The following is a 288,358-nucleotide window of genomic DNA, read 5'->3' as shown; positions in this document are numbered from 1 at the left end:
AAGTCCCGTTGATTGTGAAATACGTATAAAAATTACATCGACGAAGATATTTCACATCGCTGTTGAAAGGGAAATTTTGAACAAAAAAATGAATGATCTTATGAAGCATTGGTGTTGATTGAAAATGTGAGTTTGTTTAGTAGTAGCATTCTATTGACTGAAATTCAAACGCCAGCACCAATCTTCGAATTAAAAATGTTCTGCTTCGTGAAAAGTAACTTGGGCTTGCAACCCGCTTGCAACCCGCAATTCGCTTCAACTAAAAATGATAGATGAAATGATGATGCCCCATAGAACCGAAACCACGTTGAATGCACGTACAATTTTAGCTGCCTAAAAAACCTATGCTAATGACTCCAGCTGGACCATTGCGTTCATAAAAATTGATCAATCGTATTGAAAATGAAAACGAAGCCGTGTATCGTTCACTGGAATTTTAAAACATTATTTTGATTTATCTAATGTGCCGCGACTTTAAGATGGCAGACATTACATTTATTTTACACAATATTTGCCTCGCGGGCTATACAAAGTATCTTAAATCTATAGTTAAACTTACAACAAGACAGAACACGAAAGGAGGAGAGGGATAGATTACAAGAGAGAGTTGTTAAGACGCGAACGAAAGGCAGGGATGGAGACGTTGTAGTCAAACAGGTGGCTAACACTATTGAAAGAAGACATGGCGCGGATAAATGGATCATTCTGGGAGAAACGCGTACGGCGCGTGGGAATAAGGAGAGGAGGCCTTTCTCGAAGGTTATGAGAAGGGACATATAGAGGGATATGAGAGAGGAGATCCGGAGCGTCAATGGAGTGTAGGAGAAGTTGGGCGATGAAAATAGCCTGAGCGTTCCGGTGGCGAGTCTGAATCGTGGATAGCCCCAACAATTGACACCGCGACTCGTAAGGCGGGAGGGAGGAGGCATTGTAGCCGAGAAGACGCCTCACCGCCAGGCGCGTGAAGCGTCTCTGAACCCCCTCCAACTTTCCCAGGGCGGTGACACCTGTTGGGGTCCATACCACGGAAGCATACTCGAGGATCGGTCTGACCCAGCAACAGTACAGCGCTGTTAGGCTGCGCGGGTCCCGCACCTCCGATGCCATGCGAGAAATAAGCCCCAACATACTGTTGGCCTTGGATACCACCTTGTCAATCTGCACACTGAAGGACAAGGCGGCGTCAAGCCACACCCCTAGGTCCTCGACAACCGACACCCGCGACAAAGCAACACTACTAATACTGTAGTCGTAGTGGGTCATCCCAGCGGAGCGACTGAAGGATATGACACAACACTTGGATGTACAGAGAGTCAATCCATTCGCGGAGCACCAGTCGGAGAAGCCTTGGAGGGATTCTTGAAGGAGTAAGAAGTCGGAAGGAGAGGATATGGGCGGAATAATTTGACATCGTCAGCATACAGTAAGTGCCCGTTAGGGGGCAATACACTGACACAGTCATTAAGGAATAGAGAGAACAGGAGAGGGCTGAGGATGCTACCCTGCGGCACACCCGATACACCGAAGTACGGATCAGAGAGAACCCCCCTCACCCGCACAGAGTAAGATCGTCCGCTAAGGAACGATCTGATCCAGGAGTAAAGAGGCCCCCTCAACCCCATCCGTTCGAGTTTAGCCAGCAGCAAGCCATGCGGTAAGCTATCAAATGCGGCCTTCAGATCGGTGTAAATGACGTCAACCTGACGCCCAGAGTCCAGATTGGGGTAAACCACGGACAGTAAGGTCATCAAATTGGTCACAGTCGAGCGGTGAGGCATGAAACCGTGTTGATTGGTGGTTGAGCAGGGGAGGATGGAAGAGTGTAGGATGGATTCGAGGACTTTGGAAGAGGCACAGAGGAGGGAGACGCCTCGATAGTTGGCGGGGGATGAGCAGCATCCTTTCTTGTGGATCGGTACAACCCAGGCCGATTTCCACAGCCCAGGAACCTCTCCTTCGTGGAGGCTGCGCGAAAAAAGACGCGCCAGGATAGGAGCTAGGGAAGCCCCGCAACCGCGTAAAACAGACGCAGGAATGCCGTCAGGGCCAGGAGAGAAGGAAGGCTTCAACCTAGCTAGCGCACCACAAACATCACCCTCGCTGATCTCCACCAGGTCGCAAGTGAAGACGTCAAGGGGGGTATGAGCAAGGCCCGCGGTGCCAGGGGCAGCCGACTGAGCCGGGTCAACGAAAACGCTCGAGAAGTGCTTTGCGAAAAGTTTGCAGACGCCATGAGGAGTGGAAGCGGTCTCTCCATTGAGAAACATGGAATGGGGAATGCGTGAGGAACCGCGCCGGGCGTTCATCAATCGCCAAAAAGATCTTGGATTAGTAGACAGTCGAGACTGAATACGTAGAACGTGTGCCTGGTAACGAGCTCGATTGTAGCCTCTGTAGGCAGAGGCTGCGAGCTTATAGATATGCCTCCTGAAAGGAGAGCGATACCGACCATACATACGAATTGCGCGTTTCATGTCTGCCTTCAACACACGGAGATGCCTGTCTGACCAAACGGGGTTAGGAGGAGGGCGAGCAGGAGGACAACATGAGGGGAACATTGAACATAATACATTAGTGAACTTAAGACTAGCCGCGTTACATGAATCCTCCATATCTAGCACCGACCAGTCGTACTCGGCAATTAATCTATCTAGCTTCACATAGTCCATTTTTTTTAAGTTTAACCTCTGCTGCCGCGACATGTCTCTAACACCCTCCGGGGGCTGAACCCTCGAAACCGTAATCGTCAGGGTGAGCTCGAGTGGAGGATGGTAAGGATCAGCAGGCACAAGCGGTAACGGCGCACTGGATACCTGTGAGCACGAATCCAGTGCGGCAGAATTAATGAAGACTAGATCCAGCTGCCGATTTAGCGAGTTGACGACCCCTGATATCTGACGCTTATCATTAAGCGCCATACCATCGGCGAAGGAGATGGCAGCCAGAGGAACTCCCGTAGTCTGAGCTGGGACGAAGTAATAAGGCGACGCTGGGGGTTCTGGGCGCCACGACAATCCGGGAAGATTGAAGTCCCCGAAGAGCATTAGATCGTCGCCGGGTCCCATCCGCTCAGATATACAAGAGACGCTCTCAATCACCTCTTCCAGCAATGGCAACGATGAGCTACGATCCGGGGGCACGTAGCACACACCGATGTAGATCGAGGACCGTACACATTGCACACGAATCCACAGGAGCTCCAACGACAGGAATGTGTGCGGCATACGGGACGACACCAGCTGGCTGGCGCAGGCGACGAGGACGCCACCACCACGGCAGTGGGTGCTGTTGAGTGCACTTCGATCGCAGCGATAGACCACGAAGTTGTCCTCGAAAAACAACGCAGAAGGCAACGAGTCGTCCAGCCAAGTCTCCGTAGCGATGATGACGTCATACAGCGAGCCGGAGACTGCCAGACGAAAGTCGCAGGATTTGATGCGTAGCCCTCTCATGTTTTGATAAAATACCTGCAACGATGCGCGCGCCGGCGGATCGGCCGGAGCAGAGGAGGTGAGCAAGACAGCGGCATCGGGCAAGCGCAAGGCATCAAGCGAACGTGATCCAACGATTGACCGGGCGACGAATGGTGAGCGGGTGGATGCAGGAGAGCGGGAAGCTGCAGGTGAGCAGGCGACGGATGGCGATCGGGTGCTAGCAGTAGACCACGAAGCGGCGAGGGGGCGGGTGTAAACCGGAGAATCAAATGACGAGCTGATAACAGCGGATGATAGGATACCATCCGGCGAGAGGGCGGCAACGGTTGGAGTGCGGAAATTAAGCTACGCGCTTTCGGCCGAAGGTGATACCAGACTGTTTGCCAATCGGCAGTCGTTTCGTGTCCGCTTTCTCGGTGAGGCCGGTGTGGCAGGAAGAACAGCCATCAAATCCGCAGGCGGCGTGGTGAGCGTTATGTCTTCCACTGGAGTGGAAACCGGGGTAAATTCACGCTGTTCGAGACGCGTCCTATCGTCGATGAATTCACGAAAGATAAGTGTAGGCGGCCAAGTGCTTGGTGATAGGGCGGTACGCTGCATTGATGCAGGCAGCCCAACTTTGAAGGATACAAAGTTGAGAGTGCTGCAGTTGGTGTCACGCTTAATCAGTTTGCGTTCAGTGGAACGCTTTTAGGATCATGTGCATCCGGGGCTCCAGTGCCGGTGGAGGCGGTGATGACAGCTGAACGCCGGAAGGTTTGGTGATGTCTACGTGCACGGGGCGTTCGGAAGTTTTATGTACATGTGCCAGTGAGCTGCGATTTGAGGCATCATTGCTCGCGTCAGTATTTGTGGAAGCGCGAGACCTGAGTTGTGAGGGCGCATCAGTGAGGACGCGACCCAAAGTGAGAGAGCTTACGTCCTTACGCATATCGGCAACCGAGAGCGCCAGTTTGTTTATGGCGTCCTCAACCATTTCGAGCCGGCTGGATGTGGGACACTTATCCTGGGCCAACCGTTCCTTCAATGATGGCAAACAAGACTGGCAAAGCCAAAACAATCCATCGTTTTTCGCTAACTCCTTTATCACAGCGTTCGAAAGCCCCGTACATTTACGGTGAAAGCTCCCCTCACAGCCCCCGGCACACACCACTGGGCTGTCATCAATCTCCAAAGCGCACCAACGGCAAGACATTCTAGACGGCACGTACAAAACAGCAGCCAAAAACACAGGACAGCAAACGGGTTATGTGTCGACATCTTCATGAACCGAATCTATAGCGTATCGTTAATATGGGACGAGGCGAAGTTCGTTGGGTCAGCTTGTGGTTGATATAAATAAAGATGCACAGTTTTGAACAAAACATCTCAACTATAGTTTTTCACCCTAAATGTTTATTTGCTTACAAAATGTAAAATAAATCCTAGTACGCTGGTCATCGTTTATGAGTCAATTATTATTATTGTCGTATTTAGACACACGACGATCGAAAGACGATTATAGATCGGTGGTTTATAATACCGGAGGGTACCAAACTCGAGATGGGAATGGGCACACCAACGAGTCAATTATACAGTGCGCGAAATTCCTCGCATCCCCACTTTTTTTAATTCTTAACTTACTGTTAGTCAAAGAAGTTCTGTATTATTTTCCATAGATAACTTGCCATTCGAACACATTTATTAGAGACTTTCTGGACCAATGACCTTTTTATAACGAAAAACTTATCGTTACTGAAGGAAATTCCTATTCCTATAACCAAACATGCTAAGCTTATGTTATTTGTTTTTAAAGAGCTTGAAATGTTTAATTGAAAAAAAATATGTTGAGTTCATAGGAATTTCCCTCTAATTTAATGATAATCTGTTCATTGAAAAAATTATCACCGCGTCAAAAAAGAAGGAAGTCCCAAATTGATGTGATGAAGTCATGACAGTATCAAGTAGCGCTCATTGGCCGATTTTCTAACTGGCGCTTCCGTGAAAGAAAGTGTAGTACATATTTAGTAAAAAAGAAAGAAATTTTCTAAAGGAACAATCTAATTTTGATAATAGGATAAAGTGCTTCAAGATCTAAAAGTCTTAAGGGTAAATAAGAGGAATTATATCGAAATAGATCTATTCTGCACCAGCAGGTAAAGTAATACTAAGTATGAAGCGAAAACATTGTGCAGTTGATTACTTGTTCATTTCTGATGATATTTACGATTTAACTTTTCTGGCCGTCAGTTGAAGATATTGAACATTCAATGTAAGGTAATGCTAAAATTTAAAAAGGATTTCTTTTTAAGGAACCTTGGAAAATAAATGCAACATGTGATAAGCAAATCAGCACCGGTTTACTTACGTTCTGCAACGCGGGAGGTAACATTAAGTTGAAAAACTGTCCCAATGTGTGAAATGTTGGACGACACTCAGGGTTGACGCACCAACATGACAGCATAGTGGCATAAATATCCTCATTGGCGTACATCGGTTTATCCAATCGATATCCGTCCCGTAGTTTTTGGAAGAACTCGTCGTTCACTGCCAGAGTGGGATACGGTGGCATTCCGAGAGTGAACAACTCCCACAACAACACGCCGTAAGACCAAACATCCGTTTTGATACTGAACTTATGCTCAAAGATGCTCTCCAGAGCCATCCACTTGAAGGGCACACGGTCGTTGCGAGCTTTCTTATAGTGCGTAACGCAGTTGAACTCTCGGGCCAGACCAAAGTCGGCGATCTTCACCACACCTTTCTCGCAGAGCAGGACATTGCGAGCGGCTAGATCTCCATGGAATATGTTCTTGGACGACAAGTACTCCATCCCAAACGCGATCTGTGTGGCCCAGCAGACGAGATCCGTGGTTCGCAAGCTCATCTGGGATTCGTCGTCTGGGTCGCTCTCGCCTGGTTCAGGATTCATAATAGAACTAATCCAAGTGATAGGTAGATCATCGATACAATTCACGAATGTCGATCTTTTAGACTGCATGAAGCTAAGCACGTTGCCATATCGGCAATACTCCAAGATGATCATCAGTTCATCTGCAAGGAAGAGAAATGGGTTTGAACGCTTATTTTGCCATAAGATGCAACTGATTTTGGTTTTTACTTACTACTTTCAATGTTTTCAGTAACCGTTCCTAAGAAATTGACGATGTTCAAATGCTGGCCGACCAGAATCATCATCTTGATCTCCGAGATCATTCCTTGGATGATCGAAGCACGTCCACAGTCTTTCGTTTGCTTGACGGCAACGGTTGTGAATGGTTCGTGGACCATAATATCCTTCGCCTGGGCCATTCTAACAATGCCATATTCCCCCTCGCCAATCTTCCGACCGAATAACAGCTTATCCTTCGGAAATGAGTATTCTGGTGGAATGGTCGACACTAAATTGCAAGGCTGGGACGATTCTGCCTCATCACCATTTTCTACTGCATTGTCTTGTGCATCTTTTTTATTGCCCTCTACTGCATTGGCATGACGTTTGTTTCCACTGCACCCAAACCAAACCAACCCAACAATAACAACAATGCATCCTCCTAAAAAAACGAATGCTAACTGTACGGATCTTGCTTCCACAATGTTCACAGGATTAAATTCTTCGCCCAGATCTAAAGTCACGTTTTGAAACCCTCCTTTTTTGTGGTAGGCCCTGCATGTCACATACCGCCCAGCTAGAATTTCAGTTGTGAAGTTCACTTCCCAAGCGTACTTGTTCATGTGTCCAATTCCCTCAAGCATGTTTCGCCCTTGGGTGAGCACGAATCGGTTGGTGAAATTGTAAGCATTCGCTCGGCATCTAAAATCGGTTGTGTTCGCTTTATGAACTACTCCTTTAGGTGATAGGATCTCAAGCTCAAGTTGTTGATAGGAATGGACCGGATACAGTTTTGCAGGCACCATCGAAGAACCTTGTGAATTGTTTGCATTGCAGAACGCGACACCGAATTTTGGAGGAGCTATTTTACCATAAGCCTTATACTCGATTGCATTCGTGCGTTCAACCTTCAAGAATCAAATCAATTAAAGTAAACAGACAAATGATTTTTTTCATTGAAAAAATGTAAGAGAAAGTTTTTATTTCAAATTCTTACCTTGACATCCACTGAAGTGATATTCTTTTTACAATCCGATAAATACAAAATTTGTTCATCACATGGCCAGAACTGTATCGTGATCGTTGGCTTTAGCTCGCTGCGTACCTGACAGACGAACTGCGCGGATCCATCAGTCCAAAGCGCAATGACGTCATGCATTTCCAGTTTTAGCGTAGCTGAGAAATTGAGTTTGGAGATATTAGAGATGGATAAAGCATACCACAATTAACATGAACTCTCCAAATATATTATATGGAGCTTGAATGTTGCGTTGATATCTTCCTCCATGAATTTTCTGTTGAATCAACCTATTTGTTATATGAAAACATTTCTGGCTCTAAATTAAGTCATATACTAGACAAGTACTTGTTCAATGGAGGATGACTGGGTTTGATTTTGTTCGAAATGTGAACAAAATGAATCATTTGGTTCACTGTAGATATCAACAGCGTGTGTGAAATAGTAAGTGTGTGAATCGTATGTACAGTTGCTCCCAAAAGCTTAGGTGCAGTGTTGATTTGCTCGTTTAACTCCAATTGTCTTGGTAAAATTCTACAAGCGTATAACAGAGGCACTTTTACGCGTTTTCTTTTACCAAGGCATATGTATCTTATATGTCAATCCATGACTTATCAATATTATTACCGATGTGAAGAGTTTCTTTTGCGCTATCTTCCCATTTATACAATTATTTCTTAATACTCTTCGGATAGTTTCAGCAGAAATTGACCTTGAAATAGTATCGATATCTCTTTAGCTAATTTTGGAGCAGTACCGGTTGGGCTTTCTCTCCCAGTCCGTGGACTATTCTTCACTCTTTCTTCGTATCGCCATCTGTAAATGACATGCTTGACTGTAGAATGTGTCTGCCCAACTATGTCACCAACTTTTCGCATTGAATATCCTTTGCAATACAGGGAAATAAATAGTTTCGTCAATTCAACGCCAGTTTCCTTTCTTCACTACTCCATTTCGCAACGCAGCGTGATTGAAGCGTTTGCATATTGTCCTGAACCCTGTATGTTATAATTACCTAAGCCTACTTGACCATTTTCAAGAAATTCCCAGAGGATCCAAAGGGTGTACCATGACTTTTATGAGTTCTCAATATGGTGTTTTATCTGACATATCAAAATCTCATTAGAGGTATATTTGAAGCGTTACAAATTCTTATATTATGGACTTGTATAATATAACGGCTTCGATAAGAATTGACCTAGATAGACCAATTGCATATACTCCCATACTGAAATTGGAGCCCTCTGTCACAGTAATTTGGCTTGTATTATCCGACAGGATTGAAGTTTCCTGCGCCCCAATAAATCTTAAAACGTTGCAAAATAGTCCTATCCCATAACTCAGCAACGATTCCTCTGTCTTTCCGTTTGTTCAGGCAAAAGTTGTTAATTCCAACGATAGTTTATGATATCTTAGGTATATGCATGGTAGTGTTACCGTGGTTTTCAATTGGAAGGAACAATTTCCGGTTAATATTTGGTAATTCATATATTCGCCTTGAAAATATCCACAATTGCACGGTTTTTTCATAATACCAAAAACGCGATTGTTTTTATTCTTGAACAATGCTTTTTACGTTCAAAGCACTGTATTCCGGATCTAATGGTTTATTATCTATTCTCCAAGGTTCGTTAGTTATGTTTAATGATAACGATAAACCTGGGTTAGTGATGCACAACATTTAAAAACAGTTCATTGAACTCGAACAATTTATTTTTGACTCACCCACAACTGGCCATAGGATATATATCAGAAATAGAAACACTTTCCACATTTTCGAGCGCCAGAACACTTTCCACAAGCGCCACAACGTAGAAATAGAAACACTTTCCACAACTTTTAGTAATTTGGTGAGTAAAACTTTTTCCCAAAAACAAAAGCTTTTGCTTAGTACCGTTGATGCTTGGTTCCGTGATTCCTCTTGAATTGAAGAGCAGAATTCAAGCTACCTTCTCGAGAAAAGGTATGATTCAATACTGACTTATTTATTTGCTTAGTAGACCCTTTGGACCGGTCATAATTTTTCCCATGCAATCGATGTTGTCGGTTGCTTAAATATATTTTCTCCTTTTCAAAACATTGGTCAACACAAGAAAACCTTATTCGTGATAATGGAGCAACATTACTGGCAACAAAAATGATTCACTGGCGGTGCGGAATGAGTGATTGATTTGTTGTGATATTCAACTTCTTGAAATGTATAAACATGATTCAATTGTGAAAATTACACTACCAAATTGATGCTACTGCATTTAGAATAACGCATTCTAACAACTTAGTACTAATGTACAACTTTAGGATGCTTTTTGTTTGGTGAAACACCAGTGGTTGTAAGTTTAACCGCTTCATTCAGCTACACTTCGAAGTAAAACGTAGTCTAGACTTGAAAATGGTAATTTAAATTATGTGTGCTATTGACAGTCCTGTTGAGTAGACGCTTAAGTTTGCAACTTACTCACATCCGCATTTGTTCGAGAGTATTTTGGTAGTTCTTGTTGTTTCATTACTAAGAAACGCCAGATTGTGGTTTTTTTCTAGGCGCATAAGAGAACAATCTTTTTCTTGTGCCTTATCAAACTCAATTCGCGCATTACTCAATACGGAATTCCCTACGAAATAACCTGCTTGGAGGACATTTCGTACACTGTTGTTGATGGAACACAAAACTATCCAGATTCGACAAGATTGAATGATCTCCAGTGAATGTTTCTGGTAATGTAAGGTTATAGCAGGATTTTTGTGTCATACATTTCAAATTGTAGTTTAATAACTAATGGAAAAAAATAAATCTCCTCTCAAGTCTTTTTATCACCAGTATTTGGAAATACTGTTTCGAACACTCAATTATAAACATTTACCAGTACTTTTGTCAGTTTATCTCGCCTACGATTGTAACGATACCGTAGTGTTAATCGTATGCAGGAGTACGTTATACAGCGCCGTTATTCTGCAAATTATCCATCGAAAAGCAAAGTAACTACCGATTACCAAAAACTCGATCAACATTCATAAAATCGCTCAACCGATCAGAGTGCAAGAAAAATTGCCCCTTCCATCCTCCATCTTTGGGATGGCAAAGCCGATGCGTTGGAATTGTGCATCTCGCTTACGTGCTCGCTTCGCTCGTTCTTCTGTTCTATAGCTATCTAAGCTGATGGCCCCTGCTAAACGCTTTTTGATAGTCGACTTGAACACTATTTGGAGATGAAAAACAACAGGCAAGTGCTTGGAACCTTACTAAACCATTGATACAAGATTGGTTGGTTTGACAATTTTGCATGGAACAAAAACTCTTACCTGAACAAACTAATAACTGTTGTCAACAAACCAAGGCCATTCCATACCACGAATGGTCCGATATTACATTTGCTGAATAATTTATTGCCCCACTGGATACTAATCTGCGATCGCAGTTTTATCATCGACCGTTTTTCCTTAGATTTATTCACCACCTGATCGGATGTCCATTTCTTTCATTTCCCTTATGATGCGTCATGCTAGAAGGGGTGTGTGTGTGTGTTTTTTTTTTTTTTTTGTTAGAACAATATAACTTTTGAAAGGGTAGCAGTAGAACGCTGAAAAATGAAACTAAGGTACATTATATCTTACAACTGGTGTGGTTAAGGCGGTAGACAAAACGGCTCACAGAGGATGAGCCATTTCCTTTTCGAAGTGGGTTAACATTTCATTTTCACACCCATTGAACACAAAGATCTATACTTTGTCATACAGAATGTACATTTGCTAGAAAAATATTCTATTACATATTTTCGATTTTTTATGTACGGAGTTTTGTGTACACTAAAAATTAGACAACATTAAGTTTAAGCACTGCAGAGGTTGTTGAAGGTTTATTTGATCACTATTTTTTTTTAGAATTGTGTAAGTTTTACAATTTAAACTCAGTTTTACTAACACAAACAAAACAAGCATGTAAACAAATATCAAGCTGTATCCACCATAGCTATAACAAGATTTATGCATCACGGGGAAATTAATAAAATATCAATCATTATAAATATGCCGTTACAGTAACTATTATATTAAATCGAACTTTCAAGTTAAGAGTGAACCCATACTTTTTTTTCGTCAACCTCTTCTTCACCGAGCAGCGCCGGGAGGATTTAAAGCAAGTGTAAAATAAATTCAAGCATGCCGGTCGTCGTTTGATGAATAAATACAGTGCGCGTAATTAATATAAGCTCATATCCACTTTGGGTTCTTAAGTTTAGTTTTAGTCAAGAATAAGTGATGGCAAATCTGGAAGACTGATATTTCTCTCGGAAAACTATTGCACCGTTGGCTTGCTTGCATGAGTTCTGGAAAATATCAAACATGCTTGGCACTTGTTGTAGAGTTTTTGAGGAGATTATAATGTTGCGTTGAACTTAAATTATGGTGCGTTTTTATGAAATAACCTTCATTCATAATGATAATGCTTTCATTATAAAATGCCAAATGCAGCAATACTAGTGTAAATCTGAAATTTATGTGGTGAAGTGATAAGTAATCTACGAAAAATAGAACAGAGCTCCTAAAGATTCTATACACTCGAATATGAGATCCTTAAACTTCTTTATCGACTTGTCAGATTGGAGGCCGCGATTGTTGTGAGTTGCATAGTCAACTATTAGAAAAAGATGTTACTGTTCAACATACACGCTTTCCGGTGGAATGGTCGATACTAAATTGCAAGCCTGGAAGGATTGTGCGTCTTCATCATCATCTTCTGCATCGTCTTGTGCATCTATTTTGACTTCCTCTACTACATTGGCATGTTGTTTGGTACTACTGCACCAAAACCAAACCAACCCAACAATAACAACAAGGCATCCTCCAAAGAAAACATACAATAATGACTGCACGGACCTAGCGTCCGCTTTGTTCACAGGATTGAATTCTTCGCCCAGATCTAAAGTCACGTTTTGAAACCCTCCTTTTTTGTGGTAGGCCCTGCATGTCATATACCGCCCAGCTAGAATTTCAGTTGTGAAGTTCACTTCCCAAGCGTACTTGTTCATGTGTCCAATTCCCTCAAGCATGTTTCGCCCTTGGGTGAGTACGAATCGGTTGGTGAAATTGTAAGCATTCGCTCGGCATCTAAAAACGGCTGTGTCCGCTTTATGAACTACTCCTGTAGGTGATAGGATCTCAAGCTCAAGTTGCTGATAGGAATGGACCGGATACAGTTTTGCAGGCATCATCGAAGAACCTTGTGAATTGTTTCCATAGCAGAACGCGACACCGAATTTTGGAGGTGCTATTTTACCATAAGCCTTATACTCGATTGCGTCATTCGTGTGTTCAAACTGCAAAAATCAAATCAATTAAAGTAAACAAACAAATAATTTTTTTCATTGAAAAAATGTAAGAGAAAGTTTTTATTTCAAATTCTTACCTTGACATCCACTGAAGTGATATTCTTTTTACAATCCGATAAATACAAAATTTGTTCATCACATGGCCAGAACTGTATCGAGATCGTTGGCTTTAGCTCGCTGCGTACCCGACAGACGAACTGCGCGGATTCATCAGTCCAAAGCGCAATGACGTCATGCATTTCCAGTTTTAGCGTAGCTGAGAAATTGGGTTTGGAGATATTAGAGACGGATAAAGAATACCACAATTAAAATGTTATCTCCACATATCATTGTGTATGGAGCTTGTATGTTGCGTTGTAATGAAAACATTTCTGGGTCTAAATTTAGTCATATAACAAAATCATATCAGGCAAGTACTTGTTCATTGGAGGATGACTGAATGAATATCCTTTGCAATACAGTGAAATAAATCGTTTCATCAATTCAACGCTAGTTTCCTTTCTTCACTACTCCATTTCGCAACGAAAGTGAAAACTTCAAGGAAGTTACGCATAATACAAGCGTTTGCATATCGTCCTGTACCCTGTATGTTATAATTACCTAAGCCTACTTGACCATTTTCAAGAATTTCCCAGAGGATCTAAAAGGTTTTCCATGACTTTTCTGAGTTCTCAATATGGTTTTTTATCTGGTGATGGCTTAAAGATCAGGCTTAAAACTAAGCCAATTTGGCATATACAAATCTAGTTAGAGGCATAATTGTAGCGTTACAATTTTTATATTATATGCTTGTAGAATTTTACGGAAACGATAAGATTTGACCAAGATAGTGCAACTGTGTATACTGCGATACTGGCTTTGAAATTTTCTGCAACAGTAATGTGGCGGTAATAATAGTGACACATTTAAATCGTACGCCAAACCTAATTGGAATAATAAAAATTATATTCACTTTGAACATATCCATGATTTTACAGTTTTTTTCTATTCTCCGTGGCTTGTTAGTTATCTTTAATGATTGCGATAAACCTGGGTTAGTGGTGCACAATGTTTAGAAACAGTTTAATGAACTCGAACAATTTATGTTTGACTCACCCACAATTGGCCATACCATATGCACCATAAATAGAAACATTTTCCACATTTTCTAGCACGAACTTTTAGTAATTTAGTGAGCAAAACTTTTTCCTTAACACAAAAGCTTTTGCTTAGTTTCGTTAACACTTGGTTCCGCGTTTCCTAATTTAAGTTCCTAAGCCGAATTGAAGCAACCTTCCCGTGAAAAGGTACGAATTAATACTGACTTATTTATTTGCTTAGTAGACTCTTTCAACCGGTCATAATTATTCCCAAGCAATCGAGGTTGACGCAATCGAATATTTTTTCTCATTTGAAAACATTGGTCAACACATAAAAACCTTATTCATGATGATGGAACGAAATCATCGACAATGCGAATGTTGAATGATTCACTGGCGGTAAGCAATGACTGATTGATTTTTTTTTGCATTCAACTGCTTGAAATTTATAAACACGATTCAATTGCGAAAATTACACATACAATAACCGCTTCAATCAGCTACACTACGACGTAAAACGTAGTCTAGACTTGTAAATGGTAATTTAAAATATGTGACTATTGACAGTCCTCTTGACTTCCAAGCAGACACTTAAGATTACCAACTCACTCAAATCTGCATTTCCATTTGTTTGCTACATTTTTTAATCTTTAGGCTGGCAAGTGCTGCTTCGGGAATGTAAGCTTCCATAGGGAAATCATTCAAATATTAACCTTCACCGATTGCATGATCATTCTTTTCTATGCGGCCGACCCATTATGGATGTAACTTTTTTCGCTTTTATAATACCAGCGTTTGATTTGAAAATATACTACTGTGTCCAAAAATTAAAGTGACTTTGGTACGCAAACTGTGCGCATTCAAGGTATTGGTGAATTGTTATTTTTTTATTGTTGAAATATGTGTTTTTGACTTCTTCAGCAAATTTCATGTAAAATTATTCATCAGCAGAGGAGATATGATTTTTTTGGTGGCCTACTACACGTATGACCCTCGTTTTTCGTCCCTGGCCACATTTGGGGAGCAAAGAATTTGCTTAAAATTTTGTATGCGTAACTAATTTTTAGCTGCGGATTCGTTGAAATAGCTTTTGGCGATGCAGTAATGTCCAAAAAAAAAGTTTGCTACGGGTTTAGTGAATTCCAAAATGGCCGCCAGGGCCACAATGGCCAAAAGGGCGTCATGGGACACATTATCCTCAACGATTCCTCATTTGACGAAGCTGACGTTCAAAATATTAGGGAATCAATGTTAAATAATCGTCGATTGATGATTAGAGACTTCACCGATAATATCAAATTATCGAAAGTATCAGTAAATATCATTTTAGAGGAGGTTTTGGGCCTGAAACTCGACTGGTACCAAAATCGTTGAATTTTTTTTTAAAAAGGCGTTGCGTTGAAGTGGTGAAACAGCGCCATCCGATTAAATTGACAAGACGAAGTGCATTATTACTGTAGACGAGACTTGTAACTATGCTTCAGACTGTAAAACAATCAATCAATCGAATAAATACCGTGCCAGGAATAAGCCAGAACCAAAAAACTAGCCAAACGAGGGTCATACATGTAGCAGCGCACAAAATAAATCGTATCTCCTATCCGGATGAATATTTTTACATGAAACTTGCTGTAAAAATAAAAAACACATATAGCAACAATAAAAAATAACAATCTACCAATACCTTTGACGCACCCAGTTTGGGCACCAAAGTCACCTTACTTTTTGGACACAGTAGTATATGCATCATGTAGAATGTTGCACAGTTTGAAACCACACTCTTTGGATCTTTGAATAATTCCATGTTAATGCCCTACAGTGTAGTTTACCGTTCATACCAGACCACACAGTATTTGTATGTGCAATGCTATGTTTTGCGTGGTTTCTTCGAGAGTATTTTGGTATTGCTTGTTTTTCCATTACTTTCCGCCAGCAGAACGACACTCATTAACGATGTTCCATCGTGACCTGTAGTCCATGTTGGCATAATGCGAACTGTGATATCCACCATTATACTGTATTGTTGTAACAACGCATACTCCGCGAGTCAACAGGCAACAGTCGCCACACACGACCTTCTTTATTCGGAGTCCGATCCATACTGACTGCTCTCTATCCCTGTCACCCGAAACCTAGGATGCCACATCCTCCCTTTGGCAAAAATAAAGCGTTACTTATTCCCACAATTCTCTACTCTCTACACACATGTTCAAGTACCGCTTCGGTGGTCTTATATTTTTACAGCTACGCCCTTCAGACCTCGGATTCTCTTTGAATGACTTCCACGTCTTGTGAGTCCGCCTTCGATGAATTCTGCAATCCTGTCCGCCCAAGCGGCTCCATCTCCTTGTGGTGTACTGACTCTGATGCCTTACCCTCGGCCTGCACTTGGTCCTCGTCAAATCGACGGACGTACCTCTTCAGCATCTTGATGTTACGGTCGTACTCCTTATTACTTGTCATGTCAACAATAGTAACTCTGCCTCCGTGAAACTCCTTCACCTCATACAGTACATTCTTATACATCGTGCTAGCTTTATCTTTTCTCTGCTGCATCATCAGCACCATATCTCCCACCTTGATGTCACTAGTTCTGGCCTTTCTTCTCGTTTCCTATCTTCTCTCGCATTACGGTCAAATTTGGCAACTAGGTCCCGATCCCTCAACTCCTCGTCTTGAGGACGTGCTGAATCAACATTAATATTGGGGAGCAGATTCCTCACTGCTCTACCAAACATCAATTGTGCCGGAAGAAATTTCGACCGTTTTCGGTTGGATTAAGTGGTGTAGTGTGTATCAGCTTAACTCCCGTAACCCAAAACCAACTGCAACCAAGACTGCAATACCGAACTGTTAAACGGAGGGCCGTTATCCGCCTTCAAGGTCTCAGGTGCGTGATAGATGTTGAAAATCCGGCGCATAGCCCGCTACACCGCTTCCGTGTCTGTTTTCTCCATAGCAGCTAGCAGCTGTTCGTTGATGTTATTTACGTTCTCTTCAACCAAACACAGTTCATGAAGCTCTTTCTCAATTACAAATTGGCCATCATCTCGTTTCTCTCCCATCCTTGACGATGCATCAGCTATATTGTCCTTGCCTGCTACATGTTCAAAGTCGTAGTTAAAATGCTCCATCCGCAAGAATCATCCCTGCGCACGAGAAATAATTCGTTTGCCTACATCTTTACGCTGACCAGTTTTCATCATAAACATAAGTGCCTCGCTATCGGACCGCAAAGTAAACTTACGCCCCAAGAGATAATATGCGAATCTCTCCATAGCCCAGATGATCGCTAGTGCTTCCCGGTGCAGTTGCGGGTATCGGCATTCCACCGCGGTCATGCTTTTTGACGCACAAGCTATTATGCGTCGTTTCCCAGAAATCGAATCTTCTTGAGTCAAGACAACACCGAGCCCGCATGGCGATGCATCTGTATACAGTATCGTTTGGCCTTCTTCTTCGAAATATCTTCGCTTCACCAGGTCCTGCTCTGCCGAAATTTTTAGGTTCTCGAACGCATTCTGCTGCGGTTCCTTCCATTCGAACTTTGCATCCCGGCTAGAAAAACTCCGGACTTCAGAAACGTCCTTAGGTCTCTCAGATTTCATAACCTCTGAAATTTTACCTTGTGTAGGTAGTATTCCATTTCCATCCAGGCTGAATCCAACGAAATCCACTTTGGTCTGGTTATACAAAGATTTCTCCTCATTCACTGTTAGATTGTGCCTCCTTAACAGGTTTTTTTTTTTTTTTACTTCGCTAACGTTCTTCTGAAACTCTTCCTTACATGGCGCAACCAACAACACATCATCCAGATATACAATAATGCCCTTGCAATGTATCAGTATTCTTTCCATAATCCACTGGAATAATTCATGAGCACACGACAGCTAAAATGGCAGTCTTCTGAAGCGCATCAATCCCTTCGCAGTCATAAAAGTGGTAATATGGCGTACATCTCAATGCAGTTCCACATGAAAATACGCATCTTTCAAGTCCAATTTGGTAAAAATCAGTGACCCGTTGCTATGCGAAATATCAGTCCAAATCTTTTCAAGGATGGCATGGGATACGGTTCACGGATTATTGCCTTGTTGACTTGGATGACCATTACGAATCAAATTCAACTTATGCGACGTTTGGTAAACGAGCAGCGATAACTTCGTTCCCTCTACCACGAAGAATTTCGCCAATACCATGTTCTTTTCAATACCCTCAACTGCTATGTATGCGTTGAACGAGCACACCACATCCAATGGCCTCTGATTCGCATACCCTTTTAATACCTCTTCCGGATGCACCGTCAAATCCTGGCCCATAATGTGGCACTTTTGTCTCATTATTTGCCACTCCTGGGTCGTGATGGTATTTACCGTGGCCCCGGAGTCTATCAGGAATGTGAACCTCTCGGAACAAAGCACGCAATGTACCAACCGAGGATCCCCATCGCTATTGGAATCGAACTGCGGAGACATAGGACACCCGGTGATCATCTGGTTGATTTCACCGGCAATCAGCTAAAAATAAAAAGAAAACAAAGTATACCAAGCAAAAAAAAAAAAACAAACAAAACAAAAAAAAGAAAAAGAACATTAGTTATGAATGCAAAACAATGAATTTCGGCGCACGAGGTCGCCACAAAGGGGAAACCAATCCAATCCTTTATTTCTACTACTTTTACGAATTAAAAAAAAAATTAAAAGGAACTTTTTTTCCCTTTTCCTTATTATTTCGAGCCATCAATTTCGCCCTGATTCACCCTGTTGGCCGCTCGTTTTATTTCTTCCAATCCTGGCTTCTTTTCTGGAGTCTGACAGAAGCTTGCGAAATTGCCGGTTCTTCCGCACGAAAAACATTTCGCTTGAAATGCCTTGCATTGCCCCCAAGTGTGAGCCCGCCCGCATTTCGGGCAATTCGGGCGTCCCGCTTCTCTTTGTATTCCCCCACTTCGTCCATTATTCTGCCTTTCCGTATCCGGCCTGTATCGAAAACCCGGTTGCTTCACTGACCGAATAGCGTTAACCGGTCTCAACCCTGAATGCTGTTCTTATGTAGTGTGGCGCGAGGCCACCTCTATTTCACCCGACTTCACCTCTTCCGCCTCTTTCCGTATGAAGTCCAGGTGCTTCCCATGGCTTATTACTTTATCCAACTTATTTTCAAACAAATTGGCCATTTCGTATAGTTTGTCCGCAATTGCCGGGATTGATCGGTAAGATCACGTAAAAACTGTCTTCGTCTATGCTTGCCAATGAACGATCACGAAAATGGCTACATCTCCGCATGTGCTTCCTCACTACCCACGATACTCACCACCAGCTTGATTTTCACCTTACTCACCAATACCAAACCGTTGTCCCGTGCCACCGGCCTCATATTCATGTTTCATCGTGTTTCTTTATTCGTGCATATGGGCCACCGTTTGCCCTACCAGTCGTCTAAAACAAAAACAAACAAAACAAAACAAAACTCAACGCTTTTCTGCGCTGGTCATGGGCCGAACCCGACTCAGTGACGTTCGCAATCACTGCACCGCTCTGTTGGTCATGGGCCGAACCCGACTCAACTGTCGTACTCTCTCTCTCTCACTGGCCATGGGCCGAACCCGACTCAGTGGTGTCTCGGATATTCCCTCTCTGTTGGTCATGGGCCGAACCCGACTCAACTTTCGTACTCTCTCCCACTGGCCATGGGCCGAACCCGACTCAGTGGTGTCTCCGATATTACCTCTCTGTTGGTCATGGGCCGAACCCGACTCAACTTTCGTACTCTCTCTCACTGGCCATGGGCCGAACCCGACTCAGTGGTGTCTCCGATATTGCCTCTCTGTTGGTCATGGGCCGAACCCGACTCAACTATCGCACTCTCTCTCACTGGCCATGGGCCGAACCCGACTCAGTGGTGTCTCCGATTTTGCCTTTCTGTTGGTCATGGGCTGAACTCGACTCAACTATCGCACTCTCTTTCACTGGCCATGGGCCGAACCCGACTCAGTGGTGTCTGCAAAAATGTTATCAACTGCCCCTTTGTTGGTCATGCGCCGAACGCGACTCAAATTTCTTCCCAAAGACGCGTCCTCCTTTCTTCACCACTACCGGTTATCAATTTTCCACTTCGTTATCATGGCAGGATCGCCAATGTGATATCCACCATTATACTGTATTGTTGTAACAACGCATACTCCGCGAGTCAACAGGCAACAGTCGCCACACACGACCTTCTTTATTCGGAGTCCGATCCATACTGACTGCTCTCTATCCCTGTCACCCGAAACCTAGGATGCCACACGAACCTCAAACATTTTATTCCAAAAAAAAAAAACAAATTGAAAACAAAATTGATTCTATTATCTTTTGGTACATAACGTTCGCGACACTTTTGTGCTACACACACGATAGTCTGGGGTTTGTCCCACCGTTTGCTAAAATGGCTGTTTGAACACGCGGTTGGAAACACTATAGGAAATCCTTTAGTTTTACATACAACATTTCAACTTTATTACAAACTATAGGAAAAAATCAAATATGCTGGTCATCGTTTAATGTTTCAATACAGTACTCGAAACTCCTATAAGCTCATACACACTTTTTTATTTTTTAACTTGCTGGAACCGGCACAGCGCCAAGTGCAAGGTTCGCGAATGACCTGTCATCGACCGTACTCAATCGAATGTCAATAATTTTGTCAACAAAAAAGTCAACAAAATTATTGACAGTGGAATTTTGCTCAAGAATAAGTGATGGCAAATCGTACGACTGTTAAGTCGTACGGAAAACTATTGCTCCGTTAATTTGCTTGGTTTAGTTCTGGAAGATACCAACCATGCTTAGCACATGTATAAAGGGTGTCCCAGAAAGTATAAGCACGATTTCAAAATTAGGTAAAAAATAAAACCTGTGCCAGAAAGTGAATTTTTGTTTCATAAATTGTGTTTGGGTTCTGTTCTGGACTATTTGCGAAAAATAAAAATTTTAAAAATTTAATCGTGTGCTAATGACCGCACTTTTGATCTGCCGCCTCCGATATGGCTCAGCACAGACTTGTCATGTACGGTTTTCGACACTTTTGAACGGTTTTACAGTTTCTTGAAAACTGTCGATGTTTTTCGCAGCTTTAACATGTTTTCTCAAGTGTGCCTTCGTTAGCGCCCAACATATCTCAATTGGTCTTGTCTTGGTCGACTCTTCGTCGAACTGATGCATGAGGGTTGACCACACAGCAGCTTGTCGTACAGCTTCCGGGCCCGATGTTTAATGCATGCAGCCTAATTTGCACTCCGTTTCGATTTCTTTTGGATTTTGTACGATTTTAAATTCAATCTTACCTTGTCTCATTGGACGTTACTTTTTGAGGTACCCATTTGTTGAGCGACATCGCGAATGGAACTTTCCTATTTTTGCTTGAATGCTTTTGCTCTTTCCCGGTTCAACTGTTGGTCAATAGGACCAGGTTTTTGACCACTTTTCGGCGTATCCTCGAAGCTGGACTCCTCCCGAAACTTTTGGATGGCGGTTCGTACGGCTCCGATACTCACACCTACCGATTTCGCCAATTTCCTTAGCGAAATGTAAGGAGTCGAACACCATTTGTGCAGAAGGTTTTTGCGCTTTTTGACGGAAATGCCTCGTATTTTAACAGAAACGGTTGAAAAAATAGTTTTGATGCACTATCTAGTAGGTTTGAATGTAAACAATCAAACTCCCGAAGAATCAACTGTTTGGCGTCATCCGTTTTCCAGAAACGTAATTTAGAAATCGTGCTTATACTTTCTGGGACACCCTTTATATATTAAAGGAAATTACATTGCATTGCGTTGAATTTAAATTAGGTTGCGTGTGTATGAATTTCCAACCATAACAATAATAACCATGTTATTGTTATATTCATCTGTTAATTTTAAAAAATTATCGCAGCATCAATACTGGTGAAAATCTTAAATTGATGTGGTATCAGTCAACAGTAATCTTCGACAAATAGCACAGAGTTTCTTTCATTAAACGTTAGTTTAGAGCTTAAGGTAATGGAGATGAGTATATCAGAAATTCGCTCTCAGATCGTTACAGTAGAAAAACAATGTGTATTTATTATGAGATAATATTTGTAGTATACTAAATAAAAACTAAAATATAAAGAAAAATTCTGTAAGGGCAAAAAAGTTTTCATAATACAACGAAGTGTTTCAAGATCGGAAAGCCGAAAAAGGAAATAAGAGGACTAATGTTAAAATAGATCTATTCCGCACCAGTAGGTGATCTGCATACAGGCTTATTACTAAGTATGAAGCGAAAACATTGTTCATTTGATAACTCGTTCGTTTCCGATGTTCTTTACGATTTAACTTTTCTGACCGTCATCTGAAGATATTGATCATTTAATCCAAGGTAATGCTATAATTTAAAAAGGAAGCTTATTACATTTATGTATCATGTAAGAAGAAAATCAGCACCGGTTAACTTACATTCTGCAACGCGGGTGGTAACATTAAGTTGAAAAACTGTCCCAATGTGTGAAATGTTGGACGACACTCAGGGTTGACGCACCAACATGACAGCATAGTATAATAAATATCCTCATTGGCGTACTTTGGTCTTTCCAATCGATATCCGTCCTTTAGTTTCTGGAAGAACACGTCGTTCACGGCCAGAGTGGGATACGGAGGCATTCCGAGAGTGAACAACTCCCACAACAACACGCCGTAAGACCAAACATCCGTTTTGATACTGAACTTATGCTCAAAGATACTCTCCAGAGCCATCCACTTGTAGGGCACTTGATCGTTGCGAGTTTTCTTATAGTACGTAACGCGGTTGAACTCTCGGGCCAGACCAAAGTCGGCGATCTTCACCACACCTTTCTCGCAGAGCAGGACATTGCGAGCGGCCAGATCTCCATGGAATATGTTCTTGGACGACAAGTACTCCATCCCAAACGCGATCTGTGTGGCCCAGCAGACGAGATCCGTGGTTCGCAAGATCATCCGGGATTCGTCGTCTGGGTCGCGCTCGCCTGATTCAGGATTCATAATAGAAGTGATCCAAGTCATAGGCAGATCATCGATACAATTCACGAATGTCGATCTTTTAGACTGCATGAAGCTAAGCACGTTGCCATATCGGCAATACTCCAAGATGATCATCAGTTCTTCTGCAAGGAAGAGAAACGGGTTTGAACGGTTATTTTGTACCAAGATGCAACTGATATTGGCTTTGACTTACTATTTTCAATATTCTCAGTAACTGTTCCTAAAAAATTGACGATGTTCAAATGCTGGCCGACCAGAATCATCATCTTGATCTCCGAGATCATTCCGTGCAGGAGTGAGGCTCGTTTACTGTTTTTCGTTTGCTTCACGGCAACAGTTGTGAATGGTTCGTGGACCATAATATCCTTCGCCTGGGCCATTCTAACAATGCCATATTCACCCTCGCCAATCTTCCGACCGAATAACAGCTTATCCTTCGGAAATGAATATTCCGGTGGAATGGTCGACACTAACTCGTGAGGCTGGGACGATTCTGCCTCTGCATCATCATCTGCTGCATCGTCTTGTGCACCTTTTTCGACGTCCTCTACGGCTTTGACGTGTTGTTTACTTCTACTCCACCAAAACCAAACTAATCCAACAATAGCAACAATGGCAACAAGGCATCCTCCAAAGAAAACATATGCTAACTGTACGGACCTTGTGTCCGCTCTGCCCAGAGGATTGAATTCTTTGCCCAGATCTAAAGTCACATTTTGCAACCCTCCTTTCATGTGGTATGCCCCGCATGTCACATGCCCAGATAGAATTTCAGCTGTGAAGTTCATTTCCCAAGCGTAGTTGTTTAGGTGTCCAGATCCATCAAGCATGTATCCGTCTTGAGTGAGCAGGAATTGGTTGGTGAAATTGTAAGCATTCGCTCGGCATCTAAAAACTGCTGTATCCCCTTTATGAACTACTCCTTTGGGCGATACGATCTCAAGCTCAAGTTGTTCGTTAGAATGGACAGGAAACAGTTTTGCAGGCATCATCCAAGAACCTTGTGAATTGTTTGCATAGCAGACCACGACACCGTATTTTGGTGGTGCTATTTTACCATAAGCCTTATACTCGATTGCGTCATTCGTGCGTTCAACCTTCAAGAATCAAATCAATTAAAGCAAATAGATAAATACATTTTTTGATTAAAAAAAATCATAGATAACATTTTCATTTCAACTGCGTACCTTGACATCCACTGAAGTGATATTCTTTTCACATTTATTAAAATCCAAAATTCGTTCATCACATAGCCAGAACTCCATGGCGATAGTTGGCTTTAGCTCGCTGCGTACCTGACAGACGAACTGCGCGGATTCATCAGTCCAAAGCGCAATGACGTCATGCATTTCCAGTTTTAGCGTAGCTGAGAAATTGAGTTTAGAGATATTAGAGACGGATAAAGCATACAGTAATAAACATGAACTATCCCAATATCATGAAATGGAGTTTGCATATTCTCTTGGTATCATCGTTCACAAATTTTATATTCAACTTGTTTGATGGAGGATAACTGGGATTGGTTTAGTTCGAAATGTGAGCAAATTGAATCATTTGTTTCGCTGTAAATATCAACAGCAGTAGTGTATGAATCTTTAGTATATATTGCGATATAAAAGTTTGAATTTTCAGGAAAAGTCATGTAAAGTTGGGCATGCTTAAAGTTGCCTGCGCCCAAAAAAATCTTATAAAGCTATAAATAGGCTATTCATATAGCGATCTTCAGGCAGAGGCGGAACTGCCTATGAGCGGACTGATCGGCTTAAAACCTGAGAAACTACCGATATTATTTGTCATTACATTTTTCCCATTTTGATGAGGACAGCAAGCGATGTAAACATTTGTTTTATAGTTAAATTTTTGGTATGCTTCGATACATCGGTAGCATTAATAATATTGCTTTATCATTGTTAATTTTGACCTTTTAAGCCTTGGTAGAATAAGTTTGAAGCGTCCAAAAATCGCAGTCCAAGTTGATCAAAGGTTTTCATAATTGGCGAGTGATGTCAAATGTATTGTGTAACCATGAACAATCTACAGATCAGTATTAGTTATTTGCACTTTGTATAAAATTTCCTCCACTAACCATAGAATATAATTGAATTTGTCAAATGAAGTAGTCAGTGGATTTGAAGGCTATGATGAACGGTAAGATTCAGATAGCAGGGAATTGTTGAATACTTTTACTGCAATCTTCGAACATGTGTACTTGATTACTAGCTCTTAAAAAACCAATAAATCGAACTTTGGTCTTTGGTATAGAAACATTTACGGTAATGGAAATGTCTTGAGAGTCCCGATTACCCCTACACCTAGGGCCCCGGGATAGATTGATCCGCTTATGTCTGCAAAGATTCCTCTGTTTTTCAGTTTCGGCAACAATAGTAAATTCCAACGTTGGCTAATGACACTTTAGTTTTATGCAACGAAATGTCACCATTGTTTTCAATGAGATCGCTCAATTTCTGTTCAATAGTGAAATATTCAAATCGATCATCCATAATTGAAATGCACTTAAGACGCATACCACTGCATTCTAAAACGAATTGTGGACCATCTACTTTCCGTGGCTTGTTAGGTATGTTTAATGATTGGGATGAACCTTGATTGGTGTTGCACAACGTGTTGAAAAAGTTGATTGAACTCAAACAATTTATTTTTGACTCACCAACGACTGGCCATACGATGAGTATCAGAAATAAAAACACTTTCCTCATTTTCTATCACAGCCTGTTTCCGAAACGCAAAAGCATTGGCTTAGTATCACTTAACACTTGTTACCACGTTTCCTATTGAATTGAAGCCGAATTTAAGTAACCTTTCCATGAGAAGTTATGAATTAAAACTGACTTATTTATTTGCTCAGACCGGCCGTTTGGACCGGTCATAATTATTCTCATGAACTTGTAACGTCGTTTGCCCGCTCTGATAAGTGTAAAAACTAATGATATGCCAAGTAAATGTTTCACATTAACGATGATTCATCTTAACGTTATTTTATCTTTCTTCTCTTTCAAAATTTCTTGTCAATTAGGTTCTCTGAAAATCTGAGATCTATGAATTTATGATTCCCTAAAAATGAATGTCTGTTTGTTCGTGATGCTAAAACTCAAAATTTGTTCCTTTTTACCCAAGGAAGGTCTAGGAAAAAAGAGAATTTAAAAATTCCCAAGGAAAAGCCGTAAAATGGAAAAATTCGGTAAAAACGTCGTCTGATGATTTGTTTCTTTAGGCCCAATAAAAACAATATAAAATAGAAAATTTCCTAAGAAAAGCCAGAAAACCACAAAACTTGGTAAAGGCTTTTTCCCAATAAAAAATTGAAACTTATAAAAATGAGTGTTTGTTTGTTTTTCACACTAAAACTCACAATCGGCTGAGCTAATCTTGACGATGTAGTCGGATTATTTGTTCGTTTTTATTCATGGAAGGTTTAAAGAAAAGAAAACTTTAAAGTTCTTTATGGAAAATTGAAAGGTTTGTTTAAATGGCATTTTCCATACAATCACATTAAATATACGATTTATAACTAAAACTAAGAAACCGCTTGACCAACCTAAACGTGTGGGATAATGTTTTTTCCTGACCCATATTGTGACAAATCATTTCCAAATTCACATTTTTTGTTGAGTGGTAGAAAAGAGCTTTGTTGCTAAACACATATGAATGTTGAGTATTTAAATTCTTTATCCGTCGCGGGAAGAGATATGGCGGTTTTTTGCATTGAAGGAGATGAGATAAGTATCAAATGAGCCGATACGTTGTAGTGAATTCCACAGTGTATTTTTTTATATCAATGTTCAATTTTGTTTGATGAATGGTTAAAGAATTGACCAAGAACTCTTGAGTCAGGAGTACAGCAAGCAAAAAAAACATAAGAAACAAGATTTCAACTTGCAGCAGCGTTTCTATTCCGATTTTATTGCTTAATTCGCAGTTACTTCGAATATAAATTACATGCATCGGAGAAATGATTATGCAAAAGCAAGGGTGCCCGGTACATGGACATAGAGGTGTTGTTTTCATTTTGCTTTAAAACAAATTTACATTATCCATCGAAAACGACTACAGTCTGCAGCAAGTAAAATCGGACGCTCGAAAAATGAGACGGTCTGCCGTCTTTCCGGAAGCCTACCGCATTCCTGGAACCGAATATTGACCTTCAACGTATACATTTCTTTTCATTAACTCTTCCACGATGTAAGTAAATTGGAAACGAAATCAAAATCTATTGTTTTACTGAGATACGGCTCCAAATTTTCCGTTTGGTGAACTTTAACTCTAGAATCCAAATAAGGGTCATTTTGACCCATACGCAATTTTCGATTTTTATATCTCGAAACTGGCTGAATATTTTCTTTAAAAAAGGATTTTCTTAAAATCCAATGTAACATCTAAACAAAAATTTTAGAATTTTATGTTTGACCAGTTCCAAGAACCAATTTGACTATCCCTAGAATGCTTTTTAGGGGTAATTTTGACCCACTTTTTTAACACGCCACAACTTTGTCAGTTTTTAAGGTTTTTCAAATCCATAAACGGCTTATTTTTAGTATATGTGTTAACTATATTTTGGCGTTTTTGGTTTTTTGATACACCCTACCATTTCTCCGATAGCTCGGTAAAAAGCAGCGATAGCAGTAAAAAAGAACGGGATTCCACGAATGTCAAAAAGCAAAAAAAATTGAATTTTAGAAAAAAAAAATTACACTTGAAAAAACAGTGTGCTCAAAAGTAATAACCCAATTACGTGTCAATTTTACGACTCAAACTGCCGCGTCTAGTCAGACTCAAAGTTTTCGGGGAAAGTGACAACGCTCAGCTTACGGCCCTCCTATGATTTGTGTATACCACAATATACCATTTCCATAACAGATATTCAATAGAACCGTTTAATCGTTTAAAATAATTGATTCACAGCGTGGATACAATTTGTTAACAGTAACGTATTTTCGAATGGTTGACTATATATGTATGTGCACTCAATTTGCATCTATGAAACCCAAAACAAACCGGCCTCCAATCTGACAGGGCGATAATGAAGTTTAAGGATGGCATATTCGAGTGTATAGAATCATTAACGAAGGTCACTGACGCTATGAAGGATTGCAAGATGTCATATTCCGGTTTCAAGATGCGATGCGGGAGTTCAGAGTGGCGATAAACGCGTTTAAGTTTGATCTATCCATAGAAAAAGGCTGTATTCTGCGATCGCGTTTTATCATCCACCACTTTTTTTCGATGTGTCCTTACCACCTTTGCGGTATCGGTTAATTATAAATGTGTTCGGATATGCGTTTCATACATTTTCTTTGTCCTGCGACGTGCTTGGAGGGGTGTGTGTGTGTGTGTGTTTTTTTATTAGAACACCGTAACTTTAGAAAGGGTAATACTAGAACTCTGAGAAATCAAACTAAGGTACTAAGGAAATTAACATGAGTGGGCCAACAATTCCAGAGAGGAATTTCTATTAACGTTCACAGAAGAAAAAACGTGTTGTAAGCATGCAATGCACTATTCCATTTTTATGTTTCTTAATGTTAAAATGTATCTTAGGTTCATCTTTCAAAGTTTTATAGCTGATAGAAACAAAGATACAAATTATTGGGCACAAAAATCTATAGTTTTACATACAATGTATATATTTGCTTACAAAATGTAAAATAAATCCTGCTGGTCGTCGTTGAATGAGTCAATTATTATATTTTTGTTTTTATGTATGCAGCATAACATCCCTAACTGGCACAAAGCCTCTCTCCGAAGAGAGTTACTATGAACGAAAGACGGTATATTTGAGACTTTCTGATGCAGTCACCATTTTATAATGAAAAGCTTTCCGTATTTACTGAAGGAACTTTCAATAACAATATACCTAACATGCTTAGCTTATGTTATTGATTTTTAAGGAGAGTAAAATGTTTAATTGAAATGAAATAATGTTGCGTTCATGAGATTTTCCTTCCATTATAATGGTAATCTGTTCATTGACAAAATTATCACTGCATCAAAACTGGTGAAAGTCTCAAATGGATATGATCAAGGCATGACAGTATCAGATTGTTACAGTAAAAAGCCAATTTGAATTTATTTTGAGATAATAATTAAAAGTTTAGTATATAATTAGTAGAATAGAAAAAACTTGTCTGTAAGGACAATCAAATTTTGATAAAACGACTAAGTGCGTTAAAATCCGAAAGTTTAAAAATGCGAAGTAAAAGTAAAAGTATGAAGCGAAATCATTGTTCATTTGCTAACTCGTTCGTTTGTCCGATGATCATTAAGATTTGAATTATCTGGTCATCATCTGAAGATATTGATCATTCAATGCAAGATAATGCTAAAATGTAAAAAGAAAGCTTGGTACATAAATACAACATGTGAGAAGCAAATCAGCAAAGGTTAACTTACGTTCTGCAACGCGGGTGGTAACATTAAGTTGAAAAACTGTCCCAAAGCGTGAAATGTTGGCCGACACTCTGGGTTGACGCACCAACATGACAGCATAGTGTAATAAATATCCTCATTGGCGTACTTCGGTCTTTCCAATCGATATCCGTCCTTTAGTTTCTGGAAGAACACGTCGTTCACTGCCAGAGTGGCATAAGGTGGCATTCCGAGAGTGAACAACTCCCACAACAACACGCCGTAAGACCAAACATCCGTTTTGATGCTGAACTTATGCTCAAAGATGCTCTCCAGAGCCATCCACTTGAAGGGCACACGATCGTTGCGAGTTTTCTTATAGTACGTGACGCGGTTGAATTCCCGGGCCAGACCAAAGTCGGCGATCTTCACCACACCTTTCTCGCAGAGCAGGACATTGCGAGCGGCCAGATCTCCATGGAATATATTTTTGGACGACAAGTACTCCATCCCAAACGCGATCTGTGTGGCCCAGCAGACGAGATCCGTGGTTCGCAAGATCATCTGGGGTTCGTCATCTGGGTCGTGCTCGCTTGATTCGGGTTTCATAATAGAAGTGATCCAAGCCATGGGTAGATCATCGATACAATTCACGAATGTCGATCTTTTAGAATGCATGAAGCTAAGCACGCTTCCATAACGGCAATACTCCAAGATGATCATCAGTTCATCTGCAATGAAGAGAAACGGGTTTGAACGCAATTTTTGCAACAAAATTTTCTTATTTTGATTTTTTACTTACTACTATGAATATTCTCAGTAACCGCTCCTAAGAAATTGACGATGTTCAAATGCTGGCCGACCAGAATCATCATCTTGATCTCGGAAATCATTCCTTGGATGATCGAAGCACGTCCACAGTCTTTCGTTTGCTTCACGGCAACGGTTGTGAATGGTTCGTGGACCATTATGTCCTTTGCTTGGGCCATTCTAACAATGCCATATTCACCCTCGCCAATCTTCCGACCGAATAACAGCTTATCCTTCGGAAACGAGTATATCGGTGGAATGGTCGACACTAAATCGGAAGGCCGGGACGATTCTTCTTCTTCATCATCGTCTTCTGCATCGTCTTGTGCATCCATTTCGACTTCCTCTACTGCATGGACATGTTGTTTGCTTCTACTCCACCAAAACCACAGCAACCCAACAATAGCAACAACGGCGAGGCATCCTCCAAAGACAGCATATGATGATGAATGTGCGGATCTTGCGTCCGGTCTGTTCACAAGATTGAATTTTTCGCCCAGATCTAAAGTCACGTTTTGAAATCCTCTTTTTTTGTGGTATGCCATGCATGTCACATATCTCCCAGATAGATTTTTAATTATGTAGTTCATTACCCAGGCGTACTCCTTCCATTCTCCAGTTTCATTCTTCTTGAATTGGTCATTGATGAACATGAATCGGTTGGTAAAATAGTAAGCATTTGCTCGACATCTAAATAAGGCTGTATCCTCTTTACGAACTATTCCTTTTGGCGAAATGATTTCAAGCTCAAGTTGTTCGTAAGAATGGATCGGATACAGTTGTCCAGCTATAAACGTCCTACCTTCTGAATTGCTTGCATCGCATTGGGCAACACCGGTTTGCGGTGGTGCTATTTTACCGTAAGCTTTATAGTTGAAAGCGTCATTTGTGTGATTAACCTGCGAGAAATCATTTAAAACAAAGCTTTAAGTATATTTTCATTGCAAACATATAGAAAACATTTTCATATCAAATGCCTACCTCGACATTCACTGAAGAGATATCCGCATTACAATTCTTAAAATCCAAATTCCAATTTCGTTTCACACATTCAATTGGCGTAAACCCCATGACGATGTCTGACTCTAGCTCACTGCGCACTCGACAGACGAACTGAACGGATTCATTACTCCAAAGCGCATTGACGTGATCCATTTCCATTGTTGGAATAACTAACAAATTGAGTTTGGACATATTAGAGACGAATAAAGCATATCACATTAACATGAGTTATCTCCAAATATCACTTATCTCCAAATATCATTGTATTAAGCTTGATTGTTGCGTTGATATCTTCCACCATGAAATTTATATTGATCCAAACATTTTTTGTGTATGTAAACGTTGCTTAAACTAACTTTTAGTCATATAGAAATCATGGTGTTGTTCAAAATGTGAACAAAATAAATCATTTGCTTCGCTGTAGATATCAACAGCAGTAGTGTATGAATCGTAAGTATATGCTACTATATTGAAATAAGAACTTTGAGAAAAATTAATGTAGCTTGTAGTATTGGGTATGATGTTTCCTGCACTCCAACAAATCTTAAAAAGCTGAAAAAATCCTGCCGCATAGCAAACTGCTGGCAGGGTCGGATCTACCTATGAGCTGACTCAGTGGCCGCAAGAAAAAGAAGGAAAGTCTAAGAAACTACCGATATTATTTGTCGGTATGATTCGATTCACGGGAAAAAGTGTATATTGTTACAAGTAGTTTATTTTCCTCATCCGCTGTCCAAATGATCAATGTTAAGGTTTGTATAACTATCGAGCGATTTCAAATGTATTGTGTGATCATGAAAAATTAAAAGGTCAGTGTTAATTATTTGTTCTTTACATAACACATTTTGCATGAACAATAAAAAAATCGAATTTCTCGAAAGAAGAAGACAAAAAATTAAATGGGAATGAGAAAAATATTAAAAAGAGTATTCTACAGAAAATTATCATGTCCTCTCAGTTAGGGATTTGGACGCCATGATGAACAGCAAAATTCAGATAGCAGGAAATTGTTTTAAACTTGTTTCTGTTGTTTTGGTGAAAATGATGAATAAGCAAAGTTACATAAACAACAATATGCAAATAGTGAAAAAGATATTGTGAACTACCCATCAGGTCATAGCCGGGCGATACAACCGCAGGCTCAAGTTGTTCGTAAGAATGGACCAGAAACAGTTTTGCAAACGTAACTGACCTTCCTTGTGGATTGAAGGCAAAGCATCTCGCAATACCAAATCTCGGAGATGCTATTTTACCATAAACCTTATACTCGAATGAGCCATTCATTTGTTTAACCTTCAAGAAACCAATTAAAATAAACGAATAATTTTTTTCAGTGAAAAATTGATAGATAAAATTTTCATTTCAAATGCGTACCTTAACACTGGCAGACATTACGGACTCGTAATCATATTCCGAAAAATTCATAGATTTTTCATCACGTGGCATGAACCCCATAACAATTGTGGACCCCAGCTCGCTTCGTACCCGACAGACGAACTGAGTGGATTCATCAGTCCAAAGCGCAGTGACGTCAGCCATTTCCACTGTTGGTTTGTCTGCGAAATTGAGTATGGAGATATTAAAGGCTTATAAAGCATACCAAAAATAATACAAAACTCACCATATTCCCCTGAATGGACCTTGTATGTTGCATTGATAACCTCCTTCGCCAAATGTACATGGAAATAACCTGTTTGTTGTATGGAAACGTTTCTTGCACTAAATTCAGTCATATAGAAAACAGGTGCTTGTTCTACGCAGGACGACCGCGTTTGATTTTTGCGAAATGTGACCAAATAAAAAGTGAAAGATGCAAATATATCGTCATCCCTGATTGAAATGAGAAACATGATATTCACCATGAAAATATCCACAATTGAAGACGTTTTTCATAATACCAAAAACGCGGTTGATTTGATTCTTGAACAACGCATTTTAAGCTCAAAGCCCTGTATTCTAAAACGAAATATGAAACATCTATTCTTCGTAGCTTGTTAGTTATGTTTAATGATTGCGATAAACATGGGATAGTGATGCACTACGTTTAGAAACAGTTCATTGAAATCGAACAATTTATATTTCACTAACCAATGACTGGGGATATGATAAGTATCAGAAATAGATATACTTTCCACATTTTCTAGCACAAAGTTAGATTGATTTGACACTTGTGTTCACTTTTCCTACTAAAAAGCAGAATTTAAGCAACCTTCTTGTGAAAAGGTATGATTTAATACTGACTTATTTATTTGCTCATTCGACCGTTTGGACCGCTCATAATTATTCTCATGCAATAGTACTTGTAAGGCCAACTGTTCGCTTTGATAAGTAAACTATTTTCTCTCATTTTCATTGGTCAACGCCAAAAAACCTTATTCGTACTAATGAAACGAAAATGCAACGACAATGTCGAATGAATCACTGGCGGTGTGGAATAAGTGATTAATTTGTTTTGGTATTCAACGCTTTAAAATGTATAAACACGATTCAAGTGAGGACATTAGACTCACAAATTGATGTCAATGCATTTAGAACAGGATTTCAACAACTTGACTGAACATGTAGAACTTTGGGATGCTTTTCATTGTTGTTTCTAATGCAAAAGCTGATCATAGGGTAAGGAGCTAACTAAGGACCCGCTTGGGGCCAAGAGCTTTCGAGGCCCCATAATTTTTTGAATACAAATTTTGTTGTTTGTTTTTCTCAATTACGTGATAAGTTTTTTAATAAACTTATGAATAACAAAGAAGAAGAACATGAAAATTGTGTCAACCGGTTCATACAATAATGAGAATTATTTTGTTCGCCTTGAGGAGTTTTTGTGCGACACCGTGAAATGTTCAGAGCGAATTGAGAGCAGAGAGTTGAGAACCCCGACAAACTTTAAGCGTGTTACTTGAACACAATCTGGCAACAGGAAGTGCTTGGAACCTTACACCGTTATTGTATTACACCATTGATACAAGAACGGTTGGTTTAACAAACGTGTCAGAATATTTCGGATGGTCTTCGTGCGAGTAAAGAAACTTTACACCTTGAGCTCCAGTTTTCTACTGTTTATTCCTTCTGTCAAAAAAGTTCATTCAGCTTACTCATCCGGCTTTGTTCTTCTTCCTTTTTCATTTTCAACGCCAGAATGTAGGCAGCTGCCTAAAATATATTTCCAACAAACGAGTTAATCAGCGAACGGAAGGTGAGTTGAATTTTAAAGTTGTGCATAGAACAAACACTCTTGCCTCCACGGACAAATTACAGATGCCAACAAACCAACCATTCTATGCTACAAATGGTGACTCGTAGGTTTCAACAACTGCAGTTGTCTATATATAGATTAGATCTATATATAGATTAGAGAGAACTGTTTTTGGAAATGTTATCAAATTTTCGATGATAATTCATGCGGTTTGCAACACCGATTCTCCGGATAACAAAAAAATTCAACAATACATCAAAAAGGGAGCGTAGTTTTTTAAATGAACGTATTTCTCTATAATATGTTTGATTCTGCGATCGCGTTTTCGCGTACCACCTTTACGGTATCGGTTAATTATAAATTTGTTCTGATATGCGTTTCATACATTTTACTTGTTAGATACGTCGTGCTTGGAGGGGTGTGTTAGTTTTTTATTATTAGAACATCATAACTTTTGAAAGGGTAGTAGTAGAACTCTTAGAGATTAAACTAAGGTACTAAGGAAATTAACATGAGTTTGTCAACATTCCACTTTCACACCGATATACGTGAGGAATTTCTATTGACGTTCACAAAAGGGAAAACGTGTTGTAAGCATTCAATGCACTATTCATTATGATCAACCATTTTTATGTTTCGTAACGTTAAAATGTATCTTAGGTTCATCTTTGAAAGTTTTATGGCTGATAGAAACAAAGATACAAATTATTGGGCACAAAAATCCATAGTTTTACATACAATGCATATATTTGCTTACAAAATGTAAAATAAATCCGAGTATGCTGGTCGTCGTTGAATAAGTCAATTATTATACTTTTTTTATGTGTGCAGCATAACATCCCTAAGTGGCACAAGGCCGCTCCCCGAAGAGAGTTACTATGACCGAAAGACGGTATATTATGATGATCGATGGTTTGTAATGCCCGAGGGTGCCAGACTCGAGATGGGCATGGGCACCTCCAATGGGTCAATTACACAGTGAGCGAAATTCCTATAAACGCATCGGCACTTTTTTAATTCTTAAGTTACTGTTAGTCAAAGAAGTATTATTTTTCAAAGATTACTTGCCCTTCGGACACATATATTTGAGACTTTCTGACGCAGTGACCATTTTATAATGGAAAGCTTTTCGTTTTTACTGAAGGAAATTCCTATTCCTATAACCAAACATGCTTAGCTTATGTTATTTATTTTTAAGGAGAGTAAAATGTTTAATTAAAATGAAATAATGTTGCTTTCATAGCAATCTCCTTGTATTATAATGATAATCTGTTCATTGAAAAAATTATCCCTTCATCAAAAAAGGCTAAAGTCTCAAATAGATGTGATCAAGGCATGACAGTATCAGATTGTTACAGTAGAAAGTCAATTTGAATTTATTTTGAGATAATAATTAAAAGTTTAGTATATAATTAGTAACCTGGAAAAAAAAATTCTATAAGGACATTCAAATTTTGAAAATACGACTAAGTGCGTCAAAATCCGAAAGTATAAAAATCCGAAGCATAAATAAAAGTATTAACTGAACACTTTGTTCATTTGATAACTCATTCGTTTGTCCGATGATCATTGAGATTTGACTTTTCTGGTCATCATCTGAAGATATTGATCATTTAAGCCAAGGTAATGCTAAAATTTAAAAGAAAGCTTGGTACATAAATGCATCATGTTATAAGTAAATCAGCACAGGTTTACTTACGTTCTGCAAAGCGGGTGGTAACATTAAGTTGAAAAACTGTCCCAATGTGTAAAATGTTGGACGACAGTCTGGGTTGACGCACCAACATGACAGCATAGTGTAATAAATATCCTCATTGGCGTACTTCGGTCTTTCCAACCTATATCCGTCCCTTAGTTTTTGGAATAACTCGTCGTTCACGGCCAGAGTGGGATACGGTGGCATTCCGAGAGTGAACAACTCCCACAACAACACGCCGTAAGACCAAACATCCGTTTTGATGCTGAACTTATGCTCAAAGATGCTCTCCAAAGCCATCCACTTGAAGGGCACACGATCGTTGCGAGTTTTCTTATAGTACGTAACACGGTTGAACTCTCGGGCCAGACCAAAGTCGGCGATCTTCACCACACTTTTCTCGCAGAGCAGGACATTGCGAGCAGCCAGATCTCCATGGAATATATTTTTGGACGACAAGTACTCCATCCCAAACGCGATCTGCATGGCCCAGCAGACGAGATCGGTGGTTCGCAAGATCATCTGGGGTTCGTCATCTGAGTCGTGCTCGCTTGATTCGGGATTCATAATAGAAGTGATCCAAGCCATGGGTAGATCATCAATACAATTCACGAATGTCGATCTTTTAGACTGCATGAAGCTAAGCACACTACCATATCGGCAATACTCCAAGATGATCATCAGTTCATCTGCAATGAAGAGAAACGGGTTTGAACGCTAATATTGTGCCAAGATGAAACTAATTTTGGTTTCTACTTACTATTACGGATATTCTCTGTAACCACTCCTAAGAAATTGACGATGTTCAAATGCTGACCGACCAGAATCATCATCTTGATCTCGGAGATCATTCCTTGGATGATCGAAGCACGTCCACAGTTTTTCGTTTGCTTCACGGCAACGGTTGTGAATGGTTCGTGGACCATAATGTCCTTTGCTTGGGCCATTCTAACCATGCCATATTCACCTTCGCCAATCTTCCGACCGAATAACAGCTTATCCTTCGAAAATGAGTATATCGGTGGAATGGTGGACACCAAATCGCAATATTGGAAAGAGTCTGCGTCTTCATCTTCTGCATCGTCTTGTGCATCCATTTCGACTTCCTCTACTGCATGGGCATGTTGTTTACTTCTACTCCACCAAAACCAAACTAACCCATTGATAGCAACAACGGCAAGGCAACCTCCAAAGAGAGCATATGATGATGACTGTACGAACCCAGCGTCCGCTCTGCTCAGAGGATTGAATTCTTCGCCAATATCTAAAGTCACGTTTTGAAACCCTCCTTTTTTGAGGTAGGCTCCGCATATAACATGCCTCGCAGCTAGAATTTTAATTTTGAAAATCGCTTCCCAAGCGACCTTTTTCATGTGTCCAGTTCCATTCAGTATGTATCGGTCATGGATGAGCATGAATCGGTTGGTGAAATTGTAAGCATTCGCTCGGCATCTAAAAACTACTGTATCCACTTTTCGAGCTATTCCTTTGGGTGATACGATCTCAAGTTCAAGTTGTTCGTAGGAATGGGCCGGATACAGTTTTGCAAATATATGTGAAGCACCTTCTGAATTGCTTGCATTGCAGATCGCAACAACGGGTAGTGGTGGTGCTATTTTACCATAAGCTATATACTCGAAAGTGTCATTCGTGTGTTCTATCTGCAAGAAATCGATTAAAACAAAAAGAAAAATATATTTTTCATTTCATAAAATAGAAATCTTTTTTTTATTTTAGATACGTACCTGGAGATCCACAAAGGGAATAAGCCTACCGGTACAATTCTCAAAATTCAAAGTTTGTTCAACATAATCGCATGGTATGAACCCCATGACGATCGTTGGCTCTAGCTCGCTGCGCACCCGACAGGCGAACTGGACGGATTCATCAGTCCAACGGCCAGTGACGTCATCCATTTCCACTGTTGGTAATGCTGAGAAATTTAATTGGTAGGTATCAGAGACTGATAAAGCATACAATAATAAACATGAACTCTCCAAATATCATTATAAAGAGCTTGTAAATTGCCATTGATAACTTCCTTCGCGAATTCTATATTGATCCATCCTGTTCTTTGTGTGGAAAATTTTCTTGTACTAACTTTAGTCATAGTCAACGAAAACATGTTCTTCATATAGTCTTATCGAATGCATGTTGGAAATATGAACAAAATGAATCATTTGTTTCGCTGTAGATATGAGCAGCAGTAGTATATGAATCATAAGTATATACTGCGATATTGAAATTGGAACTTTCAGAAGAAGTAATGTAACATTGGGCATAATTAATGTTTCCAGCGCCCCAACAAGTCTTATAAAGTTACATATAGTCTAATCTAATAGCAATCTTCAGGCAGAGGCAGACCTGTGGGCGCACTAAGGGGCTTAAAACATGAGAAAATACCGATATTACTTGTCATTAGATTTTTCACTTTTGATGAGGACAGCATGCGATGTAAACATTTGTTTTATAGTTGATTTTTTGGTTTGCTTCGATATTGCTTTATTGGTAATTTTCACCTTTCAAGCCTTGGTAGAATACGTTTGAAGTGCCTGCGATTCACGGGAAAAAGTGGGATCTTGTTACATTTTCCTCATCTCATCCCAAATTGATCAAAGGTTTTAATAATTGGCTAGCGATTTCGAATGTATTGTTTAACCATTAAAAATCAAAAGATCAGTATTAGTTATTTGCACATTACATAAAACATCCTCTATTAACAATAAAATAAATTTAAATTAATAAGTAGACAAAAATGAAATGAGAAAAGCATTAAAAATAGTAGTTTCCAATAAAAAACCATCATGCCGTCTAAGTTGCGGATTTGAAAGCCATGATGAACAACAAGATTCAGAGAGCAGGGAATTGTTTTCAACTTGTTTATGTTGCTTTAGTGAATATGATGATTTTTTTAAGTTGCACATACAACAATATCAAATTGTGAAAAAATGTATTGTAATTACCCATCGGGACATACGACACGGGCGATACGAGGTCATGCTCAAGTTGTTCGTAAGAATGGACCAGAAACAGTTTTGCATACGTAAATGATTTTCCATGTGCATTCATTGCACCGCATACCACAACACCAAATTCCGGAGATGCTATTTTTCCATAAACTTTATATTCGAATGCGTCATCCATGTGTTTAACCTACAAGAAATCAATAAAAACAAGCAGAAAAATAAAAGTTTTAATTGAAAAATTGAAACATTTTCATTTCAAATGCGTACCTCAAAACCGGCAGCCTGCGCGACCATTTCGTTAAACTTATCGGACTTTACATCGAATTTAAAAAAATTCAAAGTTCGTTCATCACATGGCATGAACGCCATGCCGATTTGTGACTTTAGCTCGCTGCGTACCCGACAGACGAACTGAACGTTTTCATCAGTCCAATGCGCAGTGACGTCATCCATTTCCACTGTTGGTTTATCTGAGAAATTGAGTATGAAGATGTTAGAGGCGGATAAAGCCAACCAGAAGTAATATGTACTCACTATTTTTCATTGTATGGACCTCGTATGTTGCATTGATAACTTCCTTCGCCAACTGTAGATGGAGCCAACCTGTTTGTTATATGGAAACGTTTCTTGCAATAAATTTATTGATCTGTAAGTCACGTTCTTGTTCTATACACGATTCAACAATCAACAGCAGTAGTGTATGAATCGAAAGTATATACTGCGATACTGAAATTGGAACTTCCAGATAAAGTAATGCAGCATGTAGCGTTGGGCATGATTCATGTTTTTTGCACCCCAACAAATCTTATAGTACTGAAATTAGCCCAATCGCATAACAATCTTCAGGTAGAGGTGGATCTGTCTATAAGCGGACTGAGCGGGGATCCCCATGGAAAAGATGGAGAATCTAAGAAACTTCCAATATTATTTATCACTTATATTTTTCACTTTTGATGTAGACAGCGAGCGATACAAACATTTCTTAGATTTTCGGCAGGCTTCAATATTGCCTTATCATTGTTGATTTTCCCCATTCAAGCCTTGGTTGAATAAGTTTGAAGTGCCTGCGATTCACGGGAAAAAGTGTGTATTGTTACATGTATATTGATTAGTTTCCCCATCGCAGTCCAAATTGATCAAAGAATTTCTTAATTTGCTAGCGATTTCAAATCTATTGTATGACAATGGAATATTAAAAGATCAGTATTAGTTATGTGCACTTTACATAAAACATCCTCTATTACCTATAGAATACAATTGAATTTGGCAAAAGAAGTAGACAGAAATTAAATAAGAATGAGAAAAAAAGAGTGGTTTCCAATAGAAAACTATCATGCCGTCAGTTGCGGATTTGAAGGTCAGGAGGAATAGCAAGATTCAGATAGCAAGGAATTGTTGAATACTTTTACTGCAAACTTCGAACATGTGTAATTGTTTTTTTTTTATGTGGCACGACATCCCCTAGTGGGACAAGGCCTCTCTCCGAAGAGAGTTTGTGTGACCGAAAGACGGTATATTATAGATCGGTGGTCAGCCGTTCGTAATACCGGAGGGTGCCAGAGCCGAGATTCGATCCCACACCTGTGGTGTGGTGTTTCCTCGCGCTACCGCTGCGCCATGGGCACCCCCGTAATTGTTTACTAGCTCTTAAAAAACAAAATAATGGAAATGTCTGCAGGGCCCCGATTACCCCTCCACCTAGGACCCCGGAATTGTTTTGGGAGTGATTATTGTTTTTGGAGATTGTTCCGCCTCTGTCTGCAGAGATTCCTCTGTTTTTTTTTGTTTCTTCTGGCAACAATTGTAAATTCCAACTTTGGCTTACGACACTTTAGTTTTATGCAGCAAAATGTCACCATTGCTTTCAATGAAAACGTACAATTTCTGTTCAATAGTGAAACATTCAAATCGATCGTCATCGCTGATTGAAATAATTAAATTTTGCTGGAAAATGTACACAAACCGTTCTTTTGGTTCTGTCACAATACTTTTAAGGTGCAAACCACTGTATTCTAAAACGAAATGTGGACCATCTACTTTCCGTGGCATGTTACGTACATGTTTAATGATTGGCATAAACCACGGTTAGTGATGCACAACATTTTGAAAAAAATGATTGAACTCAAACAATTTATTTTTGACTCACCAAAGGCTGGCGATACGATGTGTATCAGAAATAGAAACACTCTCCACATTTTCTAGCACAAACTATGAGTGATTTATTGAGCAAAACTATTTCCAGAATGTAAAAGTATTTGCTTAGTTTCGTTGGCACTTGTGTTAACTTTTCCTACTGAAAAGCATAATTTAAGCAACCTTTCCGTGAAAAGGTATGATTTAATACTGACTTATTTATTTGCTCAATATAGCGTTTGGACCGCTTAAAAATTTTCTTAACTTGTAAGGCCAACTGTTCACTCTGATAAGTGAACTGCAATCGAGGTTCCGGTTTGCTTAAATATTTTATCTTATTTTCAAAACATTGGTCAACACATAAAAACTTTATTCGTGATAATGGAACGAATATGCAACGCGAATGTTGAATGATTCACTGGCGGAGTGATTGATTTGTTTTGGTATTCAACTCCTTGAAGTGTCACTGCATTTGGAATAGGCCAACGTATTCTAACAACTTCAAGAGATTAGTATCAATGTACAACGTTGGGATGCTTTTCTTTAGTTTTTCACATGCAGAATCGGATCACAGCAGGGTAAGCAACCTAACTCGGGGTCCATACTACAGCGCGACGTCGCTTGACAGGCGCTGAACTCCATGCAAAAAAACCTAGTGCAATGTCGCGCAAATCGCGAACTAAGATAGTTTGTCTCATGTTATCAACGGCAAATTAAAAACCGTTTTATTATTCGAGTTACGAAATTAAGCAAACATATGCCACTAGAGAACGCTGTAGAGTTGTTGAACATAACGTATTTTCAACTAGCGGCAATTATTCGAAGCAAGAATTGTACGTGCCGCGACCGCTGTGGTATAATTTTTGAAGCACTTAATTCGTCGTCTACACCTTAGTTTTATGTGGCACAGCTTTACACTAACATTCGTGTTTTTAATTTAATTTTTCTACACCTCGGTCGGTCACCATATCTTTCTTTAACACCCTTGTTATTATTAGTAAAAAATTGAATTTTAAATCACTGTGATAATTGAACTCCGTAGAAAGTAAAATTTGATCAACGTTTACATTTGATTCAAATCGAGTATGTGTCAACTATTTTGACAATTGTCTGAGCAGCCGAAGAACTGCACTGTTTTGCGGCACGTTTGATGATTCGGTTTGTGACTCGCAAAAGTGACAGAGTGAGCTTGGTACGATTTGCGTTGCGTTACCAATACATAGAACGGAGAGCTGTGAGTTAGTGATGGGGAAACTGAATCCCTACAGGGATTCGAATCTTTCGATTCAAATTCATCCTGAGATCCGGATCTTCGATTCCGAATCCCAATCCGTCATATCATACATGCTCATCTAATGCCGATTTTTCATATGGTGTGTTTAATTCAATGAATGATTTACATGAGAATATATACAGTATAGTTGACATTATTCTTCTAATTGTATTTGAATAACACGACAATCTCTTTTGGGAATTTCCAGTCCTTTTTGGGAATCTGCAGACTAAGGCAGCGCTCTGTGAGCTATCGAACAAGACAAACACGACAAACACGACAAAAAAAAAAACGATCAAACCCATGCAATCATATGGAGGTGCTCTGTCAACCTGCATCGAACATGTCAGACAAACACGACACTGAACAAAACAGTTTGATTTTGTCGTGCAGGGCTGTATCCCACTGTGAAACTGTTATACCTTGTGTATTCTGCTACCTTGCTGCTTGGATGAGTGACAGTTCTTCACGACAATTCGCAGAGCACCTTTCCGACAGCGTCGTGTTTGTCTGGTTTGTTGGACTGTTCACAGAGCGCTGCCTAACTGATTTACCCAAATTTATTCCAAGAAGAGTAGCATTTATTATGTTTCAAAAACAATGATGACAGCGTTATCATTCAAATTCAATCCATCATGGGTCACTGAAACAGTGAAGCAAGTCGTTTTGATGTTTTTCCGCACTTCCGCGGCGGGTACTTTATCGCGGAACGAACACGTTTGAGGTTCTGATAACATTCTTCACAAATAGCGCCTCAGACATGGCTGATATAATGTATTTAAAGCTAGATTGCAGCGACAGGTAAGTAAACTGGTGCTTTTCGTCCATTACAATATATCTAACGTATTTAAGATATTCAATTCCTACATCCCCTGGGTCCTTGGTGGCCCAAATGAGCTGTTATATTCACAGGTTCAAGCTTGTAAGAACCACCACTAGCTCACTTTTTTCGCCACTCGGTTTTGGCGGGAAACGGCGAATTCTCTCCCGAAATCCGGGCGAAATATGCTCACGACCTTACCGATAGCGACTCGCTTTTGTTCTAGCAAATAACCTTCAAACGCTGAACCGGTAAACCGGTTCGGGCGACACGTTGTGTCTGTACACGCACCGCGCATGTATTGATGCAACAAATGCAAATGTGTGCGTGACTAAATTTTGTCTCGCGTAGAATAAATTGTCCTCTCTTCTCTCGACGAGAGCTGGTAGAAAAACTAGAAAAGATGGATAAAATGTAATATGTTCCTTGAGACAAAATTACGCGTCTTGAAAAGACCTTTCGTTTGAGGGGTCATTTGTGGAAATCGGTCTAGGAACAAAAAAGTTATGTGAAAATTAGCTTTTTAACCATAATTACAAATCAACCTGCTTCACCTTTTCGCCCCCTTCGCCCGCTCCATGAAACAGTTGTGTTTCGGTCTGCGTCGATGTAAGACGCTCGACATCTCGCAGTTCTGTTTCGGTCGCCGACGCATTCGGTTGTACGTGTGTTCGCCGTTCAGACGCCGTTTGCAAATGTGCGCGTTCGTTCGCGGAATCCACGGGAGTGAAAAGTTTTCTAGCACATACGATTTGTTCGCGGAAAAATTGACATCTCGCACGGTGCGCTAACAACAGTTTCCGTGTTTTCCTTCCGCGCAAAGAAGGCCGCGACGTTTCGGAAGCTGGAATGTGTCCGCCGCTCATCTCTCGTTATCGCGCGTTGTTGCTACGTTCTGCCGGTCGTTCATTCGGTGATTATTGATTTGAAGGTTTCTGTTTTGGGCGAGATTCCGCTTCGACTTCGGTTTCAAACACAAAGTTTTTGTTGTTCTCGCTCGCAAAGGGAGCGCACGGAGGAAGAAGCGAGGAAACGACGTTTCCAACAACCTGTTTCACCGAACCTGCGCCGGGTTGGTAAGCAAACCGGTATCTCCGCCTCGGCAAGTGCGCCCGGCAACTTCCATCCACCCGATCAATGCGAGGCGGAAAACGCTTTCCACCGACGTGAATCGAGGGATTTTCCCGTTTCCCGCAGCAGCAGAGAGTGCGCGCGTGTGTGTTTTCGCTCGAATGTGTATTTCAGATGCCCCAAAGTGCAATTTTTGGGAAGAAAATAGCCTGCTATGTTTGTGTTCTTACGACCGTGTTAGTGTCTTGTGTTTGTTCGCGTCTCGCTGGTAGATTCGGCGTGGTGAAAGTAAAGTGTGCGACGAAAGTGTGCATCTTCTGATCAAGGGGCGGAAAAGAAGCCCAGTTTAACAACGAAGCAAGGCACAAAGAATATAAGGAAATAAGTGAGCAAAAAAAAAGGTCGGATGTTCTGCTGCTGCTGCACTGTCTGGCCATTCCCCTGTTCGCCCTTTTTCCGTTCTCGTTGGTTGCCATTTTTGCTGCGGCGCATCTCGTGTTGTTAGTGTTAGAAGCGCAAAGGTGGAAGGAAAAGCAGGCACGCTTGCCGGTTCGGTTGCCATGGTGATGTGAGTAGTGGGAGAGCGGAAAGCGAAAAAGAAGGAGGGAAGGGGCCGCATGACGCGCAACGGTTGGTTGTGTGCGTGCACCTTGTGTTTCGAAGCGTCGCACATACCACCAGCACCTGTCGGCATTGTGCGGGCAATGTGCGAAAAAGGATAGGTGGAAGCAAGGAGGAAGAGTAAAACGGGGCAAAGAAGGTGGCGGGATACAACATAAAACGAAAGAGAATGTGTTAATGTGCGTTGTTTGAAGTGATCCAAGTGCACCGAGTGTTTGAGAAGAAGTAGAAAAGTTCGTAAAGGTGCCAAAGCATAGAGTGCTGTGCGTTTTGAGGTTAAATACATCGGTGATACTTCCGGCTTCGAAATGGCATCCCACGGGATCCTTACGCTCTGGTCCGGGTTGATGCTAGTGGTGGTGTTGGTGTCCCGGCCCATCGGGGCCATCCAGCAGCAGCAGGAAACGGTAGTGGCGCACGAGGCGGAAACGAGCATCGCGGGCGAAGAGTTCCAGCACCACAACCGCTGCGAGCCGATCACGATCCCGTTCTGCACCGGCATCCAGTACAATCGGACGATCATGCCGAACCTGGTCGGACACACCAAGCAGGAGGAGGCTGCCCTCGAGGTGCACCAGTTCGTGCCGCTGGTCAAGATCGACTGCAGCCCGGACCTGAAGTTCTTCCTCTGCCTGCTGTACGCGCCCGTCTGCACCATCCTCACCTACCCGATACCGCCCTGCCGGAGTCTGTGCGAGAGTGCGCGGGCCTGCGAGAGCATCATGCGGACGTTCGACTTCCAGTGGCCGGAGAACTTCGAGTGCAGCAAGTTCCCGGTCGACGGCGGCAAGGAGCTGTGCGTGTCGAAGAACAACTCCACCGAGACCACGCCGATCCCGACGAGCGCCACGATGCACACGACCAAGACGGTGGCGCCGGCGTACGCACCGCCCCACCGGAAGTCCTCGCCGTCGGCCGGCAGCGGCGTGTCCGGCTCGGTTGGATCGGTACTCGGTGGCGGACTCCTCGGGACGCACCGGGATCTCGGTTTCATCTGCCCGGTGCAGCTGAAGGCACCCACGCTGATGGGCTACCAGCTGACCATCGGTGGCAAGGTAAGCTTTCCAAAATATTTTCGGGGGAAGCCTATCAGATTTGTGTGCCTACGACTTCAAAAGATATTCAAATCCTAAAATTCGGATCTTGATACTACAAGGAGTGAATGTTTGCCTAAAGGCATGATTGATTGGTACTAACTAATTCCTAAATCTTTGTTTAACGCATATGAAATAAGATTGGACCCAGGAATGGGTTTTTTGGCATCGAACGAGGATCAATTATAATTCAAATTGTTCTGGGAACACTTCTGTATCCAGTTAAGGTAAAGGCAAAGTTGGTCCTGCTGAATAAGTCCTCCTTTTTTCTAAAGTTCATCATCAAAATATGACGAAATCAGTACTTCTCATTTTGTACTTGTTGAGGAACTTGGTCGTCTAGGTCAGTCGACCTGGGAAAATGATACTATCAAAAAGTGGGTAAGTGATACTATCTAAAAGATTTTGGCTGGAAGTCATTAAAAACTTTTAGCCCATTCTAAACAGGATGCCAATGACTGTCACTCAAGCTCTCCTAATTATCACGGTCGATGTAAAACTGCATTGACATCTACTGAAAAGGGTAACTAACTAGGAGTTAGGTATTGGAAATGGATCAAAATGAGAAAGTTCTAGTATTTGTCAGAATCTGTTATAACGTACAAAATTGACGTGAAAAGGCACAACAATGTCCCATCAATCGCCGCTTGGATTGATTGATAAGAGTCAAGAAATTTAATTGATTTATGGTCCGGTAATCCTAAGGCTAACTGAAGGCACAAACCTTGGTCCGTTTCTTTGTTCGGAACTATTTCTAATACGTATAGCAGCGTCCCATGGTTGATGATAGGGGAAATATGCAACTTAAGTTTAAGCTTCAGTTGTTTTGTGACATAGAATGAAATTCTGGGAAAGAGGGGAATCATTTCCTGATTGAAATTGTAGGAACGAAATGGTATACAAAAGATTATTTCCAGCATGATATCGACAGTTGCCAGGGTTTGGCAAGCCTTTCATCATATCAGTTTAGAAGAGTATGTGCCGACCTAATTTTATACCATGGGTTTTTGGAAATTTATGTAAGCCTTTTGTATTTCAACAAATGTTTCTTTTTATGGGAAGATTACCATTAATATTGAGCTACTGATGTTGAACAAAGGCATAATCCTACTTAGACACAAATTTCTTGCCAGTATTTTTCCGGGATCAGATAAATCCGGACAAAGGCGTCCAGAACCCTGCCCTCACATTCTTGATTGTAATGACTTTTGCGGCACGATGTGTTAAAATTCGTACCTTATCATCATACAATGGTGATGATGAAAATACTGTACAGCAACAACCTTCCCATCCTGGATGGGTTCAACGCTTATCTTCCATCCAGTCCATGTGCCTGCTGCAAAGTCGAGAGCAGAGGACATGTGCTTTTGCGTCAGATAACTGTCACACTGCCTGTCGGTAAAAGCCTTCCCGTAGAACAGGAACGACGTAATCCGATTTCAAAGCCGAAGCTGGCATTGTACCGGAAAATGTCTGACAAGTATCGTTGTTTGCTAGTGCATGCCAAATCTAAAACGAAAGTCCATTCGAAGTGAGTATTTTTGTATGTTATACTACTGCGCTTTACAACACACCGGAGAGTCGTGGGAACGTATGTACAGTGGATTCAAACGTTTGCAGATTCTCCGAAGCAATAAGCTCCTTATTGGTCTCTAGGCTACAACATGCCCAAATGTTGGCATGTGAATAGAGCAAAGGGTCTGCGGGGGTGCTTTTACTCCAACCGTAAGAACTGAAGACTTCAGAACTTCAGAAGAGCGTATTGGTGCATAATATTGATCGGAGGCGTTCGTGAGTGCATGGAATCAGCCCGGAGGATGCAAGTGATTTTCTGACAAAAGCTTCCCGAAACTATCGGATGATTCGATTGAACTTTGAATTAGATTAGATCCCAAAAGCTGGTTGGTACGCTTCCCCGGGCGATACGTGCTCCTGTTGCATGCGAATGCAATTCATCGAATCTCAAATATGTGCACGTGAGGATATGAATTTGGCTTTGCATGATTAGATTCGACACAATTTTGGGTTGGAAGGGTGGTTCGGATGCAAACCACGTAATTTCGCAGTGTTTGATGTCTAGTTCCCCAAAATTTTAGAAGTCAGTTTCATCAGGTGATTTGATTGAAGAATCATACTGGAGATTATTCTATGATTATTACAAACCCATTTCATTCCTATTTCTTATCCTTTCCCAAGAAATCACATGTTTATTTACATTTGAATTAAGTTCTGAGGTTTTTGGGATGAACAATCGTTTCGAACAAACAATTCTTTTACCCCTTTTTCTGTTTGCAGATTTATACTATTTTTTGTTTGCTTTTTCACCCATTTTTTGATCCACACAAATACATACATTGAAAGATTTGAAACTCTTCTGAACCCATGCAAACACGAGGGAGTGGTTTAAAAAAACATCAAGTATATCAAGTACAGTCACAAAAGCAAGTAGAGTACATTTTATTCTTCTGTAACTATAATCCTACGAATATTCCTACGGTGCAAAAATAGATCCTTATCATTTCATGTGACTGTTTTATAGATAACAGTTTGCGTGAAGATAAAACGTTACCAATTTTGGAAACTAGTCATCTTTTACATCGTAAGATGGGTTTTATGGCAAATTAGTCTACATTTGCCTTCGATCCATTTCCTCCAGTTTCATCTACCATTGTGTAACGATGTTTATCTTAATGATCACTTTGAAACTTTGTACATAACAGCGTGTGTCTGATATGGAGCAAGACGGGCAGAATAGGTAGCATCCTTTCTCCCGAACAATGGACCACAAAACGGCACAAATGCAACCAGATATGGTGGAGAAGAGTCCCGGAGTCTCTCGTCTCAAGTGCAACACGTCAAGATGCGCTTGTTGCCACAAATCCCTTTCTGTCGGAGAGATCGTGCGCGCTGCAACTTTGCTACATTCCATTTAATTGCTTCGTTGCCGACAGGATTAGTGAAATGATTGCATCCGAGCCAAAGACTAGACATTGAGTGAGTGGTCGTTTTATCTTTTTGAAATGAGGAACCCCGCTTCTCCACGACATACAGCGTAGGGATTTCCGTTTTTGGGCTCATTTGTTCGAGATGCGGAAAGATCGTGGGTTTCCCTGTTTGGCGTGTGTGTGTGTGTGTCGGTGGCCACAACCACAACGTTGACGGTTTGCCGGTTGGTGTGATTTTGGGGCTGTTGCTCTCTTCGTTGAGCTCCTTTTGTGGCGTTGCTTCCTCGGTGAGGTACTAGGAAATGCAATAAATTTCCCTAAATCCTTCCCCGGGCCAAGTGACCGGCGAAGCTCCGATTCGCTGTCGTGTTTAAATTGAATTTTCTCCAATAAGGAAATTTTCCCACCCGTGCCAGATTTCATTACGCGCTGACATCCGTTATGCTTGTCTAACAGAGACTAACACTGGCAGATCTGGCGTTGACATTTTATCAACCTTTTTTTTTTTGCTTCCTCCTAACGAAGCCGGGGAAACTCGGCTGTCGATTCGCTTCAGCAGCGCAGTTTGTGAATGCAAACAAATCGGAGGAAAAAATCCCTTCCCTCCTTCCAAGCCCCGTCCGCTACCTCGCTGTACTTCCATCTAAACATCGACAGGAACGGCGGAAATGCATCGAGTGCAAACTATTCAAACTAGTTCCACTCCGCGCTCGGAGTTTTTCCTCCTCGTCGCCACGATGAGCACGAAAAATAAGAAAACCCGAAAGCACTCAACCATCCGTATAATGGTGACACTGATTTCGGGTTAATTAAGTTTCAGGCTAGAATTCTTTTCCCATCTTGATTAGGCTACCCTCCCAACCCCGGCGAGTGTAAACGACAACGGTAAACGAGATATCGCGCCACCAGAGTGACATTCCTTTGCGGATGCTGTCCTGCTTGGTGGGATGATTTTTTGTTCCCCTCGTTCCTAAGCTGCAGCAAGCAAACAGCGTCAAATCTAACTAGAAAGGATCTTCAATCTCTTTCGGGATCTTGTGTTGGTTCCGGCTGTCTGATATCCGATTGTACGGAAAGGAGCTCTGGGAAGCGTGTGGAACTGTTTTGACTTCCCCGTGATTGGACAGTTTTTTCTCCCAGGCGCATACTCGAAAACCTTCACCTCGGTTCGTTTGATTTGAAGAAACGTTTGTGCATTGTGGAAGATGCTAAATATTTTTTCTCTAAACGTTTTCGTACATCCGTTTTAGCAGGGTTTTTGTCCAAGTTTCAGAAAAAGTTGGACTAGAAAATCAATGTCCATACAATCACCGGAAGGTAAAACTAGGAAGGTATGTTGCTTCTTTCAAAAAAAATACCCGTAAAAAAAAGGTAATGTGAGGCAATATGAGTCTCCAAAGCGAAAAATACGAGTTTTTACCAGTCCATTCGTGAGAAATATTTTCACAGATCGATTCTTTACCATCTATTTCTTTAACTAAAACATCCAAATAAACTTCGACAATTGTTACTAAAACTAAAAAAATTATAAAATCATTTTTGCCGGTTCAAATAACCGTAATAGCGAGGTAGAGTTATCATTTAAAAATAGCTACTTACAGCGATTCTATACTTTTAGTGTATCAACGATTCCACAACAATGTTTGTCATTTAAATTTTTTTTTTGAAATTTGTGTCACTAAATATTAACTTTGTTTTGAAGCAATGAATTTTCAATCATTAAACATGTTCATTATATTTACGATTTATTACATGATATCAAACATTCAGAATTTACGAGTTAGTTCAGTTTAAACAGTAGCAAAATTATTCAGTTCATATAGTTTGACTGTTTTCCTTTACATTTTGTGCTTTCTGCTCCGATAATAAGCCAGTGTACATTACCCACGGATGAGGATGTTTTAGTTTTTCCAAATGCCAGTATTTTTGTTCTATTTCTTTTCCGTACTCGTTCAATAACATGTTGAAGTACTTATTGAATGTGTGTTTAGTTGGAATATCTCATTTCAATTGTGCTTAGGTAGGAAATTTGCTTTATTATGTTTTATATTTTGATTGATTATTTAGCGCCACTGAATTCATATAAGATGTATCAACTTGGACATTTTATTTTTGTTCATGTATTTTAAAATGCATAATCCAGATAAAAAACGGTTCATTTTGCCCTACTTTCCACTACGCAACCAGGTGAACGTTAGGGAACGTATCATTAGATGCAACTGATTAGGAAAAAGAAGAACTTATCAAAGCTGTGTGGGGAAGAAAACGCAAACCATGATGATGACCAAGTTCTTGTTGTGTCTCGTTTAAATTCATCTCTTTTGCTTCTTTTCTCCCTCGGGGGGTGTATTGGAACTAACTAGAATAGAGCTTGCGAATGAGCTCGGGCTGCATTGAACCGAAAGTTGGACGGCAATCGTTTGCTCAAGAGCTTCGGTTTTCCACTCATCACTTTTCTTCTTCCTGCACCCCCCAACCCGGGCCCGGGGAGGAGAGCGATCCATTTCATTCACCTTTGTGTGGTGCTAAAAACATGGCAAAATCTGTTACTGCCATCGTCATCGTCGTCATCGGCGTCGGTCCTGGTTTTTCCGCCACACGGGCACGGCTAGGAAAAACCTATCTCCTGTGGGCTCAGGGTCCAATGGCCGATTTTTCCCACCCCCACCCCTATTCCAGGGTTCGTTTTGTGCCAGGCTGATCGGACTTTTTTTTGTGTGGAAAAAGTGGGAAGAGCGCGCCACGGCGGCTTGGGAAAGTTTTTCAATTACATCTATACCGGTTCACCGAGATCTACCACCCACCAGCCTCCCCACCGTGAATGTGGGTCGTGGTGCTTTCGCCGTTTGAAAAGCTCCCGAGCGTTTTCTTTCGCCTCCCTTCTTTTCGGATTCCGCGCGAGTTTTCTAGGAAAATGTCCTGCCCACAGGCTGTGTTTTTTTTTTGTTGGGACACACGGGCAAACGTAGTTGAATCGAAACCACCCTCCCCCCCCCGGTGCCAGATGCCCGACGTGTAGTGGCTTGTTAATTTTGTGCCACTTTTTTTCTCTTCCTTTTTCGGTTCGTTTTCTGCTGCACCTGCTTCGATTCGATTCCCCAAAGAGGACGCTCCCAAGGACTCGCTTTTTCTCGCTCCAAGGAAAAACCACCCTGCGGTGGTTGAGTGTCTGTGGGTGTGGGTGGTTCTGAGAAAAATTTCCTTCATTGCTAGTGTTCGATTGCTTTTATAAAGTCGTAATAAAACTGACTGTTATGTCGTCGTCGTCCTCGTGCTCGCACGTTGTACATCGTTCCATTCTAAGGGACAAGGACAGAAAAGCGGGGTGGATAAGCTGCCGGGATAGTTATCTACTTTTTACCCGGTGTAATGGTTAATCCCTGCCGTTTCCACCGGGCACACACATCCCAACGCTTTTGTTCGTTCTTGTATCGGTCTTGCTCTTTTTTGCGTTTGAGTTGGGCTTTTTATACCGAAACCCATTCGGTCCGGCGTTTGGGTTGAATGGTTGCTTTCCGATTCCACATCCAGCCACACACCCACCCCCCGTGGAGGGGAGGTGACGATGGTACCCCAACCCCCTGGTAGAGCTTAGCGTACGACGGCTTTCACAGCTGGGAAACACTCGTTTGCGCTCGAGCGTGATTGCGCGCATCCCAAAGGGAGAACGAACGAATCCTTTTTTTCTGTCACTCTCGGGAAGGGGGAAGGAAAAGGGAAAAGTCGTGGTAACTTTCTTTTTACCCCGCCTGCGCCCGGTTGCATCGGAAAATGTCCCGCTGCGAAAGTACTTCGGCTTTCTGCGGGTGCTAGCGAGCTGTTTGATTAATTTTTTAGTGCTTCACTTAGTACACCCGGAAGGGGTTCTACATCGACCGAAGGTGCGACGAAGGAAGACTAAACTTAGGACAACCGTGTGGGACCGTGTGGGACCGTGTGTGTGTTCGGGTTCGTTATAAAAGACGTCATCGTCTTGTGAATGTTGAATAAAAGGATATTAGCCGCTTTTTTTTACACTCCACACTTGGTTGTACATGCAGTTTGCAAGTCTTTCATTGGTTTCATAGACGATGTGTTTTGCCTACTAAACTTTTTTGACTCTATTGTATCGTTTTTATTGGTGCAAAGATGATGAAAATAGTATTTTAATGTTCTTTTTATACATGAATCATACAACGCTATGCCATGTAGGTTTATTTATGACTTTTATTTTACTTTGATGTTATTATTGATTGAAACATATTTTCAAGGAGAGATTACAATCATTTCAAATGTCCTCAACACTAGAATACATTGTTTTGGAATATTGCCCAAATGCGTTTAAGGGGTCTTTTTGGCCGCTGTTTTTAACACTTCGTCATTTTTAGGGTTTTCCGTAATTGACTACTTTTTAGTATATCTATGTTTGTTTGTTTATTGGATTATAGAGACTTTTACTTTTAGTATATCTGTTTATTTAGTATATCTACCTTTTGGTGTTTTTGATTTTTTGAAACATCTTTTCAGTATTCCGTTAGCTCGATGTAAAGCAAAAAAGCTCGAATTTGATCTATTCTAAACTTTTTTGTTTTTGAAAATGTAACATGTATACTCAGAAAACAAAAAGGAACAGGAACGACAGTAAGCCACCTTTTAAAAGTAATTTAAAACTTTAAATATTATAATTGACGCCATTCAATTAAGACTCGTCACAAATGTAAATGAAAAACTCGGAAAATAGTAACCTAAGCATAAGTACTTGCAGTGGCAAATAGAAGGAAAACCTTGAAATCTAGGACAAGATATCGTTTTTGAAACATATTTATAAATTTATCGTTTTTTGTAAATATAACCTTTCGTTGTTTTATGCAGTACAGTATAATTTAAAGTTTTGTTTCGCTTATAATCACTACTATTTACTTGGTAGTTCAATTTACTGCTCTTTGAAAATGTCATCTGTCAAATATCACTAACATTTTACAACTCGTTGAGTTAATTTGAAATTCAACCTCTATTCGAGTATAAATTGTTTTCGTTTGAAAATTATTGTTATTCGGTAATGTTTGATTTATTGGTTAATGTTCCGGAACAATTTTTCCCACGGTTGGTGATTTGAATGTACAAAAACCAATTATCCTCCCAGGATCAGCTCCCGGTTTGACATTCGCAAGGCAAAAAGCAAAGGTCAACTTCAATCAACACACGCCTCTTGACATTTCGTTTACAATTTTTCCGGGAGATTTTCTGGTATGCCAAACGGTGATGGAAAGCTGGCAAAAATCGTCCGCAGGCCGGAAACGACCTTTTCCTCGAGCAACCAAAAGAAGAAGATGACCGTAAATCATGATGATGTTGGTGCCGTTAAATACCGCTTCACCCACGCACGTAGAATTTTCCGTTAATGGAAGAAAAACCAACACACCGGACTTGAACCGGATGAACGGGACGATTGCGCAAACGTTGTGTTCGTTTGCTTTGATAATTTCCATTGAATAATTGACACACAGTTTCCTTTACACTTTTCCCTTACCGCTCGGGCTTTTCCGAGTTTGTTCCGGCACGTAGGAAATCTTTGGGAAACTTTTCCCTGCAAACCGGGCGCAAGTTGCGAGCCTTGTTTTGAAGGATGTTTTTTCCGTTCTATTTTGTCGCGCGCGCGTTGCTGCTTGTACGTGGTGTCAACTTGAGTCCGTTGTTTATGTACCAAAAGTACCCAATTCCCCCGGGTTCCTCCCACCCCCCATGCAGAAGAGTTCAGGCGCGAGAAAGTAAGTCATGGCGCTAAGTGTTGGCGACGTTCTGCCTTTTTTTTCCTCTTCTTGTATCCCTACACGCTGGTTTAACGTGGAAATCTGTTTTTCCCTCACAGTTCACGCTCGGAAGGACTCGTTATTTAGTTCTTCCAAGTTCCGCACGAGGAAGTGTTGTGTGTGCTGGAGGGGAGGAGGGGGTTCTCGATTGGTGCCAGTTTCTTTTCCTTGCTCTTTTTCCAACCTCCCTCTCCCCGATGCTGCTCGTTTTTGTTTTATATCCTTCGCGTGGCCACTTCCGGCACTTCCCTCCACCCCCCCCACCCAGCCATCCTTATCGCCACTTTCTTCCTGGCATGTTTATTGTTTCCGTTTATGGGGGCTCTCTCCTCTTCTTCGCCGGCCTGATGAGCTTTTGCGTCGTCCAACCGCTTCTGGTCCGGTGTGTCGACACTCACCCCCACCCCAAACACACTCCGAGAGCACTCGATTGAGGCTGATGGAAACGGCGCAAGATGATGATGGACAGGATGGAAAACAATGTTATTCCCTTCGTTTGGCTAAATGTGTGCTGGACGGTCTGCTTTTTTTTCTCCACGTCCTTGACGTTCCTGGCGTGCTCGGACATCGGACATTGCAAACGACAAGTGACCGACGAAGAGTGGCCAAGCACGTCGGCCACAAAAGGAGCGCATTCGGATGGTTTTGTGGTTTCGCGTGGAAGCAGAATCCCCCCCCCCCCACAATTGGAACGAGCGATGGACGAGTGTTTGTCTATTCGCTCATCGGTGGTGTTTTCTGCTTTCCCTATTCACTAGTTTCATCGTCCTTCGATTAATACGCGGCTCGGTTTTTATGTGTGCATGAAGGGACTTTGTGGAGATTCTTCCTTAGGGATGAAAAACTGTAACTTTATGCACGGGGGAGCGATCCTTGGAGGGGTTTCTGCGTGGTGTCTTCATCATTCTCGCTGTCTTCGATGCCCTGACCACGTTGTTGTGGGTGTTTTTCTACTTACGGACGGATGATTGCAAACCGCTGAGGACTGTGGGTGTCGATGAGAGCAAGGTTTGCGATAAACGGACGAAACAAATAACCGATGTTGTTTCCTTGTCTTGTTCTGGTCCCCGCAGGCGGTCAATGTTTACGCCGGAATTAATTGCTCCCGTTTGTCTTTAAACTGTTCTGCAGTATTCAACGTTTGTTTAGTCTAACAGCAAACATCTTTTCTTGTTTGTAGGTGAATGCTGTTAGTAAATGTGTTGTAAATATTTAAGTTGGTGCATGATAGAAGATAAGAAAAGTACAAATGTTCAGAAAAGGCTGCAATAATTTACACTTAAGATAATTACAAATATTCCCGTTGCTGCGAACAAGAAGATCATAGAACAACATCAACAGTAAAATGTCCAAATTTGTTTCGACTTTATGATTCCTTTCTATTTTGTTGTCATGGGACATGCCAATTTTTAAAGTTACAAATTTATCCTAAATTTCTATTGACGTTTTATAGTAACTTGACAAGTAAAACATCAGAAAATAAAAATATATAAAAACGAGTTTGAATCCTTGGGAAATAAATAAGGCGACCATGCATTTCCATTCCCTACATTTGTTGAAATTGTCAGTTCAATACACCTGTGGGAAACTAAAGTTGAGTAGTTTGTCTACATTCTGATGCGATTGTCAATAGAATAAAAAAAAAAGATCAAGGAAAAAAGGAATAACGAAAAATTAGGAACTAAGCCAAATTAATTATAAGATAACTAATGAACTGATGATGATGACAGATTATTAAAACTGATGCAAACCTAGAGCTGTACACGAAAACAATCCGAAAATTCTTACAACTCTCTCTATAAATAAAATAAACATTTGTGTTGTACCTTATGAATCTTTGGGTGAGATTCATTCATACTAATCATTCTCCTAAGATTCATTCAGATTGAATTATAAATCCTTTGGGATTCGAATCTTTAAACATTCATGAATCTTCAGCTTTTACGAAACTTCATGGTTGTTTTATTTGCTTGGATCAAACGACGAAAAGCTCTTTCTAGTAATTTTGGCTTTATTTTTCTGTATTGTTTTTCGATCATAAATGAATCTTTGGGATTCATGAATCTCAGAAAACGAAGCAAAAAGTCATCCAGCTTCATGCATCTGAATCGGAATTACACAACTCTAGTAAGTATCAATGAAATGTGCTCGGAAAATGAAACAACGTTGCTTTTAACATGTTCAAACTCCAGACTCCAGAGATCGACAGAAATCTAATGCTGGCTTTTGCATTCCAATCATATGATGCTACATTTAAATCACGGCCAAATCGGGGATGATTTCCACATGCAAAAACAAACCCACCAATAATGGATATTTATGTGCATGTATTCAACGTGCCGGAGATGGCGGGAATGCACACCAAATATTCCTAATCGATGTGGCAGAACAAAGCCATGGAACAAAGGGCCTACCGACGCGTGGGTGTTTGCTGTTCTGCTGTCATTGGAATGCATGCATGTCAATAAAGCAGCAGGCGGGGCCTCGTTTGAATAGCAAATTCGATCACGAACGTCCCATAACCAGCGCAGTTTGACGTACGACAAGTACGATAAGTTTCCCATTGGGAACGTGTGCTCAGCTGGTCAAATACATGGAAAAGCGTCGTGCTACGTAACATGCATGTGTTGTGTGTGTGTGTGGCTTTCAAATGTGGCAACAAACAGAAGCCAAATGTTTGCCACTCGAGCGCTTTGTAGAGGATGAGATTTATGCGTACGATTTGTGCTGGTTCACGCATTTTTGCTAAACATTACTTTTATACACACATATTTCTGTTGGTTTTATGCTTTGAAAACTATCTTTGTTCTTAGCTTTAGGTTTTTCATGTTAGACAAGGTTCAAAATATCTACCCTGCTCGTGTTTAATGTTTCATCATTCAGTTCGTCACCTATATGCGTTGTTTTATGTTACTTTCTTCGTGTTTTGTTCTGCGAAATAAGTTAACGCATTTCGTCCTAAGCTAATTAGGAAAATTGAAGCATGCTTGTGTTTTCTAATGTCTCACGAACGCTTCGTTTTACTTCGACGTGAGGCAATCCAATTTGCTTGCCATGTTGTCATTGTCTTCTTAACTTTCCTTTCGTCTGTGTTGTTTCCAGTATAAAATATGAAACACGTTATGGTTGCGGATGGGTTTTGTTGTTGCTGAGGGAAGGAAAACACTGTCGTGTCAGAAAAGGCATTTCACTGGGTGATGATTTTTCCCTTTCGTGTTTTTTTCATGCTTTTCCTAGCGGTTTCGCATATCTCTACAGTGGGGCAACCTCGTGCCCGATGCGACCGAGGGTCCAAAACCCCAGCTGGAACGTCCGATGATAACATTTATGTAATACGGTCACGTTCGGTTGTCCTTTTATAAAATACACCGGATTGTCCCGCCTGTCGAGGGTTGATCATTCTTGCGTGTGTCCTGTGACTTTTTTTTTTCTTGCGTTGGGCAAAAGACACTAACAGTCGAGAATTGCACGGAAGACAACGGGGAGAGACGAAAGAGAGAAGCGTTGTAGTAACGGAAGCTTCCACCGATGGTAGCATGAGTTTTGCCTTTTTGAAGGAGACAATCTTCGATCAGCAGTTGCAGTTCTTTTTCCCTACGCCAATGTCATCTTTCTGTCCCTAACCAAAACCCACATTCCTGCACTTCTCGACACAGCATGGTCCTTCTCGAATCCATTGTCCATTGTCCGAGTCGGTCGTGATACAGTCATTGCCACCTTTGTTTGCCTTTTAGTCACTGACTTTTGTCTCCAAAGCAGCTGGTTTTGACACAGTTTATCCACTTCTGTCTCTATCGCATATGTGTTTGCCTTTCTAATCAGTTTTTGTATCGTGTCCGTCTCATGATTTCAATTTTGTCCCTTTACATTTTGATTATTTAACATTAATGTAAACTACTAGAATTTTGTTTACAATGAGAATTAAATTAAAATAATAACAAGAATAAAAATAATGAGAATCAAATAAAATTGTGTGGTTTAAAAGACGAAAGTCACGCAAAATTATCAACAAATTAAAGGCTTAATTCTGATAAAACTGTGAAAGATGTATGGCAACAATTGTAAACAAACGAAGCAAATGACATTTAGCATCTGTGAAAATACGTTGATACCACCGGGTTCATTGCTTTGGTGTGGCTTTGCGCTAACCAACGTCTGCTCGCAAAATCGATAAAAAAACGTGTAAATTAGTAAAAGTTAGTTTGTAATCATACTTTTTATAATTTTTATTATTTTTAAAGGCTATATTATCCACATTAACAACATTTAACAGTTTTAAAGCATACATTTTGTAATGTTTATTATTGTTAGTGCTATATTATCCAGTATAAAAACATTTCCCTTTTTCATTTTCTTATTTGCGGCTAAAGACAAAAGTACATGACAATGAGGCAAACACAAATGCCTAAGAGACAAAAATTTATTACATATTTCCAAAATTGGTGCCTTAAAGACATCTATTTTCGAGACAAAGTTTAGTGGCAACGACTGTAACGCCAACGGTTGATCTTGGTTCGTCAAAAAGAATTCTTCTAGCTGACGTATTTTAGGACCAACTTCTCCGAATTTCCTTTCCGCTTTTTCCCCGAAGTATGCTGCTGTCCACTTACGCCAACCGGAGCTAGTTATGTTTGCCGACTTGCAAATGGAGGCGCCAGAACGGATCCGCATCCGCCTCGGAATTAGTAACGGTCCCGGGTTTTTTTTTCTTCTTCTGCCCGGCATCGTTCTGGCATGTGCCGCTTCCGTTTGGGTTCCGGGATGTGTGGCACGGTCGGGTATCAGGTTGATCTCCACGTCCATGTCCGTTACCGTGGTGAGATGTGTCATCTTCGATCGTGTGTCCGTTATCGCTGGGTGACCGGAACACGACCATCTCCCCGACGGAGGCCGTGCTGTAAGTGGACGCAAAACCGGGACCAAAAAAACGTAAAAGGATCCAAACGGAAAGCTTGTTAAAAATTCCAGCCCCATGTCCCTGAAGTCGGGGGGTTGGGGGGGTTTGGGGGTTGGCGAGATTAAAATAGCACCGGGCAGAAGCGCCAAACGGTCCTTGGTGGGCGCATTTTCCCCGGCCAGAGGCGGCCCGAAAGCGAATCGTTATTTTTAATATGCTTCGCTTCGCTTTCGGATTTTCGGAAAACCGAAGCCGGACCAGTTGAGGGCATCATCTAAGCATTCCGGCTGCGCCCAAGCGTTCGTTCGTGTCCTGCCCGTGAGTCGAGGTGGTTTCAGGCGGCCAATTTTCCTCTAAGAGAGAAAGGAAAAAGGATCGGAAAACAAAAATAGCCCCCGAAAGATGGAACCCGTTGCACGAGTTGCCAGACAGCAATCAATTAGATGACGGGAGACCTGAAACCAATTATCGGCAACCTGGGGGGGAGAAAGCCCCCAGAGCGGCCGAGGAAGGGGAGCTTTTTTCGGTAGACCCTTTGGCGAGGAAAAAGGTTTTCAGTTTCTTTCCCATACTTTTTTGGGGGGGTTTGTTTTTGGACGTGCCATCGTTTGCTTTGCCTTGCTCTTTGCTGTCAAACATGGCAGATGACGACGGCCTAGTGTGATAGCGCCGGAAAAAGGATGAAATGTTCCGTCGGTTTCCTGACTGTGTGTCGTTCCGTGTCCTAAGCTTTCACTGTTGACCGAGGAGAAGGGCGAGGGTCGAGCAAAACAGATCGTCCCGAGCCAAACGAATGGAAAAATGGACGATGATGATTCCGAAATTGTTGATGTCCTTCCAGAAAACACCGTCCCGGGTTTTGATCTGTGTGCGTGTGTGTGTGTGTTTGGGAAGAGCTTGAAATAACAAAAAGGAAAACGAAACGGAAATATCCTGAGCCTTCCTGACATTTTCCGAACAGGGTGGGATTAACATTGTGTACCCGGTCGGAATTGGGTTTTTATTTCGCCCTTTTTCCCGAACAACCGAAAAGCATAATTATTATCATCGCTCCTGTTTCGTTATCGGCACCTTTCCGGGGAGGGCTTTCCGCCCGGAAAAGTTTCCCATTAAACTATTTAAAAAACCGAACTGCTTTACCGTTTTTGACACCTGATAGGAAGTTTGCGACCGTCGTTTGGTTTTTCACTTTCGATGGCTTTTCGGTTGAGGCTTACGCGCGGGAGTATTAAGGGAAAATTGAAATACTTAAGTTCCACTCCCGACCATCATTGTGTGCATGGGGAAAACACGAAAAATTCTATTTTCATCCCATCCTCTTCAGGGAAGGCGTTCGACTTAATGGGACCTCCCGCTACGGAGGGAAACTTGTTCGGGGTTTTTCCTTGTGTGCTATTTTTCTACAAAAAAGCCCTGGAAAAAGGAAAGGCAGTACTTTGAAGTGTCGCGAATTTTCCGACTTATGTGTGTACTCTCTCCCTCCCGCAAAAAAACGTGTCCAGAAACAGGCTTCAGAAAACGGTTCCCGAAATATCCTCTCCTCGGCGCGATGTCAAGAAAGTAAAAGTCCAAAAATAAAAATACAAAAACTTGGTGAGGGAAAATTTAATTACGAAATTCTTCTCTAACGTTCCGCTTCCTTTACCGGACCTCTGTACATGTTTTCTTTTTTTCTTTTTTTTTGTGCCCTGGCACGTCTGGCCGGAAGTCTATTTAATACTCGTCGTGCCGTGTTTTTTTTCTTTGCCGACCGGATCATGTCATCTTTCCGCCCTTGAGGTGGAGCTAATGTAGTGAAATGTTTTGTAATGAAAATTTCGGGAAGTTTTCACATAGCGCGGGACGAGCATTGTTTGTGATGGAATTTTTCAATGTGTTTGTGTGTGTGTAGAGGGACTTGGAACCTGGAGTTTGTCATCGTTGTCAAAATGTTCATGCTTGGAGAGCGAAAGGAAAAAAAAAGTACGACAAGTAAGATCTGGGGACGAATCGTGATGAGATGCTTACTATAAATATTTATGAAGCACAATTAACCGAATTCTTCGGTACTTTTTTTTCTTTGCCCTAGCAATGGCTTGTAAGCCACAAAATTGGCTTCATTCCTTTACGAGCAAATAAAATCCTCTTTCGCATAATGTTCCTTCTCCTAAACGATTTATGCGTCCCGTTCGCCGCCGAATTCCGTAACGAAATTCATCCATCAAAACACAATTCTGGCCGTCTTTGTTACGGTTTCCTTTGGGAAAAATGGAAACAAACACACACACACACAAAAGGTGATCGTTAACGATCGAAGATGGGCCCGCGTCACCAAGGGTTTTTTTTGCCAATTTCCGGTCCTTTCGAAGTGAGGCGAAACCTGTCAATCGCTTTTCGGGAGGTGTCATTCAATTATGTTTTCGTCGTCGTCCTCCTCTTTCGCGACGACGACCTTCTTTGTCCTCGAGGACATCATCCTCCTTTCCTCCCTTGGGTTGCTTTTTCCCTTGACGATCCGTTGTTGCCAGCTGTGAATCGATTGGAAATGAAAGCCAAGGTGTCAGACGAAAGCCGTAAGGTGCGCGTAATATCGTCGAATAAAAATAAAATCCCATCCTGTTCGGTCAAGGTCCCTGCTATCGCCTCTACCCTTAACGCGTCGTCTAATTAAATCGTCAAAAGCATTCAGCCTTCCCACCGGGGGGTTTCGATCGACCCAGCTCCCTGACCCAGATCAATCAAGATATTGGTTTGGTCCAGCGCCCGAAACATTCCTTTGCTTCCCTTATCCTTTTCCATTTTCGTCTAAGCTTGAGCCTTCGTTTTCCGAAAACGCTAAAGCTTTACCTGGGTCGATACACTCGTTTTTTCCTCCTCAGTACCATGCTTTGGAGGGTAACCTGAGGGATTTTCCGTGCGGACAGCATCGCACACAGACTCACTCGCCTACGATAATGGCCGTCCGATCTGGCGCGGCTTCCAGGAACAAAAAAAGAAATCCCCGAACGATGTAAAATTTACGACCATTTAAGGCAACGTGCTCATACGCTCGTGTGTGCGTCAACCGCCATTTCGTTCTGACGCGGCGGACACACGGTCTGGTCCTTGGCACAGCAGGGGGGAACGGGTCATAAAATTACCAGAAGAGGTAATAAGTAAGGACTCGTCGAAGGATCGTCGCCGAGGGAAACGAGAGACCTTCAGCTCAGCTCAGCACAGCGCGACGTCTCTACCCTCGGCTAAGTTTAGAAGATACGTTGCGGGAAGAAATATGAAAGGTGAAGCGTTCATTTAACGCTCGATTTCCATTCGATCGTAAACGCGTCCACCTCCCGAACCTCCGGGTGGATGAAGGCAGATGTGTTTTTCCTGTCGTTTCGATCCTTTTTTGTCCGCTTGTGGCTCCCCGGAGAGAACCATACCCGGTTACCTTTCTCACTACCGACGTTCTAGTAGGGGATGCCGGGGTCATTTACACCTTTGGAGTGGAAGTAAGCAATTAATGTCAGTTTGAATAAACGATGGCCTTTGCGGCGCGAGTTTTCTTCGAGTCACATTTAGAAAGTAATCAGAATAGTGAGAAAAGTGATAAAATTTGCTTCATTTAAAGAGATAAAATTTAAAGAGATAAAAATATATATTTAAAATAATAATTTTTCAAGACAGCTTGTCACGCAGTGTGCTCTATTGATCTTGGTATTTAACACTACTTATTCTAAATAAATGTGATAAAATGCCGTGAAATGGATAAAAATTTATTAATCTCTTTAAAGCCTAATTTACAAATATCTTTAATTTGTCAGTAAAAACGCGAGAACGCTTTATGCGATTATCGATGACATTTAGATTAACATAAAAGTAATGCGAAAATGGTATTTGAAATTTAATGATTGTAAAAAGTACGGGACACTTCGTGTTATCGCTAGTGTAATCGTGTCAAAAAATGTCATCTGTCAAAAATAATTATGGCTTTCATACTCTATAATCGTGTATGAAATCTTACCCAAACGTAAACAAACGAACCAATAATTTATTAGATAGCGATTTAATCGGATATTTATCGAAATTCTTTAGTTATTTAGCGTAGTTTTTGTATTTTCAACCATGAACAACAACATATGTAATAGCCGTAGCTTCAAAGAATGCTGCAACTTTTACCGAATTGTAAAACATAAAATAAACTGATGACGTTTGGCCCGTATATCGACGATTTTTGAGAGACCAGCGATTACACTTCGTTTACCGTGCCCTTTTGGGTTTGTGGTTTCGTTGTCATCAACTTGACAACACTGCACAATAAACGAAATACTTATCTATTGGCAAAGTCGAATATTGAATTGGAAAATGCTGTTGATCGTTATCATTAGTTTGTTACGAATGGTTTTTTTTTAAATCAATAAATATGTATCTTTATCCTCCCTTGTAAAACAATGTGTGAACACTTATAAACTCATGTGAATTTTCCTAATAATAATAATAAGTTATGTTGAAAAATGCGATATGTTAAAGAACCGGTTGTCTACAACAATCTTTTATTTTTCTGCAAATTATTTGTTTTCCTAATTTTCTCAATTATTTCAAAATTATGCGCAATTCTCTCTTGCATCTCCGGTGCATAATGCCCCACGTTATCCTGCAAGTATCCTTGTTTTCTTCACTTTTTGCTTCCAAATTTAGAGCACTTCAGATTGGATTCCTGTCCGTCGAGTGGAAAATGTTAAGAGCCATCCGGCGCACACCGCCTGCGTCCTCCCTCCGCCGCGGAAAATTCGACGATTGCGACTTTCTTTCCGTCGCTATCGTGTTACCGATGGCTTAGGAAAAGAGTTAACACCGCCGATGTACCGGATGAGTGCCGATGGTCCGACGTGTACGGATGACGGAAGGTAGATGTTAAGTTCTCAGCGTTGTCTGAGTGTGTGAATGTGTGGGTGTTTTTGTTATTTGATTTTTTTGCGAAAATCCTTACATAAGCAAACCGAGAAGCAATAAAATGTGCTATAATTTCCGCTTCCCTTTTTTTTTGAACCGGGAAAGCGGAGTTGATGGTGGCGATAAAAATTCGCGGCCTGAGAAAAATGGTACCATAAATCTCAGCTTTGCACGGCTCGCCCTCCGACAGCGCGGAGTGATCTTCAATCCCTTGGGTGATGTTGATTGGGATTTCGCTAGAACTTTTCCTTTCCATCGGTTGCGTGCGATAAAAATAACGACCGAAGAAAATGCAACAAAAAAAAAAAAACATTCGACCCGGATTTAACACTATCGCTCCTTGGGCTGGAGGTGATGGTATTTGAGATCCTTCGAACTGAACGCGAAAAGCGTGGTGCCCAAGTCAACGACCATCCGCCAAGGCGATATACGCCGGCTTTCTTCTTCGCCGGAAGCGCGATTGGTTATTGGTATCATAAGGTGCGATAATATTCCCCCGAGGCCTGAGGGAGGGAGAGCCCCGGAGCAGGCCCGGTATCAGGTACAGCAGGCGTCGAGACACCGGATGTTTGCTGGTAAATTTCCCATTTCCTCCCGGGACGATGAAGGAAGCAGTTGGGCGCTAAATTTTCCAGCATTATAATATCAGCGCTGCCGTTTGCTGCCCCCGGGTTTCGCTTATCTGGAGGGCCAACGGAAGACTTTCGACGTGCCTGGTAGCAGAACTTCATCCGCAACAAGCTCGCGGGGCACGGTTGTGGAAGATGATTGAGAAAGTTTCTAGCGTCCAAAGTCGCGCCATCCGTCGGACTTTTGCCGTGAACACTTCCGTGTGTAATAGAGGTTTAATTATTTACAGCACGAAACATCGATAGGATGTGGTGTTCCCCGGCGGGGGACGAGCGATGGAATTGGTTGTTTCGACCTGGGTTAACCGGCCCCCGAGGATCGATTGCCAAATCTCATAGGTCACCTTTATTTGCGCCTCTTTCGATCGTTTGCGGAAGAAACGTCTCCCCAAACGATTCCTACGCCCTAAAATCCTCGGAATTATAATGAAATAAATTCCTCCGCGGGTTTGGATCTGTTTTTCCGCAAAATATGCGCATTTCAAGCCACTGCGTACAGCTGACCTTTCCCAACGGGTCTGAGCTAGTGATGGAAACACTAATTTTTTTGATGAGATTGGAGCGAAATTGTACAATCATCACGCTGATTCGAATCATTTACTTACTTTTGTGATTTAAAACGAGCAAACATGCAAATTAGAATCTGAACACAAGGAATCGTATGTCAGATAAGTGAATGAGTCAGTAAAATAGTTACTACAGGGCTACATAGCTACAATGTTTTGAATCCTTTCAAAGCTTTTTTCTAATTCTTACAATATCATTTCAATTTTTAAAATTTATAATTCTGTATTATCCATATTTCTATTCATATCCATATTATAGATTACCTTTATGTAATTTGCAAATAGTTCGAGTATTTTTATCCTATCAGCTTTCTTCACTTTGTTTTGTTCTGGTTTAATTATACAGTTGAATCTGTGCAGCCTTATTTGAAACACTGCTATTAGTTTTACTAAATTACGCCACTGCTTCTCTACAGCTTTTCATTTCGCTACTTTATGTGAAAGGTCTTCTATTTGACCACAAGTCTTACAGTTAGGGTTAGCTACGGCATGTCATATTTGAACTTTAATTCCTGTGTGTAGAACTTTTCATTAATTATAAGATCTTTGGAGTTTTGCCCATAATTTAGCAAGTTCTTTTTGATGTTTCTGCATATTCTGTTCCACTTAAGAGCTCTGTGCTTTTTTGCTATATATCCAAAAATTGTTGTAGTGGCTTTCAATGCTTTTAAAACGTTTTCCTTTGCCCATCTTCTGTCGGAATTCAAATTCTAGATAATGGTTCGAATTCCTTATTGGGACTCATTCATTCTTATTCAGCAAGCACATCACTAGTTTGGGTTGATGGTTGTTTCTTTGTGCTGCACTTTCGCTAGTCTCATTCCATTTGAAATTCAGAACCAAGACCGGCTCTCCGCAAGCACGATTTTATTTCGGACCCTTCGACGCTTTTCTTCGACTCGTGTTCGACACGAAGGGTTCAGCTGTCTTTCGGCTCGCGGGATGGAAAAAACAGCTGAAACCCCTTCCCAAGGGCAAAGGGCCAGGTTCGTAAGGAAAACCAAACGCCTACGGACCCAAGAAAGGCCGGTGAAGTATTTAGATAAGGAAAATGAATATTTGTAAGCTCTCTGCGGTGATGTTTTATGCATCGGTTTTATAGAACTTCCGACCAGGGGCAGAGTTGGTGCCGGCCTCTCTCTCGGGGGGCAAAGGAATTAAAAACACACAAAAAAGAAATTAAGTACCGGCGTAAGAAAAAGGGTTGCGCTTGCAGTACCACCGACCACAACAATCACACGCACACACGTACTTCTAAATACGAAAACGAAAACGACGAGGAAAGAAAAAACAACACGTTAATTAACATTGCGTCTTTGGGTATGCGCGAGAGCTATCTTTTTCTAAATTATGGTCTATTACTTCGGATGCGGACCTTTTGAGAAAAGGCTTCCTTTCGGTACCGCATGATGTTACCATTTTCCTTCGCCATGTTATGTTCCCTTTTTTACGTTTATTGCCGGTGAATGATGAGGACAGTTTTTCGGCCGTGCGGTGGAAGTTATGAGAAGGCCTGTCGAGGGGTCTCTGAAGAGATAAGAGTCGATTCTCACCCTAAAAAAAAGGTCCCCCGGCTGACGGAAGAGATAGGGCATTCCGCGTAGGACGTTGGTGCAGGTTTATTGAATCTAGCTTAAACCACCCTTCCCGACGTCATCGTCGTCGTCGTAATTGCGGGAAAAAGTCATGTGCAGGTTGGCTGCCAATGGCCAAAAGTTTCTTCCCGAGCAGCGTTACACCGAACAGTTGTTACACCAGAAAACTATTTCTGATCGGCTTCAGGGATGGGAAATCCAACGCCTCTGCAGCTCACGCTCGTTGGAAGTAGTTTTCTTTGGATGGGCTTCTTTTTATTTGAGGAGGAGGAGGAGGAGGAGCAGAGCAAGTTGCCCTGTAAATGAGCGGCAATTCAGTGGTAGGGATTATTAAAAGTTTATCCTACCAGCGCCATCGGCAACCGGGTGCATTAATGTTCGCCCTCACATTGGGTTTACGGCGTCACTTAGGTGGTTCATTAAATTATGCTCAGCAGAAGATAATGGCTGCGCTTAAAAGGATATTAATTATCGTTTCTCAAATTCCTCATTTTATTCGCATGCGACAAGTGCGAGTATATTTTATTAAATCATTTGGGGTAATTTACCTATTTTCTCGATTAATGTATGCTAATGGTAACAAAGAATTACCGTATTTTTCCGTGTGTAATGACCTCTTTTAAAAAATTATTCATGTTTATGAAAAATAAAAAAAAACAAATTTCTTATTTTTCACAAGTTTTAGCTATTTTATTCAATTTGATTCAATTATTATCTGCATGTATCTGATACAAAGTGCTTCTCTGTCGCATAACTTATTTATTATTTTATTTTATTTTGCTCATTCAATTACTTTTTATCTTGAAGCTGGATTTATACGAAATTCTCTTTGTTGGCTGACATGTTGCTTAAATAGCGTGATTTGGAACCAAATACTAAAAATCATTTAAAAATTAATCACTTGTCCACAAATCTTTCATACACAATTTTAATTTAATTTTCGTTTATTAATTTATCTGGCCTTATGGCCTACATAAATCTTATGACTAAACTTAACAACTAAACGCGACCATAGCGTAAATGATGTTTGACCGAATCCGCAGTCATATTAAAGTCCAAAGAATTCGCAGACAAATTATACGCGGATGCCATCCGGAGCAAAGGGTCACGAGCACAAAACTTTTTGTCACTTTTTGTTAAAAATGTCTCGAAACGTCCAAACGTTACATCGATCGGTAATCAATAACCCTATAATATCAAAGTTAGTACCAGTGTATAACGACCCCCTTAATCCGACTTAAGTAATTTTTTAACTAGAAGTCACGGAAAAATACGGTAATATAAAAGTATATACTTGTTGTAAGAACCAAAAATAAATATTGCTTCCTTTCGATTTCAAGAAGAAAACAAACCACCATCATAAATAACGAGTTGATATCGCTAGTAATAAATGATCCATAAATCTCTTGGCAATTTTGGCCAGCGGAGGACTCTTTTCCGACCTAAATCCATTTTTCCGGATTCCAATTTGGCGACTGCAACGTGCGGTTTAACTATGCGCGAGGCGTCGAGTATCATCACACAGGAAGAACAACGGCTGGCGAAAATGAAAAGGAAAACTTTTCCCGCCCAACTGTCGCGTATGTGTGTGTGTGTGGGGTGCAGCGATCATCCTGCAACGATGGCTTCGGGATGAGCCAACCACGATCAATGACACCACGTGCATGTGCGTGTGTGTGTTTGTGTGGCTTACATGGTCGAGCAGCAGCCGTCGATAGTGGTGAAAACGAGAAAATGTCTAATGGCACCCACCGGGGCGCTGTCATCGCCTTTTCGAAATTGCCAAACTTTGTTCGACGTGTCCCGAAATATCGGTAAGAGTAGTAGGAAAACATAAAAAAGGAAGAAACACCCTGCTCATCAGTTTTTGGTGGCTGGGGAAATGAGTTGTGCCAAGTGTAGTTATACTTATCCTCCCGTTGTTCTGGTTAAGGAGCGCCTGTTTTTTCCATTCTATCAGAACGAGCGGAAAAGTGGAGTGGAAAAGCGGAGCGGTGGAAAATTACGATCGAACGCGCTGCAACCCAAACGCCGGCCCAGCAACAGACAGCAGGAGTCGTCGTTGTTGGCGTCTCGCTTGGCTAGGGGCGAACTGCTTAAGGGGCGATGATGCAACCGAAATAACTTGCCCAATTAAGATCCTATCCCAAAGTTTGCCTTTATCGGTGCTGATTGTTGTAAAAATGGGAAAATATACGATGGTTGCACGGAAACAAAAAGGAAAACGGGGAACATCCTGGGACGACTAAACTCTGCTTTTGTTGTCGATTTCTTTTTCTCAAGCGACACACGATGGGAAGTGAGGAGGTGCAAAGGGATAACTAAATAATATTGTTTTTATCAAATTTATAATTTTCTGTGCTCGATAAAATAACAGTTTTTTCTCGTCTCAATCTCATTTAACTGGTAAATTTCAGACTCATAAATTGTTTTATGTTTCTTCAGTGCTAATCATTGAAACAATCCGTCCATTTGTTCTGTTTGTAAATGGTAACACCTTTTTAATTTGACCTTTCCAATTATTTGGCTGAGTTCGGTACTTTTTGTCATCATTTATTGGGCTAGATTTTCTCGTAAACCGTTCGTTCGTTCGTACTGGTATGATTCTGAACCTTTTTTTATTTGACTTTTTAATTTTCAACAATCCAGCATGCTTTCTTATACTTACATTCTCTTCCCTTGTTCTTGTTATCTCGATTTATCCACTTGTCTTTTGTCTTTTAAACTCCTTGCTCACTTTCGGGTCTCTCGTCTTATGTCCTGATCAGCTTTTCCTGACCTTTTTCTTTTATTATCTTTTTATTTACTACCTCGCACTAGAAGGATTTCAGGTCGGTCTTGCTAGACATTTTACTTGATGGGGAGTTGAACAGTAACTGCCAACATTATCAGCTTGTGGCAAATTGGTGTAGAAGAAAGTAATCTACAAAATTTTGTGGAAGAAACATATTTTGTCCTCTTTTTACACTTGATAATAACTAATAAAAGACTTTGATAATTGTGATTGAATCAATCAATTCTGCCACTAATTCTTTTAAATCCTTCTGCCTCTTTTCCCACTGTGCGCCACCGCTTTACAACGGCTCGGCGAAGATTTTAGTTCGATTTTTTCTTCCAGCTCTCAAGCAAAACGGAAATGGTTTTATATTATTTTCTTTGTTACCCCGGGTGAACATCCTATCTTGGCCAACGCCTTGGAGGAGTCCGCCAGGAGGGTAAATATGCGCCACTCAAGAGCAGAAAATCTGGCTCCAAAATCCAGAACTGTGATTGGAAAAAATGGTGCTGGGGATGAGTGGTGTTGAGTAAAAAAAAAGGAAAAAAACCGAGAAAAAGGATAAAGGACACAACCTCACCGTTTGACATCAGAAGAGGAGCGGTGACGCAACATTTCGGAGAAGTGCGTGGTCCGTCCGTTCGGTTCGGGAGCACAGCTAGGGGTCACTTTGGCGTCGCAGTACTGGTGAGGTCGTTCCGGTCGTGGGTAGCGCGGTGGGTTCTGGCAGCATAGGATTTCATTGCGGTGAGATCCAATTCTGTTTCGGTTTGGGTTTTTGTTTGGTCCTTTTCACTTTTTTTGGGTCGGTTGGAGTGGTGGGACCGTTCCGGAGGGTTTTGTTGTTTTTCTCTTTTAGCCAGTGGCCATCAGCAGAATATTCCAACGTGGTTTCAGGAAGATAACTGGGATTACAAAGGGTGGAGATAAAATAAAAAATAGACGAGGCAAAACGGGGGACACCGTAACGCAACACGGGAAGGCGAAAGGAGGCGAAGGAACTTTTATAACCTTCGTGCCAAAGCCTCGAATGTCCGGCTGCGTGACATACCAACCTTCTCCAACGGGAGAGGGAGGATGGTAGGTTGGGAGTTATGCTGTTAGAGAGCCCCCTCTCCCCCCTTCTTGATGTCCCCTTTTTCCGGCCTGTCTTCAAGTGTCCTCTTCCAGACAAATACCGGGAAAAACGCTACCGCAATAAAGTGCCAATCGCAGTCACGGTGACAAGGGGGGTGGGGAAAGTGGAAACCCGAGCATCCTGGCGAACCAAAGCCAGGGTAACCAAAAGCCAAGGGAACGACAACAACGAGTGCTGTAGGCGAAAAAGCTAAGTGACAGTAAAGCATACATGCGTGCGACAGAAAGTAATAACCCAATTTTACGAGCCCTTCGACTCCGGCGGAGAAGGCGTCTTTCGCCGGTGGATCGTGCCGGGGCGCGAGTTAATCTGCTTTTCTGGCCCACCACCACTACCGTAAACGCCTCAGACCACCAAGACTCGGGGACCAAAAGTGCACGCAAGAAACGGGCCGCACGAGCGATGGGACGAACTTTTGCGCTCGTAAGTTTTCCCTCCAGGGAACTCGCAAACTCGCCGACCAACGTATATAAACAGACTTTGGTGTGACTTTTGAAAGTGGTAGGAAAATGTAGAAATTCCGCCTGCGAGCGCCTCGAAACAACAGACAAACCAGGAAACCTTCCTTTTCGGGCGGAGGATTCACTCGGTTTAGTTTAAGGGACACGGGGTAACTAAAGGGATTTCAAGAGAGGGTAGGCTTCCTCCATCATTAGCATATTCATAACTTACCGGGACAGCTTTTTCGGGCCGAAGGATGAAGCGCGCTCGAAACGTTTTCCTTCGACTTGTCGAGCCAGACTCGCTTTGTTTTACCAGTGTTAGTTGTTCCCCTAACCGAGTGTGATTAGGGGATCAAACTAATGCAAAGCCTCGGGCCTTGGGAAAAGCAATGGTATGGTCTTTTTTTGTACATTTTTGTATTGTTTTTCCTGCTCATTTCCACTTAGTGCATGTAAAATGTATTTTTTACGTTTTGTTCGAGCGTTAAGAAATACAGACAGAATAAAAGGGGTTTGAGCTTGAGGCCGATGTGGTTAAATTTTCATACTGCTTACTTATTTTTTTGACTGAGTTGCCAATTTTTTGCATTACGCAACCATTTTTAACTTTAGTTTGCTCTTATGTGCAAGTAAGGGATTAGACGTGGTAGTTGCTTTATTAGAAAATAAAGGTTTTTTAATGCAAATTTTTGTCATTTTATGATTTTTAACAAAATTGTCATGTTTTTAACCTTTATTCGCCTATTTATATGTTTATTGGCATGCGTATATCTGCTCAGAAGTCTGTCTAATAGTGGTTAACTGTGGTGATAATTTAAATGTTTTTACACAGCTACCAAAAAGTGATCCGCAAGTGATTGTAACGCATTTTGTTTTGCCAATTTTTTCATAGTATGCATAGTTTTTATCGTTGCTTTGCGTAGTTTTCATCTTTAGTTTTGTTCATAGTTTTTATTTTTTCTACTTAACTCTATTCAAATTTTAATGCAGCACTTAAATATTTAATATTGTTTTTCTACTTCGTTTTTTCTTTCATTCTTTTTTACTCTCATAATTTCAATCAAAAAATTTGTAAAGCTAATGCAACAAGTATATTTTGATGGTTTATTTTTATTTTCTAATTTTACAAACGTTTCGCTATCCTTTTATTTGTCCCATGCGTTCCGTTTCTAACAAAACTTGTTCACTGTCTCCTTCTGACGTTCGTCGAGAGAAATGTTCCACCCCAAAGCGTGTTGACTGCTGAAAGCTCATCATCTGGTAATAGATTTGGCTCGACAGATAAGCATATCCTTTCGCCAAATGGCTCGAAAAGTAGGAGATGGCCCCGGCGAAGAAATGGAAAAGCGTAACGTCTGCTTCTCATCGCAAACGTGCTGGTGATTTATCAAATATTGCTCCGGTCGTTATAATTGCTTGCCTTTTTGGGGATGTCAGCAGGAGCTTGCCGGAGGGTTTTGTGGTGGAACTTTTCGGCCTCGGAACAGATTTAAAACAAACTTCAACTCTCATCTGAAAGAGATCGTCCGTACGATGGAAGCAAAATTGGGTGTTTTCTTTTGTTTTTTTTTTTTGTTACAAATCTGCTGCAACTAATGTTTTCACTGTCATTATTTCAACCCTGCCCCTGATGGCCCTGACGGTGGGTTGAAGTGCCATTTGCGAGCACAATCTGCACCGAACGACTGTTGGAACGGTCGTTCGTCTGGGTGGGGGTTTTCTTGGGAATGTCTCGAGGCACCGCAAGTCGTAGCGATGAAATCGGACAGCAAACCAGATGCCCGAGCCCTTGGCTCTCGAGCACCCGAACGTGTTGAAAGTCTTTACGGAGATAGAAACTTCCCGATAAGCGCGCACCACCTGTCCATCAGCAATCGGTTGAGCTCGAGCCGTGAAAGGCCACCGAGAGTCGGTTCCAAGCAAGACGAGAGCTTCGACGGTTTGACTCGTTTAGGAAAAAAAAGGAAACGGAAAAGAATGGGTGTTGAACGATGTGGATCAAGGGGTTTGGTCAGCCGGAGTCGACAGCCCAGTTCTCGTCAGCGATATATCTGACGCGGTTAATGTTGCTGACGTTGGTGGACGCACCTACCGACCCATTCCATCAATCGCAAACAGACTCCACTCTCGCGACACTTTTCCTCGTTTCCGCCTTTTTTACTCGTTTTGTCGTCGTCCCTCTTCAGCATTCTGAGGAGCTGAGATTCCATGATTTACGACACGACGCACGTAGTCAAAGGTCGAATCTCTTTTCCATTTTGGATATTTGTTTCAGTTCGGAATCGATTGCTTATCGAGTGGGGGAGGGTTGCCTTGCTCTGCCACCCGCTGTGGGCGGTTGTCATAAATCATCGCGCGCCCGGAAAAACGCCGCGTCCGCGCATCGATGCGGCCCAGCTGGGGCCACTTTTTCGGGTGGAGGTAGTGGGAGGCGACGACACACAATGTTTGGTCCGTGGTTTGGCTTCATTTCGTACGCTGCACGTGCTGCTGTCAGCTTAGAATAATTCACCACACACGGCGGGTACCCCCTGGAGGCGTGAAAATGGGGTGGGAAAAGTAACCCACCCCAACGGCAGGGAGAGAATGTTGATATGCTAAGAATGGCAACAGGGGGGCCGTTGAGGGGATGGGGGACGTGTTGGGGATGGGACTTTCGGGGTGTGTCCCTTCTGGAGCTTTTGGTAGGATTTCGCGCATGAGTTATTGAAGCCACGCGCCTGGTGGAGAGGGGACGAGGGGGAGGACACAAATACATTAATCAATTTCTGGGATCGCGTTGAGGCGTACTGGGACTGCGACATTCTCCCCTCCCCCACCTTCCTCGCCGTTGCCCCATTTTCCGGCATGACTTCATGACTCCCCGGGCCTTCGACGATGATGTTGTATCGAATTAGTAATTGTCTCCCGCGCGTGCGATCATCAGCGAGCGAGTAAATACAAACACAGCAAATGATTTCTCTCCCGGCACGTTTTTGCGTGTTTGGAAAATCATTTACGTGCGATTAAATACGACAATGGGTGATTTAAACGAAATGGTGTTGTTTATTTTTTCACGTAAACACGGTCACACTTGACGCTTGACGCGAGGAACACTAATTGCATTGTAATTCGCTCTGTGAAATTGTGTTGTGCAGTATTTCTATTTTGAAGAATGAATTGAAAAACGTCAAATAAACACGTTTCAATTCAATTTAAATTATTGCATCTCCAAGTTCTCTGTGGAAAATAACATATTTATACAATCTTGATTCTAATTTGTTTGCTTGTTTTGTTTAATTTTGTGATAAATGGATCATTTCCATTGTTTAAATCAATATTTTTGTTTCTTCTTTTTTTTAATTTTTTAAAAATATGTTGTCTTGTACAATTTGTTTATTATTCAAGCTATATTTATCATGTGTCAATTGGTTATCATGCCTAAAACTATGAATGTTCAATCTTTCTGCTTAAAAATACCTTTTATTTTCTCATCATATTCTTTAATTTGTGCACCTATTTTGTTTCTTGTTTTTTCGTTTGTTTGTTTGAAAGAAAAAAGTTTATAAACCATATTTTAGAATATTAATTTTCACTTGCCTTTGTACAAAAGCCAATTAGCACAGTTTTCCGGTAGTATTTTTCTAATCTGTGTTACTATTATGACTAGTGTGGTGCCTTGTAAATCTTTAGGCGAGATTCATTTATATGAATGTTTCACCTTAGATTCATTCAGATTGATTCATAAACCTTTTCGGATTCGTATCAACGTTGATGAATTCTACGAAATCTCAATGAATCTTCATGATTCTTTCATGGATCTTTCACGAATCTTTATGACTCTTTCATTGGCGTAGATCATGCGACAAAAAAAAAAACTTCAGGGGGTCTCCACTCATTTTTGTACTGCATTGTTTATTCCTTTGGGACTTTGGACTTTTTACTCTTTTCTGGCTTTGATCTGGATATTTGAATTTGCGATTCATGAATCTCTCAAGAGGCAAAGAATCATTCAAATTCATGACACAACTCTAATTATTACACATATCCTTCTTGAACAGCCTTACAGCAGTTCGTGCTTCGGTAGTTTCGTTTCGGATCACCATTTTTGAAGTGTCTGCGATGGATATCTTTAATATTTTGCGAGCAAATGGGGCTTGCTTTTTATTGCGATATTTACACGAGGGCAATTCTGTTTGGTGATATATTGCGCTAATATGTTATCAATAGCGTTGTTAATGGAGCAATGAATTGCGTGCGAGTAGCTTTCACGGGAAATAGAATGTAAGCTTAACGGCAGCGCCCGAACGTTCGGTTGTTGGTTTTGACAACGCAATCATCTTCCGAAGGGTGACTGGTCCTGCTTCGATCCTGCGGTCCGCGTCGTTCCGTACTAAAATCGCTCTCGTGTCATATTCCGGCCTTCGCAGCTCTTGCGGTGCGCCGTTTGTCAAAACCTTTTGCGGCGTTGCGGTTATTTATCTAACTTCCTATTTGCTCGCGGAATTGGTTGTGACATCGACAAACACATACACACACACGCACGCACACCCTGGGTCATAACAAGCAGGATAAAGCTACTTCCGAATAGAATCCCCACGGTGTGCGGTATGTTTGCGTGGGACGTTGCGTTGGGTTACAGGAGGCGACAACCAGTCCATGAGGTGTAGGTGACGTGTGAAAGGCTCAGGGTGTTGGCCAGACGCAGCAAGATCTGAGGCCTCATTACTACTTGTGCCTGGCTGGTGTGGCTTATCCGCCCGATGTTTGGTTAGCGGCGTCAGGGTGGCGTACTGTGCTGCAGCGTCGTCGTACAGCGGCGTCCCATTTACGAACGTGCGGCTTGTCTTATCTGACCCGGGCACATGTTAATACCGGCAATAAATGACTTGGTTTATAAATAAATAAAAATCGATTACCGATCGCGTTTGATGTGCGCCGAACAGACGAAGGGATCGAGGCGAAGGTGGAGTCGTACGGTGGGGTTCGGGGGAAAAATATCAACGAAAGCCAATAAAGGCATGTGTCAAGCCAACGTAACGCACTTTTTTTCTTTCTCGAAACGTTACATTTCTTGCGCCCGGTTGCTGCTGATAGTGGCGACGCGGTGTAATTCACCGTAAGGTTATGTTGTTCGCTTCGAGGCTGAAGGTAGACCTGGGTCATAATGGTTTCACTACTGTTGGGCATGTGGCATGTGAGTTGGTACTACTTCGCTTCTGAGACAGTATGTGCCTGGGAAGGTTTTACATTAATTATCTCTTGGTTTACTTTGTTTACCTTCACTATTAGAACGTGTTCTCCGCCTTCGAAAATGCGTTACTTAAAAACGACTCAATATCCTTTAAACGTCCACGTTCAATCGATTGCCTTGAGGATCCTTCTTGGACAATACTAATGGGCACAGAAAAACGCGCTTAACCACTGAACAATGATTGCTAATGCGCTCGGCAAACAGTCGTTCCGTGTGGGTCGAGCTGAACAGATCCATTAGCACCTCCGTCGTTCGGCTTCGGTTCAGAAAAACTTGTTTGTTGACCAAAAAGCGGTTCGAGGAGATGGAGTTTGTTTTAATATTTAGGATACCTTTTTGGGCAGAGGCGTTGTGTTGAAACCGGAACAACAGTTTGTTTGAAATTCAATGTTTTTCTTTTTAATCTCTCTTCCCTTGAATCTCTCTTCCCTCCCGAAGGCTTCCGTTTAGAGTTGTGTAATTCTGTGGGTTTTAGAGATTCATGAGTCATTTCTTGAGAGATTCATGAATCCTAAAGATTCTTCAAATGATGAATGGATAGAGGAATCCTTTTTTTGTCCCATGATCCATGCCAATGAAAGAATCATGGAGATTCCTGAAAGATTCATGAAAGACTCATGAAGATTAATTAAGGTTTCGAAAGATTCATAAGCGTTTTAGAGATTCTAATGCCAAAAGATTTATGCATTAATCTGAAAGCATCTTAGTTGAATGATTGATATGAATAAATCTCGCCAAAAGATTCATAAGACACAACACTAGTTCTGATGAAATACGGGGTTTACTGGTTTTTTAAAGTACAACTGGAGTTGCTGTACTTTTTTTTAGCTTTAGACTATCATTGTCAAAATCATGTTTGGAGGAGGTCCTTCGAATTTACTCGACAACCCCAATGGACAAGCACATCAACCTTATGCATTATATTGTTCTGTGTGATACCTGTATTACAACCCTCAATACCCTTATGTGTAGCTACACCTTTTTCGCGTGTGGTTCCCGCTCGGCAATATCGGCATGTTTTGTTTGGCGGAGCAAAACTGCTGACTGGGGCTTTTCTGGTAATCCCATTCTATTTCCCTGACTATGCGCCTTTAGTCCGGCGACCATATTGGCCACCTCGAGGGCCCCCAGATGCGCGACAATCATGCGCTTGGGGCGTGCTGATACAAGCACAAAACGCTCCTACCATCATCGGCATCATCATCATCAGGAACGTGCACACACCGGTGCGTACTTCGTACACCCGGGCACCGGTTCCGTATTCGTGATCCTTTTATTGTTGTCGGTACGAGATCTGATACAAAATTGAATCGTCTGCCTTGTCGACGACTTCCGTCTCTCCCAAACCCAACACGGTACCTTCACCCACTTCACGGTTCGCTTGGCAGCGAAACGGTAGACACTTTCTTACCTCGACCGTGCCAGTCTTGATTCGGCTAGTGTGTGGGGCATGTAACCTGTTCCTGCACAAATAGGAAAAAGCTGTCGGTATTCGATAACATCGGTAGGTGATTGACGTCTTATCAATACACTGGCGGTATTTATGTGGTTACTCCCGCGTGCGCAGGTGAACTATGTTGCCTCACCCGGGACTGCCACTTTCATGTTTTGTGAGTTTCAGATTGGATGGTTTCATGAAGAAATGCGTGATTTGTCTTATTGTAACCTCAGTTTGTTTAAACTTTCTCTTATATTTTCATTAGTGGAAATTTGATTTGTGATTTTTATTTAAAAAGTTGTCCAGTTACAGATACACAGGTATAGGTTCTTATCAGGTTAAATAACACGCATTTTAGATATTCCAAGCTATACTTTTATGTTCTATTTTTGAAGAAGTGTTATTAAATCTATTTAATTAAAAATTAAAATTCTTAAAAATCGAATGGACTTTTATTTTATCGTTGGCAACATTTAATTCATATACTGAGAGTATTTCCCATACGAGTCTTCACGATCATAAAATTGTACTACTGTGTGAGCGTATTTAGAATGGTGGAAATCTGGTTGATGAACGATGTTCGTGAACTACTTCTTGTGGTTTCCTATTCCAATGGATCTTGTTGCGTGTATCTGGAACTAAATGGCAGTTAAAGTTTACGATTCAGACAATTGTTGTCTTTTTTCACTTCTCATGTTGGTGTATTACTGAATTGGCATGATTAGGTAGGTTTTGTGGAACCGATTATCACATGTGCTAATGTTGGAGGTGTAAATCATTGTGCGTGGCTAGAAAAAACAGGTTTTTATCAATTCGTAATAGTAGATACTTTAGAGCATCTTCATAACGTTGATGCAGACTCACGAGGCTGAAGGAAAAGTAAACCAAGCTAATCAGTTACTCAGAGGTGCTGTGGGGTTTACTACCGGCGATGCGTGCTTACGGTGAGCAAAGTACCATCCAGCATCAAAAGGAAGTAAATAAAGCAATAACTAAATGCGCTCGAGTCGGCAGAGGTTGTAATGGTAATGAAAGAGAATTGTGGTGGTTTTGTTTATTAATTATGCGATGAAATGAAACGTTCCACTCCTCTACGTCAGGTTTGAGGAGGGAATCTAGCTCACGCCAAGACAATGAACGTCGTAAACATGGTTGTAAACGTAACTTCTTCGTGGTTAGCCGTTTAATAATGTTGTGGGACCTTTATAAGTGAATCCTCCGGTTCACCTACTAATATTTGACGGATGATGATGTGATTGCTTTAAATTAATAGTTTAAAAGTGATTGATCTATGATGAAGTTACCGCAGATCGGAAAGCATATACTTGGATTTCATCACCGTTGAGTGTTTGATTATATTTGCTTGCATTTGAATGATTTGATTTTATGTCTATTACTTTGAAACTTGAGGCATATTGGTTTGGAATTGCCCCAAACAAACACAGAAAACCTAAACAAATACATTGCATTGCTCGGAAGACAAAAAGAGCAATCAAGTGTCAAAAGCGGTAGCATTTGTTTAGAAATATTGTGGTACAAGAGTGTGAACTGTCATTATTTGCTAAAAAATTTTATTAAAAAAAGGAAACCTTTTGGCGAACCCTTTCCAGACCTTTGTACAAGTTGTTTATTTGACACACAACCTTTATAGTACCACCTCCCCGAGACATATCGACTACCCGCGTTGGTGCGTGCGTCCCTAAAGATAGGCTGCTATGTCCACCTCGAAAGGCCTCAGTCGCATGAACATATTGGGTAGTTTGTGAAATTTTCAATTACCCAACCATTACCACCCCAGGGGGAGGGAGACCGGGAAACAACGTGCGACAGCACATACAATTAGCTGAAAGTCAACAACACAGATTAGTGTGCGTGCTATTACCCGAGTAATACCAACGGGGGGGTTGGCGAGGTTCCTAATGGACGAGCGTAGTTCAACGAGTTTTATGCAAATTTTACAACCCTAATTATCACTCCGGAAGGCGCGCTTGCAAGAAAACTATCCACCCCATAGGTCCTTCTGGTCTTTGGCCCCTTGTCCCGAAAGCGTTTCTGCTCTTCAGGCGCGTATACTCGTTTATGGTGTAATGGTTGATGTTGGTTTTTTGCGCCAGCCATCACAAATTGTTGATGCAAATTTCGGGCGAAGGTGAAAGTGCAAGCTGTGGAAGACAGCATAATTAGTATACTAATAGTGTACTTAATATGCTGCGTATGTTGGTCATCATTTCCGAACGCGTTCGCCGACAGTTGAAGTACTTTCTGGTCCAGGTGTCCACTAGGATTAACATCAATAAAATTGAACCAAAAATATCTGTTATTGTGGTATTATTCTCATGCATTTCACTGGGAATTGTCTTGTTTTAAGCCATTTGTGTGAATTTGAACTTTATTCTTACAAAACTTTGTTTATCTTATTCTAATTTACATTTCCTTTTTTCTTTCGTTTTAGGTAAAAATCAAAGAAGATAAGCTGCACATCACGTAACCTTAGATGGAGCATGGTTTGATTTACTATGTTTATTTATCACTGTACTACTCAATGCTATCGTTTTTTGAACCTCAATAGGTTAAATTAATACTTATCATTAGTAGATCTAACCTGTTTAAGCGATGACTGTTTACTTTATCATTATTTATTCATTGATAGTCCCGCAATCAACACGTGATTGCCGGCAGGTGATGAAAGTCTCTAGCCCGGGCGCAGAAATCGGACACTTTATGTGCCTCTAAAGACATGTCGAACAAAATCCAGCCTTCCTACGCACGTCGTCGGTATCGGCAGGTTAAAAATTAAGTCAACCCTGTTGCGCCAGAGCGCGGGGTGGGCTTTGATTGGCTGTCATCGAACAGCGGTAATTAACGGAATTATCCACCATTTTGAAAACAGGTTCCACCGTTGTAAGGCTTGTCCACCACTCGGTCTGTTAGGCTCTCGGTGCAGGTCTTAAAAATAATGGCTGTATTTAAAGTGTCCGCCGCTTTTCGATAACTCTCGCTGTACGGCCGGTACCTGTTCGAGTATGTGGTCGTAAAATAAGAGCCGTGCAAATGAGTTGCATCGACAGCGTTTGCGAGGCTTTCTGTGGGGTGCAGTTGATCGAATAATGCACTATCGTATCGGCGGCCTCGGTGGGCGTGCGTTGATCAATTAATGTGCTGTCTAGATGATAGAGCGTATTTCGACACGTCCGATACGACGTCGGCGTCCTGGAGTGTGTTCGCCCGCTGGGTGAAGTCTGTGGCGGCGAACTAGCCTATTCCGTTCCCGTCAACTCGCCGCCAGACTGAGCGAAGGTCAATCGGCACCTCATTTGTCACCGAAATGGGCGCTTATTTTGTGTCAGTGCGACATATGAAGTGTTTAAGGTAGCACTTGGAGCAACAACTCCCGACACTCCAGTTCAGATTTTAAAGTGCCGATCGATTAATTGGTCCCAACTGTGCCACTACTTCTCGCGTTCCCGGCAATAGAGTTCGAACCGTCTAATGAGGAGTGAAATGAGGAGTTCGGAAGCGGCACAGCCTCTGACAGCAGCGCGCTGGACTGCCCGCGGAGAAAGTTGGTTCCCGCCGAGTGGCGCGGGTCTCGGAGCGTTTGAAAGTCGAGCCGATGGCACGCAGGGCGAGAAAATTGGACCACTTTTCTCGATACCCTCTCGCGGCACTGGTTGGTCTAATTTACTGAAATGCCTGTAATAGGTGGTGCCCCATCGATGTCGACGGGTCGATGTCTTGGATGTTGTCGGCACGCAACGAATATCGATGATTGACTGGTTTTTACTGAGGAAAGACTTGTATACCCTATCGTCCAATAGAAGATCCGCAAACAAGAAGAGGAATGGGTGCACCAATTTTCTGTGAGAGTGCTGGCAAAAGTACTTCGTTTGTTGACACACACATCATATTTGTGTCGGAATTGTCATGTGAAAAATGGCATTTGCCTGAGAAAACCGACTTGAGCAAAAAAGCAACGATCATTCAAATTTAGTTTTTACATCACTTGGTATATGACTCTTTAGATCTGACACATGAATTGAAGATGACACATGAATTGCATATTATATGCTGGTAAATAGAGTCTATTGAATGTTAACAGATTTTTCTTTTCATCTTACGTCAACTCTGAGATGCATTCGACATTTTTACTAGAGAAGTGACTGATGAATCTCTTACGAATCTGTAGAACTCTTTCGGATTATCCATGCCATATTTTCATTATCTGTGTGCATTATGCATAAATCTGCTTAACGAATCATTCGGACACAATAATTTTTCAAAAAGGAATTTAAAAAAGGATAGATTAAAATCCTGTGAAAATAACCATCAACTAAAATGTAGTTGCCGTTTTTACAAAATTTTCAGAATTTTGTCGAAATACTTAAAAGTGAAGGAAGGTCATAACCAAAAAGTTATGGGATAAATTCAGATCTAACTGTGCCCTCCAACAAATGGAATTGTTTTTGTAGATTACAATGTTTAACATGTTTAACAAGAGGTACTTTTTGACCCACAATTATATTTTAAAATTTACTACTAATAATTGCCTGATTGTTTTTCTGCCTAAGACGTCAAAGGACTATAGACAAATTATTGAGACTTTACTTGTCAAACACGTTCATTCCTACAAAATCTTGACATCTTTCCGAAAAGAGTTTATCAAAGTGGCATTTTTATCGCAATTTAAACTGTGGGCTTACTGATGTTATGCTTAACCGTGTTCTCATAGGTCCAATGAAGTCATTAAACAGATATTTGCGAATTATCGTCGCTGGAATAGCTCACCCTTTGCCGTGATGGTGTTGCGCTAAATGTGTTCCACAACGTAATCGAGCAAGTCCGCGAGCCTGAAGTCCCTTGAGCCTAAAGGTTTTTATGTTTGCCGCCGGTTCGTGGATGACTGCAACATCGTAATGTTTTAGTCCGAATGGTCTCTGCACTCTGTCCCTTAGGGATGGAGCAAGAAAATTCATCCCAAATATTCGTTTGATGCCGCGCCGAAGCCGGCTACAACACGGTTGACGAGCATGTGTTCCGTGTTGACACAGTTTGATGATTACCCTTTTTTATTTTTGTTTTGTTTCGAAGTTGACGGATGTTGCGGTTTGATTGAGGTACTGCTAACTTTTGTTGAACTGTTGAACTGTTGATTGAACTTTTTTCTTCCAAGATCTTCTAAATCTCCGATTCTCCGGGATCTTTTTTATAAATGTCTTCTCTACCATTCCCAACGGGTTTCGACATGAGTGTGAAGGCGAGGCGCTCAAAGGGAATGGTGACGTAATTGTGCACTAATTGTCGAAGCACTGTAACCTGCTTCTTTCCCTCATCCCCGGCGTCACAGATTCCGACGCTCCGGGGAAATGGGTTGCAAGTTTGTTCCACATTTCGCTGCCCGTCTCTCCAGTCTGACCGGAACGCATTGCTTCACTTCCTGGTCCAAGGAGGGAAGTCGTGGGTTGGCTCGGTAATTCGTTCGCTCGCACTGTAAGTGTATGTTGTTCAAATGTAACCCTGTGCGGGTTTTGTGTTATGCCTCTTCGTCTGCACTCGACGCTAATGTTACGTTTCCGCTCTACGCCATCATGTACAGGATTGTGATTTCTTTGTTTTTCATTTTAATGCGCCCTAAGAAGAATTCTGTAAAACGATAATTGCGCATGGCGTCAAATAACAACGTGTTCCCGATGTACTTCCGAGCTCAAGTCCAGGTCCAGTGCCGAGTACCAGTTTACCGAGGAAGCAGAAATCAAATAAATGATCAAATTTCTGTTTCCATCGCCACCGGCAACCCTTTGAGAAGTTTAGAAAAAAAAGATGGCGTACAAAAATGGGGCATAACTAAGGCGAAACCTTCGCCTTTTTCTAACTTCCAGGTTTTGGGGCGAAATGGAGAATAGGAAAAAAGAACAGCGCACGGGGAACTCCGAGTCTCGTGTGGCGTTCGTTTGTTGCCCGTTGATGATGATGAGATGTTAACGACACCCAGCACTAATCGGTTAATGCGATAAGTACGGAGGAAGGCTCCCGCGGTTCTTCCGGGAACGGCTAAGAAATAGTTTCCCTGGGCCGGGCCAGAAAATTTGGGTCGATACTTTTTCTATTTTCTCCGGTCAGAAAGCGGGGTCCGATGCTCTGGAAGGGGAAGGAAAACAGATAGGTCATTTACAAGGGCCATTAGGTGAGGCGTGCTCATTGAAAAAGTTGCTTACGGAGGTTTCACTTGAAAATGCCAAACCAAAAGCCAACGACTGAAAATCGTTTAGAAGAGCCAACTGTCCATTGTGGTCGCCATGAATCATCCCGTTAAGATAATTCCAAACGACCGATAATGACCGGGTTTGCGTCTACCGCTGCCGGCCGGATGAAACTGTTTGTCGGCGCGATTATGATTGTGAGGACGGGGGGGAATAGAAGAGTGACGGTCGGAGACAAATACTCTCCCCCCCCCCCCCCCGCCGACCCGAAGACATTTGAGGATCGATTAGGGGTCGGTTTGGGATGAAAAATGTACGTAATCGACCCTGCGGAAAGGTCAGCCTGTGGCGCTGCGCGCTGATGTCGACAACCTCGAAGCCCATCATTTGGGGCAGTTTGTGGAGGAGATAAATATTTTCAATCAAACCGTCTTCGTGTCCGCATTCTGCGTCTAACAAGCTTTCGGGGCGCAGTTTGATGTTATCCTGGTTTTATTGGACGCAGTTTTAACGCTGATTTTACACAGTTCACTGTTATCGATCATATGGCAGGCGTCAAAAAAGGCGAACGCTGTTGATCGGAAAGGGAAACACCAGGGTATTGCGTCGTGTCGAACTAGTTTTCTACTTTTGGAAAAAAGGCTTCAGTTTATCAAAGGGCATCTCAAACGAACCGTTGGTTCAAATTTGGACACGAACATTGATCCTCGATACAAATTTTAGTTGCAGCTCTAGTTCCTAATTGCCTTTAAAAGTAGCTGTTGTTGGTATGTTACATTTCGTACAAAAATGGGCAATGAACTACCGGACGGCGAAGGTTTTGATAGTTGAGTCCTCCTACACAGTTTTTGCAGCTTGAATTGGACGAACTGTAAATTTTAGCTTCTGTTGCCTTAAAATCATTTCTGCGCTTTCCCACTTGCCTCTAACATTATGGAAATTAGTCTTATTTAAAAATTTGCTAATTTAATTAGTATGAAGATTACTGTTTGTATTAAAATTTATGTGATATCATTATCCAAAATTATTATCAAACTAATAGTTTTACCAATATTTTAAAAATATAGGTCATTATAAGTTATAAATGACGATTTTTGTCGGTTATCTAAGTGTGACTGCAAAAATCTACTTAGAACCTCGAAGAGAAACGTATGGTAGGCAGAAGCTAGTTTAAAAGCATACATTTATAAATCTTATTTATTGTTAGAGCTTTGTTATCTTGCCTAACTACATTTATCTTTTTTATTTTCTTGATTTCGACTAGATACAAAAGTAGATGACTATGAGACAACCACAGATGTCTTAGAGATAAAACTACTCCAAAAACTTGGAGTTTTATAGACAAAATCACTTGCTTTCAAGATAAAATTTACTGGCAACGCCTGTGTCTGCCGGAATCGAATCAAATCTTTCAATTCCTTGGTTTCCATAAAAAGTTATAAATAAGTCAATAACAACATTTCCTGTCGGTGGGCTCTCGACAAAAGTATCCATTGCAGTCAACGTCCGACTCCATGGCTTTTCGAGCTGAAAACTGCTGCGTCGAATATGGATATCGGACGGGCGATCAGGGCACGCAGCTATAGCGCTCCGTTCGGTTCGTCGAGTCTCATAAGAAGTCCTTTTGCAGCCGGGTAGCTCTCGAGAAGGTGTGTGCGGTTGTCCAATTCCACCGTAAATGCTTACGCTTTCGTGAGCATATGCGGGTGGGCAAGTTGCCCGGTTGGCCGGACCTCGGGAGTTGAGGTGCCAACATCGCTACCGAGTCCATGTACGTAACCCATTTGTGGGTAACGTTACCATAAGGTGCTTTTCTTGAAAGCCCTTCGTGCGTTCCGTAGCGTCCAGCTTACAGTCGACCAATGTCTCACTCCGAGTTGGGTACTCGAACACCCCCTGTTGAAACGAGATACTGAAGAAAAAGTCCATAAGCTACAGCTTTTTTGAGAAAACAATTTCACGGTGGACATCTTCCCTGCCGCAACCCGGCGAGGGTCGCGACGGCTTTCTCGGTCGGCAGCGTTGTTCCATATGCATCAACCTCTCTCGGATTAGTCTCATGTTTGCGTAAATTCCATTAACATAAAGATATTGGCGGGCAGTGTGAATGCCACCACTTGGTAACCGGTCCCCTCGACCCTTATTTCTCTCCACCCCGAACTCCCCTTTCCCATGGCAAGTGACGGGGGTGTCTTGCAGCGATCGATCAACATTGTGTGCTCGAGAGGACTGACCAGGGCTCCCGTCTGTGACTGCTCTCGAAGATTGAATTGAATGAGATTGAAGTTTGCAAAGGCGAAAAAATAATAGAAGCGAAAGAAAAACTTAACAAAATTAAGCGAACGATTGACCGAAGTCTCAAGACGCCCGAGTCAACCGGGGCCGGCGAGGGCGAGGCGAAATTCCCGCCCGAGACCCGTCCGTGCGCAAACAACGAGCGAGCGTACTCATGTGTCTATCTATATGCAAATGCGCCCGGGAGGGTCCTAAGTGTGTGCCGTGCTTCTTGCGCCGTGTGGCGCTCCAGCCTCCGTGGCCTGGATCTTTCCGATCTTTTTCTTCTAGTTGTTTTTTGCTTTTTCCCTTGTATTTTACTTCACGCCCGTAGAGCCGCATCTCATTATCTGTGGGGCCTATTTAAACGAGATTGAGTATCGATTTTTCGACCCGGTTTTTTTTTTGCTCCTTTTTCCCCTTCTTGGGTGGAAGATGTTTGGTGCGCCTTCCGGTAAAACCCCCGTAAGCTTATTTACAGTACCGGCTTCTGTGCTTCGGTTGGCAAACCGTTTTGGAGGCCTGGTTGGACCGTTGAAGGCACGCAGGATTGTTCAGTCAAACGAACGAAAGATAAAGTCTTTCTCACCTGAAGAAGCTAACGGAAAATTGGTGAAAGTGAATTGTACACTGATTTGGTGCACCATTCTCATCCGAAAGCGCCACCGGGAGGATAGAGCTTGAGGCTTTTCTTTCAAAAGCATACGGTCTTTGTGCAAGGCTTATTCATTAGCTGTTAGCTGACGATGGAGTTTTGTGTTTGTTATCCGACGTAGGATTACTCACTTTTGGAGGATGTCTTTGAAGCAGTGCAGGAGCTCAATGAAATATTTCTTTTATATACTACTGCCCTGGTAAACATTTTATAGCTTATACTATTTATGGTACCTTTTCTTGATAACCTTGTAATAAAAGATACTAGGAGATAACTCCAGCACCTTCTACACCTCAACAATCTAAACGTCACGGTTGTATGATCCTTAATTCTCGAGAGTTGGAACTAATACCTCAAGTCTTAAGTATTGATGTCAGGAGTTTGGGACAGTCGACCGAATACTCCGGTTGGAAAACAATTTCTGTGTGTGAGATATAGCTCAAACCCTATTCTCATACACCGATTATCTATACAAAGTTTAAATTAAATGATTCTACCATTAGGGGGACTTTGAATATAAATCAAAGAATCAAAGATGATAAGGTGTAACATTGTAGTTCACAACAAAATAATGAATTCTGTTGAATATCCAAAAGCGGTTGACGGTCTGAGAAGACTAAATGTGGCCTATTTTCTTTTGTCTATAGCCATTTCGTTCGACCCTGCTCTTCTATTGTATATGTAAGAGCACTCCGATATTCTCCCGATCGAAACACATTGTTCATCACCAATGTGCAGTTACTTTCCGATCATAAACCTCCCAACAAGCTGGTTATGGCGTGTGGAAAACCGGTAAATCATCCGCCCCTGAAAGCACGACGCATATGCAGTTGGAAAACGGCATTTCCAAATATTTACCTTGACCAAATTGTTCTCTCTCGCGCCACGGAGAGTTCGTTTCATCCACTCAGCCAACGTTGGGAATTGGGGGTCTCTACCAGAACCACCTAAGAGATGTTGAGGCCCCGTTGATGATGGCGATATTGAGTGAATATTAATTGGCTTCTTTGAGGCAGTTTTCGGGCGCCAATGGCTCCAACCACGTTCCAAGGAACGTTCTTTGAAAGCTTCGGCAGCGAGAGTCGTGGTCCGACGCACAACGAAACGCTTGTTCGCGTAGAATTTTGCCCACTTTCTTCGTGTTTACGTGAGGCTAATTTTCTTTAATTACCAGAACGTGTTCCGGCGGCCACGGACGCGATGGACCGTTGAGACGACTTGTTGAGCGCCGTGAGAGAGCGTGGTCCCCCGCCGGTGTATGCCGTTCGTACCGTTACATGCTGCTGGTACGTTAAAATCTGATCAAACGTACCCATTTTGCTGCGGGTTTCATTGATGGAAACTGATGATGAAGCAATCGTGCCTGTTGTGCCCGGGGTTCCATTTTTCGTCGTTTAGTTTTTGGGACCTATCTAATCTTGCAATCCCATAAACGGTGATATTATTTTTACAAGTTGTATGTTCTACACAGCGTATCGTTTCGGGTTTTCACCAGCCTCAGCTAGCGTGCCGCCTAATTAACCGCGAATAGTTATGGAACATTCGTCGAACAAAGGCTTTTCCGTGCTCGTTCTTACGATTTGTTCATCGTTGCGAAGGAAAACCGGAATCAACTCTGGCAAAGAGGCAAATTCTTCGCCTTTATACATTCTGGCGGGGGAACCTTCCGGATTGGGAAAATCATCGGTTTCGGTGCTAACCGCGGGCGATGGATGGGGGTCGCGCGCGAGGTGTGGGGAAATTTATTGCTCCGCCGTTTGGCGCTGTTCCTGGCATTCGGGGGTTTCTTTATTCATCCTCCCATCGCCTGGTCGTGGCAAGCTTTTGCGGCGAAGGAATGAAATAAGACGAATCGTGGATTCTTGTTTTTGGCAGGGTGGCGTTCTCTCCATCCACCCCTTTTTTTTTTGTAGGTCCCCGTGCCACTCGCGGGGGCTGGGGGATGGAACTTTTAATTTGAAAATATTTATATTCACCGGCACAACCAACCTTGGCATTGTTCGGCACGGGGTAGTGGGAGTAGCACCCACGTTTTCGGGGGAGAGGAAGCGCGTTGACGACAGTTAGGGAAACTTTCGCACAAAGGCTCCTCGAGAGAGAAGCCCCCACAGTTCATTTGGTGAGAACGGTGAAGTTTTTGTGATGAGTTCGGGCGCAAAATATTACGTCCCTTATCTTTGACCGGGCACCCACCCAAGGCCTTCCGGGACCGAAGGGGAACATTCTTCCGATTTTGGCCGGAAGAACGCGTTCGAACGGTGGACTCGGTGGACCGCGAAGCACGAGAAATGTTCGAGCTGCGGACGCTTTGATCGTTGGCGCTTTGTGTGTGTGTGTGTGCGGAAGTTGAGTTTTTATCAAAAGTCGTTGAGGCAAGACTAGCCCTTACACTCTCCATCCCTTGAGCTCTCCGAGATGGGCGTGGAAGCGGCGGGGTGTTTTGAAGAGTAATTAAATTTCAACGGTAAATATTGAATCAGGTGAATGGCAGCGCACGTAAACAATAGGCAGGTTATACTCTTCCAATGTTTAGCCTTTTCCGAAGGCCTTTGGATTGTAAATTCTTGAAAAGTTTCGTTTTTCTGGGCCTTAGAAAATGTGGCGTTAATTTCTTTTATTTTATTTCTTACTGCGTAGCAGTTGTTGCGAGAGGAAGTTCAGTGGAGGATTCTTGCAAAAAGTTTTCGGGTCGTTTGAAGATCAATAGGCAAAAGTATGCTTCTCCCTCGGACTGGTTACTTTGTGGTGGGGAATTAGTTTCGGTAATTCTTTTTGCTACGTGTCTAGAAAGTTTTTATGTCTGCACATTAGTTCAAAACTTCTGTAATTCGATTTAGGACTGAAGGTATTTTATCACTAAGTTGACTTCTCATTTTTATTTTCGAACTGAGGATGTATTCTGGGTTTTCTGGTATTTATATAAATTTAATATCTTAGGTGTGGGCCAAGAGTTAGATTAGTTTATGCAATATAGTTTACGAATTTTCCACCTACAAATATCTCTCTAGTAGTAGTCAGGACATTGGATAGTTCTTCTTCATCTGACACATCTGACGCTCTGGTAAATTATGTGAGTCTTCAAATAACTGGGAATACAAAGTTTTGTCTTGTCAATTGAACAGTATGTTTCCTTTGATTGATTTGAATCATTCAATCTAAATGAAGCAATATTTTTATTCCAGTTGTTTTCTAGCAATGTTTCTTATTGTGGTTGTACCGGTTATACTACATTACAGTAGCTTAAATATCCGTAGGAAAGACCAAGTTCAGCTGCATCGTTTTAGTTAATTCTAACTCCATCCGGTGCAATCAATAATAGTAAATTCGCGTTTGCAAATGGTCCATCAATCGCATCCTCTCCCCGGAGTGTGCAGCTTACTTGCGCCACATCGGTTACCCGGTGAACCGTTTCCATTCCATTAGCGTTTCCAGTGCAGCAGATCTTTTTTGCCAAACGTCTGCGTTCCACTTTTTATCCCACGGCGGGCTAAATGGCAATCGCTTTTGGAGCTTGCATAATCGGTAAACGATTCACGGCGAAGCCATTAGAGGATTGGAAAACAATTACAAATTATCCGCCCTCGTTGAGCGGTGGATGGAAATACAGTACCATCGTCGGCGTAGTCGGCGTTTAGAAGATCAGCAGCGGCGGCCGAATGGATATCAATCTACTCAATGAGCGTTTTCATTGCCGTAGCTTGTTCAATAGCTGGTAAATACAACTTAGGTACCACTATAGAAGGTTCCAATACAAATGACAGACGGTTTCGACATGTTTTGTGTGAAAAGAGAAAACATTGGTAGTAGAAAGTTCAAATAGTTTGGATGCACTTCAAGCATCCGCTAAGTGAGAAGGTAATTTTTTGGAAGTGCACTCCGCACAAGGTAATTAATTCAGCCGTTTCTCAAACTCCATGCAACATCCTTGGGGTCTATACAAATTTTAACAGGGTAGTTCATTGCGAATCGTATGCTTTCACTTCTCGCAATGCCACTCTTGCCACAAATTAATCAGCTTTTCCTACCTTCCATCTTGTTTAATCCACGAAGAGTCGACGATCTTCGACACTTTGACGTTAATCGATAGCGCTTGGGTCGTGAAATAGACCGCAGTCACGCCCGCAGTTCGACGAGAGTAGTTTGCTTGAAGAACAGGGGCATAGAGGAGGAGACTTCGATGAAATTGAAATACGCCCCGAAAAGAAAAATGGATCGATCGGGTTGAAGATCTAGGCCAAGCCTGTGTTGGAGGGTATACGAAGGCTTCGGTAGTGCGCAATTTGGTGATCATTTGCAAAGTGATGACAACCATCGGCACGACTGGTGGCCGACTCAACCTTTGACATTTTTCAAACTTAAGCTCGTCCATCTTCATGCCGTTCATCGAGAGGTTCGACGGAACACATTGATCTCGCCGATGATAAATGTACCGGACTATGGAAATCGCGTGATGCTGTAAAGTGCGTTGTGGCCCGAACGACGAAGATCACCGAGGCAGTAATGCTGGTTGGAGATCGTCCCGAGCAACTGCCATTGGCATACCGTGACCTCGATAAGACTCGCCGCTGGAGACTCGTCGAACAGCCGACCCGATGGATCACGAGCGAAGTAATAATGTTGATCTCACGGCGGATGATCCTCGGCAACGAGAAAACGGTCCAAACGGGACCGACTTTTATCCGTTGCACGTTGCCTTTGGGAGGAGGTAACCGTGTCTAGTTCTACCGGGGGCAGCACTTTCTCGGCCCATTGATTTGTTTGCCCGCAAAACGGTTCCAGAGCGCAATAAATACATCCTTCGCAAGCGTTATTTTCTCCGGCCGTCCGATTGGCCCGCTTTGGCCCACTGCTGAGTGATCGGTAGGACCAGTTTTTGCGTCTGACCCCATTTCTCACTGTGTTTACAGTGCTACACAGGGTTTCACACAGGTGACGCACACGCACAGCGCCCTGGACAGGTTTGTCCTGTTCTGTTTGAGGGGTCGCCGGAGAGGGAAACGTATTTTTCGCTCAATTTCGAACGGCATGCAAATGGTAATAAATCAAAATCCTGTTGTAAACGCACACACAAACGATCCACATTCGATGGGACGACAGTTTCGGAGCAACCTGCACCGAGCGGACAACGTTGCCCTCGTTTATTGATCAGGGGTTTGCAACTTGATGGCTCTTTACCTCCAGCCTTCGAGTAATGTTATTGCCCCTTTCATAAAATAAATCTTTATGTAACAAAGTATTATCTTTTTCTTTCACTTAGTAACTTCAAAACAAACTTAAAAATGTCACACTAAATTAATTTAATCAACATTGCGAAGAGCCCATAACTGGTCTAAAGCGGTATTTAAAATTAACGCTGTTTTTTCATACACACCACGCAAAATGTCTGACTTTAGGTAGCAGCTTACTTTAATAAATTTGCTCCAACTCATCTCAAACTCACTAGAATGTAATAAAATTTTATCAAACATGGCAAAACATTTATCAAACATTCCGGCACAATAGAAAAAGTGTGAAGTTAGCAGCTCGCTCCCCCATCCGATAGCAAAGCTCCCCGGTGGATTTGCACAATTCCCCTAGTTGTCTAAAACATGATTGTTGTTGTCTAGTTGTCTTCCCTTATATGATTGCAAAGTTCTCTCAACCGGTTGAAAAAATCTCCTATGCTCTTGAAATGTACTCTCTACTCATTGAAATATTCCGTTATATGGATTGAATCCATACAACGTTGCATGGATTGGTTTGTAGAGTTGTCAAATTTGCTAAGTAACGCAATAATTAATTAAATTAATGTTAAGTGTTAGGAGAGGTGCGCCAATGAGATATTTTGATTTACGATGGAAAAGGCGTTTACAATATAAGTTATTATTACTTTTTTCATCGATTTTAAGACTCATGAATCTTAGAATGAGAATATTTGAATAATAGATTCTATGCATCCTTTCCAAGAGGAATACAGCTTAGAGGAGAACTTCTTTTTTTATAGTCAAAGAATTAAGGGAATTAGATGTCTTTAATACTTATTAACTTTATTTGTTGTGCTTTGGTTCTGATAGTAATATTATCAGGATTCACTAGGGTTCGATGGTACTCCTACCTAAATACATTTGGTTCCTCGAATCCTTACTTAATCTGGTTCATTTCGTACTTAGGACTTGACATACCAAATAAACGAAAAGTAGAACAGACTGTTGCTAATAATGTTACTACAATTAAGTCCTATGCTCTTGACATTTCTCTAAAATGTAGCTTACGCTATGTAAACTACATGTGTGGCAACCCCTGACTTGTGATGTACGATGCCGGTCGCCATTCGAAGTTGTTGGCGGGCGGCAAGTTTCTCGGTTGTCGTTGCGATTTTATCGGAGTAGTCTAATTTAGTTGGGTTGTTTGTCGAGAGCCCTTTTCGCTTGGCACGACCCGATCGATGGGCGGATATGGGATATGTCCTGCTCGGTCGATCGGAATCTGTTCACCCGCGAGCCCCCGAGGAGGAGCAGCGCGTGAGGATTCAATTGTGCTGCGGCGCGGGTCCGGAAAAGATTTGTCCATCATTTACTCGACATCTCGCTGATGAAGGGGGAGGGTCGCGCGCACTACGGCCAGGAGGCCACCACGTTCGGCCCGTCCATGATTTATCTCGAGAGATTCGAAGAAGATTTATTGGAGCCTCGTTAGCGTCTAGGGGCCGCTAGCGGAATAACGGCTTTCAAATGGCGAGGAACTCCAAGCCGACAGCGACCGAATGTGCTGAATCGAAAAGGTTAACCCGTCGAGGAGCGGCCACTTTGGGCCTCGCAATCGCACTTCAGCTCGTTTCGATTGCTGCGAGTCATAAATCCTGTCCGAATTGATTGCGAAAAGGTACGTTCGCGCGCGCACGCACGGTCCGAAAAGCACGCACGCACGGTCCGCACCGAAAGGTTGAATGTTTAGTTTTCAGCTCAAATCACGTCAGCTTTGGGAGCAGCTTATTGATTTGGAGTTGCTCTTGTCAGGTGATAACGTACGCGGCCATACGGGGACGATGACGGGATCATAACTTAATTACTATGTGGAGGCATACACACGCTCTACGCAATCGTAGGTACTAGCGTATGATACGCAGTAGGTCATAGTAAAATATTTGAACTGTAATGGACCATCGTCGCGGATAATCCGACCGGCCTCTGTGCACCTGCTGAAATGTATCCAATGCTATCCCGATTTTAATTGTACGCAGTTTAGACTTCTGCCTAGACGAGATATTTATGTCTGAAACAGCATGTAAACTAACCCCCTTTTTCGATATGTTATCTGATTTCAGGTTACTAAGGACTGCGGCGCACCCTGCAACTCGATGTTCTTCTCGGAAAACGAGCGCACCGTCCTGAAGTACTGGGTCGGTTCCTGGGCCGCCGTGTGCGTTGCCAGCTGTTTGTTCACGGTAAGTGCTATGCGGCGGCGAATGTGCTGCGTCTCTCACTAACAACGAAATTTGACCATGTTTGCAGATAACACCATTAGTCAGGGATATATGAATTTTCGACATCCCGGGACATATCGGGTGTCCCTGCGATTTTCTGACAGATTTCCATTGAAGCATCCAGGAGTTGTGGCACGGGGTTCGACAAGGAGTCGCAAACTCGTTGCACAGCGTCAACGCGCGCCACCGGCAGATGGCGTAATTGCGCCGGAATAATGATGAACCCTCACTGACGGAATGTGCCATCACGAATTAATAATTACTGAAGTTTTTCGGGCATCTCCGCCGAGCTGGCAGATAATGAAAATGAGCTTTTGCTGGCTGGCGAACAACTTTTCGACTCCATTCCTGTGTTACTTTTGCCATTCCACTGACGTGCTGGTTCTGTCCCCCCCCCCCCCCCCCCCCCCCTCTCTCTCGCTCTTTCCCGATAGCTCTTTCTGTTACCTTGGAAGCGACAAATGACTTGCATCGCTTCATTAGAGACACATTAGAGAAGTGGAATTTGAAATTGAAATCAGCAAACTTTTCTGTTTGTGAATTTGTGACATTTGATATACTCGCGAATGTTGGGGAATTTCAGCTTATGAAATTCCCGACTCTAGTTCATCAAACTTTCATCCAACTCAAAAGTCTAGACAGTGGCAGCGAGTTAGTTTTTGAATTTCAGAATAGGTACTGCTGATATTAGTTTGAGTAGTATGTGTGAGTTTGGTTATGGGACAAAAACATTTAATTTCCAAATGCCCAACTGCTGCCAGAATAATTGAAAAATAACTCCAACAAACTCTCAGATGTTCGGATTCCAACTGGACGGCTTCAGGTTACGCTCGGCGAAGCACACACCTTTGTCAGACGATTCCAGAATCACATTCTAGCCGCAGAGTAGCCGTTGCCACGACCGCGATGACCTGCACTCTAATTAGCGAAAATTAATTCACATCCGCTACTTCCGCTAGCTCGCGCGAAGCACAGCGCGTACCATTCCCTGACTTGGTTGGACTGTTTGTGGAAATGGGCGGTTGGGTTGCGTGGGCTACCACATCGAAGGTGAAGCGTAGGCTGTCCACGTGACCCGTTCTGCTGGCGTATTTGGTGTCCATGAGAACGTCTTCCCGAATTTCAGCCGTCCTCCAGAACGGGATCGGAGAATTTTTCGGACATAGAGTGGGGGATGATGGGCGTGGGATGGCGAAAGCGCGGTGATGAATTTTAATTGAAACCGACACGAGCGGCTCAGGGTTCTGCGAATTCTCTTTGGGTGTTTTGGGTTTGTGCCCCGGAAATGATAGCCACTGGTTGGGTCTTTGGACTTTTCAAACGCTGATATATGTCATGATAATTCGTGGAAATGTTCGGTAGAACATGCTTGTTTATATTAAAATGTTTGGGACTTCATGCAGTTGTATTACCGGAAAGATGAAGTTATTAAAAACTCTTTGAACTATGTAAGTCCAAGCTAGGAAGTACATTTATGTAGATTTATTAAAAACTGTACTGACCTGGTCTGGTTTATTATTATCAGCTTCAACCAAATAGAATTCCGATATCCTAAGCGTCAGTTTCTCGTGACTACAATTTTTCATTGGTTTGTTCCCTCTTTGATATTTCTGTTGCACTTCATTCTCATCACTGGAATTTCAATTTGAATATTATAACCATGGGAAAGTCTATTTTCGATGTTCAACTTTTCTGTTGGATTCTCTTTTTTTTCGCAAAAATCAAAAGGATTCTCGATCGATATCTCTTTCTAGTTCATCCCACCGTGCAATTGTTTCATTATCTTCACGACCCACATTCATGTTCTCGTTCTGGCGAACACTTTTTTATATAAACCTCTTCTACCAAACCCGACGGGGATCGCATCTCGGTCAATCAAAATGGTTGTGCTCATATTTTCCATTTCCATTGCCAATCAAAAAGCGGGATTTTCAGGTCAGTTCGTTTGAAAGTGCACATTATTCTGTGGACGTTTGTGATTGTGTATTCTTGTACATTCCTCTCTTTTCTTTTTTGCTTTGTTTGATGCCCGTCATGACACTGTGCCGATTGCGATGGGATCGTTCCAGTGTGTCGAATCAACGCGCTGCGTCCCCATGCTGAGCTGCCCCTGTAGTGCACTTAGTGCAGCAGTGTCAACTCAATCACCGCCCGTACCCGATTCCATACCACTCCCCTCCCTCAGCGTCCCGTTTGGCATTGGTCCAGCTGTATCGCACGGCAAAGTGCACATAATTACGAAATCCATCATCGGAAAATCGGCCCCCGCACGAGATGGTGTTCGCGATCCATCCCAAAATTCATTTTCGGGACGTTGTTCGTTCCGGCGACCTCTCATGGGACGGGGGAGGACTCGGGAATTCAATCAAGCGACGGGATTGAGCGTATAATCCGTGTTTGCAAAAGCGATTGATTGATAATTGACAGGCTCTTGAAGGCTGCTTAAAATAATGGAAATTTGTATGGAAAATTTGGGGGGGGGGGGCAATGTCGCCTCGTTCATCCGAATTACCTCCATTTTCGGGGAAAACATTTTTGGCAGAGCCGTTTCTATTAGCATTGCGCGCTGAAGCATTCCGTCTACGATGAACAATCTGCTTAAAATTGGCAAAACTTTCGTCGCATCGTTAGTTGGGGGTGACGGGTTTTTCTCACCAAAAAAAAAAGGGAGGTCCAGGTGCAAATCCACGTTTTTCCCGTGGCATTGTAACGAAACGAAGAAGCGAGCGTACGCTCCTTTGCTGCCGCCGCTGACAGAACAAGGAATGCACAGTAGATTTATTACCCTTGTGGGGTTGTTTTATTCTTTACTTTGAGCTGAAAACCCTGCCCCACTTCTTGTTCAGCAGATGCAAAAAAAAGGATTTCTTTTCAAAAGTACCGCCTTCGGGTGCTTTTGGAAAAAGAAGGGAACGCGTGTAATGACTGGCGTGTTGTCTTCCTGGGAAGGTTTTGTCTGTTTTTTTTCTTCCTTCTGTTCCTTCCTCTTGCCCATCCGCATCCGGTTGTCTGTGCAGTTGGTACATCGCTCCAGTGAAGCCTGGTGTTGTTCCGTTCGTGGGGACGGCCATGCACATTTGCATGGATTCATCGCGATTTTCCACCTCGGTTCGGTGCTCGGTTTTCTCGTGTTTCGAGTTTTGTGTCAGCTCGTTGCGCAATTTGTGCTACCGCCGATTTTCTACCGATTGCAAGATGTCATTCGCGGTAGGATCCAACGGGATGGGGAAGGAGCCTGGCTTCTGTCCGCTTTCGCTTCCATGACTCCCAATGTTCCCGCTTTGCTGTACGCGATCGTCTTTTTTTCCGCTCGCCTGATTTCTGTTGTCCTTTCGGTTCCCGTGGCGGTTAACGACGATACGACTGTGCGACGTTCACTTCTTGAACTGTGATTTTTTGTTCTTGTTTGCTTCCACTGACAATCATCAAATGCATCGAGGGAGGTGTGCAGGATTTTGTATGCACATTTCATCCCGCTACCAGGCTTGGGGATGCAACTCACGCCACACGTTTCCACATTTAAACATACTCTCTGCCACGCCAGTGGGAGCTCACTTGGCACACTTTGGTGCAACCTTTCCGGTGCTATTCAAACCGACACCACTGTCATCACACTGGTTTCGGTGAACGGTAGATGTGTAGATGCAGGGAAAAACCGAAGCCCAACCGAAATGCGTTGGAGGATTTGTTGGCCCGTCGAACGATATGAATCACAACCGCCCTAGCGTTGTGTCGTTTCGTTGAAAAGTACGATCGAGTAAACCAAGGAGATCAGTTATGCTCTTCGAATTCTATTCAGTGCAGTATGTTGCAGAGGTCGTTAAGTAAATTTGGTGACACTGAAAATTTGAACAGAACAATTAGACTAACTGCCAAATATCGTTAGAGTAGTTCGAACTGTTATTTTCTCAAAACTTGTTAACACTAGAAAACATTTCTTTGAAATATGTTGTCTTAGTGATTTTTATCAGTCATTTTGCCCATTATTTTTCTTACTCTTTAATTTCATAAGCTTTGGATATTTTTAACAGCAACTTTTAAGTATATATGTTGACTATCGTTTGGCATTTTTGGTTTTTTGAACTATCTTTTCATCATGCCGCTAGCACTGTGTAAGGCAGAATAGTCCGAGTATGAGATCTTCTAAATTTTGGTTTTTGCTAAATGTAAAATGTAAACTATGAAATGGTACAAGAAAAGGCAAATACATTGAGCGACATTTTAATAAATAATTAAATATTATCATATGCAAACCCACAAGCCTTCAGTTATATTGAAACTTTCTCCAACATTACTGACACAAAGCTTTTGCTAATAGAAATTAGATTTTTTGTGTTATCTCACAAAACATCAATGTGATAATTGGGAAGAAATCATAGCAAAAGGCGAAAGTGAACTACAAACCTATTAAAAAGAGAAGGTTATTTAGGGAGAACATATTTAACACGTTGAGTACCACGTCACCCAGAAGTGCGCGAGTGTGTCCCATAAATAAATGAAAAAGCAACATAAAAACTACAGTAATATTAAAAATAAGTTTTTTGGGAGGCAAAGTCTTTGCTTGGCCTTCGAAATCCATCAGTTTAATAAGTGTAACAAACAAAATTTATTTAAAAATATTGTACTAAAAAAGTGTGCTAAAACGCTTGGTACTCAACGTGTTAAACATTTTTTTGAACTTTAAAATGACAATGTTGATATTGATTGATTTTGTCAAATAAAAATAGTCGAACTGAAAGCTACAATTTGGATGTAAAAACTGGGCTGAGAAACCCTGAACTAGAACGTGCTTTCACAGTGATGGAGTGATCACGGTAGTAATGTGAGAGAATTGTGCAAAAGATACATTTGTTCACAGATTTTTGAAAGAGAAAAAAAAGCGACGACAAAACCTACAAAACCAATGGAACGGAGCAAGCACGTCCGCACGGCGATGAAGCGCGCCATTTGCGAGCGCGACCGTATTTCCACGTCGCACGTCGGTCCATAGTACGTCGTCGTGCGTCTCCGAGTCCCGGCTCGAATCGTGATTGATGGAAAGGCGGTTTAATTTGCTTAGTCCTTCATCGCGGTTTTTCTACAGCTTTGTCCGCCATGTTCGCACGCCGCCAAGCACTCCAGTGTTGTGTGCGTTGTGGTCGATTTGCTGTTCATTTGCCTACGGGATGTTGGCGGCGGGATCGTGGTTCGTGCAAGCCCCAATGCCGTTTTGTGGTGCAGGAAGGACTACGCGGTTTTATTTTTCCTTTTGCTCAATACACACTCACATTACCATTGACCAGGGATGGACGTGGATCCCCGCCGGGATGCTGCCAAAAGAGCGATTTTACGCTCCTCAGCGCTGGCGGTTAGACGATTTTTTAATTTGTTGCTCGTCTGCTTTGGCATTCATATTTTTCAATCGGCCTCGTTCAGCTTCGAGGACGACGCGTTTGTGTTTTGCTGTTGGTCTGGTTTTCTTCGCACGTTCACTAACCGCTTTACACACTCTCTCTCTTCCGCAGGTCCTGACGTTCCTGATCGACTCGTCCCGGTTTCGGTACCCGGAGCGCCCGATAGTGTTCCTGGCGATATGTTACCTGATCGTGGGCTGCGCGTACGTGGCTGGGCTGGGCGCCGGAGACTCGGTCGCCTGCCGCGAGCCCTTCCAATCGCACATCAAAATCGGCCGGATGCAGATGCTATCTACCATTACCCAGGTAAGCAGCGGAGGGATTTGGCTCACCGGGTCCGCGGGCACTGGCAAACAATGATTTGTAGATTGTTCTCGATCCGTTTGTTGAGATAGTGGACCACTGAATGCGATGTGGTTAAGGACTGTTTTATGATTCTTTTTACTCGTAACAATAAATAAGAGTGTAACGATACAGCGACGTCCGTCATAAAGAACTACATGGATAAATAAGAGTACAGATGACTAATAGTACGACTAATAATTTAAAGAAACAGATGAAGTAATCTCAGAAGTTACATAGGACTATAGTTGACTATGATGCAATCACTATCAGGCCTCCGAATTATTTTGATTCTGTGCAAAAGTTGGGTAATTCAGATGCATGGTCATGAGGTATGTAACGATTTTCAAAAATTCGGAATTCCATGCGTTTCTGGAGTTTAATAAATCGCTGGGGAGTCCTGATGATTTTTAAATATTTCGGCATACATTAATCTTTAGAGATAGGAGTCTCTAAGGCCTCTCTAATTCGAGTCAATCAACTCTAATCAATTTATAATAATGAAATCAAGTGAACTTGCCTTGTCTAAAGATTCTAAAGTCGTTTACTCTAGAGTTTATCCAGCCTGAAATGCTCGTTTGTTTTCATGAATTACACCTAAACTAAAGGAAATTTTGTCATATGTACTTGCTTTGATATGTTCTAGTATTCTCCAAGTATGTACCAAATTTTCTGCAGATGTTTGCTACCGTTGCACGGCACGCATTCACCGTCCCAAACGGTTGTATCTGCCACCGTGTCTTCGCCAATCGTCTGGCCGGGACCAAAATGTAATATTCTCCAGCGTGTAGACGCTGGCTTGCATTCGAATGGCAGGTTATTGAATGTGGCGTGACAGCAGTCAGCAATCTTTCGGCGCCATTCGATAAAGGCAGCAGTATGATTATTGGTTCGTGGGTTCGTGGAGCTCGGGGTGCAGGAGCAACCCGTGGAGTGTGCGGTTGTTGGTTCCTAGACGCGCTGCTGCCTGATTCGAAGTCAATTTTCAACCATAAACGCCGGCGGAGTGTATGGAAGAGTTGATGCAGCGGGTGCTGTACACTAGACGCTCGGAAGTCAATGTGTTCAGGGGAATTCCGCAAAACCTAGAGTCTGTCCGTCTGCCTTTGACAACATTTTGGCAGCTGGGTGACACGTTCGGGTGGTGCCTTTAACGCTGTTCGAAAGTTATGCAACGAATATCGGTGAGAAATAAGACGTCATTGTGTGTGTGTGTCTGTGTGTGCAGAAAGGAGACATATCGAGCAGGTGAACGTAACCGAGCTGCTCATGTCGTTCTATATTAATATCCAGTTGCGAATTGTCCCCTTGGTTTCGAGCGTATCTCGATATCTCAGCGTGTAGTTTTGGATAGCATGTTTGCATTAAGCTTTTGCACCGTATTGTTATTGGAACTTCGGAGGTTCGGAGGTTGTGACCACATCGTACAGATATCCAGGATAAGGAATTCCGGTCATTTCCGCCTGCAAAGACACAGCCAGTTTGGGTTCGTGCCGAGGATGCCAAAAACCGCCAGCCGCATTGGGCGGTGACCGTGTCTATAAACCAGAATATATTCCCCCTTCCCTCAGGTCTGCTTTTCCCCCCGGTCCCGGAGAAAGGGTTTCGCAGAGTCCGTTGAATCCCCCAGCGTTGCGTCTGACGTTGAGCTCGAAAACGCAATGCTAACCTCAACACGGTGCCGCCGCGCTTTCGACGTACGTCAAAAGCGATGGCGGCCGCAAGCAGCAGCATGTGTGTGCGCAGCATTTGAGGCATAAACCGCGTCCGTGGCCGACGTCCTCCGGCTGCGCGTGTCTGTACAAATCCGGCGGCTTCATCTTCATTCTGCGGTTCCCCCCGAGTTCGCCTTTCAAGCTCGCCACGGGTTCTGATGGAAAAGTTCAACCACCCGCAAACCCGTGTCCGGCCTCCGGACAGCCGAAGTGGTCCACTAACACAGCGGTGGGCACTCAATCACCATCCCGCAACCGCGCCGCCCTCTCGCCATCGTCCGTGTTCCCATGTTGGATCCAATATCTATCGATTCAAACAATCGCCTTTAACCACGAGTGCGTACTGTAGCTTTACTCATCCAGAGGGCTATAGCCACCGCCTTTCTCCACTACGTACCTGATTCCACCTCTGGGCCTATCTGGGTATGCACGTATGGGTGTGTGTGTGGTTAAACCAGTTCTTTGTTATTATTTCCATCTTGGATGAAACATGTTTCCTCGCGGGTTTGCGCCCGCTTTTGCCCCACGCCGTGGTCACGCACAGCCTCGCGGTTCCTCCGCCCTGATCCCAGGCTTCCAACCTTCCCTCGCACGCGCTCCCTCCTCAACAGCTTCCCTTCCATTGCAGTCTTTCCTTCTTTTGGCTTCCTCTTCCATTACCTATCTCCTGGATGCGGGCAGCGTTCTGAGGCCTATTTCTGTGGTCTTTGCCTCAGCTGGGGACAGCTGCTGCCTTCATCCATCCGGCAGCCGGTTGCTCTCCACCGCGAGCGCGATCAGAGTAGGTTGGCGGTTAACCGTATCGTTTTGACCGCTCTCCGTTGATCCGGCCGATCGAGCAGCAGGAATGGCAATCGTTGCGTTTATTGTTGTGTGGCTTGGCGAATTTTGACAGCTAAACCACGAGTGGAATTGCTGTTTTAAGCCACAAGGATTGTTAAAATAGTACCAAACATCAATAGGTATCGAATTTGTTTGTTTTAGTTTTTGCAAAGAGATTTGTTGTTATGCATTTTAAAAATTTGAAAGCTGAGGAGCTTATCGTGCAGCTGAAAGTTGTCTATGTTTATTATTGCCTATTAGTTCTGTTAGTTTTCATCAGTATTTTTACATATTTTAAAAATAAGTTAATGAAAAATTAAGTCATACCGTAAACGTAATTCGAAAAAGAACTGTAATACTATTCATAATGAGTAGTTTGAACGTTTAGTAGATCCTCTTTAAACTTGTTGTTGAATACAGGACTACGAATCGTTGCAAAGAATAAATCAATGAAATTGAATTGGTGACAATGAAATCATATATTTTCCTTAGTTGGATCAAGTTTTGGTTGGATGTTTTAAAAGTGAATTAACAAATTAATGGTTTTGTAATCGAATCAATTCAACCTTCTCTATTTTCATCACAAACAATAGGTCCAAGATCTAATTGATAGCTTTCAAAACAATTTATTTTGCAACAAAATATGTTCAATCTAAATGTTGTTTGATCCTTTGATTAGAAATATTTTGCTTCTGCGACATTTTACTTATTTCTTTTTCGCTTCATACGCAGCTTGAACTTCTTACTTGGTTGAACTTTGTTGTTCTATTTTCCGTTGCTTAGATGTTTTCAGTACTTGTTCGAAATTGCGAAAGCATGCCAGCAGAAGAACGGAATACATCAACATTACAAAAAACCAAAGGAAACCTTCGGCCTTTTTCTTGTGCGGCAATCAAAAGGAAAGATGTCGATGGAAACAAGAATCGACATCATCTCTCGCGGTAACGAAAACAGCAGAACAGGAAAATCAAGCCAAAACTCCCTCCGAAGCGCTTTCTGATCCATCCACACACATACGTTTATTGTATAAATATTTATGCAATAATGGAATCAAAGGCCGTGGGCGTGCGGTGAAATAAGAGGCAGGCCCCGAAAAACGAATCACTCGCTCAGAAAGATTGATAGCGTGAAAGGAAAGCGTCTACCCACGGGGAAGCCGTGAGGGGGGATGTTAGAAGACATTAAAAAAAAGCAGCAAGAAGTTTGAAATAAGTACAGAAAAAACAACAACAAGCAACTGCACGACATTAATTCAACATCAAAGCCGTTGGTACGGAAACCGGACGGTTAAAGTGAGTACCGAGAAGAAAGAACGAAGGCGTCCCTCGGGCGGGTAGGGGGAGTGTTGGGGTTGGGACCCGGCAAAGTCCCGTCAAACGCACGACACACAAACAAAATTCACCCGCGGCGAAACAATCGCTGCGTTAAAAGGGGTTTTATATCATCCTCCACTTTCCGTGGGGTCGGGTAATCCCCCTACGGTGGATTTTGTTGAAGCCTTGGCAGAGAGGGTTTATTGTTTTCTCTCCCAGGTCCACCGTCCGTCGGCGCGGGTTGTTTGACCCGCACGAGAAAGAGGGGGGTTAAGCCGGCAGTTCGACATCTTGCGCTGAAAGTACGCGCAAATCGTTCTCGCGTCGTACGCTGTCTTTTACCTCCATTTTCTTTTCTTTCCGTAGGGGTTAAGAACGGGATGCAGGAGACTGGTGGGGTTTGGTGTTGTTCTGGGGAGTTGGCGGATGCCAGCGGCGGGATTCGCGACTGCACAAGACTTTCATCATGCCTAGAGACGTTCTTCGAAAGATACTTCTTGTTTTCTTCTGGCCCAACGCGGTAGCCAAAGAACGTGACATTAACCCATCCTGAGTCTCCCAGCGCGTTGTTTATCTGCCCGGATAATGTCTCGTTTTTGTCATCGCCACTGGCGTGTGTTTCTTTTCTGTCTGTGTGTGACTAAAGACGAAGAAGTTCATGAACTGCACCGGCATCATCATTTGTCGTCAACACACCATGCGGGAGAGGTGGTTGAATGCACTTGTTTACCTCATTCTCAGATCCATCCTCAGCCGCGGCTGCACGACGCACCCCGACGCTTTGCAAGCGACACATTCCTCAGCCCTGCTGTGGACCTCTGGAGGAGAGCGCTAAGGCTAAGAACAAGACGCGCCACCCTTTTTCAGGGAAGACGAAGTCCAACCCTTTGACGTTGTCGGCGGCCTACTTGAAGCGACAGAAATGAGAACAAACGAGCGCGCCCGCGCACACACACGCATACGCTGGTTCAACCGTTTCGAGAGACGTCCATTGGTTTCCCCGAGGAATTGGATGAAGCGGCACGACGAAACATGGCCACGGGTAGCTGCACTAAAGAGTTGTAGTTAATTGTAATCATTCCGTTGCCGCCACATTTGCTCCCCGAGGCAAGGGGAGTTGGCCAAGAAGAAGTCATCATCACACATCCACACACACATACTCGTCGAGCACAGTGGAAAAACTCCAAACGCGCCCACTGCGGCACATAAAACCGAGCTGAGCTCCCCAGCGTCATGTTGTTGATGCTGTTGACGCACTTACAGTCGTATGAATGAAATCAGTTCCACGAAATGTATACTTATGCTTTTCATCACCCAGTTTGCCTCGCTGAGGATGGGGGCGTGCGGGGAACAGTGAGGACCCGGGACGGTTGCAGCGATGCAATATTTAATCTTCGGGCTGCGCTCAATGTAAACACGCTGTTTGCTACATTAAATCAACGTCCGATTGTGTTTATGACTACGAGGAGGCAAACCTTTGAACTTATTTCTGAATCGGTTGAGCTAGACTGATAGTAGCAAACAAGCAAACAAGAATCTCGTTCGCTTTCGGATCTTTTTGGTGAGTAAGAGTCCCGAGTGGTGCTATAAGATTAGTCTGATTTCTTTCGAGGAATCATCTGAAAATGAGGTGGCGTGTTTTTGTTACAAAGTTCTTTGTCTATATTACTACTGTGATTAAGTGGTGAATAGAAAAAAGAAGCCAAATTAATATTCCAAGCATTATCATGAGTGCTCTTTAGACCTTGAAACACAATTACTTCGAATTCTTAATCGCTCCTACTTAGTTTTTTTGTACTGCTCTCTGTTTGCTTTTGATTTGAAAACAAATGTTAACGTCTTCTTTTTGTAGCAAACTCAAAGCATATAACTATACATACACTACACTTTGCGGCTATTACCACCTCTAAGCCTATCCCTCCTTATCACAAATTTCTGTCTCACGACTGTAGATAGGTTCTTATACTGAACATTTGTACAAATACCATGCTTTTAAATCTGTCATTTATTATTCTGTAACAAAAACTATATATTAAAGCTTATTTTGAAATCCAAGGGACTTGGGTTGTTATTCAAAGTATAACTATTGATCTGTAACTAGGTATAACTGATGATCATATCATCAAGTATTGAAATATTTTTTGCTACACTTTTCCTTCGGGTGACATGCAAATAAAAATGCAAAGTTTAAAATCAAGTAAATCCAAATTTCGTCGACTCATGACATGAATCGTTGACAATTCCCACTGACATCTCCGTGCAAAATTCTACTCTCCGAAACCGTTCTCAGGGTACCTAAAGGCGCGTCACTGCTGTTAAGCATTCAAAGCACACGAAGTCACGTCTTTAGACACCCAGCGTTCGCACCCCAGCTACTCCCAAGGGGACGTGTATGCATTTCTCATTCGTGCAACCGACCGACTCAAATCCGTTTGCGCCTCATCGATCATACCGATCATCAGCCCCCAGACAACCAGCCGGCGTCAGAAAGCAAAGGCAGGGGTATTGGTGGAACTTTACTGGCGCTTTTTGAAAGTTTTGTTTTTCGCTCGTGCTGCTCGAAACCTGGAGCGGAAGCGTACGAAAATGCTGCCATGAATTCTAATTAATCGCTGCGCTCCGCTATCGACAGACGTGTGCCGCATGTCAAGACAGCGATGCGGCTTGACTCACCATTTTATAGCGTATTTCATAAACGAAACAGATCTACGCACCGACGGAAGAATTTTTCGGTTGCCACGCGCGGTATGCATAATTCAGCACGCCTCAGGAGAATGTGTGCAGACCATTAATGGTTTATAGCTTTCAATTTTAAAGTATTGGAGTTCTTCTCCGGTTTAGCCCTTTGGTAGAATATTGGGTCTTATAATTTTGAGGATAAATTTACATCAAACTTTAGTATAAAAGATTAAGGTACATGCAGAATATAGAATAAGACAATCACAACATAGGTAAAGCATCTAATTTACTATATTTTAGGAATAATTTGTGAGATCTTATTGAGGGAGTCCTACTTAAATCGTACATTTATGTAGGTTCATGTCCAAATCAAGTTCCTCATAGCCCTATACTCAGATCCACACCGGCGACTAGGTGTATATTGTGATAATAATCAGCAATTCATTGAACCAGGTTTGCTTGCCTGGTAGCTGTCGAGCCTGAACTTGTTCCACGTCTAACGGTTTGCGAGCTAGAGCCTTTGTGATTCAAATTCAACGATTCGCAAACTTCACCACCCGGTCCAAGTTCGATCGATTGCGTCCAGCAGTCCAGCACCTGATCTTATCCTGTTACGCAAAACCCCCCTTCCCTTTACGGAACCCAAAATCGGACGGCAACTAACATGTTTCTCTTCCACCGTTTCTCACTTCTTCGCAGGGCCATCGTCAATCAACGTCCTGCACGGTGCTGTTCATGGCGCTGTACTTCTGCTGCATGGCGGCGTTCGCCTGGTGGGCCTGTCTGGCGCTGGCCTGGTTCCTGGCGGCCGGCCTCAAGTGGGGCCACGAAGCCATCGAGAACCGTTCGCACCTGTTCCATCTGGTGGCGTGGGCTATCCCGGCGGTGCAGACCATATTCGTGCTGGCGTTGGGAAAAGTTGAAGGTAAGTACCGGGCCCAACCGCTGTGTTCGAGGGTATAATTTTCAGCGGCTCCGTTCGAGTGAGGCTACAGATTTTTGCACGCCCCGAACTCTCACTCACTCTCTGTCTCTCCACTGATGAGGGACGCCGTCGCCGGTCAGTAGCGGAGATTTTCAAACTACAAATTCCGGTAGCTTCTCTGCTACCGTTCGTGCGTGATTTGCGTGGTCCGACAAGGAGAGGCCCTCGAAGGAGCAGAGCAGGTCATATTCTATCACACACTTCCAGCGGTCCGGTGCGGATGATCCACCGGCCCGAAAAGGTGTTCGAGTGTACTGGGTGTAATTTTTCCGTGTGGTTTTTTGCTTACCCTTAGTGTCACTAATGACGGGCTTTTCTCATCGTTCGCCGGAACCGTCGTTCTCCGCTTGGGGGAAAGCCGTTTCCTATCGCAGCTCACGTTCGTGCGCCGTCACCCGGTGAACTTTATTGAAACTCGTCACGATATGCTTGCTTTTTAATTGAACCATACCCACAGACCGCAGCCGGTTTTACTGTTGCGGGGTGGTTTGCATGCGATAAAGCTGCAATTTTTATGATTCGTCCCGCGGCCGGACGGCGAATATATGTACGTCGTTCCGTTTCTTCCTTTTAGGTCGGTTTTCACTCCTTCCTTCGCGCTCAGATTAAACACCGTACTTGCACCGAGCTTTTATCGCTCATATTTGCATCGCTTAGCCCGGGCTGGCTGGCTTGGTGGTGTCATGATCGAAAACTGTCCGCCATTCGCTCGGGCGTTTGCTGCACCGACGTCTGGTGTCTGGCCGACCAAGCTGTCTGAATCAATAAAACCGCTATTAACTTTGTAACGTGTTAGTTATCCACGGCGTCGTGCCGCTTGCGGAGACCACCAGACCACTGCTAGTGCAGAGAACATGGCGATGCATGCATCTGATGTGCATAAAGCATGAGTTTTAGTGTTTTGGTTGTGACATTTGGATTCAACTTTATACTGTTATGAGTTTTTTTCTCATATGCAAAGACGAAGCCAGATCAAGAAACCAACGAACCATTGAAATATAAAACGAGCAACATTTGCTTAATGCTGATATTTTATTGAGATCTCATTGCTTCAACATGAAGTCTAAGCAAATTATGGAAACATGTCGATTTTAATTATCCTCTTTAGATAAATACTCTTACGATACTTTTTTTATAATACTATTAGAAGTTGAATGATTGTACATTTAACCTATTTTAAATAACTATTGTCGAGTTTTTATACTTCGTAAGAAAACATATTGTGACGTGTTCAATCTTATTGATCCTAATTTCTTATTTGGAAAACCTCTTGACATCACATTCAAAATACATATCTTGTGAATTTGATTTGATTACGACCTGGTCGTATTAATTTTTCTTCTTATAGGTTTGAGGCCTTCTTTTCTTCGTTCAATACGTTTCTTTGGATCTAATTATTTCATCTTAAATTCTTGGAGAATCCAAAACTCAGAGTTAAATTTGAGGTTTTCAATTTATTTTATATAATCCATTCAGGAATTATTTGAAGTTATCTCGATGGTAAACTTATTGGATTGAAATGAGTACATCCGGACTCGAGATAATTAAATTGAACAATGGTGCGTTGAATCTCGTTTTTTCTTCTGTTTGTTCTATAATTGCTCTATTTCAATCATCGATGTATTGCGCTCAGGTGCTGTTCCGCATGAAATTGAAAATGGATTTGGAGTTATTTTTTATCACTTTCCTTTTGCCATCTAACTTTTCACCAACATGTTTCGCTCTGTTTCGCCACATCCTTTTTTTTTTGGTTGCTGTTCGCGAACGGTTTGGAATGTTTCCAAATTGAATCAAACATCCTTTCGCGTACGGTGTCGTGTTTTTTATACGTGTCGTCCTGCGGGTCGTTTCGCCTTCGCATCGAATCCGCCGACCGTATGTGCCGATCGTGTAATCCGCGTGGCCCATTAATATGTATGTGTGACGTTTAAATTTCAAACCACTAACGATCGATCAGGGCCAGCCAGAAAGTGGCTCAATTTTGTCGGATAATCTTATCGAGAATCCATTAGCCGACGATGGCGGAGCGCTTTTACTCGGGGTATTACAAGATTATTGTCGGTGCGGTTTTCCCTTTTTTCGTCGGCGTTTTCGGAGGGTTGTGCGGGATTTTCCGGGTGTAAGTTTTCCGATTGGATCGTGTAGAACGGAATGCTACTGGAAAATAAAAATCGATTTCGAATGATACGAAAGTGTTACGAAACCAAAATGGGGAAATCTGTTAACCTTACTTTGTACACGCCACGCTGCTTCCTTCGCTTTGCTTCGTTCCTTTCGTTGTTAAACCGCCGTTGCAACAGCACACTGTCGCCTGTGTTCGGCGTGCGGTATGTAATCTTGCCATTACTTGCCGCCAAAGATATCAATTCCATTTTGCCCGCGTACACCAAGTGGAGCAAGTGCAATTCGAGTCGACGTCGTGAGTATACGCGACGTTTGTCTTGCCTTCCAGGTGCCGATGTCGATTCGATGTTGTTTCCAACATTGCAACATATGCTCGAAATCCTTCCACCGCCTTCCACACAGTGTAGTAAATAGTAGCAGCAGATAACTACATTCGCTTTCCTGATCGTGTCGGCAGGAGCTCCGGATCCATTTGATCGGGAACGCAACTCAATCTTACCTACTCAATCTTAATTTCCTACCCGTTGCTGCTCGCTCCAACCCTTTCGGTCATTTGATAAATGGTGGTAAATTATGCACAACAGTCTTAACGGTGGCAGAAAATTATAATTCCAGCAGCCAAACACGACAGCGGATCAGTTTGGGCAGATAAATCGAACGATATATCGGTTGCACGAATTGTGTGCGATCGGTTTGAAGCGTGCCATAAGGTGGAAACTTCCTACTCGCTCCTTTTTAAATGTTTGCTTGTAGGGTAAAATTTATGCTTACGTTTGTTCTCTAATTACAATATTGTTCATGGAATATCGCTTTACATTTAAATTATTTGTTAACTTTTTACTTTTAGTTTTGTGTTTTTCATTATTCGTTCTTTTTTAGAGTGTTATATCGAGCAAAAACTAAAGTAAATTTAATATGATTGGAAACATTTCGAAAGCGTTATATAATTAAATCCTTATTTTATGTACTTTTGAAAGGCATGGTGTTATTCATGTTCTTTTATTACAATTGAATTTCAAATAGCTTTATTTCTCTATAGAAAAAGCCTGATTATGAAATAAAGAGAGCAATATTTTACATTTCGGAGCTTGATTATTTTAAATGTTTCACTGTTCAACGAGTTTTGATAACTTTAATTAGCTTACACAGCTAAAATAATCACATCGATACCCCAGAGGACGATTTCACGAATTGAAACTGTGTTTTCTCTTCTATTTTTAAATTACATTTTTATTTCTTTGATGGTTCGTTATAAATTACTTTAAAGATAACTGTGCTGAAGGTGATGGATAGTAAATTCTATCGGAAAATTAATCTTATCCTCTCGACAGTAACAGACAAACAATCTATTAAAACATACTGTTCCCGTTCTCTTCCGTTGCCTTTTCGGAGCTACCTTTAGCTTGGCTCGGCTGCAGTTGGGCGGGTACCACATTGGCCAAGTCCATTGGAAAACCATCAATCACCGGTGGCTACGGTGTTGTCATTTTTCCACTTAATTAAATCTTTTCCCACCCCTTTCCCTTTCCCGCAACCCGTTAGGACACAATTTTATCCCTTTGTCCGGTGAGCGTTGCCGCCGTGAGCGAATCCGGAAAGGTAGACGAATGATAAAACCATCTCCCGGACCTGTCGGTAACCGTCGTCCGTTCGATTGCTTAGCCACCGGACCCGGTTGCGGTATGTGATACACGCAAAATCCTCTTTCACAGACCGTTACGCGAGGATGGTACCGCTCCCGGTTGGCTCGACAAGAACCCCACAGCTTACTTCGGGAGCGGTTTGTGCCTTGCGATAAATTATCGATCCCCGGCTCTATCGTCTGTTGTTGGGTTTAGCGTGTCTACAAATCGCTGTTTTCGCACCTGTTGACCGTGGAACGCTCCGGCACGGGGTTCAGTACGGGACGATTTGTTACTATGTTGACTTGGCGCTGGTGGCATCTTTCCACTTAGAGGTCTCTTCCCTGTGGCAAGTTGTTACAGCTCCTGTCTCATTAAAGAGGTCGTTTCTCTGAACCATGGTTCGTGAGACATCAAAGCCAACGTTATCGACCGGCTGTATCGTAACCCTACCGTCACTTTTGGCCTGTCTATGGCTGGCTTTCTGACCTGATAGAAGACCAAAGTGCAAGCGAGTAAACCGCTCGCCTTGAGGATACAATCCTTAATCACACTTATCTTTCGTTACCAAAGCAACTTCCTGCTATCCGATGAAATTGGAAGTCCTTCGCACACAGGGTAAACCGCCGGCTCAAGGTGAGTTCCGCCGAAAGATGCCCTCCGATAATTGGTTTAGGACATCAATAACACATGCTCGGTACAACAGCAACATGCTGTCCACCGAAACGCCGTCGGTTCGTCGTGCATCTCGGGAAAAGCCAACGTACTACGGGAAAGCGGGCTACGGAATCCGGTCGAGTCTTCGACACGCAAACCGAGAACATACAGTTGTCGCCGTCTCTAATGCGAAAACGCTTAGATTATCGCCACTTGTCCACGTTGTTTTACCTACTCCTAGGACTCGTACTCATGCTTCCCTTATTTCACTCTAGTCTGCTGGTTAATTCGTTCGAGCCGCACTGTTACCTATTTGTTGCTAACTGTTCATTTATTAGTCCGCAGCTGCAAAACCATCTGTGGCAGTTGTGGCGTGCGCTTCGCGCGTTGCGTTCGCCAGGATGTCATCGTTAGCTGCTGCTGACCGTTAGGTGAATTTATTTCAAACGTTTGCCACCTGATCTCAATGCGATTGCCGTCACGCGATGCCACTTTTCCTAACCGCTTATTAGGTTCAATGCCTCTGTGTGTGTGTGCCTACACTAATGGGAGACTACACTTTTGAGAAAGTGGAATGGTTCAAATTAAAGGCAATCGCAGAACATTTTTTACAGCTTTTTAAATGCGGTTGTTTTAAGTCTTGTTTCCGCTCGTTCCATCTCAGTCTCGTTCCTTGCCTTTTTTTCTGTCTTACTAATGCCCACGATCCTGCTTGCGTGCCTGGGAGAAAGTGTGCAGAAGCAGGCGAGAAAATAAATAATCACCCGCAGAAAATATTGTAATGGCGTTTGATAAGGTAGCGCTGATTTGCATGAAATCTAGTTTCGGTTCGTCTGTTTTTGCCTCGGTGAAATTGGCCCGCGAAGTTGGTTTGCCTTTTTTTGTTTTGCTCCAATTATCTCTTGTACTTTTTGCACACGAGAAAAATGCTTTACTATTTTGGTTTTTGCTTTTGGTCCGCGCCTATCTCGCAAGAGTTTTTTTTTTTCGAATGTAAGGTGCATCTAAAGTGGCACGCGAAAAGAATCAAGCAAAGATGGCGTGCGCAACAAGTGGGTGGGGTCCCCTGGGTGGCTGCATCGAAATTCACATTTCACTTTTGCACACACACACATGCACATTCTGAGGAGGACTAAACGAAAGTGTGTCTCCCTGGCACGCGGATTATGTGGAACAAACAACGCGTTAGATAGGAAAAGCCTAGCACGAAAAACGCCAACACTCTTGCGTATTTTTTATCACTCTTTCTTGTTTGCATACCTTCTAATGGTGCGCTTTGAGTTATGTGACACAAACATGGCATAGAGGAAGTCGTGTGTAGAAAATGTGTCTTAAGTAAGTGCACCGCGCCTTTAACGGAAATAACTGGCATTAAATAAAACCTGTAACAAGAAATATACATAACGGTAAAATACCACGTGAAACTATTTTAATTTTTTTGTAAATGTGATTAGGAAAGTTAAACAATGTAAAAATTGTTAGAAGTAAAAAGGAAATGTAAAAATTAGTAGAAAAAGATGTTTCGATGAGTAGATGAGAATCAGTGGTGTGCGAACCGAGTAAGAATGAGTTAGTAGAATCTTACTATTGAATTGATTGATTTAAATTTTGAGTTGTGTAATTCGGATTCAGATGCATGAATCTGAATGATGATTCTTTGTGTTTTAAATATTCATGAATCTTTCGATGAGAGTTTTATGAATCTTAAAGATTCATCAAAGTGATGATGCAAAGTGATGAGCCAAAAATGGGTGGAGGGAACCCCCACTTTTTTGGTCGCATGATCCACTTCCATGAAAGAATTGTGGAGATTCGTGACAAATCCATAAAAGATTCATAAAAATCCATTAAGGTTTAAGATTCTTTTGTAAAGGGTTCATATGAATCAATCTCGCACAAAAGATTCATTAAGCATAACACTGTTTGAATCCTCTCAGATAGTTTTTGTAACCCTTTTTTTTATTTGATTTGAATCCCAAGGAAGCGATTAGTAACTCAATTTTGGGATTCGAATCTCGTCTTCTCTCCTTGCTCGAATCATCGTGACGATTGTTCAGTCTGATTATAATCTCTAAAAAGAGTTGTTAATCTCATTATTAAAAACCCGCGCAACGAAAATAATGCGCAGCCTATTTCATAGAAATACAAATTCCACTTCCAATATTTTTCATGCCACCAAAACTATCCGGAAAATCAAAATATCTATCATACGATGATAATCCGCGTGTACCATTCTTTTCATGGTGGTTTTTAATCGTTGGTGTGCCCCATTAGAGCGCGACCATAAACCCGTAACGGTCACACACAACCCGTAGACCCGTCATATCTGGGTTTTTCGTGTGTTAATGCATAATCAGCTTTCGGTCCGATTAATCACAGCCGCTCCGGGGGCATAATTGATTGATTTTTACGGCACCCCTGCACCCGCGAACCTGGGATGACAATTTATCGCGCAGGCATTAATTTGGCCCGCACGTGGCATTTAAATTTAACAAAAGTTATCAGAGCAGTTTTAACCGTGTGTGGTCGGCGCTGTACTTTGTGTGAGATTTATGCGAAATGGTTTTTGCAGAATAAAACCGAATGATTAAACGAATTCTTCACGCTGGGGTGCAAATGGATGGTGGTGGTCGAGGGTGGGGAGGGGGATAGGGTTGGATGAAAATCAAAACAAAAAACATTCTTCACACCAATCGGGGAATCATCAATCGAGAGGCCGTGTGACGAACGCTTGCGGTGTAGTGTTGGGTTTTTTTCCCCCTCTCAGCCCAATACTGCCTTTTTATGCTGTTTTCCGCCCATAAACATATTCATAGGTTGGCAGCGGAAGTGGAGGCCGGAAGCACGTAGCGGTACAATACAATATGCGGCTCGTTACAGTAGTGGACGGTAATAGTCGTTATCGTAAACATTTGTGAAATCCAATACCGTTCGATGTTTATGGCGTTGATGATGCTCTGTGTGTGTCGGTATGCTTGTTTAAGGATCGTTGAGTAAATTGCACCACCCCCCTCTCCCCGCGGTGCTTCCGGCGCTTCATTCCGCATTGTTTTGGGCTACCGGAATAATCCTTTTTTATTTTTATCCTTCGGTGGTCGAATCGAATTCCGTTTTCCCTAAAACTCGGTTGGATAAATCGGTTTCCAAAAAGGAAAGGAAAACACGACGTTTGAACTGAAGGCGCATGGAAGACGGGACCATCATCTCATCCTCCCTGGAATACTAAAGCTGGTGGCGCACCATTTCCGGACCAAACCCCGGCACGACTGTAAATAATCCAAGCCGGCAAACCGGGTGGAATTGCTTTGTAATATTCATAAACCAAAGTAGAATCGAACGCCGCCTACTGCTGGGATATCGTCGGAAAACCCTCGGGCCGGCGTGGTTTTCCTCACACCGGATGTGGCTGTGTACCGTTTTCGACCGCTTGGAAGTGACCGCCTGCAACCATATGGAGGAAGGTGGGCCTTCTATTTTTAAACACTGTTTGGCTTACGTTTCATACCTCGGAATGCACTGCACGAGCGAATGCATGGATTATTGAGGCCGGGGAAACTCGTCACCGAGTGTGCTTGGATCCCGGATGAAAAGTCAACCGAAGTTTAATTGTAGAGAGACCCCTTGGAAGTTCCTCGAAACCATACGCCTGCCTAGTGACCACCGTCCACTTCGTTTGAAGGCAGAAGTCCCGGGGAAAATAAACGACCGCACGCCTGAATGGTGCTCGTTTAGCAATAAGTTACGAAGTCAGATAATTTCCCTCGAGTGCGGAAAACTTTGTCTTGGTGTGTTTGATTTTGGTGCATCTCCTAAGGACTCCCTTTGCGTCCGAGAAGGAGGTGCCTGGTCAAGTTCTTTCAGTCGATTGTGTCCGATTGTGTTTTTCCTTTCCACCGGCACACGTACACACACACACACATCCAAAACATGTCCAAGGGTAAGAGACAATCTCTACGGCTAAAGAGCGGATAAACTTTTGCTCTAATGGAGTGAATTTGCATACCAAACAAGCAACGTTTCTTGCAAAAAGGTCATATTTGATGGGGTTTCCACCACCATCAGCATGCATGCAACAGCAGCTTTTTCGGAGGAATCTGGAATTTTCCAGCCAACCGTTTCCACTCTGCTCGATGGAATGCAAATTAAAGGGTCAAGTGGGAAAGCCGGGTGATCGTTTTTCCGACGCCTTTTGCCAAGGGCCATTTTCGGAATGTGATCCATTACATTACCCCGTAATGGATTCGTTTTCGGTTTTAATGACCTCATTTGAAGTACTCATTTTTCGTTCTCCATCCTTCGGAGGAGTTTGTTGAAGTTTTTGGAAAATTCCCATCTGCAGTCCAATGCTTTTCCAATGGCTGTTCGGGTTGCTATTGACGTCTGTCGATGTATAAATAATACTTATAATGTAATATCGTTGAGCAAAATGCATATTTACTAACCGATAAGTTTAAATTAATTTGAAATTTATTTTTTTTATGTTGTGTTTGGCTTCGTGAATTATGTTTCATTGATAATGCCACTGCTGTGTTGCTCAATCTGTTCAGTATTTTATAGAATAAAAGAGTATGTAAATCTAATTTAATTTCGATGCTATGTTTTTCGATTTAAATCCATTTTATTCGTAAGTTCGTCTATAAGTCTATTACATATGGCTTTAGAGTATAAAGAGACTGATTGAAAAGCCTCTGATTGGGATAACAATAATACTCCAGTCTTCTTGCTTACTGTAATTCCCTAATCATCTGCTCCTTTATGGTTCAGGCTTATGGCTACCTCTGACGAAGTTGCTAAAGAAGACAATCCCCAGTCAACGAGGTACTAAAATCGTTGTTCGGCGACAAGAGCCAAGAGAAAACGGCACACGGCACGCGACGACGTTTATTAATTAAACCATGTGCGCAATAAAATGTAAATATTTCAATTAATTTAAATGAGCCATAAACTTGGTCCCACAACATGGCGTGGTTTAGAACGGGCGGAAGAGGGTTTGCCCCTATTTGAGCTTAGGTTAAGCTCTCTTATTACCTGTCGTTTTTATTCCATACCCTACGAAAGCCAGTCTTCAGTTGGTTCCTACGGGAACCGGTTCACTTTCTAGGACAGCTTTGGCGCGATGGTCGACACGCCGGGCTTTGAAGTACTAGCTGGTGGGTGCGTTGGGTGCCTAATCGCGTTGCAGGTTGCGCAATGTAGCACACGTCCCTCTGGCGCGACTGGAGTGAGCTTTGCCACGCTCGTGTGCCGGCTGTATCGGCCGTATCTTGGCGTAACTTAAGTTATTGAAATTTTCGCTCGTAAATGTGTAAACGCCTCGCCGTCGAGAGGACGTCGGTCGAAAATGCAATAGAAGAACTAGCCCGTCAGCAGGCGTCGGGTAGGATTTCTGGGAAACGAACATCCGATACCCAAGCAGCGTGTATTCCCTCTTTGCACTCAAGGCTCTTCGATCATCACCCAAGTGATTAATTGCTTATATATGCATTCGGTTTTCTTCCTCGCCCGAACCGGTGCAAACCATTCCCAGTACCAGCTGCTGCTTAGTCTCGAGTCGCCAACGTAACCTTCATCCCTGAAGAGCATAAAATGCAGGACGACCCTCGACGTCGGCGGCACTCCGTTGTAACTGGTTTGCACTAACGGAAGTGAAGCAATCGAACGGAGGATGATGCTAGTGTTTATTTAAGTGTAAATTATGCCAATTAATTTCTATGTGATTATGCTACAAGTCCCGCTAGTTGCCTCGTTGGCGCGCTGAGGTCTGAAGCATCCTTACGAGTGGCAGACGAACAATCGTAATATGAGTTGCTCGAGTCATGTTGTTTCTCGTAAGACAATTATTATTACATCCTCGTCTACGCAAGTGCGCTGGAGCTCAATGTTATTGGAGACGCTCATCTAATTAAAATTGATTGCGTCAGCTCCTGAGGAGACACTAAATGTGACCTTTCCAGCAAAAAAGATAATTAATCCTTATCTTAGCAATGGGTTCGCATGTAAAAAAAACGCTTTGGATGTAATTTTAAACCTGGATCGGTTGTCCCAAGAGTTCGATTTTTTTCCAATCTGCAATAAATTCCAATTTCATTCACAATATCCGAAAACAATAAAACATTCTGGGATAAATTGAATACAGTAGGACGGACCTTCTGCTCGGACTGTTCTGTTTTAACATCTTGGCTTTGTTGTGTAGAAAGTAAAAAATAAAAAAAAAGGAGTTCAAAGGTCCCGGCGAAACGAGAAGTGGTTTCCGGAGAAAGCTCTATTCCTTGGATCTATTTTTGACCTGAAGAGAAGGAAATTCATTTACCATCGGAGAAGGATGTAGTCCTCGGCTATCGATCGAAAGTAACCCGGCTCGTTTAAAATTAGTTTTCGACCGCCGTGTTCGAGTAAACAGCCCATCGGTGTTGGGCCTTTCGTAATCGTTGCCGCTGCCGCCAGTTCGAAAATGCGCCAAAAATGTTTGCTTATGTTGTGCACCCATCATCCGGGAGTTCGGTACGACGCCGGTGTTTTCGAGGGCACTTAAAAACAACAACCGTTAAGCTCGCGTTTCCCTTAAAAGCATCGACGCGCGGAGAGGGTGGGCCCTCGTTTAATCCAGATCATAAAAAGTTCGGAAAATTCAGAGCCATTTTCGGCCCCGGCTAAACCCACCCCGGTTAGGTTGAACCTACCAGTGCGAGATCTGGGTCTTCAGATCGCTTAGTTTTTTGTTTTTTTGGTGGTTCGTGAACTCGATTGTAGCCTTCCGCTGCGGGTCGCAGGTGTTAGCTCTTCGTCTAGATTTTGGAATAGCAATCATTTGGAAGCGATCCAGCATTGCGAACCGTGATGTTTGAACCGGCCGTCAAAAAGGGTTCTAGATATTTTTAACTTCCGGACTAAAAGCTGCAAATGTTACGCCACTCACAAAGAGTTGATCGATTCCGGCGCCTTTGTTTAGATATTGGTTTCAATAGGACACTGCAACGTAACCTTGGTTATATTGCAGTATAAGTCGTTTGGAATTTAAAAACGTACTACATACCAACCGAAAGCGTGTTTGGCCCACATTTTTCCTTGACCGTTTCCTTTCTGGCGGTTCGATTGTTTCTCCTTTGGTATCTAGTCAAAGGCATTCCTACTTCCCTTTCACGAGAGGTTGCCTAGATTGTGGTATATTGAAGCCCGTTTTATCATGGATTGGTTGCGGCTTCTGGGAGTTGTAAGCTTCATAGAATTCCTATTCCCCGGAAGCAGAGTTAAGCTTGCATCCGCATCTCTGAGAGGCGCAAACATGCAAGCCGCCCAAGTTGGGCCAGTTATGCAAAGTCTCGTGCATGGAAGAAGCCACCCTAATGTACGGAGTACGCGAACCGTGCGTCAGGACCGAAGGTGTGTGCATGCAAATAGTTTGATCCGCCATAATCGGGTAACATAGATTTTCCATTTTGTTTCCTGCAGCCGCAAGAATGCGCATTCAGGTGTTACCGTCCAGTTGCCGGGTGGAGAATTGGTTTTTCCATTCCCGCACGGGATATTTGGTTTGCATAACTTCCATTTAGCTACCGACCGGCCGGCCGGCGGTCTCTGTTCAAACCGGGTTCTCAAGCACGGTGTTTAGGTGTTCGGTTTTCTGCCGACGGGAATCATAACGGAAGAAAATAAATGCAGCCTTTCTTGCACACATTGCCTTTCCGCCGTCGCCGCCATCGGAGTTTGGGTGCTCGTAATGTAAGCAGCAATGATGGGTCCGGCAACAAGCTTTGCATGAAAATAGGTCCAATCGGAAAGCGAAGAAAGCGATCGGCCCGACGGGGGATGCCTGTGCCGCTTTTCCGATTCTTATGGCGTGTATTGCGAAAATCCGGTTGATCCGGATTAGCCACTCTTCGCCCGCTGTAAATTCGCATTCGATAGTGGCTTCTCAAGCCGGCCGGGGGGTTCTTAATTGCAGCCGATTGAGACGCGCCGAAACGCGATGAAAGGCACCGTTTTTCCGGTACTTGCGAATCGATCGTGATGAGCCGATCGCCGTAGTGTCTAATCTTCCAACGAGAGGAACTAAGGCAACGGCAAAAGCAAACGGTTCTACTTTTCCGAACGGTGCTGAAAAGTACACGTTTGCCGGAAGAGATGGGTGCAACTTCGCTAACCACAGCAATGAGGTGCTGGTCGGATTTTGGTCTAGATTTCTCCTCAGTTAATGGGGCACCGTGCTATTCTCGAGGGGGAGGATGTTAAAAATGAGTATTTCATTTACAAAACAGTTTTGTTGAACTCAGGACGCTTTTCAAGAAATATATGAAATTTTCGTTTAGTCCTAGAACTCGTAAGACATACTTAGAAATCAGAATCACGCTGAACAAGATGAGGGAATTATAAATTACTGATCATACATTTTTTTTTTAAGAATTTAAGTTTTGTTTACATTAGAGAGGATTGAGAAAAGAATTATGGTTTAACTCTTTACTTGAAAGTCACGTTTTAATTTTATAGTTACAATAACGGCATATTTAAAATTGTTGGCATTTCATAGATTTCCCCTGTGTTGTATAAACCTTGTTGTATAACTTTATTGGATATATCTTGACATTTATGTACATGCTTGTTTTGGTTGTGTTAAACTTAATGGTAAAATTTAGACGATTTAATAAAAAAAAGAGATCAAACAAATCTCCAACAACTTAAACTTAATGTGTGGAATGTGTCACAATTGACGGTTTAGTATTAGTCGAGATTTTAGTGTAAACAAAACTTCATTCATAAAAATCCTAAAATATATAACAGATAATAAACTTGTGAAATAATTATACATTCATTTAGTCCAGAGTAAATACATTAATCTCAAGCAGAGACTGAACAGTATCGTTGTCTATTTCGCCACGATTGCCAATGGACCATTGTGACCTGACTTCCACGTACACCTTTCGGGCATGGAAGGGCCTCGACCTAGACTTGCCGGTTCGTGAGACTGGTATTACCAACGTTCAACCGTGAACCGTTCGCGGTGTGCGGATTAAGTGATGTGCTTACTAATGTAACGGTACGGGGCTGAAGCCAAATGACCGAATGTTCATAATTATCTCCCGACCGACGGCTTACATCGGTTGGCGGACGCTGTAATCTGTGCTGCACGTTTTGTCGGACAAGTGTTTCGGCGGAAGATGGTGCCGCGCCCTCTGCTATCGACAGCTGTAGGTGAATAATAATGTTATTATAAGGTGTGTATTCTCACGCATACTACTTGCAATCACGCCTGATGTCCGCAAGGAGAGGATCACGTGTCGCTTTGGTAAGAGGTACTTGTTGAGGAATGCATCTCACGATAGCCTCGAGCGAATGTCTGATGGTGTGCATTTGCATCAGGTACTCATGTTATAAAAAGGAGAAAATTATCCAAAGAATTACATAAAGTTGTTGTTGATTTATTAGCAAAACTCTTAGTGTAAATATCCAATAGAAACAGATTCTTGGCTTTCGGTAGGACAAAGTTTTGAAGGTACAGCAAATAAATCTCTCGACAGACAGTGCTCTCACAGTAGATAAACGGGCGGCAATAGGTGGACACAGGAAACGGGACATAATATAAATAATCCACTCGCACGACATAATCCACCAATGAATCAGGATGGAAGTCACCTTCTTCGAGAACTTTTCTGTAAAGTGCAACCTTGCACACTAGCCCACACTCCATCGCACTGCGGGCTGGAGTATCGGATTGCACCGGTTAGGTGTGAAAAGGTGTTCTTATCGCCCGGCTTCTCGGTCGGTTGTGCCGGCAAAGATTTACGTCCTCCCCATCGTCCCGATTCCGGACTAAACGATGTAATTAAACGATCGTAATAACCGATTGCTCGATCCCAGTCGATGCTCTAGCCTTCTTTGCGTGGCAGACCTCGAACTGCTGGCATCGGTTGCATTGCCATTTGAAACGTTTGCATGCCTTCTTCGGCAGGGATTGTACTTCTGTGGAGGGCGAGTCGCTCGGAAGAGAGTGTTACCGACCACGAATTGATGAATGTGTCCTGGTGCCGGTGGCTCTTGTTTGCGTCATTGGAAGCTAGGGTAACCTGAACTATTGACCTATGGAAACCATTCGCAAGGCTTCATCAAGTTTCAGTTAAAGGACTTCAGGACATGGACCTTGGTTACCGTCCCACTGCTCTTTCACGTGGTTCGTTGTGGATGTTGCCTTTTTCCGCCTCATTGAGGAAATGGTTGCCATTTTTTATACGTTTTGCTGTGAGGTTTTGGTTTATGCTTATGGTTTTATGATCGAACGTCCCATTAAGTGGTCGAAGTTTTTCACCCTCCTATCCTCATGTTGTCCGTTGATGAAAACAATCGATGCGGGTCTTGAGTAGCGTTAAGTTATTTTTTGTTACTTTTGCCGAAACAGTTGGAGAAAGTCATAAATTAAAGTTGCTTCTAGTGTAGTGCACTAAATCTGAGGACGGTTTCTTCCACCACCGGAAGTGGTTTTATGGTGTATACATTAGTATGCTATCAATCAAACTATCGACGCGTGGATTGAGACTCCAGTGGAGGAAAAAGTAGATTGATTCCTAGTTGCCATGGTAGGATTAACATAATTCCAGAGAAATCAATACCGTGCAACCTTGCAACGGTAGTCAAAATGTGGACATTTTTCCCCGGGTATGTACGTGTGTCTACTTTACTGCGGCTATCAAGCGTGTGTGCTCGTGCATTACCGTATTCGCCGTCCATTTTCCGCCCTGGAATGATGGAGCACTATTCTGGACGTTTCTATGACCCCTACCGAAGTCCACTTCCATCCCGACAATGGATGGGACCCATGTCCCAAATGATCCTAGTTCGTACACTCACGCCTTCCCTCCGGATCGGACTTTTCTGGCCCCCGTTTTCCAATTCATTTCCTCCACTTCGCACCGATCGTAACTTACATTTCTAATCAACGGTCAAAGGGGCTATAAAATTGAACGAGTAACATAAATTTTCATAATTTATACCCGCGGCTTGGCGGCGAGGGGTCGATATGCGTGCGGCTTAGTATTTACTTTGCTCGTTTTTCGGACGCCATTGCCATCGATCCCGGTGCTCGCGAGTGGAATTGATAGTTGTGCGCTTTTTCCGGTTGATGCCGCCGCCGCCGCTTTCGCATTAAATGGAAGAGATATTGCCGCTAGAAGTCGAGTAGTGTGCTGATTGTGGTTGAAAGCGGGTCGGATTGCGTTTCCCAAAAAAGGGTGTGGTTATTGAAATGGCCTATCGTTTTTCATCAGAATTTTGATAAAGCGGATCTAATATCAACTGTGCTGTAGAAATAATTATCATTTATCGTAATGGACTGCAACTGGCACCTTAAAAAACGATTTGCATCCGTAACTCATCCTTGCACTCGCGAGAGGTGGAGAAGTACTGCTAGATATCCGCTGACCGGATGTGGATTATCTTCGCCCGTAAACGTCGCCGGTCATCGCGGTAGGTTGATGGTATCCCGATGGTGAAGGCTATTGAAACCGGTCGCATTGCGAGAGGCGATCATGTCCGTCCCAGTGCGATCGTAAATAAAGTAAATTGCAAAATTTTTCAAAACATGTCCACTGGTTCGGCTCGTTGGTGTTGGTCCATCGGGGTCCACGGGGAAGCAAGTTTTTATTATCTGCGGGTCACGACTGCAAACAGCTCCCTGAGCTACTCGCGGCTCACTGTAATCAAAGGGATGGGACAGTATGAATAATGAGGAGCAGATCTTTATCGGAGGTGCGTTTTCCAGTGGCTTTGGTTGAAGTGGAAATTGATTGTGTATCAAAAAAATGTGTTACTAAAGATGGAGAACTAAATGACTAAGCCGACAACTTCTGGGTAACTCAGAAAATAAATTATATTTAGGATACAATGTGTCCATGAAAATTCTTCTTCTTCTTCTTATTGGCGTAACGACCTCTTGGTCATGCCTGCCCGTTAAGGGCTTACGAGACTTGTTTCCCTGTTGTACGTGGATAGTCAGTCCTCTCGTACAGGGGAGGGTCCGGTCTCGGTTGGGATTCGAACCCACGCCGTCGAGGTGGTGAGCCCCGGCGCTCATGGGCCGATTTTCTAACCGGCGCTACCGAAATGAACACACACGGCGCTACTGAAAATTAAAGAACTTAAATCGCAGTGCGTATTCGTGACACATTCTGTGAAATTCTGATTGTTGAGACGTCTATTTGCAAACATTTGTAGAAGAGAGCAAAAGGATCTTAAAAAGCTGATACTATTAATCAGTAATAATTTCAGATTAATTAACATTGGCTACTAATCAATTATGAGAAGAAGAAGTCGTTAACATTTAAGTAGTTTTTTGTCAAATCAATTGAAGTACTGAGAAGTTATCCATCGTTTTTGTACAATTGAACGAATGGCTTAATCTTTCAGTAGTAATTGTCACAAATATCTTCTTCTTCTTCTTCTTCTTCTTCTTCTTGGCGTAACGACCTCTTGGTCATGCCTGCCCGTTAAGGGCTTACGAGACTTGTTTCTCTGTTGTACGTGGATAGTCAGTCCTCTCGTACAGGGGAGGGTCCGGTCTCGGTTGGGATTCGAACCCACGCCGTCGAGGTGGTGAGCCCCGGCGCTCATGGGCCGATGTTCTAACCTGCGCTACCGCTCGGCTGTCGCGGACCCCCCCCGCGGACAAATATCATGATAATAATAATTTGATACGATCCAAACATAGTTAAAAATATTAGATCCTTAAATATCTTCCTTCCTGAGTCTTCAGACTAATGTTTTGACCTAAACAAGATTTAAATCAATCGAAGATTCAGAATTTGATTATTAGGAATCTACCTTTTTTACGAGTATTCTGAATATTTCATTTTAAAACTCATGCTTAAATTAAATTAGATACCAGTACTACGACATTCTACCAGTATTAAAAAAAGGATACGGCTTTGGTAAACAAACTAAGCACATTTTAAATGTTTTACATGATATCCCTGTTCGAACCGGCATCATCTGGCCGTGACGCCCCGTCAACAATTACTAGCATGTGGCAAATTCTTTCGGGTTTTAATATCCCGCCTGTCATCGTGCCGTGTCGCTGCTTTGGAACGACGTGACTGATGTCACTTCATTACATAACTCATTCTTCAGCGTGGCCGGGGAAAGGCGGATTCACCAGACCAGGGAAAGATCCAACCATGGGGCGACATCCCGACCCGAGAACCCATCCATCCATCCATCCATCCATCAGACCGGACCCAGGACACCGTGGTGGCGCACAATATTCTGCTGCATCTCTCGCTCTCGTGGTGGCTGCTCGGTGAAGCCGCACGTCAAGACCATCCACCCATAAAATTATGCTGGTGCATTCCACCCAACAAAGTTGCCTGCCGACGGGTATCACTATCATCGGTGGATCAGGCGGGCACCGAATAGTGGATCCTGCCGTCTCGCTTACACCCAGCATCGGTCCATGGAGCATCGAGAAGGGATCTGCGGATTACTTTCATGAGCGATACATCTGTGTCGTCCCAGTGGCAGCTCGTTTGCCACCGGAATTAGCATCTCTCTAGCCCTGTTGGTGGGTTGGTGTGGTCCGGTCCCTGGCGCGTGACCTCCGCGTTCCGTCCACTAGCGGTTTGGAGGCTGTTTGGAAAGTGCATATTAAGCGTCTGATTTATTGCTTATCGTTTCGTATACTTTTTGTAATCGTTTTGTACTTCGCCCCCTTTTTTTGTCGCTCCGCCTGGAGTCCGCAGGAGTTCTCCGCAGCGGTCGCCTGTCGTCAGGCGTCCAGAAGAAGATGCGCCCGAACACATCCCACCCACTCAGTCCGGCGCCGGGACTTTGCATGTGGAGTGTGTGCATGTCCCACATGTGTGCAATTAAAAAACATTTCATTCCCCTCCCCGGTCCATTCTCCCCCCTCGTGTTATTCTGCAAATTTGCTGTCCCGGAGTTTCCCGGAGGCTGTCCTCGTGGAAGTATCGTACCACACCGGATTCCGGCGCTCAGAAAAAATAGACATACCAGCCTGTTGCATGTTCGCCTTCGGGTGGCGCCTGTTGGTGCCGCGAAGCCGATCTCATTGCGGATCGATGGCAATGCACAGTCGATGCCTTACGTTTCGTTTTATCGATAAAACAGGAAGGGGGAAGAGCATTCGGAAAAACATGCTCGAAATGCCGACCGTTGCACATATCCGCAACATGATGCTACGCAACCGAGAAAGCGAAGGATTCCTGAAGGCCGGTTTTTCTTCGAAGAATTCTCTTGCCAATATCGGTCCACAGTACCAATTCGGTTCGGTGCCGTGCGTTTGGCATTGCTCCTACTCGGAAACGGTTCTGCGGTGGATGTTTTTTTTGTGTTTCAAAACCGCCTTGCATCGGATATGCATTGGCACAACAATAATCCGGCTTAGGTTTTTTGGTTTGGGAATTGCGATTCTCATTCCACCACAATTCCCCGGCGCGTTGGAACTCTGCGTTCAGTGTTCGGATATCTTTTCTTTGTCGCCGACGGTGAGAGTAATAGTAATAAATATTAATAAAAGCCTCACCAAGCCCCCCGAACAAGGGTGAGAAGAGGTAGAGAAGACGGCGTAGTATGCACCAGAGCTTCCGTAGGAGGCGGTCGCGGCCTCAATCCTTCCATATCCGTGCGTGGATGCGTATGCATGCTTTAAAAGCGTGTATGTTTTACTACCGACTCTGTAGATGTGGGACTCCCAAAGGGCATCCCTCGGTATCCCCGAAGGAGTCGAATGGATAAAACGTAGGCTCCGGGTATGCTTTTTGTGCGACTTAAGAGACAAACCCGAACCTGTGTCGTAGAAGCTCAGAGGGTTCTGGTTAGAGTTGTGTAATTCAGATTCAGATTCATGAATCTGAAAGATTCTTTGGGTTTTAGAGACTCATGAATCTTTTATTAAGAGATTCATGTATCCCAAAGATAACTCAAGGGATGAAAAGTGATGAGTATAAAATGAGTAGATAGACCCTTTTTTTGTCACATGATCCTCGCCAATGAAAGAATTGTGGAGATTCGTTAAAGATCCATGAAAGATTTATAAAGATTAATAAACGTTTGAAGATTCTAATCTCAAAAGATGCATGAATCTATCTACATGAATCTTATGTGAAAGATTCATATGAATGAATCTCGCTAAAAGATTCATAAGGCACAACACTAGTCCTTGTTGAGCAATTTCCTGCGACACTCTCGGGTGCGTTATGGAACCACTGTGGGGCCATTTATTTTAATTTATGGAGAACACTCTACCACACAGTACGCCGCAAGAGCGTATGAGTAAAATGACATGGAATGTGGTTTGTGCCTGTGTGTATGTGTTCGGCAGGATGAGTGTGTTTCAGGGGACGAGCTTTGCTCCTAAGGGATATGCGTTTGGGATAGCATTTCCGGTTTAAGTTAAAATTGAACGAATTTGGCTTTATCGGTAGCATATTCACAGATTTATATTGTACTTTTCCAAAATTTGGTATTGTACTTCGCCAAAGCCAACTTTTATATTTGTTTATTTTCCCAATTCGCTTGTTCTTATTTGCATCTCCCGTGCTATATTGTCAGCTTCAAGTGCAATATATCTTTCCTGGATCCTACTCCAGATAAGAGAAAAGTTCTTTAAAACACTTCAAGGTACCCCATGGCGTTATCTTTACAGGGCGCTCCATAAGTTTGTTGTGTGTTCCACGCTTTAGACTCAAGATTAGTTTCATTGCGCCGGCGAGATGAATTATAGTGCAATCGGGAAGATTGGTGCAACTACGGCGAAGGTATCCCACCATCGTTTCGCGGTTGTTTCGGTACCGCTCCTGTTCATTCGTGGATGTTATCTCGCAGATGTTTCCTTTTTTCCCCACGCTAGTTGTCCGTGGTTGTATGTAAATAGGATTCACGGCATGATTGGAACTAGGGAATTGGAAAAAAGGTAATCAAGATTTTCTTTAGAAACTAAGGCACATTTGCAATATCAAGTTGGTTCACGTGTAGTTTATTCTCGTTGTTTCGTTTGTAATTTAGTCCAAACTTTTTCTCTTGTCGTTTTATGTAGTTCTTGCATAGAAAAGTATAATTTATACGTGGATGATTCTCGATTGGTTTTAACTAAATTGTAACGTAACAGGTAACGGTATGTTTTGGAAGGTGAATCACAATGTTGGTCCCACAACAACATACTCCTTGGAAGCAAATACATTGTACAAATTTCGCAGTTCACTGGTGAGAAAATTGTGTTTTCACACGTCCATACGTTGTTAAATCCGCCTATCCCGTTCGGGTTCGGGGTCTGCACAATCTGCGCCATCGTTCAGTGACCCTCGTAAAACGACTTGTCACCGTTCTGCAAAATTCCTCACCTCATGCTCACCTTCGTACGGTTCAGCATCCTTTACCAGCGGCCGTTCTGCGTTCCCCGCACACCATTCGTCCGACACATTGTCCAAATAATTGCAAAACAGAATTTATGGATGGAAGTCGTGCACGCGGAATGGTTTCGCTCCGGGTTACCCGGGTTTTTGAAAGCTTGCAAGCATTAAATACACGTACCTTTCCGAGGTCGCTCCCCGTTTTCCTTCTCGGGAACATTCCTGGACCTGTTGTGGGAGGGAGGAGGAGGAAGGGGGTCAGTAATCTTGCTCCTTCACTTGTCAATCGATTCAGCGTTTATGAAGGAGAGTCATGTTTATTCGAAAAGGTGCGGTAATTGGTCATTTTTCATGCGATACTATGTTATTTTTAATGATGAAGATGGTTTCTTGCAGACTTTCCTGTTTTCTGCTGGTGTTGTTCATTCTTTTTTGTTGTGCTTTAATGTAAAAATATGTTGGTTTTGCAAAAAAAATGTGTAATAACTTGTTTGCAAAATGAAACACATTGGAATCGAATAACAAAATGCAAAACAAAAAAGTAAAATGTAGTTAAAACTATTAGCTCATGAAAAATACAGAATTTAATAATTAACTCTGATTAGGTTTTGGTCAAGGATTTCAAAACCTTTTAATCTGATAGGTTAAATCTAGGGTAAACTTTTAGATTCCTAAACGATAAACGTTTGATCGTCTTAAATATGGTAGCTGTCGACAGTGCCCTGATCCAATATATCGTGTAACATGCTTCGTTTACAATGTCCTGTTCCTTCATACACCTTCCTGGCCTTTCACCGTTTCTCTGCCTTTGATCTCTGGACGGATTATGTCGAGATCATGTCGCATGCAGGTACAAAAAAATGGAAAAAAAACAAGAGAAAGAAACATCCAACACATACACGCTGCCAATTTTGCTGGCGCATGGCCAACACTAATTGACTTTTCGTTGGTAGCGGCCAAAGTGACAGCTTGATGGTTTAGCGATTACAAAGGAACGATACAAAAGTCCGGCCCTGGATGTCGCGCGGATTCGTGATCCGACCGTTGAGCTGAGTGGGGGAGGGAGTTAGGTGGTTTGATTTAAACATCGTACATGTAAAACATCATTCCGTGGACAGGCGGCGGAACAATCCGTTTTACTGGATTGTGTGCACAAAAACTTAAAATCGTACTCCCCAGATTGAACGACTCGACGCGGGGCGTATAAGCACGCCACCATTGAGCAACATAACGTTTAAGCAGTTTGTTAATGGACGTGGGAAGGTAAGCACCGGGGGGAAGGCATGCAAACAAACTTTAACCCAAAGACTTACGAAAAGCAAGCGTCTGAAGTAACAAAATGAGGTAAACGAAGTGTACGAAAATCGTTCAACCTTCGTGCGAGTGTTTGTTTTTTTGTGTTTTTGTGCGACAGGTTCATTTTCCAGGAATGAGCGACTGTTTCAAGTTCGTCGCTTGTTAAAGGCAGGATTTAATTTTTTTTAGATCACGAGCTTGATCTTCCAAGACATAATAAAAAAAACGAGCAGCACAAACGGCGGCACGCTTAAAAGCTTTCCGTTATTGAATGAAACGATGTCTTAATCTTTGCAAACACGCTTTGTTCGACGTGACTTTTACTGTACTCTCGACGTCCGAAAGCCCTTGACACTAAATCCTTCACACACGTAAAAAGATATGCTAGTAAGTTTGTGGAAGTAAGCAATAATTATAAAAAATTATTATCGTAAGGTTATCTTTTATTTATAGCTTCGTAGATTAGTTTACTAAAACAAGTCTGATATTTAAAGGAAACATGGCTATTTAAAGTTGGAAACATTTTCAACTTGTACATGATTCTTTCAATCACTATTTAGATACAAAATGGTTGGATTTAAACAATGTCCTTATACTTAGGATTCATTTAAATTTCGTAACTTCAAGCCAAAACATGCCTCTTCGGCCTTCTTCCACAGGTTTAAACAAGCGCAAGATTAAAGCAGATCACTCTCAACGCAACATCATGGGTTGTCTTAGGTCTTTTAAAAAATCTTGTTTTCGCGTTTTGCTCCAATCCGGCGTAACCTTGCCCAGGTTGGTTTTTTTCTTTTTCATTTTGGTTTTTGTTGTTTTCTGCCGCGTTGTTTTCCAAAACAAAACGTCTTAATTTTTTCCCCACTGCGCGCGCGATACACATTTCGCATCCAATCGCTAATGTACCGCCGGGGCTGATGACGATGGCACTCGGATAAACCACCCTGCCGTATCTTAATCTCCACCGGCATAGGGTGGAAGGCTTATAGGAGGGATGGTTGCGAGGTTCGAAAATCCTCGGTGTGGGCTTTATCCGTTCGTGTATCCATGGAAACGTTAATCACCTGAAACTACTCCGGAGAAAATGGTGTGTGCGATGTAGCAAGGCATCGCAAACAAACAAATGGGTTTTCGTTGTTTTCTGTGTGAGTGTGTGGTTTTGTGCAAATTTTCTTGTGCGCTCTTTGGGACAAGAAAGCTTGCTACCCCGACGTAGACTTATTTCTTTGCCGTTTTTGAACGCCGATGTGAAGCTTACGACTTAAAACAAAAAAAACCGGAGGCAGTGTCATCTAGAATAGACGAAAAACAATACGCCGTTGGTGATGTGCGCGCTTCGGTGGATAACAAAAACAAACCCAGACTGAGAGCCGGCTCCCGGAGGCTGGTGCGCTACCGAAACACTAATAAAAAGAAAAATCAATTAAGATAATGAGAAACCGAAGGTTGAAAAAGAAAACCAGCGGAGGAATCGAAGCAAGAGGAGGGGGAGGGGGCAAGAAAATGGCGAGCAAAAGGAGGAAACTCCAGTCCCGGAGTGCCACTGGCCTGGCAGCTGCCTTGCGTCAGCGAAACTGGCCAAGATCGTTCGTTTCTTTTTCGGGGTAATACTCGGTCCGACGCCATGTTTTTTTTTCCTCCTCCCTGCTTTTCTTTCACGAGCTGATAGCGCGGGGTCACCGGGGGAGCAAACAAACGCCTTCGTCATGGGGGAAACCACCCATTCCAGAGGTGACCAACCGGTGAAGAAAAAACGGAGGAAAAGCGAAGCGAACTCAAAGTGAGCATTCCCATCGAAATCTCCCCATCGTGTCTAAAACCCTCGAAAGCCAATGACCATGAATTGGAAAATTCTACCACCATATGGCTGCACTGCACTCGGGGTGTGTGTGTGTGCGCTCGTTAGAGGTTAGTGGCTAGCTTGGAGGTTAATTAAAGTGAATGTTGTATGCAATTTATTACGTTCGAAAGAATGCGCGTGGTCACTCTCCGCGGTGTAGGACGGTACGGAACGGTGGCTCTGGTTTGTTAACGGTAGCCCTTCGGAGGCTACGTACCTTCCGGGTGATCCTCAGGTCCTTCGTGCGATCGTTTGAACTATCCCGTTTCGGGGGGAGTCCGTGGAACGAGTGGTAAAGAAAGCAGCCTTTTCCGATACCGTTGCTCGCAGGCGGCTATCTTATCGGCTTATTATGCACACAAGAGTTCACCCCTCCCTTGGTACCTCCGGATGTCGCCGGAGCGTAGTCAACCATGGTCGAAAGATTTATTCTCCTATCGAAATTCGGACCAACAACGACGGGATGATTTATTCTGCAACATCTGCAATTTCTACCCACCGTCCGATTTGCAAATCCATGCACGTCCGTGCCCTTCGATGGATGGGGTCTCTATTGGATGGTTTCCAGCAGCAGCAAAACCCCTTACCGGATTGGGGACTGCCCAAGAAGCAGCCCACATGCATTCGCCCCCTTGATCCAAGAAACCGATCCAAGAAACGACCAGATAAACCTTCAATTAAATTAAATTTTTAAACCAACAAACGAGCACCACCACCACCACCCCCGCCCGCGGTACGTGTTACACACACACCCCACCGGCACGCTTCGAGCGTCAAATGTGGCCCGGGTAATGACCAGTTATGGCATGTTTCTATATATCTCCTCCGCTGCACTGCAGATTGTATGTTGTTTGATTTGAATATATCTCGTTAGCAAAACCCCATCGTCGACGTTCGCTGATGTACGGGCGTTGGTTTGCCTTGTGCGTGCCGTGTGTGTGTGTGTGTGTGTGTGTGTGTGTGTGTCGATAAATCTTTTAATTTGTTTCGAGTTTTGCATTTCGACGAGATTTATGCGTTCGTTATGGAGGTTTATGAGGTCGTATGATGAATTTATGCGTTTGATACGACTGCTGCATGGAGATTTCCCGTTTGCTTGCTTTGGGTTTTGCTGCCGGGAAACCAAATTATTTGCGACAAAATGCCCGAGTGAAAGGTTGATTATGTTTTTTACTTCTTCGCTTTAGTTTTGATTCTCATGGAACATTTTCGTGTCGCAAAGTTATTGCTGCGTGAAAATCTCCTCACGATGTTTGACACTAAATCATTTTAATGGTGTAAATTTGGTTTAATTCCTCTTCCTACATTTTCCGTTTCATTACCTGTCCAATTAGTTTAGTTGCATGTTAAATATTGTTGTTTCAATATGTTTTTTCAGTTTTGAATTGTACAAACTGTTTTTCTGCATTTGATATTGAAAAAAATTGCTTAGTTCATCGATGAAAGCAAATGTAAACCGTATGCAAATGTAAATGTATTCAATTCATTTGGTTATTTTTCCATGTAAAGCCCATTTTAACTAATTAATTTGAAAATCTTCCCTGATTTTTTTATGCTTTGGGTGCAAATAGATTAACTCGAACGAAATGAATTCCTACTCACATTAACTGTTTACTGTATGAAAACTGTCCAGGATTTTCTTTCACTGCCGTTTTTCTGCATCTTTGTTTCTTTTTTAATTTTATACTGGTGTTTAATTTTTCTTCATACATCTCTAATCGTCCCATGAGTTTATTTGCATGTTCAAAATTTTTATATTGATTTTCAAGTTTGAAAAGTTGATTGATTAGAATAGCTTATCTTTTTTTCAATTTATTTTTAAATTTAATAGAGCATCCTGATGACTTTTTTGTTACCTTTGGGTGCAAATAAATTAACTTAACGAGTTGCACTCCAAATTGCCCTTACGCTACTTCGAGTGGATGAGACGCACTTTGAACTGTTTTTAGAAATGTCAAGGTTTATCTTTCACATTAGTTTTAGTGCCTTTTTCTCTCCATTTTTTTGCGCTTGACGCAAGTTGGATTTGTTAAGGCCCTTGTTCGGGATATGCCAGCCGGAAAAGTCGTACCAATTTTCCAGCACAAAGTGTGCCGGGGCTTGGGCGTGACAGCGGCTGGAGGCTGGCCTGGGACAATATTATTCTCACTCAAACCGCAAACATTTGCCACGGCTCGATGCGAAGGCATTAAGCGATTAAAGGACCTCCACTCATCTCGCTTATATGTGTGTTTTGAGAGTGTGTGTGCCTGTGTGTGTGTGTGTGTGTGTGTCTGTTTGAAAGTACTGTGTACTGAGGAGCGCCTCGTTTTGTCTGACTGTGTTCTGGTGCAAATCAACTCGCCTTTGGTGTGTAGAGGCCTCTCTGCTGGGGACTACTGTGAGCCTGCCTGTCCCGAGGGGCTTTTCTGACTTTTCCGGCGAGCTGTCGGTCGCAGAGCACTTCCGACACACGGGGCCTGACTGCTAACCGGCCCAAGCAAGGTGTGTGTGTGCGTTTGCCGTTGGAAAATTCCGGCCGACCAACCTGGGAAGATGTCAAGTGTTTGCGGAAGATATTTATCAAAACTCGGCTTCTTGGCCCCTCCAGGTCGTCTCCTGGATGTTGCGGAGGGGGGTGGGAGGGGATTTGGTTAGCGGGAAGTACGTATGTTTTTCGTAGCATAACATCCAACGTTTGCACTTGCGGGGGCACGAGGCAGACATATCCACATGGTGTAGTCATTTGCGCACGAGGAAGGTCACAGCCATGGCAGGCCTGCAGGTCTTCGAGGCAACTCCGGCTTTTTCCATCGCCCTCAGGGGGTGGAAAGCGCAAAAGGAAAAACCACCAGAACGGCTTGGGAGGCAAACACCGCCAGGTCTCGCCTTCGTCGCCGGGGCGCTGGCTCATCTTACGCCCTAAGCGTTGCTTTTTCTTTCTTACCTTACTTTACTTTGTCCACCTGGACTGGTGGATGGAGGGTTTTGAATTGAAGTCAACATCATTTTCTGCGCCTCTGGAGAGCTGCTCTGGATCCGCTGAAAAACCGGGCCCTTTCCGTAGGCTCGATGGTAACTACCGGCGGGGCTTTAGCTTGTTGAATGTTTCCCAGTAGCCGGGAGCTAGGAATCTGTACCTACATCTGTTAGAGCTTCACCGCGAACACAAAAAACCCACGCTCTACCTAACAAACGGGCTCTCGGACTATCCGCACGGATGGTTAGGCCTGGTGTAAATTAGGATTTCCAGCCCATCTTTCCATAGCTCCATCGGCGATGTCTTCAACCTGCCCACTCCTCACCCAAATACAGAGTGTTGGGGAAGCCTTCCGGGGGAAGCGAAGGTAGTTTCGCCTGCTTAGAATAACCAACTCGCGCTTCCCGCAAGTTCTTCTCGTTCGTGCACGTTGGCGGCGGACGGCACTGTCGTTGTGGCATCAATGCTCATGGCGAATCTAGCGCGAAATGAGTAGGCTAATGGATTCATTTCAGCCTCCATTAGACACGGCGAAGGAAACCGACCCCGGGCGATGGCGGCAACCACTAACCAACCATCGATCCCTTGGCTCTCGGAGCCCTCCGGTGGGATGAACGCGAATCCGTTGATAATCATTTCTTCTAGCCAGCTTGTTCTGTATGTTTGTCTTTATGAAGAGACTACATGTTATTGAAGGCCTTGATTTTTTCCTCTTTTTAATCATTCATTTCCTTGTGGTTATTATTTAGAACCTCTTCAGTGGGCAATGTTTTGTGGATGGATTAGAATTGTGAACAACAAAAGTTTTCATAGAAGAACTCGTGAGAACGTTTCTTCCAAAGTTTTGAAAAACTAGCTAAGACATTTGATATATTATCTTGATTTGTCTACATGCATCTTCTTTTCAATTTATTATTGAATAGAAAAAGAAACCCCAACAAACATAACCAAGGAATATCTCGAGCTGTCCTCTAAACACACACAGTTCAAGCAATGAGCGTTGATCACTCATTTGTGTTGATCTCTTTATGAAACCCAATGATGGGCGGAACATGTTGTACTGCCATATTGGAGGAAGAAAAATGGTTTACCACTTCCAGGCAGGCAGGAAGAATAAAATTGTTTAGTCATTTAGCAATTATTTCCTAGGAATGCCGCACCTGGCTGCGAGGTTCCCCTTGGGCGTTACGACGTCAGTGGAGTCTTAGTTTTTCGCGTTAGAACTTCTGCCCAGACTTGCCCATGGGTTGGGAAAGGGAAAAGCCTAACTCCACACCGGGGTTCCGGCGTGATGGAATCGCGAATCACCGTAGGAGCTTGTTTTGTAATCCATGATACTCATTTGAAGCACATTAGATGCGCGTTTCGTTCGTTCGTTCGATCGATCGATGGGAGGTTGATTGCCGACGCACATCAGAATGGTCCAGCTTTTGGTTTTTGATGTAGGTTTCTGATTCGCTCAAGAACGTGTGTTTCCATGGTATAGCAACGACACACCGATCCCGATTCACTAACGTGGGCTTTAGTCTTCAGGAGGGCTTTCAAACGGCCTGGAATGTCGGTCGACGCTACTTTCGCTTTTTTCTTCCTTTCGTTGGTATCTTTTCGGGTGAGGAAGGTTTTTGTTTTCTATTTTGTTCTATTGCCTTCCCTCTTGGGGGTTTTTCTATGAGCTCCCCTCTTTTTTTTGGTATTCTTCGCCCCTCAACCTGCTGTGTATGTGTACAACGCAACCAAGAATGAAATTCTGGGCAGCCCTGAACAAGATTATTGATTTCATGGTGATCCCGAAACGTTGGGGAGCCTCCCGACTTTCGCTTTCGTGAGGGTTCTCCCCCGGCTTCAGCATCTCGGTGTGGTCTTTCCTCTTCGGTCGAGAAACGGTGGATGACGAAGCACCACGAAGAAATGGTTTGCTCCGCCAGGAACCAGGAGAGTCATGTTGCGTGGAACACACCCCGGGTTGGGAGCTTTCGGTCTAGGGTGAAGAAAATGACATTTTAATTAATTTCACTGTTGAACCCAAAGCCCCAATGTTTTGTGATTTTTTTTTGTGTCCAGAGTTGAGTTGGGCGCACAAGAAAGAATGTGAGTGTGGACGGAAAAGGGTTCATTCTGGGTGTTTATTAGTGGCAGCGATGTGTTCTAGCAAGTTATTTATGTTCCTTTCATTTTTCTCGTTTTTTTCAGGTAAGAATCGTTTGGAAGAATCTATGTGGAGCAAATTAAAAAAGTAAGGAAAAAGTGGTAAGTCATTCAGTGGAAGTATTATTTTAACGCGATGCTGTGACGAAGTAAGATGACGTACCTGGCGTTAAGCAATTTATTTATCTTTATGGATTAATTCCTTTTAAATTGAAATTAAATCAACAACCCATTCTCAATTCTTATCAATGTTAAAATTTTTGGAACGCATCAATATTTTAATAGATTTCATGGGAATTTTATAACCCTTTGAAGTTATCACTGAAGAGTTAAGAGATGGACGGTATGAAACTTGTCCGGTAACTTCTGAAGTATGTTTCCAACCAAATTTTCATTCGTTTTCCCGCTGCCCATCGTAAAGTTTTTCGTGCAGAGTTCAAACTCGGCCAGTTTTTCAAACGTGCGAACGAGCGAGAACTTTGGCCTGCCGTTGCAGAGTACCCTCCAGGGACATGGTGAGTTCGTGTTAGCCGACGGGAAAAACATGCTCAACTGTTTGTGCATCCCATGCTAGCGTTCCCCTTTGCCTTGGGCTCTTCCACCTCCCCCAGCAACCTGCTTTGATCTCCCACGAGCCATTGTGTCCATGTATCCAAGGGTGTGTGTGTGTATCTCTCCGGACGTGTTCAAGCCTGGGTCGCTGAGGCGGCCAGGCGTGCCGGCGGTAAGAACTTTTCATGCTCGTCAAGCTCCTCCTGCTGTCGCCGGCTATGGCGAAGGTATGCTAGGCAACCGGTTGTGGAAATGCTTCGCCGACACCACATCCACCAACCCCTTAGATACCCTTCGACCCCGTCCACAGGGAGGCAGGGAACTGACTGTACCTCGCCGTTTGTATTATTATTCCATAAACGTTTTGTGCATGTGCAGTTGTGGATTCCCCCTTTTCTCTCTCCGTTTCCCTTTTTTCCCTCCTTCGGTTTTGTGTCTTCCTCATCGAGAAGCAACCCGTCTGATGAGGTGCGCGCGCGAAGGAGACGACCCCGTCCTCTCCGAAGCATATCCGGGGCTCGAGCGTCGTGTAACAGTTTGGGGTTTGTTTTTAATTCAAACTTGAAAGTTAATTTATTCGTTGATTGTTTTCGAAATATGAAAACAAAAACCAATCAACTGACGGCGCAGACAAATTGAATTTCTTTTACGCTAGATAGAGTGGCTGTAGAGGGTACTTCGAGAGGCTTGATGGTCCCCTTTGGCATACAATTTAGAGACTTTTTTTAAGAAAGAGTAAAATTATGCAAATCAAATCATTCGTACTCCTTTCTCATAACTGCTTCATTTAAATTACTAAAGTGTTGAAAATAAACAAACAAATAAAAAACATGAGTAAACGGTTAAACAGTGTAAGGAAAACAATGCAATAAACGTACACCACTTAAAGTACATTCCGGTTTTAACAACGTATGCTTATTGTACGCCATTGATGATTGGCTAAAGTTACAAGCGCACAGGAAGGAAGGATGTAAAAGCACATAAAAAAGCGAAGGTAAAACTGATGCCTCGAACCTGCGGCTGACAGCATAAAACAGAAAACAATAAGCTTTAGCGAGAAAAGGAATTAAAACGGAAAACGGCGGAGGTAAAAGCGCAATAATAAAGGCACGCTACGAACAGCGAGCGAACAACACTCGCGGCATTTTTGCGCCGTGCATATGGATGGCGCGGGATGGCGCGACATGCCGCCATATTATCAGGGTTCGACCCCTTCAGTCATACGGCTCCCCTCCCCCACCCCGCTCATGTGGACAATAAAACACACACCAGCACATTACGAACGCAAAGGAAGAGCGGTGCATCCGACGAAGTGCATCCGTTGCCACGTGCATGGAAGCGTTTTAATGCACCATGCGTTCGGTAAGAACGATGTTTGAAAAAGAACACAAAAAGTGAACAAAGCACAAATGGCGGCAGAACCAACGAAAAGTTTGTTGCGTGTTCACGTTTGGTTCCGAATGCCACTTTTTGAAAAAGGGAAAATTGATGCAAAACTGTGAGCATCTCCGTTTTGGTTCGTTTTCGTTCGTCTGGTTGGTCGAACATTTCCGGCCAACTTCTCATTCTCGTTTCGGAGTTTTGGAACGCACCTCTTGTCCGGTGCTACGGCCAACTCCGTTGGTTTACTGCCTCTCCATCCGCAAAATACTGCCTCTGACACTTTCATTAACCGCCTGCTGAGTTCTAGGGCGGGTGCGAAAAGGGTTGTTCGAAATTCTAAATCCTGGAATTTTGGGATCGATTTTCGTTCCGGGAAGGATGTATGTGAACGCCTGATGCATTACAAATGTTAAGGTCCTTCGATGGTTCCATTGCACAATGGCCACTTTGGTGTAAAAACCGGGATAAAATTATTTTCTAATTGTTTCATATTACGAACTATGTTTTATAACTGTTTTGTGTGAAATTAATACTCAAAAAAGTAATTGAAGCCCACACACTTTACTCAAGCTATTCGTACGTAAAAGTGTGCTTATTCTCCGATTAAATCATTTATTTAGATTTATCAAATGATTTATTTTATTTTCTTGTACCTTACAAAAATACTAAAATAGTCAAAGAATTTTTGTAAGAGCTAAAATTATTATATTTTCATCAGGGTTTTAGCACGACACCCCTTAGAGGGTCAAGGCCTCTCTCCGAAGAGAGTTACGGTGACCGAAATACGGTAATATTATATAATTGAGAATCTCTTTCAGTTTGAGAGTCTATTTATTATTTCTAAATTCGATTTTAAGTCTTAAGCTGCTTGTAACGGATGCAATATTTCAATGTAATGACATAAAATTTGTCATTTCTACCAAAAATGACTTTAAAAAAATACATATCAGGTAATATTATCATGCGCAACTCCGCCCACTTTTTGTTTGGCAAGATGTCAAAATTCAAGTTGTTTCATATTTGAGCTGTAATTGGATAAGTTTACTTTAATATTTAGGAAAAATACAAGCTTTACATCAAAACTTTTATTTTTCTTTTGAAGACAAATAAAATACCTTTCCAAAACAATCTTATGCATAAAAATAGGCCCAAAATTGCAAGAGTTAAATATGCAAAGATGATCATTTTTTCAAATTTTCGGTCAGTTTTATCGTAACATGGGACTTTAACCTCATGAATCTCAGAGCTGGTTGGACGCAGGGGTTCAATATTTTGGTTAGTTCTTAGTTTGAAGCAAAATTGATTGGTAAATGTTCTACGAAGTTGGATTTCTTGCTTCCATCCCGGCATATGGCCATTGTGCAGTGGTAGAAAATCGTGTTTGTGTAGAATAAAGTTTAGTTTCTCCAAACTCTCCTTGTTTTTCCAATCGAAAGCAATATTCAATACCACTTCGTAGACCTAATACACAAAATGATTTTCCTCTAAACTGACCGCAATTTAAACTTTCCAGTTGATCAAACGAAAAGCCAAAAATGGCATTAGCCAAGGAAATGAAATTTTCTGTTCGTCTCGTCATTTCGTGTGATCCAGTTTTTGGTGGGCTTCCCCGTTCGAAGGTAGCACAGAAGTGGTTCTCGTTGAGCCTCGATCGACGATCGGTTGTTATTTGGGTGAAATAATTTCCAACAGTCATCCTTGCGTGTTGGGAAGGCGTAAGGAAGACCGCAGAGAGTGAGAGCTTAGGCCCTCATTTCGGGGAAGATTGAACGAAAACAAGGTTAATAATTCAAGCAACCGGAGCGTTTGGTTCAATTTTCGGACGGAAAAACGTTGCACGATGATTAACGGTCCGTGCTGGGGTGGGCGAGGGGCTGGGCCGAATTGAAGCTTTAGTTTCGAGGGATGAACTTTTTCCCTTCCTCTAGCAGACTCCGGCACCTGCTTTTCGGTGATACAGGTAAGGATTGTAAGGGGAAGGAAAAAGAGCGCCAATCCTTTCTCTTCCAAGTATTTGCTGCAGGTCGTTAGTCTCCATTATTCTGAAGTGGTTTTTCGGAGCAGCATGAAAAGGATACAAAACCGATATGGGCGATAATCTAGTGGGTCAAAGTTCAAGCATGATCCGCAACTTTTTAGGTGAAATTATACTCCAACTTTGGCCCTCTTGCTCTTCTGCAAGGTGTGCTTCAATGGGTTGTGAGTCCATTTTCCGTATTTTGCCCCCGGTTGATTTACAATCGGGACGACGCACTAACGACGCAACAGCTTCATTCGTTGATCGTTTGTCGAATAACAAGAACCAGCGTTGTTGTTGGGTTGCTTTCCGCTCAAAGTAACGATCGTGGACGGATTGATATCATCCGGTTGTTGTGCGAGGGCCAAACTAGAACCGATGATCATTTCGTTTTGATTGTTTCGGTTTTTGTTTTGTTAGAACTTTCTTGTTCTAACGTTGATGTTTGTCTTGGGTCTTCCATTCTCGATCCTCATATGCTTGGTGGTGTTGTTGGTTATAGTTTTTTCCGCTTCAAATGAACTTACAAACGTCGAGATACCAGAGCCGGAGGGACTGTGCGGATCAGAGGGTGTTTAAAGAAGTTTCATTTTCAATTCTAACCCGCTATAACCCTCCGCTTAACCCCACCCCACTGGCGAGAAGCAACACTCTTAATGGGGGTTTCCGTTTTACGAAGAAATAGGCTACGATAATTTATTATTTCATTTTCCTATAATGCCTTTTTCGACCCACCTTCTGCAGACACATCGTTTTTTCCTCTACCGCCTCATAATTTTCTCGTTTATTCTTTCCTATTGGGGTTTTTATTATAAAAAAAACATCTTGCCTGAAGGGTTTTTGATACCCCGAGAAGTTAGAAAAAGGAGTTTAAAAAAAACAGTACAGAAAAGTAGGATGAGAATGTGTTTTTCTTACCTCTTGCTCTATTTCTCGATTATCCTTAATTTTTAAATAAGGCTAAATGAAATATGTCTACCATCGGCTACCCGCGGCCATTTTGCTCGCAAGGACAATGTCGACGGACGGAGGTGTGGACCTCTGCTGTTCGTCCTGACAGGTGGAAGGGTGAAGATTGCGTTGCGTGCCGATGATGATCGCAAATTTCTTTTCGTTCCTGCTGAAAGAAGCCAAAAGAACGTTCCCGCTCATCGTCTCGAAAAATGATGACATAAAGTTGAAATCTTAAATTCAACCGAAGACGTTAAAAAAAAGAATAATGCACCACAAAATCACCAGAGGAAAGGTAGAAAGGATACCAAACGGTGGAGAAGGGGGGGAGCATGATGTGTTCAAAAAGCAGACCGCGCACTATTAATCATAAAAATTCTTCACTGTCGGCTAAACATTTTCTATGGCAATTCATGCTCGCTTGTTTTCGGTCCGAGCGAAAGGAATTCTTCGAACTTCAAAGCGAGGATCGCAATAATCTTTTCCTCAAGGGGTTTATTCATATGGTTTTTTTTCTTCGCACTCATACGCCAAAGATGGCCTTTTGGCGAGTCACCGAAAAGTAAATGGTGCGCTTTGTCAAGCCGGGGATTTAAATTAAGGTCTTGTTTATTGTGCGCACGAAAAAAAAAACCACGATCCGCTCCATTTGTCGTCGATCGGACAAGTCCTCATTGACGGGAAAACGTTGAGAAAATGTTGATTAAATAATAAAACGAAAGCGAACGAAGCCCCCAGCCTCATTGATACAACATCCTGGATGAGAAATAATATTCGCGCGACTCATAACTCAACCTTCATCATTAGGTCCTTTCAAACCCCGGGCTCGGTTTCGGCTCGAAGACATATCTACAGGATGGCTTTTTAATGTTTGCTCGAGCCAGTCGTTGATAAATGATACATTTTCGTGAAACCATCCGAAGATGGTAATCATGTGTGCTACCTTTGCATTCTCTTCTTCCCCACCCCCCGCTCCGCACCAGAAAAAGATCGATAATTAGTCCGACGTGCGGCTGATACTCATTTTCGTACGTGAGAATGAAAACAAACGGAGACGATACCACAGCCGGATGTGGTAAAGGTGTGTGTTTTATCGAGCAGCAGGCATCATCTTGTCCAAAGGGTAAGGTGTCTGACTTCTTGGACCTCTCGATGCGTACCAGAAGCTGTCCGGTTTCGGTTGATAAAGGTTCGCGGGTGTTTCTCCTCTTCTCGGGTACGGTTTCGGGATTGCTTTACGATGTGGTCAAATTAAAGACTATTAAATACGTATATTTCTTCCGACTTTTTTTTTTGCTGGTTAACACCAACACAGTTGCAGGCGAATAAGCAATTTATGAATATTAATGTGACGTATCCGTTCCCTCGTCGAGATGGTTTGTCCAGCGAGCGGAAATTAACTAGATTAAGACGTCCGATTTTGCTTTCGCTGTCACTGGGGTTTGTTTGTGAAATACTGGGATGATATAGTGAGTTAACGAGTTGCTCGTCGGGTTGAAAGTGTGGCGAATGTTTTGAAAGTTCGAGTAAATATGTAATACCTTATGTCAATAATATCTGATTTAGCTTGACTCGATTGGATATTTGCAATTAATTCTAATACGATTCCGGAATTTGCAACTCCTTAAAGTAACTCCCTGATATCTAATTTTTTTTGTGTCTTCAACTTTTTATTTTATTTATGTGCTTTTGTTTATGTGTTTCATTTAAGTTCCAGTGAAGGATCTATAGGTGGTGTTATCATGTCTGTTACAAACTTTCGAAAATGTGTTTTTAATTACGAAAGCTTAGCGTGCGTGTTTACCTTCCTGGAATATGTTTATTTATTCTAACACCTGGTCGCAAAGGTGACGCCATCCATGAAGCACTTTTCTGTCGCTTAAATTTTCCACCCGAACTGAAAAAAGCTCATCAGAGATTAAAAACTTTCGTCAACAAGCAGCTGTGGGTGGGTGGTAGCTTTCCACGAAGGGGGTGGTTGTTCAACCCCTTTTGCCAACATCCTCGTGATAAACAGTGGGAGTGAGAGAGAGACACAAAAAGGAAGGTGAGGGTGACAGGAATAAATGGATGGAACTGGCAGGAACGAGTTTGAGTGATGATATGCGGTTGTGATGGGTGCCAAGGGTTCGACCCTTAAGGGTGAGAGAAATAAAAACGAGCAAACGGGGTTGTGGTTGTGGGAGTATGCGTTTGAACTCGGTACGGTTATGATTGTTGTGGTATTCCTCTCCCGTTGGTTACTCTGTCCCACACCCGGTGACCCATTACCGCATGCGCTTAACAAACGAAGCCATCAGGACGCAATAGTTACACGTCGAAAAGCTCGTCTGGTCGGTTACTTTTTCAAATATATTTATATCCTCTACATAACAGTAGTGGTCAAGTTCTGTTGAATTGATTAAACTGAAGCCGCTCGGTAACAAGGGATGATTTATTGTTTCCATCGCGGTGAATGAGTTTTTGGTGGCGGATCCTTTTCCCGCAACAAAAAAATCCGCCACCGACAGCCCTTTCCGTTGCATAATTTCCCCTTTCGCTCCAACATATCATAGCAATTTAAGGTGTGGGAATTTTTGAGCACGTTCCATCGTGGTTGTTCACCCACTCTCGTTTGATGACTGCAAATAAAAGGACAAAAAAGAAGTTTAGCACGACTCTGGTAGACCACTTTTTAACACTGCCCCGATAAATGTCAATATACCATGATGGGTTCAAATCCGGATGGGTTTATCATATGTACAGCGTTTTGTTTTGTTTTCTGCCAAGCACAGAATGGAATGAATGTTTTCAAATGAATATGCAGCAGAAAAAGGTACCATTATGACTAAAAGAGCAGCCGAAACGGCAGTAATATTTGAAGCATGTTCTTTGAGAATCAAATAATTCCCAATTTATTTGATTTGTATTAAGAAAACATCCTTTTTACAATAAATTTTCATTATTTTGTGCGCATTCAAAAAGTTTGAATCGATTTTTAATAGATCCATACATTATGTCATTTGACATGAATTGTTATGTATTCGCGTTCTTGTTAGTGATTCAATTTTATTTTCTTCGTGTCATTAATGCACAGTCCTTCGAGTTTGAATTTCGAACGTTACGGTACGAGTAACATAAACATGATTTTTTTTTTGTATTTCACGACTTCCATGACGATCGAGAGGATGAGTCGGATTGGACAAGTATATCTTTTTTATCTTAATAAAATCAGACGACATGCTGCGGTCGTCCTACAACTGTGGGTGTAGAAAGACAGTTTGGAAACGTGGGCTTTCGGTTACTGCACTCACCTTTACGTTGCTCCATTATTTGAATAAAAAAGTTGAAAAAGTGATATCGTAATTCATCGGCAAAAGTTTAAAAATACAAAAAAGAAACAACGACATTGTGCAAAATTTCGATTCCAAACTTTGCTCGTGTAATCTGTATAAATTCTTTTAAATCCTTTTTTGGCTTTGAATGTACGACATTATTCGAACGACCCACTTTCCAGTTCCACTTGGAATTGGTGTTTCCATCTTGATTCCTAAAATATGATAAAACTGGTGCTAAATTAAGTTTTATCGCTTGCTCAATATGTTTTAAATCCCGTTCGCAGAGAACAGACGACGCGGAACGTTACTGCTCTTCGCGAACTTCACACAAGTCGTTGATTTTGGTCGCGTGGAACGTCTTTGGTCTGTCTTCAAAGGCAATATTTTGCTTGCTTTCTGTGCTCAGGATGTGTTTTGCACGAAGTTTTGTTTTGTTTTGCTTTTTTTTTTATTTTCTAGTGTTGCTTCTTTGCTCTTCTACTCCCTGTATCACATATGACAGCGAAGTGTCTATGCGAAACGGTAATGGAGTGTCTTTGTCCTGGTAAGCTGCATCGTTTGACACTTTTGACGATCGTCTGTTTTGTCATCATTTTATAATGCAATGTTAAAAATCTTTTACGCTACCATAAACTACAAAAAGAGAATCCTATTTGAATAAAAAATAGAACATTCCAAGTGGTCATAAACCTGCACAAGAACCATACAAATGAAAGCTTTCAAAAGTCTGGAGGTACTGAAGGCAGTATGAATAGTGTACGAATTATATAACCACCTGAATAGTTTATTACGTAATGAAACCACTTTTCTCCTTTTCGGGATCATGCATTGTTTGGAACTGAAAGGTACTCCAACAGTTTGTGCACATTTTTATGAAATCCTTTAAGGATTCCAGGGAGTTTAACTCCCGTGGATAAGAGATTGTTCACATAACTTCTAGAGTATGAAAAGCGTACCTACGCCCTCTTTGCTCATATTTTGAGATCGATAAAGAGTGGATGTAAATCGTCTTCGCAGACGAGACGACAGTTTGTTCTTCTCAAACTCCTGCGGCGGTGAAAATGCACCTGGTTCATAATGGTTCCACTTTTCCGTCGCATTTTCCATGGTTGAGCGTTTCGCTTGCGATGCACCGATCCTTAAAAATGGTTATGCTCACACGGTTCGTCAGATTTTGCGAAGGTAAAACAGTTCCCCTCAAGGCGAAGGTCAGTTTAATCCTTTTTTTTGTGCTTTTCCTTTTCGTTGTTCTTTGAATCTCGTGGATTGAAGCATCCTTGCACAATCCAAAACATCGTCAAAAGAAGGCCGCGCTCGGTGTTGGGGATCTGCTTGTTGTAGCCCATTATGTTTACCTCCCCCCCCCCCTGGAGTAAGCGTAATCTTGTCGATCGGATGGCGAATAAATGACGGCGGGGGAATAAGCTCGAGTAGAAGCGTGCTCGTCGGTTATGCTGCACAAAATCCTCCTTGAGCAGTTTTATGACGAGCCCTTGCGAACCACCACCGCGTCCGTAATGGAGCGATTTGGTGTGTGTGTTCCCGGACGCAGCCCGACATCATTGTTCGCACGAAGGCCCCGCCGACGACGTGCCCTGGAGCTGTTTTTCGGGCTGGCTTCGGTTGTGGCATCGATAGGATCTAGGGATTAATTTATCGGCAACGGTCATGAAACGGTTGAACCCGTGCTCCGCCAAGGAGATGCCCACTTTCTTGTGCAAGTCCGGAAAAATAGAGCTTTCGAGGGCAAAGGTTTACCCCGGCGTACGTCACGTCACCGTCGGTGCGTCGGCATTTCCGCCACGGCAGAGGGGAAGAACCAGTAAAGGTGGTTACATTCGGGCTCGCAGCAAACCAGGCAGGAAATAAATGAGCTAACTGGTGGAATGGCAAAAGCGGCGAAACGATTTCATCAATTTGTTTCGCTCGACTTCCCGACACGCAAATCGATAGAAAGATTGTTTCTCCGGGGAGAAATTGGACGAGGCGAGAGTTCAGAGGTCCCTCGAGCCCCACGACGAAGTCCTTAATCTTGCAACCCAGTGGGGAGTTGGAAAAAAGTTTCCACATATGGAAATATGACAATAATCTTATTTGACTTACTTACGCCTCGGGGTCCTCAAAATTAAATTTATAATAATTTTCTTTTGTTATTTCAACCCAACATATTCGTGTTGTTTTTCCGTCGGTCAGCCAAGGGTTTCCTTCCTTCTTCGGTGCGATTTTTCCTTCCCTTTTTGACGGTTCTTTATCATTGCGCACGAATCTCCCGCGGGGCTCTTATTGGCCTGGCTCGCGTGAAGAGCGGAACTAAAGAGCCACACGATGAGCTGCGCGTTTATTACTGCCCATGGATCATCATTCGTTCCCGTGTGCCGTTGCCATGGTGCTGACCTCTGCTGATCCGTCCCGTCGTATTTCATTATCATTATTATCACCGCCGGCGAAGATGGACCGACGTCCGACGTGATCCCGCAGGATAGGTCCTTCCCCCTCCTCCCCCTGCGCTTCTCGAGCGAGACGACTTGATCGCTCGGAAACGATTGGCTCGTTATGTAACAGGGATTTAGTTTTTCCGAGCGTGAAATGTGACACGCCGGATGGTTTGCAATTTTGTGACTACAACGAACGGTCGGTTTCTCTGGAAGAGGAAGAATATTTCTGTAATTGCGCACAACGAATGCGTACGGTCATGGGAGGTCAACCACAATTTATTTGTTTGATGTTATTTATCACTACGAAACGGAACGGATCGTTTTCGAGTGTTTTAAGTTTTGTTTTACATATATTTTTATTAATACTTGTATAATTTACTGCGATGCCCGAAGTGCAAACAATATTAATATGCTTCAATGTGTTTGAAGTTGACTTATCCATATTTGCGTAATTGTTTTTAGGTAGGTTTAGCTGTTTTGCAAATATGTATTTTATTTATCGATGGTGGACTGATCAATCAACTACAAAATATTATAAGTTTTGTTCTGTGTGAAGACAGTTTTTGGGTGTAATTGCAAAATGAATACCCAATTTGAAATTGGTTAAAAGATAATATTAAGTACACTGGCCGAAAAAGTAGTTGAGAAAAGGAAGGTCCCTATGATTTATTGCTAATTAATCTTTAGATGAGATTCATTCATATGAACCTTTCACCTAAGATTCGTTCAGACTGATTTTAGAATCTTTTGGAATTCGAATCTTACAATTTTAATGAATCTTTCAAAACCTTAATGAATCGCAATGAATCTTTCACGAATCCACAGTTCATTGGCGTGGATCAAGCGACCAAAACAAAAGTAAAATAAGATGGAATCTTTGGGATGCATCAATCCCTTATTCAACGATTCATGAATCTTTAAAACGAAGCACAAAGTCATTCACATTCATGAATCCGAATCAGAGGTATTCGGAAAAAGGGTATTATTTCTAACAGACCGAAAATGAGCAATTCTATAACTTGTGATTGGACAAACTTTGGTATAACAATATTAAAAACGATAAAAAATGTGTATTACAATGCCTAGGTGACTCATTCGAAAAATCCACATGACAAGTTTGTTTAGAGGTAATTTGCATAAAATATACATCTCTCATCCAGGCATCTTTTCCTCCTACTTTGTATCATCTAGAGCGATGTATCGAGCTTGGAAAGTGGAAGAGCAACAAACAAGAGTGATCAAAGAAATGTACTTGCATGACGCAATGGTTTTCCTGCCGTACATTCGTGCCTCATCTACGTATCTTGCGTACGCGCCAACGCGTGTTTCGCTGCAGAAACATCTTTGCCAACGAACGAGCTCAAGCTCTTTTGACACCTGACTTGCATCTTTGAAGCGGTCGTCTTCTTCGCGTGCCGGGAGGACAACAGCAAGTCGCGGGAGCACTAGCGTGTCTCACGCTCTCTCGTCCTTTTGTGCATGTTGTTGCAATGGTGTGGAAAGGGTTCCTAGTTCGCGTCGGTACAACGGAAGAGGTGCAGCGTTCTGGAGCACGCATGCACATCTGTTTCATGGTGCAGGAAGTGCAACCAGTGGGAGAACATGAAAATTTATTGCCCTCCGCAATTCGCGATAGCTCGCGCCGCGAACGGTCAGCGACATGATGTTTGGGTGCAGAATGCCTGCCAATATCTAATTGAAGCTAATGTAGTTGGATGTGAAACGTGCACTTCGGTAGATAAACATCGCCGCACCGATGCTGGCTGCCTGGTGGCGACTGCCTGCCTGCTTGCCCACCCCAACAGTGACTTGCCACGTCGCATTCTAGCCGCGGAACAGGGTTTACTAGTTTGTTTCTTTTAATCCTGCTCCATCATCCCGCGCTATACACAGGCTCTGGAGTGTTTGCGTTGTCTATCAGTTTTGTTCAGCCCGGGGTGACTCACATCTAGCATGCTTTATTGCTGGCTTTTATCGACACCTTTCACGTTTCCAGTTCTCCAGCCGCACCTGAGGAGAGAGCTTAGTTTCTCATCCATAAATTACAACCAACGTACCACGTCTCTACGGCAGAACATTCCGCCGCTTTCGTCGCCAGAATGTGCGCTCTGCAACCTTTGGTAGTGGATTTTCATTAGCTATAAATCGTCGCTTATCGCGACCTCATCTAGGACGGTGTGGTGCCGAGGTTTGTCCATCGCCCGGATGCGTCTAACATCACCTCAATTCAGCATAGCTCAATTAAGACACGAAAGAAATCCTCTCAGCTAAAACCCTTAAGCCGGATAGTTCTCCGTGCAAAGAAATGATCGAAAAACAGGAATGGATGTTATTTTTGTGTGTTTTTATTAACGACCATCGGAATCCGATCGATAGCCATCTCCCGGCTATCGACATTCTGGGCCTGGAAGCATCTTCCGTCAGGCGCATTGAAGTAAGGAGCGAAAAGCTGTGCGTGAAACCGTACACCTTCGACATAAATCTGACCCTTTAATGATGAGCTCCGGCATCGGCACCAAGGGTAAGTCAAGCGGACGGTCCCAAACTGACCTCGTCGCCGTTCCCCTTTCCGACTTCCAAACCAACCCCGAACTCCGGGGGGAAGTAAAAAGAACCATTTCTCACCCAGAAATCACCGTTGTTTGGGCTCCATCAGCTGGAACCTTTTTCTCTCAAGTGCTGATGGCGGGAGAAATATCAAGAAAAATGAACTCAATTAATCACAGGCCGTGCATGCAACTTCTTATTTCGGTACGGCCTCAATTTTATTTCTTCTTGTTTTCTTCGACTTCCTCCTTTGTTTGACGGTATTGCTGAAAATAAGACTTTTGGCAAAACTTCGGCCAAACATTCGGCACTGCAAAGCGTTTGTCGGGACTTGCCTTTGTGGCAACCAAAAAACTAAGTGATCTTTCGCGAATAAGAAGCAGCAAATTATCATCAAGAAACAACTTACGACAACCAGTGTTCGTTTGTGAGGCGCAAGAAGAAATCGTTGTCATGATTTCGATGATTTATGAACGGTATTAATCGACGGGAATGTGCGACTGACTGGTCGAGATGAATGCGGCCCGAAATGATTGTTATCAATTGTGAGAAATGACAGTTTTTACTTTCCCTCCGATACCAGTTGTTGTTTGAGTTTTGGTTTTGTTTTGTCCTTTTTTTGTTCGCCAAATTTGTCAAATGTCCCAAATGGTGGTTGGGCTCTTGAATCTTTTTTTGCGCATTGCTGTGTTTTGTATATAGGCTTCTGTATTGACGGTTGACTAACTTTTTTTTACTATTTTTTTGCACAGTATCATTGAAATAATTTGTGCTTTTTTCCTATAACAAAAATCTGCATATTGGCTGCCCTTATAGATAACATTATATAGAGCGCAAAACTGTGCCTGAAAAGCGTGGACGTCCTTGCGACAAAGTTTGAGATTAGAAATAATGCAGAAGAAAATCATGCTATTTTGTTTTCCTAAAAAGTAAGTGGTTGGTAATAGTGATTTATAGTTTTTACATTTGCTTAATCTTTTTGATTCGTTTTCATGAAGGTTGTCTTATTTTATACTCTTTATGAATATGTCAATTAAAATTTTCCTAACTCTGGAATTTTGCATGTAATTACAAAATACAATTAAATCAGCTTTTGCTCAAAGAAATATTCACTTCAACTGACTGACTCTTCAAATTTATATTGATTAAGCAAATATTTTCGTGTTCTGACCTGAATGCCTGAATTGTTTTTTGTTCCTGAAAATAGGATGATGGAAAAAAAACTAAAATTTCATTCAATCCATTTGTACCATATCTGATATTAAATTAACAACAATATCCTACCCAACTTCACAAGGAATAATCGACACATGCCAACAGCATCACTAATTTGGGTAGCAATAAAATGAACCATGTATAATTGATCCGATTTTTGGGTTCGGTTCACCAATCGCCGAATGTTTCAATAAATTCAATTAAATGGATAGCACGGTTCGCTATACTATTTCACAATGTACCGAACCATTCTTCTCATGTCAAACATTGCACACACGAGAGCTGCAGGATCGTTTTCCCGAGAACCGCCTCGAAGCACAAACACTTCCTAATTACCTATTTGGAATAATTATATCGATTCATCCGTCTCGTTTGGTCCATTAATTTGCATCGCTCTACCACCTTCTAAACAGTTTACCTCTGTTTACCCTTCCGCACTCCACCCCGGTTGTCAATTATCTCAAAGTTTAGTGGTAAAAGCTATTTGGTTATCCAAAATAATTGCTATGTCGTTTTTGGTAAAATGAGAATAAAAACAACAGCCCACAAATAAACCAATTAAATCGGGTACCAGCTAATGCACTAAGCGTGCGAAATCGTCTATTCAAATTATGCAACATAAACTGTACACCCAAAACAGGTATCGAAGGGGTAGAAGGTTGCACAAACAACATGATTTATGCCTGTGCGAGTGTGTGTGTTTGGCTTATTGATTCATAGGGCGGTGGTGTGAATGGGTCATTGAAATTTGTTTTGGGTAATTAATAAAAGGGTTACTCGAATGTGTTCTACAAAGCCAAAATAGATTAACATATCTACTACATATTTTAGCTTTTTTTTATGTATGGATTTCTATGTACACCTAAAACTCGACCAATATTGAACCGTCGCTTCTGAAACTTTTCACACATTAAGTTTAAGTACTGCAGATGTTGTTGAAGGTTTGTTTGATCACTATTTTTGGATAAAATCATCTAAATTTTACAATTTAAACTCAGTTTTACTAACACAAACAAAACAAGCATGTTAACAAATGTCAAGGTGTATCTACCATAGTTACACTAAGGTTTATACATCACGGGGAAATTGATGAAATATCAAAAATTTTAAATATGTCGTTATTGTAACTTTTAAATTCAAACATATCTTTCAAGTATTAATTAAAACCATAATTCTTTTCTCAATTCCTTCTTCACCGCGCAACGCCGGGGCGTCAAGCTAGTCATACATATTTTCCATTGGTTTTATAATTTTCTACTGAATATACAACAAGATAACCATGCTTAACAAATTTGATTTTAGTTGGTTTAAAAAAAGATCAGCAAAAATCAGGTACGGTTTTGGAATGACCTACTTACCCTGTAAAAGATAGTGCTAGACGAAGGATGTCAAATACATGAAGATATCGAATATAAATTCACAAATTAATCTGTTCGGAGATTGGGATCGGAGAACGAGCTTCGCTTGGTGAATGCGCTGCATATATTCATGAGTTCGGTATTTCGCGAAAATCATCGAAAATATTGCTGTTAATCGATGTGTGAATCCAACACTCTGCTCGGGTGGAAACAAACCGAATGGGGATGAGTCTAGAACATGATAATCATTTGCCTTTTTAACCCTTCTTCACACTTCACTGAACATAAAATCCCATATTTGGCGGCGCGTTTGCCTCATTCATCGCCACAAATATTCCACCTATCAGAACGTAAGGTTTCATCCGTACCCGACAAGCTTTTCGTACGGTACGGATCGATTGTTTGCGCCCGCAAAAATTCTCACCCGAGAAACTGTGCCATTGGACCGTCGGAATGTTGTGGAATGTACTGATCAATGTTTGAGGTTTCAGATGCTCGTCACGCGGCACAACGACACACGCCGTTTGACTGTGCGTTAATTTCACCCGGTTTTTTTGCGCTATCGTTCGGTATTTTTGTTTATTTCGAGTAAATATTTGAACGGTAATCATTGCCCGGGTGGGTTTATCTGTTTTTTTTTCGGACCTTTCAATTTTCGAGTCCATTTGTAGGGCCGGGCGCACGATGAATCGTTTGAAACCGTTCCGACGGGGCGAACGAAACGGCACATGGAGGAGGTTAAATATTTGTGGAAACCACTTTTTTTTATTTGGTAGATAATGTTTACTTTCATGTTTCGTATTCGCGGATTGTGAGCAATCTACAAAACGAAATAAAAAACCCGATAAACTATCTATAGGAAACTTTTCTGACACCGTACGACGAAGTGTGCGCATTCTGTCGGCTCGTTTGAGGATACCCGACGTTTGCTAGTGTTTGATATTATTTTTTTTGTAATGTTTCATTTTGCGTCAATCTGTCATGTTTATTTTTTAAGTTTGACTTTTGAATGATTTTTTCATAACTCTCTGATTGGTATCGCTCGTTCAAAGGGAAACGCAAGTGTGTGAAGTGTGAATATCTTTATTTTCGTTGATACTCTTGATTTTTTTCTTTCGTGACGACAAATCCATACAGTTTTTGTTTGTTTTTTGACGTTTTGCTATTCTATTTATTTTTATCACACAAAAAGTATAGTTTAAACAATCTGGACTTGCTTTAAATGATTTGTTTTGTTGTTGACATCTCCTCCATTTAACACGTTAAGCGCTACGTCGGCCCCGTGGGGCCGACAGTGTTCTTCCCCGTAAGCCGGCGTCGGTCTGCTCGGGCCGACAGAGCCCGTTGGGTAGGCCGGCGTTTCTACGAATCGCTGGCAGAACGGGAAGTAGTACAATTTGCGCGTAGCGCTTAACGTGTTAAAGGTTGGTAATGCAAAAAAGCCCCTTGTAGCTAAAGCGCTATGGTATATCATCACGAAGGCAAACAGAAAGAAATAAAATCTTGTAATAAAAATTAAAGCTATATTTTCGAAAGCGAACATTGGAACTCTTGCCTTCCAGCTTCCCCCGAGCCGAGCAGATGGTGGGATAGTTTCAGGTTTCCCGAGCCCCGAACGGGACTTGTGGCCGAATTTTGCCACCCGAAAGGAACGAAGCCAACATAAAGCTAATAATCAACAAAAAAAAAAAAAAAACCCAGACCAATGGTGTTGCGGAGAGAATTGTCGCTTCTGTTCTTGCTGCACCGAGATGGTGCGGCGCGATCGCGTCGGCAAAGGAACCGGTTCCGTTTCCCGGTGCGCCCGATAAACTCCGTAAGTCACTGGATATGAGACAGGTTCCCGCGAATCGAGCCCCGCCGTGGACGCTCTGTGGACGTGGTATGCGAGATAAAACAAGATTAATTAATTTTTATTGAAACACGGCTCCAGGTTTTTCATTCGCCGTTCGGAATGAATGGTGCCTGATGAACGGTGCGCATTTTTCTTTCCCCATCCATCGCCCTTTTCAGTTTTCTTTTCCGGGCAGTGAGCTTTGAGCACGGTTCTTTGCGTACTTTTCCCCCATTTCAAAGAGATGACAAACGAAGAAACGTCGTTATCAGCACTTCTTTGAATGGATCCCAGGCAGCGTTAGGCTCCAAAAAAGTCTCCACAAAGGCTGACTGCTGTGTTGATGAAGGTGCGACAAAACGCTTGCCACGGTACTTTTGAAGAACCTGTCCCTCCGCACACAGAATCCGCGGAACGGCTTACGATTCATAAAACTTTCAAATCATCTTACGCCGTCGTTTTGCTTCGGCCGGTTCTCTGCGTTCCTGTCAGGGCGATATCTTAAACTGCCAATCGATTGCCAAAAAGTGAGGTAAACCAATCACCATGCGTCTTTTGCTTGTTCTTTTGCTGACGCGCGAATGCTTATCGAGAGCCGGCCATCGTCCACTTCGACGCCGAGCTCGGGAAGGCATTCGTGTTGTTATTAATTGACAAATCAATCAATGCTCCGAACCGGACGCTCCGGGCGAAGGAATATTCTCGCTTTGCCGATTGATCACTCCATGATGGCGCTGTTTTTTTTTTGTACCGTTAAATTTGTGGAGGACTATCGCGGGGAAAGGGATTTTGGGAAATGGAAAGGTTAAGAGCGTTAGGCTTAAAGTGCCGCTAAAACCAAAGAATGGGATTTCTCGAGATATCCATGCGCGCACCTTTCACCGTAAAGGAATGGCTTAGCGATAAAAACCAGAAATGGGAATCTATGGCGAATGAAGTCTTGTATAGACCAATCGATAGAAACTGGAGACAATCCATCTCCGGCGTTTATTCCTGGTGGGATGAAGTAAATTAAAAGCCCATTAAAACCCATCGCCTGGTCCACTGCGAGATCCATTGAAATATTAGAAATTAGTGGGAGTCGACTCAAAGGCTAATATCTAGTGTTGCTAATCGCTTAAGTTCATTCCTTTTGATCTTTGTGCGCCGATGATTCCTGCTGAGTTATCGGAGAAGTTCATTGGCCATAGACACGTCGAGCTCTCCGAGTAGAAATTCCATCGATTCATCATGCAATAAAACGATTATGAAATAGTTTCGATGCGTGTCTGCATACTCCGGACACGGGTTTTACTAACATGATCAAACTGGTTGCGGCACTCGGAAGAGATTTCTTAGACGCTCTTCGTTTTTCGGTATCGATTTTACCACTGTATTAGCGTTGAACCTGACCTGCATAGGAAACGCCATAAATTATTCATTGCCACACCGTTAGCATTGGCCGAGAATTTAGAAAACGGTCCTTGCGGACAAACAGTGGTTACTACCATGTTACTTTGAAGGACCACACCGGGGATGATGAAACAGATAGACGAGAAGGTTAGGTAGGAAGGTCGAGGGGGACTTTTATTGAAATCTCATCTCGTGTAACATTGGAAAATAACTTAATTCATGAATATTTTACAATAATCCCCACGGGCTTCCGGGCATATTTGATGGATCGATCAGTGCGTTCCGCTCCTCCTGGCCGGAATGTTGTTGACTCAAGCGAGCTGCTGCTGCAGGTTGGAGGGAAGGAAAGATTCAACAGAAACAGTGAAACGAGCTTGCCTTCCGGTCGATTTATTAGCCTGGCTGGACTGGATTGGCCAGCCTGTGCCGTTACCAGATGCGCGGCCGGCACTTGTTTTGAGAACCGTTTTATGGGTGTTCAAAATCAATGACCATCGCTTTTTCGATGTTCGAAGGCCGCTTTCCTAGGTGCGTACGGGATGAGTTTTTGGGGGAAGAAAAATAATCCAGTTAACGAAAATCGTTTAAAGCGCACCTTTTGGGATCCGTTGCCTTTCTTTTTTTCCCGCGCAGGTTTCCCCAGATTGGCAAACAAATTTGGACATCGAAAACGGGAAACAAATTTCGCCTCTCACTCGCACACCTTAGAACCCTCGACATCCAGACGAATGAGGCATATCATTAATTTCGGAAACAACATAAACATACTTTATGTGTGCGCCTCGCCAGATTTTCCTCCCGCCTCGATGCCGCGTCTGGTTGGGACGCGGAGTGTACTGAACTCTGTCGACCGTGAGCGAGTACTACGGCGTGACCGGGTACTATGTGCACAGGCGGGTAGAATTGGCCATAGGCGCGCCTGGACCTGTAAGCGAACACCAGGCAGAGAGGTAGCGTTGGGTGCACTCTACCGTATGGTAATCAATTTCGTTCTGGCCCGATGAAATAGATCACTCTCTGCCAGCAACCACATAAAGAGAGACCGTGGGCCGGTCTGGTAATGTGGACGACGTGTTCGGAACTTGAGGGAAGGAGGCAACAGACCAAAAGAACATCACCGGTGGAAGGTCAGGTGTACGGAAGGGAGGAGTGGGGCTCGGCAAGTTGGTCCTAGGGTTGTTCTGTTCCTGTTTGTGCGCCGACTATCCCACATAATCTCTTACCATCGGTGGTCGGTGTTGTAAGGCAGGCGCTCACCAAGTCCGTTACCGTCCGACTTTCTTTCGCTTTGCCATTTCCGCGCTCGGGTATTAATGTCCGAAGCGATTTCTTTTGACGTCTCAGCACCCTATCGTATGACGCAATGGGCATCATTAGCGACTGAAATGTAGATCGAGCGGCTGTTAACGCTGGTGAAACAGCATAAATTTGAGCCGTTCGCTGAAGCCAGCCAGTTCAGGGCATAATGACTGCCGATGGTAGTGGTGGCCTTTGGTTGAAAACCTCCTATTCTTGTGTTCTAAAATATGGAAGGTGATTTAAATTTGCTCCTACCAGCGTCTGCATCGTTGACGAAATTCATTTCATTAGTCTGATTTGGTTTTCACTTTATTGCAAATCCAAACCCGGCGATAGTCCTATGGAGGAACAATTTTAAATAAATGACATGCCATCAATTTCCCCAATGTGTCCTTCAGGCCTAGGGGCATCCACAGACGTAGTTCTCCTTTTAAATTTCACACAATCTGTTTCCTGAAACAACGTGAATGAAAAAAAAACAACCGGAGTTGATCGGATTTTGTGCGAGAGATAACACCGCTGTACGTTGATAAATTCCCGTCCATCGAAAAACATCCACTTTGACTAGTAACAGCCTCCAGGGAAATCGGTGCCCAAACCTTCCATTCAGGTTAAAGCTTCGATATCGATTTAGGCCGTGCCAAACAGGTGAAAAGGAGAAACATCTCCTCCAAGCACACGTACGCCCGCGTGTGCCTTCCAACTTTTTGTGCGAAAGGAAGCCCGCAGGTTTGAAGAACGATTCACCTTCTTCTCCACAGAGAGAGGCAGGTTACCTGGGTTGAAGACTTCACTCTTACGGGGGGCATATCTGGGTAAAGTTCTTGGACGAAAATAGCCCAGAATGAATAATAAATTATCTGCGTGTGGAGAAGGTGGTAGGAAGAGAGGAAGGTGCGTAACGGTGGTGTGAGGTTATTGGCAACTTTTTCACCAACTAACCCACCTTCGTAGAGCTCACAGCATCATGTCGGCACGGGGATTTTGCAAAGTTCTTGTCCAGGAGTGGGATTGGCATGTTTATTGATTAACGCACAGGCCGTTTTCTGCCTTCGGCTCGTTCGGAAACCTTGAGATTCTAGGGGTTCCCAAATTCGGGGCGCGTCGTAAGCTTGAATGTTGTATGTGACCCACGACGACTGCTAACTGTCACCGGGTCGCCGCAGAGCGGAGGCACACGCCGGGCGAGAATCGTCTCCATTTTCCGGCAACCGACACAAAAAAAAGGTAAACACGAACACCAAGGCTATTCGGGCGGTTGACGAGACTATCGAAGAAATGTCAACCCAGGCAATGCAGAGCGATAGCGTGACATAGGTCCCACCTGGGGGCGGGAGATAGCCGGCCCGGTCGGCATCCGGGTCCATCGTGCTAAATCGGCCCCGTTTTCCATTCGATTCAGTTGGCCAAGAAACAAGCTGCTTCTGCTGTCGCCGTATTCGTTCGGAAGACCGTGCCACTCTACCGAATCGACATCCACTTTACGACGGGATGAAGCCTCGTGGGGGCTGAGAGAACGGTTCGCGGGTCCTGTAGTAAGATGTGGTAAATATGTGTGCCGTGTGCTTCGAAGGCTGTAAAATATTCATTCGCCTGTTTTAACCCACTTCCGGCGGGCCGATAGTCTTACACTATCGGAAGGGCTGTGTACGGCGCTCACACTATCTCAATTTATGGACAGTTGGATAGACAGCAGAATGTCGTTTCTTGCGGAAGGTTTGCTCTGCCTGTACGTGACATTTCGTATGTGTGTTTTGCCTCGGATGTGAGTGCTGCATGATTAAGGAAGGGCCCGGGTCCGGGGCCACAAACGGCATATGTCTATTGATCGGGTGCTTAAGTAATTCGTTAGTGATGCGCACACTGTCTGGACGTGCGGGTTTGGAAGTAAATTCACTAAAAGGGACCAAATGTACTCTGCCATCTTTAGATTGATTGGCAAGCGGGTCAGGAGGGTTCTATGGCAGATAAAACGGAAACCAAACCTATATGAAAACCACACTGGTCGACAAGAATCGTGCCTTTGGAATAAATATTACACGATACACACAAACACATTATTACCGCACGGATGAAAAAAAAGGTTGGATCAGTGATGTGATTTGGAATTAATTTCTTCATGTTCGTGTCACAGAGAATTTGTTTAGTCCAGTCCTTCTTTCGTTCTGCCATCGTTCTGATCATATTACTTCCGACTAGCTCCTCGGTAAACTGACAAGTTGGTCGTTAAAAATAAACCCGTGACCACCTCGAAATGATTGAACAATTGTTTGTCACCTTCCATTTGTCAACTCGGTAGCACGTCCTCCCGCCGTACATTGTGCTGTAGGGGGAGAACTTTTCTCATTAAATCAAGACATTTTCATCAGTCCACTCATCAACACTACATCGCAAGCCTAGGCTCCTTACCCAAGGGCCCAAGTAATGTATTTCCGAACGACTAACCAACAAAGACACGAACGAACCGGGTAGTCAGGTTGCCTGCGAATGTCCTCTTGTCCGGAAATCAGATTACTTCTTCCTCCGGTCGTTGTTGATGAAGGCATCAAGTGGGAATCATGTTTAGTTTCAGCTTTGGGAGGCACATCTAGCTGCCCGGATCTACGGTTGCTGCGATGGAAACCGTTCGTTGTTCGTGCCCATTATCATATATGGGTGCGGAGAGCCACTCGGTCACCCAGCGGAATACAAGTCCCCGGTGGTCAAGCTTCAAGGCTACGATGTGGCAAACCTCCTGGGGATCGCACGCCGAACTGGCGGCTTGCACGTGGAGTAGAATAAAAAGTAGCTGCGAAATATTTTTCATTCCATTGCGGGAGATTATCATACGACTATGGATAGCCATTTATGGTCTAGCGGTGAAATGCCACTCCATGACGACTTCGCCAGCGTTGGGAGAACTACCGATAGATCTTCCGTCGGATGGATGCCTTCATGCGTGTCTTGTTGGTTTTTTTTTCTCTTACGCTTCCTTTAAGCCACCACAACGTAACCGATACATCGCGCCCCGTACACTGCCCCCCCTTCCTCCGCGCCAGGGTAGAGACCCGTACTGCAAAACCGGGAACTTTTGCCATTCCATTTTCGTAATTTTGCGTCGCGCGATGAGATGCGGAACTGGTCCCCCTGCACCTAGGGCAGTAGGAATCGGGGGCCCCGGAGTGTCACATCGACGTCCATCAGAGGCCTCCATTTGATGTGACACTGACAGTGAGCATCTTCTTCTTCTTCTTCTTGGGCGTCCGGGCGAAATGCCGCTGCGAGCCTGTGAGACCTGTTATGTCGATCGTGCAGACATTCGCGAATGCGCGCGACCCGTTGTGCATTTTTTAAGAGCTGGCCGGCCACCATTGAGTAACGCTCCGTGTTACACCGCTGCACTCGGTGGCATGCACTTATGCGAATTCGATACGATGGGAAACAGTCCGTTGCGATCAGTTAGCGGAAGCGACATGGCTTGAGAAGCAAAAACCATTCGTCAGTAAGCATAGCTACCAGGTTCTAGGGGAATTCCCTACGCAAGGATAAGCGCTTTTGAAGCGCTACCTTATAGCATGTCTTGTTTCTTCAGTGTACCACTTAGGGGTCAGGTCCGAGGGGGAGGTTGAGGTGGGTTGGAGGATTCAGGGTAGAAAGACCGTTCGATATTCCTTCTGCGTTGCCATTTCGGGTAGGCTCTTTCTTACCAACAGGCGACAGACCTCGCGAAACGAGCATCGAGATTAAGATAACTGTAGTTTCACCAGGTTCTCCGTTTCACTCGCAGAACGAAGAATTTTTAATCGATCGTCCAACCCGGGAGGGGAAACCTGTGTGTTGTTTCGTAGCGTGCTGTTGTTCTACAGCGCGTGTGCAGATTGCGTATGGCACTTCAGTGCGGCCCGAGTTCCGCAAAGCCATAGAATAGCCGCTGGAGTCCTCTTTAGAACCACTCGCGCCGAGTCGTTCCATTCCCATTCTCTTCTAATTAATGACACACACAAGAGTCCGGTGCGCCCGGAGATGGTCGGGTGTAGATCATCAACCGCATAGATAACCCTCATCTGAAATGGTGATGAGCAATTGGCCAGTGCGCTCCGAACCTTGGGCGCGCCCGCTGTTCTGGAAGTTCTGGAAGTTGGAAGCACCGTCCACAAACACCGTCCGTTGTGCCGTTGCGTGTCTGGGTCGACTAATTAATTCGAGCTTAAAAATCAACAAATTAATCGATACCGACCCGTTTCGTTCTCCAGCCCAACGTTGCAAAACACGTATCGTATGTTTGTTTGGGTTGGTTGGTGCCTTTTTTTACTTACCTCTTCTTGTTTATTCCCATCCCGTGCATGACACCACGCCAGTCGAAGTCGGGGCCGTAATAAACATAATGTCTTCTTTAGTCCCCGGCTCAGCCGGTTGGCCGGATGGGGTGACACTTGCTGACAATTTACCCCGTTTCCCGATCTCCAGCGCTAGATAAGGCCCTCTCTCCTTGGTTCTTCTTCTCGGCTATAAAGTCCTCCAAATTGAACGATGATTTACGGCTCACACTTTAATGATCGTTCGGCAAGCGCGCGAGAGGCCAAGATCCGATCGATTCACTCGAGCCCCCGAGGAGGACGGCAGTTGCGTCGGAAGCGTTCCGGGTCGTGTGGTCGCTCGGACTGGAGGATATGTGCCGAGCTGGTGGTACGTGTATAATACACGGAAGAAATCATTTCACGCTCCGCCGCTCGTGAGCACCATTAATTATTGCGTCGGCTTCAAATTAGTCAGGTTTCATGTATCCAGCGTTATAAATTGTCTTGCCCGCGCGTTCGTGCGCTGTCTTTTTTTGGGAGGTAGAAGTTGAGCAATAACGTGCTAGATTCTGACCGATAAAAGCGAGTGTCGGTGCGATTTTGGAGCTCGAGTGTGTTTCACAAGTTTCATCAAAAGTGATTTTAAAATGTAGCTATATCACGGTCGGTTCACAATCTGGCTTCACAGCAGGTTCTTAATCTCTTAACGGTAAACGAAAACTCTAGCTCTAGGAAAAAACATTCAATATCATTCCCCCGCAATCATGAGAAGTCATGAAGAACCTTTAATTAAATGAAAACGTGTTTGTAATTAATGGAGATCGTGGCTAAGCCGGATAGAACATTTTATTCGTACGTTTATCGAGATTGTGGCGTAATAGAAACCCCAATGTTTAACTGTAAGCCTTTGGCTTGTACAATGTTTTACCCAACAAAACTCGCTTGTAACATCTAGTTTCATTGCAGCGCACGGTTTAGTTTTTCCTCTGAAGGCTTGTGCTCCAAAGCCGCCATGACAGTCCCCGAAGCGTTTTTAAAGTCGTTTGAAAACAATGCAACAAGTGTGTCCCATCGTTCGGAAAAAAAGGAATGCGGTCACATCTGCCATCGGCATCTGAACTCACGGCCATAATCTACCCGGTTTTATGGATGCATATTATTTGCAATGGTCTATTTACTTGGTTTTTGTGCCGTTCAAATCAAACCCGGTAGCTCGGAAGCAAACCTTGGGACGGCTTCGCTAATGCGCAAAAATTGTCGTCCATCCTTCGTTAATCCTTTCTGACGAGGGAAGTGTTCGACGGTTGGCAACAAGGATTGGTATCAGGGACCGTCGACAATGTCCCCGGCTTTTTTGCCGATCCTCGCAGTATCGGAAAGTGCGCTCTCTCTAATCGTCACGGCCGCCGTGGTCGTGGACAAACAAATCCAATTAAATCCGCGGGCCCAACGAGTACGCGCGCGCTGTTGAAGCTGTTGATTGAACCGCGAGGAAATATCTGCCGATACCTCGGTGTACGTTCGTTGCCACCGACTTACGAGTGATAATTACAAACATTCCCATTTTCCGTTCCTCGCAAGACGCGCGTCCGGAACATCATCGTGCAGGCTGTGTAAGGCCTCTGGTTGCTGTTGCGTATTAGCGTTTCTGTTTACTTCACCATTCCTGACGGCTGCTCATTCCCAACCCGTTCGGCTTCCTCCACAACCATCAGGATGGGATCGGGTTGGTGTAGTGTCCGTTGGCCGGATAATCATAATTGAAGTTGCGGTTATCGTTCGCTGCTAATGATATCGATAGGAAAGGATAATTACCGCCAGATGACTCTCCCCTTTTTTCGCCCGCGACGCCTTCACAAACCGAAGGATTGCGCCGCTATCGGGAAAAGGCGCGCGAAAAGTAGCATCGCTACAGATACTTTGTACCTTTTTTTTTTAATGTGCCACAGCTTGGAGAGGACCGTTCGAAGATGCCGAGCCAGAGAAGAACATCACGTACACGCGGAAATACAATCGTTTGATTATGTTTAATAGCATTTTTTCTCCGGTTGAAATATGCACCCAGACACGCCGATGGAAGCGGCGTTTGGTTTCTCTCTCCCGGGCGTGCCTAGTTTTTCACGCTCCATGTTAATTTTCTTCGCTGGTTTTTCTCACTTAATCACCCCCGCGCGCTGTTAATCGTTGCCGGCACCTGCGTTTTCGCGTGCTATTAGGTAATCAAACAGCAGAATTCTTTTTCAATTTCCTTTCCAATATCTCCACGGGCGAGATCTCTTCATCGTTTTGGAGTTCAACCGCGGGTTGTTTCTATCTTCGAGTCTAGGTAACGTTGGACTGGGGCAATCGTGGGGCGGGTGTGTTTTCTTCCAACACTCTTCTTTCATCTTGTTTCACCGATATCGAGTCTGGTTTTTACCCCGCACTTAACAGCTCCCTTCGTCGTTCTTGTTGATTATTTCGTACCATTCTGCTGCTGTGTGTTTGATTCTCATTTGAAATCTTTATTCCAAATCTCGCCCATTTACGCAAATTCCCCGTGCCACACTGTGCTGGCATCGACTCTCATTCGATTTTATGGTAGTTCTATTCTATAATTCCTGCGCCAACGTACCCTGCGGTACTGTTGTATTTATTTACCATAGATTCTTTCAATGCCTTTCTCTTTCCTATCGTTTCAGGTGAGTTTACGCTCGGCAGGTTTTTTTTGTGGCTGTAAAAAGTTGGAACTCCAAGTACCACCGGTTGGAAGATGCACAGAAGTATCTCCGTTCATCGAACCGCTTTTGGGTTGAGGTATGGGTAGGTAAGTGGCGGGGTATGATGCTCCAGGTGGCCGGAATGACCCCGAGCTCTATTACTGTAAGCGACGGAGCATATTCGCGAGGTACTCCAGAGCGATTTCCATTGTTGGATTTTATTATCCTTCCTCTCGGTTGAGAGTCTGCTTTTTCACCGCTCCACTTATCCAAAAGCTAGCGAACTCTAGATTTTTTATTTGCGTTTCCAGTTTGGAGCTTAACGTTGTTTTCTTTTCTTTAAACCCTGTTGTGCCAAATCCCCCGTTAGAGATGGCTGCCACGAGCATCATATACCTGCTTTTCAAAAGTGTCCTGGCTTCACCTGAAACTCCACGTAAAGGGCTCGTTGGGGTTGTGGATTTGAAATGTTTATGATTTCGCTTTCGCGCAACCTTAGGTTTTTATTTCCCACGAGAGTTTGGGATTTTCCTTTATTTCTGTGTGTGTGTGTGAAGGCAAGTAACACCCGGTATGCCTCGGAATTGGGAGAGTGTATGGTATTTAGTACCTTTCACTGGCGTCCAAAACCGTTTACGTTATCGGATATTTATTCAAACGATTACAGTCGAGTGGTCGTCCTTTGGGAGCGGGGGGAACGCGAAATGCGACAATGAGTGTGAGGTTTTGGCACAAGTGTCAGGGAAAGGTTTCGCTCGAGAACGTAGGATGGGTATGGCAGGAAATGATGGGAAGCGCAATTTCCGAAAATGTCCCAAGCGGAACAGATCCCACCATCCGCTGGAAAAGGTGTGGGGTTGTTTGGCTTGACAGGGAACAAAAAAAAAGAATGCGCCAAGATTACGGAAGAATAGTACGTTTATCCTCCGCACCGAACCTCCTCCCCGGTTCGACGGGTTCGTTTGAGTAAGTACGTCGAATTGTTAATGCCAGAGGCCTCGCAGTGCCGCAGTGCCGCTTATCTAAAGTTGGTTAATAAATAATCGACTTTCCGAGAATGGATCGACCCCGGGGCGGGATAACAACCCAGGCCCAGTTTCGGGATTGGTAAACGGTCGCGAATTGCGCGAGAACCCCTTTCCGCCCGCTATATTTACTGGCGAGCGCTACGGTTGCCAAATCTCCGAACGCGGGGACACTTATTGAGAGACTCATAATTTCATGGATTTAACCTCTTTTCAGGAGGTGAGGTACGTCGAGGGGATGTTTACCCTTCAGGGTTTCGCGAGATGGGAGGCAAATCCTTTCCTGAGCTTTTTGGCAAGGATCACGAGTGCGCCATTTGAGCGTTTGAGTCCGGAAACGAGATGGCGTTTGTGAGGTCAATTTTGGCATCGCGAATTTGCACAATATTTCTCTAGACGGTTTTGTTTCCTTTCTTTTTCCTGCCCGCATTGGAAGTGTTTCCAATCTTAATAACTTCTTCGCCGGTGGTACGCTCGAGTGGATATTTTTATGAGTTCCGAAACTCGTCTGCCCCGTATTTTCCTGCATGTTCATTTTTTTTTATCATCTTTCGGTCATTTGGATTGCCTTATTATCGTGTTTACACGAATTGCCTTTTTGTGTCCAGGTGAAATCGGGTGTATTTTTTGTTCTTTTTCCCTGATTCGTAGCAGATTTAAATGCTTCCTGGATGAAGTGACTATCGCAAGGTGATATTCATGAATAATAAACAATGTTCATAATGGATGTTTTGTGTTGGAAGCGGAATAAAAAGGAACATTGATGGAGGACTATAGCACTTACTCGAAGCCTGTCGAGGGAAAGATTAGATGTATCCAAATATTTCAAGAAACTTGTTTTGGAGTATTTCATTGTGGAGTATCCTGGAAATTTCTTATTCAATGTCAAAAGTGAATAGATTTAAATGTTAAGTGAGTTTATTCACTTTGATTATACCTTACTGTTCGACTATTTGCATACCTCTAATGCATAGAAAATATTATAAAATGAGACTCATGTTGATAATGTTCTTTTTTTCTTATGCTGTTTATAAAGTGACATGGTTCAATATTGGTCCGTTTGTCTATTTTGATTATGATGAGACAATTTGCAAAATGTTACACATTTTATTTAGATGCTGGTTTTTTTCACTGCAATCTTCTTAATTGATAAGATTTTTCTTGACTATTGGATACTCTTGACTTGTTTGTAAAAACAACCATTGGACTTTCTCTCTCGTTTCGAGTATTTGTTGAGTAATACTTTGACAGTTAATGAAAAAACTCAAAGTCCCAGGAACATCATAACATCTTTGGGAATTACGCAACTAAATGTTTCCGGTTGATGAAATAATTATCAAACAGCTTGATTCTAAACAGATAAATATTCCCCAGAAATTTGATCGCAAACTGTAGTTTCAATAAATTGCATAAATGCATGCTCCTGCATGGTGATAAGTATATGAGAGCTGGCTGCAATGACGGATGCCTATAAATAATACTCGTCACTCATTGTCCCTCCTGGGGTTTCATGTTGAGGTTGTGTGCTGGCATTGGCCGTGACACGGTTGCATGTAATGCAATCGTTCGAAAGCTCAAAACCGGCCCAATTCCCGCTCCCATTTTGGGCTTCCATCAGGACCATCGTGTCCAGTTCGTCCGAATTCGAGTGCCCGAAAAGGTCGCCTCATGCCCGCGTGAACAACGTGCAATTATCATTACACAAAATTGCGGCCCCCAAAAGGGACGACAGCTCCGGGTTTGATCTTTCCGCCAGCAACCTCCCAAACACATGTAGATGTATGTACGTTTGCCTGTTTTTCATGTGCATGTTTATGGGTTTACCATTCAACAACCAAGCCTGGCTTGGGGCCTGAACATGTGCAATTGACTGGCGTCCACCTTTTCGCAACTATGTTGCTTCCCGGATCGATGCACAGCGTCATTGGGAGGGAAACCTCTTCCCGCTTTTCACCGTTACGCCGTGGACAAAGGTTTGAGTGTGTGTGTGTTTTGGTGAGAAATTCCAAGGAACGGACCCTCACGACCTAAGACGCAATTTTTTTTTCGCTTTTCCCGTTTGACTCTCGTTGATGAGCACCCCTTCATCGAAGCATGAAGGAAATGATTACCTTTCCTCGTGCGCGCAGAACAGCTACGGGAGGAAATATCCATAATCAATTGACAATCATCACAAGCGAGTCGGACATTTTTGCCCAACCAACCACCAGTTATCCACTTGATTCACCAGTTATGTGTGTGTGCCCGGCTCATCCATATTTGTGGTGCATTTTAATGAGCCCGCGCTGGCCGAAAACAATGGAAGGATAATTTATGGTAAACACCAAGCGCGATGGCTTTTGTTAGCCGGGCGAATGTTTTGTTTCCATTACTTTACCTCTCTCTCGTTAAGTTCTTTGGGATTTTTTAAAAATAAAAATTAAATGTAATATAAAATTGCATGGAAGTGAAATCCCTTCGCGCCGTAAAGAGATAATTGATTTATTACGATCCGATAGCTCCGACGAGGGTTTTCGGTTGCAGAGGGAAAATTAATGAAGTCCACTGTGGTCGAAGTCCCGTGGTGGAAATCGACGCGAATAAATCTGTACGAATTTGTCCAGGCTCTCCCCAGGCGTAAGGTGAAAGGCTGCCCTGAAATGAAATCTTAATTATGCAATATTCGGAAATAAAAATCCCCCCAAAAACACGAAGTAAACACATACTTAATGACAGCAATTAAGCATTAATCCTCGACCGAGTGCCGCACTTGAACTCGGTGTGGTTGTGGTGGAGTGAATTTTTCCAATCACCCTCGCCCGTCGTGACCTTCTTCTCGCGCCCGAAGAAGGTTCAGTCACATTCGCGCCGATAATAAAACCGATAAAATAATGAGCAAACATTCATTTGCGCTATCTTCGCCAGCGATCTGGTGAGTGATGGTATCTTTGGTGGGGATGGAATTTTTCTCCATTCCTGCGCTCTGCTCACGAAAGGCCAAACATGACTCCGTTGAAGGATCACGAAGGATGGGCAGATCCGCGATTTTATTCCCCCCCGCGGGACTGGAGAAGAACGACGGGCTGATAAGGAAAGGAACGAAGAAAAGGATAAGAACGTTCACTCGGGCGAGATCAAGGAGGGGCGCGCACGGTAAGAAGCTCATCTCGACGCCGCGTGTCACGTTTCCACCGGGCGGTGATTTAAATAGCTTAATTAAAATATTCACTCTCGAAACTAATCTTATCGCCAGTCGGCAATCTTGATGGCCGGTAACGGCCGAAACAAAACACAGTGGAGAGAAAAAATAGTATTACGGTAGCAAAGAGCGAGCCCATGTCTCACCGAGTCCACCGGACCGCTTTAACATCTGCATCCGATTTGACTCAGAGGCGACGTCGACGACGATTGCCTTTCTTTGTCCGTTTTTTAAAGCATTGCAATGCATTTGCACATTTTATTTCGCTTCTAATGGCGTGTCCCGGTTTCGCGTTTTATCTTACTCCTCTCCCTCTCTCCTTAACTGCTACTTAACGCTGGTGTCAGTGATTTTCAAATGGGTCCTCGAGCATACCAACCTACAGTATGTCCCATAAAAAAATGCGAAAATATCCAATGCTTATTTTTGGGTAGCTTTAAACGTCATTTTTACCGTGGTCATGTGGGGGTATGTTGTCATCTAGTAGTATACTATGAGATGATGTAATCAAAATAGTGGTTCTCAAGTAAAGTTAAAGTTGAGAAAAATGTACGTTAAGGAGATTGTGACTAGTTTGCTGCTCGCCCAACAGCCCATAAAACAAATCGTACCGATTGCGAGATGCCTCGTGGCTACCGTTTACCGTATCCAACAATGGACCACATCTCTTGAAGGTCATCCACAATCCACTCGTACGCCAAAGGTCATCAGATCAATGAGAGGTTAAGTGAGACGAAAGCTTAGCAGATCGATTTAGAAATTGGATAACGAAGCCGATACTTTAAAATCTACCATGTATCGGTTGATCAAACATGATTTCAAATGTTTTTCTAGAGTCAGAGTAAAGCGTCAACTTGTAACAGACTGAATCAAACAACTACGGCTGGAGTTCTCGAAATGTTTGATGTTTACATTAAAATGAAAGAATACCGTCATCATATTCTCTGATGATAAAAGGTTCGTTGTTGATCCTGTATCTAACAAACGTACAGACAGGTTTATATCACCGAAGAAGATTGAGGATATTCCAGAGAACCTTAAAATCAAGTTTAAAACCAAACATTCGGCTGGAGTCATAGATTTTGGGGCAGTTGCACCCAATAGCTCGAAAATGCCTCCAGCATTTGTTAAAGCTGGATTAAACTTTAATACCGAGGTTAATATGAACATTCTGAAGGACCATGTTCTACCGTGAATGAAAGCCAACTTTGGAGTACAAAAACACGTCATTTTCTAATACGACGGAGCACCGTAACGTACCTTAAAAAGGACTCAAGCGTGTCTGAAGAACAACATGGAATTTTGGGCAATTACATTTGACCTCCCACCAGCTTGGACTTGAATCCTTTGGATTAAACAACATGGACACATGATCAGGTTAAGACCTGTGAACGTTCTAGCCCCATTGTTGGATCCCTGACTACTTCCATTACCAAGGCATGGATCTCGAAAACTTGCTCATACATTGATAAGGTATTCTCTCGATTCTGTCCCCGTTTGGAGAAGGTGATGGAGAAAAATGGTAGACCTGGCTTAGGCTTGAAAAACCATTCCCTAACTAATTTTTTTTTTATTTTGTATGAAAAATGTTATTTGAATTTAAGGTATCGATGTTCGCATTTTTTTATGGGACATACTGTAACTTCTTGTTGGCGCGACTCGTGGTGGCCGTCGTTTAAAGTTTGGCGAAAGAAGCCACCTCCATCGGTCGGAGTTTCTTTGTCGGACGTGAAAGACAGTAGCAAACCTGCGTGCCCATGCCATCAGGACAGGTACCCCTAAATAAACCTCACGGTTTTATACGACCGAACCCATTTGTTTTCCCCGGACGGTGCTCGGTTTTGCGTTTCACCTCCTGTGGTGCTAAAAGGGATCTAAAAGTGAAAACATGTAGTTGCGCTTCACACGTTTTAAGAAAATTAGCAAAAGATGGCCAATTTATATGCACCAGTTGCTCGGTCGTGCTTATGTGAAATCTGTTTCAAGAATTCATTGCCTTATCCTTCTTTTTCTTTTCACTTCAAGCTTTAATTTTAGGAGTATTTTAAACCGTTTTAATTTTGCATACTGATTACAATTTGGTGTTAGCAACGAACTGTCGTTATGTGCCTCGATTGTGCTTTTCAAGTATCTCACCGCTACCTTTCTTCGGACCCTCCATTAACGCTTCCATTGCGCATTGATGGCGCTTTTCACGCTCGCGAGTGCTTTATCGAATTTTCGTACGAAAATTTAGAAGTTGTAATTTGATACCTTTTCAGGCAGCACTAAGCCTCCCTCTCGAGAGAGCGCAAACCCACGTTCGTCATCTCGCCACCGAAACATCTCACATTACCAACTTCCAGCTTCCTTAATCATGGCCCGTATTCTTCAAGCTCGCTCGACCACGTCGCGGTGTAGTTCCGCTTGCAGGCTTCATTTACATCGCGCCCTACAACACTCCCCACGCTGCTGCACTCCTTGGTGGAGTGTATAATCTGATTTAATTTGAGAGTCAATTTCCCGTGCGTCAACAGAGTGGAGCGTACCACTTCGCCGTCGTTGCGAACCAAACGGACATTTAATGGTTGGGTCTTAAAGGGACTCTCCCACGCAAAGCTCGTTAAAGGTTTGTTATTCCTGCTTTTTTGGGATAGCATTTTGTCTCATTGAAAAGTATACCATACACGGTACACCGTGTTGTTGATGATGGTTTAAGCCTTGGGAAGCAGTTTGATCTATGGTTGTTGAGTTGCTCTCTTAAAGCCCAAGCCATGGCACGAATACGTGGAACTCTTGCAGCCACCGAGGTATGAAAAGAAATTTCAAACACTTCTAGGAAAACGATCTAATTATAGTCGAATACCAACACCCTCCCTTCGCTCCCTACATACTCCTTTCTGATGGTTGCATGTGGTTCAATACTAGAACAAGGGTAACTATTAGGCAGGGAAATTCCTTCGCATGCCGCATCCGGATGTCGGTATGCTTCACTTTGTTTCACTTCAAACACCAAACCAAGCGAACCAAGCAAGTCCCTTTAGGTTAATCGAATGAAACAAATGGCTCACACGAGCGTGTCTTGTATTTGTTGTGGTTGCGTGTTCATTGCGGGAAAGAATTTCTAGAACGAATATTTGGAAACGGTAAGAATAAATGCTTTCTTTCCGGAACGCTCCTTAAACCCTGTGGAATTTGTTTGTCGGCTCGAAATAAATTACATAACACTCCGAACGGAAACGGAAATGATGGGATAGCTAGCTCAATCACTCATTTAATACAGCTCTGGATGTAATCAGATATTGTTGTGAATAGGCTTGCGACATTAATTATGATTGTTCTACCTTTCTTTTTTATTAAATAGGCCTATTTTGCATACTTGACGGTATTTGTTATGATCATGATTGGTTACTTATAATAACATGCCGTTAACATTAACATTATGGCATTTGTTCCAATATGAATTCATCGCTGGAATCACGGTCAAACTAATCATCGCTGTACGATAACATTTTTACGTGCCTTTTGCGTCATCTCATCAAATGCCAGTAAAGAATGTCAAATTACGACATCTTTTTTTGCTTTTGTGTTGGTTTCGCGTTGTTGGCATATCGTGCTGACCCACGCATCTTGTTTATGGTTTTAGGAAATTATGGCCACCTTTGGCGGTAATCGTTGGCAATCTGCGTTGATGGCGGCTATCTCGTTATCTCCCCGGCGCGTGTTGTGTATATGCTGATCATCTTCATCCTCGGTTATTATGAAATATGCGTGTGTTTATGCGTGTGTATATCTTGTTTTCTTTTTTCTAGTTTTTTTCATACATTTGCGACCGCCTAGGTCATTCCTGACGTGCGCACAAAAGCAATGCCGGCAATGTGTGGTGCTTTTTTACGTTAGAGACTGGCGCCATCTCGGTTTCACGCCAAGATTGCTGAAACCCTCATACACATCCTCCGAAAAAAGCCTCGCATGAGACTCGGGGCGACTATCTGTGATTAATCTAAGCCATCTATTTATGTGTTTACTTTGCATAATCACCGTTCCTAATATCGTATGTTGTCGCTCAAAGCATAATTATGCTTGGAGGGGCTTTTTTTTGCTCCGCCTTGCCCCATTCTGAGAGAAAGAGACCTAGCGGTGTTGTGGTGAAAACAAGTAGGAAGAAGAGGGCAAAACCTCCACATGCCAGTAATGGAACTTACATCAAAATGTTACCGCAATGTTCTCCAGCCTGCGCCACCCGCAGACAACGGCGATTGTTGCTTCCCCGACAACTCCAGCAGCGTTAACCCAAAAACCGGTTTAACGTGTGCCCTCTTGCGCTTAAGTACGGTATGGGGTTTTTCTTGGGTCGCCGTTAGGACGCCGGATGCTTTCGCTCGCCCATAAAGGCCAAGGTGAAGATCATGACGCAGAGGGGGGGTGGTAAGAGTGGTTGGGGGTGTATATATAAAAAAAACCCCAGTGACAATAAGCCATATCCGAGATCCCGGAGACCACCACCGGCGGAGCAGAAAGGTTGAGCTAAAATTGCGGTGCGTCATCGCCATCATCACCATCATCGTCAGCATCTGCAGCGTCCGCTCGATCGGGCGCTCCCGAAGGACCGAATTTAATAATCCTGCTCGATTTGCATACAATGTGAAAAACGGTGCACGAGCAAATGCGTCACCTTCCGGGGCTCGTGCTGAAACCCGGGCTGTCGAAGTTGAACAATGAGAACCTCATGCTGGGAGGGTAGGAGAAGCGTGTCGCCGGTGGCGGATATGCAGTTTGTCAGCGATGGTGCCCCGGACCAGCGAGATGCAGTTTCCTCTTGAAGCTTGAAGTGCATAAATTTACACCTTTTTCTCCTCTGGTACGCACCGACATACACACATATAGACAAGGTTCACCGTAAAACGAGCGCGTTGAGTGCAACTTACTTTGGAGAAGAGCACTTCTAGCGTTTCGGGGAGGAAAAATACTAGGTTGGGGATATAGGAGGAGGAAGTCTTGGGAAGTCTTATACCACACGTCGCCCCATGGTTGCTATACGAACTTATCGCCTGGTGCTGCCTAAGGTGTACCTAATGTGCGTGACACGGGGCAACCCTTAACAAGGTGTGTTTTTGCGTCTACGACAACGCGCCTTCAGCACATTGTCTTCGTCTAATCCAATCGGAAAATTTCTTCCCGGAGGCGTTGACACACACCGAAACGTAAACCGGTAAAGTTAGTTCTAACTTTAGACGCGCCCACCCCAAACGCGTGCGATAAGCTGGAGGTCTCGGGTTACGCGAAATTCAACTCGGTTTTTCGAAGTGCCTGGTTTATAAATAGTCCCGCACCGTGAGGAGGAAACAACCCAGACACAGTCCCAAGCCGCCGGAAGACTGATCGGTTGTAAAATCTCTTCAACCGTTCGACAAACATGACGAGCATCGAACAACAAACAGGCAAGTGTGGTAATAAAAACTTCGATAATTTATAATCCTCTCGCTTCGGTAGAGGGAACTACGGTTACAGTCGTCGTCGTCAGTGAGTTGGTTGGTTTCGCTATAACCACGCGATGTGGTATGTGTGTGTAGTCAGTCAGACTCTTGTACCGAGTGCACCAAAAATGTCTCCCAGGAACACCGATCTGGGGTGTAACTTTTTCGAGCTCAATGCTCTCGTTGGGAGTTCCCGAGCGGACAAGCGCTTCGTCAGGCTTTGTGTTACTACTTAAGCCCCGTCTCACGACAGTAATTGATGGTTACAAGACACAGAACACACCGACTGGTGGAACAACGCGAATGCATCTTGATGCCGTTGCGGTCGCGGTCTTCACATTGTGCGCACTGTGGCTTGCATTCCACGCCATGGAAGGGAGTCCAACGCGACACACCACGACATCGTGGACCTATTTGCATCTACTTCCGCGAAATAGTTCGGTTTACTTTGGAAAGTGTTTTCCACCTTCAGCAGAAGAAACTTTTTGTTTTTTCGTGACCGTTGGAGAGTCGTCGTCTAGTAGTGACTGCACGTGCCAGGAGGATCGCTGTTAAGTGTCTTATTAGTCACCGGAACCCTCGCTCTATCTACGGAACTGAAATAAAAAAACACCTCAGTATGTCCAGGTTTCCACCGCAGCGAAGGACGCAGGTTGACTCGCTAGCAATGTAACATGGAGAGGTTTTTTACTCCGGTTGGATCCCATTTCAAGCGCCATTTACTTCGAGTCCGTCGTTCTTCTCTGTTCCGCGGTTTTCGTCCGGTGCAAGTTGCAGGTTGTAACCTGTAATTGTTTCAGGAAAGCGATGCTCTAGGACTAATTAAAAGAAGTGCGCTTTGAAAAACTGTACAAAAGAAAAGTTGGTTGAAGAAATTGGATTTTCGATAGTGAAGCTGCTTAACGGCAAACGATGTCGTTCAGAGAGTTCAACTGTTTTTACCCTTTTGCAAGGATGGTTTAAATATTTAAGTTTCGAAGCAGTTAACCTGTTTAAGTTTCTAACAAAAGTTTACATTCTGGATGATAGTTCAAAGCCGAGAAGGGAAATAAACTCGTAAAATAAGGTAGTTCAGATATGGTGTCAAGGTAACAAACTTTAATATCCCGTTCCACTTATTTCGCTTCACTTAACATGGGTTACCAGCGATAAGGCGCAAGCAATCCTGGCTTTATCCTCACACCTTGCCACACTCATCATAACCTTTCCCAATGGCGAATTGAAGAAACAGGTGCGACCCGTTTGTGGCAGCTACTCTTTGGAACTAGCTACTCTCTAGCACGGCTTAACGTAAGTTTGAAGCGTGTCTTCAGGGGTGTGTTCGTACTGATACCGGAAGTGTTCAGGATCGCTTTACAAATTTGATTGTTTCGCCTGTACGTTGGCTCGTAAATACATGAACTTTATTGATACCGTTCGTACCGTATCGCTGTACGTGCGTCATCAAGTGCTGCTGTGTAGTGTGGCTGTAAAGTAGCGACTTCGGTGAAGGTTTGTCGAACCGAACGTGATTTACTTGGACTGATCGGGATTTTCTGTCGTGACTTTGTTTCACGCGGAGCGATACGCTAGAGAGTGGTAGCCTTCAATTAAGATGTTACGATAGTAGATGTGTTCGTTTTTGTTAAGATTTCGTTTCAGAAATCAGCTTCCTTAGTTAAAAAATACATCCATAGTTTTAATTATGAAAAGATGATAAGTATAATTGGAGTTCTAAAAAATTAAAGCCTGTTAAGAAACAAACTCATCAAACTTTAACAGCCACTGTAATGTTTGCTCAACAGCGTCAACTGCAGCCTGTTTTCATTCGGAGGTTTTATATATCCCCAAGAGAGTGACCACGAGGCTGCGTCCCGCAAGGTCCAAAGTAATAAAATTCGTTTTAAGCAGCAGCATGAACTTGCGCAAACGGCAGGAAAAATGGGAAATCATAACATAACAAGCGACTGGTCATCATTCCAACCGAGCTTCTGCTGAGGAGAGCTATCTTTGGCGTAGCCTTTGTCCGACTTTGTCCAGCCCCATTCGGCAGGCCGTTTAGCAGGAAAAGGATTATCGTCAGCCAGGACATTATACGTCCTCCCGGTGAGATCCGTGCCAAGAGTGACGTTCCGCGTGGGGGAATGCAAAGCGACGTGGAAGGATCGTAATGGTAATGGGGTTCCGTTCCGTAGGCAGCTCCCAAGGTTGTCCCCTTCTGGTGGACAGTTTTTTGGGGCGAGGTTCCGTAAGGATTACCCAGCTGTTTAGAGGCAGCCTTTTAAAAAGGAGACTGCTGGCGCCCGACATCTCGACCGAGAGATGATCGTAAAGTTTTATTGAGTACAAATAAAATGAGGCGAAAACAAAAATTTAATAATCATCATCGGAAGGGTTATGCCTTGTTTTGGGGCCCCGGTGGCAGAAGTCTGGTAGCTACAGTCGCCAATATCGGGTAGTCATAGTGATAAACTCTTGCCTCTCCCACCAGCAGGACATGGGGAACGTTAAATCGCGTTCCTGCAGGACAGGACTGTTGACGTTGAGCCTTGTGCCAACTTATTTTAAAGGATCAATTTTGAACATCCTCCGCCTCTCGCGCCTCAGGCCGTACGCCTGTTGATTTCATTCATTATGATGCTTTTTATATGCCCTCTGTTGCGCGCACAAAACCAACGTCCCGGATAGGTTCCGTGATACCGACATGTCGTTGCAAAAACCCCCCCGTCGGTGGTTAAAGTGCGTACACGGGAGAGATGCTCGCGGGACCATTTTGTAGCGTAATTTAATAAATGAGCCGCTTATGGCGTGGTCTTAATTTGATTTGATTTCCCATTCTCCATACCGTCTGTGACCGGTCCTGGGGTGAAGCCTTCTTCGGAGATCTTGCAACCGTTTTTGCCGAGCCCCGGGTTAATTAATGAAGTTATTAAATTTATGATTAATCGATCAGGCGGACTATCACACAGTTCCCAATATTATTATTTATCCATAATACGATTGTCCAGGGCGCTGGTGGAGTCTCTATTCTACACTGGTTGGATGAAACCCTGGCGTAAAAGATACGTTGAGGAACAAAACACCATCGCTCTCGCTGTGTTCTACAAAGTGCTCGAGAGTCGCGTTCAATGACCATCATTCTCTGCTCTGCCCGTGCTGGAAGGTGTGGACCACCATAAATGTTCGCTTAACGACTCTGCGGCAAAATGTAGCCACGTTGTTGGCAGAGCGCTGAAATAAGCTCGAGATGGCGAGCTCGTCTTTTAAGCAGTCATTAGTTTTTATGTGGGTTGTTCGTTCGTTTTTATTTCGTCGGTAGTTTCGAAGAGACGTCAGTCTCGGTTTTTTGTGTGCTTTGTGAAACTTTCGACACCGCGTTGGTCATTGTCACGTTTCAGGTCCGGACATTAGAGGATGTCGTTGTTTATCGACCCTGTCGAGGGTTGTCGTTTGGAAGTAGAGGGAATAGAGTTGTTACATAGCGGAAGCCAAGGGCTCATAACTTTATTTCCGTTTGTAATGTTACTGGAAGCTTACCTGAACAAAGACATGAAACGCTTTGTAGCTGCTCCAAAGTTGTCTATCTTGCATTGTTGGAAACGTATCGGTGGTCGATGTAATCAAAATTCTACTCGATTGGGACATGCCTTTTATCGTTAGTACTCAAGCGTGCTGTTCCCTCTTTTTCCGAGTATATGCTGAAGAGGCAAAATGGCCGCGAGAGAGGAAGCTCTAAATATTATCAATTCTACTTACATTTCCTGATTCAGCGTTAGATAAGCACGAAGGCTTCCCAGTTTCATGGCCCGCTGGAGATGATATCTACTCCTACGCCACACTCTGGGAGACCCTTCTCGAGTGCGGATTTTAAAGCGCGATGGCATAAAAAAACAAAGCGATCAAACGGTGCGATACTGGCAGATTTGGTCCATTAGAGCCGGTACGATGGGATATCCCCCGAAGTGGCAATAAAAATCAGCGATTTGTGAAAAAAGGTCCCGAGCGTCCCGGGGAGATCGACTTCTCCGTTCCACCCCCTCAACCCCACGAACGGATTGAAAGTGCTTGTTTGTGGGTAATGTTTTGGAAAATGACCAACAAACAAATATCGGTTCGGTTATATTTTTTTACTTTTAACAAAGCAGGAAGGTGCCATAATCCTGGTGAAATGCGAGCTTTACGGCCCATCGCTTCATTACACCGGTTCATAAACTTTTCCACTCGTTTTACCAATCGTTGGTGCAATATTTATTAAAAATCGATACTCGCGAATCGTCGAGTGAGAGCGGCCTTGGCTCAGCGGGAGTTTCCTTTATTGAGCTGAATCTCTGTTTTGCTTCCCCGCGAACACCGGAATGAAACCATTGCTCTTTATCGGGAAGAACTCGATCGGATCAGAAAAATCGAAATCGTACAGTAATTAATTTTTTGTTCCTCCAGATGACCCTACAATTTATCAACCGGTTTTTACTCCTTCGCTTATCCACTCTTCAGGCTCTCCCCGGCTTTCGGCTCTTTGAACATGGTGCGCCGCGGCCGCTCTGGGGTCCCATATTTCAAATCACGCTGGTTTTTGACACTTGCGGTATATTCATGCCCCCTACTTACCTTTTTGCTATCCTTTCCTCCTTTGCTTCCCACGAGCGTGCTGGCGATGAAAACTTTTGGCACTCGAACACGTTATTATTGTAGGAAGCTTTTTCTCATGTTTTGTTTTGCGGATAAAAATGTTCCCTTCCGAATCATTTATTACACTGTTTGGTTTCGTTTTGTTGTTGTTTTTATTTTGTTTTATTATTTTCTGGCCGTGTTTTTTGTTTTTTTTTTTGGCACTCTGTTACATGTTTCGTTCACGTGTTTCGGTTAGGGCTTGTTGTGGTCGTTGTTTGTTGTGACAACTCGGCTGCGGTGGACAACACCGAGTGCTGCGTGTCCCCAGCCGACACTACATCACGCGTTTTTCCAACAGCCTCCCCCTCGAAAAGAAGCCTCACGAAAACCAAACGTCCCATACGACACGACGCTCAACGGTCACTGATGTTTTTATCGATTCGACCGAATGCGGTCGAATAATAAATGGATGTACAATAATTATTTCATCGCGTCCGAAACCAACTCTCGCCGCACCATTTCGCACCTCCTGAGCGGCAAAGTGCCGGCATCTGTCAGATTGGCTCTCCGTTGACGTGCCGCAGCTGTCAGCGGATGTGTTCTCCAAATGACAGTTGAGCGTAGATAAAACCGAAGGCGATGGAGGAGATTGGGAAAGGGAGGTTCACACTTGGGAAACCGAAGCATGGGAAAGATCTCACCGAGGGCGAATGAAAAATTACCCTCCCATTCGGGGACTGCCCAGTCCGGACGGTGTTGTTCGGCCCCGAAAAGAAAAACAACGAAAGCTTGAAGGACAACCGTTTTTCTTCCGCTCAATAGGAAGCTCGGTCAGATAGATCGCTTCGAAAATCCGTCCGGGGGAAACCGATATGCCCGGATGCTTTGAAGGGCTCCTAGCATCGGTCGAGAGTTCTCCCGAGACTCCTCCACTGGTGTGGCGAAAAGTAGGGACACACCAAGATTCTTTGTTTGCTTGATTATGATTGATTATAGCAATTAGTTCGTGCTGGTGTTTATTTTCCTTTTCTCCCGATCAAAATATGTGGACGGGCTCTTATGGTTCGGTTGTGATCACCTCGTTTAAAACTCGTTTTCTTTTCCAAACGATTTCTTCGCAGCTCGTTCGGATTAATATCTCATCTGTCGCTGGTCATCAGTACCATTATTGGATTTTTTAATCCCCAAAGTGTCGATATGAGTTGGATCAATCACATTTTACCATTTTTATGTTATTTTAAATTGCAATAATATAATAATCAGACGTTCTAATGAGTTGATAAACTTGCTTTATATGGTTTCCATGCATTCGAAGTAAATAAATACGAGTGATTCTTACCATTTACAACAACATCTGCATTCACACTCACATTTTCTATCGATAATGATTCAGTTTTTACTGTTCTAATAAGCCAACAGACGGTATCGGCTGATTGATTTGCAATCTAACCGAAGCCCTGCGCTCTTATGCGTTTCGGTGTAGGAGCCGCAACAGCTGTTCTTAATTAGCGATAACGGCAGCTCTCCAGCAGCTTCGAACTAATGTAGCGATGAAATTAAACGTGTAATGACCTCAGCATGACCACAAAAAATAGGAATCAATGGCGAAACAACGGCGAGGGCTTTCATCGGATCGTTTTTGCTGGAAATATGTTTTTACATCATTTAATGGTTCGCTGTAATACGAGCAAGGTGTATTTTACTCCACAAAAAAAAGAATACACATTTTAATGGTTTCGTTAGGTTTCAGCTGCTGTTCTGTCGAGCATGAAAGATTTGTGCGGTAATGCTTGGTTTATTATTATTATTATAAAAGTCAGAGGGTTAAAGACAAAACTCCTCCTGTCCGATAATTACCATTTTTGTAAGTTTTGTCGACATCATTAATCATGTCGTTAGACTATCGTGTGTGTGTGTGCTGACGACCCCCAGAATTCAGCGAGAAGCAGAACGGTTAAACCAGACCCGAGGGAGAGGTAATTTGGGACGTGCGTTCTTTTCTATTGGTTCCGGGTTTTTTGGGTTTTTGTGTTTTGTTTTTGGAGGTTAGTTTTTCCCTCCCCCCTTCGCATGGTATGTATTAGTGAACTAATTTCCCATTTGGCGTTCCGTGCTGCGTTGCAAGACAAGCAATTAAAAGAAAGTGTAGTGTGATGCTCGGAGCTAAACCGCCACGAGGAAAAACGCCCCGAAAACGGGACCCGGATCGCCCGGCAGATGAAATGATTCGCAATGCAATTATCGTTAATAATCTTTTATCCTGGACTATTTATCTTTTGGACACATTTCGCCCGGTGTGGACCGCCGTCTCCCTTCGATTCGAATCGATTTTCCCGCGTGCTAATCGGAGCCGTTTCGTTTCGTCTCGTTGTCCCCGCCATTTCTGTCCTCCGGAAAGTCGAATGAAAAATTGATCATTTTAATGAAACGAAAGAATGTTGTTAAACGGGATCCACACGGGAAAAAATCTCTTCCAGGCATTCGGTTGTAAACGGTGAGGTTAAAGTCGCTGCAGAGAACTTTCCAAGACGAGGAATCTTTGGCTCGGTTTTCTTTTTGTTTGCCAAATCGATTTACGATTCCGTTTCCGTGGGGACACGCGCTCGGTGAGCTTCAATGGAAAAGTAAAATCACTCTGAAGAATCGGACGATTTATCGTCCGCTCAAGTGACCGTCGTTGTTGCCGACGCAAAAACTTCTAACGTTCCTTATCGAAACGACGGTCCCGGTGTCCCCCCCGGGGGGAAATGGTGGACTTGTTTGGGCATGATCATCACCCGCCAGATTAATAAAAGTGACAACCGAAAAAAGCAGCATCGTTCCAATATGGTCAACTTACGCCTTCGAGGTCGCTCCAATGTGAGGGCGACTTAATGGTTTGTTAGAGGACTTTTCTGCTTCTACGAGGTCTTTTTCATTTCCTCCCGCAATCGCAATGGCCAAGGCAAAGAGCCGTGAGCCCAGCGGCTAATGATTCCAATAAGCGCATTGGGCGATCCGAACAGATTTTTAATTTCCCAAACCCACGCACGTCGAGGGCCCGATATCCGCCCACGTCCAAATATTGGCGGCTCGGTTGTCATCGTGGGCATCGTCCGTTGTTCGGTAGGCTTTGCTACAAAATGAGCACACAAAAATCAATAAACTCAAAGCTTAATCGCGCTCCGTTACAGCCCATTGGCCGAGTGCGAGTGATTATTTTTCATCCACACCGTCTGATAGGGAGAAGAAAATAAAATAAAATACCACCCATCACCGGACTATAATGAGTTTTTGGTAGAATTCAATATTTACCTTTCCACGGCCGAACACAGCGGTAGAAATCGAGCGATAAATGGACATTAATACCAGCGCGCCTTTGATGCTCATCACACTCAAATAAAAATGTATTCTTATTTCGTTCTAGGTGAGTGACTGGTTTCATTTCCCTGCTCCGAGGGGTTTTGGAGATGTAAAATGGATGAAAACTGTCATATTCAACCAATATCCGTCCCGCACTTCAATAAAGATAATTATCGTTCGAGTATGTAAGTAAATTGATAATGAAACCATCGAAAATGTAATGTTAATTGGATGAAATGGACACTCATGACTGAATGGCAAAATATTGAATTATTGCAAAACTTGTTTGGATTGTGTGATGAAAACCATGTTGGAATTGCTTAATGAAAGATTGATAAAATATTTGCTTGTAAAACATGTATTAAAAGCATTGAAAAAAGAATTGTTACACGATACAATGTATCTTCTAGCTATCAAAGTGATATCAACTGCTCAATCCACGCATGAGACGCTGAACTGCCACTTGTAAAATATTTTCATCCTTGGTAAAACGCTTCACTACTTTGTATGTCGATGCTGGGAAAGTGAAAACCCATCGGGTGGATGATTTTTTCCAGATGGCCCTCAATCCAATCCACTCTTTCCACTCAGCACCACGCTCTAACCGACGCTACGTACAGACGATCGATTGTAGAAGGCCTTTCTCACGTGTTTGGCCACCGTCTTGCGTTCAAACGCCGAAGAAATCAAACGTGCCGCCCTGATGATGTGGGTGTGAGAAGAACGTCACCGTTTGGTGCCAGATCGTCGTCGGCGTAGTTGTGCGAGGGAGTTCTATAAACGCTCTTGTCGAAACGTCGTGGCGTCGTGCACTTGGGTCGGCTAGAGTTGCGACTTTCCCAATCTCTGCTCAACTCACCCCCTCAAGAAGGTAGCCCAAGGCAGAGTTCGTCACAAACGGGGACACAAACACACATACGCATACTGCCATAGCCGCGGAACGAAACGGAACATTTCGTCGAAACATCACACGAACAGCTAGATCGTCCATCATCGCTCCCGGAGCAACTCCAGACACCCGGCGTGCTGAGTGTTATTGATTGTTATGAGAATTTTCTTACCAACTTCTTCTGACCCTCAGCGCTTTCGCTCCACGCGCAGCAGCGTCGTGTCGGTGCGTTTCATTCATGGAAATGGATCGTAACTGAAATGGTCCGGATATTTTCGTATATATATACCATTTAGCCCACCAGCAGTCCGTGCTAGAGCGCTCGGGTTGGGCCTCCGAAACGAGTGCATCGCCGGCTGCGAGGGAGATTCACTCGTGCGAATGATAACTAACGAAGATGAATGACATCACCGACCTCCTCCCCGTGGGTGGCTGGTTTGGAATCCCTTACCGTACGCGGTTGTACGCTAGAATGGAGTTGGTTTTCTACTGCAGAACAATCTTCAGTCAGCTCTTTTTCCCACCAAAAAGTATGGTACGACCCAGGAATCAGTGAATTTATGGAAACAAAATCAAGGTTATGGACTAGTATAGTACCAGCTCCAGGTGAAGTTTGACTATGATTGTTCACATCATGTTGTAGACAACACAGCGTTATGTTCTATTCTGTACTTCATGATACAGTATAGACCTATCGATTCTGTAGATTCTTGTTCCTTCCGATTTTTGAATCCTATTTTTTTTCAAGACTCAAATCTAACAACTCAATTTGTCCTGTTTTAAGTTTATTCTACAGAATTCAGTATTGCGTTCAAATGTCTAAATGACTTGGAGTTTGACATTTGACCATTTCAGTTTTGACATTTTCTGGAAATTTAAATTCGGACTAGTTTATCTAAATCTAATTTTGTCGAAGGTATTACGTCACCGTTATAAAAGTTTCTGGAAACAGGTAATTTAGGTATAATCTAGCTCAATCGTTTAATCTTATTTGCAGAATTGAAGAACTCTAACCAACACATTATTCATATTTTTTTGTAAGAATCATACATAAAATAGAGGCCTATCGATAAAGCCGTTAATGCAATTCACGTACGGACTCAACAAAAAATATCCACACTTCTCGCACCATCTGTGCAATGAACAAAGTCACGGGTATTATGGTATCAGTCAATTTTGAGCAAACAAATGATCATGCAAAAATACTCCCAATGGTGTTTCGTTTTAGGCTATTTCAACGTAAACTTCCGCTTTATGTTTCAATAGCCTTCCGGTTGAGGCTCGCACAGTCGCATATACATAGATTGAACTGTGTACAGTACCACCGGAGTTGTTTCAGCATAGACACATAGCAGCAGTGTGTGCAAGAACACCACACCATTGCGAGCCATTCGAAAGTGGTGGGATTTATCTTCATAATCCCATGTTCTGGAACTAAAATGCGTGAAAAATTCGAATCGTTATGATTCACCGCCGTCGGTTGGCGGCGCACGCCGGAAAAACTCGCCGTACCACCGAGAGCCGTCCGAGCCAAAATCGAACCAGAATGTCCCGGAAGAGACTCCCTTGCGGGCGTTCCAGCGTTTCGACTGTGGAGAATGCTGTTTCTGCTGTGCGGCGCTTTGTCTATCCATGCGAACGCAGAAAAACAATCTGAAAGCGACTCTCCAGATTTTGTTTTCCCTCGCCCCGGCCGGAGGGGTTCTTGTCTATGTTTGTGTGGGTTGGTTGGTAGAACCCCCGGATTGGACGACGCCGGCGGCGCCGGGCGATGGCAAAATTGCGCTTGACTTGGTTGCTCATAATTTTAGGAGCAAAATCGTAGATGCATGAGCGCACCACAAAATGCTGATTTATTCCAGCGTAATCCTGGCTGGCGGAATTATTCCAATGGGGGTAGTTGGTGGAGAATAGAAGGGGGAAGGGGAACAATTCACAAATTCTCAATTCTTCCGCAGGGAAGCAGATGAATACGCGGAATTTTGCTATGTCCTCTATGTCTGGAGTTGGGTTTGCCACACTTCTAGACATCCCTTTTTCCACACATTGACTTTAAATATATTCACATTTTTACATACGTAAATTTCCATGACCTCTCAATTCTGACGCTAATATTCCAAAAGAACCAAAGAGGAAGACATGCGCGATCTCCATCTACTCATTTCTGGCGGTTATGGTGTGTTTGTGGCATCGCGATACCGAAAGAGGCTTTTGGCAAAATGTGTTTTGTAGTATTTTGCGAATGCCTATAGCCTTGCTCTTTTTAATCCATCGTTTATAAAACAAAAGCCGACCGTTGTAAAAAAAAACAGTAAAAGGAATAGGACGAAAAACTGGAACACGCCAAAGCTCACTTTAACAACATTTTGTTCTATTCGGGCGCTTAGTCGCGCGTGAACTTTCAGTTAAATCCGTTTGGCAAAGGGCAATTTGGCGACTGGCCAAGCATAATAGACAGACAATTGGAGTGTACTGCGAGTGGCGGGTGGAGGCTGCGGCACGCGCGCCGGCGGCTATAATTCCCGTCCCGAATGTGTAGCGGTGTGTGTGTGTATGTCTACGGGGTACGAACACAAAAGGGACACCCAGAGCCAGCCAACCCAACCGACCCCAAAACCTGACGGGAATGGTGCTGATTGGCCCAATGAATCATTCAAACACGGTGATGGCATAAAGGGTGCGCCTTCGTTTTCGGTCCTGGCATCATACACCCACACATACCGACACACCCGCTGGAGGTCCTTTTCCGTTTGGCTCTGTTTCCAACATTTGGATACTCCATCCTTGGGGCCACTCACCCACTCATCTCATGTTCCAGTACCTGAATGGCTGCTCGGCAGACCGTGGCATTGGGATTTTTGACTTCCGGCCACACTCAGGTTACTCGTGTGAGTGCAAAGTTTCCTTTTTTCGTCTCCCACCAAATTTCCCTCAAGCGTGTATCCCTCGATCCTCTTGTTAGTGTCGTTCAGGTCCAATGTGGTTCAGCTGAACATGGGCAGAGGAATTCGGCGTTACTTTTTTCGATGGAATATGCATTTTTCGGTTTGTTTGGCCAAAGTTCGCTACCGTTTTGGGCTTGTACTTTCACTAGGGGGGAAAGTATGTTCATCGACAGCAAGGTTATTCCTGGTTTTTGTATAAAAAGTAAGTCTTTTACTTTAAAACCCACTCAATTAATCATATAGAAGTGAGCTGTTTTTTTTCTTCAAACACAATTTATTGGATAGGCAAGGTTGTCTAACTCCATCCGAACATCCTAAATCCTTGCAGTTTGTGTAAGTGATTGGACATTGATTTATAGCCATTGATAGAACGTGCTTTTCCATATGGTTGTGAGTGGTGCAATTGGTCCTAATTGGTGAACTTTTCCGATGCCGTCGATCAGAAATGCCGATTTTGCACGTTTCGTCATTTGATTCCTATTCTGATTCATTTGACTGATGAAGTGCGGAGTGATTTTTTGTAGCAATCAGCAAAGTGCTCACCTTCACAGAGACGTACCGGGTGGATGAGCCATGAGATCGAGGTATGGAAAATAATGAATGCAGAAAAAAAGGGCTGGATTTACATTTCTTCAAACAATTTAAACGATTTTTTTGTCCAAGTTGGTAGGATTCTTTTTTTTGCATCACTTACACCCTAATGAGGACCCACAATTCCCGCGGCGCAAGAAGACGGAGGATGGGTCAGTATTTCGACAAAACCATCTGTCGGAACCAACCGCGCAACCGAATGCTCACCACCGGTTTAGCGTACGGGAGAAAATTTAATGTCTCTGCCTCGTTAGTGGAGTAATTAATTGCGGGCCGATTTTGAGCTTTCGCCGGAGAACATCCGGCCAAGCGGGGGGAAAGGTTCAACGAGGCAAGGATGAGATTTTTCTGGCCCTTTGAAAACGCTTCAAATCTCTGGTCGCATTTCGTGGTCGTCTGCCGTGCATCGGAAAGTCGAACCGCCGTCGGGCTTTTCGCGTCCGCCGTCTGAAGCGATTCCGAGACCTCCGGACAGAAATTGGACCAGTAAAAGTTTTAAACTTCATTAACCCCCTCACACGTGCCTCGGGTAGTCTTAACGAAAGAGTTTTTCAACCGACGCCGAGCGTTTGCTGGCGCTCCACCGAACTATCCACGCCCCCGGAACGAGCCCCGAGGATGTGGACGAAGTTTTCTTGCGAGAGTTTTCTCGCTTCTGCTCATCACCGCCACCATTCTTCGCCCCGAAGCCTGTCTGGGTTGGCTGTTTTCAAGTATCTTTTACTTAAAGTCTTGCGCTGGCTTACGACATGATTATCACCCTTTCTCCCGTTCGAAGGGGGGGCAGATGGTTGGATGAGATGAGATTTTTATTTTCTCAAGTTTCCTGCTTAGGCGATGCTTTTCGACTTGTTTCAAACTCACCGAATTTTTTAAACTCCCTGCACTGCAGGTCTTAGGGGTTGCCAACAACAGTTTATGATTATTTTTTCGCCCCTTGCACACCGAGATGTAGCTCGAATGTTTCGCTAAGCAGCCTCGAAAGCGTAATTTGAAGATTCGTTGGCTTTTAGTGCATCGTCCGTGGTCCCGAAATTTGGTTAAAATGCAATGTTGAGTGCTAATGACGTTCATTAGAGTAGAATGAGTAGCCATAAATAAGTCCTGCTTCATGGAGTAGCTTTTGTATATTCATTGAAGGTAGCTGCAGCACAACCAGATTTTTTTATTACATTTTTTCCATTCTTAATCAAGTGGATTTTTTATGCAGAATTCTCTGGTTACAGTATTACAAATTATTTATTAATCACTAGTGAGCTACCTTAGCCTTAAGTTATAAGAGGGCTGATAGTTAACGGGATTCGTGGGATAATGTATCTCCACATGCTGCTGGAACTGAAACAAAAAACTCGAGACTTTGACACTGACAAGTACTCTGTTCGTTTAAGCGTTGATGCGCTTAACAGTTTCGAGCGATTTAATCACGAGGATTCATTAGAGCTGCCCGAAACACCCTCACCTCAGAACGGTTGAAATTTCGAAGAGCTTTTTCAGTGAGGAGTAGCATCAAACTTACGTAAGGTACGAGCAAAAGTTTTTGCCTCTAATCCGCCAGCAGTGCATCACACACACCTTTCGTGTGCAGAAAGTTAAAGATGTGTTCCAATGCTCGATTAAACAGACTCAGTCTTTTTCAAAGTAAGCCTTTTTTTTGTTTGGGGAAACCTCCCGTACTGTTTCCCTCTGCACTTGTGGGCTACTCCGAAGAACAAAACTCCTACCGAGTGCATGGCAGAATACCCGACACGGTGCTACACCACATCTCGTTTTGTTTCTTCTCCGCCTGGGAACGTGGCGATGTAGCGATGCCTGCAAACCCACATGCAAGGCGAAACTCCAGGTGTTCTGGGCAGCGGAGGGCATCATCATTATCGTCCGACCTCCTGCACGGTTGTAAACGGGTGAACTATGTGCACTGTGTAGCAGCCGGTATGTTGCGGTTGCCTTGCACCACCACCGTGCGTGTCTATCATGTCTGTCGCTGGTAGAACTAGCAACAACAACAAAAAAGCGGGAAGAGAGATACCCTCCGTAACCCCCAACTTCTTGTTCGGTTACCGGTGCATGTATGTTCCTGCAACCGGACCGTGGATGCCATGCTCATCCATGGAAAGCGATTTGAAACAATATAAAAACGCTTTTTCGGACGATTCTGTGGCTGGCTTTACACACGCTTGCCTTTATGGATGGCTCTGCGTCCCCTGGAACACTGCATGTGCATTGTTGAAAGTTTCCTGCGGACGTGCGCTGGACCCGGGTGCAGATCCCTGGACTACTAGAGGTCCTGTAGTCTGCGCACAGTAGGATAGACATTGGAAGTTGCGAGTGGAATAATTTTGCAAACTAATGTTACTGTAAATCTGTTTTACTTTTCACATCTGCTACAACTCTACTAGATCTTGTATGAAGCTTTAGTTAAACATGGAATAGAACTAAAGGGTTTTAGATATTTTAGCAATCATTACGACAGAATTCTACATTTCGGTTACTACAAAGACTACAACGATTCGTTATACCCTTAACTACATACAATATTTAAAATCTCTGGAATAACTACCGGCTAGAGCTTCATCTCATAGTGCCTTACCAAAGAACCAGTATTGCTCGCTGCCTGCAGGCCCTATTCGATCAGAGCCCGTGTGCGCACAGGGCGTCCCAAGCATGGGATTCTCGTGTTCCCAACGACTCCGGTGTTCCACGGTTTCCCAACCACACGGAGGCCTCCAAAAACCACGCTGTTCTGCCGACTTGCCGACCCAGCAGCGGAAGAGCGTAGCTTATCGTCAGTAAACACGAAAGGGAATTGCATTGAAAATGGTGTGTAAATTTGATTCTGCATCGTCGTCGGCAACAGTCCCGGCAAAAAGTAGCCGCCGCACCAACACCATCGTTGGCGACCGGCGGAAAATCTCCGGCATGTGCTCCGGGCATGTCGGGGTGAACCTTCCAGACATCGGGCCAGATTCTTTTTGCCCACGAATAACCCCCAACACGGTTACGGTGTGGAGGGCATAACGCACGCACGAGACGGCGCGATAAACATCGACCCCCCTCCCGTTCCAAACGGGGAAGTCGCGGTCTACCGGGAAGAAAGAGCGGGTTCCATGTTGTGTTCCGCTTGCGGTGTTTCACCGGCGGCTCCAAGGCCACGTCACGTCATGTTGCCATGTGTTCGTATCGTTCCTTTCGGGTTCTGCTGATCGTTTTGCATACTTGTTTTTAAGCTTTCATACACTCCTCCCCCACCCCGGGAAAGGCATTGTCGTTATGCACCGAGGTCCTTGGAGGACTTGGAACCGCACGGGGCAAACACCCAAACAAAGCTCAACAAAGTAACTGCGCGCGGCCCGGCGGCCCGGAGTTTGATCCCGGATTTACCCGACGTTGGGAGTGAATAATGTTTAATGAATTAATAAATGCTTTGCTTGTTGGAAAGCGGTAAACAAAATGGAATTTTTCATCGACCACAAATTCTGAAGAATCCGCAACGTTGTAGTATAGGTGGTTCTGCAGCTTCCGTAGTCGGCCGCTGTTAGGTATCAATATTTAAATACTGTTTTCCTGCTAGCAGTCGTCCTGCACGTGCCGGTGATACCGTTCTCGAAAGTCAATTTTGAATCTTTCCGGCGAAAGCAATAGATGGATTTTCGCGAATTTTTCATAAATTTATACGATCAAAGGTGTTTTGTCAAGTACAATGTATGTTCAGTTCTTTGTGTCTTTCCGTTCCCTGCGGATATTCACCGTAACCATTGTAGCCTGCGCCGGCTGAACGTAATAAAAACTCGGTCAATTCCGTGCTTCTCACTTTGAGTTTGTGGTCCTTTTTTTTAAGGTGATCTCATGCCCGAAGGTAGATTAACGAGAACGTAGCGAGAACTCCCCGAACGACGACGTTGAACGTTGTAGAATGAATAACCAATGAGCGGGAGCCGGGGGGGAGGAAAAAAGCTAGCGGGAATAAACAATTCGACCACAAAACATGACAACATCTGCACCGGTGCAGGGTGTTCCCATAGGTGCATCCTATTGCGTTCTGAAACTGAGACCGAGGAGACTGGACGAATCGTGCCCGCGAAGATGGAGTTAAACGATATCGACAAGTGACCGGGGCAGAGGAGACAAAAAAGTTGCTCCACAGTGTAGAACATTCCTCGGTAGTACAGGGTGACTCAAAGGAGGTTGTTTTAAATTTCTTTTCGTTCTAGTTGTATTTTATCTAGATTATCGGAAAAGAATGTTGATCCTTATTTTTAGATATTGGTTGTTCAAAAATTTGTTTGTAGAATTTAGGAGAATTGGTCAAATTGGTCCTCGAAGTCACCCTGTTATAGCGCCTTTTTGCTTCCACTTGCGTCGATTTTAATTTTTCATTTCAAATCAATGATGCAAAAATCCGTTCCTTTTTGGTGGCTTTCGGATCGAATGCGATTTTTATGGTGTACTCTCCTGTCGGTGTGTGTTTTCCAATTTCCAATCTTGATTTGCTACCCGCGCGACCGTACTGGACTACAAATTGAGTCTTTCGGAAATTTACGATCGGACCTCCGCACACCCATCAGGCCCAAGGGATGCTGTAGAGTAGAGTGGAGCTTTCTTCTTCCACCTCTTCCACTCGTAGGCGTATATAACCCCCGAAGAAGCTTGTGGAGCTTGTGGTGCGGTTGTTTGTTTGTTGTTTGGCTGCAAAACAGTATTAAAGTTTCAGCACAACCAGAGCTCGTAGGTCGTTGAAGTGTTTTTGTTTTTCTTTAGCTCGCCATCAAACGGTGAAGCGGGAGATCCAAGGCTGTAGAGGGCGTTTATCAACCATTGCCAGGGTGATAAAAAGAAAACTTTAGCGACTGAAGATGCAGAGAACACGAGTGCGCCATAAACCGATTCAGGCAGGAGCTGGTGACGACGTCACCGTCGTTCTGTTCTCGTCTAAATTTGGCTCCACAAGCGCGCCCACCCGAAAGGCAGGTGGGATTGCGGTCGCACCTTCCTTCTGAGGCGTTAGGCGACCACCCTCGAAGACAGCTATTACTCATACTGTAGACATTTTAATCCTCTTGCCTTCGGAGTAGCACGCCCAGCCCGCCCGGGTATCGGCGCGCTGGTGTCATCGTCCTCGTCAACCCAAAGCCCCGCGGGAGAGGGTGACGAGCTCGTGTCCTCGGACTCCCGTGCCCTGCACTCCCGGGGGCGGGTGTGACTTTGATGAATGGCAGTGTCAGGAAAAGTTCTGTTTTTTCGGCAAACGCTCGCAGGCGAAGGCGGAACGCTGCTCAACCACCGGTTGACAGCCGTCAGAGCCGTGGCTGTTCCTCAAAAGTTGTCAGAATGGATCCATCGCTCGCCTTCCGGGACCTCTCGGGTAGGTAGTACCCGGAGGTTAAAAAGGTTGGATGGCGACGCTTTTGCTCGGTGAGGCAGATGGCGCAAAGACGCTATTTTTTTTATCGTCCACTTATTTCTAACCTTCCATTACGATTTGTTTGCAAAGTAGGAACATGATTTCTTGAAATTGCCTTTCCTTCCTTCGGGCGTTCTCCTAAGATCTAAGCTCCCCTGCCGGTTGTGGAACTGTACCGCTGGAGCGTTCATTCCCGGAACGCAACGACATCGACGTCCTATTCAGACACAGACACTCAACTCCGAAGTCTGCGGGCACCGGAAGCATCAAGTTGGATGGACGCCCATCGATGTTGGCCCCCGGGTGCGACCGGTCGACACCACGCGGTCCCGTTCCGGTTCATCTCCCATCGGCCAGAAAACATGGCGACAGAAAGTTCCAATGATTAAGGAGGAGCTTTTCGAAAACACATCAATCATCGACAAAAAGTTGAGCCAGCAGCCCGCGCAGCCCGTTGTTCCGGGAGAGGGCCGTCAACCGGGCAGTAGCAGTATCCTTCCTGAGCTCTGGGCTTTTGCGTGGGCCTAGAACTCGTTGGTCCGGTACGCTTGTTTCGCTAATTTGGTTGCGACCGGTCGCTCTTTTTTTTTGGGGAAGGAGGAGTAACACCAACGGGAAGAGCTGCAAACGGTGCCAAATCCGTCTGAAAGCCTCTTTACGGATGATTTGACAGGGACGGTTTCACTTCGGGACTGTCCCCGTGCCGTCATGCATCGTGTTCCGGTGCTTGTCGAAACGGCCACTGATTGATGAGATACCCCGGGAGGAATCCTATGGGAGCGATTGCTTCAACGTGGTCTAATGTTCTCCAAGTAGCTTTAAGGTTTATACTTGGACCAGCGGTGTATTGGATGATTCTGTAGAGTGCGGCCGTTTCCAACAGTAGCCCGCAGCAGACCGTACGCTGTCGATAAGCTTGTCGAAACGGAACGTGCACAATGTTCAAAGTTATAGGTCCCCGTTTACCGTTGGGAACCCGCACGAACTTCGCTGAGTCTCTACCGGTTTGAAGCGTTCAGTTTTAGTCCCGGATCCAGCAACCCATCCTCGTCTACGACCGTTTGCATCCTCCTACTGCTTCGCACCACACGGCGTGGTGTGACATTTCGTGGTGGCCTTTTTGTGCTCCTAAAAGCGGGTTAGTTCCCTCTTAGTCACACGGACGACGTAAAACGGTAGCAAAATGCATGCCGTTGGAGAACAAAAAAAAAACCCAATGACTATGGGTACCATTCTTCATGAAGCGATCGCCCGGGAAAATCCGTTCCAAATCGGAAAAGTCAAATCGTGCGGGTCAAAACGCCGCCACGCCGGTTTCAGGATCCCGCCTCGTTCTGGGAATGTCACACGTTCAGACACCGGTAACTGCTGACTCGGCACGCCCGCCGATCGGGGATGATCAGGGTCAACTTCAGTCCTGATGCTTTGTGCGCGCGTATGTGTGTGTATCTCAACATGGCTCGAGGGGCGGTGTGGCTTGCCTTTTCTGTCGTGTGAAGCCCAGCGATCCGCCAATTTAAAGCCTCCCATCAACGGAATCAAACAAACCAAAAAGACGATACACTGAAACTGTAGCCTTGCTCGTGACATACGGCTCGACAAGCTCCGTGGCCGCCTCGGAACTACGTGTTGGTGACTTAAAGGAAAAAATTAACGTGATAAAACCATCGCGGGCCACGCGAAGTTGTGTTCTATATTGGCGCTATTGGGTTGAGTCCACGGAACGATGGAGTCTGGCAAATTCTGTGTTTCATAATGCAACTCCACACGTGCAGAGGACTCGTATGGTGGTGGCAGCTTATTCTGCCCCCGTTTCATCAACATAATATACGGAAGGGTCAGCACGGTGCTCCTTCGCTTGAAAACTGAGCCAAACTAATGCATTCAATATCGGGTGTCAGCTGCAGGATAGTGATTTTTTGCATCAAACCTGCGCTTCAAATATTTAAACTAAGTAGCCATTTTCCAATAAAAAGAAAAACTTATACCCACACTGGCAACTTGCATTGGACACTCCATATCTTTATTTTCTTCAGTCTCAAATCCTTATCCCTCAAGAGAATGATTGATGATTTCTTCCATAGTGTTTTCATTTCATTTTATGGAAAATAATCCGTTTTGAAGATTCATGGAAAGAAATATATAGTTTTAGGTCTTCCTGTATATTTCTTCGTGTATTCAGCAGAAAGAGATTCTTTAGGAGTTCCATAAATAAAATATACTGCCCAAAATGGACACTACAATTTTAAAGGACTTGATTTAGACATATTTTTGACGCTTATTTTTAAATGTGCCAATATTTTCCATAACAAAGAGCGTGATTCGCTTATATTTTACCAGAATTTCGGTTTCAAAATGAACTTTTTTTTCGTCGGTACTGGCTGCAAATTGAAATTAATTCCATTCGATGGTGCATCGGTTGCAACTTTTGCATTCGGTGTATCCCGCAATCTCTTGAGCAATAAACACTACAGCCCCTCGTAAAATCAAACCAGCTCGGAAGCGCCACATGCATTCATTATGCATGCATATGCAAGTAATCTCACTCGAGTATGTGGAGATGCGACTCTCCGATTCGTCGATAACAGCGTATCCGTTCGTTTGGAATCGAGGTTCTTTGCTGGTCCTGGTGCAAATGGATGGATTAATTTGCTCTTTGTCACGGTGGTCGTTCAGATTGTAGATCGATTGAACAACGCCAGAGAGAGCTCCCATTAGTTAGGAGATAATTTGTCACTAATGGAAGGACTTTTCGGGTGTTCTGGTACTTTTTGCATCAGGAGATTTTAGGCTGGTTGACAATTAAACTTCTTTCCCTCCCGAATCGGGATAGAATACTAATGAATGTTTGAGATTGCAAATGTACAAATCCGATGACTTTCATGGATTAAGGTCCGTAGTAGAATTTTCCGTTTATCAACGTGCTGAAGAATAGTCTTCTGGTCCTTCTTCGAAGTGTTACGTAAGAAAAAATTGTTTTCGTTCGAGTCTTAAGTCGTCCGTTGACCTTTGGTGATGGTGTATGGTTTCAGTATGCATTGTGGCGCACGTCGAACCGAGTGTCCATCATTAGCTGAAATCGTTGGAGATTTATATCCTGTGTCCCCTTTACCCAAAGCGGGTATTCAGCCATCTTCCCAGTATTCTGGAAGGGACCCGCCGACAAAAGTACCCTTTTTTTTCCTCCAACCCACCCATCAACGGCTTTCTAGCTGATTACGAAAAGGTCCAGTGTTAATTAGTGTTTATTTACCAGGACGAAAGGAAAATCCCGGGCCCGGGCTGGTGGTAAGCGTCCAAAATTGGTTTTACCGACACTCTACCCAGAAGACCCGACCCCGAAGCAGAACGGGGGACCCTTCGGAGTTTTCCAAGAATCGTTGGGTTTCCCCGGGGCACCGTTGATGAACGGCGAAAACCCGGCATCGTGCTCCTTAACTCGGGACGAAACATTTGTTTGGGTGACTTTTCTTCTTTCGCTCTTAAAGGACGAATTGTTTTCGACGTTGTCGTAACGGGAGTTGAAACGACCTGATACGTCATTGCGCCTGGGTGGATCGGTGACGAGGGAAGCAGGAGAGGTGTTCGCAGTTTCCTCACTTCCAATTCACAACCGGAAGGGACCGGGCACACCGAGCCTGGAACGATGGACGGGAGCCGAAAGGTAACAGAATATTATTCAGTTGATCAAATTTCCTTCGAATCACTCGACGGGGGAAATAGCTCGGGGAGCTTAACATACCATCGGTTGCCGGCGCGTGGGTGAACAAGACAAATTGATTTGCGCTAGAAGGTAAAGGAGGCATATTCTCTTCCACCATTCGCCGTTCCTTCATCGGTGGCTTTTTGAAGTTTTCCAAAGGCATAAGACGGCCTTAACAAGGATCCAAACCCCAAAGATGTGCGACAGTCACCCCAAAATAAGCAGTCCCAACGCAATGCCCTCGCCTTTCCCAAAGGTTGATGGAAAGGATAACAAGGCAGAATTGTGCGTACAACGTCCGGAAATGTGTGGCAATGGCAACCCGATGGCGAAGGTTACCGAAATTCGTCAACCCACAATGGTTGACATGTTGGTGTGTCCTCACGTAGATGGGCTTCCCGGATGCTACGGGTGGAAAATCGTTTGGCACGCATGTGCAGTATGTTTCAAATTACTTGGGCGCTTTCCCCGAAGGGTTGTAAATTTGCCGGAGGGTGTTTTATTTGTCATTTAATTTGCAATGCGGGGATTTAATTTGCCGCTATGAAGAAAAATGTCAATATTGCCTGGAAGCCCGAAGCTGAGTAAGAGCTGATGTGAACATTTTTCGAAGAAAATCAAGTGTGTACTCATTTACCTTTGTTCCTACATATTTTTATTTATTTTGAGTTGGATTTAATTTGTTAGATTGTGAGATTCTTCCATTTTCTGTGATTTATCTTCACTATTTTATCTGTGTTGCTCTTATATGTACTCTTTTATCTTTGTTCCTACATGTTTTTATTTATTTCGAGTCGGATTTTATTTGTTAGCTGGTGTTCTTTTGCAAGAGTGCAGTAGTTTTCTTCCATTTTCCGTTCAGGATTCTTCCATTTTCCGTGATTTATCTTTACTATTTTATCTTTGTTACTCCATGATAATATAATATGTACCATTTTATCGTTGTTCCTATATATTTTGGTTTATTTCGAGTCGAATTGAAATTTTAATTTGTTAGCTGGTGTTCATTTGCAAGAGTGCAGTAGTTTTGATGTCGAGATTCTTCCATTTTCTGTGATTTATCTTTAATGTTTATTTTGAATGTTTGCTTGGATTTCAAACTACTCTTATGTGAGTTCATTTGTTCATCCAATATATTTTTTCTTGTTCTCCATTTTGAGCTCAACTACGACGTGTATCTACTTGGGAACTATTTGCGAACCTGATTTCTGTTTTGTTGAACTTCAGTTCCATTTGCAAATTAAATATCTCCATTTATAAATTAAATGTTCAATCAAAGCCCGGAAAACATATCATCGTCAGTATGGGGCGACCACACACACGCACACATTTGTTTACATTACCCAAGTTGTCTAAGGGCAAACGTTTAATCGTCTTTTGCCAACCGGCTTTCCTCGGACCACCCACCCCGCGTTTGGCGCTCTGTTAGCTTCGTGACCGAGGCCGATAACTATCCCGAGGCCCGCCGGCCGAAACCATAAATCAACCGTTGACCAGCCGCCGCCGCCGCCGTCGGCTGCGAAAAAGGAAAAGACTAATCGCCGCCGGACGAACAAACAATTTGTTATCAGTTCCAATCTTCCCTCTTCCGACCGGGTTTTCGGTCGGGAAATGGAACAGGAAACGAAGGAAAGTTTGCACATACGTGCGTGTGTGAGTGTATGTTTTGGATTGGGAAAATCCGATTTCATGAAAAACCCCAGATGTGGATGCTGTGTGACCATATAAACACCCACACCAACACAGCGTTGGGAAGTAAATCTGGCCGCTGTCGGTGAAATGGCGCAGGAAGTCGAAGTTGCCAGGTTCCGGTAGGAGTTCATCTTTGTCAATGCTTTCGGGGGGAGTCGCATAGAGCCGTTCACGTATCCGCGACCGGCTGAGCAACGCTGCATTATGATGTCGCACTGATCCTCGGGAAGACCTTTATTCACCCGCGTACGAGCGGATGCCAAAAAATGCCGAACGCCCCGGAAGCTGCGTGGAAAAACTCCCCTGGAATATAAATAAATACCGCATAAAACGGTGTCGGGGGAGGCGGCGTAAAACGTGCTCACCGGATTAGGCTGGATTTTGGGCTCCCCGACTGACGCCCACCGCCCTTTTGCCGGTACAATATCCGCAACAAAACGGTTTCGCAGGGAGATACGTGCTGCTGCTTGCACACGTGCGCCAGTGCGCCGGATTTGGATACGGATACGCGACGGCTGTTGAATGTCGCCCAGTCGTTATCCCGGCGGAAAATTCTGATTGAACAACCATGTTCCTGTCAGTGGAAGGTGGAAGAAAAATAAAACCCGCACTTGATGGAGGAGCGTACCGAGAGGTCGTAAAATAAAATGTTGCTCAATAAACGACGCCACAAGAATTGGCGCAAAGTGGATAGTATTTTCCGCTCCAATTGTGGATAGTGCACGTAGAAAAATTTAGTTCAGAATATATTGACGTGCAATAGAAACAAGTTACACCACAAAAATTCTATACTTTCATGATTTCCTTCAATAAAGTATACGACAATGGGATTTTATTCGACGAGGTTTTACTTTTTTGTTTGATTTTCACCTTGCGTGATCATTTAAAGTTGAATTTATTACATTTTTTTCCAATTTGCACCTGTTTATAACATACTATTTTTTATTTCAACTGGATTAACTTCTGAAAAATATATTTCTTTGAAACTTATGATTCTCGAGTCAGTTACACAATCAACTTTCTTTGGTTTTTCACCTTGCGTAATCATTTAAAATTCAATTGCCTGCGATTGTTTTCAATTTTTACCTGTTTATAACATAATATTTTTTATTTAAACTTATGTTTCTCGAGTCAGTTACCAAATCACCTTTCTTTGGATTTTCACCTTGCGTGATCATTTATAGTACAATTGCTTACGGTTTTTTTTCAATTTACACCTGTTTATAATACAATATTTTTTATTTCAACTTAATTAACTTAAAATGTATTCCTTTGAAACTTATGTTTCTTGTGTCAGTTACCAAATCACCTTTTTTGGATTTTAACCTTGCGTGATCATTTAAAGTTCAATTGCTTACGATTTTTTACGAACTGTTTATAATACAATATTATTTATTTTATCTTGTTCAACTTCTGAAAAAATATTCTTTCGAAACTTATATCTCTCTGTAACACATTCACCTTTCTCTGGGTTTTAACCTTGCGTCATCATTTGAGGTGCAATTGCTTACCATTTTTTTCAATTTGCACCTGTTTATAATACAATATTTTTTATTTCCACTTGATTAACTTCTGAAAAATATTTTCCTTTGAAACTTATGTTTCTCGTGTCAGTTATACAATCACCTTTTTTAGGTTTTCATCTTGCGTGAACATTTAAAGTTCAATAGCTTATGATTTTTTCTCAATTTGCACATGTTTATAATATAATATTTTTTATTTGAACTTGATTAACTTCAGAAAAATATATTCCTTTGAAACTTTTGTTTCTCCTGTCTGTTACAGAATCACCTTTGTTTGGACAAGCGTAATTTTTAACGCTGTTATCAACCCTCATACCCCGCACCTCAAACATAATAAGATAATACACTTTCCCTTCGAACACCACTTGCAAACCAATTATCATTGTAGAAAATTATTCAATTAAATCGGTTCGTTTGGCAGAACCACAACGGGGACGGATGGTTACGGTGAACCAACCTGTTCCGTTTGTATCTTGTTCTCTCCATAGAAAACGACACACTGCGTCGCCCCGGCTACGGTCTCCGACAAGACAATTATCTACTTGTGCGATAGAAAATTTAATAAAAGTGCATTTCCCATCAGAGTGCACCACTCGGTCCGAACATCGCAACGGAAAAGCGTCGTTCCTGGTCAGTGGCCAAAGCGCCGCCCGGCTGCTTCATGAAAGTTTCAGTAGTGCAGCGTCTGTATTTGTACCTTTTCTTTCCCCCGCAAACCTCGGTCTGGCACCTCCAGAACCCTCCCCCCGAGGGAGGGAGACTGGTTTTCCAATTAATGGCGTGCTGCTGCATTCCAGTTTTCCCGGGCAGGATCTCCGAAAATTTTAAACTCGCCTCCACGGAACACGGGGCAGGTGTGTGAGCGTTGTGTCGAGTACATCCGGATTCATTTGGTGAGCAGCAAGTTTTACGTGTTAGTAGAACTAAATTGAATTTCGCTCTCGTTTAGGACGTATTCGTCGGCAACACACCTTTTTCCTTCTTTCCCGGCTCGCTCCCCCCCCCCAAAACTTTGGCCACAGCATGCGCCAGCTCGGCTCTCTCTCTGGGTTAATAGAAGTTTTAGGTTTGTTTTGAAGATTTAATTTAGTTACCATCTCGAAAACTAATTTTCGAAAGTTATGGTACTAGCAGCTTTCCGCGCCGGTGTCCACACGTCGCCCTCTCATTTTCCCCCGCCACGAGGCACGTGCTGTTCCGGTGTGGTGGAAAGTTTCCATCCCTGTTCACAAGAGGGTGGAGAAAACTGAGTATCAGAAATGCAATCATAAAAATCGTTTCTTATTAGATTAACTCAATGTGACACTCGCTGTTGCGCGTAAGATTTTCCCGGAGGCAAAATACACACGGAGGAGGGGTGCCACATCATACACGTACATCTACAAACTTCCTCCCCCGTGCGTGATAATCGATTGGCCAAACTTTGGATTATAAGGACGCGTCAACGCCCGCCGGCAATAAGTGCACACATTTTCCTCGAAAACCTCCAGGGGAAAAGTTGCTCGGGTGGGGGATTTTAAACGCGATTTTCCCAACTCTTGTGAAGGAAAAGTATAGGGAAACCGCACACATTTACGTTCGTGGCTTCTCTGCCTCCTTTTCTGAGGAAAAATGTTTCGGTTTTTGTGTTGACCAATTTTTCCCCCCCCGTTCCTAGATAGCGACGCAGCTGCGTTTGCATTCCATTAGCAAAAATCTGCTCTATCACTCGTTAAATACCGAAAACGGTTGCGGGTGAGTTTGGGGAAAAATGAAATGCCGAAAGGACAACCTTCCTTTTCGTCGCCCCGAAACCGTATTGCCGCAACCCCAATGCCGTTTCGCGGAAGAGACGAAGTCGGAAACTCACCAGCACGGAACGGTCCTTTTCGTCCGCAAATTTATATTTACTTTTGTTTGCTTCCTTTTTCGTGGCCGTTTTTATATCTCGCACAAACACACGCTCAGGCTGATGATGATAATGACGGTGATGATTGCGCTGCCCATGATGAATCTCCGGCTGTTGTGCATTGAATCCTTTTTTCCGTTCCGTTTGTCTTCTCCAAATACTCTTTTTTCCTTCCCTCTCTCTTGTCGCCTTCACTCGTTACTCGGGAAAATAAAATGCCTTTGTCCTTCCCCGAAGTGAGTTTCTTCGTTTCCCCGGAAAAATCCCCACCCTCCCAACCGTCTTATGGTATTTCTTTACTTTTCCTCCGGGTAACATTATAGGGGCGTCGAAGGTTCAAATTTCTAATCACAGAAAACCCTTGCAGAAAACAGTAAATCGGAAAACTAACCCCGAAATCGAGGGGCGCCTTTCGTTTGCGAACATGCTGGCCAGACATTTTTCGAAGACAACTCGGTTTATTTCGGCAGATACGCATTTTACGACGCCAGTTTTATGTCGCAATTTTATTGACAAAACGCTGATGAGCGAATGCGTTTCTATTGCGGAGGGGGGAAGTTGATTTTCTTTCTTTCCAGCCGCAAACGGGGAAAACAGAAAAGGGTACGGGAGAACGAGAGTTTGAAACCAGCCTATAAGCTGTTTGAATATCTTTTCTTGTCGCAACACAAAATCAATAAACGCAATTGCTGAAGACAATTGGCAAACAATGTTTTCATGAGCATTTTCAAATGAAAATATAAGTCAAACCGAATAATTTGGGTTTTATTGTTTACCTTTATTACTGAATAAGATTTCCCCCTTTCAATTTATTGGTGTACTTCTGGTCCTCCAAAAATTTGCTGCTCTTAGGTTTTCCTGCGTCATTTTGTCATTTTATTACTCCAATTATAATCATCTAAATTGGTGCTTTAAGTATTGATTCTACAAATACATTTTCCGATATTTAATTATCTCCAACCTTCGTGATTCTCGCATATCATTGTTTTTGCTGTAAAATCTCTTCCATAAACCATTACTTTTTGGTTACTGTGATGTTGTATGTTTTGAATTGATCTTCTTCAATAATAACACATGTTCGTGCTTGCTAAGCAAGGGTAGTTAGTATTATTTACACGATCACTAGCTGTCTATTTAATAAATCAAATTGATGTACGATTATTAACTTGATGGCAGCTTGTTCCAATTCAGGTGAACTAAGAAACATTCGTCTTCTGTTGAGCTCCTTGAGGTAGTTATCTTACCCGTTCCACACACGCAAAGGCTATACTTACAATAAGATCTATGTGCCTAGGTGTCTCCATTCCGCTTGTTAGTGGTCCGCTATACCAATTCATTAATTAACCTGTTTGTGATTACGCTTCCTGTCGGGTGCCGAACCTGACGAGACACGACCGGTGCTATTCTTATCGTCAGGATGTGTGTCCCTTTTTTGCTACCGGACGTAGGCCTCCAACCACCAGCTCTTCACCAGGTAGCTTTTTGGCGCATTTAAGAGGTGTCTAGCAGCGAGCGATAAAGGTAGCGGACGGAAAGAGCCAGAGGTCCCGTTGGACTGCTGATGAATTGTCTGGCAATTCCTCAATGTAGGTTGTTAGGGCACTCGCTCCGGTGTCCAGGAAGAACTGGCTTAACTTTCACATGCTAGACTTAGTGTTTGTTGCTTTCCTACGTCTCCTTCACCTGTCGACAGGTCCATTATCAGACGTAACAGGATGGCAGAACCGTCATCAGCAAAAACGCCAGCAACTGCCAACGGTTTTTATGGTCCCCTCGCGGGCGTCATCTCGGGGTCAGCGAAATGAGTCGTCGCCCCGCGGAGATGGATGGCCACGATGAGTGCCACTTTGTTGTGCGGATTGCGGCCGTACAAACGGATTATGAGGCTTTGCTCCTAATCAGCCTAATGGGGAATGAGCTGGCGTAAGCATGGCCTCCCTCTCCTTCTATCTTTTCCTAAAACAAGTGGCCAGAATTACTTTAGGCCTCGTAACCCTCCGCACGGTCATGATAAATTTCGTGTCGACAGGAAGCTGCTACCGGTTCGCTTTGGTGGCCGGCCTCGGTTGCCTCTTAATTGAGATAAGACCGGCCAAAATGGGAAGGATAGTTAACCTAGAAATAGTGAAACGATGAGCAGAAAAAAAGGAGATATAAAAGATACGCTGCGACGCCCGGAGAAAAATAAGACGTTCCACCAGGGCTTTCTTTCGCCCCGGGGCGGACAGGGTCTAATCGCTACGCCAATATTTCTTCCCAGATTGTCCCAGACTCCCTGAAATTGATCCAATCTCCAAAGGCTCGCAATAAACAACACACCATTTGTCACTTGACCGGCAGCCTTCTGCAAACCTTCCGTTTGATAAGTTTTTCCCTATCGTTCCGGTTAGTTTCACAATGATGTTATTTTTATTTTATTTCTGTTTTTCACTAGGTTTTTTTTCTGAAGCTGCATTATTTGCCAATTCGTACACTTTATCGTAATCAAACATTGATAAGACAATGGTTGCCTTCCGCAGTAAAAGTTGTTTCTTCTGTATGCTGTGACCAACGTTGACGTGTCTTCTGTCTCTCTTTTTCAAATAAGGCAACATGAGGCAATATGTCCTCCTTGAGCAGAAAATTGTATTTCTTCCAAATAATTTAAGAAAAATAATCGAAATCTTCACAAATCCATTCTTTACTCACTGTTCTGCTACTAAAAAATACTGAACCGACATTAAAAATTTACAATTATTATTGAAACTAAGATTTTTATGAGCAGTTTTTACCACACGTAATTTAGGATCGTGGAGGAACTCAAATATTGAGGTAGAACGCACAACGTTAGTAATTTTTTAATTAAAGCTGTTTATCGAGACTAGATATTTTTTGAGTATTTACAATTTCAGCATAAGGTACAGACACTACGGTAAAAAACGAAGAGCAATATATTTCCTTCTCTTAAATTTTTTTTTGGTTGATGTGAATTTAAAATCATTTTTTTCAATATGAAACATTGGTAACAAATCATGTGTGTATTGTGGATGCACAATACGTACAATCTCGATTTTATTTATCTAGGATGTTATAGCATGTTGAATCCAATTCTTTTCGGTATTCGTTTCATAGTGAGATAATTGACGAATTTCTGTATGATTGCAATTTTTTTATGTCAACGATTGATATAATTTAACAATTCTTTTCTTACGTGATTTAATGTTTAATTAGCTTTATCCTGTTTTCGGAATAGAATCTTATTGCAGATTCACATAGGAGTATTAGACACGCTAATGAGCAAACTTTCATGCCAATTTATTCTGTTACTTTATGTTATTTTAAAATTGTGCTGGTGCATTTCACCCCGCCGGGACATCTTGCCACACTTTCCCTTATACCGTATTTAGAATTATTTTATGTTGCCTTTTTGCACACATATTTTCTTACCGATTGTTGATTGGTTCGTTCACCCTTCAAATTTCCGAATCGTACCACCCGTACCGGAAAAACGGAAGAAAAAAGTAACAATCGATTGCGAAATGGTTGCCATATCAGCCTCTGCCTCCCGTTTAGACGGTGAGCTGTAGCCAGCTTTAACCTTAAATAAAAAATGACTCCTTCCGGAATCTCGGAATCTCGGAAAATCGTCCGATGGAAGGGTGTTAGTACCGACACACGTGGCATGTTTATCACGCACAAAGCCCGATGCTGGTGATCGAGAAGTTAAGAAAGGGCAGCAATGGGGGAGGGAAAAAACCTCCCGAAAGAAGACATTTTTCGTTTGATGCCTATCATTCATGCCTTCCAATCAACTACCGGATAATAATATAAGAGAAAAAAAAAATTCCAAAGAAAGTGCCACCCAATCGGAAAATCGACATTCTTCGTTGTTTCGGTAGCGATGGGTACGTGTGTATGCATGTGTGTTTGTGAAACAGAAGGTTGACATCCTTCGCCGTTTTCCCCAAAATCGTCCTCTCTCGCTACCGGTTAAAGTCGTGCCGTGAATTTTTCATAAACCATCCAACCAGCTACCGCTCGGTTGAGGTTTTTCCTTTCCCTCCAGGATTGACTGGCGGAAAATCGAACATTTTTCAGGCTAACTTGTGCCGGTACCGCATGGATTTCCCGACCGAAGACAACCAACCAACTTTCACTTGTTGGAGCGGCTTCCATTTTCCTCGATAAAACATGGCTTTCACGCCTTCCGGGTGCGTGCGTCGGATGGAATACGTGTGTTTTCCCCACACTCACACAGTGGAGAAACATGGTGGTAGGCCACGGAATTTCATTGAATTTATTGTCATACGCCGTACTTCCGCTTTTCATTCTCGGTGTGTGTCATCCCGTCGCTTATTGGAAAACTGCCAGACCCCGAGTGAAGAATGCTGACGGCGAGCGTCTTGCGATTCGAGATCGGATCTCCGTCGCAACGGGGCGAAAAACCCCAGTACCCAAAGACGAACTCAACCACGTACGGGCTTTTGTTATGTTAAACACGGTTGATTACCATTTGAAAACGATAAATAACGTTTTAACATCGTCAAGCGCTTCGACCGGGAATCAATTTTACTTCGCCTCCGGGCGGGGACGAAAGAAAAGCAACAAATAGGAAAACGAAAGCATCCGACGAAAAAGCCCCAACGCCGCTCCTTGTCGTTGTCACCATCATCTTTCGGCCTGCGTGTCCCCAAAGATGACTTCCCTTTGGAGAACCGAGGAAACTTGTTCAAGTTTCTTCACGCTCGATTGTTGAAAGTTCGTCCGCTAGTGTTTACCCGGTTCGATTGGTTTCCCCCCCCCCCCCCCCCCTTCCCTCTCTCGGTTCCTCTCCCGTCGTAGCCGCGGGCGTTATATTTATGACTTCCCGTACACCAAAAACCACAAAGCTCGATGCATTCTTTCCTGCGGGTGGAATAATTATTGTTTTCCTTTCGATACGGTTTGTTTTTCTGGATGCTCGCTCGTCTTGCTGCTTCTCTCGACGATTATTTATTCAACCCGCCGGATCTTCCGTCCGTACGCATCGGTTTCGTCCCCGTCAGAATGAACCCATCCCAAGAGTCCGGGGATGGGGTTCGTGTCGAAGTGTGTCTGATTAGTTAGTTTTCCTTGATAGTCTGAAGCTAGAGTCTGCTGCTGACTAACGAAGACCACACGGTGCAGGGGAGAGGGAAGGCACAGCAACGCACCCAGTGATTAGTGGCCATCTGTCACTGGGTTGGATTGGAATACGAAGGAATACGGTATTTGTGTTTGGTCCATTTGTCATCCTGCTTCTGCGCCACACACATCGCACATACGTCGCTTATGCCCATGCCCGCAGGACCTTTCACCTTTCTGCCCACGCACGCAAAAGCATGTGGGTTTGCGAGGGATGTGCCCTGAATAATATGTGCCCGAAATTAACATTGGAACCATTCCGAGGCACGTGGTAACGAACGGGCATTATTTATTCTATTTAATCATCCCTACGAGCACAAGTAAAATAAACTTGTAGGAAGTACAGCGAACGATTTATTTACGTTGAATTTAATTACAAAACCCGTTAGAAAAATTAATTTCATTTTGTGTGTACGTATATCAAAACAAAAATGATTACACTCAAAACATATGTAGAAATGAATTAGGGAAACAAAAGTAAATATCAAAAACCCAAGGAATTTATTTCTGTTAAGAAGTTTTTGAATAGAAAACCTTTCTCTTCAATCATGATGAACGAAATAAAAGATAATTGTATGAAATAGCAAACCCAAGTGTATGAAATAGCAACAAAATACCATGCACATCTAGCTTAAACAAATGTTGTGTGAGCAACTTGTTGATCACAACCAGCTTCTATAACGAGTGTCAATCATCTAATTGCAAGCAATTTCTCACACAATCCAATAACGAACAGACGCTGAACAATTGTATCGCACGTCAAACACGGGGTTGACAAAAGTTGTTCCAAAGCAGACGACATTATTAAATTGAATCGAATTGCATTGAGTTTCGCCAGACAGCACCGAACGTAAACCGATGCTGGTGGAACAGTTGGTATGATTCATTCGTTCAACAGGTGCTAATTTATTTTCACAAACACAAACTTATCTAGGAATGCAATTTTCCCTCGCTTTCTCTTTATTATCAAGTGATAATTGTATAACGTGCTGTTAGTTCCGACTTCTTCTGCTACAGTTCTAAGATCCTGGATGTCTTTATCGTAAACACAATAAACTTTTCCGTTTATCTTCATTGCCATCGTGATGAAACACTATCTTTTCCATACGGCGTCTGTCTCTTTGTTGAGACGCTTAAGAGACTAAAGCTGTAATTAAGTTATTAATGAGCATTAAAACAAGATTTATTAAAACTCCCATTATTCGATTGTCCGTGGTTGCCGGGTGGAACAAGACAGCAGATGGAAAACTATGTTACAGTTGCATTACAATACTTGCCTCGATATTATGATTGCGTTTTGGCTTCTACTTTATGCTTTTCCCTCGCTACTTCCTTCCTCATTATCCGCTGATGTCTGCAAATTTGCAGTGTTTTAGTTGACAACCCTTAAAAGGATTGATCGGCGAACCCGTTTCTTTCTCCCTCTCTTTCTACGGATTCTCGTTCTACGCAATACGTTGCATGCTCGTAAACAATTAAGTAATGCATAATTTCAACCTTCGTTTTTTTGGTATCTTTACAGGTAAGGCCCCTCGAGCAGAAACGATTTAAAACGGCAGCTGCACAGCTCGTCCGACGGTAGCGAGAAATGACATACTCCAGACCAAGTGACCTCCGGAGATGGTTTCCATCATGCTCAGGTTTACTCTTGAAGATCTTTTTTTCTTGTAGGGTTTGTGGACAACGTCTATCACGAAGTGAAAATCTTGTTTAAGGTTCAGTGTGACAAAAGATAGCATCTTCGTGATTGTGCTGCTTCACGGTCTCAGTTACTGGAAGTGTAGTTTGATTGCTTGTAATGGAGTGTGTAATACACTCACCCTCTCCAAAGTGTGCAATGTTATTATTAGGCAACACCTGCTTGTTGATCTGGTAATTCAAAAAATGCACTAATTCAAGTCAACAGAACTTGTTTTCGTTTTTCTTTTGTTACATTTTTCATGAAATGCTGTTTTTTTTATAAACAAAGATTACAAGTAATAATTCTAATCAACTCTGAAACAGTTAGTTTTTTTTTTAATTTTTATTTTCCCTGTTTTTTCTAGCTGATTATTAAGGTTATTTGTTTTAAACTAATACATAATTTGCTATTTTTCTCTTGTCCTCACTACTACTGCGCTTTGTTAATCGTAAATATTTGCATGATTTCCTTTTTGATGTTGTTTTATTTTCGGATTGTTTAATGCAAAGGAAAGCCTTAGTTTTTCACATGTTTTTCTTTTCAAGGAGACCATTCTATAATGTTTTAAATTGAATTGTATAGTAAAGACCAGCGCAGCTGTGTTGCTTTGTGTGTTATTTCACACACATACGACATAGGATTCATGTTTCTTTTATCATATTCTTGTAATTTAATGGCATAAAATAATTAATTAAAGGTGTAACAGAATGTGTTTTAAAACTCTGTGGTCAATTTTTGCCTTCAACATAACATACACTTGCGAAAGACAAGCACTATAGGGCCTGGTCGTGAGACAATTGAAATAAATTACTCCCTAAAGGTGATGTGGTCCTGTCCTGGGACGGGTGCCCCGAGTTATTTCTTTTTCTCCACTGATTCGATTTTTCCCTTCCTGATGCACTCCTCAACTCCCCAGCAACAGAACTAATGGCCCTCACCTCCGGCGCAATGTGTGCGCACTTCGAGATGCATTATTATTAAGCCAATATAATAATAAAAAATGGCGACGAAAGTAAAAAACACCTCGCTGCTTTGCGGGCGAATATCTGTAAGACGTGCTCAAAATTGTGCCCGATCGCACAACGTCACTCGACTTTTCCGCCAAAGTGTAGCGATGCACATTATCATTAAATTGCTCGCGGTGTCATTACTATCCGGCCGGTGATCCTTTTGGCGGTGTGATGTTCATTGGGTGCTCCGCCAACAGTGTGCCCCCTTCTACTTCTACTTCTGCATCCATTAACATCCAGTTTTCTTCCACTGCTTCCTGTTACCCCCTTTCCGCCCGTGGTATTTTCACTTTTGCCAACATTCAGAACTCTTTCACTCCCCACTCCTCACTTTGCTCCTCTGAATTGCATTATCACTGGGACACACCGCGCGCGGGATTGACAACTTGGCCACGTTCCAGAACGGAATCGATCGTGTTTCCCGATGGTGCTGATGAACAACACGTCGCCTGACGATGATTTCTTCCGTCGTGCACTTGTGTTTTCGTTGTTACCGGTGGCCAAGCGCGATGGAAGAGGTGATTATTGTGCATGATTGCATTCTCTGTGTTTTTCCGACCTTCTTTTGATGTGTGCATCAGTGCAAACCAGTGAATCCTTCATGCCTGGCAACAGAATGTGTGCGTTTGCAAAAGCGTAATATTCGGAACTGGAAATTACGAGCACGAAAAAGTTGATTATCATTCGAACAATCAAATTGGCGGTGATTAATTCCATAACTGCCATCAATCAATCTGCCCGATCGAGGCGTTGTAAATGTTCTGTGAGAGGAATATGAAAAACTTAATGAAGGGATCATTCAAAAATTGTTCAACGATAAAAATTCAAACATAAAAGAAATGTGATATACTTATTTTTCAACAAGAAAAATCAAACTTTGACTAGATTCTATCAATTTTGAAATAAGTATACCTTGGGATACACAACTTTATATGCTTGACTCTATTTATTTTGAACTTGGGATTCTTTCCGATACACAACTTTACATGAAGGAATTTTTATGTTTGATTGAACAACATGTTCTATAAACACAAATGATTCAGTGTTCTTCTCTTTCTATTTATGTATCTTTTTCATCTTTTTTTATTTTTACCTTGAAGAAAAATCTAAATTTGACTAGTTTTTATTAATTTTGAAATAAGTATACCTTAGGATATACTACTTTATATGCTTGACTCTATTTATTTTGAAACTTTACATGAAGGAGTTTTAATAATTGATTGAACAACATGTTTTATTAACACAAACGATTCAGTGTTGTTCCTTTTCTATAGAATCATCTTTAAAGTTCGTTACTTTTTTACCTTTTTTTTTAATTTTTACCTTGAAGAAAAATTTTAATTTGACTAGATTAAATTAATTTTGAAATTAGTATACCTTAGGATACAAAACTTTATGTGCTGGACTCTATTTATTTTGAAATTGGGATTCTATCCGATAAAAAACTTTTTATGCAGAAATTCTAACTTTGGATGGATCAACATGTTTTATAAACATAAACGATTCAGTGTTGTTCTATTTCTATTTATGCATTCTTAAGTTTCGTTACTTTTTCATTTTTTCTTAATTTTGACTACCTTCTGCAGTTTTGGAAAATTATTTCAAACTTGCATTTAAAATTTCCTCTTGAAAAGATAAATCTTATTTCTTTTACTGTACAAATAAGATCAGAAAAAGAGTTCATATAGCTGCATTTTACTTGAAATGCCTGAAATAACGTATTCCTCCCCTGATCCACCATAAGAAATTCCCAATAAGCACGAATATAGCTCGTAAGGGCTACTGTTGCTCCATAATTATCGGACATTCACTGCCGAAATCGTTCCGGGTTGCAACCTGATGCCGTCCCAAAGAGGCCAAATGTCGTATCGCTTCACTCCGTCGAAGGCCAGCGCTGTGCTACCATTTGCTCCTCCGACATCGTTAAACATCTTTTGGTCTTTGGCCTTTCCCGGGCCCTTGCCGCCTTCTTCGCCCTCGCCGCTTGCGCTTACGCTCATCGGGAAAATAATCGCCGCATCGCCCGGCAATCGAAAATGCATCTCAGGCGTGCAATTAAAATCGATTAAATCCCTTCGCAATCAACAGGTAGCCTCAACTCATTAAATAATTCATTTAAAGGGTATTGATTATTGTTTGCTTTCCCTTCGTCGGCGGTTCGTCCGGAAGGTCGCTGCAGATGTATTTCCACGTTCTTCCTGCGCACAAGCACGCGTGTATGGCCCGTTGGGAAAGACGACACGAATGGCGCAAGGAACCGCATTCGACCTTAACTTATGTTTTATTTTTTCTGTTTTTATATATATTTTAAACTTGTGGGTTTCATTTTGCTTAACAGCAGCGAGGCAGAGGAATGTCCATTTGCTGCAAAAACCTGGCCATATTTCTTGTGGTTCACATCCTGCTACAAACAATCCGCAGAGGCAAGAACCTCTGGCCGTGGCAGAAACATCCTCCGCTCGATAAATCAGTACCAGGCAGTGGCACCTCATCCACCGAGCGGTTATTACTTTCCGCCGTCCTATGCGATCCATCGCAAAATCCGTAAGAATCGATTAAGTGAATTGAAGGCTTTTGCTTCAATTGAAACCCTACGCCGAGTCTGCAGCAGAGCCACGTCGGTAGTTTAACATTTTCGGGGAGGAGCCATATCCGGAGTTATTAAATAAATTTATCAGACCCGCTGGATCACGTTGCAACGTGTTGTGTTGATGCACTTAGCAGGAAGATGGTCGCCATTTGGCTCCACTGAGCGGACCTTAACCTATTACCACCGACCGGCTGTATGTTCCAGGGTCCTCTTTTACGCCTCCAGCGAGAAACCTGTAATTTGATTCTTTATCTTTCATAACAAAGTCATCAAAATGCCGACGCTTTTTTGACGTCTTTTAATAAGTCTTGTTTTTAATTAATAAGCTCCCGTTTTGTCTGTTGGGAAGTCAACTAGATGTCTGTTGCCAGGAGTTTCAATAGTTTGTAGACTTTGGTACGCTGACTTGAAATATCAATGTTTAGGGTTGGTTAACTTTGTTTAGCAATGGTTCTATTATTCTGGATTAATCTGTTTGGAACTTCATGTTTCAATTAACTTCTTTCTCCTGAAATAAATAAATGCCTAACATTTTCTGTAAATGTTTGGTACTTGTAGTTCAAATCCCTCACCTGGTTTGCCGAACAGGAAGTTCGCTGTTAACTTCCGACACGCCACAGTTCCGGTGCATAAATTCAAGCCACTTTTCCCTCTCCCAGGGGTCGGAAAACTGTGAAACGGAAGCATCCCGATGAGTGCGTTTGGCATTCTACGGGGATAACGATCATCAGTGGCAGAAGTACCCAAAATGTACTGCATTGACTGACCGACCCCTGTCGGCCTGCTCGAGAGTCCTTCGATTCGAAACGACCATTGGGGCAGATGTGTCGACGCGAGGCTAACAACAACACCGATGATAATCGTTCCGATAATGACCCACTCTGGGACAGTGGTTACACGATGATCCCCTCCGGGTGCTCATTGCGCAATGGCAAAGGGTGTAGTGAGTGTGTGTGGTGGCCGTCGAAGCACATCCGAATCATAGCTTCCAACCGCCCGAGTTAACGCGTGAAACAAATGAATGCCGGGTCGGTGCCATTTCGGTAAAACAAGCCCTCCGGTGGACGAAAGTGGCTTTTTCCGCTCGGCATCAGGAGTTTCCTAGACACACACATACACACGTTTGGGTCGGGCAGCTCTGCCGAAAGGACCAAAGTCTCGCATCCTCCCCCGAAAAGGAAGGCGACCATTAACGGATCGATTGCTGCTCTTTGGCTTGGGCCGTCCCTCGGGGCGGCAGCTCGTCCTCGTCGTCGTCTCCTCGGCGCAGAGGCTCGTTACTCGCAACGAAAGGCTTTACCGAAGGCGAAAAGGAACCCCGAAAGAGCTTAGCCGTTAATGGGGCCTTGCACAAGCGGAAGTTTAGTTCGTTTTTGTTTTTAAGCTACCTCGGGAGTTCGCTTCTTTTACCTTTTGACAACGTCTTTAGTCAGGCTTATGTGTTTCGTCGTTTTTCCTTTACTTTTATCGTTCAATATCTTTTGAATACGTTCGAAGTAGACATTACATAGCCCGTTGTAAAACTCACTCCACTTTTCATAAATACGCCTTCTGGCGAAATCGATCCGGTGAACTGAAAAGGACTCAACGCTTTCTGATTGCCTCCCCGGGTTTTCTGGGTGGTTCTGTTGTTATTCTGGATAAAAACACATACACTCGTAAGCCGGTCGATACAGTACAACAAGTGCGTCCCTAAAGTACTCCCTTCGGTCTGTGTTCGAACGAACGGTGTCGCATGATGATAATGTTTATGGTTTGTAAACGATTTACAACTTTAATATCGCTTTTGTGTAAGTGCTTTACATCATCCGGCCCGGCTTCACTGGTTGCACAGGGCAACAAAACTTAATGCGCCTTGGGTAATTGCCTCGGATACTGATAACGCATCTCTCGAATGGTGATTCGAGAGTACCATATTCCAGCACCCATTTTCATTACCGAGACGGGATTAAGAATTTCGATTTGATAGACTGAAGGTTCCTAGTGTGAAGCGTCGTTTTGTGCAGCTCCAGACACCGTCGATTGCATGACCGGGTCCATCAACTCTGGGACGATGTTCGTGTGCCCCTGGGGCACGTTGCAGAACGCATTTATCATTGCATCACCATGCTAACCGCTCCGGGAGACTTCTTACAGATGGACAAAGTGCATTAGCGGAAGAAATGCTGCATATGTTTCCTGTCATTGCTGCGGCGTTGGTCGGGAACTCTCGCCTCGCCTGATTGCCGCCCATCATGGGCGTTTTGCTTCTTGTGGCTTGCCATCGGTGTGCTATGAGAACTTTAAGCTCGAGGTGTACAAAGCTGCCGGGGAGAAATATTCATCATCATTAGGGGAGAGAGAAAAGTTCGTTCCTATCGTCTTTCATTGCAAGCTGGCTGATTTGTTGAAGTCCCTGCCAACTGGCCCAGGGACCCGGGCCCAAGGTGTGAAGTTTGCTCAACGGACGCTTGATTTGACGATCGCCGTATGCAATGTGTGCACCACCCCGGGCGCACTTCCTTGCTGCGAGGTACCAAACGCGCCGACGGACGGATACTTCACATTTCCAGGTCGCGCTCTGTAAGCTACTTCCACGCAACCGAAAGCCCCCGTTTCATTTCCCGGTTGTCATGAATAGGTGACTGCCACCGACCGCAGGCTAAGGGAACGAACGGATGGTTTCAGTTAAGGCTCTCATGGTGATTGACGGTGAGCAGGATTTTTCTTTCCACTTGAACGCGTTCGAACGTAAAGGTAAAATCCATTTATTCTTTGCCAGATCGGGTGAAGCGCATTGTCGGGAACCGCAAACGATCGGACCGATACGATGAGTAATGTAAATAGGTGCCGGGTTCTCTGTAATCCTGGGGGTGGCATTTTCGCCCTACAGCGATAACGGTTGCACAAATGAAAAATCAAGTTCAATTTAGATGACCAGAGAATGACTAGAAAGAGTATAATCTGTATAGGAAGCTTTCAATGTTTTGTTTAGATCCCAATTAAATTTGTTCTAATGCGAGCACTCAATTTGGTCGTTTTTGCTTTACAACGACCTAGCGAGGTGCATAAAAAAAACCCAACAATAGTCAACAAGTATACACTAAAGCACCCGCTTACAGATTTGAAAAAAAAACTGCAAAAAAAGAACTTATAGCTTATCTTAACAAGAGCGGTCAAAATGACTAAAAAACATTATAGGTCGAACAAATTTTTGTTTTAGATGTAGCTTTGGATTTTAAGATTTTTTTTTAATTTCAGCCGGTTTTCGAGATATTAAAATCCAAAATTGCGTTGGGGTCAAAATTACCTAGCATCACTAGCAAAAAAAAAACACTAGCATCAGTGTTGAACTTCTCTTTTTATGAAGATTTTTTAATCCATCTTTTAAATTTTCACTTTGAATTTTCATCAAATATGTTTGAATGGTTGCATAAAACAACCGAAACCCCAAAAGATCAGTTATACAAAAAACTCAACAAATTTACTAAAAAGCAGCCATTTACAGATATAAAAAAAAATCTTCAAAAATAGAGAATCGTCTTTAAAAGAGCGGTCAACATGATCGCTAAAAATTGAAATAAACATGGGAGTAAACATGGTTCTTACGGAATTAGTCGATCAGTAAAATCTGACATTTTTGTTTTAATTTTAAGAAAATCCCGTTTTTAAGAAAGTATAAGGCTGTTTACGAGATATTAAATATTGCTGATGTAATATCATGATGTTTTAGATTGGTTGATTTAGTACTTGAAGGACTCAAGGAGTTTTGACAAGAATCTCCGACCATTCAAACGACTTAAAGGGAGGGAAAATAATTTTCAACTGAAGAATGATTGTGTAACTTTTTTGTAAGGAGAGAGTATTATGGAGAAATTCTGGTATGGACAGATACCAACGCAAGGAATTGCCAATTTTTCCCCGTGGTGATTAAGATATTTCCTCGACAGGTGAACGTAAAGATCATTTTCCTTGATTACAAAATTAAACTTCACCCCTGGCATCAGTTGCATCGAACCTGTTTGAAAAGTTATTGCAAAAATTTCTGCTCAGATGTCAGAAAACTTTACTCCTATCTGCTAGAGGAGGTGGATTCATTTTGCTGCATAACTTTCCTGTCTGGATTGCACATGAAACCGCATCACAATAGCCAAAACCGTAACGCATCCTTGCCGGTCAAAGATAAGCAAAAGCGCAAATTCATTCGCCACACCCACCCACACACACCGTACGCTGGGTCGCAAAACGCTTATGTGCTTGGGACAACCGCAGCTCGAAGGGAGATAGAACCCTGACGTCCCGGGGATTGTCTGTCACTATTCGTGAAACTTAAGGTTGAGAAGTTGCCTTTCATTAGTCGGTGGTATTAGCACACATAATCAACCTCGGCTTGGGTTTGGTGGACCGATGGAGCAAGGGAGAACTGTTTGCCATCCGTGCACACACATACACGGTGCATTTTAGTGTGGCGAATCGACGCCCCTAGGCGGTATGCAAGATAAATGCCGCCGAATATCGGGGAGTAAGGTTTTATCAATGCCACGTTTTAAGATGAACAGAAGCATCCTTGCGAGTTGAAGCAGAACAGAGAGCAGGCGCCAGTGCTGATGATAATATATATGTATTCATCATCCTCTTGCAAAGCGGTCCTGGTCTGCGGGGTCATAACATTTCATTGCACGTTTGGACGCCCAACTTAGCCCCAGATATACCCCAGAGTTCGGTCGCGTTCCGTGTCTTGGTTGGTGAGGAAAGATATTTTGCATGAAAAGCGTCCGGAACGCAGACACTTTCGCCATCCCCCCCTCAGCCCTGCATTCGTTCTGCAGGAGGGGGATTTTTCCTCGGATCGGTGGAATTACCGGGACCGACGATGGCTTCTTTTCAACCCATTTTCACTCGAGCCAGAGCCTGCCAGCGGGAAGATATGAGGCGAGTTCATGCAAACAAAAGCTTATTACGTGAGCAGTAACCGCCACTTCATGATTGCATTGTGCGGAACTTTCCATTCCCCCCACAACCCACCGAAGCTTCTTTTCCCGACCGATATTTAGTTCCTACCCGCACGGAGTGAACGAGAGTGTTCGTCTAGGGGATCGATCCACGCATCCTAGGGGACGTCTATGGTCCCCACGACGGAACCACCACTAAATATGGTTGAAAGGAACTTTTCATAGGTTTGCTACATACACACACACACAAGCCGGAAGAACCGGAAAACTTTCCAACATGCATCGAAGTCAGGTCTGCGTGCGTTTGTGTATGCCTTTATCGACAAGAAAGTAAGTCATTCGAACTGAAACCTTCGTTTAAAGTGGACTGCAACATGGCTCGATGTATCACAACAAGTACAACAAAAAAAAACTGGTTCATCGATGTAGTATTTGACAAGTTCATCAGTGCCCACAGGGCCTTTAAAGCCAGAACAAGTGTGCTATTTAAAGTTACGACTCCGCACCGGAACTGGATGGGACGGTGTTGGCTTTAATCAACCTCGCTGCAACGATACCTTTGAGGAATTAATTGGATCAATTAACGCACGATCTGCAATAGAGGTTTCAACCCTGTAAGGGGGAACGCTAGGCCATGCTTTATGCGCCCGCTATCCATATTTGAGGAACAAATACTGGTTACTGGGCCGGCCTTGTGCGATGGCGAAATCCAGAAGAAAAAGTAAGACTATAAGTAACTTCGTCGTTGTAAAACAGGTGTCATTTTGTTGTGTTACTACAAGCGTTTTTACCGTTTTGCCCGAATGACACACATATTTTGTTGGATGTGTCTGATAACGAGGTGTCATGTTGTGGGGTTAGATGTAAAAAATGCCCCGTCGTGTTGCAGCTCTCCAACTATGTCGTAATGAATAAGCTTGTCCACAGACTATGGGGAGAAAATCTCATTTAATTCCATTATTATTATCAGCATCTCGACATGCACTACAAATTGCAATCTATTCACAGATAAAATGTTTGTGTGTGTGTTCTTGCGGTATGTAGTGTGTTATCCACTATGTTGCGTGAAAAGTAGAACAAAATAATGTATGTAAATCCTTTCCCATCTCATTCTCTTCATCAAACACATTTTTTTTCATGACTAGTGAGTTTGCATCATGGAAATACCAACACTCACATAGAGATGTCGGATGAATTGCAAACACATCCTCCGCAATAATAGCGACGATGATGACGGTCGTGAAATGCACCATGAATTTATTTCATGCTATAGTGCATAGTCAAATTGATTAAAATTCTAATTTATGCACTCTTGAGAAACTCACTTATTGCACTGACCTTGTCTTTATTATCGCAAAAAATGAGGAATCTACAATGATGAGAACAATCGTCAAGATATGAAATGTCACTTCAACTTCTTTTTTAGTGTAACTCCTGTTTGCAGTCATGCTTTTGCTAAGGCTTTCCAGACGTTTCGTAAGCGTACGTGGATGGTCAGTTCTCTTGGACTAGAGGACGATTTAACAACAACTAGAGGTTGATATACCCGAAGAGAAAGGAAAGTTGTTGTACAAGACATGAAAAGTGAAGTTTAATTTGATTACCAACAGTATATTTTATGCCAAGCGCCTTCATACTAAATCGAATATTGCTTGCATTAAGAAGGAATGAACCTTACCAAATGTTGATATATCAGCTTGAAGCTCTTTCTTCCTACTTTTAGTTGTATGTTCTAGATTCAACAGCAATTTGTAGTGATAAGCTACATTATGATGGGTTTTTGCAGGGTTGCGGGGGTGAGTAAACTGGCCGGAGCACTTTAGGTCCGACTCAAAAGAATCTAGTTCAGTATCTAAGGGAGTTAGATTGTTTGCTTAAACGAAACGTCCAACGTCATCCTACGTAAGGCGCTCTTGAATCGAAGCACTCAAGGGACAGCCTCTACCGGACCACATCCATTGAACTGACGTTTCCGTGTGTGGCCAGATGAAAATCGAACAGCGCTCCAGAGCCCCAGACCGTAGCAACAGTCATATTCCTTCACCGTTCCCAAGTAATCTGATGAGTCATTAGCACGCTCTTTGGATTTTATTAGATTTCTATCTACCTCCACCTTTTGGACCCGCAGCCAGCAGCGCTGCGCCCGATAAGTCTTGCGAGGGGGCGAAATTGCTGATTCGTCGACCAGGGGAGAGGGACTTCATCTCCGTTGGATACGCACTTCAACTCACTCCCGACGTTCGCCCGCGTACGTTGGTAAAATAACCTGCAGAATAAACACTAACATTTCAGAACAGCAAATCAATGGTGGCGTGAAGCGCTGGTATGTGTCGGCCCGTCACGGCGGCCGGACCCAGGCCAGAGACGTCGCCGACCAGCCGACAAAGCAAAACTTTATTAAATTACGTTTGATTGGATGTTTGAGGATGCATTAAAAAAAAGGGCATGAGGCGCATGTAGCGATTGGAAAGGGGAAGATCTGTAGAGAAAGACACCGGGAGATCTTCACGTCCGAATGAAGCGTATACCGAGGCGAGAGCTGAAACCCCAAGGCTAATGGAGTGGATTAAGTGAAACGTTAAAAGGTTCTAATCGCTCGGTAAGATGAATGAGTTACCTGTGAGGAGAGTGCATTTGCTATTTTTACTCTTTGTCCGTTTGCTTGGTTGTCTTATAGAGCTGTCACTTCTATTCCTCATGGACTACAGGTGTGCTCTTCCGTAGAGTTGCTGTATATATATGAAATTTATTACCAGCACTGGCTAAACTGGGCTGGTAATAGGTTTAGGAACAGGCATAAATAACTTGTCCTGAGTTGTAGCATCTCCACAATGGATTTCAGAAGACTATTTGGAAAAGGTTCATAAACTGCCCTCGGATGAGACGTAAAAAACATAAAAGTCAACGCTGACCAACCGCTCCGATCGAGAATGGTTATCATCTTCATTTGGTATGTTAGGAACTGACAGAGGCCGTGCCTGAAATTAATTTACTCATTTAAATTCGCTGCGGCCAAGTATCAACGCCCAAGCCTCCCTGTTCAAAGGTTGTCCAAATCCATATTTTTGATTATTATTTACGATGGGAAGCTTGTTAAAGTGTAAATTAACTTCCCGCGCGCGACCAGCTATATTTGGGCTTTGTCATCGGGGTTTCTTGTTGCTTTTCCCTGTTGTGCCTGAAAATTGGGAAGCTCTTGTTCGGTAAATCCTTCTCCTCCAGCTCGGCAGCAGAAGGCACCAGAGGCGCTTAACGTTGCCTAAGTCCACAAGGACTGTCATCTCCCCGGAATTACTGGCGTCCAAAAGACCGGCCCCACGGCGACATTGTCGGCCTCATCATCCCTGTTCTCGCCCGACCGGCTTCATTTTCGAAGTTCGGCTAATGACACGCCGCACCGTCGTCTCGCATTGGTTGCCTGGTCATTGTATCTTTCCTTCTTTCTCGCTCCCTTTATCGCCACGCCGTAGACGGTCACGTTTCTGCCGTTTTGGGAAGTTTGAATTTTAAACTCCCCTTTCCCCCCAAATGCTCGTCCTCCTCCAGTTGAATGCTGGCATGCTGTTCGCTCCTTTGCGCTTAATTTAAATAAAGTAAATAGAGACAAATTAAAAGCGCCCGACATTAATGGTTTTTGAGCCGCATCACCGATCCCACCGGGCGTCAAACGAGAACAAGCGCTCCCGCGCGCGTCATCACGACCGTCAACATGGGGGGAACCGTGTTCCCTCCACGATGCTCGGGGGAACAACGCAGCATCGCCTGGTGAAAGGCATCTGCCAACGAGTTGGTTGGTACTCCCTTTTGTTTCCCCGCGTCGCCCGGAGAATGCTTATGCTTTTGTCGAGATATTCGGTCCAGTTAAGTAGGCACACCCCAGCAGCGAGTCGGTGTGCATATTCGGCGCATGAATATTCGAAAACGCTAACAATACCGGCACTAACGAGTCTTGATCCGGGAAGCAACGTTTCGTCTTCGGAGTTTATATAAATCTGTAGTGTTTTTTTTTTTCTAAAGCAGAAGAAGCTACTTGAAAGTGACGTTTGTTAACGCTCGTTTGTTGAAACTTCTCGTGCCTGCATTGTATCAAACTTGATGCAGTGTGTTGCCTCAAACGCCTCTTCTAGTTGAACGAGTTATTCTAGCTCCATTTCCGTGGTTGTGTTTTCTTAGTGATGAATCTGGTATGTTGAATATGATTAATTATGCACAACTCCTAAAGAAAAGATGAACTCAATGTATGATACCTTTCAATCGTATTTCTATGGGGACTCTTCTATTATGCGCTTGTTGGAGTGATCTTACCACACTCATATAGCGATTTTTGTGGTATGAATGATTTAGTCGCACTTCAAGTTATGTTTGATTAACCTATTTAAACCAAATACTTGTATGAAATTTGGAGTTGTTGGGATTTTTGAGGTTCACAATTTAATTCTTAAGATATCTCTGGAGCTCCTTATTTGCCCAATTTGTATATTTCGAAACGGCATTAGAATGAGTCTATTAAATTTACAATCTAGAAATTTTGCATCAGAGTTTAATTAAATCCAAATGCGAATATCTGTACATGGAGTAGTATATCCTATCATTCTGTAAAGGATCAAGCAAGTGAGGGGGAGTCAAAACCGTGTTCTGTAGCATCAATTCTCCACTGGTCAATCTGCATTCTGCCTGACTTCCAAGCCTCGTCGACGCCACTCAAGCTGAAGGGGGAGAACACCTCGATGCTGGGGCGAATTAATTTAGATGTATTATCTAGCTGTAAACATCATGATCGACGGGCCTTTCATCGTCGGTGAAATTCGTTGCTTTCATCTACTCGACGGTGTTTTCGGTGCTGGTGTTAAACCGCCTTCCGGTGCTAATGGATGTTGGCGGCTGAGGCGTACGATCCGCCGCCGCCACCGCTCCTACTACCAGTAGCCAAACTCATCGTCCATTTTCGGTCCGTCCGGTCGAATCCATCAGGCGGTGACACAGATTTCCATCGGAACGGAAATGACAAGTTTCACGACCTATCAATCCGTAAAAGCCGCCGTTCGATCGTTTATTCCGCCGTGCTGACCATCATTTTAAGGGCGCTCTAGCTTCGGCGCTCACCGTTGTATCAATTAACCTTTTATTTCAGTAGGTGTGTGTGACACTCGCAAAAAGCTACGTACCATGGCTGGGACTGGGTTTGAAGGGCACCCATTACAGGCTGCTGCTGCTGCAGACCAGATACCTCAAACACAATTTGCCAACGACAATGGTCGTGATTTACCCCATCTGCGGTGTAATCTGTGCGCAGATCTTCATGCCGACGAATAATGACCGCTGCGAGGCGCCGCGGAAGGCAAATTGAACGAACACGATCAACCGCTTACTGGCCGTCGCATCGTGATATACGGGGTATTTAGTCATTTTTTGAAAAGCTACAACTGCACATTTAGCTAACCCTTCAGTTGGTTCCTACTTACCCATACTTTTTGAAATGATTTTGTTTATGGAGAATTATAGTGTTGATGTAAGTTGACAATGTTCATGTTACAAAATTTTCAATTGTCAATAGTCCAAAAAATCTAATAAATTCAGCTTAATTTTACACTAAAGAGTTAATACCAGGTTGCTTTCGGTGGTAGCTTTACTCGCCTTTACTTTTTTTGAGTCGTGTAAGAGCCTATCGGATCATCTCAAACTTCCATCGTCCCATTGTGAGGCCCCATTCTTTTTGCACAACGCCACTGCTGCGGGTTGGCCTAAACCTTCAGCTCTGCATATTTATTGAGCTTAAGCGGACCGTCTCCCGGCGCATTCGCAGACGGGGACCCCCGTGGAATCTTGAAGACACATGGGGTAGGACTTAGTCACAATCGTACGGAACTCCATGGAGAAATTCAATTACACGGTGTTGTAGAAGCCGGTACCGGTCCCGGGGACGTTGGCGACCTTCAAAAGGATTCGTTTCCCTCTCTCTACCGTTTTTGCTACTTTACACACACATACACACGCGCTGTTTCTCGTACTTCTGGGCATATACAATCCCTTTTTATTCCCGTAAGCGATGCCGCCGAGAATGCCGCTTGTGAAACGGACTCAGAGAACGCTCCATGATTAACGGTGGGGTCACAGTTCGGTTGGAAAAAGTAAATTGAATTCCCCGTAATCGCTTTATCTCTACCAGCTTTTGCCAGCCTGCAATTGTACTGCCGTGGCCGGAACATATTCTAGGAGTCAAGAGGACTCCACGGTAGCTTCGCGAGAAGCCTCCCTTTCACCATTTCAAAAATCTCACAACAGACAGATGGAATGGTTTGCAAACGGGAGTGCATTTTCAATTCGTGATCAAAGAAACATTCATATATTAAAATGTTTGAATCTAATGCATAAAATAAACATGAAGAGATTTGTATCGTCTTTTCTGTAAAAATCTACGACGTACATCCAAAGAACTGAAATAAAACATAACCTTTCAATTTTGTTTCAAAATCTACTGTACAAATATGGTGTTGGATGAAAACAACAAAGGCAAATATAAATAGAAATATTCTCCACTTGAGCTTCCGTATATCCTTTACACATTGATATGCAAATTACATCTTACCCGGCGCAACTCTTGAACAAAACAAACGCTTGAAACATTTGCTATCGTTCCTGCGCCAGCAAATAGAAAAGTTTCCCAGTGTGTGGCGGAAGTTCAAAATTGGCTTTTTGTCAGCTTGAGTTACACTTCTGGCCTTCAACATCTTGGTAAATATCGCACAACATCTGTTACGTATGAAGTTCTTCCGTATTATTTCTGATCCTGGCATTAACCCTTATGTCGTAGATCTTTTTTAAGCTTTCTTAAAGTCGTAGAAATTGCAATTTATTCTATTGAATTTGATAACACCACAATTATACTATTCTCGGTTTCTATTCTTGTAGTTTAGCTATTTATTGCAAGAATGATGTATTCGTCTCGTTTTACTTTCTGTTTTATCAAATTTCCTCTTACGAATTTTACAAGAAAGCTAAACTAGAAACATGCTGTCGCTTGTTTGTAAATATTTTAAACCTAAAGAAAAAGTCACAGAAACAAAAAAACAAATATTCATCATTTACATTTCCCGCAAGGAAACATCAGAAACTTATTCTCCCAATAAAACTAAGTATGTTTTACTTTTTTTCCTGTCTCGCTCGATGTTTTCCATTCAATCCTACCTCTGCTTTATCGAACAATGTTTTACTTCGCATCATTGCTCAGCCGTCCAGTGTGTTCAACAGAAAAAAACACGTCTGCGTTGTTATCGTTGACGTTTGTGCTTGTTTTTAATGTAGGCCGCATGTTGTTCGCATCCGGCCGAAAGGATGGAGGCGAAAAATAGATGTCCGTGTTTTTCCTCAGCTTACAATATGATCAAGCAGCCGGACTAGCGCAACTTTACAAAACTTTACACATTTTTTACTCTTGTCTCGATGTTCGTGTTCGTTTTTGTTTTTTGTCCGTTGGCCAACATGAAGTACTTGCAAATTTGTAAATCGGCCCATCAAGCCGGCAACTTTTCGCTTGTTTTTCTATTGCAACATCGGTTGGAAAACAAATATGAAAAAGTTGCTCCGACCGGAAGGTTGGTTGAAACACCGGTTTGGAAGGAAAAAGAAAAACAACCGAATGAAGCAAACAAAATCTCACATAAAAATAATGATGCACCGTTTGTTTCCTGGTCACCCACACGAAGGTGGAATGGGCACACTGTTGCAGTTTTCGGGTCCGATGGGGGTTTGTTTGCGAAACGGCAACAAACTCGGGCAAACTTTGTGGCACCCCCTGTCTTTCTGCTAACTATTTCGATGCCGGTGGAAAAACTTTCCATCTGGGACGGGAAACAACTTTTCCTGCTTTTTGTGTGAGCTGGAACGCGCGCTCCTGGAAAGAGTTTACAACTAAGGAAATTGCTTTTAAATGGACACAAAGGGAAAATAATTTCTTTTGTTTCACTGTGCCGACCATTTTCCAACATTAAATGTAACTTGTAGTGTCCTTTTGGTAATCGCGTTGAAGTGTTGAATGATTAAATTGGTATAAATTGTACTGTTTCTACCGATAAAAAATAAATAAACCCACAAAAGTGGCTCATTATACCAAGCCGAACACTTCAGTAATAATAAGCTGTACGTGATTCGATTGACGTATTGTGGAAAATATTTAAATTATGCAAATCTTGATTCCAATTTAACCACATTTCCTCCTCTTTCATTTGCAGGTAAGCTCGCCAATTCAATTGTGGACCGCTTTGTTGTGCTGAGTGGACATCGTTGACGGAAAAGCGAAAATCAGCGGAAACTATACCCCGCCACCCCGTTGTCACCGCCCGAACCGAGGATTGGCGAAGGATCGAGACGAATTAAAATAATCCATCCGGGTCCGAACTGTGTCCAAGGATCGGATTTAACATACCAACATTCGTATGGGCATCGAACGACACAACGCTCGCACTCATCGAACGTCGACCACATTCGGTAATCCAGATAAATACCTCGCCGCTACGCTACCAACCCCCGCCCCGCACCACGCGGTCGGCGTCGGTCAAATCCCGGAAAATTGATAATCTGATAAGCTGTTACAAATCGCACCGCAAACTGGACCTTTCGCCGAGGACCGCCGTGTTGAGCTTTCGATCCAGTTACGATAGCGCCGGGGCGAGATTTTAATCCCGTGCCGTACGCGTTGCCGGTTAATGGTTTGATGGCGAAGATTGATAAAATAAAACCACCCAGCGATCGAATTCACCCTGGTGGAAGACCGGGAAGGGGGAGTATTTCGAGCGAGCGGTGGGGTGAGTGGTGAAAAATCGTAACCGTGCAACACTCTTGCACGCTCTCAACCATTGCATCACACAATATCCCGACGACCCACACGTACGCCCACACACACACACGTGTGCGTTATGCAAATCGAATTCCGGATCTGGCGAAGGAATCCACACATTTCGCTTCCCACGTATCCTCGATCCGGTGTTGTACCCGGCGCTCCCGGCGTGCGCTTGGGAAATTACAATTTCCATACACATACGTGCACAGAGCACGTCCACGGGCACACAAAGCTCGGACCCGGAAGTGCACGTGAGAAATGGCAAATGTTGTCTCTTCATTATAATTTAATTTCGCACGTAAATGATTCATTATGTAATCAACGCAAATGATTGGCGAGTGTCGAATCGAAACCGTTATCGATTTGTTTTGTGAAATTACACGCTTGATGATGATACGTGTTAGAAGATGTGCAGAGTTTGTTCGAAGTGTATGTAACAAAGTAACAGTTTAGAGCAACATGGGAATGGCAGAGGTGCTTTTCAATGGTACTTATTTATTTTATTTCGAACTTTACTGGTAGCATCATGTGATGAAGTAAACATGTTCCTTAAATCAATATAGAGTCATTGAAATCAGAAGAAATAAAAAAAAATCAGGTAATTGCAATTCAGATTCATGAACCTGAATAACTCTTTCCTTCTTTTTTGAGAATCATGAATCCCAAAGAATAAAAGTAAAAGAACAGAAAGTTAAAGTCCAAAAAACGGGAATAGAGACACAGGTTTTAGTTTTTGTTGCTAGATTCACGCTAATGAAACAAACATTTTTGATGAAAGTTTCATCAAAATTCCTCAATGTTTTAAGATTAAAATCCCAAAAGATTCTTAAATTAATTTGAGTGAATCTTAGGTGAAAGATTCGTATGTATGAATTTCGTCTAAAAATTACAAATTAAATTACTTTACATTCGATGAAATAACGAATTTGCGCATGAAATTGAAAAAGAGGAAAACAACAAACGTTTGATGTTTAAGAACTCATTTCATGGAATTGAAAGCGACTGTAATTAGCAAGACATCTAACCCTTGTGAAGTTGATAAGGATATATGTTGTGGCTTTTTACTATCAATATTCAAATGTCAAACTAATTTATCATGTCATGATGTAGAGCGTGTACCATTGTGACATTAAATTAGATACACTGCCCTGTTGGCCTTCACGTATCCGGGGATGACAGTTGCGAGAAAATACATGCGTCTCTTGCCGGCAAATGTGTTGCAGCAACCCATTCTACCGACGGAACAGAACCCAACACGCCCGATGACCCACAAGTGCCGACCCGGGCTACCAGTTTTTACTTTTACATTCCTCACACGTCAAACGCCCAGTGAGAGGGTTGGGGTTCGGCCCTCCAAACACGACTCCCAAGGACCAACCCGGCAAAGGGGATCGTATTTCTTGCTTATCATAATGAAATAAAGTGCGGAGAAACTTAATAAAGGCTCCACCATTCATCAGCAGCAGCCGCGCGTGGTAATGGAGGATCGCGATGGCGCTGGGAGACGGGGATGGGTTGGTGGTGATGGGGAAAAGGTAGCTAAGAAAACTCGTCGGAAGCGTGCAATCCATTTTCTGTGTCGTAGTCGTTGTCGATGGTGCGCACGTATCGACTTTCATATGCACGAGAATCGAAAGACGACACAACGACGATGCAAGGGTTTCCCCCCTTCGGTTTCGGTTGAACATAACCTGTCTGCATCCAGTCGCTTGGGGCTCGTTCGCGCCGGGATCATTTCATTGGCAGGATATTGGATTACCTTTCCGTCCTTTTCTACTTTTTTGTTGTTGTCGTTAGTTCCTCGAAACAGAAACTCCGGAGGGTGATGCAGTTAGTCAACATACGTTCGTTTCAATTTTCTTTCAGCTATAAGAATAGTTTCTACGTTCTCTCAATCTCCTTCGGAACCTTACAACCTTCCTCTTCGTCGCTTAACGATGAAAAGCTGTTTTGAAGTAACAACTCTTTTCGGGGTACTCTAAACAAACATTACTTTCTCTTCCTTTGTAGGAGAACATTGGGAGTTGATGGCGAATGATTGGTATTAGAATCGACTGCTGTTCATTTCAAACACACAACAGGCTAAAGGATTCTACTGAAACTACATTAGATGATATCAGATAATTTCAAAGAGCAGACAAAATGAACTCAACCTATCTCGGACTGGGAGGGAAATCGAACGTCAGTCTATAAATATTATGTGACACTTTTATGAGGACGAGAGATTCCGGGTCCTGGCAATCTGTACCGGGCATATGGCTCGTATATTTATAATAAACAGTATCAAAAGGTACCCGGGTGTTATCAACCCCCTAGCCCGGAAACAGCGACCGGGTGTGCGGAAGACACTAGTACATAATTTTCCCAAAGCCTTTGTTTTCGTGACCTTTTTTCCTGATTTTGCTTTGATATCGCGCGCTCTCCGTTTGCTTTTCGTATCGGAAAAGATAAGCAGACCCCGGGCGTGCTGAAGCTCTCGGTACGAGATTGGAAACGTGGAAAATAGATCGACGGTCGGTCGGAAGGGAACTAGTCAAAGGATATTTCGGAGATCCCTTTCGTAGCCGTTGCTCTATCAACGGAGTAGCGACCACCGATGCCAGGGCTCAGTGAGGTGGATAAAATCCGCTCCATTACGATGGAACCCCCGAGTACCCGGGATTTATACACTAAAAAGGCAAAGACAAAAAAAGGCCAACTCGAGCCCTCTGCCATATTGTGTATCTGATGGGTAGCTTTCTTCCAAGTGGCGTGCATCCAGAGTTCGTATCCGATCCCACCAGTCGATAAGAAAGGACCTCTTACTTACGCCTCAATCTCTCCAGTTTCCCAAAAGACCAGCCCTCTATTTTCGTCCTTACGGTGTGGTGCGCTTATCAGAATCCCATAAGTGATACGTAACGAACCTGATTGGCTTTTTGATCATGAATGCCATCACACAACAGCGCACACGTGTGCCTTTTACCCGCTCCGGTGCAAAGTGTTTTATCTAGTTCGTTATCACCGTTCAAAAGACACGCGCCTTTCGGTGAAGAAGCCCCACGAGCTGGAGTCACTTTGACCAACCAGTTTGGGTCCGAACCCTTCCGGAAGCAATCTGACATACAGAAGGTTGTTGTGCAAGTACGTGCACAACCTGTATCCTTTTGCTTTGCGAACCATAGCAATCTTTTTTCCCCCCGCTTTGTCATGCCCGTCAGCAGAAGCGCCTGACTCTCCTGTGTGTGTGCGAACTCATTATGGGAAGCTAATTATTCATGTTGTCCGCTCGCTCTACACCTGTTTGTATTTTTAAGCTTCAACACAACGCTGCACGAAGAGTGAATTCTTTGGCGGATGACTTGACCGTTTTTTTTTCTGTAAAACAAGAAAAGCAACCCGAAAACAAAATCCTTTACCTGCTCACAATTTGCATAATTTACCGAACCTTTTAACTGCACGGGGATCGCTTTTAGTGGCCTTTTCGATTTCGAATCCGTCCTCTTCCCGAGTTTGGCTTTTTGCTTTCGTTTAGCAATTAGGCACGAAGCTATGCATTGTTTAGTCCCTGTTTTTCGGGAGGGATTTATGTTTTTTTTGTATCTCAAATGTACTACTGCGCATCTTTTTGAATTTTCCAACAAGTTCTGCTTTGGTAATTATTAATTCTTTTTGTAACGATTGTGTAACTTTTTGAAAGATGATTTTGTATTGACTATTTTCTACCATCTGTCAGAAGTATAAAAGTTGTTGTAAGAACAACAAAAAAAGTTCCAGGGATTATCGAATAACTAATCCCTTTACTAGAACAGAATGTGTAGAAAGGAGGAAAAGTGAACACAATCAGATACACATAAAACAGCGGGATAGATTTTCCCCGGTTCGGAAACTCGTTGATGACACCCCGTCGGGGGGGCGGGGACGTACCGAACCCGTTTACCATTAAGCCAAGGTGGACACCGTCGAACGCCGTTCGGATTAACGCATCTTAAATTATTACTAATTGAATAGTCGTCGAAAGTCGTCCAATGGCCTCCTGCCAAATCCGGTCCGGGTCGACGGCAGCAGGGGGTGTCGATGTAAAGTCGTTCGTTTCTGGTCCACCGTCCATGTTTGGACACTCCGGTGAACTGATTAGGTTCCCAGTTTCCCCCACCACCCCCCCTGGTGGAATAAATTTACCATAAATTCTCACCCAAAAATTCCCCAACTTTAAAAATGTATCAGAACTCCCATCCAATAACTTATCGTAGTTTAGGGTGCAGTCGGACACTCGGTGAGGGAGAGACGCCCCACGGAAGATAACTCGAGCGGAAATCGAAAATATTGACACACGACACACACCGGAGCAGAGATATCAGAGACCCGGACAGCTTAGGGTCATTTGTTGGCGATGTTTACGAGCGCCCCCCTTGCACGGATGGAAATTAAGTTTTCCGGTTCTCTACACGCCCTATCCTGGGCTGCCCTTTGGTTGTACTCCCCTTTTTTTCGTACGGAAGTGCCTCATTTCTGAACTTCTGGGTTCGACATTGCTCGAGAGCCAAAGCAAAGGACCGAAGCGAGACCTCATCGATATGATACGTGTACTGCAAAATGCGCACGACTGCACAAAACCGTAATCTGCCGGTTCACGTAAACGGCCGCAATATATAGATATCACGATCTCAATTTAAACTTTCCCCCCAGTATGTGGGGTCGTCCGTGGACTCGCCCCCCGGTTTTCCTTGGGTTCGAATAAGGCACGGAAACCGCAACAGGGCAAGATATTGCATCGATTAGATTAAACTTCTTATTCTTAGGATGAGGTCGTCCCCCCTGTTTGAGCCAACAATCACACATTGGTTTGGGGGAGTGTGTGCAGCGGGGGATAACCACAAACAGTCAGTTTATATTTCAAACATTGCGGTTAGCATCCGCAATTGTTGGTACGAAAGCGATACACGGGTATTGAAGTGAGAGAGAGGAGAGTTGTGCAATTTCCAGTGAAGAACCCTGAAGCTCTAGATTTATCCACTAATATCTCAAAAAGGGCAATCGAGGTATGATACGGTGATCCTTTGTGATTTATTTTACTATTTTTCCCATCTCCATCGGATTGCTCAAGCCCGTAGAGTTGTGATAGGGTTAGATGATTTTTATCATTCCGACGTTCCGTTTTTTCCCATTCGTATCGGAGAATACGAGATGCTTACGTTTCACAACAATATATTTATTTGTGCATAGTGGTTACGGACTTGAGTGTGCACTCTTTTAGACGGTTTCCCAAACCATAGCAAAGGTTTATGAAGAAGTAGAAGTATCTTTCAACCAGACCGTTGGCTTCCATTCGTGTACGCCGAGGCTGCTGGGAAAATAACATATGTTGCCATATACTCTTCACTGTTGCGGAGCTTGAATGCAGCAGACGATCTTTATTCCGCTAAAAGTGCACTCAAATATCCATCGAGTACCAACCGGGGGTCTATATATTTTATTTCCCTACCTCCTCTTTCTCTTTTTCGGGTGTCTTGGCACCGGAATTCATGCAGCACGACTTTTGCAGCGCCACGTCGCCGTTCGTGACGCGACCCAAACTCCTGAGTCGCCTCGCCTCGCCTGTTTGCTCGAACGACTTCATGAAATCCGCTGCCACTGACAGTGTCACCTGGATCTGCAGATAACGGAGCATCGAGAAGGAGTGGAGTGGGGGGAAAAAAAGAACAACCGGATGGCGAAAACATGACGACATTTCCTTCGACCGTAATATGCAGTTCACGAAAAATGAGCGTTAAGATAAATCATCGGATTTTCGTGCTCTTGTGAAGAGGTGAAAAGATGGCGAAGGAGGGGGGGGGGGCAATGAGGGGGGTAGGGTCGATGCAAGTACACCGACCGACCGTGGTTCGACGTCCACAATCTGGTGTTATTACACGTTCTTCAATATACTTCGCCACCTCGTACCGAAAAGATCTCCAACGGTGTAGACTATTGGTTTTGGCAGATGGTCGAATGAAGTCATAAAAAAGGCGTCGTCCCGGCTTCGAGGGCCCTTTTTCGGTATCCACTCACGTTTGTAACCACTCCTCCACACGGTCCACGGGGACCAAATTATGTCAACAGACACGCACGCACACACACACACACACACCCTGTAAGGTGTCGTCGGTGTGGAAAATATCGAGTTTCCAGGAGCAAAAAATTAAATAAAAGTCTCTCCTAAAAAAAAAGACTACACCACGTTGAAAATTCGTACCGGTGGCGCTCGTCTTTGTTGCGGGAAAATATACCGGTCGGTCTCTCGCAGTACCTTTCCTGTGTCTCGTTTTTTTTTTCTTTACTTTAACCTCTTAAAAAAAACATCACAAGTCGCCGTAAGTATGGAGGGCCATCTTTAAATTGATGGTGATCCTTTAGATACAACTGTTGCTCATAAATCTGTGTTGAGCATGCGATTTATTACGGCTGGGCGATGTGTAGTACCAGCGGGTGATGAAATATGGAGACGATTACGCTAGTTTAGATTGGCCGTGAACGGTGCTCCCTTTTTTGGCTTCCTTCCTACACCTGGTAAATCGCAAAGCTTCATATTTTCCATATGATCATGCCATTCCCTTTGCAATATTTTTTTTTACACTCTGAATTAATTAACTGACGTTTCTCATCAATCGTGGAACGAATGGAATTCATTTAATTTATTAGAAAACAAGAGACATACTGTCCGGTTTTTATTTCCTTTTGGTATTTCCTGGTGGTATTTCCTGTTGGTATTTTTAAATGTTTTCCATATGTTGACTTGCATCTGTCAAACATTCCTTATGATATTTTTTTCCTATTACTATTCTACTCCGTTTCTGCATTCTCGTCTGGTGAGGAACAATAAAAAATTTAGTTTGGTTTATTATAATCAATTGAATTCCAAATGCTTCCACATTTCAAACGGACCGAAGAAAATCGTTGGAATAACTCTCACTTTTCCTTCTTATTTTTTTGTACCTTTTGATTCATGTGTTAAAAACATCTGGAACATTAAACATTACAATTTGTTCAATTTTGCTTGATTTGTCAAAGAATAAATTCGCGGAGTTTCCTTTTGAAACTCAAAAGATCCTTTTAGATCACTTTAAATATTAAGTCACAATATTGTTGAGAAATTATGATTTCCATGTTACTTCTTCTCGGCGTAATGTCCTTGTTAATCACGTCTGCCCCATGAAGGGCTAGCAAGACTTCTACTCTTTGAGTGCGTAGATGCAGTTCTCTCCTGTTCCAATTCCGTGTTAATGAACATTGAATACACTCAATTAAACTAGACGGTATTTCAAATTTCACCACGAAATTTTACCCATTTTAATTGACGTTATAAATTCATACTCGAAAAAAAAAATTAATTATAAGTGTTCTCTCAATGCAAAAATATGATATTGTTAAGCACTGAACTTCTTATCACATAACCACAAAAAACTACGATCATTCGATAGTGCTTTTTTTTTTGTTGCTATGAAGTTTGCTGATTTGTTCGGTTTACGGCACCGATTGGTTTTATTCTATCGATATGTTGCCATTCGCCACGACACCTCATGGGTAGCATAGCGAAAATATATTCGAAAACCCACCAACCAAAAAAGAAACGCTTCGAATGGTGTCAGCTTTCAAAAACCACATCCTTTTTTTCCCGACCCTTCAGAGTGTGCGCCCCAATGGGTGGTAATTGTCTGCCCTCGGCGGATGAAGATTCCTGCTGAGTTCCTATTAAAAGCTTTGGCGGAGCTGTCGGAGACAAAGGTGCTGAAGCATAAATCCTGCCCCTCACAAAATCCCAACTTCACCTGTCTCGTCCGTTCCTCTTTGCTTGCAATCTGATTGTTTTTTCCTCGCCTTGGCGAATTTAATGAAATCCGGCAAAATCTCAATCCGTGAGAGATTCTTTTCGCAGTCGCTTCTTTCCAGCCCGGGCTGAGACTGTTTGACTTTCATACTTTCGTCGCCCCAACCACCCGGACCGTGCCCGCATGTTTCACCCCAAATAAACTTCATTGTCACCTGTGAGATTGTGCCGAGGCCAGCGCTTGGTGTAATAAATTTCAACTTCAGTCGCTTTTTGGTTTTCCTAGACCTCCAAGAAACCAACGCAGTGGATTAAAGACGTAAAATGAATTCGCTACCATTATTGGGGTTTTCTATTGGTTGGTTTAAATTGTTCTTATCAGGTAGCAAAGTGACAGAAAACAAGAAAGGGATCAAAAAAGAGATTGGTACTTCCCAAGACACTTTTTGGTGACGTTTGCTGCAAGTTGAAAATGTTAGTCCCCGTCGCGAAAACTCTTTCCAGGTGTTCCCTGGAATGGCTCTTGACGTGAACCCATTCCGTCCGGAGGGATCTCCTATACCAAGGTGTCGTCTTAACTTCTCAGCATTCACCTGCCAACTTCAACGTTCATCAGGGGTGTGGAATTATGTCACCAGGTTTTATTTTCGGCAACCTTTTTGAACTCCCAAATTCCGCAATCTCTTTTCCGATGATAATGTTTTGCGGAAAAATGGAAGCCTTTTTGCTTTACTGAAGGCCTGGATGGTTCTGACAGCAACTTTGTCCAATGAAATGTTGTCCCCACGTAGTTGCTGTTGGTCTGCATACTCTTATCGCTTGAGTTCTTCGCCAAACGTAGGAAGTGCACTTCGGAGCGGGATAGACCATGGCTTGGCCTCTACCGGGAGTGTCGGGTTGAGTGTGTTCTGCTACCTGCTCTAGTATATCTTTCCCCCGGAGCTACTGCACGCAGCATATTTTGCATGCTTATGAATAATTTATTCTTTTCCAAGCTCTCGGAGCTTGCGTTCGCGGAAAATATCCCAGCACGTCGGGATGTGCCAGTGAAGGCTACACCATCTCCCGGCCTTGTTGTTGGTTGTTTATTTAAACATTTTACCAGCTCCTCCGCCTTTGTTTGTCCCAACACATACACTCTCTGTCACTGTATTACATTCCACAAGTTCCCCGGTATTTGCCCTGCAGCGAAGTAGCTGATCTCTCTACTCCAATCTGGTGTGCCTTGGCCAGAACTGCACTGACACCACGAGAGTGGTACTTCAGCACCGACAGTTAGGACCTCGCAGACGATGGGCCGTCAGTCTGATTTTTTTTTTGTCGTTGTCTAGAGTCGTTTTTCCTCCCTCATTCAACCGTATGACGATGCAACCAGAGGCAGCAGCTGCTAGATATAACGCATTTCAGCATGGGTAAGCGTAGAATGGTCCCAGCGCTCGGGAGGAGAGTTAGAGAACGTTCCGGGTTCAGGGAATGATGGATAACTGTTCCCCTGTATATCGTGTGACGACATCTTCACCTTGTTAACAGAGTGCGAAACCGTCGAGGGAAGCGAGGAATTGAAAAGCAACCTACACCACCATTCAACCACTTCGCGTATTTCATCGGTTTTACATTCCAATCTCGATGCGCCGACAGCTTTCAATAAAAATGTTAAGCCCACCCCCAAACGTCGCTACCAACCGGGATGTTTGTTGGTAAAGAATTCACACACTCCCCCCGCCCAGCGGGAAAAGGGAAAAGAAAGGAAGAAAACCCCCCCGACATCTTCGCGGCATCGTTCGCGACACGCAACAGAATAGACGAAATTAGTGTCATTTCCATCGTTAGCACACACTTCGGCTGAATGTCATCATCATTATCCCATTATGCCGCCGACGGTAGCGCAGCGCGACCCTATCAGTCAATTTGCCATAATTAGCGTCGGAGGGGTTTCGAGATTTTCCCGCTCCGCGTCGGTTGCTGACGCCACATCTTGAATGTGTTTGAGGTGGCGTTTTTTCGTCGCAAAGAAAAGTGCCGTTGAATGCCCAGGTGCCGTTCCGATCTAAACGTTTTCCCCCCGGCATGAAATTCAATGATGCTAGGTGGAGAAATGGGAAACATTTGACCGGCACAACATGAGCGGGAAGGGGAGCATTTTTTACAGTCCCACGCGGATGAGATTTGAGTGGAACTATTATGCAATTCTGTCACTACTACCGCTAGCCGTATATGGGAACCGTTTTATCTGACAATTTGTTGAAAAGTGGTCATACTTTTCATTAAATTGCTACCGGGTTCTTAATTGTGTTAATTTGTTAAGAACACTTTTCCTATTAACGAAGGCTTTAACATTTCTAGAATTGCTTTATCTTACTGCTAGGTGTGACTCATTTGCAAATTCATCCTCGTGTTTGATAAACAAACAAGTAATTATTTTAATGAAGATAATAACGGGATTTCTCCATAAACAAATACTCGGTTATGTTATTAAAACCTTACAGCTTTAGATTCTTTCTAGGGTTGCCTATCGAAAATTTCCTGGAACGTTTTTGTAGTGTTGTACGTAGTAAATCTTTAGGCGAGATTCATTCATATGAATCTTTCACATAAGATTCCTTCAGATTGACTCTTGCATCTTTTGGGATTTAAATCTTCAAACGTTGATGAATCTTACGAAACCTTAGTGAATCTTCATGAATTTCATAGATCTTTTCACGTTTTTGGTCTTTAGTTTTCTTCAGTTTTCTTTTGAAATTTATGAATCTTTCGTGATTCTCTCACTGATTAATGAATCTCTAACACGAGGCAAATTATCATTCAGAATCATTCGGAATTACACAACTCTAGTTTTTTGCCATCCTTATCATAAATACACACCTGCTCGCATCTACTTGAAGTATTTAAAAAACTAGATGTAATCATTCTTTTTGTATTTCTTGCCTTGTACAAAACGTTAGTCAGAAAGTTGTTTGTTTAGCGTCTCAAGTACTGAAATTCAACTGTTCTGTTCTGGGCTTAAAGTTTTATTGTTTTCTTCACTTTTATGTGTCATTTGGTTGTTGACAGTAGTAACTACTCTCCCCTTCCAAGTTAAGATATGTGTTGTAACAATTTAACGCACATTTTTAAGACAAAATCCTCATTCAATAATTTTTGTAATATAAGTTGACTCACCATTGCTGGTTACTGCGAGGAATTTGCCTTTTTTTTGCAATCGTACTCACTCTTCTAATTCTATTTGTTTTGTTTATCCTATTTGGTGCTAGTGCTTTTGAAGAGCTTGCGTAAACTATAATTTTCTCCCCTAACCTGTTTGGTAAACATTGCTTTCCCGCAATAAACTCGAGATGGACCCCGCGTTGATATCTTCATCAGGTGACTCTTTGAGGTGGCGTGCGCCTGCAAACCAACATCACACTTCCAAAGTTACACAAACCGTCCATCCCGTTGGCAGAACAGAGCCCTCGGCGCGGCGATGGTTCGCCGTCAAAGTGTGGCAAGTTAACGCTTCCGACGTGCGGACGTATCAGCAATTATGCTGCAAAAATAGGAATTCAAACCCGTCATGCCGTCACCTAGCTGAGTAGATAATATCTAGGCGTGGGTAGGGGGGGACTTTGGAGGGATAAAAAGATACAACCTCAACTAACTTGCCCCCGAACAGATGTGAACGTGGGTTACTTTCGGACCGGTTCTTAGGCCCGAAGTAATTTCCACCCATTTCGAAAAGATTATTTTTCCTTCAGATGATTCTAACGTCACTCCCCAAAGGGGGAGGGGGTTACACATAACAGTGCTTTTCTTAACTGCTTTCTGTGGCTAAAATGGAATTGAAAGCAATTCCAAACCCCTCGGGGATAGCGAATGGTATGGAAATGGGGAAGTTAATTTAATTATAATCGATCCCACGATCCCGGCCATCAATAAGGTGAAGGAACGCCCACAAGCGCCCCCTCCTCCCCCTCCTCCCCCTCCTCGCATCAATCGATCGACTCTCCGCCAGGAAGTGTTTTCCGTTATGCGTGGCTCTGATGAGCGTCCCGGGTTGGGAAAGCTTCCTACACCGGCGCGATCTTTCATCGAAATTATGAAATAAATCTCTCCTCCAAATGATAGATATTTTCGTTCCCTTCCCGTTCGTTCGTTTCCGACCCCAAAAAACAACCCTGGGTTGGGATTCTGCCAAGGTGGTAGAGTTGGGTAAAAGGTTGTCTTGATGTGATGGCACTCCGATGGTGATGGTGTACCGAAGGAATCTTCACGAAAGTGACGGCATATCAAGAATGAATTCCTTCCACTCCACGTCGTGTGAGTGTGTGTGTGTCACAGGAAACGCTGCATCGTGGATCATCTTTTCCCGCCTCCAAAGGAAACAAGAAGCGCGATTTAATCCGTTGGCTGAAGCAACTTTTCCCCGAAGCTCTCGGAGGCGCACCGGTTCAACGTTTATATTCGCTTATCTTTCATTCGCTCGTGCTAAAACTTTGTCCCCGGCCAAAGAGGGGCTTGTCACGACGAAGAGAAGCCAACTCTCCTTCCTCCAACGACGCCTCAGATTCCGCGTAGGCTGCCGAGACTTTCTTTATCACAATGTATCGCATTTTTGCTTGCGAAGCGTCTGGGAAGATTCCTTTCGGGAGGTGGTGGTAAAAAAAAGGTAAATAAACATGGAGGACATACCAAAACGAAGGCATAAAGCGTCTTCGACGGAGCCCTTTGCCCTCGGAGCGATTATCCGAGCCAAAGTTCCCGCCGACTCGTACGCGGCGTTAATAAACGATTCGAGAATCTGTCCACGTCTCTGGAAGGTCCAAAGCGAGGGGCGGGGTTCTGAGTGCGCGGAGTCCAAGGAGGATCGATGACTTGTGACCATCGGAGGCACACACACAAACACCAAGATTAGATGTAACCGGTACATGATTTATGCGGTTTCGTCTGCGCTCGAGCTCCCTGGTGTACGAACGACTGGTGAAGAATTGAGGCACTCCTCCGGTGCGTTGTCCTTCGTGTTTTCCTCACTAAGTGTGGTTTAACTTCGCTCATACTGTGGGTTGGCCATAGCACTCTCCTCCCGGATCGTCCTCCCTGTGGATGACCCGCGCGGCGAGAGAAGAACCCCGTTAGAAAAAGGCCACTAATGCTGGCTTACGCTTTGCGACCAAAGATAAATAACCATTCACCTCAATCTCCCCGAGGTGGAAAGGAGGTCCCCCAACGAATGATGATGGACGCGCCGCAAAAGGTCGCCCGGGCCTGGCTGGTCGGGTGATAAACTGCATTGCGGCCACCGAAGCCATAATCGAACTCACCTTCGGAGATCAGCAGGAATCAAGATCGTTAAAAATGACGAGCCTCGAATGGGAAGGTATTAAAATGAAATGTCAAACTATCGCTCGTTCGTGAGTGTTATCGCCAACACAGTCATACACAGGCGGTCGTCAAGTGGAACGACAGTCCGGAAAACACGTGTGTGGTCATAAAACACGGAACTTTTCGGTAGCGATAGCCATACCCCGAACAGATGTAGAACTCGACTCCACACACATTCGTTGAGGTAACTACTCTACGCCATCGGAGGAAGAGATCATTCTGGGAATAAAAAACTATCCCTTTTTGGAAAAAGAGTATGATATTTTTATATCGCAATTTGTTGTGGGACTTTTCATGGGCAATCATAAACATGTTATGGAACCGATGGCTATCAAACCATGCACAAACGATAGGTAACGCGTGAAAGAAATTAATTATAATTCTTTATTGAGTACTCTACATCAAGAGATTGGTTTGATGAAACATTATATCGTCACCTGATGCACGTTAAGCTCATATAACGTCACGCTGAATGGTTGAAGGCAAAAGTCATCCAAAGCTATTCTCATTAATCGTTTAATTTTTAACTATTTTTAACGGTAAGCAGTTTCAGAAAACACTGGATACTGGATACCTTCGCTTCTCTATATCTATAAAATTCTTGTGTCACACATTGTTAGTGTTTAAACTCCTCCTAAACGACTGAACCAGTTTTAATAAAACTTTGCACAAATGTTTCCTAGGCATGAGAATAGGTTTTCAACTATAGCTCATGTCTGGAAACTGCAAACTTTTTTGATGAATTACGATTTTCTCTGGTCATGTATTGGTTTCTTTGTTTGCATTCTGCAATGACATATAAAGTGTAATCTTAACTCGCAAGTATAAACGGTTACAGCAGCATGCTTTTTCACAGAGCATGGTGAATTAATTTGAAACAAATCACTTATTTTCCATAACAAGAAAAATAATCTTTAAATTAAATAAATTTGTTAGTAATAATAAAAATGTCTGTTTAGGTGTGGTATCTAAGACATATCAAAGAATCCAAACGTCGAAGCAAAAACATGGAAACGGTGAAGAGTTAAATGTTAAAATACAAAACTTAGGCTAGATTTTATATCATATATTTTCATTAATCCAGATTGCAACTCCCACGATCTACCTAGTTTTTAAACTCCTCGATTTTTACAGAGAATAGCACTTATAGAAAGAACAATCAAAGTGTATAGTTAAAAGACAAATGTTTTCAACAGTTGTATATCGTCCCAAAAATGTTAAACGAGAGCCAGCCAGTTTCTAAAAAAATCTAAAAATTAAATCTGAAACTACCAACTCAAACGATAAATTTGAATCCTCCATTGTCAATTGACACAAATTAGGCAGCTTTCCAATTAATTACAGTCAAACAAAACACAAAACATTCCGGCCGGCTCATTATCTAGCAAAGATACATCATATTCTGCAGAAACCATTTGAGTCAAAGCTACAAAAACAGGGAACCTTCAGCGAAGCCGGAAGCCTACGATAACACAAATTTAATAAACCGTTGAACATGTCTACCATAAATTGTGCTCACGCGCCGCCCGAAATTAAAACACACCGAAAGATCAGTAGCTTTTAATGTGCTTTTATCGGCATTACTAAATCATCCTTAATGGCAACGCAAATCCAAAACAGCAGACATAAACCATTACGGTTCTGATAGCGGCGGAAACGGAACACAATCTCTGCGCGAGGAAATGGAAGGAAACTGGAAGCTGGGGGTGAAGAAAAACGCCATAACGCTACAGCTCCATGTAATGTTCGGTTCGCGTTTTTGTGCGCCTTGTTTCATTCGCATTCGAATGTCCTTTCGTAATGCGCTATCGTGGGCGAAGATCTCGGGTGTCTTATCCGGGTTAATGGGCTTCCGTAATTCTTGCCGGTGATGGTTTCTTTCCCACCGACGGTGTGTGTGACCTTCGAGAATAAAAGCTCGCTTATCGCACGATAATATACGGTGAGCTTACGGTGTGTGATATGGTTTCGTCATCATAACTGGCGGCAGCAAATCGTCAATATCGCGCTGTCGGGCGTAGGGTTACGCTTTACGATCGCCGCAACTTTCCCATTTCGCGAATTGTTGTGAGCGACCAGCCTACCCTAGGCAGAACCTAGCCGCACTCCATTTCGGCGAGCCGAAGAAGAACTCGAACGTGATCCCTCAGGTTTTATGACCCGTCGTAAATTTTGCCCGCCCAAACCGTGTACCATTAATTTGTCTTTAATTTGGACCCGGTCCCGGGGTTGCGCTGTGTCAAGGAGCCTCTAAAACGAAGCCAACCGAATGACGGCCGAATTTCGGTCCCGAGAAAGCCCCCGCGAAAGCAAAGCACAAATTGGTAAACATCAACCAAGCGTAACCTCCTCCCGTCCTCCGGCGAAGTTTCCTAATTTATGAACATTTATTAAATATGCTAAATCTCTACGAGAAAACCGCGGCGGTTTCGGTTTCGGCCACGAGAAATCACGACTTCTAAAGTTAGCCCCCGCAGAACACACCCCTCCCAAAGCCTTAACGATGTTCGATGTGCAAGATTTCTTCCAAATCTGTCGCAAATCGCAAATAAGGTTTTGGGAGTAGCGGAACCTAGAACTTAATAGATTGTTGATCTTTTCGATGCCGTCCGTCGTGGGTTTTGCCGGGTTCCACGCCTTCACCCCGAAAGTCTATTTTAACGACACCTACTTAGAGGTGGGGACGTCCGACGGGAGGGGAAGTGAAGCGCGTTCGATCGTACATTATGCCCCGGTGACATTCCGTATCCCAATTCCGTCAGTAGCGTGATGATGCGAATCAAGCTGGAAAGATCAAAAGTTGAACAGCGGACGGAGGCCTGACTGTTTACCACCGCGCAGCCGGGAGTCTGCGCCTCCGAATTCAGGGATCAACACCGGATCAGCTAGTCTTTACGCGGGCACAACAGCGGCTTCCAATGCATAACGGGTCTATTGTGGCTGTTCTGAGAGAGCCGGCTAGGTATTTCCAAAGCCTCGGAGAAAAAAGATCGGAGGCCTAGCGAGATGGTTGTGTACGATAAATTTACGATCACTGATCATGCTGGAAAGCAGATCATTCTTCGTGCTGTGGCAACCGCGACAGCGATAAAATGGAAGCCTCCCGAGAAACAAACCCTGTATTCTGGAGTCGATTTTAATGTCCGCCTTAAGCCCTCGGACCGGTTGATCTGGTCTCCCGAATGGGGCGGTGAATGGATTTGATGGAGCTCAAGTCAGTCAGTCACTCGCGGCATCACATGATTCCATCGGAATGTGTCCCCTAGCGGCTCGGGAGAGCTCCCGGAGAATTCGTAGCGTAGGGATCAGAAGAAATGAAACATATTGTCGCCTGTCATGTCAGACTTTCTGTTGTCTGGGGAGGGAATTCTTGGGAACCATTTTTAAACACCCAGATAAACTCTGTCCCTTTCAAGCTAGATTACTTCTTCTACGGTGCGGCTATATGTTTGCCATTGTGAAAGACAGATTAATTGTCTACAACTGGAACTTAGAAAAAGTTACTAATGCCAATGGTTTGTGGTTTTTAAAAGCCTATGGATTCAGTGTGGGAACAGAGTTTTATGCTATTTTACATCCTTATTGTGACTTTTATGCACTTTAGCTCGACTTGGCTACTCGCAGTCTCTGTAATATCTTCTGGTTAGAAAAAATATTGAATTTATCCAACCTCCATTTCCGCTCTGTCCCAGTATAGGCCCATGAATATTCCATTCCCCCATTTTATTGGTGTTATTTGGTCGTAAAGTTTAATCGTTTTTAGCAATTTTCCAGTTTCGCATGCTGTCCCACAATGGGCCTAGTTAGTAGCCAAACATATTTAGCGCTAATAGGAGCTCGTCCACCTATTTGCTTAACCCCATGGTCTGGCGAATTTTACGACCGCAGACGGTGGCCACCATTTGGAGGAGAGTTTCTAATTCGTTCCGCGCGGTTTCGAGTTCGTTTTCGGAGTTCGGTTTTAGCGCTCGATGAAATTGGATCTCTCTCCCTGGTCGACGGTTCCCCGTTTCCTCGTTCCATTAGCTCCAGGCGGATGCTAACGTCAGCTATTTATCAATCAATCACACGTCCGTAAATCTTGGCCAGAATTTTCCACTCCGGGACCACCACCGTCGGCGGTGGTTCTCCGGCTCGTAATAAACACTGTCGCCGTGAGCTGCTTGTTTTGTCCAAATAGAAAAATTCTAACGTGCCCCGAAAACCCGAAAGTCTAGTTCCATAAAGCATCGCAGCACACTTCATAACAACGTCGCCGTTCGGTGTTCGAAAGCCACAAATAAGGCATTGAATTCTAAGCCAGAACGAAACCAATGGGAATAATTTATCTCCCCGTCCGATTGTGAATAATTAATTTCCCGAAAATCAGAAACTCGTTCAAGCATTTCGTTCGCACGGTTTGGTTTTGTCAAAATCCCGAACCCAAACCGCACACCATCTCATTACGGGATGGACCCGTGCCTGGTTCGTGCTCGGAAATCTCCACTCCTAAGAGGATCCTCCCGTAGTGGATGGTGTCGATGTCTTCCCTTTACGTCCTCGATTTAATTAGGTCCCACCAAAATTCGGCATCCATTAGCCTCTCGAGAGTACTTGCAGCTCGAAGAACTCCAGAGTGGCACTTTGGCACGAAGTGTGTTCTCTGTCCCCTCGTTCAGGACGACCCACACACGTGCCGTAAAGTCGTAAACCGAAAGCGCACTCATTTAAAAATAAAGACATTAAGTTCCGCACAAGTGCAGCTCCCATTACCGACGACCCCTTGAGGCTGTTTGTTGTTCTCCTCTGTCTTTTGCCGAAAGGTGACACTCAGCTCCCCAGTCCTAGGGTTTATGGGTAGGTGCTGCATCTTCTCTCGCCCATAAACGATCCATCAGGCGCAGCTTAGTGCCCGGGCATACACCTATGATTATCCGGTAATCATGATCGTTTATTTTATTTCATAAAATTTAATGCCTTCGAGAACCGAATGTACCGTTCGCCGTATGCCTCTTATATGGTGTGTGAGTGTTCGGGTCCTTTCCCCATTGTGCCGTTTGTGCACAAAGTGACCGCAATAGAATGTCCATCCTTTTCCCCGGGAAAGCACCAAGTCCATCAGGTGCAATTTACGGTGTGTGCAATCTGCAGGCGACCTCAGAATGGGTGATCCTCCATTACACGGACTGCAATGCAATTCTCCTTTTCCAGGGCGCTCTCTAGAATTGCTCCACTCGTAGCCCGAGGGCTCCCTAGAGCTGCGTGGTCTGGTGGTGCTTTTAAACAAATTGAACATCGGCGCCTTTGGCGAGCGATACGTAACGGCTTCATTTGTCGACGTTGAAATTATTTAATGTTACATTAAGTCCTTCGCCGTAAACAGAGGATTCGGTGAACTCTCGCCGTGTAATGTTTTGATGGAGCGTGCGCAAAAACCCATTAGGAACCTGGCCGTTCCAGCGGACCGCGGAAAAGCGGAAACGTTTTCCCCCGCCCGGATAAGCGGGTGACCCCCTTAAAACTGCTTTTAGCACCAAGCGCTTTTGATTGTGTAGCATCAATCAATTATTTAGCGATGGAAAAAGCGTTGGATGAATGTTTTATCCATACATAAAATCAAGCCAACGTCGTCGTCGTCCTCGTCGTCGTGTGTAAATCATCCTGGGCATGCATTTCGCCGTATGCTCGCGCCCTCCTCCCTGTCACGAGTATGAACGCCAATGGAGCTGATGTAATTTGATGGAATACCAACGGCTTTACACCGACGCTTGCTTCCATCGTCAACCTTGGTGGAAGCTTCTGTTCACTCTCCGTAGCAAGTTGACGTCGACTCTACCCAACCGGATGCCAAGAGGGAAGCAGCACGATGATGATCCTTCCTTTCGCGAGAAACGCCTTCGAACGCGGCTCCAGCTGCGTTTCCACTTATCTTTTATGTGATTTTAATAATTTATTTTATTGAACCATTTATCGGCGTTATCGGTGTTGGGATGAAGGCAGCACTCTCTGAGATGTGGCATGTCAAAAGCCCCGGTCGACGTGAAGACGATCTTCACTGAGGAGTGTCTAAGTTGAGCCGGTTTTTTTCCAGCCGGTAATTTCGCCCTGAATGCAACACCATCACCGAGAGGCGAATGGATGTAAAATTAGGGTCGTTAAGTACTTGCATCGACTCCCAGCAATCGGTTGATCCGGGAAGGAAAGGCGGTCGATGGTGCAAATTACATTTCTTGTTTGTTGTGGCGGATGTATCAAACGCGAGTCTTAAAATTACCAACGATAGCGAAGGAGCATCGGAAGTTTAATCTGCTGCCATTTCGATTAGATACTTCTGAAAGTACCCCGGCGTGGAATTAAACTTGCCACCATCTTCTGGGAGCTTCCTTTAAACGAAGTTTAAACCCGTTCGACTCACACTCATCCGGTAAAGAAGCAGAGACACGTCCAGCTGCAATCAAAACCCCGACACGATACAGAGGGCCGGCCCAGTGAAGTAGTAAAAGATTCATTTTAAATAGCGCCATAAATTATCAATTTTTCATTTCTATTACCGCGCCCGGCGCTGTCAACGCCGAGCGAACACTAGCCGGATCCGATCGTACCGAGTTTCCACCGTCCGGGAGGGGTTTTCGGTGAAAAATGGTCACACACAGTGTCCTTTTTTCCTTCATTCGATTCATCGCAAGGCGACCACACTTTTTCTCAAGAAATAGTTTGTGCTCGGGGAAAGGAACACTCCCGGCATAAGCGGGACGGTATTTTCCTTCCCAAGGATTCGAAAATGCACCAAGGAGATGCCCGGCACCCGGCGGGGCTTGGACATAAATTTTCTTCATTTTCATTAGATGTGGCCCCGGGGCCATTGAAAAGGAAATCCGATATTAACGGTCTGTAAAGGAAATTTCCAAGAAATGTATCACTTTATAGCTTGCGCCGCGGCGCTGGTTTTCCTTTCGGCATGCAATTTCCTCTCCGCATCGTCGTTGGGGCGTATCTTAGACGGATGGAACTGACCGGAATCTAAGTGGGTTGTCCGTGATTTAATGTATCTTTGTAGCAATCATGACACGGCTTTGGGAATATTGCTTCAGCTCATAAATAGTGCATAGTTAGATAAAATAAAAATTCATCGTTGATTTCTTATCGGGAACATCCTCCCAATGTGACCTTCGACCAGGGGTCGGCACGCGATTTCCAAAAAGGGCCAGATGATTCAAGATTAAACGAAAGATTTGATGTTTTCAAAGTCCTCAACCTTTAGAATCAACCTTCTAAATAGTAAAGTTACTTTAAAATTGATTTTTTTGTAAATTTTAAATTTTATCGTTGATTTTGCTTAATAATTTTCATACTTTCATTTTCGTTGAATGTTGATCAAAATATAAATTTTGGGTTTATTGTACTGCTCATTGCTTTTTTAAATTGTACTTGAAATTAATCCTGTACCCAAATTATTTTTAAATATGTTAATTTTTCTGGCGTACTCTCTGAAGTGCTAATATAACTCAGTTTCGATAAGTTTGCAATTTTGTGAGCCGCATTTTAGTTCGTAATAGGTATGAAAAATGTATTTCTTGAACGTTGCTATTTTGGATGCAAAGTAAATGAGTTTTTGCCGTAGGGTTTTGGATGAACCTCTCGACGCTAAGACATTTTAGAACGATCAAATATGATGGAAAAAGTCTAACAAAATTGATAAGAAAATGCCACAACTCATTTAACAATTTCATTCTTCATTTTGGGTCAAAACAAACCTGACATCGTGAACAAATTCGATAAGAATTGAGATGGGTTTTTTTGTATGAATCACTATAAGTTTTTTACGAGCCAAATAAAATCAGTTAGCGGGCCGGCCTTTGCCGACCCCTGCCTTAAACGAAAGATGGATTCCCTTTTCTAAAGCGAGACGATCGGGAGGAATTTTATCGAAGAAAATAAGAAGGTTCTAGAAATTATTATTATCGCCCCCGGGTTAGAGATCATCTGATTGGAAACACTTCTTTTTTTTAAACGCCCTCGGTATCGATCGAGGTGGAAAAACTGTCCGCAGAACAGAAGCCAGCTCGCTGATTAACTAGTTTATCGAAAAAGGGGTTTCCCGGTTCGTGCGAATGGAAGCTGGCAGGCAATTGAAGAATTAATTACACATTAGGATTCCGTTTGGCAGCATCGCGTGCTAACGCCGCCTGTCATTCCGTACTTTTCCCAGTGTTCGTCCCAGCGGGGGTCGTCCGTCCCGGTGTCCGAGCGCATGCTGTAATTTTCCACCTCTTCCGCGGCGGGCAAATGTCGTGATACCGGTTTCGCCGCCGCCAACGTGCACCTCCGCCTTTCCTGGCGCTTGTGGAGAAAGCTGCACCGGAATCGGCTGGAGTTCCGTGTTAGCGCCCCGTTGGTGCAAGATTCTTGATAGAATGGCGTCCTACGGTTTTTTCTTCCCCACTTTGCCCACGCCAAGGGTCCGCCCGTTGAACAACAAGGTTGAAAGATGGCCCCGCGGGGTCCGGAGGTGATTTTCCTATCGATTTTTAGCCCCCGCACTCCCTCCCCTATGGCTCTCGAAATGCCCCGAGGCGAACCAAAGTGAGTGCAAATGATATAAAGTGGGCATAATGAAAGGCTTCCCGGGGATAGAGGATCGCTACTGGCCATACTTTTCCCCCGGGGGCCGCTACTCCCACCTTCTCTGCCACCTCCGGTGGTCCGCTGGCGGAGCTGAACAAAATCCGTTAGTGCGGAGGATTTTGTTCTTCGCGACCTCAACGAATCCAGAGCGTCCGCGAGATGTAATGTCGAGATTAAACGCAATTAACGTCAGTAACGAGTGCAAATGTTCTGACAGCTTCCCGAGATCGCTTGATTGATTTCACGGCAGCGGTAGCTTTCGGTTCGGAGAGCCGTCCGTGCTCGAGTGGGCCCGAGCGATAAAAATGGCCCCCGGAATCCAGAACCGAACATTTCTTTTCCTTGAGCCAAAGCGTCTTACAATCCCCGGGATATTCTTCCGCAAGAGATCATGGCTTAAGCGAAAATACTCGTTCAGAGCACTTCAATCATAACCCTCCAACGGGGTGGAGTTGGGGAGGCAACCGGGGGAAAGCAGCGAACTTCATAAACACCTTTTTTAATGCTCCCACACGAGAAGAGGCGCTGTGCCGGGCAAGGGGTTGATGATGAGGTTGCGAAAAATGGCACAACTTTTCCCGTTTTCCCGCCTCCGCTACCAGATTGAACGCTCAGCTGCTGCAGCCCACGAATTACTCCATGGTGCTGCTGCCGGGTGTTGGGGCAAATATATTGTATAGTTGCCCGTTTTGTTCCTCGTCCGATTCGTGTTTGATGGATGAGAATGGAAAACACATCGGTCTGCATCAAAATTTCATTCAAATTTGTCCGAACCAGCTTGAACGGTTTGTACGGCGTTCAGTTGTTTACCAATCCGTTTGGTTGATGTATTAACATGTTTTCTTCACTGGCGTTTTGTTTTTAATATAGTTGATAAAACAAATGTTCAAGTGTTTCATTTCATTTGATGGCAAACAAATTTTTCTAACGAAATAATTTTTTAAACAATCAAAATGCTTCTTATACACTTTTTTGTGTTTCTCTATCATTTTTGGATGAAAGTATTATACATACAATTTTACACTATTATTTTTAATTCTGTAATTTACTCTATTTTTCTTGCATCTTTGTAACGAACCAACCCACTTACTGTTAAATTAAATTGAAAATTTCAGACTCTACAAATTGTTTCCAAATTCTATTCATCTTATTTATTTTTTGTTGAACATGTTTGTGTTTAACAAGCATTTTTTAATTGTCGAATTAAGCTCTAAAAATTAAAATTGGGCGAAATATATTCCAACCTTGTTGGAGTATGAACTACAAATTGTTCAATTTAAGGTCTTGCATTTATCGACATTTAGATAAGCTGTAAATTTATTTTCTCTTATCGTAACCGTTTGTCTGTAAATTATATTTTATTCCTGAAATTCTGAGGAGATTATTTGATGTGACGGGATGCTTTCCTTTGATATCATATGTTTATCATATTCTTTATAGTTTTACTATATAAATCTCATGGTTTCTTTGTTAGGTTTTTTATACAGTTACCTAAGTAACTTTCTATTCGATTATCTCACTTTCTCCAATCATAATCTGAATCGAACTCTCTCTCAACTTCCCTAACCTTTCTTTTTATACACACTTAACATTTTTTTAACTTCCTTTTCTATATCCAACTCTCATCTATATTTACCTTCTTTTATTCTATGTTTTATTTCAACAAAACTAGCGTAATGCTTCCAAAATTAACTTTCCGCTCATCCATGAACCATTCCGTTATCTTCCTTTCCGAGGTTCGAAAAAGTATCCATCAAAATCAACGCAAATCAGTTATGGTACGACCATCAACAACTGCTCACCGTTGTTTACGTTCTTGCCTCGGATAAAGTTGGGGGGAAAAATAAATTTCAGTAATGCTGCTCTGTGTGTGCCACGCTGCGCTCCATCAGCATAGTTCCCGTAACCCAATCAATCAAAATCAGATCCTTACGTGCAAATCTCTCGAGATGAAGCTGAAGTTGAAAGCTTTTACCGAACCATCATAATTCTCCGCTCCGCTATGGAATATGTTACGTACGTCGTGAGCATGTGTGTGGGTGTTTGTGTGTGTGTTCTTTCCCATCCATGTGCCAATCTCTCGCTGTATAAACATATCAAACCGTCCCATCATCCCTTCGACAGGGCAAAGACCCATCGCTCGGACCGCGTCGTCCCTTAAGATAACAAATTGGATGCTTCAAAGAAAGAACGGTCGGTGGACGGAATTGGTGGAGAACTCGAAAAAACAAACAAACCAAAATGGAATAGAAAGGAAAAAAATGGGGAGAGACAAAACTAGTCGTTGATGAAATTGCGGTTAAACTGACAACGTTTCCTCCGAGCGTTATTTCCCCGGGGCATAATCCGGACCCCGGGCGTTCGACGGATTGTTTTTCCTCCTCCTGCTGTCGATAAAGTTTTCCGACCCACCGAGGCGTCCTTGCACCCCCCTCTCTCTTTAGTCCCTTGTCCTGGCGGATTTGGCTCCTCTTGCGAGAGAAAAGTGCCCTTCGGAAACTCAAATCCCAGTTTTTATATGTGTGTGTCTGTGTGTATGAAGAACAGAACTATGGTAACTAGGGAGGAGAACATAAAGAAGAAAAAAAGCACCGACGACCGAAAGAAAAACATGCGGTGCAAATTATGCTCCCCCCGGAACGAGTTGTGCGAGATCTCCGGGACCGGTGATGATCATGTTTCCACGACTGTTTGAACAATATATATGATAATTTATGCAAATCCCGTCTCCAACACACACACCCCCCTCTCCCTTCCACTGATTTTCCGCACGCGATAATCACTATGCGCCTGTCGCGTAAGCGTAACGAGAACATTCCGCATGTAAAACCACAACTCGCACACACACACATACGCATGGTGTCCGCGCGTTGGAGCGTGCCGAGCATGTGGAATGAAATCGCGGAAAATTCGCGCCACCCGAGAGTGGGATATTCGAGGGTTTTCTGTTTTTTTGTTTGTTCGTGAAACAGAGAATCCCAAATAAAATAAAAAAGAAAGGATGGGGTTTTCCGTCACGCTGCGCACCGCACGGATGCTGAGAAACGAAGAAACCCCACGAGGATGATGATGAGTGTTCCAAGCGGAGCAGAAAAACAAACGGAACGAGAAAAATCCGAACGCCATCCGCGAATGAACGGTCAACTATTAATTGTTACCGTGCGATGAAAGCGGAACGATAAAGCTCCAAATCGCGCAAAACGGTTCGAGTTACCACCACCACCAGGCATAATCGACCAGCATGTTATCTCCCCGGGTGTTCGGAATGTGCGCCACGCGAAAATCGATACCGGAGAAGAGTTGTAGGCGCACATGCGAAAGGGGGGGAAGTGTTACACTTATGGGGGCCTTAAGGGGTAAAATGAACGGGGCCCCTATGCAATACCGTAGATTATGATAAATTTACATCAACTTTGTATACTTTTCAACAAATTCAATATTACCTTTAACTATTTTCTCTATAAACAATAAGTTTCTGCGGACTATTCGGTGGTCGATTTTAACAATTTTGTTTAACAATTCTTATTCAATAAATGAAATTGAAAAAACGGTTTTATACATCCCCTTTAAGAACTGCTTAATACGTTGACTGCCATGTCACCCAAAAGTGGGTGACAGCAGCAATTAGTTCTTAAAATGATTTTAACACATATGTAAATTAATGAAAATGGAACATACAAACCATAGTAATATTCATTGGGAAGCAAAGTCTTTGCTTGGCCTTCGAAAACCGTTGGTTTGATAAATGTTATAAACACATTTTATTAAAAAAGAATATACTAATAAAGTGTGCTAAAAACGCTTGACTGCCATGGCTATCATTTTTGGTAGCCAGCTGTCATTAGATCCCAAAAAGTTTTTCTCAGATAAGTGAAGGAAAATAGAACATACAAATTATAGTGATATTAAAAACTAATTCTTTGGGAAGCTAACTCTGGGCTTGGCATTTGAAAAAGGCCGGTCGGTTTAACAAATGTATAAACGAATTTTGTTAAAAAAGATTGTAGTAAAACAGTGTGCTAAAAACCCTTGGCAGTCAACGTGTTAAAAACGTTCATCGTTTTAGAACTAATAATGATTTTCATTTGGAATGCGTTTCGAGTGTTTTCTATATGTATGGAAATATCTAACAGGACATGTTGCATGCTACATATCAGATAGATGAAACAGTTTAGCTTTGTCAACGCATTCTTTCAGTCCTAAACTTGATATTCTCCAAAACCTTGTTGATTTGTTGGAAATACCTGAAGATTTGCTCTAAAACAGCTTTCTTTTATTATCCCTAATCTGTTATTATATACCTCACTATTCTTACATTATTTCGTTCTGGTTCTAAGCATGAATTTCTATGGAATACAGTAAAATTATCCATTATTGTAAGACTGACCCGATTCCAACCTGTCGATCATTGAGGAATGTTGATGAATTCTATTATATATTTGTTTAAGTTTAAATCTCGCGAACTTGGTCAAGATGTTGGGTGGGGAAAAGGGGATGGAGGGGGAATTGTATGTGTGTGCGGTATTCGTAATCGTTTCAGTTTACAACTCCGCACCGCCAATGGTTCCGTTCTGGGTGGGAAAGGTGTGGAGGGGTAAAATTAATCCCCAAGAAGCCCAACACAATCGGAACGTAAACGGAAAACTTGTTTCAGTTGGGTTCCATCTATCCCCCATCCGACGACCGACCCCCCCACTCAAGGTGGGGAACCCCTGGGAGGCAACACCCGTTCCTGTGATTAATGCTCATATGTGCTCTCGCCTCGCACCGACATATGCATTGATACTTCAATGTTCATCGGGGAGGTGGGGACCCCACCTTGGGGAGATCTTTTCCCGAATGCGGGCTATAAGAACCAAGCCAGCCAACCGTTTTTGTTGTGGCACGTCGGCAGAAACATAACGGAACTGTGCCGTTCCCTAATTTAATTACAGTTCTTATGCTTCCTTCGGGCTCTCTTTTCTTGCTCCCCATCTTCTCCAGGGTTTGGTCATCCAAAGAAAGTGGGCGAGCAACATCACGCCGAGTGTGTGTGTGGGGTGGAACTTGGACTTTATCAGAGACTCCATGCAGGGGGTGAATTTTATGTACATCTTCCTGTCCTTCTGACAGATCTTAGCTAGCTCTTCTTTCCCTTATTTGCAAACTGCATTAACTTATCTCGTTGTTTTCCTCTTGCCTTGCTTCCAGGTGACGTCCTGTCAGGTGTGTGCTTCGTCGGCCAGCTGGACACACACTCGCTCGCGATGTTCCTGCTGATCCCGCTCGTCATCTACCTGTCGATCGGCGGGATCTTCCTGCTGGCCGGCTTCGTGTCGCTGTTCCGCATCCGCACGGTCATGAAGCACGACGGCACGCGCACGGACAAGCTCGAGCGGCTGATGCTGCGAATCGGGTTCTTTAGCGGCCTCTTCATCCTGCCGTCGCTCGGCTACCTCGCCTGCCTGTTCTACGAGTACTACAACTTCGACGACTGGATGATCCAGTGGAACCGGCAGATGTGCAAGATCTTCTCGATACCGTGCCCGGCGGCGCGGCACCCCGCCGGCGCCGAAGACGACAAGCCGATCTTCCACATCTACATGGTGAAGTACGTCTGCTCGATGCTGGTCGGCGTCACCTCGAGCGTGTGGCTCTGGTCCGGCAAGACCGTCGTCAGCTGGCGGCAGTTCGCCGAGCGCCTCCAGGGCAAGGACACGCGGAGCCGCGGGGCGTACGTCTAGTAGAGGGTGACGCGGGTGCGCATCATCGCTCACCATCCGGCGGTGCGCATTACCGCGCGAGTCATTAGATTTTAGACGTCAGACACCAGGGGTTTTTTCGGATGGTCCTTCCCTGTCTGTATCAACATGCACCACACGTCATCATCAACATGGTTTTCAAACACCAACACTCATCATCCTCACAACACATTACATCTTATACATCGCCCGACGACCGGAGTCGAAGCCGCGACCACTGCGAATCACCACGAGGATTGTGGTGACCGGAACAACTTCCTCTAACACCATCACCATCACCAACATCACCACCATCGTCATCAGCATCAGCAAGCAGCATAGATAATGCATTTCGTTTGAATTAATTTTACGAATGACCAAATATCTGTGTATATGTAGTAGCATGTGTAGAGTAAGCGAGGCTCTAGTAGCTCTGATAGTGCAGTGCAGTGCAGCGAAAAGCGTACTTAGAATTATCCGTTTCGAGGGTGCGCCCAGCATTAAGGCGCGTCCAAACCGCAAACCGCAATTATTAGACAGCTGTGTGTGTGTATGTACAGGTTCTCCCTTAGAGGAAGGCTCCATTAGTAGAAAGCTCTACGTTCTCTGAGCCTCCAAAACCCCAAAACCGCGCGCCGCGTTCTATTATTCGCTAGCACTTTTGGCTTTCCTCTTGCAGAACCCGTTTTGGTGGCGTGTGGCACCCTGCGCTACCAATAATCGTTGATGAATTATGCATTCAACTAACTTAAGCTGGTTTTACGCTGCAAAGATAGGGGACGGAAAAGAAATTCACATGTTTAATTAATTGACACCCGCGGGAGGAAGAGGAGAAAGTTTATACATACATTATGTGATGCATTTTGAGAGTAGGCTATATATGCAGCTGCGTTTAGGGTAAGGATATATACATAGAATCAGTTTACATTACTAGTAGTTATAGTACGTTTCGATGAGCGAGGGAGAGAAAGTGCGAAGGGATGGAATTTATCGCTCGAGAAGTGTCAAACTCGGCAGCCAATAATCCAAATGTAAAGCAAAACTAGAATACCTACACTGACCCGCATAGACGAAAGTTCGCTGTGCAACGGTATCATGCTTTTACGCTTGTTTTCTACACGGAAAGCCTTCAACCGTTGGCGTTAGTACTTGTCCTTTGGTTCCCACCAAACCACTCACCACTCACGGGGGGGTTGGTTTGGTTGGAAGTTGATTTCAAAATATCAAATGGAAAGTAAACCAATTCGAATAAAGATTGGAAAAGAATGATCAAACAGGGCGGCCCGATACGGAGGAACTGGTGCAAACGTGCCGATTACCTGGTGTAAAGCTTTGCGACAAAGTGAATTGTACAATTTAAAATTTAATTGGTGTTAAGACAGTAACAAAATACAGAAAAAGTAACATTCTTTAGGATGAGTTTACTCGAATCTGATTTGTCTCAGTCTTCGTGGTAAATTAATATTTGACATGAAGGATATTGTTATCTAGGTTAACTTTAATCGTCACTGCTTGAATCAGTTAGTACCAGCTTTATTGGAAATTATATTACCATTCAAAAAATGTTTTTCAAGCTTCTCTTAAAAAAATGTACTGTCGACATTGATTTGGTTTTCATGTTAGAAAAACAAGCGTGAAGAATGTTATCATTGAGAAGGGAACTTTCTTGTACTCCGGTTACTGTATATAGCAGTACATCCCACCCCCGTGGGGATGATTACGAACCTTTAGTTTAAGGATAGAGGCATAGAACTAACACTGTACCATAACTACCTTCCGCTATTACTACACCTCGGTAGCAAGTAATATCGCAGCGTGGCCATTCGAAAGCAAAGCGTTAAACCTGTGCCCATCTGGAGATCTGTTTCCGTACTGGCACGAACTTCCTGTACATAGGATCGCATAGTTTTCTAAGAAGGAGTAAGCCAACGCTTTCAAATTAACTTATCGGGATCTATCGGGTGAGAATAATTCCCTCGAGTAGCTTTTGACAATGGCGGTGGATCCATCTCTCCGTTCCAAACAGTACCGGAATGTTTTCATGTTGTCGGTAAAATCTTTTGCTTAAAAGGAGGAGTCTTTTGTGATGTAGAATCGTGTTCGGTTCTCTCTTCGGAAAGGGATCTTCGTATGGCTTTACTCCGGAAAGCGGACCGCAGCACATTTCAATTGCGATGTTACACGATACGAACGTTAGTTGGTTCCGTTCGGTTCCAAACGTTCCGGTGACCAAATGTGGTCGCTTTCACGATTAGAACCGGCATAATTTCACCCGGTACACTTGAAGATACCAAGATGGAGTAGGTTCCGGCAGTAGTTTTCCCGATAGCGAGCCAACGTGAGGGAGTGAGAACGAGGTGGAGTTGATCCACTAATTAGCAGCAATCCCAATGAAGGACAACGGAATGTCTCACACACGGCTGGACCATCCTCTCGCTGTGTTTGGAATGGAATCCTGGTTTCGCCTTTAGAGAGGGAAGCGCTCAAATATTCCTCCAATCATCGGCTGAAGGGCCGTGTTGGCTTATCCACTGCGGCATTCCGGCACCGAAATCCAATCGTCGTCATACATGAATATTAATGAAAGTGTAAGCCATTATCGGTACCCATTCCCCCCTTCCTTTCCTCCCCCCTTTTCGCCCGGTACTTCAGGACAATCGCTGCAGGTTCTCAAGCTTCCGCTGGGGCCGTATTTCTCATTTAGCGTAGACCACGTAACCCTAGCTTCCTCCTAGAGCTGTACTTTCCGTAAGGGATGGAATCTCGCGTTTCGTCTCCATCCCTCGGGGCACGTGCTGGTCCCATCTCCCCTCCCCTACCCTCGGGCCGTGTACGTGCCATTGTCGTTGTCGGGGCGCTCATTATCTCTCGTGGCGTGTGCAGTGATTTGAGATTCCGATAGTGTCACATCCGCTGGGTCGCTCTGGGGTGGCCAGCATCCATTCCCCACCAGATCCTGAAGAGGGCAGGGATGGACCACTTCTCGCACAGTGAGAAAGCCCATTAATTACCGTGTGGCGCAGATTATAGGGAGCGAGCCCAGTGTCCGCCGGACAGCAGCAACAGCTCCTCCTCAGTGGCTCGTATGCCAGCTTCAAACAGCCCATTTTCGGTACGCTTCACCCTTGCTCTGGCTTGCGGTGGGTTCTCTGATTCTGTATGCTACCTTTGGAATACGAAAGGATGCCGATGGGTTCGTAACGCGCGTGGTTAGAAACTTAATTAATCATCAGCACATCAACCCGGCCTCATCCCTTACTTACTTCGGTGGACGATAAGCTCCTCGAGAGGTTCAGGCAGCGCAACAGGGCACACCCGGGTGACTTTCCTTTGGGGGAGGATGCTCTCAAAAATGTCACCCACCTTTCACGCCTCCTGTCACCCACCATCAAAAGCCATACAAATAAGCAATAATTTTTCAATTAACCAGGACCTACGTGGCGTGACGTGGCACATGTATGTCGGACAATGACGCCGACCGTGTCCTTGTGTGTGTGTGTGTGTGTGGAGAGGGGGGATTGTTTTTAAGTAATCCTTTCGAGGCGAACAAAAGCCAAGTATCCGATGCTCTCCACCGCGATAAGCACCTTCAAGTGACGTGATAAATTGATGCCCGGTTTTGTGAAGAAAAGCGCAAGCACCGGGCCGGTACTAGGAGGTCGTTAGGTTGGTTATTTAATTTCCCTCCCGTCCTCCTCGGCAATGGCACATGAAATGGTAAAACGAAACGAGCCATGAAAATTAAAATGCAAAGTACATTTTACCACCCTGGACTACCCGGGGACGGAAGGAGGAGGGAGTACGGGGGAAGGAGGGCAAAAACACAACAAGAGACTAATCTCGGTTTGCTGGCGACATGCCACCCACCACCACCACCACCCGCCAGGGAAACCAATGGAAGGATGGAAGGAAGCAGTTGACACGGTCGCCTTGTTTTCCTTAAAAACGCGTTGTTGCCTTTTTTTCTCTGGATTGTTCATTCTTTTTCCTTCTCCGCGACCCGCATCGTATCGCTTTACGTCAAATAAAATTGTGTTTATGTTTTTAATTTAATTTTACGATTATAGTGGCTTCATTTCGGTGCTGGGATGCCGCTTGATCCTCCGAACGCACGGTTTGCTGTTGTTCTGCACGACTCGACGATTTTTGTTGACCTCGGGTTGGTGCAGTTTTAATACGTTTTTTTATTCTCATCTGTCCTCGTTTTTTTCCCCGGTTGAAAAGGAAGATTTGTTTTTACTTTTATATTTACCCGATACAATACGGGGTTGGAAATGCATTTTCGTTGTTGCGGAGCACAGAACTAACGATAATAAAATATTGCTTTATTAGTGTTGCGACATGCAGGTGTTTGGAAGAATTATATTTATTTGCATTGGAGTTAATGGAACAATGCGGCAGAACTCCCTTTTCGACATTCTGATCCGTTCGGAATCGTATCGACATTAGAATAATAGGGAAAATATCCCTAAAAAAAGGGAAATCGAACAACTAACTTGCCTTTCCTTGATAAAAGCAATTTGTCAGCCCCATTTCAAAGGTGATTGCGGAAGACGAACTCATCTGTCGGCGGAAATAAATCTCCCTTCTAAGAGCGGCCGAGCGTCAAAATGCGAAACGAATGGGACAATCCGTTCGGGGATAAATCTTCCGACGGTTCCATCATCAATTGAAAGTAGTATTTTATTCACCAAGCGGGAAGCGGTTCCGTGGAACAGTTCCGGGATGTTTGGAGGAAAAAGCTTCCTTTGGGTGAGTTCATCCATCACTAGAAGTGGTTCTCCTTCCACCCTGGGGGAAGTATGGTTCGGAGTGTGTGTGTGAAACATTCACCACCCAGGATCACATTTCCCGTGACGTGACAAATGCGAAGGTGCGAAGGATAAGGCTTCCGGTACAATAGTCGTTTGTCACGATTGAAATCATTTCGTCAAAAATAAGGTGGAAAAGCTTCATGGAAGTGTATTGAATGAAAGAAGATGTTCGAAAACAACAGACACCTTTTTAAAACATTCAATTATAGAAAAGGTTGTTTGCCATGCCTTCTTGAACCGATAATGTTGATCAATGTTTAATGAACTTTTTCTACCTATTACCTTCCAACATTCACCCTTCGTGTTGTCGATCTTGAGAGGATAGTTTTAAAGTTTTTTTCACCCGGTTTTCCTCGTGCTGTTCGAAGGGAAACAACTTCCTCAGAAGTTCAAGAGAAAAGCAAAATTTGTTTATGCAAAGAAAAATATGTCTTGAAGGAAAAACAGACACATCAAATCAAAATTTAAATGCGTTGCTTCATATTTTTAAGAAGGACTCTGTTCGGTTCTGGAAAAACTTGATAAAATATCAATTTTAATACTAGTTGTTTTTGTTTTACCAATTTTTCCACGTGCTGTTCGAAGGGAAACAACTTCCTCAGAAGCTTAAGCGAGAAACAAAATTTGTTTATTTAAATAAAAATATACTTTAAAGGAAAAACAAACCCATCAAATCAAAATTTAAGTTAAATTTGTTGACATTTTTAAAAAGGTTCGGGGAAAAATAGGTAAAAATATTATTTTTTAAACTAGTATCAACAACTGAAAGATCCCATAAAAAAGCAAAAATGAAAGGCGTTCGTTTGCGGCGTGTTTTCGTTCTCATGTGTTTGGCTTCAGTTCGGTTGAACATTGGTTCTCGATCGATGCTTTCGGATGTTTTCGTCGACCGGCTCAATTCGCATTCCCAAATCGAAGACGTTTGCTTTCAAACCTCCCGAGCACCTTCGGGGTTAGTTTCCGTTCCAACTTGACTGGCTTCGAACATAAAAAAAACCAAGGAAACCAACTTTCGCTGTGACAGAACTGCCATCTTCTCCTGAACCAAGGAGCGTTCGCGAACTCAATCAACGCTGAAGAGGACGGTCGCCATTTCCCAAAATTTTCCTCACAAGCTCGATTGGAACATTTGTCGTCGTTGACAAACAAACAAAGTACCAGACACAGAGGAGGAGAAGGAGGGGATTTGGGACTGGGGAAGGCATAGGTAAACAAACACTCAAGCACATCACATCACTCTCGAAATGCACGGTTCCGGGATCTCCTTCCAAAAAGGACGTTTGAATTAATATTTGCATACGCCAATATTGAATTTGTCCCGGAAAACTCGAAGGACATTCTACTGTGCTAGGGGGGAGTATGGGCTTTAATTTGTGATTCATGGACAAGTGGTTGTCGTTGCCTGCGCTGGGGAAGAGCCCAATTTCCATAAACTGTGTCATCAACAGCAACGTTTGGTAGGAAAAACATCGACACAACCGGAGATAACCTCTCGGAAATTCCCAATGATAAAATAAACGATCGAATGGAGGAAAAACGCAAGCAATTCACACCAAAAGAAAATCACATTTTTGATGAGAGTCCCTATCCTTTTTTTCTTTTGTGTCACCGACAGCCTTCGGTTGGTGTTGGAAAGAAAAACGCGGCCGGATCTGAAGTGGTTTTTCGACTTCGACCGGCTCTGAAAAACAAGGATAATCGACAGAAATAAAACTTCTTCGCGTCTCGCGCAAGGCAACTCCTCCGTTCGGGGTGATAATGGGCGATTTCTCTCGCGGGATCAATAAATAAATTTTAGCCCGCGACGCAACCACCATCGAGCATCGAAGAACTTGGTAGTAGTGCGTGTGATGGATAGAGTGTCGGAGTGGCAATCCACTACGATTTTTTTCGAACAACTCGGGATTCCAGTTCTTCTCTTCCTTCAGCAGGATCGAACAGGTGAACCAGTTTCTTGTTTGCTTCCAACTTCCCCTTTGCTGCCATTCCGTGTTTTATATATTTCTCGTTCACTTTACTTTTTTTTATTATCTTTTTTATTCTTTCGGTGCAATTCTCTTTGCCCGGTTGGTAGCGTCGGCCGACGAGCGAGATAAATGTCACCGGTCGTTACTTTTTATTAACCTAATTGTGGCGGCAAAGGTTCTGATCGGAAACAAAAACCCCAACAGGACGCGAAGTTGGTGGATCTTGGCATCCTGCCCGCGTGGACGATGAGCCTCCGGGAAAAACGGGATTTCCAACTGCAGTTCACCACCTCTCACAAACAAACTCATGCCTTTCACCATCGTGGCGCTATTTGACTTTTTTGGAGCTTCTTTTTGGGGGTAGTTTGTTTTTTCTTTCAGCTTTTCACAGCCAAAGTTCACTTCAAACCTTTTGCGTTTGCGTTTTCGTGCTCAAAGAAAATTAATTTTATCATAATAGGTTTGTTCAAGTTGGCATAAAGTAGTCATGAGTTGAAATTTATAGATTTTGTCAAAATTGTTTTACGTTTTAATCCACGTATTTTGAGCTTCTGAAATCATAAAAAAAGATGAAAACATTTAAAGAAAGTTGTCCATTTTTGGGAAGGATACCATTTATTCCCTTCCTTGAATAACGACTCTACTCTTGAAGCTTCTTAGAATTGTAGAATTTCGCTCTGTTGTTTGTTTTCCCATTTTTCAAGAATGCTGGAAAGGTTTTTTGCTGTCTCCTCCTGTCACAAAAAGGAAAATTATTTACAGCATCGGAAGTTGGTCAATTGCTTATAGTCTTCGGGGTGTCCTGGAATTTCCTCATCGGAGAATTTCTTCGTTTTTCTTCGCTGTTCACTTCATCTGGGAAATTCTCTTTCTATTTTGTTTATATAAATATGTGGTAAATGATGATGTATAATTCATTCAAAAGAGATCCACGTGTACTTTTACAGAATTGAGTGCACCGGAATTGTGAAACAGAATGTTTTCGTTGGTCGTTTTTCGGGAAGCGTTCTTCTTCCACCACCTGCTTTCGAATCTCATCTTATTGCTCGCCATCGCTCTTGTGACCGGTTTCCTAGAACTACTTGCCGAAACATTTTGTAAAAAAGCTGGTTTCTAACAATAGCATCCCATGAAAGCGTGTTGGTTTGTAATAATTAAAATGTTATTAATACTACAAACTATCATAAACGAGCTGAAATAGCACTTAGTGCCAATGGGCCGAAAAAGTTGTTTTTTTTTCATTCATTTAACTAATTTCTACTGCCCTCGAAAAGCATATGATCGTAGTTTGAACTATTATTGGATGGAATGAGAATGTTAAAAAACATGTGTAAATACGCAGCCTTAGCAAGACTCCTTCTTTCTTACCTTTCCCTAAAAAAAAACACATTAACAACATTTGCAAAATTCAGAACGTAAATGAGATCAACTCAACGGGAAAAGATTTTTTCGTGCGATTAATTTCTGCGCAGGATGAGCGCATTATCCCAACGGGCGAAGGTAGAAAGCTAGACCCCCGGGTTGAACCCCGGTTGAATAGCCGGAAATGCTGTTGGAATCCAAGAGATTAGGGGAAAATTACTCGTTGGCTCGAGCAAGAATAATTTACACCGCGCCCGATTACGTAGGACAAGGGAAGCAGGAAAAGCTCAGTTAACTGTTAAACAATGTGTCATAAAATGCAAATGTGTGTCGGGCCGGAAAATGACAAACGGCGGAGTACTGCGTGCTCCGAAAGAGGATTCCCGAATCCCGAAGGAACCGTGTGTCCCACATTTGCCTTTCGTGTAGTCATTAATTTAGATTTCGTTAGGAGGAAAAACAACTGTGAGCAAGATGAATATAATAAAGCAACGATGCGGGGGCTTGTTTCGTATACATTTTCCCTGCAAGGTTCCACCAAGGAGGAACAAGTTAAAAGTAAGCGAAATGAAAAGCATTTCAACAGAATAATTTAGCCGCATCAGCTATCGAAAGCGCGTGTCTCGCGGGAAGGTTAAAACCCGTGAGCGTCAAAATTAGTGTACTTTAGAAGGCATAAAGGAGGGCGGAAAAGCTGAGGGGGGAGAGGGAAGGAAAATGCCGCAGTCCCGGTGGCGGAAATGCTTCTCGGTGTCCGGTATGTGTTTCTATATATGTACAAAACCAAGTAATGTAATGGCGAAAGTTAAAAATTAACTAGATAAAAACATAAGCAAGATAAACCGATCCCTTCTCGGCATCCCAGTGGGAGGGGGGGGGGGGTAAGGAATAATAATAAAAAAAAATATGTAAGCTAAGTAAAGGAGCTGTAGTCCTCTCGGAGCAGTGGAGGAAAGGCGGGGCTGCGCTAGAGTAAATAAGGGCAGCGAGGGGTTAATTAAAAGGTTACGATAAAATGTACATCGGATACAGTGGAGCATCAAATAAACTATTAGAAGAATCTTTAAAACATGTTTCTCTAGTTTGTGTGTATTTTTCGGTTGGGGTTGGTTTAGTGGAAAAACAAAATAAGAAAGAAACAACGAGTGTATTAACTAATTAGGTTTATTTTTCTACCATTTCTGTTGATCCGAAACACGCCTTTCAGCAAGAAATATACTGCCCATACTTACTCGCATATCAGTCCCATTTGACTTTTCATCACTTTTGTTCATTTTATGTTCATTTTCAATATATTTTCAAAAAAATTTCTCCTATTTTAGTGCAAATGTGAAAAAAAACCCAATCAACTGCGTCCTATATTGAAAGTACTTGCATAACAGTCCCATATATGATTTCTTTGCATAAATTAAAGAATAGTTATTGAAACTTCAACAATTTGGTAATGTAAAGTTAGTCAAATAAATAACAAACGGTTGAATTAGAGCCGTATTTAACGAAACCCGAACATCAATGTTTTGAATCAATGAATTTGAATTTTTTAATCACTAGGAAGCATATGGGAAACAGACCTTATCGAAAGGAGAATGAAGCGAAAACAAAATTATATTTAGGATTCACACAATATGAACGATAAAACATCCAAAATGAATGTCAACATCCAAATGTATGTATTAATGAAAGAAAACGAAGTTACCTATTTATATCATTGTTCCAGAGTACTATTCTACTTGTACGAGTGCTTCTGGTTGTTATAACAGACATTATATTTTATTTCCGTTTATTAAAACGTTTATCTTCAATCTCATTATTCTTAGGACGTGTGTTAAACCATGAAAAATCTCAAATACTTGGATTAAGCTAATACTGTGCGCGAAGTGCGCACTGTGCGCACAGCACACTAAATTTTGGTGTTTTACCCAACACTTGTTAGAGGGTCTCATCAATCATCAGATCCAGGTCATGATGCCGAGCGCTTTACTAAGTTGCGATCGTGGCGTACCCTCGACGGACGTTTGCTGCGCAAACCGATTAAGAATTACCCTCATCAAATCTTCCGAGGTACGTGAAAGCGTTTTCTTCAGTAGGACATGCGCGTACTGAAGCTGCAGCTCCAACGTGCAAACCCCACGCGATATCCTTCCTGAGGGAACGAACTCATTGGCCGCTCACCACTTCAGGCCCTTCTTTTCCGATGACGATGCGCCCTAAGTAGAAACTCGTGTTATTCGATATAGGACTGAGGCCGCTGAACTCCAAGCTAAGTCCGAAGCATGATGTTGCGTTGATCTGAAGTCGATTCGCCTACGCTTTGATCAATCCGATATTAGACGGGTAGGTTTATATTTCCCATCAACACTGGCATATTTATCATATTAGTTCGATAGACGATTTAATCAGTACAACTGTTTGCGCAGAACGTACTTAAAAACAAACGCCATGGATCGAGTCCAACTAACGAATTAGGCTAGCGGGATTTTATTTTATAAGTATCGTGTATATTTTACTTCATTTTGATAGATTGAAAGTGATTCACTGCTAAGTTAACTCCGTCACGAATGACCGAATAGGTGAAAGTCTCTAAAATTAAAAAAAAAACTCCGTCACGCGAATTGAAACACTTCGCATTACTCACTCCCCGTTATCGAAATATGCACCTCACACTTTACTTACTACTTCGTTCTTGTAAGGCCGATGTTTGGGGTAAACCGAAAAATATGCTTCGCACAACTTTTTCTTCTGTTACTTCTACGCAAAACCTGTTTCGTGCGTAACATGCCGTATAGATAAGAAGAAACTAATCAGAATCAGCAGAGAAAAACTAGTGCTAGACGACAGCAACGGTTTCAAAAAGAATTTGCTGAACAGTAGTCAAACGAACTCCATTACTGAAGGAAAGCATTCGGTAAAATATGCTGTGACATGTGAATTGATATTGAGTGGTGGGAAGTGCTCCAGTGAAAAATAGAATAAACATGGAAATAAGCAAAGTGGCTCTGTTCATCGTGTTTGCAATGTTCATTGGTAGGTTACAGGAGAATTTATGACAGGACTATTCGTTTATAAAAGTGTATTGTGTTGCTCAAACAGGACTGACGGTTGGTCAAAATTCATCCGAAATCAGCATAGACGGACCTCGAATTGTCCCAATCAACAGTGAAACCACCCTCAAATGTGATTATGAAAATGTTACGAACGACGGCATGGTTTATTGGTATTTTGAATTTGATCAGTCTTCTAGAATAGAGGTTTGAGAAACGAAATTGAAACAGAATGATTAGCCTCAAATATACAACATAGTGTATCAAGTTAACATAACATTTTTATTTTGTAGGTGTGGAAACAAACTGATCCAAGGTGGAATTTGTCTGTTCATGATACAGTACTTACTATTCCCAAGGTAGAGAGTAAGCAATCCGGCATGTACTGGTGTTGCATAATGCATAACACATGGCAATGCGAGACAATGTATTTAAGTGTTGTAAGATTCATCGAAAATTCCAACCTACTTACACCCTACATAAGAAATGGAAGCAATCAATTGATTTTAAAAGGAAATCAACCATTCCAAATATCAGTGTATCATGGCGAATTTAATATGGATGTGGAAATGGTTAAGAAACCAAATGTTTCTCTATGTGATCACTTCAAAAATACAAGCTTGACGAACGACCAACGATCGTGCATGGGAATAAAAGAATACAAGCACAACACAGATTTTAATGTAGAAAACACAGTGATGGAAGAAAGCGATTGGTTTCAGATAACAGTCTCGTACGGTAGTATTGTCAGTAACTACAGTCTTCAAATCCTCATACATGGTGAGTGAATAGCAATGTCATTTACTCTTATGTATATATCTGTTTTAACAACATTCTGGAATTTCAGGGCGACCGAAAATAGAAATGCTGAATGAAACACTACGAACCGAGGAATCGGTTGCCTTCGTTTGTCGTGGACATGCTTATCCTCCACCAAGCATTGAGATGACATTTACGCCTTGCTACACAAATGAGACAGACTCATGCGAACAGGAGACGCCATCACAGCTAAAACACTTAAATGTACGGTAAACAATAGCTTTCGAAGTCTCCTGCTTCGACTAATTGAATAATTCCAAACTGAGCAAAGCAATGCTCCCCATACGAACGAAATATTCGCAACTCATTTTCAAAATGTTTTTTCTTATAATTGCTCTTGTCATAAATCATGACAAATCTGAATCATGAAAAAATCATAAAAACCATTTATTCATTTCAACATACTCTTGACACATTGCACATTAACAGTGTAATGTGTAATGTACAAATTGAGCACATTTTTGATAACAACCATATGGGTCATAGTTTCGTCCAAACCACTCCGCTTGGCGGTTCTACTTTTGTCATTATTTTTCGTTGCAGATTACAAAATCCTATGATTCGATCGTATTTACTGCGAATGGAAATATTTCTCCACCAACAAACGGGACAGTGACGTGCAACGTGTCGAATTCTGAAGGCAATGTTTCGGACAGGATTTTGATCACTATCAAAAACAACGTAACGCTTGGGAAAAGTTCTCATAAAGAAAAAAAATCTATTAATGTTGGATTCATTCGGAGTCAAATGATCATTTTAGTTATAGGTGTAATATTATTTTTTCTAATTTGTACCATATTTATTGCAATTCATCTACGAAACAGTATCAAATTAATGTTAAAATCAAGTGAAACAAATGATTCATGAAACTCTGAGCTGAGCTGAATAGCTCAGAAAAAAAGAATCAGAAGGGAAGATTTTATTTTCGGAAGACAACTTGGAGAAGGCGAATACGATATTGTGTTGATGGCAAAGGCGAAAAACAAATTACCCTACGAGCGAGAAACTACTGTAGCGATCAAAATGATGCGTTACGATGACGACGACACAATCAGAAAAGCAATGCTCGCAGAGTTAAAGATCATCATCCTGATCGGCCAACATTTAAACATTTAAAATTAGATAATTCATTAAGTAAGCTAGTAAGGAGAGAACTTGATTTTCTCAACACAGTTTAACGTTTTAAAGTAAAGAATATTTAGCGAAATTTCGGATGTATTCACAATTTAAGCTGACTGCTATCTCATAGCAAACGGCACTCTTCAAATCATTTGAAAGGATACGATTGTATACGCTTGCAATGTTTGAAGCGAGAAATAGTTCTTGCTCTACCTATTTTCCATTCCAAAAGCCACTCGCTTCCGGAACACAGAACTGGACGTTTCCAAAACAGAATAGAACTTTCTAAGCAACGATAACGACGGCACGGAAAGTGTCAACAAGCGTGCAAAACGAAAATAAATTCAGTTTACAATTTCTTCTCACAATTCCACAATTCGTTCCATTTCCGTTTAGAAATGTAAGATTTTCCAATACCAAATGACTGTCAGGTGTCTTTTGTAAACCAAACAAGGATAGAAACAGTCTAACCTTGCTGCCCGACAAATCGATCAGCAACATCAAAGCTAAACTTTTAACGTCCACTCCCTCGATTCACTCGTTGCGCTGCGTTTGAAATGGAACGGAACGAGGTGGAAGGGAGTGGATGGTGATGATTTGTTAACTTTAGAACCAATCGAATCGTCTTGCCCACTTGGAAAAATGGTCGCGGCCAAAGAAAGAATGGAGAGCTGTCAAACACCATGCAGCTAATCATACGCCAGATTTGCGATTGCTGAAAAGGATGAGTAAAGCACACGGATTGGATTCCAAATTGATATGGGATATGGGAAACAGACCTTATCGAAAGGAGAATAAAGCGTTCATTTAAAAACAAAATTATATTTATGGTTCACACAGTATGAACGATAAAACATCCAAAATGTATGTCAACATGTATTAATGAAAGAAAACTAAGTTACCTATTTATATCATCATTTCCGTTTATTAAAACCTTTATTTTCAATCTCATTATTCTTAGGACGTGTGTTAAACCATAAAAAATTTCAAATGCTTGAATTAAGCTTACCAGGTTATGTCGAAGTTACATATGATAATGAATTTAGTAACCCAAATCAGTTTATTTTAAAATGCAAACAATACCGCGAGTTTCGAGTCATTTTCGCGTGTTTCAAAAAGGGGAAAGGAAACCAATTTTAACGAAAACTGGACTGCTGTCAATAATTTTCCCATTGTCAACTTATAGATTAAATGTATGAGTCGTCAAATGTGTTTTCGTTCTAAATGTGATTATTTTTACATGAAATAAATAGCGAATATTCTGTGGTGGTAATAGTGAGAAAGAAAAGTATTTTAATCGCTCCGTAAATGATGCTGGTAAATGTTACTGTAGTGTGAGTATTAAGACTTATTTGTAAAAATCTATTTCTCATATACGTTTTAGCCACAGGATGGCCAGACTCTATCAATAAACATAAACATAAACAATAAGTTTAGAACTTAGAAAAACGGGTTAAGTTGAATTGATTATGAGATTACATTTATAAGTACAGATACTGAATCTGAAAGTCTAAAATTGGGAAGCAAAAGTATGAAGCTAAAACATTGTTCATTGGATAACTCGCTCGTTTCTGATGATCTTTAAGATTTGCCATTTCTAGTCATCATCTGAAGATATTGATCATTCAATCCAAGGTAATGCTAAAATTCGAAAAGGAAACTTGTTGCATACAGACAACGTGTGATAAACAAATCAGCACCGGTATACTTACGTTCTGCAACTCGGGTGGTAACATTAAGTTGAAAAACTGTCCCAATGTGTGAAATGTTGGACGACACTCTGGGTTGACGCACCAACATGACAGCATAGTATAATAAATATCCTCATTGGCATACATCGGTTTTTCCAACCGATATCCGTCCCGTAGTTTCTGGAAGAACTCGTCGTTCACGGCCAGAATGGGATACGGTGGCATTCCGAGAGTGAACAACTCCCACAACAACACGCCGTAAGACCAAACATCGGTTTCGATGCTAAACTTATGCTCAAAGATGCTCTCCAGAGCCATCCACTTGAAGGGAACACGATCGTTGCGAGTTTTCTTATAGTGCGTAACGCAGTTGAACTCTCGGGCAAGACCAAAGTCGGCGATCTTCACCACACCTTTCTCACAAAGCAGGACATTGCGAGCGGCCAGATCTCCATGGAATATGTTCTTGGACGACAAGTACTCCATCCCAAATGCGATTTGCGTGGCCCAACAGACGAGATCCGTGGTTCGCAAGATTATCTGGGAATCGTCGTCTGGATCGCTCTCGCCTGATTCAGGATTCGTAGTAGAAGTGATCCAAGGCATGGGCAGATCATCGATACAATTCACGAATGTCGTTCTTTTAGACCGCATGAAGCTAAGGACGCTTCCATATCGACAATACTCGAAGATGATCATCAGTTCGTCTGCAAGGAAAAGAAAACGGTTCAAATGCTTATTTTGCCATAAGATGCCTCTGATTTTGGTTTCTACTTACTGCTTTGAATATTCTCAGTAACTGCGCCTAAGAAATTGACGATGTTCAAATGCTGGCCGACCAGAATCATCATCTTGACCTCCGAGATCATTCCTTGGATGATCGAAGCACGTCCACAGTTTTTCGTTTGCTTCACGGCAACGGTTGTGAATGGTTCATGGACCATAATGTCCTTCGCTTGGGCCATTCTAACAATGCCAAATTCACCCTCGCCAATCTTCCGATCGAGTAACAGCTTATCCTTCGGAAATGAATATTCCGGTGGAATGTTCGACACTAAATCGCAAGGCTGGGGCGATTCTTCATCTTCATCATCATCTTCTGAATCGTCTTGGGCATCTTTTTCGACTTCCTCTACTGCATTGGCATGTTGTCTATTTCTAATGGACCAAAACCAAACCAACCCAACAATAGCAACAACGGCAAGGAAACCTCCAAAGAAGGCATATGATAGCTTTACGAACCTTGCGTCCGCTCTGTTCAGAGGATTGAATTCTTCGCCAATATCTAAAGTCACGTTCTGAACTCCTCCTTTTATGAGGAATGCCCTGCATGTCACATGCCCAGATAGAATTTCAGTAGTGAAGTTCACTTCCCAAGCGTACTGGTTCATGTGTCCAGTTCCATTCAACATGTATTCGTCTTGGATGAGCATGAATCGGTTGGTGAAATTGTAAGCATTTGCTCGGCATCTAAAAACAGCTGTATCCGCTTTACGAACCACTCCTTTGGGTGATACGATCTCAAGCTCAAGTTGTTCATAGGAATGGACCGGATACAGTTTTGCAGATGTAAACGAAGTACCTCGTGAATTTTCTACATAGCACAACACAACACCGAATGCTGGTGGTACTCTTTTACCATAAGCCTTATAACCGAATGCGTCATTCATTTGTTCAACCTGAAAGGAATCGATTTAAACAAAAAGGTAAATGAACATGTGTCATTCAAAGAACGGTAAATAATATTTTCTTTTTAAATGTCCTTGACATCCTTTCTTCATAATACCTTGACATCCACTAAAGAGAGATCCGCAGTGCTACAATTATCAAAATTTAAAGTTCGTTCAGCACACGGCATGAACCCCATGCTGATTTTGAACTCTAGCTCGCTGCGCACCCGACAGACGAACTGAACGGATTTATCAGTCCAAAGCGCAGTGACGTCATCCATTTCCACTGTTGGTGTAGCTGAGAAATTGAGTTTGGAGATGTTAGAGGGTTAGACGTATAAAACATACCAAAATTAACATGAGCTCTCCAAATATCACTATATGGAATTTGTATGTTGATTGATATCTTCCTGCGTCTATTTTATATTGTACCTATTTGTTGTATTGGAACTTTTCTTGCACTAAATGTAGTCACCATAGTACACAAATCATGACATCAATCATTATTGTACTTTCCCTATGCAGGATAACAGCATTTGGAGTTGTTTGAAATGTGAACAACCTGAACAACAAAACTTATTAAGCTTAAAATAGTCTAGTCGCAAAGCTCTGAAGGGACTCCTCTGTTTTTACCGTTTCTTAAGGCAACAATAGTAAATTTCAACTATGCCAATTTTTTGCCAATGAAACTTTAGTTATATGCAGCGTTGTGTTAGCGTTGTTTTCCATTTAATAGAAAAATATTCGAATCGATCGTCATCCTTGTTCAAAATGGGAAACACAATTTTACCTTGAAAATATCCACAATTTAACAATTTTCAAAATCGATTGACTTGATTCAGGCACAATGCATTTGAGGTTCAACTGTATTCTGGAACGAATTGTGGACAATCTATTCTTCGTAGTTTGTTAGATATGTTTAACAATTGTGATAAACCTGGGTTAGTGATGCGTAACGTTTAGAAATAGCAATATATTTTTGACTCACCAACGGCTGGCCATACGATGTGTATCAGAAATAGAAACACTTTCCACATTTTCTAGCGCCAACTTTGAGTGATTTGATGAGCAAAACTTCTTCCAATACGCAAAAGCTTTTGCTCTGTTTCGTAGGCACTTATGTTTACTTTTCCTACTGAGAAACAGAATTTAAGCAACCTTCCCGTGAAAAGGTATGATTTAATACTGGCTTATGTATTGGCTCAATTTACCGTTTGAACCGGTCCTAATTATTCTCATGTAATGGTGTTTGTTAGGTCAACTGCTCGCTCTGATACAGGGTTTGCCACCTATGTTCAGCTCTAACCCTCCGATAATTGAAATAGTCTCTGACTCATCTCATTTTGTCTCTAACTCATCTGACTTTGTCTCTAACGGTTCTGAGTTTGTCTCAAGCCGAAAACTATGGAATAAACAAAGTAACTGTGGTTATGATACGTTGTAGAACTCCAAGAACAATAAACATTATTATTTTTGTATGCTTTAGAGCTATTCTGAAGTATTTTTGAACAATTTTGCGATCGATCGAAGTTGATGAGCTCATTTCAATACCAGTTGCTTTAGAGACAACAGCTGATGATCTATTTCAAAATATGGTGCGTTAGAGATCACCCGCTTTCGAGGCAAAGTTGGCTGGCAAAGCCTGTAAGTGAACTGAAATCGAGGTTGCCGTTTGCCTAAATAATTTTTATCATTTTCAAAATATTGATCAACGCCAAAAAACATTATTCGTGATAACCCAGATTTATAAACACGGACATTAGACTAACAAAGTGATATCAATGCATTTGGAACAGTATTAGTATCAATGTACAACTTTGGGTTGCTTTTCTTTGACGATTCAAACGCAGTAGCGGATCATAGGGTAAGCAAACTAAGCAGCTGCTTGATACTCCGACCTTTGAAGGTACCAGACCTGTTGTACCAAACACAAAAATGACTCGATGCGCGGATAGTGTCTAAAGAGTAACAATTCTTTTGGGACGGCATTCAAGCTCTGTCCAAAAGATGGGCAAAAGATGTGGGAAGCGAGATCCATTACTTTGAATGGGAAATTTTTGACCATTTATTTTTTAAATAAGCCAACATTTTGTTAACAAAACAGCGAGAACTTAGTTGCAGACCCAATAAAAACAACCAATATTAGTAACACGTCATGGTTGATCGCTCCCAACCATAAAAGAATAGACCAGGACCGTGGAATAGAACACCAAAAACGGTTTAACACGTTGACTGCCAAGCGTTTTTAGCACACTTTTTTAGAACAATCTTTTTTAATATAATTTGGTTATAACATTTATTAAACCAACGATTTTTGAAGGCTAAGCAAAAACTTAGCTTCCCAAGGAAGTTATATAAAATATTACTATAGTTTTTATGTTGCATTTTCATTTATTTATGGGTCAACACTTTTTAGAACTGATGTTTGCTGTCACCCACTTTTGGCTGACATGGCAGTCAACGTGTTAAGTCTCATTTTAAGAGTAAAATATCTTAAAGGCTGTGATAAAACCTTCATAAACCCGTTTTAAGTGTAAGAGGGCCCACTCTACAAAACGTCAAAACCATCCCTTAAAACCTTTTCTAGACCAAAAATCACTGATTGGTTTTAAGAGAAGGTTTTAAGAAGGACTTAACAGCGTATTTACAGACTCTTCAAGTCTACTAAGATTTTAGACTTAATGAGCGGTTTTATAGCTATCCTCAAAAGGTTTTAAGGATGTCAAAATTATTAAAACTATTTTGCCTGCTGAGAAACCTCTATAAAACCAATTGGACTTGGTACACCCATGTTAAAACATTGATAAAACTTGTTAAAGTTTATTAGGTCTTGGAAATGTTACTTGGGCAGTAACCCATATTAGGTTATTTTAAAATACAAACAATATCGAGAGTTTCGAGTCACTTTTGGATGTTTCAAAAAGGGGAAAGGAAACCAATTTCAACGAAAACTGGACTGCTGTCAATAATTTTCCCATTGTCAGCTAATAGATTAAATGTATTGTTGCATTTCACTGCATCTAATGTGTTTTCGTTTTAAATGTAATTGTTTTTAAACGAAATTAATTGCGACTATTCTGTGGTTTTAATAGTGAGAAAGAAAAGTTTTAGAAACCGAAATTAGCCAAAAGACATATTTTAATCCAACAAGCATTCGATTGAAACGGCCAACACCTAATCAACTTGAACTGATACACTACAAATGTTAGTGCAGTGTGAGTGTTAAGACTTATTTGCAAAAATCTATTTCTCAAATACGTTTTAGCCACAGGATGGCCTAGAGTCGTCAATAAACATAAACAGTAAGTTTAGAACTTAGAAAAACGCGTTAAGTTGAATTGATTATAAGATTACATTTATAAGTTCAGAATCTGAATCTGAAAGTCTGTAATTGGGAAGCAAAAGTAAAAGTATGAAGCGAAAACATTGTTCATTGGATCACTCGTTCGTTTCTGATGATCTTTAAGATTTGAATTTTCTGGTCATCATCTGAAGATATTGATCATTTAAGCCAAGGTAATGCTAAAATATAAAAAGAAAGCTTGGTACATAAATGCATCATGTAAGAAGAAAATCAGCATCGGTTTACTTACGTTCTGCAAAGCGGGTGGTAACATTAAGTTGAAAAACTGTCCCAATGTGCGAAATGTTGGACGACACTCTGGATTGACGCACCAACATGACAGCATAGTGTAATAAATATCCTCATTGGCGTACTTCGGCCTTTCCAATCGATATCCGTCCTTTAGTTTCTGGAAGAACTCGTCGTTCACGGCCAGAGTGGGATACGGTGGCATTCCGAGAGTGAACAACTCCCACAACAACACGCCGTAAGACCAAACATCGGTTTTGATGCTGAACTTATGCTCAAAGATGCTCTCCAGAGCCATCCACTTGAAGGGCACACGGTCGTTGCGAGTTTTCTTATAGTGCGTAACGCAGTTGAACTCTCGGGCAAGACCAAAGTCGGCGATCTTCACCACACCTTTCTCACAAAGCAGGACATTGCGAGCGGCCAGATCTCCATGGAATATGTTCTTGGACGACAAGTACTCCATCCCAAACGCGATCTGCGTGGCCCAGCAGACGAGATCCGTGGTTCGCAAGATCATCGCAAGATTCGTAGTCTGGGTCGTGCTCGCATGGTTCAGGATTCATAATAGAAGTTATCCAAGCCATGGGCAGATCATCGATACAATTCACGAATGTTGATCTTTTAGACTGGATGAAGCTAAGGACGCTGCCATATCGACAATACTCGAAGATAATCATCAGTTCATCTGTAATGAAGAGAAATCGGTTTGAACGCTCATTTTGCACTAATGTGCAACTGATTTTGGTTTCTTCTTACTATTACAAATATTGTCAGTAACCACTCCTAAGAAATTGACGATGTTCAAATGCTGACCGACCAGAATCATCATCTTGATCTCGGAGACCATTCCCTGTAGAAGTGAGGCTCGTCCACAGTTTTTCGTTTGCTTCACGGCAACGGTTGTGAATGGTTCGTGGACCATAATGTCCTTCGCTTGGGCCATTCTAACAATGCCATATTCACCTTCGCCAATCTTCTGACCGAATAACAGCTTATCCTTCGGAAATGAGTATATCGGTGGAATGGTCGACACTAAATCGCAATATTGGGAAGAGTCTGCGTCTTCATCTGCTGCATCGTCTTGTGCATCCATTTCGACTTCCTCTACTGCATGGGCATGTTGTTTACTTCTACTCCACCAAAACCAAACTAACCCATTGATAGCAACAACGGCGAGGCATCCTCCAAAGACAGCATATGATGATGACTGTACGAACCCTGCGTCCGCTCTGTTCAGAGGATTGAATTCTTCGCCAATATCTAAAGTCACGTTCTGAACTCCTCCTTTTATGAGGAATGCCCTGCATGTCACATGCCGAGATAGAATTTCAGTAGTGAAGTTCACTTCCCAAGCGTACTGGTTCATGTGTCCAGTTCCATTCAACATGTATTCGTCTTGGATGAGCATGAATCGGTTGGTGAAATTGTAAGCATTTGCTCGGCATCTAAAAACTGCTGTATCCACTTTTCGAGCTATTCCTTTGGGTGATACGATCTCAAGTTCAAGTTGTTCGTAGGAATGGACCGGATACAGTTTTGCAGATATAGCCGAAAAACCTTCGGAATTGTTTGCTTTGCAGAGCGCAACACCGGATTATGGTGGTGCTATTTTACCATAAGCTATATACTCGAAAGTGTCATTCGTGTGTTCTACCTGCAAGAAATCGATTAAAACAAAAAGATAAATATATTTTTCATTTAAAAAAATAGAAAACTATTTTATTTCAGATGCGTACCTTGAGATCCACAAAGGGAATAAGCTTACCGGTACAATTCTCAAAATTCAAAGTTTGTTCAACATAATCGCATGCTATGAACCCCATGACGATCGTTGGCTCTAGCTCGCTGCGCACCCGACAGACAAACTGAGGGGATTTATCAGTCCAAAGACCAGTTACGTCATCCATTTCCACTGTTGGTAATGCTGAGAAATTGAATTTGTAGATATTAGAGACAGATAAAGCCTACAATAATAAACATGAACTCTCCAAATATCATAAAATGGAGCTTGAAAACAGACTACTGCTGTTGATATCTACGGCGAAACAAATGATTCATTTTGTTCACATTTCGTATGAATTGAAAGTATGTACTGCGATATTGAAATTGGAACTTTCAGATAAAGTAATGTAGCTTGTAGTATTGAATAGAATAAGTTTGAAGTGCCTGCGATTCACGGGAAAAAGTGTGTATTGTCACATGCAGATTATTTTCCGCATCGCAATCCAAATTGATCAAAGGATTTCATAATTGGCAAGCGATTTCAAATGTATTGTGTAACAATGGAAAATTAAAAGATCAGTACTAGTTATTTGTACTTTTCATAAAATATTCTCTCCTAACAATGGAATACAATTGAATTTGTTTAAAAAAGTATTCAAAAATGAAATGGGAATGAAAAAAGTATAAAAAAGAGTATTCTCCAATAGAAAATTATCATACTCTCTCAGATGCGGATTTGAAGGCCATGATGAATAGTATTCAGATAGCAGGGAATTATTTTTAACTTGTTAAGGTTGCTTTAGCGAAAATGATGAATTTTTAAAGTTACATATACAAAAATATGCAAATAGTGGAAAAGGCATTGTAAATTACCTATCAGATCATATACGGGCGATACGGTCTCATGCTCAAATTGTTCGTATGAATGGACCAGAAACAGTTTTGCAACCCTAGATGATTTTCCTTGTGAATTTTGTGCAATGCATTTCACAACACCAAATTCCGGAGATGCTATTTTACCATAAACCTTATACTCGAATGCGCCATTCATTTGTTTAACCTGTAAGAAATCAATTGAAACAAGCAGACAAATAAAATTTTTCCTTGATAAAGTGATAGATAACATTTTCATTTCAAATGCGTACCTTGACAAAGCCAAGTTTCGCGGTTTCGTGGGTAACCTTCTCGGACAATAAGTCCAATTTCGAAAACTTCAAAGTTCCTTCATCACATGGCATGAACCCCACGACAATTTCTGTAGCTAGCGCGCTGCGTACACGACAGACGAACTGAACGTTTTCATCAGTCCAGAGAACAGTGACGTCATCCATTTCCACTGTTGGTTTATCTGAGAATTTGGAGTTTGGAGATATTAGAGGCGGATAAAACCAACCAGAAGTAATATGTACTCACCATTTTTCATTGTACGGACCTCGTGTGTTGCATTGTTAACTTCCATCGCCAACTGTACATGGAACCAACCTGTTTGTTATATGGAAACGTTTATTGCAATAAATTTATTGATCTGTAAGTCACGCTCTTGTTCTATACACGATTACTACTTTTGGTGTTGGTCGTAATGTGACCAAATGAATCATTTGTTTTGCTGTAGATACCAACAGCAGTAGTGTATGAATCGAAAGTATAAACTGCGATATTGAAATTGTAACTTTCAGATAAAGTAATGTAGCATGTAGCGTTGGGCATGATTCATGTTTGTTTCCTTTGTGAAAATATTCCCAAGGAGAAGATGGAAAGCCAAAGAAACTTCTGATATTATTTGTCGCTTTTGTTTTCACTTTTGATGTAGACAGTGAGCGATATAAACATTTCTAGCTAGATCTTCAACATGCTTCGATATTTCTTTATCATTGTTAATTTTCACCTTTCAAGTCTTGGTAGAATAAGTTTGAAGTTTGAAGAATTCACAGGGAAAAAAAGGGTTTATTGTTACATCCAGACTATTTTCCTCATCGCAATCCAAATTGATCGAAGGTCAATTCAGGTCGAATGAGAAAAGTATGAAAAAGAGTATGATTTATCACTAGCTCTTACAAAACAAATAAGTCCAACTTTGGTCGTTGATATAAAAACATTTAGGGTATAGAAATGTCTGCAGGGCCTCAACTAGCCCTTCATCTAGGGCCCCAGAATAGATTAATCCGCTTCTGTCTACCGAGATTCCTCTGTTTTTCCGTTTCTATCAGCAACAATAGTCAATTCCAACGATCGCTAACGACAGTGTAGGTATGGAGTGTAGTAAAATTGTTGCTTTCAATGGGAACGCACAATTCCTGTTTGATAGTTAAATATTCAAATCGATCGTCATCGCTAATTGAAATGGGAAACATTATTTTTACCTTGAAAATGTCTCTAATTTCACGTTTACACAAAATACAAAACAGAGTTTAATTTGAATTTGGCACATTCGTTTGAGGTTCAAAGCACCGTAATATGGAACGAATTGTGTTATAACTATTCTCCGTGGTTTGTTGGTTATGTTTAACGATTGCGATAATCCGGGGCTAGTGATGCACTACAGTTAGAAACAGATGATTGTACTCAAACAATTTATTGTTGACTCACCAGCGACTGGCCATACGATAAGTATCAGAAATAGAAACACTTTCCACATTTTCTAGCGAAAACTTTGAGTAATTTGACAGGCAAACCTTTTTAAAAACGCAAAAGCATTTGCCTAGTTTCTTTGGTACTTGTGTTCGCTTTTCCTATTGAGTTGAAGTCGAATTTAAGCAACCTTCCCGTGAAAAGGTATGATTTAATACTGACTTATTCATTTGCACAGTATACCGTTTGAACCTAATTATTCTCTTTTATGTACTAGTATAGTACTTGTATGGTCAACTGCTCGTTTTGATAAGTGAACTGAAATCGAGGTTGCCGTTTGCCTAACTAATTTTTACCATTTTTTAAATATTGATCAACGCATAAAAACCATATTCGTGATAATAAAACAAAAATGCAACGCGAATGTTGAATGATTCACTGGCGGAGTGGAATGAGTGATTAATTGTTTTTTGGTATTCAACTCCTTGAAATTTATGAACACGAACATTAAACTAACAAAGTGATGTCAGTGCATTTGGAACAGTTTTTTTTTTTTATATGATCGTCCTCGTATTCGACCTCTCTGACCCTTTGTCCCCATCCCGCTTGTGCACAAATAAGGTAGGGCTGGGATGGGAGATGATTCGGAAGGATAAAAACAACCTCGTATCTCACACTCCGGAAGCAACTGACGACCATCTTAGTTGACGTGCAGTCCTCGCGTTTTAATAGTCTGCGGTTGCTTTGGATATTCAGCGCTGAGTACCAAGCTGGCGCCGCATACCGCATATATGGAGGAAGCAACGTTCGCCAATGTTCGCCTACGAGTGCTAGAGCGGTCACCGTGGTTTTTCAGTAGATACTGAAGAGCCCTGTTGGTGGCTGTCTCCGTGACGTGTTTAATGTGCGGTGTCCACAGGAGATAGTCCTCGATCTTGACTGCCAGGTATCGAATACTGTGCTGCGAACTGATCACGACGTCCCTGAGACGAACAGGAATGCGCGGGTGTCTCGGTCTTGTCGACTACCAGCGATAACGAGTGATCCTGCATCAACCGCTGCACCGAGGTGATACCACGACTAGCTTCATTGGCTGCCTCCTCTGGTGTGCGACCAGCGACGGTCAGCACCAGGTCGTCGGCAAATCCCACGATGGATGATCCCGCTGGCAGCTCCACGTTCAGCACACCGTCGTACATTGCGTTCCACAGCGTCGGACCTAATATCGAGCCCTGCGGCACCCCAGCTGTGACTGCGCGCGATCTAGTCCCCGTATCAGTGGCGTAATGTAGCTCTCTGTTTTCAAAGTAACTTCGGAGGATCCGCATCAAGAAGTCGGGTGTCTGCTTGTTGTGAAGAGCCTCTCCGATCACGCTCCAACTAGCCGAGTTAAATCCTCCATCCTCCAGTCCTGGAAATTGCGACGGAACACTTCCGGGAACGCACTTATCGCCGCAGTGGCAGCAACATTCATGATACCGTTAGGGCCTGGGGCCTTTTTGGGATGCATACCGGATGCAATATTGGCCAGCTCCAGCTATCGGATGGCTCCGGCCAAACCTTTGGTGGATGCGTTGGGAAGAGTTCATTGACTATTCTCCCGAGAATCTCGGGATTTTTCTCTTGAGGTACACGTGCGCCCGGTATGCGGTACGCGTCCCCCCAAGGATTGTCTTCGACGGAAGCTGCTAGTTCATTCTTGCTGATGTTGATAGCCAAGCGTAGTGCCTTCCTGGCTGCGCGCAGCAACTCGACTCTCGTCTCGAGTAACGCTTGGTTCCTAGTGCGCTTCAGAACCGTTGTCCACCAGTATGCGTTTGTGCGGTCACGAAATTCGCTGATTCGCGGCATTGTTTCATCGCACGCTCGCGTCATCAGCCCTATCATCGTTGCTGGGTCGTTCGCCAACTCGGCGAATCGGTGAGCTCGTAAGGAGTGGATAAAGATTTCAGGGATGAATGACGTCGCATCCCATCTTCCACTCTGCTGTGGCCGCCGACGGTCTACTCTTGACGATCTCGTCGCTCGAGAAGAACCCACCTTAAACATGATGGCGCGATGATCGCTGTTCGGAGCCGCGACATTGGAGCTTGCGAACGTCACATCCGGTATCAACGGTGCAGCTACTTCGTTGCCGATAAAGGTTGGTCTATTGCCGCGGTTAAGCAATCTTACACCGAGCAGTTCAGCCGTCGCAAGTAGCTCCTCTCCTCGACGGCAAGTATTTCGACGTCCCCAGTTGAAGTCGCCTGCAAGAACAATTCATGGACGTCCGCGGACCGCCGACACAATCGCCTCCATAAGAGTCCGGAACCTTGCCAAATCCCACGCGGGAGAGGCGTAGCAGCTAACAAACGTGATGCCGTTCACGTTAGCCTCCACCATACCTTCTACCAAGCTGTGCACTTTCTGTACCGGGTGATTTCCCCGTGCTACTATCGCCGTCCTAGTCACAGGGTCTGCCACCTAGTTTCCGTTATTCTGGAGCAAGCGATAGAAGTCGGACAATGTAGCAACGTCCGACTCTTTCCCACGAGCAAGCTGAGTGAGCAGGTCCTGGGCCACCCGGCTCTGCCGCAGATTTAGCTGAATTACTGCGAAAATGTTGGCTGGGTTCCACATTGTGCAGCTCCCGTGTGATGGTCTCTACCTCTAACGATCAATCCTCAGATCCAGGTCATGATGCCGTGCGCTTTATTAACACTCTGACGGTCGGGTACATCTATAGATGTAATGGCTTCGTTTCAGTTTGCATCCGATCACATCATTTTGGTGTGCTGTCAACGCTGTCACCAGACAAGCACCACAGACTACTGGATGTAAACAAATATTAAATGGAAAGTAAACCAATTTCACAGGGCGCGTTGCTGTTCGTTCGTAAATTCTAATAAATATTAAAAAAGAATGATCAAACAGGGCGGCCAGATACGGAGGAACTAGTGTAAACGCGCCGGTCGCAAAGCGTTGGGACACCGTGCGCGGCCGTCAAAGTGTTAAGTTGCGATCGAGGCGTCCCCTCGTCGGACATTTGCTGCGCAAACTGGGTAAGAAATATCCTCATCAAATCTTCTGAGGTACGTGAAAGCATTTTCTTGCTAAGGATCGCTGCTGATCTGCAGCTCTTACGTGCTAACCCCACGCGATAGCCTTCCTGAGGGAACGAACTCATTGGCCTCTCAATACCTTAGGGCCTTCTTTTTCGATGACGCGCTTCAAGTAGAAACTCTTGTTATTCGATATCGGACTGAGGCCTCTGCACGTTCTGTGCAATCCTGTCTACAAGCAGTTCTGGTTGCAACTACGGTCTGTGTCCGAGGCATGGTGTTGCGTTGATCTGAAGTCGATTCTGCTACGCTTTGATCAATCCGAAACCAGAAGGGAGGTTTATATTTCACAGCAACACTGGCATATTTATCATATGAGTCCGATAGACGATTTAATCCTCACAACTGCTTGCGCTGAACGTACATAAAGAACAAACGCTCGCAACTCATGGATCGAGGCAACGCTTCGTAATTTAGAAGCTTATTCCCAAATAACGAATTAGATTAGCGGGTTTATTCTATAAATATTGTGTACATACTTTATTCTGATAGATTGAAAGTGATTCACTACAAAGTCAATTCCGCCACGCGAATTCTATAGCATAACATTACTCACTCCCTGTTATTGAAACATGCACCTCATACTCTTCTTACCACGTTGTCCTCGTAAAACCGATGTTTGAGGAAAACCGAAAAATTTGCTTCGCATAACTTTTTCTTCTGTTGGTTTTACGCAAAAACCTTTTGAACACCAATACGTCGATGTACAGTGCGTACCACCCAGTGTAGATTAGAGGAAACTAATACATCCTCAATGTGAAAAAAATGCTAGACGACAGCAACAGTTTCAACAAGAACTTGCTTAACAGTCGTCAACTGAACTTCATTACTGAAAGATTGTTCTTGGTATGGTATGTCGTGTCAAATGAATCGAGCTTTAGTGGTGGGAAGGGTCTTCAGTGGAAAACAGAAAAAAACATGGAAATAAGCAAAGCGGCTCTGTTCATCGTGTTTGAACTGTTCTTTGGTAGGTTGCTGCAAAATTTTCGAAAGAGCTATTCCTTTAATTAAGTGTATTGCGTAGCTCAAACAGGACTAACGTTTGGTAAAACAAAGTCCGAAATCAGGATACACGGACTTCGAATTGTCCCAACCAACAGTGAAACCACTCTGGAATGTGCTATAGAACATAACACTGACGACTGGACGGTTTATTGGTTTTTTCAATCTACTTTTATTTCCACGTTTGTTGAGGTTTGTGAAATGAAATTGAAACCGATTGATTAGCCTCAAATGTAAAACAAAGTTCATCAGTTCATAACATTTTTATTTTGTAGGTGAAACAAAATGATCCAAGGTGGAATGTGTCTATTCATCAAACACTACTTACTATTCACAAGGTAGAAGGTACAAATTCAGGGATGTATGCATGTTGCACACTGCATAAAACCAAACAATGCAGGATAATGCATTTGAGTATTGTAAAATTCGTCGAAAATTTTAACCAACTTACACCCCAAACAAGAAATGGAACCAATCAATTGATTTTAAAAGGAAATCAACCATTCCAAATATTAGTGTACCATGGCGAATTTAATGCGACTGTGGAAATCGTTAAAATTCCAAATATTTCTCTTTGTGACCACTTCAAAAATACAAGCTTGACGTACGACCAACGATCGTGCATGGGAAAAAAAGGATACACGTATCGCACAGATTTTAATGTAGAAAACACAGTGATGGAAGAAAGCGATTGGTTTCAGATAAAAGTCTCGTACGGTGATATTGTGAGTTACTACAGCTTTCAAATCCTCATACGTGGTGAGTGAATAGCAACGTCATATACTTTTATATATCTGTTTTAACAATATTCTGAGGTTTCAGGGCGACCGAAAATAGAAATGCTGAATGAAACAATGCGAACCGAGGAATCTGTGGAATTCGTTTGCCGTGGACATGCTTATCCTCCACCAAAGATTGAGATGACATTTACGCCTTGCTACTCAAATGAGCTGGGTTCATGTCAACAGAAGATGTCTTCACAGCTAAAGCACTTGAATGTACGGTAAACAATAGTCTTCTTTGACCCCAGCTATAATTAATTGAATAACTCCAGACTGTAAAACACTGAATCAAGTAATGTGCCTCATACGAACGAAATAACGCATTTTCTTTTTTTTATTATTGTAGCTGCTCTTGTTCTCAATCATTAAAAAAAAAATCTAAAAACCATTTATTCATTTAACACATTGCACACTAAAAGAATGTACAAATTGAGAACATTTTTGATAACAACCAAACGGGTGTTAGTCTATACCGCTTCGCTCTGTGGTTCTACTTTTTTTTTCGTTGCAGATTACAAAATTCGATCATTCGATCGAATTTACAGCCACTGGAAGTGTTTTTCCACTAGCAAACGGTATTGTGACGTGCATCGCGTCGAACTCAGAAGGCGCCGAGTACGCTAGGGCATTTCTGTTCTTGGTGAATTTAAACGATGAAATGGCATTTAAAACTGTGTCTCCGGAAGGAAAGATTCATATTGGTGACGAAGTACACTTGAGTTGTCGAGCAACTTCAACCTATTTCTACAACAACTTTCTCCTACTAAACGGTGATAATTCGTACTCTGGAAACGGAATCAGAAACAATAACACTTGGGAGGCGAATTTCACGATTTATCCACACGATAACATTGTGACATGCATAGCTGTTGCAAAGATAGGGCGATTTCATGCTATGAAGATAGAGCTAAACTATGAAAAACACGATGAGGATCGAAATTCAATAAATACTGGACCGGTCATATCCTCCGAGACGCACGTAATCATCTTAATAATCTCTGGAATTATGGTAGTTGTGCTCATTGCAATTTATTGGTGGAGGCGAAAGCGAATCCAGCAAACTGTAATGCCCGAGCAGATAAAAATGAAAAGACAGGCGTATGCTAGCGATGTATCCGGTATCCGAAGTAAATAAAAAGTTCATGGTGTTGATAATGCACAAAAATCTAAAAATAATTTGTTAAAGTAATTTTCTATTTTTTATTAGCAATTATTGCTCAACAAGTACATGTACATTTTACGCACCAACCGAGAAAATGGAGAAGAAATCAGAATCAACTGTGACAACATTAGTACAGCGGAAGGTAAAAGAGTAAATGAGGCCCCGGGCTAGATTCTCCTCTTCCTGCTGGTTCACATTAAGCGCCTGAAGCTATGCAAAGCGCGACGCATGCACACTTTTCAAATATTTGATCGCTAACGGTTCGCTTAAAAGAACATAACGGTTTAAACTAATCACGCAGTGGAGGGTGAATGCGGGTTAATAAACTTTTACATGTTAAGTTACTGTAAGTTACTAGTAACTAAACTATACCACACATGATGGACAGCATGAAACAATGAGTTTAGCCGAAGAAATGATTTGGAAACGGCGGCGCGCCCGCAGCGAGCGAAGCGAGCGGACTGCGCTAGGTCTACCGAAAAAGAGAGTTTGTTATAGTTTTGAGAAATAAGGGGGGCCCGTGGGCCCCCCTCATACCGCACCCCTAGGTTGATTGCGTAGCCGAAATTAACGGTACACACTACGGTTCAAATACTCGTAGGTTGAATTTAACGAATTAATGTATCACCAATTGCATACATTCAGTTTAAACTTCCACAAGAGGTGTAGCCACGATCGAAAACATGGCGGCCGGGGCCTCATTTACTCTTTTACCCAGCGGAATATTTGAGATTTGAGCTAATTACAGCTGCTACCGGCCAGCTCTGTCGTACGCTACGCGAACTTTGTCTTGTAAGCCCGATCGTTGGCTTGTGTGCCAATACGTTCAGCTTCTGCTACGATTCGTTCGTCTTGTTCGTTGCTGAACAAGGTGACTAAACCAAGATAAACAACTGGTGAAGGTTTATAGAGCATCCGAATCAAGGTGTAAAGCTTTGGTGTCAAACAAATAAAAAACCAATGACCGTCGTAATGGCAGTAGAAAAAGGTGTCTCGTTGAAGTGGGTGACACAGCTTTGGGTGAACTAGATCGGTGGTCAGCCGTTCGTAACACCGGAGGGTACCAGACACGAGATTCGATCCCACACCTGTGGTGTTGCGTCCTGCAACAGTTTTTTCGGTCAAATTTTCTTTCTGCGTACCTTTCGAAAACACGTTTTTTAAACAGTGGTCCTCTTTTATTTTCTTCTCGAGTCCCGAACGTTAAAACATTTACATGTGTTCTTTTCTCTTAATTTGACCGAAAAAGAGCCATTGTCCCGGCTGGAGCCGCTTTTATGATTTTATCAGCCGCATCCGTCAGCTGGTCGTCTCTTTCTTCTGGATAATAGACCCTACGGTCCTGGACCAGCTAGCGGACGCGGACTTTCACCACTACTACTGCCTTCTGCTGACGGTTCTAACCGGTTCAATTTGAACTGGCACCTATCGGACCGTTGTTTTCACAACATGTGGCGTGGTGTTTCCTCGCGCTATCGCTGCGCCATGGGCACCCCCTTCATAAGTTCAGAAGAAATTTAGAAAAAGCTAAAATAGAAACACATTTGCTTTAAGGACTAAAAGTCTAAAAGTGTGAGGCAAAAGTAGAAGTATGAAGCGAAAACATTGCTCATTTGATAACTCATTCATTTCTCCGATGATCATTGAGATTTGACTTTTCTGGTCATCATCTGAAGATACTGATCATTCAATGCAAGATAATGCTAAAATATAAAAAGACAGATTGGTAAATAAATGCAACATGCGATAAGCAAATCAGCACCGGTTTACTTACATTCTGCAACGCGGTTGGTAACATTAAGTTGAAAAACTGCCCCAATGTGCGAAATGTTGGACGACACTCTGGGTTGACGCACCAACATGACAGCATAGTGTCATAAATATTCTCATTGGCATACTTCGGTTTTTCCAACCGATATCCGTCCTTTAGTTTCTGGAAGAACTCGTCGTTCACGGCCAGAGTGGGATACGGTGGCATTCCGAGAGTGAACAACTCCCACAACAACACGCCGTAAGACCAAACATCCGTTTTGATGCTGAACTTATGCTCAAAGATACTCTCCAGAGCCATCCACTTGAAGGGCACATGATCGTTGCGAGTTTTCTTATAGTACGTAACGCGGTTGAACTCGCGAGCCAGACCAAAGTCGGCGATCTTCACCACGCCTTTCTCGCAGAGCAGGACATTGCGAGCGGCCAGATCTCCATGGAATATGTTCTTGGATGACAAGTACTCCATCCCAAACGCGATCTGTGTGGCCCAGCAGACGAGATCGGTGGTTCGCAAGATCATCTGGGATTCGTCGTCTGGGTCGTGCTCGCCTGGTTCAGGATTCACAATAGAAGTGATCCAAGTCATAGGCAGATCATCGATACAATTCACGAATGTCGATCTTTTAGACTGCATGAAGCTAATCACGCTGCCATATCGGCAGTACTCGAAGATGATCATCAGTTCATCTGCAAGGAAGAGAAACGGCTTTGAACACTAAATTTTCATCAAGATGCTACTGATTTTGGTTTCTACTTACTATTACGAATATTCTCAGTAACTGCTCCTAAGAAATTGACGATATTCAAATGCTGACCGACCAGAATCATCATCTTGATCTCCGAGATCATTCCCTGTAGGAGTGAGGCATGTCCACAGTTTTTCGTTTGCTTCAGGGCAACGGTTGTGAATGGTTCGTGGACCATGATGTCCTTCGCTTGAGCCATTCTAACAATGCCATATTCACCTTCGCCAATCTTCCGACCGAAGAACAGCTTATCCTTCGGAAATGAGTATTCTGGTGGAATGGTCGACACTAAATTGCAAGGCTGGGACGATTCTGTTTCTTCATCATCATCTTCTGCATCGTCTTGGGCATCTATTTCGACTTCCTCTACTGCATTGGCATGTTGTCTATTTCTAATGGACCAAAACCAAACCAACCCAACAATAGCAATAACGGCAAGGCATCCTCCAAAAAAAGCATATGCAAACTGAACGGACCTTGAGTCCACTATGTTCATAGGATTGAAGAGGAATTCTTCGCCCAGATCTAAAGTCACGTTTTGAAACCCTCCTTTTTTGTGGTATGCCCCGCATGTCACATGCCGAGATACTATTTCAATTGTGAAGTTCACTTCCCAACCATAGTTGTTTATGTGTCCAGTTCCACTCAGTATGTATCGGTCTTGGATGAACATGAATCGGTTGGTGAAATTGTAAGCATTTGCTCGGCATCTAAAAACAGCTGTATCCGCTTTATGAACCACTCCTTTGGGTGATACGATCTCAAGCTCAAGTTGTTCGTAGGAATGGACAGGATACAGTTTTGCAGATGTAAACGAAGTACCTTGTGAATTTTTTACAAAGCACAACACAACACCGAATTCTGGTGGTACTATTTTACCATAAGCCTTATGCTCGAATGTGTCATTCATGTGTTCAACCTGCAAGGAATCGATTTAAACAAAAAGGTAAATAAAAATGTGTGGTTCAAAGAACGGCAAATAATATTTTCTTTTTAAATGCGTACCTTGACATCCACTAAAGAGATATCCGAAGTGCTACAATTCAAAAAATCCAAAGTACGTTCATCACATGGCATGAACCCCATGACGATTTGTGGCTCTAGGTCGCTTCGTACCCGACAGACGAACTGAACGGATTCATCAGTCCAAAGCGCAGTGACGTCATTAATTTCCAATGTTGGTGTAGCTGAGAAATTGAGTTTGGAGATGTTAGGGACGGATATTCACTGCACCCATAAAGTCAGTACACAGTAGGCTAAAACAGCAACAAAGGCCATTTACTTTGTGAGAAACCAATATTTTCAAAAAATAAAAATGTTAGAATGTTTGGCACTATCCCCCTCATTTTGATGTAATTTGGCCGCAATACGAGTTTGGATTCCCGAGATATGGTCAAAATTGTGCCGTCGCACCTTATACACGAACCAAAAAAGTGAGTACACAGCACAATGTTTCATCATGTTTTGTATTGTATTTTGGTGGTTGTTTGGGGTTTTACACCGTTTTCGAGCCCATCTAAATCTCTGCGACTGTCCTCTAAACAACCGCCAACCGTAAGTAAACATTTGACGTTCAACTGAATTCGTGAGGCCGAACTAAATAGATGCCAAACGTTACTAAACGTTTGTCATCTTTAACTTGCTAAGTTTATGCATGCAGAGTTGATTGCCGGTTTTGCCCATGTCGTTACGAGAAGTTTTCTTGCATAGGATTTAGTATGTACACTAGAAAACTCTGTTATTACATTATGTATCACAAAGTTATCGATGAAATTAATGTAACACGACAGTAATTGTACAATGAGCTCTAAGTCTTTGAATTTTCGGTCGTGAAGAAACTTCTTCGGATATAGGTGATGAAAAAACTATGATTTGGTTTCTAACTATATAGTAACTCACTTTACACAAAAACTTGGTGCAAAAGCTTTAAATAAGCACTTCACACATTATCGGTATCCGGCTTTTGTTATTCTCGTATATTTTGCTTTTCATCGGATATCACCGTAATACCATAATAATGTAAACATACCCGGTAGTATAAACACTCGTTTAGGTTGGAAGTGGCAAATGTTTAGTAACGTTTGGCATCTATTTAGTTCGGCCTCACGAATTCAGTTGAACGTCAAATGTTTACTTACGGTTGGCGGTTGTTTAGAGGACAGTCGCAGAGATTTAGATGGGCTCGAAAACGGTGTATGATATACAATCCCATTTTTGGTCCTCCCAATTAAAATACCCTCAAATATATTTTTGACTCACCAACGACTGGCCATACGATATATGTCAGAAGTAGAAACACTTTCCACATTTTCTAGCGCTAACTTTGAGTGATTTGGTGAACTTTTTTGCAAAAGGCAAAAGCATTTGCTTTGAATCGTTGGTACTTGTGTTCACTTTTCCTATTGAATAGAAGTCGAATGTAAGCAACCTTCCCGTGAAATGGTATGAATTAATACTGACTTGTTTATATGTCCAGTCTATCGTTTAGACCGATCATAATAATTCTCATGCAATGGTATTTGTAAGGTCAACTGCTCGCTCTGATAAGTCGAGGTTGCCGTTTGCTTAAATATTTTTTCTGATTTTCAAATTATTGGACAACGCATTAAAACGTTATTCGTGATAATGGAACGAAAACATCTGCAACGAGAATGTCGAATGATTCACTAGCGGTATGGGATGAGCTATTGATTTGGTTTGGTATTCAACTTCTTAAAATTTATAAATACGATTTAATTGGGGACATTACACTAACAAACTGATATCGCTGCATTTGAAACAGGATTTCAACAACTTAATCAGATAAGTATCAATGTACATCTTTGGGATGCTTTTCTTAGGTGTTTCAAATGCAGAAGCGGAAGTTCGTGATAAGTTCACTATTTACTTTTGCATGAAAGTAAATGAATAATATGATAATGTGATTTGGGGGTCCGCGACAGCCGAGCGGTAGCGCCGGTTAGAAAATCGGCCCATGAGCGCCGGGGCTCACCACCTCGACGGCGTGGGTTCGAATCCCAACCGAGACTAGACCCTCCCCTGTACGAGAGGACTGACTATCCCCACGTACAATAGGGTAA

At 42.9% G+C, this 288,358-nt stretch overlaps 3 protein-coding genes across 3 annotated transcripts; 1 reads left to right on the top strand and 2 right to left on the bottom strand.

Moving 5' to 3' along the window:
- Positions 1–4,110: 4,110 nt before the first annotated feature.
- Positions 4,111–6,725, bottom strand: LOC131285373 (platelet-derived growth factor receptor beta-like). Its single transcript, XM_058314225.1, has 3 exons — positions 6,539–6,725; positions 5,868–6,467; positions 4,111–4,202 (listed from the first exon to the last, which is right to left on the bottom strand). The coding sequence occupies exons 1-3, from the start codon at positions 6,723–6,725 to the stop codon at positions 4,111–4,113; spliced, it is 879 nt and encodes a 292-aa protein (XP_058170208.1).
- A 25,836-nt stretch (positions 6,726–32,561) lies between these two features.
- On the bottom strand, positions 32,562–37,126 carry LOC131285371 (fibroblast growth factor receptor 2-like). The gene is made up of 3 exons (XM_058314224.1): positions 36,790–37,126; positions 36,282–36,718; positions 32,562–32,696 (listed from the first exon to the last, which is right to left on the bottom strand). The coding sequence occupies exons 1-3, from the start codon at positions 37,124–37,126 to the stop codon at positions 32,562–32,564; spliced, it is 909 nt and encodes a 302-aa protein (XP_058170207.1).
- Positions 37,127–45,221: 8,095 nt separating this feature from the next.
- On the top strand, positions 45,222–252,344 carry LOC131285370 (frizzled). The gene is made up of 5 exons (XM_058314223.1): positions 45,222–45,968; positions 94,797–94,916; positions 100,460–100,654; positions 107,919–108,144; positions 251,812–252,344. Exons 1-5 carry the CDS (start codon positions 45,222–45,224, stop codon positions 252,342–252,344), a joined length of 1,821 nt encoding a protein of 606 aa, XP_058170206.1.
- Positions 252,345–288,358: the final 36,014 nt, after the last annotated feature.

Source organism: Anopheles ziemanni, chromosome 3 (genome assembly GCF_943734765.1).
Source record: "Anopheles ziemanni chromosome 3, idAnoZiCoDA_A2_x.2, whole genome shotgun sequence".
Lineage (NCBI taxonomy): Eukaryota > Metazoa > Arthropoda > Insecta > Diptera > Culicidae > Anopheles > Anopheles ziemanni.
Note: the sequence above shows the minus strand (reverse complement) of the source record. Positions and strands in the feature narration are given on the sequence as shown.

Coding starts and splice junctions, on each gene's coding strand:
- LOC131285373 (XM_058314225.1), bottom strand. CDS start 6,725: ATGGCCCAGGCGAAGGATATTATGGTCCACGAACCATTCACAACCGTT. Junction 6,468..6,538: donor TACTGAAAACATTGAAAGTA/GTAAGTAAAAAC, acceptor TCTTCCTTGCAG/ATGAACTGATGATCATCTTG. Junction 4,203..5,867: donor TTATGCCACTATGCTGTCAT/GTTGGTGCGTCA, acceptor CCGTGCACGTAG/ACATCACCAAACCTTCCGGC.
- LOC131285371 (XM_058314224.1), bottom strand. CDS start 37,126: ATGGATGCACAAGACGATGCAGAAGATGAAGACGCAGACTCTTTCCAA. Junction 36,719..36,789: donor TACAGAGAATATCCGTAATA/GTAAGTAGAAAC, acceptor TCTTCATTGCAG/ATGAACTGATGATCATCTTG. Junction 32,697..36,281: donor AGTTCAGCATCAAAACGGAT/GTTTGGTCTTAC, acceptor TCAATTTCGCAG/ACAAACCAACAGTGGAAATG.
- LOC131285370 (XM_058314223.1), top strand. CDS start 45,222: ATGGCATCCCACGGGATCCTTACGCTCTGGTCCGGGTTGATGCTAGTG. Junction 94,917..100,459: donor TTGCCAGCTGTTTGTTCACG/GTAAGTGCTATG, acceptor TCTCTTCCGCAG/GTCCTGACGTTCCTGATCGA. Junction 100,655..107,918: donor TGCTATCTACCATTACCCAG/GTAAGCAGCGGA, acceptor ACTTCTTCGCAG/GGCCATCGTCAATCAACGTC.